The 245,907-nt window shown below is 49.3% G+C and overlaps 4 protein-coding genes and 1 non-coding gene across 9 annotated transcripts; 2 read left to right on the forward strand and 3 right to left on the reverse strand.

Moving 5' to 3' along the window:
• Window positions 1-69,762: 69,762 nt before the first annotated feature.
• CASTOR2 (cytosolic arginine sensor for mTORC1 subunit 2) lies at window positions 69,763-123,335 on the forward strand. The gene is made up of 9 exons (XM_004020953.5): window positions 69,763-70,144; window positions 107,328-107,398; window positions 111,648-111,841; window positions 112,806-112,938; window positions 113,452-113,575; window positions 114,362-114,472; window positions 114,933-115,015; window positions 117,458-117,552; window positions 117,632-123,335. The coding sequence occupies exons 1-9, from the start codon at window positions 70,032-70,034 to the stop codon at window positions 117,695-117,697; spliced, it is 990 nt and encodes a 329-aa protein (XP_004021002.1). The 5' UTR covers window positions 69,763-70,031; the 3' UTR covers window positions 117,698-123,335.
• A 4,616-nt stretch (window positions 123,336-127,951) lies between these two features.
• Window positions 127,952-154,991, reverse strand: RCC1L (RCC1 like). The gene is made up of 11 exons (XM_027961297.3): window positions 154,623-154,991; window positions 147,552-147,681; window positions 144,667-144,795; window positions 143,623-143,689; window positions 143,078-143,129; window positions 142,241-142,325; window positions 139,632-139,813; window positions 136,647-136,734; window positions 135,656-135,829; window positions 133,220-133,305; window positions 127,952-128,709 (listed from the first exon to the last, which is right to left on the reverse strand). The coding sequence occupies exons 1-11, from the start codon at window positions 154,944-154,946 to the stop codon at window positions 128,632-128,634; spliced, it is 1,395 nt and encodes a 464-aa protein (XP_027817098.2). The 5' UTR covers window positions 154,947-154,991; the 3' UTR covers window positions 127,952-128,631.
• An 11,676-nt stretch (window positions 154,992-166,667) lies between these two features.
• Window positions 166,668-225,556, forward strand: LOC101112784 (general transcription factor II-I repeat domain-containing protein 2). 4 transcript variants are annotated; one of them, XM_060405609.1, is made up of 16 exons: window positions 166,668-166,923; window positions 183,164-183,267; window positions 184,383-184,521; window positions 189,728-189,853; window positions 191,942-192,125; window positions 192,665-192,693; window positions 194,065-194,119; window positions 194,441-194,484; window positions 198,516-198,593; window positions 204,758-204,814; window positions 206,237-206,299; window positions 207,771-207,848; window positions 208,144-208,227; window positions 209,717-209,900; window positions 210,447-210,475; window positions 219,633-225,556. In XM_060405609.1, exons 2-16 carry the CDS (start codon window positions 183,169-183,171, stop codon window positions 219,863-219,865), a joined length of 1,482 nt encoding a protein of 493 aa, XP_060261592.1. In that variant the 5' UTR covers window positions 166,668-166,923; window positions 183,164-183,168; the 3' UTR covers window positions 219,866-225,556. The 4 variants fall into 4 exon arrangements, with proteins under 4 accessions (XP_060261592.1, XP_042096285.1, XP_004021004.2 ...); XM_042240351.2 differs by lacking the exon at window positions 219,633-225,556 and adding an exon at window positions 212,896-214,764; XM_004020955.6 differs by lacking the exon at window positions 219,633-225,556 and adding an exon at window positions 212,943-214,764.
• Window positions 222,851-222,922, reverse strand: TRNAC-ACA (transfer RNA cysteine (anticodon ACA)). The gene has a single exon. It is a non-coding gene; the product is annotated as a tRNA-Cys (tRNA).
• Window positions 223,519-238,606, reverse strand: NCF1 (neutrophil cytosolic factor 1). Of its 2 annotated transcripts, none has more exons than XM_015104195.3 (11): window positions 238,506-238,606; window positions 233,922-234,002; window positions 230,791-230,866; window positions 230,474-230,639; window positions 229,415-229,470; window positions 228,221-228,343; window positions 227,358-227,465; window positions 226,391-226,508; window positions 224,674-224,781; window positions 223,993-224,135; window positions 223,519-223,780 (listed from the first exon to the last, which is right to left on the reverse strand). In XM_015104195.3, exons 1-11 carry the CDS (start codon window positions 238,575-238,577, stop codon window positions 223,653-223,655), a joined length of 1,179 nt encoding a protein of 392 aa, XP_014959681.2. In that variant the 5' UTR covers window positions 238,578-238,606; the 3' UTR covers window positions 223,519-223,652. The 2 variants fall into 2 exon arrangements, with proteins under 2 accessions (XP_014959681.2, XP_042096294.1); XM_042240360.2 differs by lacking the exon at window positions 238,506-238,606 and adding an exon at window positions 233,390-233,504 and having other exon boundaries at window positions 233,922-234,006.
• Window positions 238,607-245,907: the final 7,301 nt, after the last annotated feature.

Consider the following 245,907-nt stretch of genomic DNA (forward strand, 5'->3'; position numbering starts at 1 on the left):
ATCTAGGGGCTACATGTCCCTAAGGACGTGGTTCTTCAGCTTTGACTGGACTGGAACTTTCTCACTTTTCTCCCAGCATCATCCAAAATTGTACTTTTTTTTTTCAGTGAATGGTTTTGAACTCACGGATGTGAATGGTAGGTTCTGCACAGGCAGTTTTATTTAGATACGGGGGATTTTTTTAATTGTGGTAAAATATACTTAACATAAAATTTACCATTTTAACCATTCCTTAGTGTTGTTGTTCTGGAGAAGGTGATTGCACCCCACTCCAGTACTCTTGCCTGGAAAATCCCATGGATGGAGGAGCCTGGTAGGCTGCAGTCCATGGGGTTGCGAAGAGTCGGACACGACTGAGCGACTTCCCTTTCACTTTCATGCATTGGAGAGGGAAACGGCAGCCCACTCCAGTGTTCTTGCCTGGAGAATCCCAGGGATGGGGGAGCCTGGTGGGCTGCCGTCTATGGGGTCGCACAGGGTCAGACACGACTGACGCGACTCAGCAGCAGCAGCAGCAGCAGTAGTGTTGCTGTTCAGTCGCTCAGTCATGTCTGACTCTGCAACCCCAGGGACTGCAGCCCACCAGGCTTCCCTGTCCTTCACCATCTCCAGGAGTTGGCTCAAACTCATGTCCATTGAGTCGGTGATGCCATCCAACCATCTCATTCTCTGCCACCTTCTCCTCCTGCCTTCCATCTTTCCCAGCATCAGGGTCTTTTCCAATGAGGTGGTGGCTTAAACCAACTGTTCTCAGTTCTGGAGGCCAGAAGTCCGAAAATGAAGATCTCAAGAGGGTTGCTTCCCTCTGGAGGTTCTAGAAGAAAGCCCACTTCCTAGGCTTTGTCAGCTTCTTGAGGCCACCTTCCTGGGCTCATGGCCCCCTCTTCCATCTTCAAAATCAGCAGCGAAGCATCTTGAAATCTCTCTTTCTCTCTCTGACTCTGACCCTATCATCACATCTCTGTCTCCTATTTTGCTGTCTCCTTTCCTTTATAAGAACCCTGCGACTACATCAAGCCCACATGTACAATTCAAGATCACCTCTCCATCTCAAGGTCCTCTATAATCACATCTGCAAAGTCCCTTGTCCACACAAGCTACAGGTTCTAGGGATTAGGACAAGGACATCTCCGGGGCCATCATCCCTCCTTCTATTCTAGGCCGTGGAGCAGAGTTAGACGCCTCCTTTTTCAGAGGAGAAGGCAACTCTCAGGAACGGCCTTCTGTGCCCCCATGGTGCCATGGTGGGGGCCTCCTGTTTGTTGTTCATTCTGCCATTTTTTAAGTTTCTGATCCTAGCTGCAGAGCCACCTTTCATCCTCCCTGTGACTCTGGGAGGTAAGCGGCACCACGGTCAGCACCCCCAGCTTTCAGGTGGGTGCACGGGAGGCCCACAGCTCACATCAAGGGTGCACTTAGCCCCGTGCCTGGCGAATGGCAAGACCTCAGCAGATGGCAGTGGTGATGGCGATGTGGCGGCAAGGTTGGACACCTGCTGTAGGGGCACCCCACCTTCCATACATGGGCCCCACAGACAGCAATGGGGTGTAACCATGTTACCCACCATCCCTGCTCCGACCACGCTCCCACCCCCACACCAGCCCATCTCTGAGCCCCCAGCCTCTCGACCTCCCAGGCCAGAGGTCCTCCAGTGTGCTCCCCAGCCCAGCAGCACCAGCTGCAGCTGTAAACATACCAGAAATGCAATTCAGTCCTGGCACCCCACCCTAGACCTGCTGAATCAGAAACTCTGGGATGGCACCAGCATGCCTGGTTTTAACGAACTCTCCGGATGAATGTGATGAGGCTCAGATGTTCAGCCTCCTCTCTGAGCCCTTCTCTCACCCTCCCAACCCAGAGCTTAGCTGGGCTCCTTCAGGGCCAACCTTATATTTCTATACATGCATGTGCGCTAAGCCGCTTCAGTCGTGTCTGACTCTTTGCGACTCAATGGACTGTAGCTCACCAGGCTCCTCTGTCCATGGGTTTCTCCCAGCAAGAACACTGGAGTGGGTTGCCAAGCCCTCCTCCAGGGGATCTTCCCAACTCAGGGATCAAACCCAAATCTCTTGAGTCTCCAGCACTGGCCAGCGGGTTCTTTACCACTAGCGCCACCTGGGAAGCCCTGAACAGGCCAGAATAGAGCCCAACTTGGATGGCCATGAAGAAGAGGGACACAGCGTAGTAGGTAAAAATCTATAGGATATGGTAACAGCATGGAGGGACGCCCCTGTGTTGCTCTGCGTGACCACAATCAGGATTCTGCCTCTGCCCAGGAGGAAGCCGTCACCACTCACCCCACCCTGAGGACTCAGTGCAGGCCTTGTGCGGAGCAGGTGGCATCTTCCCAGGGCCTCGCTGGCCCGGAGCAGGACCCAGCCCCCAGCCGGGCTGTGCATACATCCTAGACCCCACTCTGTGTATATTTCTGTGTGTGTGTGCGCGTGCAAGTTTCTCTACCCTCCCCACCCCGAACTCCAAATTCCTCAGGCGGGGGCTGGATCTTAGCAGAAGATCCAAGACACAGAGAGAAAGCAGATGTTAGTCATCCAGATGGTAAGGGCAGGCAACTCAATCCATGCGACTTGGATGTCACTGACTCACGAATGACAGGACTCCAGCATCAGCTCCAGGGAGGGGAGCCTTGACCTTGGGCGCAGCCATTCTGACACCTTCCTCTGTGGCTTTGGTGGACACGGCACAGCTGCTGGGTGGAAAGAGAGGCTGGCTGCCTGCGTCCTCAGCGCTTGGATCTTTGAGACCGTTGGGCACCATCCGATGCAGGAGCCCTGGTGCTGCGCGGGTGTGAGCTGCTGGGACAGCGAGCAAGTGGAGTTTCTTCCCTGGTTTTCAGACAGTGATTCACACGGTCCTAGATTGCCCACAGAGGACCCTTGGGCCACAGCGTGCAATGCAAGGAGAGGGCCGCAGACGGGGGAGGGGGCTCCACAGCCCCATCCCACCCCTGCCTTGCTTCCTCCGGAGCATCTCCAGGTGTCCTGGGAGCCGAAGAAATAAAGGAGTGCCCTAGGGGCTTCCCTGGTGGTCCAGTGGTTTAGATTTCGCCTTCCCGTGCAGGGGCTTCAGGTTTGAACCCCGGTTGGGAAGCTAAGATCCCATGTGCCTTGCAGCCAATAAGCCAAAACAAAAAAACAGAAGCAATGTTGTAACAGAGTCAATAAAAGACTTTAAAAATGGTCCACATCAAAAAAAAAAAAAATTTTAAAAAAGGAAACACTCCATCGAGAAGGGACAGCAACCGTAGAACAGCCTCGTTCGTCTCCAACCAGCACTCTGACCACACTCCAAGGAATTATCTCCCTTTCCTGCCCTTCAAGGACTTCCTGGGGGATCCCAGAGTGTTCCAGGTACTTCCAGTTCCTCGAAACCCAGTTCAGTCAAAAGGTCGGTCTGCAGTTAGCATCTGTTTTTTCTGTTTCCCCACATGCAGGATGGGCTTCTTCCCAACAGTCTTGAAGTGAGGAGAGAGGGTGGTCTCCTGGGCCCTGGGACTCTGGCCCCTCTGCTGTGTTGGGGGCAGGGAGGAGAGACAGTGAGAGGAAGAAGGGGCGTTGTCATGGAAATGGGCTGCCTGATTGGTGGGGCCTTCTCGTCTCTGCTCTTGGGTCCGCTCTGGGGGGCGGTCCTTGCACAGATGAAGGGGGCATCGGTCACGATGAGGAGTAACCACAGCTGCTGGAGGCCTGCCCCCCCCCAGGCAAGGCTGCGCCCAGCAAGGAGCACAGCCCTTCACATCACAGGGACCGTTCTCCTCTGATGAGCTGCTGTCCTGTCTGGACGTCGCTCCAACAGAAGAGAGAGGGGGCAGTGCAGGCACCCTAGTCTTCACTGCCTTGGCCCAGAGGTGGCCGTCACTCAAACAAAACTAGTCAGTGCCCCAACTAACCCTGCAGGGAACCAGCTTGGAGACTGTTGAATGAACACTAACTGCATTTGCCCCGTGAAATGAAAATATCCCCTGCTATATTAATAAACAAGAAATGTCACGGCCATCAGCGCTTCCAGACCTCCAAATGTGAATGGGGGCTCCCAAAACTGCGATCCAGGGGATGCTGCCACCCACCACGGAGACTGCTGAGGAGATGGGAGAGCGCAAAAAGCAAAGTGAACAAGGAAACACAGCTGGCCCCAGTGAGCCGAGGTGCACAAGAAGAATGAATTCAGTGAGCCCAGAGGCTTGCATCTTCCCATACACAGGATGCCAAATTCCTCGATGTGTGTTAATGTGTGAGTCGCTCAGTTGTGTCTGACTCTTTGTGACCCCATAGATTGGGGCCCACCAGGCTCCTCTGTCCATGGAATTCTCCAGTCAAGAATACTGGAGTGGGTTGCCATGCCCTCCTCCAGGGGATCTCCCTGACCCAGGGATTGAACCCAGGTCTCCAGGCAGGCAGATTCTTTACCATCTGAGCCACTGAGGAACCCTGCCCCAAGGAGCTGCAGAAACCCTGTGGTCTTTTCCCAAAGCTGCAGAGACCTGAGGGGGTGGGAGGTGGGACTTAGAGGAGAGAGGAGAGGGAGTGTCTCGAGCGAGGTTGGAATTCTCCAGACCGCAAACTGACCACAGTCATGCCGAGCTCTCCCAACAAGCCCGCCGGCCCATTGCATGCCAGTCTGATGGCAAGACCACAGCACAAATGCTGGCTTAATGGCCTAGCAAGGGCGAGGGCAGGGCGTAAACCGGAAAAAATCCCAACCTCCTCCAGAGATTCCTTCTCTCTCTCTCACTTGCTTTGGGGGCAGAGGAAGGAAATGCTAAGGGGAGATGCTAGAAAAAACCATTTATTTCAAATTTGCCTCCATCCTTGCCATTATCAGATGCCTGAGACCGGGGGATTAGGGGTGAGGGGTGGGGGCGGGCCGGGAGAGCAAATACTGTTTGGCTCCAAGGGGCAGAGTGGTCCCAGGGTTTACAGCTCTCTGTGCCAAGAGGGCTATCAACAGCTTCTTGCCCCCAGTCAAAGCTTTCCACATAAGATCTCATCAGAATGAAAATGTTCTGAAATTCAATAATGGTGATGGTTTCACAGCCTTATGAATATACTAAAAACCACTGAGTTGTACACTTTTGAATGTTAATGGTATGTGAATTCTATCTCAATTTTTTAAGGGGGAGGAGGGGAGATATCATCACAAGAAAGGAGTCCAGGGCTGAAAAGGGGCATAAAACCACTGGGCTGGCTGGAGTCCACATGTTTGCCGGCTGTGCAGGCTGTACTGGTGGTCAGTGTGCCAAGCTGCTGGAGTTCTCTGGGTTTTTAATGGAGGACCACTGCCACCTAGTGTTCATCTAGTGGAATAAACAGCAAGGAAAAAAAAAAGATAAGGCCCATGATGGAGAAGCCACATGGGGAGGAAGGCGGGCTGGAGAGGGTCCAAGAGACCCTTTGCTTTGCTGTTGTTTATTCGCTAAGTTGCTTCCGACTCTGCAACCCCAAGGACTGTAGTCTGCCAGGCTCCTCTGTCCATGGGATATCTCAGGCAAGAATACTGGAGTGGGTTACCATTTCCTTCTCCACGGAACCTTCCCCACCCAGCGATCAAACCCGGGTCTCCTGCGTTGCAGGCAGATTCTTCACCACTGAGCTACCAGGGAAGCTCTGGAAAAGGGCCAAGACAACCCTTGCTACTTAGGGACATTCACAGTCCCCTCCCCGCGCCACCGCCCTCCCGCCAGATTGGAAAAGACCCTGATGCTGGGAAAGATTGAAGGCAGGAGAAGGGGACGACAGAGGATGAGATGGTTGAATGACATCACTGACTCGATGGACATGAGTTTGAGCAAGCTCCAGGAATTGGTAATGGACAGGGAAGCGTGGTGTGCTGCAGTCCATGGGGTCACAAAGAATCAGACACAAGTGAGTGACTGAACTGAACTGAATTGAGGTTGCAATTGCTCAAAAAGAGCCAGTGCCCCCATTCCTGTGTTAATAAAGCTTGATAAGCAAAATCTGAACCTACTCTCTTGTTATTACACTAACAAAATAGGGGCTGCTGAAGGCCCAGAGGGCCCTGGACCAGCTGTGAGCCCATAGGTCACTCACTGGCCCTCTATCTACCTCTATAGTTGAACCATCAGGAATTATACACAGTGTCTGGCCAGCTGGGCGCACCAAGATGAAGAGGACAGGTCAAGTAGGGGCTGGCACCCTAGTGCTTCTGCCCCATCTAGGGCGCCCACCAGAGCAGCTCCAGTGGGATCCCAGGCCCAGGGCCCGTGCATGTGTGCTAAGTCGCTTCACTTGGTGACTTAGTAATGCCTGACTCTTTGCAACCCCAAGGACTGTAGCCCGCCAGGCTCCTCCGTCCATGGGATTCTCCAGGCAAGAGTACTGGAGTGGGTAGCCAGGCCCTCCTGCAGGGGATCTTCCCAACCCAGGGACTGAGCCCACATCTCGTTATGTCTCCTGCACTGGCAGCAGACTCTTTACCACTAGCACCACCTGGGAAACCCAACCATCTGTCCATGAGAGGATCCAGAAATGGAGACAATATCTTAGCTCTCTCAGGGTTTTATCTGCAACCAGCGCCTTTTTTTTTTTTTTTTTTTTCCCCACAGACAAGAAGCAGAAGACACAGTATCACTCATGAATTACTCCTGCCAGAATGCAATAACCTATTTGGAAAACATCAGACTGTCCCAAATTAAGGGATATTCTATAAAACAACTCATTTGTGTTTCTCAAAAATATCAAGATAAAGAAAGCCAAAGACTGTGACTGTTCCAGATGAAAGAAAAGTAGACAGGACAGCTAACTGCAGTGCATGGTCTTGGGTTGAACACTCCCTGCAGTGGAGGAAAAAAGGCCGCCAGTCTTTTTTGGAACAATTGGTTAAAATTTATATATTTGTACGGACTTCCCTGGTGGCTCAGACAGTACAGGATCCATCTGCAATGCGGGAGACATGGGTTCAATCCCTGGGTTGGAGGAGGGCATGGCAGCCCACTCCAGTATTCTTGCCTGGAAAATTCCCGTGGGCAGAGGAGCTTGGCGGGCTATAGTCCACGGGATCGCAAGGAGTCGGACACGAATGAGCATCTATATTAGATAATAGGATTGTATCAGAGTTGAATTGGATAAGAGCACTTTGGTAGGGAATGTCTGAAATACTTAGATTAGGGGTAAAAGGTATGATGCCTACAACTAACTCTCAGTTGGTTAAGGGGAAAAAATTTATGTACACACTGAAGGCAAAACGTGGCAGAATGTTAATAGTTGGCTTTTATGCTATGATTGCAACTCTTGGTCTTTGTACAATTGTGCATCATACTCCTATTGTTACACTATTATTTATATGATTTCTGCAACAATAAATTGGAAATTATTTCAACTGTTTTAAGACAGCAAGGGCTAACAGGACCACTGGTTTCCACCCTCAGGGTTGGGCGCCTCCCAGGGGCTTGCAGATCTGATCCAGTGTGGAGGAGCTGGGCTGGCAAAGCTGGGGTGCAGGGAAAACCCCAGACTTCAGCTCAGCTCACCCTTCTTTCTGCTCTTCACTGTCCTGTCTCCTCTCTCAAGGATTGGGGGTTGGGCAGGGGTGGGGGGCAGCCTTCTCCTGTCCCTCCCTGATTCACTGGTAGGTCCTGGGTGGGGGCCAGGAGTGGAGTCGGGGACAGTCCCAGATCACGATCAAGTGTGGCTCTGATTGCATCTCCGTCCCACCAGTGCCTCCAAGTCGCCAGAGGACCGCGAGTGAGCTCTGGTCGGCTTAGCAATAAAATGTAGCCCTCATGACAACCTGCTGTCCGGGGATGAGGAGCATGGGGATGGGATGGGGGTGGCCGGGCAGGCAGGACCTCGGAGCAGCCAGTGGCCAGGAGCTAACATGGACAGCGAGGCGAAATGGAGAAGAGCACTCTGGTCGCCTCGGCAGGGCGTGCTGGCTCAGAAGATAATATTGATTAAGCCACCCCCCACTCCCTCCCCAGGCCATCTCCTCAGTACCTGCATGCTGTAGTCACCCGAACTCTCCTTTGCTTCCAAGACCTCAAAATCTACGGGCTTAACTCCACGGGTTTTCTTTCACTGTGCTGAATTTCAAAAGCATCCGATCGTGACCAGTTCCTCGTGGGCCGCGCCTGCCTCACATCCTGCGGCAGCTACTTGTTCTTCCTGCAGGTGAAGAGGCCACTGCTGAGGCCACTGGAGCTGGGGGTCCCGACTTTCAGTCCTTGCACTTCAGGTTTTAGTGCCCTGAGCTGGGAGCCAAGTCAGCCCAAGGCCCTCTCCCTCGCACCAGCCCACACGCCATCAGCCTCCCCATCTCTCTCCAGGCCTGCTCTCTGCGGCACCCACACCACGCTGTCCTCGTGCGTATCTTTCACGGTCATTTCAACACCACCTTCTGCTCACTGGCCTCCTGCCTCCAGCTGCCTGCCATGACACCACAACACTTTACGATTCGTCTAAAAGCACGTGTCTGACCCTGGCGTTCTTTTTCTTCTTTCCCATAATTTCCATTTTTTTTAATTTATTTATTTTAATTGGAGGCTAATTACTTTACAATATTGTATTGGTTTTGCCGTACATCAACATGAATCTGCCACGGGTGTACACGTGTTCCCCATCCTGAACCCCCCTCCCACCTCCCTCCCCGTACCATCCCTCTGGGTCATCCCAGTGCACCAGCCCCAAGCACCCTGTATCACGCATTAAACCTGGACTGGCGATTCATTTCATATATGATATCATACCTGTTTCAATGCCACTCTTCCAAATCATCCCACCCTCGCCCTCTCCCACAGAGTCCAAAAGACTGTTCTACACATCTGTGTCTCTTTTGCTATCTCACATACAAGGTAATCGTTACCATCTTTCTAAATTCCGTACATATGTGTCAGTATACTGTATTGGTGTTTTTCTTTCTGGCTTACTTCACTCTGTATAATAGGCTCCAGTTTCATCCACCTCATTAGAAGTGATTTAAATGTATTCTTTTCAATGGCTGAGTAATACTCCACTGTGTATATGTACCACAGCTTTCTTATCCATTCGTCTGCTGATGGACATCTAGGTTCCTTCCATGTCCTGGCTATTATAAACAGTGCTGCAATGAACACTGGGGTGCACGTGTCTCTTTCAATTCTGGTTTCCTTGGTGTGTGTGCCCGGCGATGGGATTGCTGTGAGCCTGGCACTCTTTCCTTAGAAATGTTCCATGTCGCTCCCAGCACTGTCCTCTCCCACCCCACTCAGAGTGTTCAATATAACCTCATCATATGAGGGAAGAAAAGACTGCAGAGTCTATCGATGTTTAGTTTATATCTCGCTCCTTATTAATTACTTTTGGGGGTGTTTATGTTGAGGGATATGTGTGTGTGTGTGTGTGTGTATGCTCAGTCGCTTCAGTTGTGTCTGATTCTTTGCAATGCTATGCACTGCATGACCTCACTTATGTGTGAATCCTTAAACAGCAACAAGAAAAACTAAGAGTGTAAGATACTGCCCAAGGTCACAACCGTGATGGCAACAGAGCCAAGATGAGAACCCTCATCTCCTGCCAGGTGACCCCAGCTTTTCCCATGAACCGTGAGGTCATGGGAAGTTTAAGGAGCCTCTGGAAAGTCTCCAAAAAACAGAAGCGTGGCTGTGTCTAGCATGATGGAGAACTTTGGGGAGGAGAGCAGGCTTCACCTTCAAGGAGCTTTTCCTTTACCACCAGGAGCCTCCCATGGCAGCCGTGCAGGGGGGTGCTGTCCCCTGGAGGCGAGGGGGGAAAGAAGGGTTACGCCTGAGCCGTCCCTCCAGGCCAGGCAGAGCGCTAGGTCCGCTCCATTTCCCGCTCACAGATGAGGGAGAGAGGCAGCATGGAGGTGCGCTGTTTAGACATCCCTGTGCAGAAGCGCTTGCCAGCCAATCAAGGAGAGTAGTCAGCTGGAAGCCTCCACTTGCAACACCCTTGGGATCCACCTTAAAGGCAACCCTCTCCCCAGGCAGCATCCACCGTGTGCCCAGCCATTTCTGTCTACACAGGATTCCTCTTGAGGGAATCTTTACTCCAGAGCATCCCATTGGCCAAGACTTCATCTGTACCTCGGTCAGAAATTTTCCCCTCCTCCTTCTGCTTCCTTCCATCTTTCCTCTTCCAGGTGTCAGGCCTGCATTTGGCCAGAGGCTGTTTCTCACCCAACGCCACTCTCCTCACCCCTCTGCCTTTCACAGCCTCCCCCTGTGAACCTCTCACACACCTAACTCCCTCTCAGTGTCTGCCTCCTGGAAACCCCAACACAGCACAAGCAAGCACGATCACTCTCTCCTTAGAGACAGAAACACCGAGGGATTACCCTGGTGGTCCAGAGGCTAGGAGTGCGTGCCCCCAATGCAGGGACCTATGTTCAACCCCTGGTCAGGGAAATAGATCCTTCCCGAAGCAACTTAAGATCTCTCGTGCCGCAATGGAGATCACAGATCCTGCATGCTGCAGAGATTGGCATAGCATGGCAAATCAACGATACTTCAATAAAATATATATATTAAAAAAAAAAACACCTGCGAGGGCTCTGAGTAAGCACAGTTGTGGATGCATTTGGGGGTACTTTTTAAAGTGGTTTTAATCCACCATGGAAAGTAGTTTGTGACATACACCCTTGTCATTGATACCAGTCTAACACACTGATGTTTGCATGCAAATAAGCTATGCACAGCATTTCTGCTTGGCTTCCATTGTACACCTTAACTCATGGACCATATGGAAGATAAGACCAAAAAAATTAAAAAGATAATTTTAAATTTTAATTTTAAAATGATTTCTTAATTTTTCCTTTTCTCAGAGACAACATACAAATAAAGCCTGATTCAAAACCTCAGCGCAGGGCCACCCTGGGTGCTGCCTGAGGGGAACAGGGTGGGCAGGGGCCTGGGGGCCACTCCAGGAGGGCTCTCATGTCTGACTCTTGTCCACCACTAGCTGGGCTTCCTTAGTTCAGAACGCCAGCCTAGGGGCCTCCGTGCCCTGCTGTGACGGGTAGGGAGGCTGCCAGATGGAGGCCAGGGGCCTGGAGCAGCACACAAGCCTGTGTTAATTTCCCCTTCTCTGCAGCATGTATTGTCTGTGGCCACTACACCCTGGATCTGTGCAGTCTCTGACCAGTAGATCTCTGCCCAGGCACTAGGACTTGGGTAGGGGGACACCAGGGACTCTGATGGGCCTCACCATACAAGAAGGACAGGACCCCACCTCCCTCTCATCATAACAACTCCAAGGCCAGCCTACAAAGAAATGTTTGACCCAGATTGCCCCCACAGACCTGTATCTCAGTGCTCAGAGATTCCAGAGACAGATGGACAGACAGACATAGGTGTGTGCACACAACTCCTACACAGCAAACATCTGTCCTAGGCAGGAGGTTCTATTTATTCCCATCTTACAGGTGAGACAAGTAGGGGCACAGAGGAGTTCGATAACCAGCCTGAAGTCACACAGGTAGAAGTAGAAGGGCCAGCTCCACAAGCCTGCTTATCAGCTCACAACTGAGCCCCTCCTTCGGCAGGCAGGGCACCACTAACCCCTGCCACCTGCTCCCTCACTTGGTCAAAGATCCAGGCAACCCTACTCTTCTGGGGTGGAGGCGACCGCATGGGATGGTCCCCAAAGATCTCAACGCTATTGCTTTCAAGAGTAGTACAGAATTTTTTTAACTGGAGTATATTTGCTTTACAACCTTGAGTTGGCGCCTGTTATACAACGAAGTGAATCAGTTACGTGTGTGTGTGTATGAAAGTGAAAGTCACTCAGTCTTGTCCAACTCTCTACAATCACAGGGACTATACAGTCCATGGAATTGAATTCTCCAGGCCAGATTCTGGAGTGGATAGCCTTTCCCTTCTCCAGGGGATCTTCCCAACCCAGGGATCAAACCTAGGTCTCTTGCATTGCAGGCCATTTCTTTACCAGCTAAGCCACCAGGGAAGCCCAAGAATACTGGAATGGATAGACTATCCCTTCTCCAGGGACTCTTCCCGACCCAGGAATTAAACTCAGGTCTCCTGCATTGCAAACGGATTCTTTACCAGCTGAGCTACCAGAGAAGCCATATATATATATATCTGAGGTTGTTGATATTTCTCCCGGCAATCTTGATTCCAGCTTGTATTTCTTCCAGTCCAGCGTTTCTCATGATGTACTCTGCATATAAGTTAAATAAGCAGGGTGACAATATACAGCCTTGACATACTCCTTTTCCTATTTGGAACCAGTCTGCTGTTCCATGTCCAGTTGGCTTAAAACTCAACATTCAGAAAACTAAGATCATGGCATCTGGTCCCATCACTTCATGCCAAATAGATGGGAAAACAATGGAAACAGAGGCTTTATTTTGGGGGGGGCTGCAAAATCACTGCAGATAGTAACAGCAGCCATGAAATTAAAAGACACTTGTTCCTTGGAAGAAAAGCTATGACCAACCTAGACAGCATATTAAAAAGCAGAGACAGTACTTTGCCAACAAAGGTCAAAGCTATGGTTTTTCCCGTAGTCATGTATGGATGTGAGAGCTGGACTATAAAGAAAGCTGAGCGCTGAAGAATTGATGCTTTTAAACTGTGGTGTTGGAGAAGACTCTTGAGAGTCCCTTGGACTGCAAGGAGATCCAGCCAGTCAATCTTAAAGGAAATCAGTTCTGAATATTCATTGGAAGGATTGATGATGAAGCTGAAACTCCAATACTTTGGCCACCTGATGCAAAAAACTGACTCATTGGAAAAGATCCTGATACTAGGAAAGATTGAAGGCGGGAGGAGAAGGGGACGACAGAGGATGAGATGGTTGGATAGCATCATCGATTCGATGGATGTGAGATTGAGTAAGCTCCAGGAGTTGGTGATGGACAGGGAAGCCTGGCGTGCTGCAGTCCCTAGGGGCGCAAAGAGTCAGACACGCCTGAGCAGCTGAACTGAACTGATGTGTTAACTAGTGGGATAGCTAGTGGGACTCTCACAAGGTATTTTATGTCCAGATGAGACTGTACCCACCTTACCTGGACACAGTGTTTAAACCTGAAACTTAAGCCTTGATTTCTGGAGTTCAGCAGGAAAACATCTCCCAGTCCAGCCCAGAACTCAGTCCAAGCCCAGAAGTCATTGCTGCCCATGAAAGAGATCACAACAGCACAGCCAGCACCAGCCAAGGCCAGCTCCTCACCCAACCCAGCCCGAGACCGGATCTGGAGGCCAGCTCATCCACAGACGCACAGGACCAGTCCACCCAGTCCTGCCAGGCCAGAGCCACCATCCAGAGTCACCCACACGAAGCTCAGAGCTTAGCCTGGCCCGTCAACCAGCCCAGCCCAACAGCTAAAGACATTTGGTGCTGAGCCTTCCAGAGCCCAGCCCAGTGCTTAGCACAGTCCAAGGAAGGGTTCAGCCAAGAATCAGCGCCCAAGGCCAGGCTACCAGACATAGAACCTGAGCTCAGCCCTTGATCCTAGCCCCAGCAGACAGCACACTCTCCCCAGCCAGGGGCCACCATCTCCTTCCAGGACTCCAGGCAGCTCAAAGCCTCACCAAGGCGCATGCCATGCAGCCCAGGCCAGAGGCTCCCACCCGGGCAGCCTAACAAAATCCCCCAGCAGAACCCAGCTCCCCTCCAACCAGCCAGCCCAGCTGAGAGAGCACAGGAAGCTTCCTCAGGAGTAGAGGGGAGGCCTGGGCTCTGGAGGGAGAACTAGCTGAGCAAAGCTCCCCCCAGGCTTCTGTCGTGGCCCCCAGGAGGCTGCGCTGGGTTGGCACCACACTCCCATCAAAGCAGAGTGGGTGTCCCCACTTCCTCCCCAAGTTTGTGCAGGTTCCCAGGAAGTTGCTAACAATGTCAGAGGCATCCGAGAAGAACAGATCTTAGACTGCACATCGAGGTTTTCTGAGCAAGGACTAAATGTCTAGCAATTTCTCTGCATGGGGAACAACCAGTGGGGCTGCGAGTGGGGACAGTGTCCAGCATCTCAGAAACGTAACAAGATCCTGTCTCTAGACACATCGCTCATCCCTGCTCTAACTAATGCTATGAGATCCCAACTCCAGAACAACACAAAGTGGTTGAAAGCCCAACCAAGTGGCTTCAAGAAACATCACCAGGGCTTCCCTGGTGGCGTAGTATAAAGAATCTGCCTGCCAATGCAGGAGACACGGGCTGGAACCCTGGTCCGGGAAGATCCCACATGCCTCGGAGCAAAAAGAGAAGGCACCTCCATGAGAAGCCTGCGCAACGTAAGGAAGAGTAGCTCCAGCTCGCTGCAACTAGGGAAAAGCCTTCGCAGCAATGACGACCCAGCTCAGCCAAAAATAAATAAATAGAATAATCAGCATGAAAGAAACGCCACCAGGGGCCACGATGCTGAGCTCCTCCTCCTGGGTCTGGGGAGTGGGCTCCTGAGTCCCAGTTAACAGGACTGCCTCTGGAGCCAGGTTGCTGCAATGTGAATCCTGTGTGACCTTAGATCAGTGTCCCGACCTCTCTGTGCCCTCACTTCTCTGTGCTGTCAGATGGGAGGAGACAGTACCTCTCTCCAAGGGGGACATCCTTCCGCCTGTAGGGACAGAAGCAATGGAAGCAGCAGGACCGCTGCTTGGAGCCCAGTTGGTGGAAACATTGGGGTTAGAAAAGCTCTGGGTCCCCTGGGCTGGAGGACACCCAGGTTGGAGGCCGGGCAGTGTTACAGGGTTAGCATTATGAACTGAACTGCGTCACCCCCCAAAACTCTTATGTTGAAGTCTTGACCCCCAGGACTTCAGAATGTGCATGTATTTGGAGCTAAATTCTCTAAGAAGATCAAATGAGGTTATCAACATGGGCCTAGGTCACTATGACTGGTGCCCTTAGAAGAAAAGAAAATTTGGACATAGAAACCCACAGCGGGATGGACGTGTGGAGCCACAGGGAGAAGGCGGCCATACGCAAGCCGGAGAGGGAGAGTTCAACAGAAAGCAACCCTGGGACTTCCTTGGTGATCCAGTGGTTGGGAATCTGCCTTCCAGCTCAGGGGACATGGGTTCAATCCCTGGTCCGGAAACTAAGATCCCACATGCCCAGGGGCAACTGAGCCCATGCACCACAGCTACTGAGTCCACGGGCTCTAGAACCCGTGCTCTGCAACAAATGAAAGCCACCGCAACGAGAAGCCCATGGGCTGCAACGAGACAGGAGCCTCCGCTCGCCACCACTAGAGAAAGCCTCCGCGCAGCAATGAAGACCCAGCTCACGCAGCCAAAAATAAATAAATAAATAAAAAACCCTGCCCACAGCTTGATGTCAGACTTCCAGCCTCCAGCACGAGAAGACAATAAAAATCCCGTGCTTTAAGTTCCCCAGTCTGCAGGATTTTGTGAAGGCAGGCCTAGCAGACTAAACCAGTGAAGATGGCTTAGGATCAAAGAGGATTGATTGCACTGCCCATGTCCCCGGAGAGACCCGTAGGCTGGCCCTAGTCTGAGGAACAAGGCCCATATTTTAACAGGCTTGTCTGGAATGACTATGTCCCTAAACAAATATGCCTCCCACGCATCAGGGTTGTCATGGGGGCCAAGAGCAATGGAGAAACAAGGAGAAGACTGGTATTTTGGAGGGATGTGTGCTTGATACAGTTTAATTTGCACTCAGCATCCACTTGAATTCTTCTTATATTTGTACATTCTCCAATGTGAAGGTATTTTTTGTTACAGAGTGTAAATATGTACCTAATAGCTTTCCAAAGTGCTAATAAGCTCTTCAATACTATAAATTATGTAGACCTTTTCTCATTATCTGTGGGGCCTGCTTCAGCATACATATATTCTGCTAACTCCTGGTGGTTCAGACAGTAAAGAATCCAATGCAGGAGATCCAAGGGTTCAGTCCTTAGGTCAGGAAGATCCCCAGGAGAAGGGAATGACGACTCATTCCAGTACTCTTGCCTGCAAAATCCCATGGACAGGGGAGCCTGGTGAGCTATAGTCCATGGAGTCGCAAAGAGTCTACCATGGCTGGGACAAACACTTTCACTTTTTTTTTTAGTTTAACTATTAGTCTAATACATTTAGCAGTTTCCAATGCTCTTCTTTTCTTATACGGAAGGAAAATGAAAAGAAAGTCAGCATTGTTAAGAGAGCTCTCCAAAACAAAGCTAGGAAGCAACTGAGGAAGTTCCACATATACATGTCTCAGCCTGGATGGATTATGACCTTCTGATCATTTATTATCCTAAGGAAGCCTCCAGAAGATCTTCCCAGAATTCAAGATTCTTATGAGATCCTTATCCTATTCATGATAGCCTATCTATTGGAGAAGGAAATGGCAACCCACTCGTGTTCTTGCCTGGAGAATCCCAGGGATGGGGGAGCCTAGTGGGCTGCCGTCTACGGGGTTGCGCAGAGTCGGACACGACTGAAGTGACTTAGCAGTCCTAAAATAACCCTTGATTCTTTAAGAACAAATATTCCTTGCCTTGTGTCAGAAAGTGAAAGTCACTCAGTCATGTCTGACTCTTGGTGACCCCATGGCCTATACAGTCCCTGGAATTTTCCAGGCCAGAATACTGGTGTTAATAGCCTTTTCTTTCTTCAGGGGATCTTCCCAACCCAGGGATCAATCCCAGGTCTCCCGCATTGCAGGCAGATTCTTTACCAGCCTAGCCACAAGGGAAGCCTGACCTGTGTCAGAGTCAATCACAATTCCTACTGGGCGACCTTAACAATCTGCTGACTTCCTGTTTTTATAAGCCCTTGACTCTTTCTCTTCTCTGGAACACTCTGTTTCACTGGAAGCTGGGTCTTTTGAATTGCTATTCTTAAGACCTCAAATAGAGAGTTTTCTGGTGGCACAGTGGACAAGAATCCACCTGCCAATACAGGGGACACGGGTTCTATCCCTGCTCTGGGAAGATCTGACATGCCACGGACCAACCAAGCCCGAGCACCACAGCTACTGACGCCCCTGAGCCCTAGAGTCCGCGCTGCACAGCGAGAGAAGCCCCTGCAATGGGAAGCCCGCACGCCGCCACAAAGACCAAGCACAGCCCACAGTTTACCAGTTAACAAGGAAGTGACTTTTCGTAAGAGACTCCAAACAAAGTTCTTTGTTCTTTTCAGTCTCACGATTGCTTATTGCTCAACACTTAAAATACTACGTTATAGTCTAGCCTTTTTGCTCACTGCCTTAGTCAGCTTTTGCTAAATGGTGCTACAATAACGAACAGGCCCCACATCTCAGTGGCTTACAATTGCAAAGGTCAGCTGTGACGGTTCCTGTGGTATTGCTCCATGAATCTTCTCAGTCCAGGACCCAGAATGAAGAAGCTGCCCCCATCGGGGACATGCTAGGCTCATAGCAGCAGGAAAAGAGCAAGACGACATTAGGGACTCACAACACCTTGTAAAGCTTCTGCTCACATGCCGTTGGCCAAAGCAAGTCACATGACCAGACGCATTTTTGCTGGATATGAGATGTGTATTCCTCCGGCAAGAAGGCTGACAAGCCACATGGCCGTGGACAAGATGTATAGTGCTCCTACGGAAAGAGGGAAAGCTTTGCTGGAAACAAAAATAAAATCTACCACACCCCTCCAGGTGAATTGTAAAACATCTTTTTGATAAAAATCCACTAAAAATGTCTTTAGGACTTCTAATTTACATGATGTTGGGGATATAATGTACAGCTTGGTGACTCTAGATAATAACACAAATAATTGTATATTTGAAAGTTGCTAAGAGAGTAGATCTCAGAAGTTTTCATCACAAGAAAAAAATGTAACTGTGTGTTGTTGATAGCTGTTAATTAGAACTTACCGTGGTGATTATTTTGCAATATATATGGAACCATTATGTTGTATACCTAAAATAATATAATGTTATCATGCATGCCAATTATTTGTTATTGTTCAGTCACCAGGTCGTGTCTGACTCTTTGTGACCCTGTGGACTGCAGCGTGCCAGGCCTCCCTGCCCCCCACCATCTCTTGGAGTTTGCCCAAGTTCATGTCCACTGAATTGGCGATGCCATCCAACCATCTCATCTTCTGTCACCCTTGTTCCATATTTATGTATGGAACCATTGTGTTGTATCCCTAAAACTAACATAATGTTGTCATGTATGTCTATTATCTCTATATTTTAAAAATGTGTTCAGTTTTTTTAATTTACATGACATTAAATATTTATAGTAACTTGAAAATAACATGTTTCTTACAGTCTTTAATCTCCTAACCAGAAACATGGCATTTCCCCCGTGCATTCACAACCTGTTTTTTTTTTTTTTTCATAAAAATCCTGCCTCTCTAACATTCCGTGTGTATATGTGTGTGTGTGAGAGAGAGAGAGACATAAATGTCTCATAAATAGTGTCATTTTTCCCATGTAGATTAAAGAGCTAAACATTAAAATATCACATAATAGAGCTTAAAAAATAAAACTGCCTAATTATCACTTCTTTGATGGCGTTATTACTTTCCAAGCTTTGAGGCAACAGAAGAAAACATAGATGAAAAGAACATCAGTTTAAAACACATAAAAGTCCTGAAAGTAGTACAATTAAAATTAAAAAGGAACTGCTGGAGTACATAATTGCTGAAATATGATCATCAAAATGTTAATTTCCAAGTCCTGGGTGTGTGTTTGTCAGTGGGCAGTGTACCAGCGAGAGGAATGTTCTTCAAAAGAGGAAACTCAATTCACAGAAAAGGGAATGCCTATATTTAAATGGTTCAACCTCAAGGCAATCAAAGAAATGCAAATTAAACTGCCATGATAAATCATGTATACATCGCAAGCGAAGGACAGGGAAACGCTGAAGAACGGTGCACTGCCGTCCATGGGGTCACAAAGAGTCGGACACGACTCAGCGACTGAACAGCAAATACATTGCAAGTGAGCTTAGAACTCTTCACTGTATTATCCAGTGTTAGTGAGGTGGAACAATGGACAGGAGAAAGGCTTGAAACCCCTTTGCAAAACACTTTGACACTGCACACATAGAACCTCAAAAACGCTGATACCCTTTGATCCAACAATCACACTGTCAGGATCTTGACCTTAGGAAATTATTCAAAAGAAGAGAAAGGGCTCTTTTAAAATATCCACTGCAGCTTTATTTGTAAAATCTGGGAAAAGCAACATAGCATCATGGACAGAGTAAAGCGTTTGGTTTCCAAAAAGTGGACTCAAATTCTGTTTGCCCTCCTGCCTTCGTCTGTCACCTATGGTTCCTTGAATCATATTGGAAGGACCGAAGGCACTGTGTATGCCTAACTGTTTGGTAACCGAACATAAAAGACAGTTTTGTTATCTTTATCATCAAAATAAAGACTTGGAAACAGCCCACCCTGGCAACCACAGGAACGTTAAGCACATTAGGATACATCCACCCCATGAAGAACGGTGCAGCCACTAGGGACTGTAATTATGGAGATAATGGAGCCAACTGAAATTTTGCTGATTTTTTCAAGCAGAAAAAAATGATCTTACAATAATATAAAACCTGTGCCTGTGAACAAGAACAAGGCAGAAAGATGGGAGGGGGGGCAGGACGGATGGTGAGGAAGGTTTTCGAATTAGAGTGGTATATTATAGGCAGTCTTTTTTTTTCTATTTCTCTTCCAATCATTGTGATTTGTTTGTGCAAAGAATACATGCTAGGCATGGGGAGAACTGTCATTGAATTCTATCACGTCTCCTCTCTTCTGAAATAACCGTGTGGTTTACTACCTTTCCTGTGGATGTGAGGGACTGTGGGAATATCTTTCTTCCCATTACCCTAACTTGGTCCCCTGGGTGAACATCTTCGAGATCATAGCATGTTCCATTTCATCAAATCAGAATACTTTTCCTGAGTGACTGCTTTATACCAAGTTCCACAACTAAAAAAGAGGATAATGCGGCCTGTGCCTTGGTGGGGGGTCAAATCGACACCATTGCCAGGATCAGAGAACAGCCCTTGGGGTGAAGAGGGGAGCTGGGTCTTCATAGAAGGCAAGCAAAGGGAGGTCATGTGAGTGGACACTCAGCCGTGAGCGTCAGAGTCCAGCATGGGTTTGCTGTTGTTGTTGTTTTAGGTGCTCAGTCGTGTCCAGCGCTTTTGTGACCCCATGGACTGTAGCCCGCCAGGCTCCTCTGTCCATGGGATTTCCCAGGCAAGAATACTGGAGTGGGGAGCCACTTCCTTCTTCAGGGGATCCTTCCAACCCAAGGATCTAATACGTGTCTCCTGCATTGACAGGTGGATTCTTTACCACTGAACCACCAGGGAAGCCCAGCATGGGTGGGCACTCGATAAATATTTGTTGAGTTGAATTGAACTAAACTCTGGAATGGGGGCGCCCCATTCCCATCTCCACCCGCTCCCATTCCAGCCTCGGGTCAAGAATAAGTCCCAGGCCTCTTAGAGAGCCCTTCACCTTTCACTGAAATAAAATCTAATAGCAATTTCAAATATACTTCAAGTCACATCATATTACAAGGCAAAGTCAGGGAGCAGCCAGCTGGGAAGATGGACCGCTGTGATCCCTCTCAAGCCTGGTGGCCGCGAGCCTTATTCCTCAATTGCCAGTGCTTCCACACGAGAGCCGAGTTCCTGACTTTCCTCCTCAAAAATGTGCCCCCGTGTGCTTCCATCCAGGGGTGGGCCTCTGGGAGTCATTGACGTGTGAGTCTATTTCTTACGTATAATGCTTTATTCATTCGGGTATGCGTTTTTCAAAGCATTAGAAATCTGGGGCATGTTGAGGGTATGCAGAGTTGAGAGAGAAGATGCGAAATCAGGAAGACTGTTCAGAAGGCTCGGTGTATACGGAGGTTTGGAATATGGTGGCCTTGATCGCATCTTGGGTACAGGGGACACTTGGGGACAAAAGGGCGCCTGGAAGTGAAGTCCGTCCGCCCGTTTCTACGTTAGGGGAGAGGCATTGGTTGCAAGAGTGAAATAAGATTCCACAGAACTGGGCTGTCCTTTGCTCTCTCCTGGGGTTTGAAATGATTCCACAAAACTCTTTTGTCCATAAGACTGAAGCGGGGGGTCAGAAAGATACCCAGGAATGGAAATCAGAGAGAAACTGGCTTGTTAGGGCAGGTTTCAGCTAGCTACTGCTACATAACAAACCGCCCCAAACTTAGTGGCTCAAGACAACTTCTTTTTCCTAACGAGCCTGCAATTTGGGCAGAGCTTCACAGAGTACCTCATCTCTGTTTCACTTGGTATAAAGAGCTGAGACCAGTTCTGTTCAGATCTGGTTCCAGTCTCTTCCTGACGGCCCAGTCAGTCTCTCTTCTGGGCTGCTTGGGTTTGGGAAGTTACTTCCCTAATTTTAGAATAAATACCAGTTTTCTGAGAGCAAAATGGCTTTGCATTGTCCAAATTCAAAAAAAACCCTCTCACTTAGTATTTCAATGTAAATGCTATTCAGGTATAAGGCCAAATGAATGGCACTCCTGGGGCTGCGCAACAGGGATGTTCATAAGAGTCCCTAGAGATGGCCCGACTTCACACATGGCCTGATCACCCCTCTGGACAAATAGCGGAAGCCAGCATGGTCGAGGGAAACAGACGCGGATTCCAGCGTCCCCAGTGATCTCAGGCATCACTGAGATTCCCTAGCTGGAACTCAGGATCCATCTGTCAAAACAGGAACTGCAAGGATGGCCCAATATCCCATCCAGCCCTGATGCTCATAATCCTGTGCCTGTTTTGAGAGTGTGTCCTGGTAACACCATGCACCCTTATCTCAGGAAAGATTCCATTAAGATTAGAAAACCAGTTAGAAAACCTATAGGCCTTCTCATGGACAATTTATGCTGAAAGTTACCTCTGCGGTGGGAGGCTGAGGTTCCCCTTCTACCCCCATTTTTTCCAATACCACTGGGCTCATTTGGCCTGGGACCAACCATAATGGAACAGGGACATTTAACATCAACATTCCTAGGCTCATTTTTCAATCCACACTTAGAGTTAGCCTTAAGGTTAGGGCTAACCCACTCTAGTACTTTTGCCTGGAAAATTCCATGGATGGAGGAACCTCGTAGGCTACAGTCCATGGGGTCACAAAGAGTCGGACACGACTGAGCAATTTCACTTTAAGGTTAGCATTAGGGTTAGGGTTAAGGTTACTTTTAAGATTGAAGTTAGGACTAAGTTTAGGGTTGAAGATAGGCCTAGGCTAGGGGTAAACTCGGAGAAGGCGATGGCACCCCACTCCAGTACTCTTGCCTAGCAAATCCCATGGACGGAGGAGCCTGGTAGGCTGCAGTCCATGGGGTCGTGAAGAGTCTGACACGACTGAGCGACTTCACTTTCACTTTTCACTTTCATGCATTGGAGAAGGAAATGGCAACCCACTCTGGTGTTCTTGCCTGGAGAATCCCAGGGACGGGGGAGCCTGGTGGGCTGCTGTCTACGGGGTCGCACAGAGTTGGACATGACTGGAGCGACTTAGCAGCAGCAGCAGCAGCAGCAGGGGTAAACTAGAATTGGGTTACAGCAAAGGCCAGGACGAGGGCTAGGTTTAGGGTTTTGATTAGGGTGAGTCTTAGGGTTGGGGTTAGGGTTAGGGTAGGACTAGTTCCAGGTTTAGGGCTACATATGGGTTTAATCTTGGGGTTATGCTGAGGCTCCATGACCTTGCCATTACTTCTGCCTCTCTTGCTTCTTTCCCCGTCTCCTTTGCAGGTCTCTTCTTCTTCCTAGACTTTGTTTTGTTTTGTTTTGTTTCTTTTGGCTGCACCACACAGCATGCAGGCTCTTAGCTCCCCAAACAGGGACCAAACCTGTGCCTTCTTCAGTGGAAGCACTGAGTCTTAAAACTGGACCACTAGGAAAGTCCCTTCTTCCCAGGCTTTAAACACTGGTGTTCCTGGAGCCTCCGTCCATGTTGGTGGCTTTTTAAGCCCTTCGACTGTATCTGCATTTACACAAATTTGAAATAGTGGCTATCATTCAGTTTCCTTCACTTCCTTTCGTCTTCCAGAAAAGTGTCTTAGGCTACACTAAGACGCTCTTGGTGTGTTTCTTTCTCTTTAAAAAAGTGTGTCGCTTTTTTCTCTTTAAAAATTATTTATTTACAGCTAAATGCAGCCATGAAAATAAAAGGTGCTTGCTCCTTGGAATAAAAGCTATGACAAACCTAGGCAGTGTATTAAAAAGCAGAGACAGCACTTTGCCAACAAAGGTCCGTCTAGTCAAAGCTATGGTTTTCCCAGGAGTCATGTTCAGATGTATGAGTTGGAGCATAAAGAAGGCTGAGTGCTGAAGAATTATACTTTCAAATTGTGGTGTTGGAGAAGACCTTGGAGAGTCCCTTGGACTGCAAGGAAATCCAACCAGTCAGTCCTAAAGGAAATCAACCCTGAATATTCATTGGAAGGACTGATGTTGAAGCTGAAGCTCCAGCAAGTTTGGCCACCTGATGCGAAGAGCTGACTCAGTGGAAAAGACCCTGATGCGGGGAAAGTGAAGGACAGGGGAGCCTGGCTGCAGTCCTTGGGGTCACAAATTTGTCTGTATCACTTACCCAGAAGCAACCATTGATCTGATCTCTACCGCTATCTGTGGCTTCACCTGTTCTAGAAATTTCATATAAATCAAACTATACATTGTATACTCTTTGGTATAAGGTTGTTTTCAAACAGCAACTGTTTTTCAGATTCACTCATATTGTTGTGTTATACTGACTTTTTCAGTACAAGACATATTTTGATATCTTAGCATGAAGCACTTCATCACTATCTGGCTAAGGCTTGTCACGGTGAATGTACAGATCTAGCCCGCCTACGCTGTTCACTCTGACCTCAGTTCTCAGGCAAAGTGCTCTGCTGAACAATCTCAAGTCTTAGATGATGTCTGCCCTTAAATTTATTTTGACTGAATACAAGGGGGACTCATCATTTATTCTGACTGTGGTTTGTGAGAAGAGACCGGATGTCAGCTCCTTCTGCATCAGCCTGTCCAATTTACACCAAGCTGGAATAGAATGTGACAGGGAATGTGAGGGCTTCCCAGGTGCTGCTAATGGTAAAGAACCCAACTGCTAATGCAGGAGACTTAAGAGACATGGGTTCAGTCCCTGGGTTGGGAAGATCTCCTGGAGGAGGAAATGGCAACCCACTCCAGTGTCCTTGCCTGGGGAATCCCATGGACAGAGGAACCTGGTGGGCTACAGTCCATGGGGTCACACAGAGTCGGACATGACTTAAGCGACTTAGCATGCATGCACGTGACAGGGAAGTGGGGGGGACTATTTGGCAGGCAGGGTGGAGTACAGTTTCTTTCTGGAAGCAGAGAATCTGATCAGAGGTAGCTTGGCATGGTGGCGAGACTGGTCAATATGAAGCTAGGAAAAACAAGTTTTAGACCCAGCCTAGTCACTTGGCTTCACGATTTTAGGCTAATCTCTTAACCTCATCTCATCCGTAAAATACGGAGAACACACTCGCCATAGTAATAACTGGGGTTTGGATACTGCCACAGAGAGCAAATGAGACTCTGGAAAACTGTAGGTACCTGGTAAAAGTTAAATGAACATAATCAGAGGTACTTCCCCTGCAGTCCAGTAGTTAAGACTCCACCTTCCCCTGCAGGGGATGAGGGTTCAAGCCCTGGTCGGGGAACTAGACAAGCTGCAGGGTGCAGCTAAAAAAAAAAAAATTTTTTTAATTAAATAAATAACCATTCAAAATGTTTTTAAAAATAAACATACATAGTTTGAGACCAAATAGTTTGTAAACTTCAAAACAACGACAACAAAATAAAAATGAATGTAATCAGAAGCATGCTGTCAGCTGTAAAACACCTGTTGAAGCCTCTGCCCACGCCCGCAGGGACTCGGACAGGTTGCACTGTCACATCTCAGGAATCCTGCAAGTCAGCCCAGCGGAATGATTCACCCACGGACCTTCCTTGTCTGCACTGTCAGCCCAAGAGTGCTTCCCAAACCCAGCCTCACAGCAGAACCACCCACTAGAATCTCCAGTCCCCACAGCTGACTGTTTTTAAGCATCTCAAGTGACTCCAGTGTCCCATCCTAGGACAGCACCATGGAGCCACTGCTCCACTGGGGAGGATGGGTTTTAGGGAGTCAGCAGGAAAGCCGCTCCCCAGAGACAGGTGCCCCTGGGTCTGTTCATTGATCAAGGCAGCTCATTCCCTTCCAAAGGTGGGCTGACTCCTGGAGGCCTGACGGTGGACCCCACCCCTCAGGGAGGAGCGGCTGGAGAGGGTCCCACCATTGCCAACAGGGAACTGCTGTGACAGAGACATCACTGTTCTCCGAAACAGCCACGTGTGCCCCTGTGTGGCCAGGCCTCACTTCCAAATAGGTTCATTGTTACCGTTTAGTCGTTTAGTCACGTCCGACTCTTTGTGACCCCAGGGACTGTAACCTGCCAGGCTCCATGGGATTCCACTGTAGCCCTCTGTCCATGGGATTTTCCAGTGGTACACTGGAGTGGTGCACCATTTCCTTCACGGGATCTTCCCGACACAGAGATTGAACCACACATCTTGCGTTGGCAGGCGGATTCTTTACCACTGAGCCACCAGGAAGCTCTCCAAATGGGTTGTGCTGCGGTTAGTCGCTCAGTCATGTCCGACTCTTTGCAACCCCAACAGGCTTCTCTGTTCATAGGGATTCTCCAGGCAAGAATACTGGAGTGGGTTGCCACACCCTCCTCCTAGGGATCTTCCCAACCCAGGACTGAACCCAGGTCTCCTGCATTGCAGGTAGCTTCTCTACTATCTGAGCCACCAGGGAAGCCCAAGAATCCTAGAGTGGGTAGCCTATCCCTTCTCCAGGGGAACTTCCTGACCCAGGAATCAAACTGGGGTCTCCTGCATTGCAGGCAGATTATTTACTGCTGAGCCACCAAGGAAGCTCTCCGAATGGGATGGAAGCATGTAAATAGTTTCGACCAACGGGCTGTGGGTAAAAACGACATGCGTCACTCCCAAGTCAAGGCATCCAAAGCCAGCATGCCTCATCCAGCCCTCCCTTCTCCTGCCACAGAGAGCTCAGGGATGGCACAGTCTCAAGGATGTCTCTTTAGAGCTGGGTCGCTGAGTGTCTAATGGAGCACAGGCTCCTGTCAGCTCTCACTAGAGATGTAACAGGAGTGAGGAATAAACCTCTGTTGTCCAAGCCACTGAGTTCAAGATTCTTTCATGGCAGCCGTTAACAATAATCACCCTGACCAATGCAACTACCTGTAGTGGCAAGCCGCACCCCCCTATTCATGGGGAGATGTGCCAAGACCCCCAGTGGACCCCAAAACTGCAGATAATTACATACCCTATGTCTGTTTTTCCTACACATACATACCTATGATAACGTTTAATTTATAAACGACACACAGAGAATATCCAAATCGCCAGCATCACTACCCTTGCTCTTTGGGACCATCATTAAGTAAAATAAGGGTCACTTGACTGCAAGCAGATGACCAGACAGCTGCTAAGCGACTAATGGACAGGATACACTGGACAAAAGGATGATTCACGTCCCAGGCAGGACGGAGCAGATGGTGCGAGATTTCCTCACGCTGCTCAGAATGGCATGCAAGGAAAAATTTATGAATTGTTTATTTCTGGAATTTTCCATTTAATATTTTCGTGCTGCGGTTGACTGCCAGTAACTGAAACCACAGACAACAAAACCACAGATGAGAAGGGGAAAACTGCACTTCTAAATATCTCTCAGAAGCTGAAGTGCTCTGCCTCAAAAAAAAAAAAAGTAAAACTAGAATTACCATGCAATCCCACACTTCCACTCCTGAGTATTTATCCAAAGAGAATGAAAACACTAAGTCAAAAAGATACCTGCACCCTGATGTGTTCATAGAAGCGTTATTGACAGTAGCCAAGATATGGAAACTACTTAAGTGTTCATTGACAAATGAATGGCTAAAGATGTGGTACAGATACACGGTGGAATACTCCTCAGCCAGAAAAAAAGAATAAAATTCTGCCATTTGTAACAATGTGGATGGACCCAGAAGGCATTATGCTAAGTGACATAAGTCAGACAGAGAAAGACAGACATTGTATGTTATTACTTATATGTGGAATCTAAAAATGAAACAAACTACTATATATAACAAAGCAGAAACAGACTCACGTATGCAGAGAGCAAATTAGTGGTTACCAGTGGAGAGAGGGAAGAGGGGAGGGGCAAGATAAGAGTAGGCAATTAAGCAATACAAACCACTATGTATAAAATACATAAGCTACAAGGACATAGTATACAGCACAAGAAATATAGCCAATACTCTATAATAATTTTAAATGGAGTATATCTATAAAAATATTGAATCACTATGTTATACATCTGAAATTATTGTAAGCCGACTATACTTCAATTTTAAAAACACAGCCAAAAAAAAAAAAAAGAGAAAGAAGCTGAAATGCTCTGAATGCTTGCAGAAGAAACTGAGGATATTTAGCAGCCTCAACAACCAGCAGCAAGAATTCCCAAGTAAATAACCAAGCCTATCTTCTGAAAGCTTTGGAACAGCTCTGAAAATAGTCCGTCTGAATGCCCAATGTCAGCAATTTTTTAGAACACCTCCTTGCCTAGGACCACCCCCTCCCCGAGATGTGAACCACAGCCCCAAAGCGAGCAACTGGCCACCCATTCAGTCTCCACAAATGCATCTAATAAACATTTTATGGACCTGTTCACCTGCAGAGCAATGCAGGCAATTAGCTTCCATCGTGGTTTTACTGTGGAAAGATGTTGCAAGCCTGGGCCATGAGAGCGGAGCCATGCGTCAGTTCAGGAAGCACGGCTGCCAAAGCCCGGTGGGGTCCATCGTCAGAGCAGGTGCAGAGCTCAGACGGGCTGCTCGTGGCTAATGGGCCACTCCCGATCTTGCCCCCAGTCAGCTGGCACTGAGCCTGAAGCTTCATTCTCCCAGTAAAGCTCCTGGAAAAGGCTGGACCAAACCTGCTCTCCCCGTAATACGGGGTGATGTTGAATTCACCCCAGAGGGCCGCTTGGGTCATAAAAATCTGCTTTGTCAGTCTTGCTGGCTTAATCCTGTACCTACTACAGACCCACATCCTATGAGTACTGATGCAGTGTCAGAGCAGACATCTGTGGGGAACCATCTATTTAAAGAATGGTGGAGAGAAAGAGAGAGAAAAACAGGACTGGGGCTATTGAGAGGCTGGGAAGAGGGGTAAGAAGAGGGCAGGCTGACTGATGCCCCCTCCCAGTCCAGAGGAATTTGCACACAGCACTGTTTCCCTAGCAACAGTCTCTAATTGGTCCCCATCTGTCCACCAACTGACTTGGGTCCTGAGCAGTCTGTTCTCAGTCCCCCCAGCTGGGCAGAAACAGGCAGAAGAGGCTGGAAGAGCCAGCTCTGGCTTCCCCTGGCCCCATGAGTCCCCAGGACCAGATTAAATCTTGGTTCTAAATACTGAAGATGATGAGGCTCTATCCACCCCACAGTTCACAACAAAATGGTACTTTTCAGAATGACATGAACTTACAAGAATTAAAAGAGCTTTTCTTCTGATTTTCTGTGTGCCTGGTTCTGTGCTTTCCCACCGCACAGAGGAAGATTGGCCTAGGTGAGCTGCAGGGTGGACAATCAACCCACAAGAGACATACTGCCTCTCAAAGGTAGAGAAGAACTTGGTCATGAGGATAGAATGAGAAACAGCCATTTATTCACCAGTCCCGAGCCCACCCGACCCAAAGAGCCAACTCGTTGGAAAAGACCCTGATGCTGGGAAAGATTGAAGGCAGGAGGAGAAGGGGGCGACAGAGGATGAGACGGTCAGATGGCATCAATGGACATGAGTTTGAGCAAACTCCGGGAGATTGTGAAGGACAGGGAAGACTGGCATGCTTCAGTCCATGCGGTCGCAGTCAGCTGAGCAACTGAACAACAACCTGAGTTGGGCCTCATCATGTCGCTTCATCTGGGGTGTGAAGTTCCCATGGTCTCTGACCCACTCAGACTCAAACGTGCACAGTGAGCTCGACTACCAGAGGTCCCTGGAGAAGGAGAGCTGGGGGCAAACAGCACCGATGATCCAGATGCCTCCATTAGTGCTGCTGCTGCTAAGTCACTTCAGTCGTGTCCGACTCTGTGCGACCCCATAGACGGCAGCCCACCAGGCTCCCCCGTCCCTGGGATTCTCCAGGCAAGAATACTGGAGCGGGTTGCCATTTCCTTCTCCAATGCATGAAAGAGAAAAGTGAAAGTGGAGACGCTCGGTCGTGCCTGACTCTTCGAGACCCCATGGACTGCAGCCCACCAGGCTCCTCCGTCCATGGGATTTTCCAGGCAAGAGTACTGGAGTGGGGTGCCATTGCCTTCTCTCACCTCCGTTAGTAAGTGTTAGCAATTATGAGAGTTTCGGGTGCTTAGTCACTAATCCACCCACCTGGGAGACAACCACAAAGAATGTCCCCCCGTTCCTTGCATTTTATGGAGGAGAGGGCTTCACTTGAGTCTCAAACTCGTGCAAGCGAACCCCAGGGGCCTGGTGCTCTAGAGCCCGGGAACCGCAACTACTAACACCTGTGTGCCCTAGAGCCTGTGTTTCTTAACAAGAGAAGCTACCACAGCGAGAAGCCCAAGCACCGCAGCAGAGAGCAGCCCCCACTTGCTGCAACTAGGGAAAGCTTTCACAGCAACAGAGACCCGGCACAGCCATAAATAAACAAAATGATGTATGAGAACCATCAACGTAGTCGTTGTCGTTCAGTTGCTCAGTTGTGTCCAGTTCTTTGCAATCTCATGGTTAGAGAAGTAGGGGGAAGCTATTCCTGGGTGGTGACCATATGCCAAGAGAGAGGGGAATTTCTAGAAGCACCGAATGGCCCTTGGGATGAAATGCTGCTGAATGGTCTTAGACAGGAAAGCCTCAGGAGGTTCAGCAAGAAGGAGGGCTTTGGGAACCTCTCAGGGCAGGGAGGGAACAAAGGCCAGACTGCAGGAGGCAGGAGGCTGAGGAGGAGCCTGGAGGCATGTTCCGGGGCATGGGGGAGGGAGGGGTGCGCAGGAACAACTCTCCCAAGTTCATGGTTAGGGCAGAAAGAGAACGAGGGTAGCTCTAGGGAGACCTGGGAGAGAGGGAGATTTTATTTTTTAATACGGGACGCACTTTAAACTGCTTAAATGATGAAGAGAAAGGAGAATTGAGTATGAGAAGCTACATAACAGCAGGAAAATTACATAGACTTCTAAAACCCACTCCAAGGAAACCTTGCAATATTCAGGAATCCACTCGATTATTTATCAGACTTTACTTTTCACAAATGCTGCCTTTGCCAAGGTAGACAGCAGGTCCTGGGGGCCGAGAAATATTGTTTGTGTGTTTTGTAAGGGCTTTCTGGCTTCCCACAGAGCAAGCCACTCCACCCTGAGATTCTAGACGGACGTACAAATACTCAATAGTATCAGCACAGAGGGTGTGTTCTATCGGGAGGCTGAGTAAACAGCTGCTAGGAATGCAGTGTTAGAGATGGGGGAGCAGCTTCCTGCTCTCCTCCAGCCAGAAAACTCTCAGGGCACCTGGAGCCCTGCTCTCAGCTCCCTTTTTATTATGTTTAAACAGCTTAATTGAGTATAATTTGTCGTTCAGTCGCTCAGTCATGTCAGACTCTTTGCAACCCCAAGGACTGCAGCACGCCAGGCTTCCCTGTCCTTCACCATCTCCCCTGGCTTGCTCAAATTCACGTCCACTGAATCAGTGATGCCATCCAACCATCTCATCCTCAGCTGCCTCCTTCTCCTCTTGCCCTCAATCTTTCCGAGCATCAGGGTCTTTTCCAATGAGTAAGGTATTTTCCAATGAGTCAGCTCTTTGCATCAGGTGGCCAAAGGACTGAAGCTTCAGCTTCAGCATCAGTCCTTCCATTGAATATTCAGGGTTGATTTCCTTTAGGATTGGCTGGTTTGATTTTGCAGTCCAGGGGAGTCTCAAGAGTCTTCTCCTGCACCACAATTTAATATACCATAAACTGCATGTACTTAAGGTATATTACTTAGCTCATTTTTGACACAGGTACCCGTGAAACCATCCTCACAATCAAGATGGTGCATTTATCCATTATCCCCAAAGGCTTCCTCAAATCCTTTGCAACCCTTCCTCTTGTCCCTCCCTGCCCTCCATCCCTGTCTCCTGAAAACCACTGCTCTGCTTTCTGACACTGTAGATGAGTTTACAATTTCTACAGTTTGATATAAAAGGACCTTTACTGTATTACTCTCCTCTGTGTGGCTTCTTTTCACTCCGCATTATCATTTTAAGATCCATCCATGTTACTGCCCATATCACTGTGAAGTCGCTCAGTCGTGTCCGACTCTTTGCAACCCCATGGACTATATGTAGCCTATAATGCTCCACTGTCCATAGAATTTTCCAGGCAAGAGTACTGGAGTGGGTTACCATTTCCTTCTCCAGGGGATCTTCCTCACCCAGGGATGGAACCCGGGTCTTCCGCATTGCAGGCAGACGCTTTACCGTCTGAGCCACCAGGGAATGGGTTGCCATTTCCTTCACCAGGGGATCTTCCCCACCCAGGGATTGAACCCCTCATCCCCTATACTGGCAGGCGGAGTCTTTACGGCTGCACCACCTGGGAAGCCCTTGGGTGGTTTCTAGTTGTGAGCTATTACAAATAAAGCTGCTGTAAACATCTGCATATAGGTCTTCACATGGACACGCATTTCTCTTTCTCTTGGGTTGATGCCTAGGAGTGAGATGGCTGGCTTCAGTAGCAGGGGTGTGTTTATATTTCATACACGGCTAACCCGACTGCCAGAGTAGTTATACCAGTTCACATTCCCACCTGCAATTCTGGTTTCTCCATATCTTGACAACAAGCTTTTTATTCGTTAGCTATGGCAGCAAGATGCTTATCTGTCTCTAAGAGAAACCTAGAAATACCATAGTGGTTTTCACAGGTGCTAAGGGTGAAGCCCCAGGGTAGAAAGGTTCTAGAAAGGTGTTTAGGATTTGAAGGATGGGGCTGGAGATGGCTATGTCACAGGCTTTTAAAACCAGCACGACCTACCCCTCCTATCACGCATGCACGATCCCGCACAGCTGAGCCTCAGATACATAAGACAGTTCAGCCAAGGCCCTCCCTTATCACTCCTCCTGCTCCAACTCAGCCCATGTCCTCCCACAGTGAGGCTGACCTTTGTCCACAACCCTACTGTGCCCCGCTGGGACCCTTTGAACTTGATCTCTGCAGGCTCCCAGTGCCCCCCAGGACTCCCCCTCTCCACCCCTCTGACTTCGTTCTCACTGGGATCCTCACTGACCTGTGCTACCCAGAGAGGACAGGCTCTACCCCGGCCTTTCAGCACCCCAAGTGGACACTGGTCCTTGGTCAGTGCCAGCAGCTCCTGGGCTGCCTGCCCTGTGCCCCAAGGCAAAGCAGGGTAACAGAAGCCCACCTCCACCCAGCTCTGAGATGGGCCCAGCGAAAAGCTCCTTTTCAAGCGGAGTGAATCCCTTGCCTCTTGAACAGTGAAAAGATTTGGGAAGCACATGCCCACCGGGGAAGCAGCAGCAGATTTGATCAACCTTCCCACCAGTGGGGAGACAGGGTCAAGAGCAGCAGGGTTCCTCCAGGATCTGCAGCCTGGATCAAACCAAATCCTCTGTTTAGTACAGAGTGAAGCCACCTAACCTCTATGTGCCTTAGCTTTCTCATCTGTAAAAAGGGGAAAATAGTAGAATTTATTAATACCTAACAAACTTGCCTCAGTGATCAAATGAGGCATACCTATAAACATTTTACTTCAATTGAGACTTAATTAAATTTAATTAAATGATATATTTTCATAACAATGCCAGTTTCTCAGTTGTGTCCAACTCTGCAACTCTTTGGACTGTAGCCCGCCAGGCTCCTCTGTCCGTGGGATTTCTCAGGGAAGAATACTAGAGTGAGTTGCCATTTCCTCCTCCAGGGGATCTTCCCAACCCAGAGACTGAAACCTGCTTCTCCTGCGTCTCCTGCATTGCAGGCAGATTCTTTATTGCTGAGCTGTGGAGGAAGCCCAACAATGCCGATTACACAGTAGCAAGAGCTCAGCAAAAGTGAGTCATCACTGAGGCAGAGACCTTGCTCAGCATTTCCACATTTCACTTCATTTAATCCTCATAATAACCCTACGAGAGGGTCACCATTATTATCTCCACTTGACAGAGAAAGCTGAAGCACAGAGAAGACATGTGCTTTGCCCAAAGTCACACAGCTAGCAGACAGAGATGCAGGGTCTCAGCCAGGTAACCTGACTTCAGGCTGCACATCTAACTGCTTCGCCATTCCATCTATCACCAAGCACCGGTCAAGACGACGGATCCCTGAGCTGGTCCCTCGTCACACAGGCAGAAGGCTAACACCTCTCCTCCAGGAGCCATGATCCCCTGGACCAACAGATCTCGTCAATTTACCAAGCATCAGAGCATCTCAGAAACCACACAATTTAAAGATTTTGAGGAAGAAGATTGGTGACATTTAGCTGGGTCTTCAAGGATGAGTCAGAGTTTTCTGATTAGACAAAGTGAAAAAATATTTCAAGCCTATTGAGTCCCATTTGCAAAAGTTCAGAGATGTGGAATCCATGAGAAAGAGTTGGCTGGGAAGTGCAGGAATCCCTCCGGCTTAAACAACAAGGGCGTAATTTAAGAAATCTAGAGGTGGACTTCCCTACTGGTCCAGGGGTTAAGAATCACCAGCCAATGCAGGGGACACAGGTTCGATCCCTGGTCCAGGAAGATCCCACATGCCACAAGGCAAGTAAGACCGTGTGCCACCACTACTGAGCCCATGCTCTAGAGCCCAAGAGTTTTGCAACTACTGAAGCCTGTGGGCCTAGAGCTCACGCTCTGCAACAAGAGAGGCCACCACACTCCACCTAGAGAGCAGCCCCTGCTTGCCGCAAATAAAGAAAGCCCGAGCGTAGCAAAGAAGACCCAGCAGAGCCAAAAATAAAATTATTTTTTTTTAAAGTCTAGAAGTGATTTCAAACTAGGAGGAGCCAATTGGGTCATGTTATCAACGATGCCCCAAGAGCTTCTGTCTGTTGTTTCGGCTTCGGGCTTTCTGTCTTTCAACTCTTGGGCCTCATGATTCCAAGGTGGCTGCCACAGCTCCAAACATCATGTCCTCATACAACTGTGCTAAAAGTAGGAAGCAGGAGGCTGCCTGAGCCTAACAGAGATCTCTCTCCTTACATGACTTTCTTCTTTTATTAGGAAAGAAAATCTTTCTCCAGAAGCCCCAGCCAACTTTCCCTGGCATTGGCCAGCACTCTATTAAAGTCCAATGTTACACCAATCACTGGCAAAGAGAAATGAGATTGCCGTGGCTGAATCAGGCTAATTACAAAATCTTAGGGCGGGAGGGGCCTCTCAAGTTGCTTGACCACATTGTGGCTCCTTGATTCTGGGGTTATCTTAGTAAGAGGATGGTCAACTGAGCCGGGCAGAAGCAAACATTCAAACCACAGCCCTGAGCAGCCATGTAAACAGTCTGACTGCCCTGGGGCCCCCGGGCTGCAAGGACGCCCACACTAACACTGCGATGCATCTACGTGAAAAGGCACCCCAGACAGTCTCCACCTACCTACCCTATTCACCTCCTTCCTGCCTCTTCCACCCTTCCAACCCCTCTTGCCAGAAATAGCGTGAGAGATTTACCCTGCCCTGAATAGCCCAGCCAAGTACTTCCAGAATTCCTGACCCACACAAGTCATGACAGGCACGAGGTTTGGGATGATCCATTTGACTCCACTCTGTTTCGGGGTGGTCGGTTTAAGCACCAATAGCAGAACAAACCTCAAGGTCATGCAAGTGCCAGGCTGTGATTTGAACCTGCCACCACACTGCCTCTCAGATTCACTGGCCGGAGAGGAGAAATCTCTCTTTGAAATGCCAAAAAGAATTTTCAAATCATCACAGATTGTTGGGTCATGTGCCTCAGAGAGGGGAAAAAAAAAAAAAAAAAAAAAAGCCCTGTTAGGGAAAGAGAGGAAGAGAGGGGAAAAAGTCAGCAGGAAGACAAAGAGGGTGGACAGAGGATGTGCAGTGCACTGCGGAAGACAGCTTATGCTGGGAAGGGCCGTTGTAGCTCTGGAATAAAAAGTAGGTTAATAAAGCTGATAAATGCTAAGTAGGTCTGCATGTATTACCCCGTGAAGGATGGCTGCTTTAATGAGGAGCCAGGCAGGGAGAAGCCCCGTCGTCAGGCCCCCAGCTCTGGGTCAGAGTCCACGCTGCCGCCCTCTTTGGAAACCGCAGCAGGGTCACGGTCTTTGACCCGTGTGTTAATAATCTGTGTCTTCTGCTGCAAAGGCACCACATGCTGCCAGGTCAATGGGAGCGGGGGGTGGGGGGTAGGTGGCAGGCCTCATTGGGAGGAGGGGGACAGGGCCAGGCTCACAGCCGGTGCTGTGACAGAAGGCACATTGATCACTCTCCAATGACAAAGAGAAGTCCCCTGGGGCCTGATCTGCTGAAGGCTGAGGAGTGTCTGAGCTCTGCATGAAGCCAGCCCCATAAAGGGCAAGGGAGGGAGAGGGGAAGCTGAGCGGAATGGCAAGGCGGGGAGCTTAGCACGCCAAAGCTGCCCCTCAAATCACCCCTAGCCTCGGGTGTTTCTCCCTTTTTAATTCGGGTCTCAATCGGCCTTTCTCATAAGAGCCAGGGGCCAGCCAGCTGGAATAATGTTGTCTGCAAGCCCAAGCAGGCTTAGTCAACCCTGACCAACTAAGTGACCGTGGAATCCAGCCCAGACCTCAAGCCTTGGACTCAGTGTGGGGTGGGAGGAGGGCTCTTTCTGGTTGGTTTAGAGTCTGTATCAGTTTCCTGTTGCTGCTGTAACAAATCAGCACAAACTTCATGACCGAGTCCCTCTGAAGCCACCTCTCAACCATCATGTCGGAGTCTGGGCGCAGACCTGGCATCTGAGCAGCTCCGTGAGCCCCCGTGAATCTGGGAGTCAAACACTGAGACAATCAGACCTCAGTCCAAAGGCTGGACAGGTCAGGTGGAGTCTGCTGTGGCCCAGGACTCACCTCCCAAACCAACTTGAGGACTGACATGGGACAGCACCAACTAGATTTTAGCACAAGGACATTAGGAAGAATCGCAAACACCATTCTAACCAGCCTCAGTGATATTTTGCCTCGAAAACTTAAAAAGTCAGCAACGGATAATTCATTGCACTTTATTAAAAGTTAGGTTGGGAACTTGGGGGTTTCTGTTCAGAGTCTAATTTAGACACGAAATGTTGCGTGGTCTTCCGTGCACGCACGCTCAGTCGTGTCCAGTTCTTTGCAACACCAGGGACTGTCACCTGCCAGGTTCCTCTGTCCATGGAATTTCCCAAGCAAGCATACTGGAGTGAGCTGCCATTTCCTTCTCCAGTGTGGTCTTGGGCAAGCCCTTTTACTTCTCTTGCCTCTGTTTGCTCACCTCTAAAATGAGGACAATGATGCTTGCCCCCTCCAACGTGGGCGAGGATTAAATGAAACATTGAACGTGACAGACACACTCAAGACCCACCCCTTATGCAACTGTTAACCCCCCCCAAGCAGGGCAGTGACAGAGTCCCCAAGGCCCCATGCAGCCTCGGGGGGGGTGGGGGGCAACTTCCTGCCACCCCTGTCCCACCACCTCCCTCCTACCTCGCTTTGTTTCAGCCTCAGCAGACTTCTTTAGACATTCTGAAGTCACCAAGCCCCTTTCTGCCTCAAAGCCTTAACACGACTTCTTCATATCGTCCAGGTCTCTGCTCTCACGTTCCCCCACCAGCAGAGCCTTCCCTGACCACCACCACGGTCATCCTCCTGGCTAGGATCTGGGAGCCGGATCTAGCCTCAAGATGTCACCCTCATGTAACTAACCAGGAAGAATTTCTGTGTACAACTTCACATGGACATCATCAGAGCCAAGGTCAAAGGGAGAGGTGAGGGAGGCTGGTACATACGCAGGAGAGTTCGGCAAACTGTTCCTGCCAAAGGCAAACTAACAAGTATTTAGGGCTTTCTGGCCATATGGTCCCTGTCACAATGACTCACCTCTGTTACTGAAGTGCAAAGACAGCCCCAGGCAACACACAAAGCAAATGAGCACGGCTGTGTCCCAACAGAATCTTATTTACAAAAACAGACAGTGGGCTGGTCGTGGCCCATGGGCCACTGTTTTGCCAATCCTGATCTAGGAATCTAGTCGAGCAATTGCTGCTGCTGCTGCTGCTGCTGCTAAGTCGCTTCAGTCGTGTCCGACTCTGTGCGACCCCATAGACGGCAGCCCACCAGGCTCCGCCGTCCCTGGGATTCTCCAGGCAAGAACACTGGAGTGGGTTGCCATTTCCTTCTTCAATGCATGAGAGTGAAGAGTGAAAGTGAAGTCGCTCAGTCGTGTCTGACTCTTAGTGACCCCATAGACTGCAGCCTAGCAGGCTCCTCCGTCCATGGGATTTTCCAGGCAAGAGTACTGGAGCGGGTTGCCATTGCCTTCTCCTTGTCGAGCAATTAGATCACCCCCAAGTACAGGATTCCCAAGATCCAGGCCTGTGAAGAAACAACAGGAAAAGAGACAAGAAGAGAAGGGACCGAGGGAGTCAGAAAAGTGGTACGAGGACTTAACTGTGTTTCAAGGGACTTCTCTAGGGGTCCAGTGGCTAAGACTTCACATTCCCAATGCAGGGGGGCCTGGGACTCGATCCCTGGTCAGGAAAGCAGAGTCCACACGCTGCAACTAAAGATCCTGCATGCTACAACTAAGATGGGATCTCCCGGGTGCCATGACTAAGATCAGGCCCAGCCAGATAAATAAATAAACATGTTTACAGTAAAGTTATTATTTTTTTAAATATATATAGGGAATCTCAGAGACAGTGGGGAAGACAAGAATAAGGCCATCAGAGGAAACAGAAAATTTTAATCTTAAAATTCATAAAGAATCTCAAGGATTCTAAATAGACAAAATGATCATGAAAAAATAAAAAAGAACAAAGTTCAAGGTCTCAGACTTCCTGATTTCAAAGTTACTGTAAATCTACAGTAATAAAGACGGGGAAAACTGGCATAAAGACAGACATAAAGACAAATGGGATAGAATAGAAAGGCCAGAAATGCAATCTCACATAAGTGGTCAAATGGCTTTGATGAGGGGGCCATGACCATTCAATGGGGGAAGAACAGGCTTTTCAACAAATGGTTCTAGGAAACTGGAGATCCACATGCAAAAGAATGAAGTTGGACCCTCACATCAAAACATATATAAATGTTAACTCAAGATGAATCAGAGTCCTAAATGTAAGACCAAAAACTGTAAAACTCTCAGAATAAAACATACAAGAAAAGCTTTGTAACATTGGGTTTGGCAATGATTTCTTGGCTATGACACCAAAAGAACAGTCAACAAAAGAGAAAAACAGACATGTTGGACTACATCAAAATTTAAAACTTCTGTGCATCAAAGGGCATGATAAACAGAATAAAAAGGCAACTGATGGAATGGGAGGAAATATTTCCATATCATATATCTGATAACAATGCACAAATAATTTCTACAACAACCAAAATGGATTTAAAAGGGATGAAGGACATGAATAGATATTTCTCCAAAGATATGGCCAACAAGTGCATGGAAAGATGCTCAATATCACTCATCGTTGCTGCTGCTGCTGCTGCTAAGTTGCTTCAGTCGTGTCCGACTCTGTGCAACTCCATAGATGGCAGCCCACCAGGCTCCCCCGTCCCTGGGATTCTCCAGGCAAGAACACTGGAGTGGGTTGCCATTTCCTTCTCCAATGCAAGAAAGTGAAAAGGGAAAGTGAAGTCGCCCAGTCGTGTCCAACTCCTAGCGACCCCATGGACTGCAGCCTACCAGGCTCCTCCATCCGTGGGATTTTCCAGGCGAGAGCACTGGAGTGGGGTGCCATTGCCTTCTCCAATGAGATACCACCTCACACACATAGGGTGATTATTGTCAAAACAAAAACCAGAAAATAACTAGTGTTGACAACTAGGTGAGAATTCAGAACCCCATGCACCATTGTCAGGAATGTAAAATGGGGCCATCAACTACGGTAAAGAGCATGGCAGTTCCTCAAAAAATTAGAAGTAGAATTAGCATAAAGTAAAGTAAGGTAAAGTCACTCAGTCGTTTCCGACTCTTTGCGACCCCATGGACTGTAGCCTACCAGGCTCCTCCCTCCATGGGATTCTCTAGGCAAGAGTACTGGAGTGGGTTGCCATTTCCTTCTCCAGGGGATCTTCCCAACCCAGGGATCAAACCCGGGTCTCCCACACTGCAGGCAGATGCTTTAACCTCTGAGCCACCAGGGAGTATATACAGAAAACAGTCGAAAGCAGGGTCCTAAAGAAATATTTTCAAAAGCAGATTCATAGTAGCAATTGATAATAGCCAAGAAGTGAAAACAGTGAAACTTTCCATTGACAGATGATGGATCGACAAACGCAGTGCATGCATACAATGGAATATCGTTCAGCCTTCAAGAGGAAGCAAATTCTACAGCACAGGTGAGCCTGGAGGGCATCATGCCAAGTGAAACCAGCCAGTCACAAAAGGATAAATACCGTGTGATTCCGCTTACACGAGGAACCTAAAGTAGTAAAATTCACAGACAGGGCTTCCCTGGTGGCTCAGTGGTTAAGAATCCACCTGCCAGTGGAGAAGACATGGGTTCGATCCCTGGTCTGGGAAGGTCCCACGTGCGGCGGGGCGACTAAGCCCGTGTGCCGCAACTGCTGAGCCTGTGCTCCAGAGCCTGGCAGCCACAACCACGGACCCCGCACGCTGCAGCTGCTAAACCCCTCACACCCTAGAGCCTGTGCTTCGCAACAAGAGAAGCCACCTTGATGAGAAGCTTGAGCACTGCAACTGGGGAGTAACCCCTACTCTCCACAACTCAAGAAGAGTCCTTGCAGCAACCAAGACCCAGCACAGCCAAAAATAAGTGAGTTTTAAAAAAATTTAATTCATAGAGAGAGAAAGTCACAGGGATGATGGGCAGGGAAGTTTCTAATTAATGGGTATAGAGTTTCTGTGTTGCAAGATGGAAAGAGTTCTGCAGACTGGTTACACAACCAAGTAAATACACAAAACATGAGTGATCTATACACGTGAAATTGATTAACATGGTAAATTTACCTTCATGTGTGAAGTGAAGTGATAGTCGCTCCGTCGTGTCTGAGTCTTTGTGACCCCATGGACTATACAGTCCATGGGATTCTCTAGGCCAGAATACTCGAGTGGGTAGCCTTTCCTTTCTCCAGGGGATCTTCCCAACCCAGGGACTGAACCCAGGTCTCCTGCATTGCAAGCAGATTCTTTACCAACTGAGCCACATTTACCATAATTAATTTTTTTTTATAACTAGTTTTTAAAAGTAGAGGGATGAAGAAAGTTATAGCACGCTAACATTAATCAAAAGAAAGTGGAGTGCTTCTATTAACTTCAGACCAAACAGACTTCAGAACAAGGAAAAGCATCAGGGATAATGAGGAGCATCACATAATGAGAAAAAGGTCAATTCTCCAAGAAAACACAATAGTCGTTAATGTGTTTGAAAGTGAAAGAAGAGAGTGAAAAAGTTGGCTTAAAACTCAACATTCATAAAACTAGGATCATGGCATCTGGTCCCATCACTTCATGACAAATAGATGGGGCAACAATGGAAACAGTGAGAGACTTTATTTTGGGAGGCTCCAAAATCACTGCAGATGGTGACTGCAGCCATGAAATTAAAAGACACTTGCTCCTTGGAAGAAAAGCTGTGACCAACCTAGACAGCATATTAAAAAGTGGAGACATTGCTCTGCCAACAAAGGTCCATCTAGTCAATGCTATGGTTTCTCCAATAGTCATGTATGGATGTGAGAGTTGGACTATAAGGAAAGCTGAGGGCCGAAGAATTGATGTTTTTGAACTGTGGTGTTGGAGAAGACTCTTGAGAGTCCCTTGGACTACAAGGAGATCAAACCAGTCCATCCTAAAGGAAATCAGTCCTGAATATTCATTGGAAGGACTGATGCTGAAGCTGAAACTCTAATACTTTGGCCACCTGATGCAAAGAACTGACTCATTAGAAAAGACCCTGATGCTGAGAAAGACTGAAGGCAGGAGAAGCAGGGGATGACAGAGGATGAGATGGTTGGATGGCATCACCAACTCAATGGACATGAGTTGGAGCAAGTTCCAGGAGCTGGTGATCACCCGGGAAGCCTGGAGTGCTGCAGTCCATGGGGTCGCAGACAGTCAGACACGACTGAGCAACTAAACTGCCTGAGTGTGTTTGCATCTAACAATAATGCATTGAAATACATGAGGGAAAAACTGACAGAATTTCATAGAAAAATGAATGAATACACTCTTACAGTTGGAGACTTCAAAAGCCCTCTGTCAGTTACTGACAAATCCAGCAAGGAGAAAATCAGAGAAGACACAGTTGAACTGAACAGCACCATCAATCAACTGGAGCTAATTGGCTCCATAGAGTGTTTAATCCAGCAAAAGAAGAATATACATTTGTCTCAAACTCATGTGGAACATTCACCAAAACAACCATACCGTGAGCCATAAAACACACATTAACAAATTTAAAAGACAGAAATCATACAAATTATGCCATGAGACATCAATGGAATTAAACTAAAAAATCAGCTATTGAAAGCTAGCAAGTGGGACTTCTCTGGCGGTCCAGTGGCTAAGACTTCACCTTCCAACGCAGGGAGTGTGGGTTCAATTCCCCAGCCAGGGAGCTAAATCCCACATGCCTCATGATCAAAACTCCAAAACATAAAAGAGAAGTAGTATTGTAACAAACTCAATAAAGACTTTAAAAATGGTCTGCATCAAAAATGCATACACTTTTTTTACATATTTTTAAAAACCTATTATTTTAAAAAGAAAATAAAAATAGAAACTTCCAAGTTGTGTGCTTAACACTTGGAGATTAAATGATACACTTCTAAGTAACACATGGGTAAAAGAAGACGTCTCAAAAAAATTTTTTTTAACATTTTGAACCAAGTGAAAATGAAAATGCAACTATCTGCCACACAGGAGCGGCCAGGTGGAGCAGCCAACAGTCAGGGAGCAAAAACCGGCAGCCACATGAGTGCACCCTCTTGGACGGCCAGCCCTGTAGGACCTTCCGATGACTGCATTTCCAGCCAGCAGCGACCTCAACCAAGTGGAAGACCCCAAACAAGAGCTGCCCAGCCCAGCCCTTTCTGTATTTCTGATCTACAAAACAGTGAGCAAAATAAAATAGTTATTTTAAGCTGCTCCATTGAGGGGTAATTTTTTATGCAACTGTAATAACCATAACAAGGAGAGAAGGGGAAAGAACAGTAGACCGGAAGGTGTGTCAAGGGAGGGAGCGTTGGCTACAGAAGCTTGGAGGACAACTTCAAAGGAGGAGGAGGAGGAGATGGGGGTGAAGATAAAGAAGACGAAGATGGTGGGGAGTGATAAAACAGAGAAGATGAATTCAACACTGATGCAGTCCAACCTTCCTTTTCCAGTTAGCCTTTCTGATTTTCTCAGGACCCTGGCCACGAGGGAATGGTCTGCTCTTTCAGCTTATGTTATATCCCCTGGTGTTCCTGAGGTCTCTCTTGGCCTCTTTCACCTGATACACAGTTTTTTTGTTCCAACTCCCTCTTTATCCCTTCCTTTCTCAACAAAACCCTTACAGAAAGCATATACCACCGTGCTTGATGAGAAAAATGACAACGCGCACTCTTGTGAGCCCGGAGGCTGCTGGGCACCCGCGGGGAGGCAGGCAGAGCCCCAGTGTTCTTTTTTCTTTCCTTGCAACCATATCTATGTGAATATGAACATTCAATACCAGCCCTTAGATCTCTGCTCTTTCTTTGTAAAACTAGAAAAGCAGGATTACAGAAAATCGGCAGAAGGTAGTTCTAGATGTTTGGGAGGGTGAAACGGGCCTGTTGACAAAGCAGCTTCTTCTTGGGTGATGCTTAATGACTTCTCACCATTGAAACTTTTGCTTCAAAAATAAAATCCTCTCCTAACGATGACTGGAGCCCTGCCACCTGATGGAGGAGATTCAGCAGAATGTAAAGGATCTTATTTGGAAATGGCATTCCGTATTGTAATTTTTGTTCAGGTTTTATTTTTAAATTTTCTTAATATGACATGTCTATGGTGTGCTTTAAAATAGTCCAACTGAGAAAAAGAGAGGATGGGGAGAAGGGATGAGGCCAGGTTGGCAATATGGTGATCATTACTTAAGCTAGGTGATGGGTCCACAGGGATTCATTGTATTGCTTGCTCTACCTTGGAAAATGCTTCACATTTTTCCATGATAAAAAGTTTGTTGTTTTTCTTTTTGTTTCACTGGAAAGGAAAAAAAATGTTCTGTTTTAAATGTTAAAATGTGCGTATTGCTTTGTTTCCATAAAACCAACGAGTACACAAAGATTTCCATGCCTCTCTCTCAGAACATATTATACTTTAGGTTTCCCTCTCTGGTTCACTTAATAAAGATATTGTCAAACTTAATGTCTCTAAATCAAGCACAGTTTTTCCCTGGGCACATTGCAGGGCCATATGGATCGATCCAATTCACCCTCTCAGTGGGTGTAATTCATCAGCAGTTACGTCATCAATAAAACCCTGGGGGACACCACATTGTTCAACATTTAGTCCTTGATTTTTATATCTAAGTTTCATCTCAAATTGGTTGTTTTTCAAAAGAGAGGATGGGGAGAAGGGATGAAGCCAGGTTGGCAATATGGTGATCATTACTTAAGCTAGGTGATGGGTCCTTTATATCCACTATATATACATTATAGCCATTATATCCACTGAGATGCTAAGACCTGGATCCAGTAGGTGGACCTAAGGTGCTCTATAGACCAGGGATAATCTGGCTGTTTGTTGGCAGGTCTTCCTCTGTAAATGGTATCCGAGGAGACAAAGAGACTTGAAAATGCCAGGAGCCAGTGTTGTTGGAAAAATGTTGGGAAGAAAGTGCTTTTTCCCCCTTTTCTTAGGTGCCAGCTCTCAAGCACAAAATAAAGCCAAACGGAAGTCATTCCTGTGAGCTGGTTGAGGTGGAGTCCCTGCACAGGCCACCAGGCGTACATGACTCATTTCAGGAAAGATGCTACCAAGGGCATAAGCTTTGCAAACTATACAGCGAAGTAGCTGAAGTTCAATGTCATGATGCTCCTAGAGATATGCTCTAACATAAGTTGGTTGAAGCATGCTATGAGCTTAGTCGTATCTCCGCAAGTTTCACATGTTGAAGTCCTGACCCCCAGTACTTCAGACAGAGACTGTGTCTGGAGACAGGATCTTAAAGGTACGATGAACCCTTAGGGTGGGTCCTAGTCCAATATGATTGGTGTCCTTAGAAAAAGAGATTAGACGCAGATCCACATGGAGAAGAGGCCACATGAGGACACAAGGATGAGAGGGCCACAAACCAAAGAAAGGGTTTCACAGAGACCAGCGCTGCCCACACCTTGACCTTGGATGGCCAGCCTCCAGAACTGTGAGAAAATACATTTTTGTTGTTAAGTTTCCCAATCTGTAACTTTGTTGTAGCAGCTCAAACACACTAACACTAAGGCAAGTCTTTTGATGTATGTTGTTGTTGAAGTTGCTAAGTCATGTCCAACTCTTTGCAACCGCATGAAATGGTTGCTCTGTCCATGCGATTTTCCAGGTAGGAATACTGGAGCCGGTTGCCATTTCCTTCTCTAGGGGATCTCCCCAACCCAGGGATCAAACCTGCATCTCCCACGTCTCATGCATTAGCCAGAGGATTGTTTACCACTGAGCCACCAGGGAAGCCCAATAGTAAGCACGAATCATACCAAATGCTCTTACATTCCCAACAATCTTTGCTCTAGTAATCCGTTGGTATAATAAATTCTGTTAACGAACTTCCTTTTTATCCAAGTCTTCAATTATTTACTTTTTGAAAGGGACATTTTTTGTGGTTGTTTATTTTTAATTGGAGGATAACTGCTTTACAATATTGCACTGGTCTGCTCTACAACAACGTGAATCAGCTATAAGTATGCATGCATCCCCTCCTTCTTGAGCCTTCCTCCCACTCCCCTCCACCCCTCCAGGTTGTGGCAGAGCACTGACCTGAATCCCCTGTGCTATACAGATGTTTCCCGCTAGCTATCTGATTAACTTCTTGAACCACATTTGCATTCCTGCAATAAACCCTACTTGCCATAGTGAATTATTTTTGATAGATTAATAAATTCTGTTTGCTACTCTTTAGAAAATTTGCATCTCTCTGTTTATGTGGAATTGGTATGTACTTTTCTTTTTTGATAGTATAAAATTTTGCTATTTAGTCACTATGACTTCAAATAATAAATCAAAGAGCTGTTCATCATTTTCTTTGTCTTGGAATAACTTAAGTAACTGAAATTATGTGCTATTTAAATCTTTACCGTCTGAGCCACCAGAGAAGCCCATTTAAAATCTTAAATAAAGCTTACTCATGAAGCCAACAATAATAATAATAAACAGGACTAGTCCATCAAGAGACAAAACACTGTACTAGAATCTATTTAAATGATGGAATGGAATTTCTCTACATGGATCAGGAATTTTTGAAATATTGGGCATTTTTTAAAATAAAAGAATGGGAATCATTTAATCCAATAAAGATTAAAAAAAAAAAAAAGACAGCAAGTACACTCCTGCTTTAGCACTTGAGGGCGCTCTGGAGCTGTCTACATCCCTTGTCATTGCCTGAATTGCTTATTTATTTATTTAACTTCTATCACCATGACAGCAAGGCCCTCTCCTGTCTTGTCTATTGTTGAAATCTCAGCACCTAAACAGCAGCCAGTTGGCTCTCAATAAATATCTGTGTGATGAATGAACCAGGCCAGTGTGCCTACCCAAAGCAGTGCTGTCCCATTCAGCCCGTGAAGCTGGTCACATGAAGCTATTTACATTTAAATGAATTTGAATTTAGTTTTTAAAAAATGTTTTTTTCACTGGCCACATTTCAAGAGGGCCTGCCAGCATATTGGACAGCTCAGATATAGACCATTTCCACAACTACAGAAAGTTCTACTGGGCGGCACTGCTCCCAGCGGTGCAAAGGTGGGGGTCACGGCAGCAGCATCTTCTCAGAGTCAGGTGGGAGGCAGAGAGATGGAGAAGGTCGTTATCAAGACCAGAAATGATCATGGCCACTGTCCACGGGGCACTTGCTCTCTGCCGGGGACTTTGTTGGATGCGTTAGAAAGTATTTTTTATGGAAGTACAGTTGATTTACAATGGGGTGTTCGTTTCTGCTGTACAGCCAAGTGAATTAGCCACACAAAAACATATATCCCCTCTTCCTTGGACTTCCTTCCCATTTAGGTCACCACAGAGCACTGAACAGAGTTCCCTCTGCTAGACAGTCGGCTCTCATCAGTCAGCTGTTTTATACATGCAGTGTATGTATGCCGGGCTTCCCAGGCAGCACAGTGGTAAAGAAGCCACCTGCCAAGGCAGGAGATGCAGGTGCAGCTCCTGGGTCAGGAAGATCCCCTGAAGCAGGAAATGGAAACCTGCTCCAGTATTCTTGCCTGAAACGTTCCATGGCCAGAGGGCTACAGTCCATGGGGTCGCAAAGAGTCGGACACGACTGAGCATCTGAGCACACGCGCACATACGTACATCAATCCCCTTCTTCCAATGCATCCCACCCCCAGCTCTGAAATATATTTACTGTCGCTTCCAACAACTCTGCAGGGCAGGTGACCTCACTCCTACTAACGACAAGGGAAGACCCAGGAAAAGAGATAGTCCCCGGTTCAGGGGCTGGCAGGAGCTGGGAAGGGGCATCAGTCCAAGCAGCCAGGCTTCAGGGAGGAGCAACGGAACACTGGGAGCTCCAGGGGGCGCTAGAACACGGGAGGGGAACTAAGGCAGGAGCTGCGCCTGCCACCCGGGGGACTTGCCAAGGGGAGGCAGCTCTCACAGGGGCCCACAGGGCTCTCAGAGGGCTCACCGCCCACTGGGCACCAGGCTTGAGACCATGAGACAATGCCAGCCCCAGCCACCGTGCGGGCTGAGGCATTATCCATGCTCTGCCCTGGCCAGGACTGTGCCCAGAGCCTCCACCCCCATGGGTGGCAATAATAGAATGGCCAGAGAGACAGGGCGCCCTTGAGACCCCAGGGCAGCAATGCCTGGGCCATTCCTGGCCTGCTGCCATGCTTCACGGTTGGCTTGTAAACTGCCTGGGGCGGGCAGCTTCCTGGAAGCAGAGCGGGGAGCAAGTCTGGATTCCATGGGCCTCAGTGTCTCTCCAGTGGAAGGCCTCCATCTGAGCGTAGGGTCACCCTGCTCTAAGCAGGAAGTGCCTGACCTGGGGTATGCTCTGAATGGTCACTCAAAGTAACCAGAGGTCTGCAGGGGCAAAGAACGAAACCACCAGCAAAGGACACATCATCAGCCTTCCACAGCATCAGCAATCCATTACAGGCCCTCCAAGACAGACAGAGCGCTGACTCCTGGTACCTCCCTCTTCTGGTGGTAGGATCAGGCACCATTCTGCTCTCTGAGCAGCCCCCTTGGACTGACCTCTTCTCCTGGGCTCTGGGAAGCCAGGCAGAAAGGCAGAAGCCCTTTATGTGCCAGACAAGACCGTTGTCAAGGGACTGCAAATCTGCTTGAGGTGTCACATGTCTGTTTTCAGAACAAGAATGTCACATCAGCAGGAACCAGTGGCCAGAGATGGGGGGGTGGGGGGGGCGGGCAGGGGCAAAGCAAAAGAGATTACCTTCTGTCTCAGAGCTTTGGGTCTGCTGCCCACGTATCTAGGGCACATTTGCACAGCACAGAGAACTATTCGCCCTCCTCAGCCTTATCAGGTTGCTCTGTGCCCAGCAGTGCCGGGCACGGTCCATGTGTTAAGTCGCAGTGCTGACAGCAAGGGGACAGGCGAGTGGCATTGCCCTGGCTTTGCAGATGGTGGAACAGGAGCTCCAACTTTGGGGTTAGGATAAGAGGGTACCCAGGGACCCCGTTCTAGGACCAGGATCCAGCATCTGCAACTCTTGGCTAAGGCTTTCTCCAGCATCTAATTCTGCTCTGCCCAACCAGGACAGGGGCAAGGGCTGGGGAATGAAATGTCCCTCGGGCTGCCCTTCACCAATGACCGATGGGGGTTTGTGCCTATACCCCGGGACAACCTCACCCCGCAGGTGAGAAAGCTCCGAGTTCCTGCATCTGTGCTTTCTCCCAGAGCTCCACGCCAGATCCGGCTCAGCTGCTCATCTCTGTCGAGACTAGCTTGCTAGAGTCCTTGTGTTGGCTGCCTTCCTTTTTCTATCTAGACGCAACCCTGCCTAGGTTTCTGGGACAACTTGAATCCCTGTCTAAAAGCCTGCTTCTGAGGGAACTCAAACTAAGCAGATAAGGAGGAGAAAAATGAGAATCAGGAGGACAACTTGTGACCACCTCATTGTAAAGCCTGGGTGGAGGTGGTCCAGAGACAGGATAGCAAGGCTGAAGGTGATGTCCAGGCTGGCCACTGGGATGTGTGGTCCCGCAGCAGAGTCTCCAGGGAGAGAAGCTGCCCAAATGGATGCTGGCACAGGATTCTATTCCAAGTAGCCTATTCAGATTAGAACAGGACCTGAAGGTGTGTCATCAAGGTCTAACGCTGGGAAAGGGATCTGGCCAGGTCTGAGCAGCTGGACCAGGGCTCAGGGTCAATGTCTAACCACAGTGTTCATCCCAGCAGAAGCAGAAGCCCAGAAGGATAATTCAACACACCCAGTGGGTCAGAGAAGAGGCTAGAGCTGGAAGGAGATAGGATTCCTGTGGCCCACAGGACACCTGACCCATTGAAGATCCAATCCCTGAGAGCCCGTCTAAAATGGCTCATGAAGAGCAGGTGAATTCTGTGCAGGAGGGTTCCACCTGGACAAGGATAAGCAAGATAAGGATTTGCACCCAAACCTCTATGTCTTCCCCTTGGCAGCTAGGCCCTGGGCTCCCCTCACCACCGCCAGCCTACTCCCATGCAGCCCATCACCATCCAGCTTGTGTTCTAAATATCTAGTCCTTCATCCTCTCCCTCCATCCCCACTGCCAACTGCTGGTCCCAGCTACCTCCCATCTCTCACCCAGGCTGCGGGAGCCTCCAGACTGTTCTCCTCACTCCTGATCTTGCCCTACATCTGTCCTCTGCTCCACAAGGCCACCAGAAAGATGGGCAGGCGGATCAAGTCTTTTTCTGACTTAAAGGCTTTCAGGGGCTTCCAACGGCCAACCTCCTCTTGCTCTTCGTCTCATGAACTTTCTCATCTTGGGACCTTTACAAATCCTGCTCCCTCTGCCCGGAAGAATCTCCCCTATGTCATTATTCTCTGATCCCACATGACATTCTTCCACCCCCATTGGATCTCAACTCAAACACCACATTCAGAGGGTGACCTTCCATAGACACCCATCCAGATGGCCACTCTGTTACCAGCAGTGTCCTGACCCCCAGGACAGCACCAAGAGTCAAAGGGGGAAAATATGCAAAGGAGCAGTTAAGAGAACTGGAGGAGAGATGGAGGGACTACAACATATGTTTAATAGAAGTTCCAGAAAAAGAGGAAACAATGGAGAAGCAATGTCATAAGGCAATCAGTGAGGATTTTCAAGAGTTAAAGATCAATATGAAACTGCAAATCAAAAATATCCCCCAAGAGGGGACTTCTCCCCCTGGCAGTTCAGTGGTTAAGACTCTGTGGTTCCAATGCTGGGGGCACAGGTTCAATCCCTAGTTGGGAAACTAAGATCCCACGTGCTGATTGGTATGGCCAAAAAGTAAAAAAAAAAAAAAATTTAAATACACCCCAAGAATATACAGCATAAATTAAGTCCATATATAGCTCTACTATAAGTAAACCACATAAAATCGAGGATAAAGAGGAAATCCTTTAAATTATTAAAAGTTAAGAATAACCACAAAAAAAGAGAAATAAAATCTCAATCATCCAAACCGCAAAGTTTTTTTCATATTCTTTTCCATTATCAAATCAGTAAATTCTTAAACTTCAAAATAATGTGTGTATATATGTATGTTGTGTATACATATATAGCCCACAGGAGACAAAAAGGGAAAGAAAGCTAAAGCAAGCAACAAACAAATAATGGGGTGGTTTAACAACTCCAAATATATTCTTAATCACAATATATGTCATCAGGACAGCACAAATAAGAAGTTGAATCACATATAGGAGAGAGAGATTATACCACCCAACAAATTGAGAATTTAAGAAATTGAGAATACACATAACTTTTAAATTTTTGAAATATTTTCTGGGCAATGGAGTCTTAACCACTGGACCTCTACAGAATTCCCAGAAAGGAATTTAAAAAAAAAAAAAATCTTATGGTGTAAATTGCCCATGCTCCCCACTCTCCACTCTTGTGTTCCTAACTGGTCACCCAGTAACCTTTGCAGCCAAATATAAAACATGGAAGTGGGCACAAGTATCGGGTCATGTCTATAAAATGAAGGAGTGTGCTCTCCCTTCCCCCTTTTCTTTTCCAGCTGGCTGAGATGCAGGCAGGAAGGCAGGTCATGTTGAAGATGGTAGAGCAACAAGATGGAAAGAGCCTGGGCAACTGATGAACTCCATAAAAGTTGGGACTTTGTGTGAGGGACTATGTCAGTTTTCTCAGGCTGCCATACTAACATATTGCAGTCTGGATGACTTGAACAACAGAAATTTAAGAAGTCCAAGACCAAGGTGTTGGTAGGGTTGGTTTCTTCTGAGGCCTCTCTCCTTGGCTTAAACATGACCCTCTTCTCTCCGTATCTTCACATAATCTTTTCTCTGGGCACACTTATGCCTGGTGTCTCCGTATGTGTACAGATTTCCTCTTCTGGTTTTTTGGGTTTTTTTTTGGCTGCACCATGCAGTGTGTGCTATCTTAGTTCCCTGACCAGGGTTCCAAACCTCCTGCATTGCAATCCCTAGTTTTAACCACTGGACCAGCAGGGAAGTCCTCCTCTTCTTATAAGGACACCAGTTAGATTGAATTTGGGCCCATCCATCATAAAGGTGCCTCATTTTAACTTAATTACCTCTTTAAAGGTGGGAAATTACCACCTCCACCTTAATTACCTTTCTAAACACAGTCACATTCAAAGGGCTGCAACCTGTGAATCTGCAGGGAGCTAGAGGGTGGGATTGATTGAGGGCAGGAGGAAAAGGAGATGACAGAGGATGAGATGGTTGGATGGCATCACCAACTCAACGGACATGAGTCTGAGCAAATTCTGGGAGATGGGTGTGCTGCCATTCATGGGATCGCAGAGTCAAACTCGACTGAGGAGCTGAACAACAAGACGGTGGGGTACACAGTTGAGAACATAACTGGTAATAATGCCTAATTTTTTTAAGTCATTAAAATTGTTTAAATTTCATTTATTTTAAATTCATTTTCATTGGAGGATATTTGCTTTATAATGTTGTGTTAGTTTCTGCTGTACAGCAAAGTCAATCAGCTTTATGTATACATATATCCCCTCTTTTGGGGATTTCCTCCCCATTTAGGTTACCGCAGGGCACTGAGTAGGGTTCCCTGAGGGATTGGTTCTCATCAGCCACCTACTCCACACATAGTACATATGAGCATATGTGTCAATCCCAATCTCCCAATTCATCCCACCCGCTCCTCCTCCTTCCCCGAGTCCACACGTTTGTTCTCGACATCTGTGTCTTTATTTAAGTCATTAATAATTTCAGGTTTCTGTTGTAGCAGTCAAATTTATATCCTATCCAAATACAAAATCAGAAGCTGGTTCTTTGCAGGGGAGGTGGAGAGTGATCAAGTAAAGTCACTACTAGTTAGCCTGTGCCAGAAGATGGAGGACGAAGAGGTGTGAAGAGGAGGAAAAGGGTACAAATAATCAAAATAAGTAATGAAAAAGAAGATATTCATTCCAACAGTAACTACATTAGTAAACACATTTAATTCATCCAGAAGTTGACCTCCACCATCCCAAGCTCGAGCAAGCTTAGAGGCAAATTTTCTGAAAATTCTGAGGACCAGAAAATATATACTTTTTTACAAAAATGTTTCAAAGGACAGAAAAAGAATGAAAGCTACTGATTTCATTTTATGAAGCCAGTATAACCTTAATGGCAAAACCAGACAAGGATAATTTTTTCAAAGGCAATTATAGATCCATTATACACTTATGAACATGTATTTTGAAATCTTAAATAAAATATCAGCAAATTAAATTCAGCAGCTAATTTAATTTCAGTGAAATTAAATATATATATAAAATGGTTGCTGGCCAGGTGGGATTTATCTCATGAATAATAAGTAAATCTATTAATGTAATACACCACATTATAGGATTAAAAGGAAAAGACAGCATATGATCATCTCAATACCTGCAGGAAAAGCATTTGACAAAATTCTGTACTCACTTATACCATTAAAAAGATCTTCAAAAGCAATCTCAAAATAGAATATAATGTCACTGATGGGATAAAGAGTAATTGTTCAAAACTCACTGCATATATTATATTTAAGGGTAAAACTTTAAAGGCAACTCAATTAGACTCAAAACAATAAAGGGGCTTCCCAGGTGGCACCGGTGGTAAAGAATCTGCCTGCCAATTCAGGAGACAAAAGAGACATGGGTTAGGAAGATTCCCTGGAGGAGAGCATGGCAACCCACTCCAGCATTCTTGCCTGGTGAATCCCATGGACAGAGGAGCCTGGCAGGCTAAAGTCCATTGGGTCACAGAGTTGACCGTTACTGAAGCAGCTGAGCACGTACCCGGAGCAATAAAGGAAGTCCTCTATCATTGCTTCCCTTTAGCATTACACTAAAGTACCCAGACAATTAAATAAGGCAAGTAAAAGATATAAAAAGACATTAAGTGTAAAGGGAAAGTATATCTAGAGAAAGTATAATTATCTACAGAGAAAATCCAAAAGAATCTATACACAAACTTGTAATCAGCAAGATTGCTATACATGAGATTGACGTATAAAAATCAATAACATTCCTATATCACAAATAACTAGAATATATTATTTTTAATGTCACTTACCAACAATAGCAAAAAAACTAAAAGCAATTAAAACTGTAAGGTGCCTAAAATAAATGCAGCAGAAACTTGTGCGAGAACTATATGGTCTAAATTACAAAACATTACTGAAAGACTCAAAAGAATATCTGAGTAAGTACAGAAATATATACCACATTCATGGACAGAAAAATTCAATATCATAAAGATGCCGATTCTACCTAAATTTATGTATTAAACAGAATTTCAAAAATATCCAAAACTGTCTTTGGGAACTTGACAATATGCTTCCGAAATTTATAGAGATGAGCAAAGGGCCAAGAATAGCACCAGACAGATTTATTAGATAGCAAGATTGATTACATAATTAAGATAGTGTCATAGACGCAAGGATAGACAACTATACCAATAAAATAGGGAGCCCATAAGTCTATATAAATCAGTGGGAAAGGATGGATTCTTCAATAAATGGTGTTGCTGCTGCTGCTGCTAAGTCACTCCAGTCGTGTCCGACTCTGTGCGACCCCATAGACAGCAGCCCACCAGGCTCCCCCGTCCCTAGGATTCTCCAGGCAAGAACACTGGAGTGGGTTGCCATTTCCTTCTCCAATGCATGAAAGTGAAAAGGGAAAGTGAAGTCGCTCAGTCGTGTCTGACTCCTAGCGACCACATGGACTATAACCTACCAGCCTCCTCCGTCCATGGGATTTTCCAGGCAAGAGTACTGGAGTGGGGGTGCCATTGCCTTCTCTGAATTAGAGTTTTACAACACACAGAAAGATCAGTTCCAAGTGAACTAAAGACATACATGTGAAAAGCAAAACTTTTTAAAGCTTACAGGAAAACATCTCTTATGACCTTAAGGTGAAGAAAAATTTCTTAGAAAAGACACAAAAAGGATGAACTACAACAAAAAAAAAGACTAATAAACTTACAGATTTTAATCAACAAAAGACACTATCAAATTGTTTTTTTTTTAAATTCCACAGACTGAGAAGATATCTGCTACCCAATAAGGGATTACAATCAGGAAGAGGTTGAGGGGGAAAAACAAAGAAATTTTTTCAAGAAGAAAAAGATGTATAACATTCACATAAGAAAAAAAAAACCAAATTGACCAACAAACATATAAATCAACCTCCCTAGTAATCAGGGAAAATGCAAAATAAGACAACAATTAGGTATCATTTTACATTTACCAGCTAAGCAGAAGTTAAAGCCTGATAATACAATTCCTGATGAAGATGTAGAGGAATGAAATTCTCATACGCTGTTGCTAGAGTCAGTTGGTACAAGCCCCTGGAGAGCAATGTGAAGATGCTCATAGTCTTTATCCCTATTCAATTTAGTCTTTTCAGTAAATATTCGAGAGAAATCTCTGCACCTGTGCTCCAGAAAACATTTATAGGAGTCTCTTTCTTGTTACATTGCTTAAAACAGAGGGAAGAAAAAACAGACACAAAGAAATGTCCATCAGAAGGAGAAAAACAAACTAACATATAATGCATAAGAGAATATCATGTAGCAGTTAAAATGAATGGACAAGCTGCATGTATCCTTATTACATACATAGTGTCAACTTGTATAAAGCACTTAAGGGCAAGCAAAAAAAGCAAGCTTCAGAAGGATACATGCAGTACCATACTACTTACATAAAGGGCTTTGGGGTTCCATCCTTTCAGGCTAGTTTATCTGCACGCAGTAAACTGTACTCCTCTTGGCGTACAGTTCTGCGAGTTATGGTAACTGCATACAGTGGGGTGGTCACTGTCACAGTCATAATGTAGAACAGTTCTGTCATCTTCCAAAATTCCTTGGTGATACTGGACAGGTTGATTTATATGTTTGTTGGTCAATTGGGGTTTTTTTCTTATGTGAATGTTATACATCTTTTTCTTCTTGAAAAAATTTCTTTGTTTTTCCCCCTCAACCTCTTCCTGACTGTAATCCCTTATTGGGTAGCAGATACCTTCCCAGTCTGTGGAATTTTTAAAAAAAACAAGTCCTTTACCCTACGCCCAACGTTTGTAATACAGTATGAAGCCTTTTGACTTTGGCTTCATCCACTTAGCATAATGTGTGTGAGGTTCATTGATGTCATTGAGTGCTTCCACAGTTTGTTATTGCGGAATCGTATTCCACTGTATGGATGTACCAGTTTATTCATCCATCCCCCAATTACAGTGCATCTGGGTTGTTTCCAGGAAGGGAAATTATGAATAAATCTGCTGTGAACATGGGTGAGCTGGTTTTTGTGGGAACACGTGTTTTCCTTTCTCCCAGGTAGACGACTCAGAATGGGATTGCTGGATCGCATGATGAGTGCTGCTGCTGCTGCTGCTACTAAGTCGCTTCAGTCGTGTCTGACTCTGTGTGACCCCATAGATGGCAGCCTACCAGGCTCCCCCGTCCCTGGGATTCTCCAGCAAGAACACTGGAGTGGGTTGCCATTTCCTTCTCCAATGCATGAGAGTGAAGAGTGAAAGTGAAGTCGCTCAGTCGTGTCCGACTCTTAGTGACACCATGGACTGCAGCCTAGCAGGCTCCTCCGTCCATGCTCCGTCCAGGCAAGAGCACTGGAGTGGGGTGCCACTGCCTTCTCCGATGATGAGTGCATGTTTACTTTTATAAGAAACTGCCAAGCCATTTTCCAAATATTCTGTGCAATTTTGCATGAGTTCTAGTTGCCCTGCATCTTCACGAGCACTTGGTCTTGTCAAGCTTGTTTGTTAAATAATTGTAATAGATGTCTAGTGGTGTATCATTTTGCCTGTTTTTAAAAAAAATTTTATCATTTATTTGGCCGTATTGGGTCTCAGTTGTAGCACATGGGATCTTCACTTCGTCTTGCAGGATCTTTCACGGTTTTACACAGATTCTCTAGTTGTGCTGCGTGGCCTTCAGTAGTTGCGGTGTAGAGGCTTAGGAGGCACGTGAGACCTTAGTTGCCTAATCAGGGATCGAACCTGTATCATCTGCACTGCAAGACAGATTCTTTTATTTTTTTGCCACCTGACAGAAAAGCTATTTGTTCAGTACAGCATCACAAACCAGAATAATACAATAGCAATTCCAATAAAAGGTTTCACGTATTTATTTCTGAGCCAAATGAACCACTAGTCAGGAAACACCATGAGCCAAACATTCCATTTCTCCCATGAGCTGTTCAGACAGTAGTGATGGTCTCAGCACTGTGATTCGGCTAACATGCAAGTGACCTTGATGGAGCATAAATGCGCCACTTCACATGTGAGGCTCCCTATAGACCCAGCTTGATTCTTCTCCAATGTCTGTTTTCTCTTGGAGCTGTACCTGATTTTATTATCAGTTTTCGTTCGCGTCCATTGGGGAATGGGATGATTCTGCCTTTGTTTCTTGGCCAGGAATCATTTGATACTGACAGTCTCGTGAGAGGACTTGGCGAGGAGCAAATTCAACCCCACACAGGATGGAGGAGAAGAGAAAAGAACACCAGGCAGATTCTTAACCACTGGACCACCAGGGAAGTCCCTCTCATTTTGGTTTTTATTTTGCATTTCTCTAATAGCTCATGATGCTCAATATCCTTCCACGTGCTCACTTGCCATCCACATATCTTCTTGTCTGCAGGGCTGATTCAATTTTTTCGACCATTTTTAATTGGGTCATTTGTTCACTTATTATGAACTTTTCAGGATGCTTTATATTCTGGATACAAGTTCTTTATCACATGTGTTTTACAAATATTTTCCCCCAGGCTGTAGCTTGTCTTTTCATTTTCATAAGAATGTCTTTTTAAAATCAGATGCTTTTAATTTCAATGAAATCTAATTTACCATATTTTTCTTTTATAGCTCATGGATAAAGAAGCTATAAGTAAGAAAAATTTTGCCTAACCTGAAGTCACAATGATTTTTCTCCTATGTTTCCTTCTGGGGAGTATTTTAAGTTTTGCTTTTAGGTCTATGATCCATTTTGAGTTGATTTTTGTATAAGTTGTGAGGTACAGGTAATCAAGGCTTTTTTTTTTTTCTTTTGCTTGCTTTTTATTTTCTCATATGGCTGTCCAGTTGTTCCAGCACCATTTGTTGAAATGATTATCCTCTCTCCATTAAATTGCCATTGCACCTTTGTCAAAAATCAACTGGCCATATATGCGTGAGTCTGCTTCCAGTCATGAAAAACAGGATTCAATTTTTTTTTTTTTTTTCAAAACCTTTCAGCCATTCTGGTGGATGTGTAGTTGTCACTGATAAGGTTCCCCTGGAAACAGAGATGGAGTTTAGCACCCAGGATGTTTATTAAGACATGCTCTTGAGATCGACACTTGTGGTCAGGAAGGAAACAGGTGCAAGCAGAAGGAGAAAGTGAGCCCCCACTGAACCCAGAGGGTGCACCAAAGCTGGAACGACCCAAGTTGGCCAAATTGACTGCTGGGCCGCAAGTCTATGGGAGGTGGTCTGAGAGATGCGCTTTCGCATTCTATCACTGTAGGGGTATGCTTGGATTGCTTTTGTTGTTGCTGTTTTGTTTGGGGGTGGGCATTGTTTGGCTGTGCTACGTGGCTTATAGGATCTTAGTTCCCTAACCAGGGATTGAACCCACACCCCTGGCAGTGAGAGCACAGTATCCTAACCACTGGGACACCAGCTTGGAATTTTTATTTGCATCTCCTAGTTACAAACGAGGTTGAGTGCCTTTCATATGTTTATTAGCCATCTGAACATACATCTTTTTTGAGGGCTGTCTGTAAAGAGGGTGATAAAGTGGATTAGGGCCTTAGGGAGACACAGGGGCCCCTGTAAAGCATCAGCCTCTGCACATAACACAGAGAAGCAGTCCCCAGGGAAATGGAGAGGCAGACAGACGTGCGTCCAAATCTCAGTCTCCCATTTCCCGGCTGTACTGCCTGAGGAGACTAATTCAACTTCTCTGAGCCTCAGTTTCCCTCTCAAAATAACTGAGATTGTGATTAGAAATAGAGGATAAGAAGGAAGTGAAGGAGATGTCTTGGTTTTAATCTAAACTCTGGCCCTCCAGGATTTAAGGATGTCCAGTTCCCTGATAGCTCAGTTGGTAAAGAATCCACCTGCAATGCAGGAGACCTAGGTTCGATCCCTGGGTTGGGAAGATCCAACCCTGGAGAAGGGAAAGGCTACCCACTCCAGTATACTGGCCTGGAGAATTCCATGGACTGTATAGTCCATGGGGTCGCAAAGAGTCAGACACGACTGAGCGACTTTCACTTTCAGTCAATTCCAGAGGGCCAGTTGCCCCCATGGGTCAGTCTTTGAGAGGACTCAAGAGCTTCCCAGGAACAGGCTCAACCTGAGGAAAGGGAAATATAATTCCCAAGTGGGTGGAGCCAGATCAGTCCTTCAGGTTGGCCCTGGGCTCAGCCCCGTGGCTCCAGGTCTGAGTCCCAGGGAAGAATACTGGAAACTGGAGAAGCCCTGTGTCTGTTGCATAGCAGTGCAACAAAACACGTCAGACTTGGTGGCTTCAAACAACACTCATTCTACTCATGAATCCATAGTCTGGGCAAGGCTCAGTGGTGACAGCTCATCTCTGCTCCAGGTGGCATGGGCCAGGATGACTGACTAAGGCTGGACCATCCACTTTTTTAAGATAGCGCCACTCACCTGGCTGGAAGGTGGATACGATTTGGGCTTCCTCACAGCATGGTGGCTGGGTCCCCTGAGCAAGCATTCCAAGCAAGCTAGCTGAAGCTACATCACTCTTTACGACCCTCTGTGTTTTCGGCCATAGTCACAAATCCATCCCCATCCAAGAAGAAGGGGTGTCAGAGTCCCATTGCATGAAGACCATGTGAAGATAGGGAGTCATCGTTGGTACCATTTTGGGGGGAATACAGTCTTCACAGTACTAAGAGATAACGGCATATTTTGTAGCTGTGTGACCATGAAACGGCAAGCCTGGAAGGGACAGGAAAGTCATTTTAGGGTGATGGGAGCAGCTCAGAGGGGTGTGTCCAAGCCAGCCTTCATCCTGGAGAGGTCCTCAGCTTTCCGAGGCATGAGGGCCACAGCGACGGGAGAAGACAGCGGAAACCTTGAGAGCAACCATCCCAGCTTGAAAATCAATCACAGAAGGAGGAAAATGGCAATAAAATGTAGCAGAAAAATGTTTGTGAGCACCAGTGAGACACCCCTGGGGCTCCTGGAAATAAATAGCAGAAACTTTGAAAGGGAGAGAAGTCCCATTAGAAGAGGACGGAAATAAGCCGAAGGAATACTTTTTTAAAAAATATTTATTTACTTATTTAGCTGCACTGGGTCTTAGTTGAGGGAGAAGACGTCCATAGGAGTCATTCTGGGGTCAGGATCCAAGGCGACAAGAGCCAGTCAGGAATCTGCCTGAGATGAAGCCAACAATGCAAGTCCTGGCTGGTCCCTCCAGGCCACAGCAGGAACAGAGGACAAACGCCAGAATCCTGCCATAAGGGGATGTGGGGTTGAGCTGGGGAAGGTCACTGAGGCAGTGGAGGAAGGAAGGGTAAGCCACTCATCTGTACTGACCTGTGAGCAAATTAGAAAACACACCCCTTTCTCAAGATGCTTTACTTCCATCCTTGGAAAAGCATCATAAAATACTGATATTGTGTGTGTGTGTGTGTGTGTGTGTGTGTGTGGGTCCAATTCTTTGCGACCCCATGGACTGTAGCCTGACAGTTTCCTCTGTCCATGGGATTTTTCAGGCAAGAACACTGGAGTGCATTGCCATGCCCTCATCCAGGGGATCTTCCCTGCATCACCTGCATTGGCAGGCAGATTCGCTACCACTGAGACGCCTAGGAAGGCTGATATTGTTAGAGCAAGAAACGTTCTTGTTTTTAGAGGAGAGTATTGTAATCAACACAAATCTAATGAGGCCCCTTAAATTTACCCAGAACTTGCACCGTCACACACGTCAGAATACTCTTGTCCAATAGGGGGTAAGAGCCGGGGAGGGGAGGTCGAGAAGCTCCCAGGTCCAAATGGGAGGCTGAAGGAGGCCTGGGCAAGGTCCAGCTTGGGCTCCGATGCTGCCCATGGCTGGATTTTTACAGCCATTCAGCCATCATCTACTGTCTGAGGGGGCTAGCTCCATTGAAATGGTCAGGATGAGATGGGCAGAGAAGCGGGAGGTGAAGGCCTTGAAGGCTGGTTTACTTGGTGCCAATGGTAACTCCAGGGCAGAGCCATGGATGTGAGTGCCCCCCATGACCAGGAGCAAGAACGACCTCCTCTGAGGTCTCCGAGCTCAGTCTCACTACCCAATGACAATTGCTATGCATTGAGGATCTATCCAGTGACAGGCACTGCCCCCTTAGCCACATCATCCCTAATCCTTTCCACACCCTGCCACGCCAGTGTCATCAACCATCCTAAGTTTACAGAAGATGAAACTGAGGCTTCGAGAGAGTAAGTGACTTGCTTGGGGATGCAGAGGAAGGAAGCCACCAGACTGGGATTTACTCTGGGCTGCCTGGGACTCCATGCCAGCTCCTGCCAGGAGACGGGCAGTTCCAGGCTGACAACACCCTGGGTATGCTTGGCCTCTTGAGCCGGGGTCCAGCTCTCTGTCTCCTCGGGCCTGACCCACTCACTCTGTGCGGGAGTTGAACAGTAAATTAAAGGGCTTCATTATCTCATTTGAGGGTGGAATAAAACACTTTGGAAAGGCTGATGCATTAAGTGCAATCAAGTTCTGAAAGGTTCTTCATCGCTGGAAGGAATGGCCTCTGATAAATTGCTCTCTTCACTGAGACGAGACTAATATCTCATGAGCAATTCCAGCAGTGTCCACTGCAGATGTTTCTGCATCTTCACAAAGGATGTTAGAGATCAGATTCCCTCCCAAGAGAGCAAATCGCCTTTGCGATGTGTAAAAAGACGCCCCAGGTACAGCTCCCTCTCCTGTCACCTGCCAAGAAGGAATTCTGGAACTGCTCTGGATCAGAGGTCACCCAGGACCCCCAGGCCTCTCCCACTGGTCAGTCACCACACGTGCATCCTGAGTCACTCCACAAGCCTTGAAGGAACACCACCCCGGGGAAGGCCACACATCAGCCCAGACTTCCTTAGTTCCACAGGACTCAGCTATGGCTCTCCCATCCCAATGACTTAATGAATAACAGCTCACCTTCCTGGGAAGCAGCCATCCAGACTCTTGCATTTTAGGGATCGTAAAACTGATGCACAATCGACCCCAAGTCACACCTTCAGAAGCTCAGGCCCTGATGCTTTTCAAATCAGTTCCCAGAATATCAAAGAGCTGCAGTAAGGCCAGCCTTAACCACAGATGAAAGAAGGGAGGAGGGGAGGAAGAAAGAAAAGGGGGGGGGGGAATTGCTGAAAGAGCACAGGCGGAGAAGGAGGAGAGGAGGCAGGAAGAGGGTATGGAAGGAAATAATCCAAGACAGAGCGTGAGAGAAAGACTCCTTGCCTCTTACCCTGCCCAAGGATGTCACAATAAAGAGGATGGGGCTTCTCCTGTCACCTCAGGGCCCGATGTTCACTCACCAACTCAACCAATTGGCATTCCTTAAGCAGCACGATGTGCTCAGCCCTGGTGCAGGCCCTTGGGAGACCCAAGAAAAGTTGTGTCCACAGTTGGCTCCTCTTGACCTTCCCCTAGCCTCAGTCTCTCCATCTGCAAAATGAGCATATGAATCCCTACCTGTTCTGGGAATCAGCTGCGATGAGCACACACAGGCACCGAGGGGAAGCCCTAGACACACCCATTTCCCTCCTTTCCTCCTTCACTGAGGGGAGCCACAAGCCAGGAGGGAGTAGATTGCCAACTACAGAGGGGGGCTGCCCTTGAGGCCAGAGTGCCAACGGGCCCATCCACACGCACACTCATTCCTTCATTCACTCAACAAATATTTGATGAATGAGTGTCTGCCAAGCGCCAGGAGCAGCGCTGGGTGTTTTTCCAAAGGCGTTCTTTCCCTTCATCCCCGCATGAGCGTGCTCTGTGAGAAAGGCACCATCGTGCCCATTTTATAGATGAGGAAAGCAAAGCAGAGAAAGATGTAATTTGCACAGCACGGAATGTGATAGAGGCCAAACTCAGACCAGGCCTGCTTCTCAAGGATGCAGTGACGCTTGGCTGGCTGGTTTCCCACACCCCACACTCTCTCCCTCCGTGGGGCCAAGTGATGCTTGGCGTCTGCGTCTAAGTGTGGATTTGCAGCAGAGAGGCTGGCACCTGGTCTCTGGGGGATCCTGGCAAGGCTGGGCAGGCCTGGGAGCAAGAAGGAAGAAGAGCCTGTGCCCAAGATAAGGATAATGGCCGATGGGGACTAGGCTGCGACAGTTCAGATGTGAACTCAGTCCACCGCACTCTGGGGACCAGTAATCCTTTCCCTTCCCTGGTGGCTCAGCCGGTAAAGAATCCTCCTGCAATGTAGGAGACCTGGGTTTAATCCCTGGGTTGGGAAGATCTCCTGGAGGAGGGCATAACAACCTACTCCTGTATTCTTGCCTGGATAATCTCCATGGACAAAGAAGCCTGGTGGGCTACAGTCCATGGGATTGCAAAGAGTCGGACATAACTGAGCAAATAAGCACACAATCCTTTTCCATGGGGGTGAAGGTGAGCATGCAGGAAGGGACTCTCCAGCAGAGAATCAGAGAAATGTCTTCTTCCTGCAGCCCTGTGGTGAAGGGTGGGAAAAGGAAGTGGTGGAGGCCTGGGCTCCCTCGGAAAGATATCCATTTCACTGGGCTCCTCCCCTGCTCGAGAACCTTCAATGACTCCCCATGGCCCTTGGTATTGTTTGCCAAACCCAGGGGAGGAAATTCAAGGTCAGCTCACCTAGGGACTAAGGAAGGATCCAGAAAGAACCAAAGCCCCAGAAAAAGATGCCCCCTTAGTTCTCCTGGCCCTCCCCTCCCTCTCTTCTTTTTCTACTTCTATGCCATCTGAGCAGCTCGTGCTGGTAAAGCCCATGCTAGGCCTTAGCCAGGCAGACTGAGGACCGTGCCTGTCCTGGGGCATTGTTTTCCTGGGTCCAGAGACCCCAGACTTAAGAAGAAAGGGGTTGCTGGCATCTATATTCCCACACCACACACCACCACAGCAGGGTGACTGAGACCAGGAAAGCTGATAAAGAACAGGGGCCCAGGCTCCCCAAGCAGGGCAAGGCCTGGGCCTGGGTATCTTTACCAGGTGCCCCAGTGATTCTGACACCAACCACGGTTTGAGAACCACTATTCAAGGGCAGGGCTAGATAAAAATATAATGCAAGCCATACATGACTTCAAATTTTAAAAAGTAAAGAAGAAACAGATGGAATTTTAGTATACATTCTATTTAACTCAACATCCCAAATATTATCTTTTCAACAGGTAATCAATATAAGAAATTAAGAAGATTTTTTTTTCTATACCAAGTCTTTGAAAGCTAGGGTGTATTTTACATTTATGGCACATCTCCATCCAGCCGCTAAATTCTCATCCATGATACTCGAGCTGTATTTGGATTTCACAGATGTCCATTACCAAGCTGTTTCAAAGCAGTATCACCAAGTCATTCTCGCTTACTCAAGTCCTTGTTTTCCTTTTTTTTTTTTTTGGCCATGCTGCATGACATGTGGGATCTTAGTTCTCGGACCAAGAATGGAACCTGTACCCTCTGCAGTGGAAGCTTGGAGTCTTAACCACTGGACTGCCAGGGAAGCCCACAAGTCCTGGTTTTAAAACTCAGAGTTCCACAACCTGAAAGCCCAGTGCCAGGAAAACCAGGACAGCTGGGCAGCCTCTTCCAAACATACGTCAATGTTTTCCAATAACTAAATCATCATTTTTTAATTTTAAATCAATTAAAATGAAGTAGAATTAAAGCTTCCATTTCTCATGGCACTAGCTCCAGTTTCAAGTATTCAATAGCCTTGTACTGCCAATGTCTACCATACTGGAGAGGATGGGTCTACTAGCGAGAAAGCCTCTTCCTTCCTGTAAGACCAACTATTGGAGGATCAGAGCTCGGCTTTCTTAGGAGAGCCGTGGTCCCTACAAGAGTTACAGGTGGGAGGCCCACATCACAGAACATCTATTAGGCAACACAAGGAGGATGTGATGGACATTAGGAAGCCGTTGCAATTATCTAGGACATGGGAACATGATGGTCAAGGTGAAGAGACAGCTGGATTACAGAGGTATGCAGTAAATAAAATCAAGACCTGTTTTAGATGGTGGGGGCGGGGGTTGGCGGCACGGGGAAGTGAGAGGGACCAATCCAGGATAATTCCCTGGTCAGCTCCCCCTGCCGTCATCCACCGCCACCACCAGCAACCAGACTGATTCTAGAATATTCCAATAATCTACTGCTATTAAATATAGTGGTTTAGAACAACTATAATTATCTAATTATTGCCTTCCGTGGTCCGAGTGGGGGATCAGGCTCAGCTAAGTGATTCTTCCTCAGCGTCTCTCATTCGTCTCGGGTGAAGCCTCCCTCCCCAGGTCTGGGGGCTGTCAGATCTGCCCTAAGGTTTCTGTTATCCACTGGGGCTGTTGGCTGGAACACTGTGCTGGGCTTAGTCACTCCGTTGCGTCTGACTTTTTGCAACTCGTGGACGGTAGCCCGCCACGCTCCTCTGTCCATGGCATTTTTCAGGTGAGAATACTGACGTGGGTTGCCATTCCCTCCTCCAAGGCATCTTCCCGACAACGGGGGTCAAACCCGTGTCTCCTGCGTCTCCTGCATTGCCGGTGGATTCTTTACTCGCTCAGCCACTGGGGAAGCTGGAACACTGCTATGGGCCGAAGCGTGCCCACCATGCCTCACAATTCATATGTGCAAGTCTTAACCCCCACTACTTTAGAACATGACTGTATTCAGAGAAAGGGTCTTCAAAGAGGTAATTAAGTTAAAACGAAGTCATTAGGGTGGGCTCTAGTCAATATCATCAGTGTCCTCATAAGAGCAGGAAATTAGAAGGAAGACCACAGGAGGACACCCGGGAGAAGGTGGCCATCTACAAACCCAGGAGAAAGGCTTCAGAAGAAACGCACCCTGGGTCTTGAGCTTCCAGCACCCGGAATTGTGAAACAACACACTTCTGTTGTTTAAGGCCCCCAGTCTGCGTTCTGCAGACCTAACAAACCAATACGAATTTCCACCTGTGATCCATCCAAGGAGACTGTGCTTCTTCACAGCACGGCATATGGTTTCAGAGGGTCCCAAGGGGACCAGGTGGACACCGGTCATAAAACTATGACCTAGTTTTAGAAGTCACAGGTGGCGTCATTTCCTCTGTAGTCACAGACTCAAGACAAGGGGACACTGACCCACAGCCTAATGAGACGATCATCAATGTCACACTGCCAGGAGAGCACGCAGAATAAAAGACCTTGTGACCATCTTGGAAAACACAGCCTGCCAGATCAGGCTGGTAACTCCAGGGATCGGCAACAATGTCATCAACCGAGACAGAGATTACTCGAGGAAGAGAAGGCCTGGGATGGGTTAGATCAGCGGTCCCCAACCTTTTTGGCACCAGGGACTGGTTTCGTGGAAGACAATTTTTCCATGGACTAGGGGGCCAGTGGTGGGGTTGGTCGTTTGGGGATGATTCAAGCACATTACATTGACTTTGCACTTTATTTCTATTATTTATTACATCAGCTCTACCTCAGATCATAAGACATTAGATCCAGAGGTTGGAGATACCTGGGTTAGATGATGAGGTAAGATGGGAACAGGGTGAGCTGCCCAAGCCTATAAACATTTAGGTGGACGTAACCAACTGCCAGGCTTCCCTGGTGGCACAGTGGTAAAGAACCCGCTTGCCAATGCAGGAGACACAAGAAACTTAGGATCAATCTCTGGGTTGGGAGGATCCCCTGGGGAAGGAAATGGCAACCCACTCCAGTATTCTTGCCTGGGAAATCCCATGGACAGAGGAGCCTAGCGGGCTACAGACCATGGGGTCACGAGAGTCAGACAAGACTGAGCACGCATACACACACATCCCCAAACATCAGCAAGTTAAATATGTGAATCAGGGCTTCAGGAGCCTAGAACTGTCAATTTAGGGGCCTTCAACATTACTTTGCCAACAAAGGTCCATCTAGTCAAGGCTATGGTTTTTCCAGTGGTCATGTATGGATATGAGAGTTGGACTGTGAAGAAAGCTGAGCACCAAAGAATTGATCCTTTTGAACTGTGGTGTTGGAGAAGACTCTTGAGAGTCCCTTGGACTGCAAGGAGATCAACCAGTCCATTCTGAAGGAGATCAGCCCTGGATGTTCTTTGGAAGGAATGATGCTAAAGCTGAAACTCCAGTACTTTGGCCACCTCATGCGAAGAGTTGACTCATTGGAAAAGACTCTGATGCTGGGAGGGATTGGGGGCAGGAGGAAAAGAGGACAACAGAGGATGAGATGGCTGGACGGCATCACTGACTCGACGGACATGAGTCTGAGTGAATTCTGGGAGTTGGTGATGGACAGGGAGGTCTGGCATGCTGCGATTCATGGGGTTGCAAGAAGTCAGACACCACTGAGCGACTGAACTGAACATATCAGAAGTCAGAGGTTGAGTCCACTCTCTTACCTTGAGAGAAGATAAGGGGTGAGGGAAAATATCAGCTAGCTATTTCTGCATAATAAATCATTCCAAATCTAAGTGGCTAAAAATAACTACAGTGGACCCTTGAACAAGGTGGGGATTAGGAATGCTGATCCTCCATCAGTTGAAAATCTGCTTATGATTTTTTAAAATATTTATTTTTATTTGACTGCATCAGGTCTTAGTGGCACAATAAAGTATCTTTCCTTGAGGCACCTGGGCTCAATAGTTGCAGTGAGCAGGCTTAGTTGCTCCACAGCATGTGGGATCTTACTAACAGTTCCCCAACCGGGGACTGAACCCACATCTCCTGCCAAGGCAGATTCTTAGGGAACTTCCTGCTTATAATTTATAAATGACCCTCCATATATGTGGTTCCTCAGTATCCATGGCTCCACATCCACAGATTCAAACCACCATGGATCTTAAGGCACTGCATTATTCACTACTGAAAAAAACAATGTATAAATGGACCCGAGCAGTTTAAACCCAGCTGTTCAAGGGTCAAATGAATTTATTATTGCTCTATAGATTGGTTGGGTAGTTCCTCTTCTGGCTTCACCTGGCTCACTCATGTGGCTGCATGTGTCTGGATAGTGAGCTAGAAGGTCCCAGGTCAGCTCACTCATGTGTCTGGTTGATGCCAGCTGTCAGCAGAGGATGGGGCTCAGCAGCAACAGCTGGAACACCTGGCCTCTCTTTCCACATGAAATTTTACTTAGGCTTCTTCACAGAGTCATGGACTCAGGGGAGCCACCAAGCAGACAAGCATCAGTGCACAAGGGTTACCAATTATATGTACTACCGAGCTAAGACCTTATTGGCCAAAGAAAGTCACAAGGTCAAAATCAATGTGGGATACCTTAGCAGGAGACAAGATTCACTGGCAGGCACTGCTGTAAAAACTCACTACAGGAAGGAACACCAGGTGGACCTCCACATATTTTAGGATTGGACAGAAAAGAAACCAAAGAGGGAAAAACCAGGAAAACCAAGAAAGAACCAGAAGGGTGCAAAGCTAAGGGAGCAAGAGAGAAGTGAATTCCACAAGAACGTGCAGAGCCAAGACAGGCATGATCTTGAGAGTGAATGTCTCACCCTAGGCCCAGCCTGAAACCATCCTCTCGATCTGACAACCTAGAGGTCAGTTTCCTCAAATTCCCAGTGATCATTTCAGGTGTCAGTGTCTCGAAACTTAAGCACCAAATACAGCTCAGTGAAAGCAATTCTGTAAATCCAACCAATGTGCTCTAAATTTGCAAACTTTACAACAGCCTGGCTTAATTAACAAGAAAGGCAAGGGTTTTCAAATTGTTTTTGACCCAAGACACAGAGAAATACCTTTGCATCAAGATCCAGTGCATGTATGCTCACAGATGCACACTTAGGCCGGTGTGCACACACGTACACACGTAGCCAAGATGGAAGTTTCCTGAAACATAGAAAAGATCGCAGTAATAGATCACCTGTTCTATGTGCAAAGTTCTGTGTCATTTTCTTTCCATTTTCTTTTTGAATACTAGTCATGCCCTGCTAAATTGATTTCACCACCCACTCATGCATCATAAATTATAGATTAGAAAACGCTGACCAAGGCCATCCAGAGCAGAAGTCAGAAAACTGACCAAATTCTGCCTTTAGCCTTGTTTGGTTTCACCTCTTGGGTTGCTTTAAGAATTTTAGGCCTTCAGTCAAGCCTCCCTTCCCCTGTACCATTTCCCAACTGTCTGATACCCAACTGCTTTATTCACCTTCACACTTGCCTGGCTGGCCCCTGAATGCATTTCTGTTTGGGCCTTCTAAGTCTCTCTGTGCTAAAGGAAGAGATGTATGCATTTATACATCCCATGAATATTGAATACATGTCTCTCACCTGCCAGCCACATTTCAGGCACTGGGAATACAGCAAGAGGACAAAGCCCACTGCCTTCACAGAGCTGAGATTCTAGAAGAGGGAGACAGACAAGCAACACAAAACAAAAAGAATAGTCTTCATTAGATGCAGATAAATTCTTGAGTGAAAGCAAAGTGGGAAGGGGGTCAAGACGCGTTAACAGCCACCAGCTTGCAGCCTTTGCGCCCCTTTGTGGAAACAAGGTAGCCCATATGTTCCCCCCACCGCAAAGAGGTGGGCTGGGGAATGGAGGTAGGCCATGGTCAGAATCTTCCCCAAAAAGAAAGTTCCCAGACAGCCCCAGCAGGTAAACCTAATCCATCACGTCCCCAAAATACTTTGCCCAAGGGCAAAGCACCAGTAACTTTAACCTAGAAAATTTCAAAATTTCAATAGGCCATTAAGGGGGAGCCATGGCAGGGCGTTAGCCGGGGACATGCCTGGGGTGGGAAGCCTTGGGGGTGTATTTCAGACTCTTCCCTCATTCGCAGCCCCCTCACCCTCTGTCCCGCCGGATAAACGGCCACCTCATTAGTTCTGCACACATGACCCTCTCGACCTGGCTCCTGGTGACTGCGCCTGCCTTATCTCTGGCCTCTCCTCCCTCACATTTTCCGCTCCAGCAAAGCCAAACATGGATCCGTGGGGGCTTTCACGCTTCTGTGCCTCTGGACACGCTGTTCCTTCTGCCTGGAAGGCCGCCGGCCGCCTCCATCCCCGCGTGCCCCTCCCCCTCCTCAGCGAGCTCCAGTTCATCCTTCAGAACCCATCCTGGATGTCCCCTCCTCCAGGAAACCCCACTGAAGCCCCATCTCCCCAACACACCGCCCCCCCCCCCAACGCTTTATTTTGCTTTGCTTCTCTGCTCTGTAATTACCGGTTTCTCCAAATCTCTCCCCTCCCAAACTCGGGCCTCCTCAAGAGCGGGAATTCTGGGGGCCACTCGCTTTGCACCCAAAAGCGCCAAGTCCCGAGCTCGGAGGGACAGAGTTTGCATTCCGGCCCAGGCCAGCTCCAAAGGCCCCCGTTTCTGCCCTCCGCCTCCCCGTGAGCGTGCGGGGACCCGCGCTCCAGCATTTTCCACCCGCCCCTCCGGCCACCCCCCGCCCCCGCGCTTTCCCCAGCACCGGGCCGGCCCCTAGCACCGCCGCCCGGCCCCCTGACATCAGCAGCCGCCGGCGCCCCGGCCGCGGGACTACAAGTCCCGACACGCCCCGCGGCGGCCGCGCATGCCCAGCGGGCCGGCGTTTGAGTGGCAAGTTGTTTGTTACAGCGAACACCAGCTGCTCTCCGCGCCGGGCGCCGCGCGCCGCTGCTCCGCCAGCGCTGCCGCCCTCGCCCGCCGCCTGCCCGCCGCCCGCGGCCCCCCTCGCGGCTCGGCGGGCCTCCCACTTTGTCCGTCCCGGCCCGCCCGGCGTCGAGCTCCTGGTCCCCCCGGCCGCCTGCCCGCGGCGCTCCGGTGCCGGCTGGGTGCGCGCAGGGGGGCGGGGGCCGCGGCTCGCCCCCCGCGGATGAGCCGCCGCGGAGCGCGGGCGGACGATGGAACTCCACATCCTGGAGCACCGGCTGCAAGTTGCCAGCGTCGCCAAGGAGAGTATCCCGCTCTTTACCTACGGCCTGATCAAACTTGCTTTCCTGTCCTCCAAGACCAGGTGAGCGCGCGGGGACGCGGCGCCGGCCGGGGAGAGACAAAGAGGCGCACCCGGGCGGCTGTCCTCGCCGCCGCGGCTCGGAAAACAACTTCGAACCCCGGGGAGCGCCCCCGCCCCGCCCCCGCCGCATCGCTCGTCTTGTGTTTGACAAAGCCACCCGATCTGCCCTCTAACTGGGTCCTTCCACCCCGAGCCACCCCCCCCTCCAACGCACACACACGAGATGCACCCGTGCCTCTGTCTCCCCCCATCTCAGCCCCCTTCCCATCCTCTCCCCGAGATCCAGAGGGCCAGGCAGGCAGCTGTGACGAATCCGTTAATGAATGAATGAACGAACGAATGAATGAATGAAAAACAGGTGTGGACTCGCAGCCGTGTTAAAAAAAAAAAAAAACTAACGCCCCCCCCCATCCCCCAATCCCTCCGTTGGGCCGGCCCCCGTCGCCAGGGCGGGGGAAGGGATTCTGCTGAGCGCGGCTACCCAGAGCAGAAAAATCATAAAATCATTAGTGGGTGTTTATCTCAAGGTGCCTGCGACGATTGCGGACGGCGCCGGAGGCTGGGGGAGGGGAGGGGAGGGGGGCTGCGGGTGAGGGTCGCTGTGGTTCTTTCTCTCGGGGTCCGGGAAGGTGGGGGGGGGCGGGGGGGGCTGTTTTGCCGAACCGTGGAAGGGGGAGGAGCAGGCGTGTTTACGGCTCTGCCTTGAGGCTGGGCTTGGATGCTGCAGGGGGAAAAATAGTTGAAGGCCTTGGGAGGTTGAAAAAAAAAAACCCAAGTTGGATTTTTCCCACTGCCGGTCAGGGTCTGACTTTGTGAGCCCCGGCCGGGGGCTTGGATTAGGATGATGTTTTTTTAAGGAGCCGGAGTGTGAGTGCTAGCTAGCCGCTGTAACTTAAATCCCTTGTTTGTCCACCATTGTGACTGTTTAAAGGGGTGAAGTTGTTGCTGGCTAGGCTTTTCGGGGGTTGAGACGGAGGTGGTTCTTCTCTGCAAAATGAATGAATAAATTACAGATCAAGGTTAACTTAAAATGACGGGAGCCCCTAGGCTACCCCCTTGGACGCAAGCTCAGGGGGAGCTCCCGGGATGTGGGGGGAAAATTCAATCCAAGCCTCTTATCTGCCTGTTAAAGTTCTTGCCTGGAAATCTCACTTTGATGTGTGTGTGTGAGCCGGCAGCTCAGTCCCGCCATTGTTTGCGAGATGGAGCAGAGAGCCGGTGGCATCTTGTTTACTTTCTTCTCTGGCTGCCCGGCTGCCTGGTGGGGTATGGAGGGTTGAATGCTCACCTTCCCTGGGCCCTGGCTCCTTTGATTGCAAAGGTAATTATTAAACAGGTCATTTGAAAACAAAAGCCACCAGCTCAGATTCTGAACCTCTCCCCACCCCTTCTGGCCCCCCACCCCAGCCTCCTCCCACTCTTGATACCCACCCCTCCTGCACCTACCTGCCCTCTGCTCCCCACGCCCAGCCTGTCTTGAAATTCCAAGGCTGGAGGTAAGAGAGAGCGGCCTTGTTTTTCCAACCCTTGGCCGTCAGCCCCAGGCAGCCCCCCTGGCTGATTGCTCGGCTACCATTCAAAAGACCGGGATGATGAGTCAGGCTGCTGCCGTGCGGGGGGCCTGGGTGCTGGCAGGAGGGGGCATTTGGGGGCTTCTTAGAAAGGCAGCCAAGGGCCACTCCCTCTGTCCCATTCCCTTTGTGGGGGGATTGGCCACCTTCCAGCCCCCATCCCAGGGTCCAGTTTGGAGGTCACATAGATAGGCCTGTCATGGGGGTGAGCCCCTGCTGACCTGTCTGGACCGCAGAAACCCCACCGCTCAGTGGGTCCCGCTTCTCCCTCTCCTGCAAGAAGCCCAGGTGATCAGTCCAGTCTCAAGATGACTCAGAGGTCAAAGGTCATCTCCCTGTCTCCAAGATCTGGCTCTAGAAGGTGCTGAGCACGTTTGTCCAATGGCCAGAGGCCTTGCCTCCCAGGCAGGGCCAGGTTGCTGACTTCAGGTTGTGACGAGCCCCTTCATTGCCCCTGTGACCGTGGCAAGATCCATTTCCTTCTCTGATTCTCACTTTGTCCATCTGTAATGAAGATAGCACTGCTCGGCCCCATAGGTTTCACAGAGCTGCTACGGGTGTAGTGTGGAATGATTGTGGAAATTGGCTTTATGCAGGTATAAGGGGGAGCAGGGTGTGGATGTATTATTGGAGCAATTTTCAACAGTCAATCATCCAGGTAGAACTTTTGGTCCTTTTTTGATTTGTCCATCAGTATCTGCCCCCAAGTGGTGGCCCAGAGCCTTGTCATTTTTGTCACTGTGTTGCCTGTTAAGTTTTCGGTCACTCCCTGAAGGGCAAATCCTTGGCGTGGCATCTGAGACCCTTTGGGATCTGAATCCAGAATTCTCATCTTTAGTTAGACATTTTCTGTTTGACCCACAATTTACTTCCACTCACACCTCCCTGCTTTAGTTCTCTGCCTGAAACCCCCTCCTCCCACCAGTAAATTCCTGTTAAACCCTCAAGATCTAGTGTTATCACCCAAAACTGTCCTGAACCCTGCTTCCCTCCCCCAGCAGACTTAGTCACTTCCTCCCTCTCATGTCTACCTGCGTGGAGGCTTGGGAGGGATGTGGCATCAATAGATGCCCACTCCCTGTGGGGGTGCAGCTGGGTTCAAGAGATGCTGAGATCCCTGCCTCTTCCTCCTCAAAGCCCCAAGCCTGGTGAGAGAGAAAGAAGAGGCCTTCACAGAAGAGAGGGGAGTGTCTAGGGGCTAGCAGCTGGATCTGGGGGATGACCTGAGAGAGCCTGCAGGACTTCCTGAAGGAGGTGGCAGTGCATCTTAGGGCATTAAAGTGGGAATTGGCCAGATCCTGGTTCAGGATCCTGCATATACCACAGTACAGCTCTTCGAATTGGGGCTTCCCAGGTGGCTCAGGGGTAAAGAATCCACCTGCCAATGCAGGGTGGTTTCAGTCCTTGGTTTGGAAAGATCCCCTGGAGGAGGAAATGGCAACCCCCCTCCAGTACTTTTGCCCAGATAGTCCCAGGGAGAGAGGAGCCTGGCGGGCTGCAGTCCATGACGTCGCAGAGTCAGACACAACTGAGCGACTGGGCACACGACTCTCTGAACTAGGTTTTACACCTGCTTTGCAAGGAAGGAGTCTGAGGCTCAGATGTTAAGTGACTCATTCAAGGTTACACTGTCAGTGTAGAGCCTGAATTTGAATCAGCATCTTTCTGGCTCAAGTTCAGAAATCTGCTATTACAGGTTCAGTGACACCTATATTCAACAGTTATATCCAGCCCATGTATTTGCAGCATACCGTTCTAAAGCTTTAGGAACATCCCTTCCACCCTGCCTAATCTTCCGCTAGGAATGCTTGTCCCTCATCACCCCCCATCTAGACATTCTGCTTCCGCCCTGTAACCATCACCTTTCAAATTTTGTCCATAGGAGCATATCATTTGCTTGTCTTACTCTCCCACTGCCTAGTTTATAAACCTTACTTTCAGGAAGCTTTTTGTGCATCTATTTATCTTTTTCTTCTCTCCCACCCCTCTGCCAGTACCAGAGAAACCAGAACTACACCTGCCAGTGCAGGAGACGTGAGAGACGTGGGTTTGTTCCCTAGGTTGGGAAGATCCCCTCAAGGAGGGCACAGCAACCCACTCCGGTATCCTTAGCTGGAGAATCCCCAGGAACAGAGGAGCCTGGTGGGCTGTAGTCCATGGGGTTGCAGAAAGTCGGACACAACTGAAGCAACTTAGCGCCGTTGTTTTTACCATGTGTTCCAAAGAGAGGAAGACACCGGGTTTGGAGAAGTAAAGCAGCCTGCTCAAGGTCACAGAAGAAACAGAATTGGGATTTGAACCAGGTCCTTTCTCCGCTGTGCTTAGCACTCTGCTTTGTAGGCACTTAGTAACTGCTTACTTGATGGATGTCCGGCTCGTGCAGAGTGACCCAGATTCCAGCCGGAGTCTTTTCTGAGAGCCTTGGGGCTGGAAGAGGCTCGGCAGATGAATCGCACCTGGAGAAACAAGGCCCGGTGCCCCTGCCCTGACCATCAGGGCAGCATCTGAGTGCGGCTGGAAAGGGGCAGAAGGCAGGCTGAGTGCATTGATTCTAGGCCCGCAGCCGGAGGGGGCGACCTGAGGTGAGCCAAATCCAGGCTGACCAGAGAGCTTTCCTTCAGCCCTGTGATAGCCTGTGGTTCTGTAGCCTGGCTGAGGGGCCACTGGAAAGCCCACCACACCATTCCAGTCTCATCTCACATGGCTCCCAGCCACACAGATTATTTGCATGGATACACACACCCTATAGTGTCTCTAGCCTCAGGCCTTTATTTCTCAGCCTGGCATATTGCTCTTTGCCCTACCCCCTTTGTCCTACCCACTTTGTCCACTTGCTTGTTCTTTTAGATCCTGTGTTAGCCTCACCTCCTCTAGGAAGTCTTCCTTGATGCACAGCTGAGCTCAGATCCTTCCTCTGGTACGGTGGGCTTAATCCCAAGAAGATATGTGACCAACCACGGAATATAGTTGGGATCCTTTGGGCTGCAAATAAGCTGGTGCAAACAATAAGGAGTATGAACTTTGCGCCATGAAGTCATGAATTGGGCTGTTTGAGGGCTGGTAACTTAAAGGCTTGATGTCATCAAAGGCCCAGTCTTTCTCTTTGGCTCTGTGGAATGGCTGGGGCACCTCCAAGCAATATGGGCAGTCATGGGAAGGAGTGGCGAGGACCCTGGGGACAGAAAAGGCTGTTGCCTTGAGAAAGTCTATGAGAAAGCCTTTCTGGGATCACATCCCCTGCATACACAGACTTCCCCATCTCATTGGTCAGAACCAGGCACATAAGTATATCTCCACCAATCACAGGCACAGGAAATGAGACCATCACGAGCCAATCAGGATGCACCACTGCAGCTGGGGACGCCTAGCTAGAGTCTTGGGGCCATCTGGAGATGGAGCTCCTCGGGGACCCCAATTTGCTCTCTGCAACCGCGGAAGGCAAAACTGGCAATAATCAATAAGTATATGATGAAAACAATGACAACAATAATAGCTGATGCTTATAAAGCACTTAGTACATTTCAGGCGCTATACATCTGTTAGATCATTTAATTCTCACAACAACCCTCTAAAGTTGAAGCAGAATTATCCCCACTTTTCAGATGAGGAGACTGAGAACCTTGAGTGCCCAGGGACACACCCAAGTGGTAGAACTGGGATTTGAACCCAGAAAATCTTGGATGGCATCACCGACTTGATGCATATGAGTTTGAGCAAACTCCAGGAGATGGTGAAGGACAGGGAGGCTTGGCGTGCTGCAGTCCATGGGGTCACAAAGAGTCAGGCACAACTGAGCGACTGAACAACAGTCTGGCTGTGGAACCTGTCCTGAGATTTCTCAGCCAGGTCTAAAATCACACTGGTTTGGACATGCCCCCTCCTGGGGGCCGCTAAGCAGGGGTGTATACTGAGAGGCCATCACAGTGAAGCTGGGCAGGGCAAGATCATTATCCTGAAATGCAGGTTGAGGGTGGGTGCACAGGAAGCTTCAGCATCCTCTTTTTGCCCATGAGATGCTCGTATCTAGAAAGTCCATCTCTTGATTGGCAAGAAAAAGCACCTAAGGATATGCAGTAAGCCCGTGCTCACAGAAACCCACACTGCCTGCCTGGGCCAGATCTGCTATCTGTTAAGTCTCGGGTATGGTTTGGTCCGCGATCATTCATCCACGGTGCTGCCTCTGGAAAATCTTGCCAATGAGCCATCGTGAGCACTGAAGACTTAAGAGGCATTTACAGGAGAAAAGCTCAAAATTGCAAACAGTCCACTGTTTCCGAGGGTGCTGGGCTGATGCCACTGTTTGATCACATTGGGGAAAGACTAATGAGCAGGGGAGTGAGGGCCTGGGGCCTGGCGCCTCGGGTGGAATCTCAGCACCCCTGCATCCTGGCGGTGTGACCTGGGGCACGATGTTTGACCTCTCTGTGCACTCCGTTTCTAAATCAGAATAGTGTTCATGCCCCCCGCCTAGGTTGTTGTGAGGACTTGGACAAACCGTGACAAGCACTTCAGATAGAGCCGGGGGTCCACTACAGACTCCAGTGTTAACTGAGAGAGAAAATGCTCTTTAAGCTAGCCATTGAGAGTCTGTGGAGGCAGAGTTTGAAAAGCCCAGGGTTCCCTAGCATACACAAAGCTATGTGTATGCGTTAAGGAGCCTTCAGCTATGACAAACCTAGACAGTGTATTAAAAAGCAAAGACATGACCTTGCTGACAAAGGTTCGTCTAGTCAAAGCTATGGTCTTTTCCACTAGTCACGTACAGATGTGAGAGTCGAACCAGAAAGAAGGGAGAGCGCCGAAGCACTCATGGTGTTGGAGAAGGCTCTTGAGAGTCCCTTGGACTGCAAGGAGATTCAACCAGTCCATCCTAAAGGAAATCAGTCCTGAATATTCATTGGAAGGACTGATGCTGAAGCTGAAACTCCAATACTTTGGCCACCTGATGCAAAGAACTGACTCGTTAGAAAAGACCCTGGTGCTGGGAAAGATTCAAGGCAGGAGGAGAAGAGGGCGACAGAGGATGAGATGGCTGGATGGCATCACCGATTCAATGGACATGAACTTGGGCAAACTCCGGGATATAGTGAGGGACAGGGAAGCCTGGTATGCTGCAGTCCATGGGGTCACAAAGAGGTGGACACGACTTAGCTACAAAACAATGCACGTACAGTCACACTCTGCTGTAGGAAGTGGAGAGTCTGTCACTGCCCTCCAGGAGCCTCGCTGAGGACACCAGGCATTCAGGGTCTCTGAGAATGACAGCCAAAATGCTGTAGCATCACAATTGTTCAGTTGCTAAGTCGGGTCTGATTCTTTGCGACCCCATGGACTGTAGCCCAGCCGGCTCCTCTGTCCATGGGGTTCTCCAGGCAAGAATACTGGAGTGGGTTGCCATTTCTCTCCCCAGGGGAATCTTCCTGTGTCTCCTGCCTTGGCAGGCGGATTCTTTACCACCGAGCCACCTGGGAAGCCTGTAGCATCCCGAACTACAAGCAGTTAAAGCTTCCTAGAAGAGATGGCCCTGTGAGCTGAGTTTGAGTGGAATGGGGAGATGTCAGGAGGTGGAGGTGCTGGGGACGAAGGAAAACCGGCCGGGCCGTGAGCAGGAGTGGGTGGACACAGAGGGAGAGAGTGGGGGAGCACAGAGCCAATCCTCACACCTGGCTGGGGTATTCATGGCCTGTTGCTGCCCCAGAGAAAGACACAGGCTCAGCACCAGCTCCGAAGCCCAAGGTATGGGAAGTACAAAGTTATCCTTGGCCTGCCCCACATCCACCTGCTTAGTGAAGTCCACACCTCTTCCTGCTCATCTCCCTCCTAAATTATCCAAACCACTTTCCCACCAGTCCCATCTGCCCCCAGGGCAGTGCAGATGGTGGGCACAGCCAGAGCCCTCTGGGCAGGAAGAACCAAAGCCTGGAGGCTGGAAAGAGAAAGGTGCGTGCAGGGTGCAGGCCAGGACTTGTGGCCGGCGTGACCGCAGCTTGGGGTTGGTGTAAATTGATCTGTTTTGTTCGTGCAGAAACCTGCAGTGTGCACTTGCCGTGGCAGGGCCCTGCGGGAGGCGCAGAAGGAGCTTCGGTCCAGTGCAAAGGAAAGGTGTGTTCTCTGCCAAAGGTAGCGGGTGACAGGCCCAAAGACCCAGAAGGAGGTGATGGCTGCCATTGCAGGGGTTGAGTGGAGCCCTGTGACCCCACCAGAGGCTGGTGCTGGGGTGGATGTCATGATTCACTGTGAATCCCTGATTTTATCTCTGCCTTGCTCAAAACAGTCCCTTCTCACCTTGTCCCCAGATCCTGGTTCACACTCCTTATCTGGCATTGCAAATATTCTTTGATCTGACTTCTGTCCTCTCTGGCTTTGCTCCCTCTCTCCACCTCATATGCCCTAGTTTTAGAGTAACTGTGGTAGTTTTTAAATATCCCAGATTCTTTGACAATGTTCCCTTGAAAAGCTAGCTAAAGCTCCCTTACCTGTACGTGTAGGGTCTAGACTAGTGGCTTTCTTCTAATGAGCAGAAGGGGACAGAAGTGATCCTGTGATGCTTCTGAGGCATCAGAATGATAGCTTCCGCCTGGCATGGCTCCGCTCTGTCTCTGCCTCCCACTTGCTCTGCGGGAATCCAGCTACCATGTTGTCAGGACGCTCAAGCATCCCTGCAGAGGGGCCCAGAGTGGAGTGAGGCTGAGACCTCCCAGCAGCTGCCAGCCAGGGAGTCACTTTGACCTTAAATCCTCCTGCCCCTAGGCAGGCCTTCTGGTGACCACAGCCCCAGCCTGCACGTGGGCTGTGACCTCATAAGAGACCCTCAGCCAGAAGTACCTATTTGAGCCAGGCGCACCTTCCTAGCCCATAGAAACTGTGAAAGATACACCAGTTTGTTGTTTCAAGTGACTAGGTTTTCGGGCAATTTGTTATACAGTGGGTAACTGATAGAGGGACTATGTAATTTATCATCCAAATGGGGACACTTCTGAGAATAACAAGGAGCACTAAAAATAATTACCCCAGACAACAGGGCAAACCAGAATGTGTGATCACCCTAGCTAGCTTTCATCCAGCCAGACAGCTCTCAAAGCCGCCCTGGGGCTGGGTGAGTGACTTTCTAGAATCACCTGTGCCTCAGGCCGTAGCGGGGAGGGCTTATCTCCCTCTGTGCTGGCCCCAGGTGCAGTCCAGGCCTCAGGACCAGAGCTTCACCGCACTGACTCATCTTCTGTTGCAAAGCCCTGAGCTTACACGTGTTGGCAAATGATTTTCTGGTAACAGACCTCTGATCTGAGGAACTAGCCCTGAATGAACCAGTCTCGTCCCACCGGCGCTGGTTGTCCAAGACCCGGTGCTGCTTCTTAACCACCATGAACATCTCCCCCAGCTGCCAGTCCCCCAAAACCTTATTCCTTGCCTTAAAGGTAACATCCTCTTTGTGACCCCATGGACTGTAGCCTGCCCTGCACAATTCCATGGAATTTTCCAGGCAAGAATACTGGAGTGGGTTGCCATTTCCTACTTCAGGGGATCTTCCCAACCCAGAGATCCAACCTGTGTCTCTTACATCCCCTGCATTACAGGCAGATTCTTCACCACTGAGCCACCAGGGAAGCCAGCGTACTTATATGGGACTTATAGTCCTTTCCTCATAATGGACACACTCACACCTCTAAGGTCTGGCCTTAAAAGCTTGGGGTCTTCTTGCCCAGCCATATTCACGGCAGCATTATTCATAATAGCCAAAAGGTGGGAGCCACCTAAGTGCTCATCAACAGATGCACGGATAGCAAAGTGTGGTCTTTACAGATAATAAAGTATCACCCAGACTTCAGAAGGAACTGTGGCACATGCTACAACATGGATGAGCCTCAGGGACATCGTGCCAAGTGAAATAAGGCATTCTCCGAGAGACAAATGCCGTTTGATTCTACTTGCGTGAGGTACCCAGAAAAGTCAAATTCGTGGAGACAGAAAGTCGAGTGGTGGTTGCCAGAGGCCGGCGAGGGCGGGTGAGTGGGGAGTTGTTATTCAGTGGGTATAGAGTTTCAGTTTTGCAGGATGAAGAGTTCTGGAGATCGGTTACACAACAATACGAATGCACTTAACTACTGAAAAGTCAACTTTAAAATGATCAAGATGATAAATTTGAAAGGATGTATGTTTTACGAAAATTTGGGCACTGGGTGGGAGAGATAGGAGCGAGGTGAGTGTGCAGAATCAAAGGGCAGTGTGGTGGGTGAGCAGATGGCAGTGCGCCAGGGCAGCGTGGGCGGCAGTCAGACCGAGGGGAAGTGCTGGCACCCAGTGAGACAGCTGCTTAGAGCACGTCATGCATGAACTCACTTAATCCTCACAACAACCCTTAGCACCTAGGTACAGTTACTGGCCCCATTTTACAGATGGGGAAATTGAGGCATGGAAGGTTCATACCTTGCCCAAGGTCACAAAAGCAACTAGTGAAGAGCAGTTTTTTTTTTTTTTTTAATAGCAGCTTTATTCAGATAAAATTCACATGAAATACAATACAATTCACCCTCTTTAAGTTTACAACACAGTAGCTTCTTGGGTGGGCTTTCCTGATGGTCCCTTGGTAAAGAATCTGCCTGCCAGTGTAGAAGGGTCAATCCCTGGGTCAGGAAGATTCCCCCCTGCAGAAGGAAGTGGCAACCCACTCCAGTTTTCTTGCCTGGGAAATCCCATGGACAGAGGAGCCTGGCAGGCTCCAGTCCATGGGGATCGCAAAAGAGTTGGAGGTGACTTAGTGGCTAAACAGCAACAGCAACACAACAAGCCGCTTGTGTGTTCAGAGTTGTGCAACTGTTGCCACTGTGTTAATTCCAGAACTCGTTCATCGTCGCCCCAAAGGAAACCGTACCCATTAAGCAGACACCCCCAGCCCCTGGCAGCACTAATCCACTTCCTGTGTCTAGGGATTTGCCTTTTCTGGACGTTTCATTCCAACGGAATCATCACACGGTATGTGGCTCTTTGTAACTGGCTTCTTTCACTGAGAATCGTATTTTCAGCGTTCAGCTGCGTTATAGCCTGTGTGTCAGCTCACCATTCCTTTTTACTACAGAATAATATTCTATCATATGGATGTTCATTCATCCATCGATGTACATTTGGATGGTTTCCCCATTTTTGTTATTATGAAGATTGCTGCGGTAAACATCTGTGGGTGGGCTTTCCTGATGGTCCATTGGTAACAGTGTAGAAGGGTCAATCCCTGGGTCAGGAAGATCCCCCCTGGAGAAGGAAGTGGCAACCCACTCCAGTTTTCTTGCCTGGGAAATCCCATGGACAGAGGAGCCTGGTGTGAATATGTGTCTTCATCTCTCTTGGGTAGATCCTTGGCGTGGGAATGCCGTGTCAAGCGGTAACTCTTGCGTTTAACATTTTCAAGACCCGCCAGGGTGTTTTTCAGGGTGGCTGCACTGTTTAAAATACCTGAGAAGTAGGGCTTTGAACCCAGGGCCTCTGGCTGCAGAGTCCATGTTCGTAAACCACCATATTAGTTTTGCCTGGGTAGAAGCCTGGAGTCCCCTTCCGGTCGGGTGACCCCAGCCTGGACCCAGGTTCTCAGTGCACAAACTGGATTATGGGGCGAGAATAACCCGAGTCAAGCACCTGGCCACAGCAGGCTCTGCCCATGGTCCTCCTGGGACCGAGCTCGCCAGAAGTTGGTGTCATCTAAGTGGGCGCATCTCTAAGGATGTGTCCTATGGAGGTTCCCGTGGTTCCCGGGCTCTCTGGAGACCACTGCCAGATACCTTCCGTGTCTCACCTGTCTGAAAGGGGTGGTTGCTGAAGTGGTGGGCTCCAAGAGGCTCGGGGGGCACTGGGGTGGCCATACTTAGGGGCCCTGGGGAAGGGGCAGGGGGAGGCGGGCTCCCCAGCTGATCTAGCCTAGGTTGTGGCCACTTGACCTGAGCTGAGGCTGCCAGGAGCTGAACAGTCCCAGGAGGTGGGGAGGGAGAGGCGATCCGGTCAGGCCTCTCTCCTCCTGCACCGGCCGGGACCCTGGACAGGAACAAGGTGCATTCTCTCAAGGTAGGGTTCATTTCCCTCCAAGGCGGACCTCCTGGGCCCTCCCCTGGACTTTCCTCCCCACCTCACAACGTAGTCCCTTTCTTGGGCAGGAAAGGCAGGGGGTGGAAATGTGTTCTCCAAGTTCAGTCTTCCCTTCGGAGTTCAAAAGTCACTGAGGCGGTGACTGACCGAGTGGATTTAGAACAAACAAAGCTTAGCCTCAGAGATCTATCTTGAGCGCCTACTACGTGCCAGGTAGGGTTTCCATCCTTTTCCCTCCCCAGCCCTCAGGGGAGACAGCAGCTCATAACTCACCCCCAGTCACGCAGCGGACACCTGCCAGACTGGGGTTCAGGCCTGTGCTAAGGCCCATTTCTCGGGGCATGTGCACACTTGGAAAAGTTAAGAAAACGTGTTTTAAATTCGAAGTCCACCTCTTACTAGGGCTTCCCTGGTGGCTCAGTGGTAAAGAATCTACCTGCCAATGTAGGAGACGTGGGTTTAATCCCTGGGTTGGGAAAATCCCGTGGAGTAGGAAATGGCAACCCACTCCAATATTCTTGCCTGGGAAATCCCATGGACAGAGGAGCCTTGTGGGCTCCAGCCCATGGGGTCACAAAGAGCCAGGCACGACTTAGAGACGAAACAACAACCACCACCGCCACTTACCAGCTCTGTGGCCTTAGGCAGATTCTTGAGAGCCTCAAAGGAGGCTCAGTTTCTGCATCTTTAAATGGTCATCAGTATATGGGCCCTTTGCATTGCACTGAGGATTAAAAGAGAAACTTATATCAAGGGCTCAGGCATCCTAACCACAGTGAGCTGATTATTCGTATGAATTCACGGGATATTTTTTGAGGACCGAAGTGCCCTTCGCTGGGCTGCATGCCTCAGTGGTGGCCTTGGTTCCCACAACGCTGATGGTCTGTTCAGCTTTGGAATGATTGGAAGGGCTGAGCTGGTGGATGCAGGATGGAATGTCTAATTCTGATTTTTTCTTTTTTTTTTGACGAGGGACTTTTTGCTCGCGGCAGAGGAGTCTGCAGGCATACAGACCTGAGTACCTTTGGGGTTAGGCAGGGGGCCCTTTGTAAGAGCAGCTTGTCAGAACCAAGAGTGCTGAGGTCCGCTCCCAGCCGGGTCCTGGGAGCTGTTCTTTGCACCCAGGAGCTGCCTGACTGATGCTTAGACTCCCTGCCCATCCTTGGCCTGTCCCAAGTGGTCCTCCTCATCTCCTGTCCAGACCTTCTCCCACCCTCCTCTGCATCCCCACATCCATCTGTCTCTATCGAGCCCTTCTGCAGACCCTTTCTCTAATTGTTTCGCCTCCCTTGCCTCCCTCACCAGACCTCTTGACCCTCATGGTCCCCTCCAGGCTCTTTCCCAACAGGAGGGCAGCTTTGATTTGCACAGAAATTTAATCCCATCTTGCGACTGTGAGATGTGCTGGGATGAAGTCCAGGCCCTGAGCAGAGCCCCCGAAGCCCCGCCCTCTGGACAGCCAGAGCCCCGCCCCGCCTTCCCTCCTTTGCTGCTTCGTTCCTGCTCCCCGCTCCCCTCCGATGCCGGATCCTCCTCTCTCCCCAGGACAACCTCTACTTTGCCCACACTGTGATTTCTGTAGGAGGGTTTATACGGAGCCTTAGGACCCTTAGGACAGGGGACAGAGCTGTCACTCCCGCTTTGCAGAATGAGCCATAGAAGTGGGAAGGAACCGCGTAGTGTCCCCCTGCTTCGGCAAGAGTTAGGATTGGGAGCCTGCAGGTGGACATCGGGGGTTTCAGAAGGGTCTCCTTGGACTCCACCCTCTTCGTTGCCTCCCGGTGAGACTAGGGCAGGGCTGTCAGAGATGGGATCTATTTATCCCCTTCCCCGGGCTTGACCCCAGGGAGGTGCAGTGCTGGCCTGGGGATGACCCCATGATGAACCACCTGGTGGAACTCATTTGCAGCCCTCGGGCTGGAGCCCCTTGAGCTGAGTGTCCTTGTGGGATGGTTGGTCCACATCGTCTTCCAGAGCCAGGTCTCTGAGGACCCCAGCAGGTAGCCCAGGTGGATGGAGTACATGCTTGGAGCAATGAAACCACATTTCTTTTTTTCTCTTTTTAATTTTATTTATGTATTGGCCAAGCCACGTGGCATGTGGGATCTTAGTTCTCCGACCAGGGATCAAACCTGCACCCTTCCTGCATTGGAAGCTCCGAGTCCTAACTACTGGACCATCAGGGAAGTCCCCACATTTCTTTTTTTTATCCACTCTTTTCTAAACGCTCTTCAGAGTAGGCCTACTCAGAATGATGGCCCCTCAGCTTCCCTCCAGCCCTTTTCCTTCCTCTGCTTCTCAGTCCAAATCAGCCTGGTTTTAACTGCCTTGAGTTGTCAAATTCCACTGAAAAAAAAACGCAGAAAGCGATCACACCCTGTCCAAGGGCTGCTCCAAGGATTAAATGAGATCTAGCAGGTGAGGTGCTTAGGTGGGTGCCCAGCCCTGCGTCTGTAAGGAGGGTTGTGGGACTGGAGACATTAGCGATCAGGAGACCCCTCAGTACCCACCTGTACTGCCGGCCTCATTTGGACACCAGCTGTGATGCTAAAATGCCCCATGAAAAACCAAACCATTGCAAGACTGCCCTGGGTTAATGCCCTGAGGAGCGCTTGTTCTCAAAAGTCAGGACCTCTGCATCCTCCCCAAGAACGAAGGTTCTTGCATCATCACCCGTCTTGACCCGGCACACACACCTCTGTCCTGTGAGGTCAGGTTTCCTCCGCAGCCACGTCCCTTCTCCCTCCAAGGGCAGGAACAGGCCCCGAGGGAGCAGCTAGGCGAGTGTGAGGTCCCGGGAAGCCTGTGCCTCCAGTCTCCCAGGGCTTATCTGTCATCTGTCACCCCAGGGGGAATCAGGCCCATGGGAGGGTGGCCGGGGAAGGCAGAGGCTGAGAGTGGAGAGACGGCTCATTCTTGCTGTCTGGGGTTTCTTGACACCTGGCCTGGATTCTTGGCCCTCGGGGGTTCATTCATCTCCACTAGTTCTTTTTTTTTTTTTTTCTTTTTAAAATATTTATTATTTGGCTGCACTGAGACTTAGTTGCGGCACATGGGATCTTTAGCTGCGGCATGCGAACTCTTAGTTGCAGCCTGTGGGATCTAGTTCCCTGACCTGGGATGGAACCTGGGCCCCCTGCATTGAGAGCTCAGAGTCTTAGCCACTGGACCACCAGGGAAATCCCCCGTGATACCCATTCTGTGCCACATGCTGGCCCTTTGAGGGCTTGAACCCCGACCCTGGACTCCCTGTGCACAGCACGGTGCGGGAGACTGCTCTCTCCAGGCTCTTAATGATGCTAGTCTGGTGAGAGGAAAAGTCCTCCAGGCTCGGGAGCTCGAGGTGCAGGGGAGAAATACAGTGGAGTCCAGGGGGGTCGGAGCGGGCTTCCATGAGAGGGGGCATTTGAGCCAGGCTTGAAACATCAAGGTAGGGAAGGGACTTTCAAGAAGGAGAAACAGCATGTGCAGGAAGCCCAGAGGCCTGGCCGGTGTGGCCCACGGTGAGCTGGAGCAACCCCTGGGCTGGAGAGGGTGGCCCTGTTATGGGGGAAAGGCAGGCTCCATCCAGACTCCTCCATCAGGATCTGGTCACTGGGCCAAAGAAGGCTGGAGGAGGAAATGGCAACCCACTCCAGTATTCTTGCCTGGATAATCCCATGGACAGAGGCGCCTGGCAGGTTGCAGTCCATGGGGTTGCAGAGTCAGACACAACTGACAACTGAGCCTACATGCATGCAGGCTAGTGAAAGGCCACTTTGGCATGCACACTGGAAAGGGTTGGAAGCGGGGTCTCACATTCATGGCGTTACTCCCAGTAGAAAAAACATGGAAGCAACCCAAGTACCCACTGACTGATGAACGGGTAAGCGAGATGTGGGGTGTGCCACTCTCCATCACCTCCCCGTGTCCCCAGATGGTCTGGAGATGCTCAGTACCACCCTGTGCCTACCCCCCACACCCGCCCCGCACCTACAGAATGTTGTTTGGGCCACTCTAACTGGCCTAGTGCTCTGGTCTCTAAGAGGGGGTTTGGAAGGTGAGCAGAAGATCTCAGAAAGGTTTGGGTTGCTGTTTGTCTTCACATGGACGCTGGAGACCTTGAGATACCTCCCTCATCCTTTGTTTGCCCACCCGCAAAGGGCTCAGGCTTACTGTTGGGGGGTGGTGACCCAGCAGCTTCCAGTAGCTTCTACAGGGAGCCCTGCATGGAGATAAGGCAGAGCCCCAGGGTCTGCTTTAAGATGACATGTCACCTGGCCCCTTAGGTGGCTCAGGGTCAGCACCCCTACCAAGTAGAGGGTTGCAGGTGGGCAGGAGAGGCTGACTCCTCTGATTCTCATCGGTCCTCCTGGCATCAAGCTATATCTGGGCCGTGCCCCAGCCCTGGGCAGGAAGGTCACCACACAGGTCAACAGCAGGCCTGGGCTTTGACCCCCAGCACAGTCTGGCTTCTGACACCACGCCCTTGGCCACTGTGCCCTCCTTCCCACACCTTCTCAGGGTCCCCCTCTGGCACCCCACTCTTACCTGGCTCCCCTGCCTGGACAGTCCAGCCGCCTCCTTGCCTCTGTTTTGTTTTTTTTCTTTATTTTTAATTTTTGGATAGGTTATAATAAACTCACAATTTATTAAATTCCAAAGATACACGGAAGTACCCAGTAAAAGCTCCCTCCCACCCTTATTCTTCAGCCACCCAGTTCCCACCCCCATAAGGAGATTGGTGGGATTTTGGTGATATTTTCTATGTCTGTCTGTGTGTATATATACGTGTATGTATATATATGCAAATACTCATATGCAGTATTTTCCCTCTTTTTTTTTTTTTTTAAAACATAAGTTGGTTTTAAACCATGCTCACTGTTCCTGTTCTGCATTGTGGATTTTTCAGCTGAAATTCGTCTTAGCAATAATTTGCATCCCTCCTTTTAACCACTGGGGCTTCCCTGGTAGTTCATCTGGTAAAGAATCTGCCTGCGGTGCAGGAGACCCCGTTCAATTCCTAGGTCAGGAAGATCCCCTGGAGAAGCAATAGGCCACCCGTTCCAGTATTACTGGGCTTCCCTGGTGGCTCAGACAGTATTAGGAATCCACCTGCAATGTGGGACACCTGGGTTCGATCCCTGGGTTGGGAAGATCTCCTGGAGAAAGGAACGGCTACCCACTCCAGTATTCTGGCCTGGAGAATTCCATGGACAGAGGAGCCTGGTGGGCTACAGTCCATGGGGTCACAAAGAGTCAGACATGACTGAGCGACCTTCACACTTTTAACCATCGCATAGTTTCCCGAGGACCAGGTGGCCGTCATATCTTTAAACTGTCTCTCACTGGTGGACATTTCTTCCCAATCTTTTTTGTCATCATTTATAATTAATGCTGTAATGCATAACTCAGGGCACAGGCCTTAATTTTGCACGTGTGAAAATATGCTTGCAGTCAGATGCGTAGAAGCAGAGTCTGGGGTCAGAGCACACAGGCTGGAAAAGTCTTTGGGTGGTGCTTGCCCCAAACACCACATCCATCCATCTGGGTGCCCCCAGCCTGCTTCCCACCACCTCACCCCCAGTGTGCATCAGCCTGGCGGGCGAAGGACCGTTGTGTGTCCCCTTCCATCCTGGGGGGGTATGTGATTATGCAGGTACATACAGGCCCTGGGGCATTTGCTTGTCTTCTTGTTTGGGGTCCATCATCACCGTTTTATCTTCTTGCCTAGCCAGTGCACAGGCCCCCAGTGGGCTGAGACAGGTCTTAAGCCTTTCACCTCCAGAGCACCCAGCCTGTTTTCCGGTCATCGGAGTTAAAGCGCTGCTTTTGTTTGCTCTCATAGCGGTGTATCTGCCCACCTGTGTGGCCAGCTCCTGCTCTGGCCCCTCCACGTGCAGGTGAAGGCACCCATCTGCCAGGCCCAGGTAGCCAGACCCACTCTCAGCCATCCCCAGCCCTCAAAGCTAGTCCCCACCTCCAGGGACTGCCCCCTCCCAGATTCCTGAGCTCTCTCACCTCCACCAGTGTTGAATGTCAGAAGCCATGGGTCCCAGCATGCCAAGCCTTCCCACCTTCCTGCCAGGTTTAGCTGATGGGGAGGCTTCAGGCTCTGGGAGCAGCTGAGTCTGAGTAGTGCCCTCTCTGGGGCTTCATACCTGTCCCAGAAGTAAAATGCTGCATACCCCAGAAAGATACCTTCTCTCCCCAGGGCGGTGGGGAGGCAGCCACTGACCCCTGTTGCCCTCAGAGGGTTCTCAGGAGCCTCCTTGTTGTTACCAAAGATGCCTTCCCCTGAGTACCCCCGCTCCTGTGTGAGTAGAGGATGCTGGTACCACAGAGGCCCGGGTGTACCCCCTTACCAGTCACAGGCAACATATTCTGCCCACTTAGCTCATGGCCCTTGGTGGGGTGTTGACTTTCCAAGCCTCAGTTTCTTCATCTGCGAAATAGGGTGATGACACTGATTTGGCCAGTTTGTCAGAAATGCATTTTTATGTTATGCTCCAGTTGTGTGTGTGTGCTCAGTCATGCCCAGCTCTGCAAGTCCATGGACTGTAGCCCGCCAGGGTCCTCTGTCCTTGGAATTTTCTGGGCAAGAATACTGGAGTGGATTGCCGTTTCCTCCTCCAGGGGATCTTCCTGACCCAGGGATCGAACCTGCATCTCTTGTGTCTCCTCCATTGGCAGGTGAATGCTCTAATTAGACTTTCTCTCTCGTCTTCTAACACCGCAATCTCCCTTACTTTTCTCTGTCTCCGTGACTTTGGCAAATGGGACATGGCCCCAGGGATATTGGCCCCAGCCAAGTGAGAATTTTAATAAAAGTGAAGTGTTTGGCCCAGAGTCCATGGAAGCCCCTAGGGGCCTGCCCTCCTCACTGTGGGGCAGGACCCCTGGATGGTCATTAAGCTGCTCCGGGAAGCTCAGAGAGGTAATGACAGGTACAAACCCAGCAAAACAAGACGCTGCATCCTCCAGGAGAGGTTGGGGAGTGAGGAGCCAGCAGTGGCTGCCCGTGTTGATTTTCAGCCCCAGCCTGGACTCTGGGAAGCTGGTGTCGTCATCACCCAGGAGTGCAAGACCACGTGACAGCCCAGGCTTCCTTTGCGGGCATGTCTTGGCCATAAGTGGGGCCCCGGGCCAGGTGCCCAAGCACTTTGGAAGGACCACCCAGTCCAGTTAGTAAACAAAGCCCTGCTTGTTAACAGGAGGGTGAAGAGAGAGGCAAGTAGGTCTTAAGAAAGCCAAGTGTCAGATTTCCCTGGTGGTCCAATGATTAAGAATCTGCACTTCCAACTGCAGGGTACACGGGTTCGATCCCTGGTCCGGGAGGATTAAATATGCCACAGGGCAGCTGAGCCTGTGCACTCTAAAGCCGGTACTCCACACGAGAGAAGCCACTGCAATGAGAATCACTCCTATCACAATGAAGAATAGCCCCCACTCGCCACAACTAGGGAGAAACCCCATGCAAAGCAATGAAAACTCAGCGCAGCCAAAAATAAAAAATTTAAAAAAAAGAAAAGAGCCAAGTGTCAATGCTAAACATTTTCTCCCCTGAGCTAAGTGAATGCCGAGGGGGCTTTTCCTGGGAAGAGATAGTGGTAAACTCAAGACCCACCTCATGCCAGTCGCTAGTCCTTCACTCTTAAGGACCTCCACAAGGTTCCGGACATTATGGAGCCAGAGATGAAATCCGAGCCCGGGTTGGTCCCAGTGCTGGTGGCTTAGGAGGCTTAATTGCAACTCCTAAACCCCATAAGAGAACTTTGCGGGGAGGTAGGGGGCTGGGAGGGGGGAAAATGGGGTATCTGTAGGTCAGACATGTTTTCTTTGGCCCATCTTGGTGTTTTGTTGTTTTTTTTTTAAGTATACCAACATTTAAGTATCGAGAGATCACCAAAATCTGGATTTCCAGCTTTTCTGGAAAAATTGGAAGATCTTGCAACCCAGGGCCCGCAGTTTATCGAAGTTGAATGTCAGCTGCCCCTCTTTTGGTAGAAGGGAGCACCCCCACCTCCACACACACACACACACACACACACACACACACACCCCACCCCCCTCCACTGAGACACACACACACACACACACACCCACACACACACACCCCCACACCCACACCCACCCACACCCACACACCCACACCCACCCACCCACCCACCCCCCTCCACTGAGACCAGGTACCAGGCCCATGCTATTACTGGCCTGTTTCTTGGGTACAGAAAAATATGTTTGTACTGTTCTTTCCTAAAAGTGCTAGGGAGAAAAAGAATGAGGGAGCCACGTGCTTCTTGGTGCAAGTGAAGAGTGTTCTCGGGTGTGGAGCGTGCAAAGCGTGTCTGAGTCCTGGTTCTCTTCACCCCAAGTATCTTGCGGATCTCTGAGCTGTAACCCCCTGTTCAAGGCATTTCCCGGCTCTTCCTTCACTGAGATCCTCCACTCATCCTCTTGCTCCACCCCTTTTGGTGTCTTGTCCCTGGGACCCCTGCAGAAACACAAACCCGTCTATGTCTGACTCCCTGTCTTGGCAGGGGCTCAGCTGATACCACTCAATTAATAAAGACAGTAGCAATGTCTTCTTGGGGCTCCTGACCATCCTCCCAGGCTCCCAGCTGGAGGGACACAGGGGCTGGGGTCTGATAGGGCTAGGCTCATAGACTTCAGGGTCTATGCATCCCCCTGCATTCCCCGGGGCCCCCCACCCCCTTGGTGACCCACAGTGAATGGAGCATGACTCCAGCTCCCCCATCTAAGAGAAGATGGGACTTGAGCAGGTACAGAGAGGCAGGTGCAGAGATGGAACAGCGAGACTGCCAGCAAGATGCAGGAACCGCTCTCTGTATAAGACATACACCCTCAAACATTTCAGAGCCTTCTTTTTTATTGTTACTTTCTTAATAGACCTCAGGTGCACAGAGTGCGATAACTCACCCGCCTTGTCCTGTGACTTACTTATTGATACTAGCTTCCACGTTTCACCTGTTGATTGTTTGGATAAGAATATCCCCTGCACTGCGACCATGACATCGATGGTAACTGCGGTCCACCCACGCTTATCTTTCCCTTGACTTTTACAAACAGTTTGGCCCTGGATAGACAGCTGGCAAGGGCATTGGGCTGTGTGTTTTCTTCTGGGGCTTGCTTTTTTCCCACTCAGCGATGTATTACGTCGTGTGGATGACACTGGACGTTTCCACGGCTACAGATGGTTGGACCACAACCCTGTAGGATATTTCTCTTCTGAGAATCAGGGGGTCTTTCTCCTGGCGTCCCCTGTGTCTGCTGCTTGTCCTGCATGGATCCCTTCTTCCCTGAGCCCTTCCCGGGCTCCCTGTCCAAAAGAAGTCCACAGAGCTGCTCCCTTTTAAAATCCTTGTTTCACCGCCTTTCCCACAATCAAACTACAGTAATGCTTTCTGTGCTTGTTTTTCCCTGGCTGCACATCAGCGGGGTCCTTCCTCATCTCAGCAGGTGTGACGGCCCTGCCGCAGGACCCACCCCACGGAGAGGGCAGGGCTCAGGTGCCCCTGGGTGGGCTGAAGTCTGCGGAGGAGTTCTTCGGGCAAACTTGAGCTGCTTTTGTGGAATTACGGGAACTTGGGGCAGAGGAAGCCAGCCAGGAAATCTTTTTTTTAATAAGGATGTTTATAGCAGCTTCCTTCATAATAACCCAAAGCTGAAAACAACCGAATGTCATCAACAAGAGAAAGAATAGATGAAAATATAATATAAATATATATAAACATATATACTCAGCAATCAAAGCTGCTACAAATGATAAAAAAAACAGATGAATCTCAAAAACAATACACTGAGCCAAATAAGCCAAACATAAAATAGTATACACCGTGCAGTTTCACGGCTGTGAAGCACGTGGACCACTACATGGTCTATGGTGGTGGAAACGAGCACGGGCGGCCTCTGGGTGGTCGTAGGGACCCACAGGCAAGGGACAGAAGGCTTTCTGCAGTGAAGAGAATGTTCAGTATCCTTTTTTTTTTTCCTAATTGGAGTATAGTTGATTTACAGTGTTGTTAGTTTCAGATGTATAGCAAAGTGAATCAGATGTACATGTATCCACTGTTTTTTAGATGTTTTCCCCATATGTGCCATTACATGGTATTAATTAGAGTCTCTTACGCTATGCCGCAGGCTCCTGTTATCCATTTTATACATAGTACTGTGTATATGTCAGGGTTTCCCTGGTGGCTCAGATGGTAAAAAATCCGCCTGCAATGCAGGAGGCCCGGGTTTGATCCCTGGGTTGGGAAGATCCTCTGGAGAAGGAAGTGGCTACCCACTCCAGTTTCTTGCCTGGAGAATTCCATGAACAGGGGAGCCTGTCAGGCTATATATACTTCATGAAGTCACAAAAAGTTGGACACGACTAAGTGACTAACACTTAACACTACATTCAGTATCTTGATTGGGGTGTTGGTTAAAAGGGAGTATACATCTGTGAAAATTCATCTAACCATACACCGAAAGTCTGCACATTTCAATATGGTAAATTATGCCACAGTTCAGAAAAAGGTTTGGGGTAAAAAAAATATGTATATATATATATAAAACCTGTAAAAAATTATGATCAAAACCCAAGTTGATGTCATTAAAAGCATTTCTCAGGTACTTCCCTGGTAGTCCAGTGGTTAAGAATCCACCTTGCAATGCAGGAGACCCAGGCTCAATCCCAAGAACTAAGATCCCACAAGCTGCTGAGCAGCTCAGACGAGGAGCCACAACTGCTGAGCCCCCACACTGCAACGAAATACCCTCCGTGATGCAGCAAAGGGCCCAGGTGCCACAGCTAAGCCGAATAATTTTTTTTTTTTAAGCATTTTTTGCCTAAATCATTGAGTGCTGTTCAGTAGCTGCTGCTCAGCCCTGGCACAGCAAGAGGGGTGTCACCATGGGAACATTGTAGAATCCTTTCTCCTCATCCATCTTCAGGTCACCTCCTCTGCCCCTTCACCCTTGTTCAGAGAACCCTTGAGGTCTACCCTGGCACGTGAGCCTCATAGCCACCTCCAGGCAAACCACTGAGCCTGTCTACTCAGTTGGGATGCAAAGAAGACTCAGGTTAAACAAGAAGAACGGCACGGCACGAACTTGACCCCTTAGCCTTTATCCCCGACTCCCCACCCTGCCCCGGGACTTCCCTTCTACTTCAGTGAAGTAGCAGCCAAGGTGGGGCGTGCACAGATTTTATAAATGAGGTTCCGTGAATTCCTACAAAATGACCGCACCTGGAGACCCGGCGCCCAGGCAGAAACCCCTAGAGAACGTTCCCGGGCTCCCGGAAGTCTTCCCACTCCCCACTTCCGGTCACCACTCCCCTCTCCTGCCCACTCCCCACACGACTTCTGTCACCTCTGCGTGATTCTGCCCGTTTCTGAGGCATTGTTGGTGCCCAAGCTGGGACCGTTCCAGGCAAACCAAGAAGCCGTCCCCATCCGTCACCTCCCTGCTGGCATTGCGGTGAGTGGGTGTTGTCGGGACCAGCTTAAACCCGCAGCCCTGGGTGCTGACATTCCGGGGAGCAGTGGTACCTCTGATTCAGGGGGCAGTGTCCTCCACGGCGTCTCACAGGTGTGCTCAGCCTTGTCTCGGGGAGGCCAGGAGTGCCACCCCTGCAGCTGCCTGGGGGGGGGGGGGACCTGCAGAGCAGAGGCTTGGTAAGTGGACAGTGCCTGCGGGTGGACGTCCGCCCAGGGTGTCCCCCCAGAACGTGGTGGCGGATGTGCTGTGCTCAAGCCCCTGGCTAGGCAGCTTGCCGGGAGCCTCTCCTGGCCCGGAAGGTCCAAGCATCTGGCGAGGGAGGCTGGCCTCCTGCCTCTTTGGCTTTCCATTCAGCTGGACATCCTCTGCAGGCCCCCTCAGTATTTTTTAGGGCTCACCAGGTGAGTTCAATGTGCAGCCAAGGTTGAGAACCCATGCTTTAAGCCAGTGGTCCCCAACCTGTTTGGCACCAGGGACCAGTTTTGTGGAAGAGAGTTTTTCCACGGACCAGGGCTGGGGAGGGGTGTGTGCGCTAAGTCCCTGCAGTTGAGTCCGACTCTTTGCAACCCTATGGACTGTAACCCTCCAGGCTCCTCTGGCCATCGGGGTTCTCCAGGCAAGCATACTGGAGAGGGTGGCCATGCCCTTCTCCAGGGGATCTTCTCAGCCCAGGGATCGAACCCGTGTCTCTTACATCTCCTGCACTGGCAGGCGGGGTCTTTACCACTAGCACCACCGGGAACAGGTAGGTGTGGGTGGTGGTTTCAGGATGATTCAAGTCCATGACATTTATCGTGTACCTTATTTCTCTTGTTATTACATCAGCTCCACTTCAGGTCATCAAGCTTTAGATCCATCCCGGAGTTTGGGGACCCCTGCTTTAAGCAAACAGCTGAGGTTTATGTAACATATTTGCCCATAAGCCCTGTTCCCACTGTGGGAAGAGGTGGTAGTCCTCCTGGGCTCCTTTCCTGCCATGTTCCCAGCTGGAATAAATCTCCCTGGGTCCCTGGAGGGTAGAATTAAGACTAGTTGGGTGTCAGTTATTAAAGAGGCCCCACGGATAGAGCTTTCTAGAAATAAGCTCTCCCAGCCACACGAAGGAGTGAGCTCCCCCTTCCTAGGGGTAAGCAAGCAGCGGCAGGGTCTCCAGGATTCTGTTACCTGGAGGCAGCACACAGTGGTCCCCCTGCCTGAGTCTGTGCTTCCCCGTGCTCTGCCTTTGTGTCTGGGTGATTCCAGGAAGATCCCCCCTTTCTCCCGCCTGTTGTGGTTTTAATGGGAATCTGTGGTAAGCGATTCTACCAAACTAAACCAACCCTTGCAAATCTCCTCCCTCTGCTAATTTATCTGGTTCATAAATCTGAAGTCTCAGGGTGGGTCTGCTGAACAAGTTTACCTGGAAGTGGCCCTCCCCCTCCTGGCTTAAGGTCCGAGAGGCTCTGACTGGCTGGGGCTCCTTGCCCAGGATGCCCCAGAGAGGCCCCCGTGAGGGCCTCACTCTGCTGGGCTAGGACTCCGAGAGTAAACAGATCGAGTGTCAGCCGACTGCCCATAACAGGCGGCCACAGCCATCGAAAGGAGAATGTTCTCTGAGATGACTCAGCCTTCAGCCCCAGGCTCGGGCAGTCCCCCGTCCTTGACTCTGTCCTGGTGGTCAGCTGTTGGCCACGCCCAGGGGGGAACAGCAGGGGTGTTTGGTTGCTTGGTTTTGGCCATGCCTTGCAGCTTGTAGGATCTTACTTCCCTGACCAAGGATCGAACTCGGTCCCTCGGCAATGAAAGCCCAGAGTCCTAACCAGTGGACCACCAGGGAACTCCCAGCAGTGGGTTTTTAGAGTCAAGCGAATGGTACTCGATTCTGTTTCGTCCCACTGGGATGAGGGCACAGGAGGTGGTCTCGGTTGTCTGCCAGGTTGCTGTCCTCAGTTTTCTCATCTGTGAAATGGGCACCAGCACTTCCTCTCTGAGCAGTTGGATGTGAAAGATGAGTCTGAGACCAGTCCAGCCAGCATCAGAGGAGAAGTGGGTGTCTGACGTTTGGGGAGAAAGCCTGGGTCGCAGTGACTGGGACACTGCGAGGGAGAGAATTGCAGGAAGGGGATAATGTGAGAAGAGCGTTGGGGAGGCTTGAAAGAGAGGACGCTGCAGGAAGCGAAAGGAGGGTCGACGTTGGAAGGCCCTGTGGTCAATACCCGGATCAGGGCTGAAGCCCCTTGGGCAGCCATGTAGGGTCTTGCCAAAAGGCCCAAGGACAGGAGGGCATGAGGGAGGAAGCCGTCATCTTTGGCTGATAGAGGTCACAGGTGAGCAGGATCCAGTGAAGGGCTGAGGCCGGCCAGCGGCGAGGGCTAGAGGTAGTGGAGGGAAGAAGGTTGATGGGCACAAGGGAGCCTTTTTTTAGGATGGAGGAAACTTGAGCTTGTTTGTCACTAAGACTAGGAGGAAGCCAAGTATGAGACAAGATTCCTGAGAGAGAGGCGCTGGTGGGAACAGGGACTTAAAAGATTGCCCCGGTGGCACCATTTTTCCAAGGTCAGAGAGGGGATGAGATGAATGGAAAGGCAGAGGGGTTTTGGAAGGAGGCCTTCACCTCCTTAGGACCTTGGAGGTGGACACTGGGGTGCAGAGCGTGGGCACAGGGAGGCACGGGAGAGGGACAGTTGAGCTGTTCCCCCGAGGGGTGGAGGGGTGAGAGCCAGGACCCGGGGGATCTCCGAGCTGGAGGTCACTGCCGAGGAGGATGGTGCTGATCAGGGGCCATCTAAGGATCAGCCAAGCGGGCCACCCAGGACACCCTGTCCCTGAGGCAGCAACAGGCGGTACAGAATTGGAGTGGCCACAGGAGATGAGAGAGGCGCAGAGTGACCTGGGAGTGGGGGCATCACGGAGTTGCCAGGCAACAGGCTGGCAACTCCATCCAGGCGGTACCTCAGTGTGGTTCCAAAGTCTTGTAATGGCAAACCCTCTAGGGACCGTTGGTTCCCCATGAAGGTGTCAGCGGCTTGGTGGGGCAGGGCAGGGGGAGAAGAACCGCTGGTTGCTATAGGGTCGAGTCTTCTGATTACTATTTTCAGTCTGCTGACCGAACGCTGTCCACATCCTTGAAGGCTGTGTGTCTGCGTGTGTTCTTAGCTGCAGCATGAAGAACGGGGGTGGGGGTTGTTGAACAAGCTTCCCGTTAAGTCAGGAGAAAGCCAGGGAGTCACTATCAGAGAGGACACAGGCTCAGGGGCTTCCCAAAGGGGAAATCAGGAGGAGGGAGAAATACATTAGGAGTTTGGGATTAACGTATCCACATTGCTATATATAAAATAGATAATCAGCAAGGAACTGCTGTATCGTAGAGTGGTGTGTGTGTGCTCAGCCGTGTCCAGTTCTTTGCAGCCCCATAAACTGTAGCCTGCCAGGCTCCTCTGTCCATGCGATTTCCCAGTCAAGGATACTGGAATGGGTTGCCATTTCCTTCTCCAGGGGATCTTGCCAACCCAGGAATCGAACCAAGGTCTCCTGGACTGCAGACGGATTCTTTACCAACTGAGCTATCAGGGAATCCCCCCAAGCCCAAGTAACCTGTTCTTTATTCCCTGGCTTCCTTTACATGGAGTTACATTGTAACTCCGTGGAGTCTTAAACGTGTTGGGTTTTGTCCTTGTTTTTTCCATTGTAGCTGCTTTTCACTCTGTAAAGAGAATACCGTGCTGTATATAACAGTTAGGCACTTATTTTTCCATCTCTGATTATACTGCGGAGACGCAAGCATAGTTTCGCAAGTCCCTGCAGTGTTCGTTGTGACTGCTGGGTAGTATTCTGTCATCCCTCTCCTCCTCTCCTGGTGATGGGCATCTGGGTTGCAGCCAGGTGTTTGTTACCAAGGACGGGCTGTTATCAGTTCTCTCATCCCTGTCTCTGGTTACCAATGTTTAAGAGGGTGGATGACTCCCAGGGGAAGAGCTGAGTCATAGGGAATATGCCAGAGGCCACACTTGTCCCCTGGCTGCCCACCCCCTCCCCCCATCCTAGAGTCCGCACAGCACAGTGGTCCCAAGGCCATAACTGCCTTAACCTAACGGAGCATCAGTTTTCCCACCTGTGAAATGGAAATCATTAATGACACTACACATACATTCAGTTAGCAGATAACACGCAGATGACACGCAGACCCTGCGTGGAGTCCTGTGGGAGGCATGGGAAACTTGGATGAGAAAAACTCAGTTATCTCCCGAGGAGCAGGTATCTGACCAGCAGAGATAGCCCGTGAAGGAAGTCATCTCGGCACCGCAATGGATACGATCATCGCTGGGAGGTGGTGGGCAGGTGGGGGTGACAGTCCACTGGGGGATGGCTGGGGGCGGGGATGCAGTGGCCTGCCTGGGAGACCTGGGTTGGGTTCGTTAGCCGTTGCGCGAGACTTGACTGTCCTGCTTGGCTGTGAGAAATGGGGAGACCAGAAGTTAGGCAGAGACCCAGAGCCCACTGCAAGGCTGAGCACTACCCAGATGGGAACGCTGCCTTTGACGTCCACTCAAGTCTCCAGGCCAGCTCACAGCATCATGAGACTGGGCATGCGTATGTGGGGTCTTGAGCACTTCCCATGTGTGTTCCGTAACCTCCTTAAATCCTAAACAGTCCAGCAGGAGAGATATCCTCAAACCTCTTTCACAGAGAAGGAACTTGGGAAGATTCGAGGACCAGTCAGTTGTCCCAGCCTCATCTTGGAGAGGTGGCAAAAGCCAGTTTGTCCACTTGGGTTTTTTCCCATCTCAGTCCCTTCCAAGGCAGAAAGGGAACCACTAGTCAGCGCCTCGTGTGTGCCTTGCACTTGGAAATTGCTTGCAAAGCAAGAGGCCAGCCTTCCACAGACAGGGTTCCTGCCCTGGGGCCTGACCCTTCTGACACTGCCCGGTGCCCCAGGCCACAGGGATGGCCATAGGAGGAGCCATGTGGAAGCTCCCTGTGGCTTGTGCTTGAGCCCTTGGGGCAGGGCTAGGGAGCTGCAGGTCTCCAGGGAGGAAAGGACCAAAGCTGTGGGTCCAGGCGGGATTCAGAGGTGTGTACATTCTGTCAGTTCAGGGCAGCCCTACCTGCCAGCTGACCCCTCCCCTGGTGCTTCCGCCGAGAACGTGCCGTGGAAGACGATGGTTTCCTGCCTTGGCCTCAGTCTTTGTCACCAACCTCACCAGCCCCCAGTTGTTGCATATGACTTCCTGGCTCCTAGACGGAGCCACACCCACCAGCGCCAGCCAGGTCTGAGCCCCCAGCTCTCACCAGCCAGCCCCCTTGAAGACCACAGGTACCTCCTCACTGGCCTCTCAGCCCCACCTGGTCCTTACAGGGGCCCCGACATCCTCCCACGTCTCCCATATCTCCCATATCTCCCATATCCCATATCTCCCACGTCTTAGCCTGCTGTTCCCCCTCCCCCACCAGCAGCCACTCCTGGGCAGGGACCCGCCTCAGGGCTTTGGGACAGCCACGTGCTCGCCCTTCCAGTTTCTACAGAACTAATGGGGGGCCCTCCCTGCTCACTGTCTTTTTCTTTAGGGATTTATTTATTTGGCTGCATCAGGGCTTTGTTTGCAGCATGTGGGATCTTTCATCGGTGGGTGAGCTTCTCCCTAGGTGTGGCACTGTAGCTTAGCTGCCCCGTGGCATGTGGCATTGGAGTTCCCCAACCAGGGATCAAACCAAAGTCCCTTTCCTTGGAAGGTGGATTCTTAACCACTCGACCACCAGGGAAGTCCCCCTTTTTTTTAAAATGGTGAACAAATGTACTTAACAGAAAGTATTATCAGTTTAATTTTTTGTAATATTTCTTATTAAATACATTTGTCCACCATCTAAAAAAGAGAGCAAGAGAAGGTCCCCATGAGTCCTGTAGAAGCTTTTCAGTGTATTGTGTATATCTCAGTGGCATTAAATCCTTACATTCCATTGCTCCACAGCCTTCACCACCATCCACCTCCAGAACTTTGCATTGTCTCAAAAGTGAAATTCTGCACCCATTTAATGATTGCTCCCCATTCCCTTACCCCCGCCCCAGCCCCTGGCAACCACTCCCCACTCTGCTTTAAACTGCAAATTCCTTTTTTTATTGGCTCTCAGGCACACACCACTGTCTGACTCACCATTTATCCAGCCCCCATGGAAATTCTAATTGTCCAATTATTTAAGGTGTGTCTCCAGCTCACGAAGCAGTGCCTTTATGCATTAAAGGCACTTAACCATTTGTTTGTTGAAAGACTGAGTGATCTAGCCACTGCATTCGGCTCTCAGGGGCTTTATCCAGACCTTACTTTATCCCTCCTCCCTACCCAGCGCCTTTCTGCGGTTCTGTCTCTGCATATCACCCTAGAATTTGTGAGACTGATAGCCACGCTGTCTGATTCTCCTGGCCACCCAAGACTGAAGCAGATTTGTTTTTCAATCTTAACAGAAAAAGGACATTCTTTAGGATTGCCCTTCAAACCACAGTACTGACACAGTGCTTGAAACGGCAGCTTCTAGTTGTTAACAAAACAACTAATTGAGTTTTTTCTAACTAAAACTTCAATTAGCAGCTTCTAGTTGTTAATGACAGTAGAAATGAATTGTAAATAACACAAAAGACCTATCAAAGACCCAGAAGCAGAAGAAAAAGTCATGGCTGGGTAACAGAAGAAAGTCTGACCCACACTCTCCTCCCTGATGTCCTTAGGGAAGAAGAGCCCGGGAAGGCGGGAGACCAGCCCAGTGAGCACCCCAAAAGCGTGTCTGTCCCTCACTGTAGTTCAAGTTCAAGGCTCCCGTGTTCCACTGCAGGAATGCATCGGCAGGGCTGGCGGAGGCAGTGGGGTGGCCCCCAGAAGTGGGTCAGAGCCTGGCCCCTCCGTCTGCTCGCTGTGATGTGCTACAGAGGAAGACGTAGTTGGACCTCCCTCGTTCCATCCTGAACAGGCTACCCTTGGTGGGAAACAGGCATGGGTGTCTGGGTGCTGAAATTCAAAATGAGCGCTCAGAGGCCCTACTTGAGCCAAGGAATTATGGGTACCCGGGACATGCTGAAAGCCTGTTCCCAGTCCAGTTTGCAGGGCCTGTCTGGTGCTCATGTCGTAGCCCAGCTGTTGTTCAGTCACCAAGTCGTGTCTGACTCTCTGCGACCCCATGGGCTGAAGCACACCGGGCCTCCCTGTTCCTCACTGTCTCCCGGAGTTCACCCAAGTTCATGTCCATCAAATCGTTGATGCCATCCAACCATCTCATCCTCTGTCGTCCCCTTGTCCTCCTGCCTTCAATCTTCCCCAGCATCAGGGTCTTTTTTAGTGAGTCAGCTGTTCACACCAGGTAGCCAAAGTACTGGAGAAGGCAGTGGCACCCCACTCCATGGGGTCGCTAAGAGTCGGATGCGACTGACTTCACTTTCACTTTTCACTTTCATGCATTGAAGCAGGAAATGGCAGTCCACTCCAGTGTTCTTGCCTGGAGAATCCCAGGGACGGGGGAGCCTAGTGGGCTGCCGCCTATGGGGTCGCACAGAGCTGGACACGACTGACATGACTTAGCAGCAGCAGCAGCAGCAACCAAAGAACAGGAGCTTCAGCTTTAGCACAGAGGAGGGAATGGCAAACCCCTCCAGTGTTCTTCCCGTGAGAACCCCATGAACTGTATAAAAAGACAGAAAGCCCAGCTGACCAAGCTCTTAACTGTATAAAAAGACAGAAAGCCCAGCTGACCAAGCTCTAATTGCAAAGGGCTAGATTTATTCTGTGGCCTGGCGACCTCAGCAAGGTCTGTCTGGGAGGAGCACGTGGTGACCCTGCAGAAAACAGGCCCCGGTCCCAGGAGGGTCTGGCCCATGAAGCCGGCTCCCGCCTCCCAGAGACCAAGACTTCTGCACAGGATTCCATGGAAAGGCGACTTCTGCTGAGCCCTGACTATGTCAGGGGGTCTTTGTGATGTCTGGGAAACAAGGAGGGGAGGGCAGGACCACCACCCAGCCCTCAGGTGAATGGGGAAGGCGAGAAGGATGCTGATAGGAGCTCCCACCCAATGGTGATGTGTGAGACCGCCTCCCTGGCTCCCCTGATCTGGACAGTCCATGTGCTCAGACATGCTGAATGTCTGAAGATTCTAGAGGTCCCAGCATGGTGTGTCAGGGAGCTGGGACCAGGGAGTGGGTTTGGCTCCAGCAGATCCACTAGGAATTGTAGGCTGAGTTGGTTTCTCCCATCATAGACCATCATCCCTTTGCTGGCTACCTGATGGGTGCCGGACTACTGGGAAGGTGAATGGAAACTTCAGCCAAAGCTTGTTGCTTGGGGTCAGCATATAAGGACCAGGTGTCTCAAGTAATCCAGAGACTCGGCACTCCCCAGAACCTTGGAGGTGGTTTAATCCATCCTCCCCATCAATGTAGCATCATCTCTGAAGCCCACCAGCCTGGGGCTCAGCCCCTCAGAAAGGTAGAATCTCACTCCCTCCTGGTCTCTGTAGCCCATTTGGCTTTGCTCATACTCAATTGCTCAGTCATGTCTGACTCTTTGTGACCCAACGGACTATAGTCCGCCAGGCTTCTCTATCCATGGGGATTTCCCAGGCAAGAATACTGGAGTGGGTTGCCGTTTCTTCCTCCAGGGGGGATCTTCCGAACCTAGAGGTTGAACCCTCATCCCTCTTTACCACTGAGCCACTGAAGAAGCCCTCATTTGGCTCTAGAGCTCTTCTAACTGGCAACGCAAGCTGGCCTCCCCATGGTCCCCCACCGCAGCTGCCTCTGTTCTCCAAGAAGGAAAAATGGCCAACATATTGAGTGCTTACCATGGTCGTGCTGGGTATACACTCATTTATTCTTAAGCAGCAACCCTAGTAAGTGGGCACTGTCATCATCCTCACTGTACACGTGACAAAACTGAGGCACAGAGAGGTTAAGTAACTTGCCAGAGGTCACACAGCCATAGACGGCAGCACTGTTCCCTTCCCCGGTCCAGAGCAGCCACAGAGATTTAAAGATGGCAGCTGGACTCTTCTCCAGGCGGGAAGGGGGTGCAGTCTAAGGTCCCCTCATTTCTCCTGGGCACGCTCTACCAGGCCTGTGAGTCTCTGAACAGACATAGACTTTCTCGTGTGGCCTCCAGTACTATCAAGCACCCGTGCTTTGTTCACAGAGCCCGAGGATGTGTTGGCATCTCCTGGACAGGGGACTTGCATTACAATTCTTGGAGTGTGTCCTGAACCACAGTGAACCAGGAGTGTCTGTTGTTCCCAGTCTCCTTCCTACATTGCCCAGGACTCTACCTGACCCCTCCTTGCCAGTCGACCATCACACACAGTTGCACAGGCCGTGCACTGCCCAACCCTGAGGGTGCTCATCACAGGGACTGTGCGATGAGTGAGCCCTCCCCCCAGAGGTGTGATGTTGCCACCTGCCCAGCTGCCTGGGCAACAGATCTGTCTTGGGTTCTGATCAGAGCTGGATGGGATTTTTACCTGCCCTTGAAAAGCTTTTCCCAGACAGATTTGATGGTCCTGGGATCGTCTCTCCACGCCTTGTCACCAGGCCCTTTGAGATCCACCTTGCTATGGAGCTGGCAGGGTTCCACGGGGCCTGTGCCCTTCTTGCCCAAGCTGGAGCTACAGGAAACCTAGTCCGCCTTGAACATGTCCTTCACTGGACACGTACAGAGGAATGAGGCAGCCCAGGGTTCACCACCCCCCGGCACCGGACTGGGACTGAAACTTGGACCTCTTGACTCCAGGACCTTGGTCCTTTTCCCGCTCTCCCAAGCGGCTCTCTCTAACACTGTTATTTCATCCTGTTCCTTAGCACCATGAGGGCATCTAGAGGGCAAATGCGTCCCCTCCTCCTCAGATTTCCCAACAGCACTCAGCAGCAGTCTGGGTAATTGCTGGGTCTTGTTCCTCTCTCCGGCTCCTTAGACAAAGCGCAGAGACGCCACAGACACTGAGGCCCGGCATCTGGGGAATGGGCTTAGCCACAGCTCGTTAGAGAGCGTGGAGCTGGGACTGGAGACTCGAGCGTCTCCCAGAGGCGGGGTGAGTCAAAGCAGTGGCGCACAAAGACAGGCAGGGGTTGCTCTGATCGGGGCTTCTCTGGCTTTGGGGGCAGGTATGTGGCCACAGTTCACTCTTTTGCTCGTCAGACTTTGAGTATTGACACTCTTCCAGCCCATGTCACGTACAAGATATATGTACAGAGAACCCATCGTCCTTCCCTTTGAGAGCTTATATCGTCCACTGGGGGAAACAGGTGTTACCTGGACTAGACTGTGGAAGGCATTCAGGACCATCATGTGCAGCTGTTCAGGTTGTGCACTGCCCAACTCTTACAGGCACCCTTCACACACAGTCTGAGGTGAATGAACTGTCCCCTAAAGGCGTGATGCACCAGCAAGCCTAGCTGTCCACGATGGCTTTAACATCCAGGGAGGACCCCTCCTATGATGGGGAGTGAGACAGAGGAGGTGGCCAGTGCCAGTTAGAAAAGATTTCACCCCAAAGAAGGTGCTTAAACTGAGTCTTGAAGGATGAGCAGCACGTGTCCAACCAAAGAACAGGGAAGGGGGTGCCGGGCAGTGGAAAGAATATTTGTCAGCCTTTGGATGCATGAGATGAGACAGGCAAGAGTTCTGGAGAGGCTTCTAGGCACGCATTCATGTGGAGGAGAGTGATGGAGAGAGGCAAAAACAGATCTCAGAGTGACTGAGGGGTGTAGAGATGGGGTGAGCTTAGAGACGTGTAGGACATGGTGGGGCGGGAATATGAGACTACGTCCTTCTGAGTTTGACCAGAGGAGTAGCTGCAGGTCCCTCTGGCCAACTCGCCCTCCCAGAGGCCTGCCCATGCCAAGGTGCACATTCCGAGATGGATGTCTACCAGCTGGCCCTCAGCCGCGGGTCCCATCAACAGCATAGTCATACCCCCATTTATACAGAGGCCAATGTTGCCTTCTGCCGGTGTTTACGCCCTCGGGGTCATTTATACGGTCTATTTCTGGAGCATCCCTCACCGCCAAGAGGGCACCAGGAGCAAGCACCACATCCCTATGCCTTCCCAGGGCTCTCGGATGGCTGAGTTGGCCGCCCCCCGGACCCAGGGTGTGCGTGCTTGTGGCATTCTGGTGATGGCTGGGGAGAGGGGGTCCCCAGGAAGGAACTAGGCCAGACCAGCGATTGCCACTCACTAAGGTGCTAATGTGCTGCTGTCCCCCAGCAATTACAGATTTTGCTTGTCCAGGCAATAGTTGCAAATTGGATGTGGGACAGGCAGGGGCAAGAGATGTAATTTGAAAACCAAAGACCTGGAGGTAAATTGAACAGTGTGTGCTGCTGGGTGAGCTGAATGTCAAGGAGGGGGAAGGGCGCCACTCATTTATGGCTCTGGCACCAGCACTTTTCTCAACTCCGGGTTCATGGCGGTATAATCCAGATATACGGTAAAAGTCACCCTTCTTAGGGTATAGTTCTTTCCGTTTTGAAAAACGTGTGCAATCTCGTCGCCACCACAACGGTCACGAATCCAAACACCAGACTTCCTTTGTGGTCCAATGGTTAAGAATCCACCAGGGGTCATGAGTTCGATCCCTGGTCCAGAAAGATTTCACATGCCTCAGAGCAACTCAGTCCACAAGCCGCAGCTACTGAAGCCTGTGTGCCTAGACCCCACGCTCCACAGCAAGAGGAGCCACGGTGATGAGAAGCCCGCGCAGCACAGCTAGAGAGTAGCCCCTGCTTGCCGCAACTAGAGAAAGCCTTTGCCCAGCAAAGAAGACCCAGCACAGCCATAAATCATTTTTTAAAAAAGAAACCAAACACCTCCTTCACCCCAGAAAGTTCCTGGTGACTCAGACATCAACCCCAACCCAGCCCCAGGCAACCAGGGATCTGTTCTGTTCTCCATCCTTACAGTTTTGCCTCTTCCAGAATGTCACACAGAAGTAAGTCAGAGAAGCAGAAACATTGTATGACATCCCTTATATGTGGGATCTAAAGGACATGATACAAACCAGGAGGAGACTCACAGACTTAGAAAACAAATTTATGGTTGCTGGGAGTGAAGGGAGTGGTGGGATAGTTAGGGACTTGGGGACGGTATACACTGCTATAGTTAAAATGGATAGCCTACAAGGTCCTCCTGTAGAGCAGGGAACTCTGCCCGGTGTTATGTGGCAGCCTGGGTGGGAGGTGAGTTTGGGGGAGAATGGATGGGTGTATATGTATGGCTGAGTCCCTCTGCTGTCCACCTGAAACTATCAAAACATTGTTAATCGGCTATACTCCAATACAAGATCAAAAGTTTCATTTAAAGAGAAAGGCAAGTCAGAATCTCACATGAATGGAAGCACAGAGTACGCTCGCCTGTGGAGCGTGGCTTTACCGCAGCCCAGCGCTCTTGAGCTGCGTCCGCATTACTGCAGGAGTTGCTCGCTCGCTCCTCGTCGTTGCTGACTCGTATTCGCTGGCGTGGACATGCCACAGTTTACCCAGCTCTCCGGCTGCAAGGAGGATGTTTGGAATGCTTGCAGTTCAGGGTGGTTACAGATAAAGGCTGTAAACATTTTGCATACAGGCGTTTGTGTGGCCATGTTTTCATTTCTCCTGAGTCCATACCCAGGAGTGGGATTGCCTGTGGTCATGTATGTTTCACTGTGTAAGAAACTGACAAACCGTTTTCCCTAACAGCTGTACCACTTTGCATTCCTACCAGTTCCAGGGGATCTCATGCCTTGTGAAAAATTTAAAGAGAAAAGGGGAGGGAGGTGGGAGGGGGCATTCAGGATTGGGGGACACATGTGCCCTGTGGCTGCTTCATGTCGGTGTATGGCAAAAGCCACCACAGTATTGTAATTATCCTCCAGTTAAATTAATTTTTTAAAACATAAAGGGAAAGAGGGCGCTGCGGGGCTTCTGGTGACGAGGCTTCAGTGTTGGAGGGCGGCTGCCAGGGGAGGGGAAACCAGGAGGAGAGAGGTTTGTGTAACCTTCTGGCCACCCCATCCCATGACACTTCAGGATTCCTTTCCCATTTTAATCTTCTTAGAAGTGCCGTTCGGACCCTTGCCAGGGTTACTCATTGGACCTCTTTGTGTCACGACTTCCCATGATGGATGAGTTTTACACGTTGGGCGCAGAGCCCGAGCTGAGCCTCACTCTTGAGATCAGTGACACCGGAAAAATAAATGACCGTGGGCAGTTTCCCACACACCACTGCCTGAGCGTGCCGTCTCCCTGTCGCTGCGCCTAGGGTGTTCTGGGGTCCACTAGCTGGATGGGGAGCAGGGAGAGAGGTAGTGAGAGGAGGTAACCCTCCCCCTCACCCAGTGACAGCCTCAAAGCCCAGCCCAAGGGCAGCCTGGACACGGAACCCAGCCTGTCTGCCAGGTGCCCAGAGTGCGCTCAGGGCTGAGACCAGCAGGGACAAGATACAGAAGGACAGGGTGATTGCCGGGCCCTCCCTGGCCTTGGGAAATTGATGGTCCCACTTGGGATAGGGGATGAGTAACTTACACCCCAGGCTAAGCAGTGTTACCAGAGGCGGTTCAGGGATCCATGCCCCAAAATGGCACACACAGCCACACCCCTCTCTTGTACAAGGAAGAAGGGTCCCCTAAAGGCGGGGCTTTTGGTGGAGTAATATGACTTAGGCCCTGAATGACAGTGGGGGCTCTTGGTGAGGAGAGGGGCCTGGACCATGGGCAGGGGACACAGCCCAGCGACAGAGGCCTAGCGGTCAGAATGTAGGGGTTTGGGTAGGCCGGGAAAGACAGTTCATCTGCATGGTTCCCGCCAGAGCTGCCCTGGGGCCTAGAGGCGATCCTGGAGGCTGGCCAGCTCGGGGGTCCCCACAGACTGGGTGTGGCAGAGGAAACGATCGTCATCTCTAGGCCTCTCTGCGACCCCCTGAGTAAGAGCTGGGGCACTGGCGGGAGAAAGAATCAGTACCCCCAGCCCTGCTCCAGCAGCCTGGATCAGAGCGCTGGTACACCGGGTCACGGGTGGGTGGCTGCCGCAGGGTCTGCTGGGAGTTAACAATATCCTGTGTCTGTCTGTCCGTCCACCCAGGTGCAAGTTCTTCAGTCTGACCGAGACCCCGGAGGATTACACCATCATTGTCGATGAGGAGGGCTTCCTTGGTATGAACTTCTCCCCGGGGGCTTGGCTGGACCATGGCCTGTGGTCAGTGCTGGCTGCTCGCCCACCTGTTTCTGCCCCCACCTGCTGGTGGGTTACAAAGTCGGTAGAGCTTCCTTCTCTCCCCTCCGTGTTCTGATCCCTCAGGAAAGGACCCACAGCTGAGAGGGGCCAGTGCTTACCCCACCCGGAACTAAGGCCACCAGGGAGGGAGGGGGCTTGTTCTCTGGGGGCTCCTCCCACAAGGGAGGTGCTTTCAAACCTCCTCAGTCCTTGTTCCCATGGGAACAAGCCATAGTCACCATCCTTCTGTGATTTTCCATAATCTTTCTTTCCTGGTGAGTCGGACAGGAAAGGATCCACCTGCAATGCAGGAGACCTGGATTTGATCCCTGGGCCGGGAAGATCTCCTGGAGAAGGGAATGGCTACCCACTCCAGTATTTTTGCCTGGACATTTCCACGGACAGAGGAGCCTGGCAGGCTACAGCCCATGGGAGTGGCCAAGAGTCGGACACGAGTGAGCCAGTAACAACTTTTCTTCCGTCTTTTATACAATGCCTCAGGGTATCACCAAAGTTCCTACCCTATCTTTCTTCCATCTTTTAAACTGAGATATAATTTGCGTACCATAGAGTTCATCTTTTTTTTTTTTTTTTGGCCTCACCATGCAGCATGTGGGATCTTAGTTCCCCAACAAGGGATAGCACGTGTGCCACCTGCCCTGGGGACATGGAGTCTTAACCACTGGCCCACCAGGGAAGTCCCACGGAAAACCTGCTTTTTAAACAGATTGTGGTCTTCTGTCATAGATGAACTGTGGGTTCATCTGCTGGGCTCCAGCATGGACTTTTAGGTGGTTCCTGGGTCTTTGTTTTAAATCCGTTTGAGTTGAACGCTCAGACCCATGACTGTTCCTTTGTCCCACAAGTAACTCCTTTACATGTTAAACTCTTGATATTGATACATTTTCCCCAACTCCTGTTGAAACAGAGAGACTCTGGCGCTTGGTGAGCCCTCAGACACCAGGCCCTTAGCTAAGCATCCGATGGGGTTTATCTCACAGAATCCTCCAGGCGTCTTCTGGAGCCCATCCTAATTTCAGCAGCCCACGTTTGAAAGCTTAAGAAATTGAGACATGGTGGTTTTGTCCAGAGTCACGCAGCCAGGATGAAACCCTGCCCACCTGACCCCAGGCCTCTTGACCCTGATGCTGCGGGGTGGGAAAGGCCTGGCCTGCCCTGTGCGGAGGGCATGGCCACATAGTGCAGGGACCCGCACGCCCCGCTGTCAGGAGCGGGGGGCTCCCAGCGACGGAGCTGCCCACCTGGGGTCTGGGAGGTGGCAGGTGGCTCAGCAATCCACCAGGGACCGTCCTCAGCTCTGAGAGGCTGTTTTTAGGGCCTTGGGTGATGGGTAGTGACAGAAGTAATAACCCCTTTCAGTCTTGAGATGGTCCACCTTTCCTCTAGGGAAGGGCAGGCCTGAGGCTGGGGCAGCCAAAGCTCCACCTGCCAGGCAAAGGCCTTACAGGGCCAGGGGGACCACGCCGTCAGAACTGGGGCCCTGGAACGTCAGCTGCCTGAACCCTGCCCTGCTTGACAGTCCTGAAGCTCAGCCCTGCGAGAGGGGTTTTCTCAACACCCTGCCACAGGCTGGTGGCAAGGCGAGACTGGAAGGCATGCTTCGAGGCCAGAATGAGGTCCCCCCGTCTTTACACCATGATATCCTGCCCATCAGCCTCCCTCTCTGGGCCTCAGTTTCGTAGTCTGTGAAATGGGAGAGGGGCTGACTCCTGAGCCAGGTCTCTAAACAAATGGACAGCATTCTGCCCTGAGGATTCAGAGAGGCAGACTATGTAAAGGGATGGCACTGGCTCCCCTGGGGCCCTTTGCCCCGTCCTGGGAAGTCGAGTGTAGGAGCACATGAAATGATGTCAGAGGGTACCCTGCACCCCGGGTCTCGTAGTGAGATGGAGCCTGACCACAGAGACCAAGCCGGGGGGACGGGGCAGGGAACAGCGAAGGTAGAGGGGTGGGAAGAGGGGCCTGGGCCGAGTAGAGAGGTGGGGACAGCCGCCCTCTCCCTCCCCAGCCCTTCACTTGGAGCCTCCGCGTGCCCCCTGCGCTGAGAATGGCAGAAAACAAAGGCCACTGAGGCCGCTACCCTGAGGGAGCCGACGGGCTCATGGGGCCAATTGTAGACTCCAACCAGCTGCTCACCCCGTACGACTGTGGGGACTTAAATGGACCAGAATTAAATAAAGCGTTCGGTTGTCTTTTTTTTCTGTGGCACTAACCACATCTCACGTGCCCCGTAGCCATGTGAGGTGAGTGGCCTTGGATAGCATAGGTGTAGACTGTCTCCCTGAACCCAGAACTTCCTCTGGGGCAGCGCTGGTTCCCAGGTCACGAGGACTTCAGCGGTTGCTCCAGAGGACTTGGGAGCCGTCGGGCGGCTCTGAGTCCCAAGGAGCTTGGAAGAGGCAGACAGAGGGCAGGTTCATGACAGTCAGCGTGGTCGTGATGTGTGAGCTGACCCTTACAGGAAGGACCCCTCCAGAGTTTTCCCAAGAAGGCTTTTGGGATTCAGTCGTCGTGAAAAGGGACTTTTCAAAACTTTCCCTGTTAAATCTGTTTATTAATATCTTATTTATTAATATGTTTATAAAATGGCTTTAGCTGACGGGACCGTCGGGGCACCCCAGCCCTCAGCGGCTCCTAGAGCTGTCTTTGCTCAAGATGGCATCGTTAGGGGGATTCCCTGGTGGCCTGGTGGTTAGGATTCAGCGTTTTCACTGCAGAGACCCAGGTTCAGGCCCTGGTCGAGGGACCATGCTACTATGTCACGTGGCAAGGCCAAAAATACCAAAAGAAAAAAATAGATGGCCGGGTGGGGTCTCACAATGCTGTCCCTGGGAAGTCCCCTCTGGCCAGTTCCAGGCTCCGTAGGACTTCAGAATTGGGCTGGGACTCTTGGCTCTGGCGGGGCCGTGATTCCTCTGGCGGTCCTGGAGCTAAGTCTCTCTTCCAACACTCCAGGTAACAGGTGGAAGCCCGAAATCAGAACCTTTTTTTTTTTAAGCCTCTCCTCCCGCTCCACCTCCCAAGCCCCTTCCCTTCTCTGGGAGGCAGCCTGCCTCTCCAGCCAGCCTGGCAGAGGACTGGCCCTTCTCAGGCAGCAGGGCCAATGGGCTCCCTAGGCTGTGGTTGCCATGACGACCAGAGCTGGGCAGGTAGGAACCTGGGTAAGGCCTCCAGAGCCGTCCTGCATAGCCTCCCTCAGGCGTTGTCACGATCCTGAGAGCCCCCTTAACTCCCCAGGCTCCAGGCCCCTCTTCTTAGCCCCTGCGCCAATTGGGGACCTGCCCCTTCTTCTCATGCAATGCCCACACAGAGCGTGAGAGTCTGTGTATAAGGCAGACCTGGGTTTGAACTCTGGCTCTGTCATTTCCCTGAGTGATCTCGGTTAAGTCACCAGTCCCTCAGAGCTCTGGTTTGTCACATGAATAGGGTGAAATAACAGTCTTGGTCCAGGGTCGGTTTGAATAGACAGCCGCGATGCACGGAGAGTCCCGTGGCTGCCTGTCCGTGCAGCTGCACACACATGTGCCACGTCCCATGCGCAGCCTCCCCGGGTGCTCTCTCTGCAGGACGGGCTGGGTAGGATGGTCTTCACAAGCTAGTCAAGGAGACTCCGGGATCACTGGCCCCCTGACCGTACCCCGCCGTGTGGGGCCCCCCCGGCAGGATCCCTAGGCTCTCAGGAGGGACTTGGGTGATGGGTCTGATAGAAGCAGAGAGAGAAATCTTGGGCCCTCCATCCTATCTTCTCCTGGCCTCCCTCCCCTCCACCCCCAGCACCCGCCCGGGAGGTTCCTGGGAACCCAGTTTGAAAACCATAGGACCCGTTCCACCTGGATAAGATGATAACAGGACCTGGCACCTGGAAGGGTCATGAGAACCAGAAACCACAGAATTGCTGCGGAGTACTCATACTCATCACTTCACAGCTGGGGACTGAGGCCCAGCACAGATAAACCTCTTGTCCCCAGGGCCCCCGCCCTACTGAGCTGCCCGGCACGTCCAGACTCCTCTGAAGGTCTTCCCTGCTCGGTTCTCCCAGGAGGGACAGGGGCCAGTCTCCCATCCTCCTCTGACAGATGAGGGCGCTGGGGTCCAGAGGGCGGGCTGGCCAAGGTCACACAGCTGGGGCCCGTCAATCACAGGCTGGCCCTCTGTGTCCCCCTCCAGAACTGCCCTCTTCGGAACACCTGAGCGTGGCTGACGCCACCTGGCTGGCCCTCAATGTGGTGTCTGGCGGCGGCAGCTTCTCCAGCTCCCAGCCCATCGGCGTGACCAAGATCGCCAAGTCGGTCATCGCCCCGCTGGCCGATCAGAACATCTCGGTGTTCATGCTGTCCACCTACCAGACGGACTTCATCCTGGTAAGCCATGACGCAGGCACCCCCACCAACGTGATCCGCAAAGTCTGTGCCCCTGCCCCCATTTCATGGTCTGCTCAGAGACATGTCAAGGGGACCTTGGGGTCATCAGTCCAGGGTCAGCATGGCCCAGGCTAGGCTCTAGCTCCATGCACTCCCTGCCCTTTGAGTGGGCCCTGTTTGGTTTGAACTGGATGCCAGATGCGTGGGTGGGACGCCCTCACAGCTAGACTTCTGGCTCCCCAGTCCCATAGCACTTCCTCCAGGGGGGCAGGCGTTTCTGGTCAGAGTTGTTGAGTTGCTAAATCATGTGTGACTCTCTGCAACCCCAGGCTTCCTTGTCCTTCATTATCTCCCGGAGTTTACTCAAACTGATGTCCATTGGGTTGGTGATGCCATCCAACCATCTCATCCTCTGCTGCCCCCTTACTCCTCCTGCCCTCAATCTTGCCCAGCATCAGGGTCTTTTCCAGTGAGGCAGCTCTTCTCATGAGGTGGCCCAAAGTATTGGAGCTTCAGCTTCAGCATCAGGCCTTCCCATGAATATTCACAGTTGATTTCCTTTAGGATGAACTGCTTTGATCTCACTGTCCAGTCGCAGAGCTGACAGCAATTCCTGGCCACTGTGTTATTTGTGCTCTTCTCCTGTGGGGACGTGGTCGTGGGGGCGTGGTCGGCGGGGCAGGTTCGGCACCACATTCTAAAGGGAGTGGGGCGTGGACCCACACGTCCCTGCCCTCGGTGGAGCATCTTCTCCCCTCTGGGCCTCCCTCTGTCCCTGGAGAGTCACGTGCCCCTAGTCCCAGGTCCCTGGTACCACGTGCCCCTGTCCCAACCAGGACAGCGGGAGGCCAGGAGGGGGACACTGGTTCTGGGCACAGAATTTCAGAGTGAAGGGGCTGGTGCCCCCAGCCCCACTCCATCCGGGGATAATGGTACACTCACTTCGTTGACTCCTTGTCCCCAGGTGCGTGAGCGGGACCTGCCCTTCGTTACCCACACCTTGTCATCAGAGTTCACCATCCTGCGGGTCGTCAATGGCGAGACAGTGGCGGCTGAGAACCTCGGCATCACCAACGGCTTCGTGAAGCCCAAGATGGGTGGGTTGAGGGAGGGGAGGGTTGTGCAGAGAAACTTCAGGAAATGATCAGGTCCTGCCCCAGGGCACCCCCATTCTCAGAGCCTTGGCTGAAGGCCAGGCATCACATGGTTCAACAGTCCTCAGACTCAGGATCTCCAAAAGGTGGTGGATGTGGACACAGCCAGAAATGGCCAGGGGCCACTGCTGACCCAGCCCAGGGTATCAGTGTGGACCTCCCAGAGGCAGTGACTCTCAGGCTAAAAAACTTATACAGCACAAGTAGGAGCTAATAAGATAGGTGGTGAAGTTTGGGAAGGGCTTTCCAGGCAGATGGCATGGCACGTGCAAAGGCCCCGGGGTCTGGAGAGGGGTGGTGAGCCCAGAGAATTAGGAGAGCTGCAGCGGGTGCTGGGAGCTGCAGAAGTGACTGGGGCCCAGCCTCCCCAGAGCAGCTGCTGGATGACCGTCGCCCCCCCCCCAGGCCCCTTGCCACCTCCTGGCCTCAGCATCCTCTGTGTTTGTGCTCCCACAGTCCAGAGGCCCGTCATCCACCCACTGTCCAGCCCGAGCAACAGATTCTGTGTCACCAGCCTGGACCCCGACACGCTGCCCACTGTTGCCACACTCCTCATGGACGTCATGTTTTACTCCAACGGGTAGGGAGGGCCCCCTCGGGGGTGAGGGGCTGCAGGGTGGGCCAAGGAGACACGAATCTGCCTACAAGCCCCAGTCTGAGGGGAAGCACAGGCCTGCCCTGGGAGCTAATCCGAAGGGGGAGAAATAGTCCGAGGAGGGAGGCACAGGCCTGCCCTGGGAGCTAGCTTGGGAAGAGAGACATGACTCTACCCCAAATCCCCTTTCTTAAAGGGGAGAATTGATTCATTGCAAACCCCAAAACTTGTTGAAACCCCAGGCCCACATGTAGATGTTATGAACACCCCAGGGTCCCCTGAGCTCCTGGGCAAGCCCAGTCATTTGAAGAGCCAGGAACTCAGGTGTTTTTCATTTGCTGGATGACAACTTTGCATTTTTCCTCAGGGCAGATTTTAAGTTTCAGCAACACCAAGTGGGGTGGGATCAGGGGCCAGCAAGCTGGCAGTGACCACAGAGTGTGCCCTGAGATGCTGGCCAACACAGGGACAGAGAAACCCTGTCCAGGAAGGGGCAAGTATTGCCCACGCAGAGGGCCAGCTGGGTCTTCAACACTGTGAAGTGCGGTGCTCACCCCCGTGAATGCCGTGGAATCACCTGCATCTCACAGATGTGGAGACCAGTGAGGGGGCAGTGGCTCAGGGTCCCCCAGCAAGGCAGAGTCAGAGCCAGGATTTGGTCAGTGCCTTTCCAGACACCCCGTAGCTAACAGGCAGGGCAGGTGGGCCGGGTGAGGGGCAGGGTGAAGTGGGTCCCCCGCTACACCCCTCACCATCTCCCCCGGCCCCCAGAGTGAAGGACCCCCTGGCGTCCGGTGATGACTGCGATCACATCCGCTTCTTCTCCTTCTCCCTCATCGAGGGCTACATCTCCCTGGTGATGGACGTGCAGACCCAGCAGAGGTGAGCCAGGCCCTGGGTGGAGGCTGATGATGGGCCCATCACCCACTTGGTCCTAACAAGTCCCCGCCCTAGCCCTTCATTAGAGGTGAGCGGCCCCATCTTACAGATGACAGGCCACTCAGAGACGAAGGCCCCAAGTCACCCAGCGCTATCCAGTGCTATTCATCCCCTCACCCCATCCCCCAGTCTGGAGCTGAGGAGGGGTACCCTGACCAGCCTGAGCAAAGGGCGGAGTTGTTCCCAAAGCCCAATCCCAGCTTTGCCTACCTGCCCCCGCCCACCCACCCAGCCCTGGAGGAGGGAAGGTGCAGAGCCTGTGGACTGAGGGCTTGGAGGGTCCTTGGGGCCCCTGAGTTCCAGCCCAGCATCAATACCCCAGCGACAGGGAGCATTCCAGGGAGAGCTGGCGGAGGGAGCACTCTCAGCATCTGGGGGTTGACGTCTCTCGCTCCCTTTTAAGGTTTCCTAGTAATTTGTTGTTTACGAGCGCATCTGGGGAGCTCTGGAAGATGGTGCGGATTGGAGGACAGCCCCTGGGATTTGGTGAGCCCCTGGGGTTCGACACTGTTTTATGTGTAGTAGTGGGCATCTGTTCATCCCATACTCATTCTAATTTATCCCCCCGCTGACCCCCTTTCCCCTTTGGTAACCATGTTTGTTTGCTGTGTCTGTGAGCCTATTTCTGTTTTGTAAGTGAGTTCAGTTTCCTTGGCCGGGGGGGACTGGGCTAGGTCTTTGTTGCTACGCGTGGGCTTCCTCTAGCCGCGTCGAGCAGGGGGTGCTCTCCAGTTGCGGTGCTCAGGCCTCTCACTGTGGTGGTTCCTCTTATTGCAGAGCACGGGCTCGAGGCTCAGTAGTGGTGGCGCACAGGCTTACTTGCCCGTTGGCATGTGGAACCTTCCCAGAGCAGGGATCGAACCCGTGTCCCCCGCACTGGCGGGTGGATTCTTAACCGCTGGACCACCAGGGAAGTCTGCAGATTAGTTCATTTGTATCATAGTTTAGATTTAACGTATAAGCGGTATCATATGATACTTGTCTTTCCTGATTTTCTTCTTAGTATGATAGTCTCTAGATCCACCCATGTTGCTGCTGCACATGGCATTATTTCATTTCTTTTTAAGGCCGAGTAGAATCCCGTTGTATATTCCAGTGTATTCTGGAGTGTCCGACGTACCACACCTTCTTTATCCGGTGACCCGTCAGTGGGCATTTCAGTTGTTTCTATGTCCTGCCTGCTGTGAATACAGGGACGCGTGTTTCTTCTCCCATTAGAGTTTTGTCCACATGTATGTCCCAGAGTGGGATTGCTGGATCACATGATAATTCTACTTTTCGTTTTCTGCGGAACCTCCATATCTGTTTTCCATAGTGACTGCATCAACTTACATTCTCACCATCAATTATAGGAAGGTTCCCTTCTTCCCCCACCTTCCCCGGCATTTGTTATTTGTAGACTTTTAAATGGTGTCCATTCTGACCGGGTTGAGAGGCCTCATCGTCATTGTATAGACATTTCTCTAATAATTAGCCATGCGTATCAGCTCCTGTCTTTATTCCCAGATTTGGTTTAGAGTTTACCAAAGCACACCCAGTATAATAACATTACAGAAAGAGAAAGGATGAAGGGAGAATTCAGGTGGGATAGTGAGTGAAACTCGAAGCATCTGTCGCAGTGTTCTGCTTTGAGTGGCCTCATGGGCAGGCACCAGGGGTCCTGGCATTTGGCATATAAGAAGCAGCAATGGGACCTACCTTCCTGGAATGTGGAGGGTTTTAACGCCAGACTAATAGCTATAAACAGCCGTGCACGGCTTCCCTAGTGGCTCAGTAGTATAGAATCCACCTGCCAGTGTAGGAGACACAGGTTCGATCCCTGATCTGGGAGGATCCCGCATGCCACAGAGCAACTAAGCGCAGGCGCCACAACCATTGCGCCTGCTCTCTAGAGCACAGGAGTGTCAGCCCCTGAAGCCTACGTGCCCTAGAGCCCGTGCTCTGCAGCAGGAGAAGCCAGGGCAGTGAGAAGTCCACAGCGGGAGAGCAGCCCCCGCTTGCTGCACGTAGAGCAGAGCCCGCGCAGCCATGAAGACCCAGCATGGCCAAAACTACTTAAAAATAGCCCCGCGAGAAAAACAAGTTTTTGAGAGTCAGAAAGATTCTAGATTGGCAGATGTCATATGTTTCTGATCGTGGTTTGCAGGAAATGTGTTTTCCATCACAGCCCAGCACACACATACCCTAACAACTCTGCGCTTTTGCGCAACTGCACCCACGGAAGTGCTGTCCGAGCCCTTTGCCCTTCCCTTTCCCGTTGTCTTTTGTTGTTGTTAGTTTTATTTACTTGTTTTTGGCTGCACTGGGCCTGTGTTGCTGCCCGAGAGCTTTCTCTAGTTGCAGCAAGTAGGGGCTACTCTCTAGTCGCAGCGTACAGGGTCCGCATTGCGATGGCTTCCCTCGTCGTGGAGCACAGGCTCAGGGTCTTCACTCGTTACAGTGCGAGGGCTTCGTTGCCCCGCAGCATGTGGAGTCTTCCCAGATCAGGGATCGAACCTGGGTCCCCTGCATTGGCAGGCGGATTCTTAACCACCAGACCACCAGGGAAGTCCCGTTTCACCTTATAAAGCGCTAGTCACCAGCCTTCTAAATTCATGTCCCAAACAGGTCAGCAGCTACTGTTTGAAAGGCACCATTCTAGACCCTCATCTCCCTCCCGCCTTATTTTATAGAAATAAAAATGAAGGTGTTTGTAGTTTAAGAATCTTAGGACACAACCAGTCTCCACCACGTAGCAGGACAGACAGTCATCAGGAGTGCAGGCATGAGGCCTGTGCAAACACCAGAGGGGCCTGTGGGTCCAGCCAGGAGCCCCAGGAGGCCAGGCAGAAAAGCAGGAGCTCGAGAGGCCTGTTGGGGAACGGCCGAGGCTGCGCTGGGCGACGTGGCAGGGGGAGGGCTGAGCGTGGTCCCCGCCTCTGTCCCCAGATGAGTGCGGCATCGTGGCCCAGATCTCCGAGCCCTTGGCCGCCGCAGACATCCCCGCCTACTACATCAGCACCTTCAAGTTCGACCACGCACTGGTGAGTGTCGGACACCCACCCCAGGGCAGGGGAGGCCCAGTCCAGTGGCTCCCAGATGTTTACTTCCCACCCCTCTCAGGTACCGGAAGAAAACATCAACGGCGTCATCAGCGCCCTGAAAGTCAGCCAAGCAGAGAAGCACTAGAAGGGCCTCTTCCGCTCCTCCCATCCACCCTCCCAGGCCTGGGCCCAGCCCCACCTTGAAGACTCTTCTTGCAGTATTTCTCAACAGACCGGAAAACAGGCCCCGGGGCCCCCAGAGGCGGGGTCTCTAGGAGACGCCCCCGATGGCTGACCCCGCCAGGCCTGGGACCCAAGCCAAGGCCTCCCTATGCCCTCCTCCTGCCTTCCTGGAGCCCCCAGATCCTCCAGAGAGCAACCCCCCTCCTCCTCCCCCACCCTCACCCCAGAAAATGATGTCCAGGGCCGAGGGAGCTTGTCCACTGACCCACCCTCTCATCCAGCCTCACCCACGGCCGAGGGCGAACGCTGAGGGAAGCTGGTGCCTCCTCCAGGACACTGGGATACCAATTGTCACGTCATCTTGGGGGGCTGGCTGAGCAGGGCCGAGTTCATGGAGCCGGGGAAGGCCCTCGTGAGGGTGGGGGCTCTGGACCCCATGGTCACTGGCTTCTGGTCCCATTGGCTCTGGGCTGGTCCCTGCAGAGTGGAGGCCAGTGGGCAGCCCTCTAGTCTTGTGCTGGTGAGGCTCTGAGGGAACACAGGTGGGGCCCTGAGCTGGGCGGGGGACCCTGGCCACCTAGAACCTTCCTTGGCTGCCAACCACAGGGCCTGTACCCCAACTCCCAGCAAGACTGCCAAGGGGGCCCTGTCCAGACCCTCCCCACCACGAGCGCTCACCCTGGGGGGCGGGGGGGTGGTTCCCTGGAGACCCACCAGCTTGGGGCTACAGCTCCTGTCCCCTCTGCTTTCCCCAGACCCTCCTGGGGCCGGCAGAGCCTCAGTTTTCCCCAAGTGGGGGCGTCCCCAGCATTCTGAGCTGGGGTTTTCTTAGGTCACCCCCACCCCCCAGCAATCAACGAGACCAGCAGAGGGCTCCCCCATCGTCCTGCCCTCCTCTCCCTGCCCCACTTGTGGGGGAACGTGGAAGGCCCCTGCCCGCAACTTGCCTGCCCGCCCGCCCACCCCTCTGTCCAGGGACCGTGGCGTTCATGAGTACTTGACCTGGGAGGCAGCTTATCTGAGCCTTAATAGAGAAAACCGTTCCTTGTTGTAGTCTCCTATTTAATGTATTTGTTACCCAGGCTGCGGTTGGCAATAGTTTCAGGGGACAGGGCCTGCAGATGCTGTCGGGACCCAAAGTGTGACATCGCTTGGTGTGACATCCTGTGGCTCCAGGGACAAGCTTGAGAACTGGAGCTGCCGCCAGGGGCCTTGGCTTTCCCTTCAGAGCAGGAAGCTGGGAGCAGAGGTCAGTTATGATCCAGGGGTCCCCAGGGGCACCCCACACACAGCTGCCAAGGCAGAGTGGTTCTAAGCCTCAGAGAAGGTTTCGACGGGCTGCAGGGAGACGGACAGCCGGGTGGCAGACCAGCCCCTGCCCCAGAGAGCAGGGCGACCCCCTGCTGCCCCCAGCTGGCGGAGTTGTCCGTGCGTCCCTGAGAAGCTGGCAGAAGGGCCATTCTCTTGACCGGGTGAAGCCCCGCTCTGCCCCTTCTCCAGGCCACGTGGGACCCTCTGAGCCCTGGAAACCCACCTGGTGTTGGAGGTGTGTCTCTGAATCCTTACAGATGTTCAGAGCCCAAGCACTGATTCGGAACCTTTTTTTTTTTGGAAGTCATTTTGCACAAAACTCCGAAACAACCAAAACATGTCAGTTATTTGCTGGTTCCAAAACCAGGGTGACCGCATGGGCAGAGCAGCCCCTCACATCCCGAGCACCCTCTCTGTGCCTGGAAGGCCTTGATTTTTCTGTGGCGTGCCCTCCAGACCCCTTCCTGTCGGCCCCTCCCCATGTCTCTCCCCCGCCTCTCCTCCCCGCCAAGCAAGTGTGTCGGCCCCGTGACCCCAAGAAACGTGTGATTTCCCCCCAGACCCCCTAGGACGTATATTGTACACACATATAAATACCTGTGTTTTATGTTGATATAGATATATACTGTAAATAGCATATATACTTGAGCAATATACATGTTAATATATACTGTGTGAGCGTGCACACGCGCGTGTGCTGTATGTGTGGGCGTGAGGGCCTCCGCCCCGCTGTGTCTGCTGTGCACACAGGCACGTTTTGAGCCGCCGTGTATTTTTAATTCAAGTATATCGGCAATACGATGATCAGAGGAGCCGGCTGGCTGCCTCGGCCCTGACTTGACAGAAGAATTAGACCAGCAACCCAGAGCAGAGCCCCAGGCTGGGGGCTGAGGGTCCCTGCCCCCTCCTCCCCGAGTCTCCTTTGAAAGCTGGGGTTCAGCCCCTCCCTTCAGTTCTGTTTCCAAGGCCCCTGGACACCCTTGTTTTATTCTGGGGACAGGGCCATAAGGGGGAAGAGCGCTCGGAAAGGAACAGCCCCTTCGCCACTGCTCGGCCCAGGTCTGCTTCCCCGCCAAGCACCTCCTGACTCCCTTCACCTGCAGGGTTAGAAGCCACAGTCCTCAGGTCTCCTCCTAGGGACTGGCCCTGGGTAACTGAGAAAGAGATGGAAGCCCAGGATGTTTCCTTGAGGGGCTGGTGCAAGGACTCGGCTCTCTGGGTTACACTGGTGTGTGTCCAACCCACGGGCCGGGAGCTGACACCCTGGGAGCCCCGCCCTGTTCCCCACCCCTCCCCATCCTCTTGCCATGTGGGGAGGCCGGAGCGTCCTCGGTGTCCATGTGCCCGTGAGCCAGCGGCTTGATGTGCAGCAACCTGGGGGAAGAGAAAGTGATACCCCACTGGCTGGCTGCCCCCAGGGGTCTCCAGACCCACAGGGAGGCGGCCCGAAGGGGCCCTGTTGAGCTGAGACGCTCTTGGCTCTGGCTCACCGAGCGTGGAGCCCTGGAACTGCCACCAGGGTCCCAGGTGTGTCTCAAGTGTGCGCTGTTCTCTGGTAAGAAAAGCTCAAGCCGTCTCACCACCCCCCTCACTCCTCGCCTGCGTCATCCATGAACATAGGGTGAGAGGTTAAGAGAGGGAGAGTGAGAAAGATGGGGAGTCGAGACCCCCGCTTTGCCCCCACCCCCATTATAAAAATCTGCCTCTTTGGTTCAACACTCACCTTGGGCTCCCCTGGCTCCTAAGAAACCCCTTTCTGCCTTAGCCCCAGTCATGGCCCAGCAGAGACTCAGCAGTGCCCACTTGACACCCCCTGTCTCTACGAGGGTCTCCAAAGTCCCCTAGGAAGTGGTGCCCTCCCCACTGCCCTCCGCCCAGAGCACCCACCCAAGCAGGAGAGGCTCACAGCCCTCCCTTCCCCAGGATTCAGGGGTCCCAGCGCCCCCCACGCACCAGCATTCTCCTCCTCCTGTCAACTCCGTCCCTAGGCCCCCGGTGGGGAGGGAGGGCCCGGGTACTGTGACCTCCCCATTCGGGCAGTGCAGCCTTGGCGACGAGTGGTGTGTCCAGAAGATGCACGGTCAGTTGGGGTATGTCCCCTCGGAGGTGACAGAGGAGGAGGCCTCAGAGCTCAGGACGGGAGGCTCTAGGGAGACAGGAAGGGCCAGCCCCTGACCCCAAGCCAAGGGCACCATCTGCCTGATGGTCGAAGATGAACCTGCCCACCCGCCACCAGCGCCTTCTGGGCACAGTTCCCAGCCACCCTGGGCCACCTGTCTGAGTCCCTGGATCTGGATGTGGGCACAACTAGGGCCCGTCCCAGCCCCAGCTAAGAGTGGGGACCTCCCAGGGGGTGGCTGACGAAGGTGTGTTGCCGCTTTGCTGAGTGAAGATGGTGGGGGCGGAGAACAGGAGTGCCCGCAGGGTGTCTGCCCAGCCAGGGCTGGGGAGCGGTCAGCCGCCCACTGTCACGGCTGCCATGAAGCAGAGCCGGTTGTTGACTTGGCAAACAGAGCGTCGGGGAGGACGACGGGGTCGCCCAACAGTGGAAAGACGGGGGCTTTGGCTTTTCAGGTTTCCTGGATACCGTGCTGAGGCAAGGGCGAGGCCTGGAGCGGGCAGTAGCCCTCTATTCAGAGCGGCTGCCTAGGAGGGGAGCAGCCAAGATGGCGGATGGTGGCCAGCCCAGCAGAGCGCAGGCTTGGGAAGGGTGGCCGGGACTTGTGAGCGGAGTTGAGCCCTCGTGTAGCTAGACACCTTTTCTTACACTCCGATCTCTTGTCTTTTTTCAAATTAGAGGCAGCAAAAGGACTCTCTTCGGTAGACCAAGGGAGAAAGCTGTGGGGTGGGCTATGGCCTTCAGCTTTGAAACCCAAACCCTCCCAGAAAGCCTGTTTTCGTGGGAGGGGAGGATGGGAGCTGTGGGCTGAGGCAGTCCTTGGAGCTGAAGGCCCCAGAGTGGCCTGGAATGGAGGTAGAAGCCTGTGGCCTGGCCTGTGGCTTCCATGGGCACCCTGGTTGGTGAGGGGGCTTGTGGCTCTTGCTTCTCGGTCAGGCAGGCGATGAGAGTGGGAAGTGTTGGGAATCAGAGCAGAGTTCTGGGCACATGTGTGTGTAAAAGTGCATGTGAGTGTGAGCGGGTGCTGTGTCAACACTGGTGCATATGGGGGCACACACCTGCAGAGCCCAAATTCGAGCAAAAGGACTGACTCGTTCAGGAAGGCCTCGGTATATTCTTACCGTGGGCCACATGCAGAATTGAAGGGGTGGGGATGGCAGGCCTCGAACTCCCCTTAACTTTGTTAAAACCGCTCTGGGGAGGGGCCGGGCTTCCCTGGTGGCCCAGACAGCAGTGTGCCTGCAGCATGGGAGACCCAGGTTTGATCCCTGGGTCGGGAAGGTTCCCTGGAGGAGGAAATGGTAACCCACTCCAGTATTCTTGCCTGGAGAACTCCATGGACAGAGAAGCCTGGCGGGCTGCAGTCCATGGGGTGGCAGTCGGATATGACTGAACTAGCAACACTGGGGAGAGGTCAGAGGTGTCCCCATGGGGCCTTGCTCCGCCCTGCAGAGGCCCAGTGGTCCGTGCAGCCAGCCCCAAGGGCTAGACCTGCCCAGCAGACTCCTCAGAAGCAGCCAGCCCTGAAGACATTTTACAAGGAAAGGTTCTGGGGGCCAGTGCCCCCTTGCCTACTGGGACTCATCCACAGAAAGCGTCCCAACAAGTTGAAGGCCAGAGTGGGGGGTGAGGAGCTTGTGGAAAACAGGCCAAATGCAGGTCCCAGGGCAGAGGCCAAGCCTAGTGCATCTTCCTTTCCACTGCTTCAGCTTATCTGTTCAGAAAATGGTCCGGGGAGAGCTGGGCAGCATTGGCTCCAAAACTGGGGATGGAGTGGAGGGGCTAACGGCAAACAAAACCCCAAGCCCTCCTCTTGCTCTTTGCCAAAATCATTTCCGTTATCCGAAGATGGGGGTGAGTGGATGTTGGCTGCACGGCGGGGTTCAGAGAGGCCGCTGCCCTGCCCAGGGCCTTGCCTTGGGGGTCTGGCACGCCCCGGGTCACCAGCAGTACCAGTGGCACTTACACGTATCTGTCCCATGTTCTGGGCGCGGGGAGAATGGAGCAGCCCTGCCCAGGGCCCTCATGCTTTCTTTCTTTCTTGAAACACAAAACCCTCGAGATTCATGTACTGTATGACGGAGAGAAAAAAAGTACCTAATGTTCCCCCAAAAAAGACAGTATATTTTGTACTTTGTAAAGTGTTCATTAAAATGGAAGAAAAAACAAATTATGTTGGCTGACGGCTGTCTGATTTCATGTTGATCCAGGGCCAAGTCTCCTCCCTCCCTTCCCTTCTCTGTACCATGGTTGGGGGAACACCAGGCTGGAGCTGCAAGGAGGCAGAACAAGAATATGAGAGGAAATCGCCGGGAGAGCAAGAAGGGTTGTCTTAATGCTGTGTAACAAGTTGCCCCCAAAGCATAAGGCTTTAAAACGGTCCATCTGTGTGTCTTGGTTTCTGTGGTTTGGAATTGGGGAGCAGTTTGGGCTCAGAGTCTCAGGAGGCTGCAGGCATCTGAGAGCCTCTGCTGGGACCAGAGGGTCTGTTTCTAAGGTGCTCCCCTCCACATGGCTGGCGAGATGGGCCTGGCTGCTGGCCTGGCCCCACGTGAGTCTCCGCTGCTTGAATGTCCTGACATTAAGTGCTTGGTTTTCCCCAGAGTAAGGGATTCAAGGACCAAGGCAGAACCTAAAAAAAACAAAATAACTGCTTTTCTTCTAGCCTCGGAATTCATGTACTGTCCTCTCCACTATGTTTGTCAGCATTGCAGCTCAGCTCTGACTGAACCCTGGAGACCACACAGGGGTGTGAAAACCAAGAGGTCAAGGTAACCTTGGGGCCACCTTGGGAACTGGCTGCCGCGTTCACCATTCCCTCCCCGCCGCCCAGATCTCTGGCAGAGGTGCGCCTCGGGGTGGGGGCCCTGCTGTGGATGCCACACCCCCAGGAAAGGTCTCTTGGTGCTGGAAGCCCAGGAGCTGATGCCTCAAGACAAGACCCCCTGAGCTCAGAAGGCTCAGCGTCCCTCCCACAAGCACCCTGGAGTTGGGCTCCTGCTCCCTCAGCAGGTGGACACAGGCTGCCCCGGCAAGAAAGGCTTGAGGGACTTCCCTGAGGGTCCAGGGGTTAAGACTGCACTGTTAATGCAGCAGGCATTCAATCCCTGGTCAGGGAAGTAAGATCCCACATGTTGTGCGACATGGCTGAAAAAGGAAGCGGCCTGAGACCAGCAGGTCTGGACCTCACACACCCTCACTCTGCTCCTGGCTGGTGTTCTCCATGGAGGGCAGGTGTGAGCAGGGCAGGGCTCTGCCTGCATTAGACCCCACCCTCCCCTCACCCCTGCCTTGCAGGAAAAGTAGCCCTAACAATGGAAGGGGGTGAAAATGGGAGCCGAAGCGCTCATTCACCCCCCTCAGTTCAGGGAGGTGCTTGGACCCTCAGCCCTTCTGGCTGCTGCGAAGGCTTTTCTTCCTGGGGTTTGCAAGGACTCAGCACCCTCCTCAACCCTTCACGCTTCGAACAGGAACCACAGCATCGGTGGGAACTCCATTGCCCCCCAACAGTGGCAAACACCTCCTTTTCCCACTGCTCATTCAGCTTCAGTGTCTGTAGGGCAGTGCCAAACCTAGGGTTGGGGGCTGGGGGGCTGGAGACCCAAATGACTCTGCCACAGCCCCTTGCACCTGAGTTGCTCCAGATTTAAAGATGTGGAAATGGGCTATTTCGGGGAATTGCAGTGCCAGGCTCGACCACAAGGGGATGCTGCCATGCTCTGGGGCCATGACCAAGGTCAGGCGGGAGGAACAAGAACCCAGGACGTTAGGTTGAGCTTAGTTAAGCCAGGGGACCCAAACAAGGGACAGCAAAGGCGCAGAGAGCCTAGCGGAGAAGCAGGGTGGAGGAGGGCGGAAATGGACAGGGCTGGAAGGAAATGAGGCTGAAATACAAGGTGGGTTGTCAGGCCAGCTGGAGGCTTCACGCTCCACTACAGACCATGGGGAGCCGGGGAGCCCACGGAAGACCTCGTGCAGGAGACCAAACTCAGCATCTGAATGGTGAGTCTGGGTTACTGAATATGGCTGATAGGAAGAGGAAAGGGGGCAGCCCAGGTCCCGGCCTCGTACCTCAGGAGAGATGACCCTGGCTGACTCGAGAGCCTTCCCAGTGCAGTTAGGAATGGCGGGCACCGCAGATGTGGAGAGACTAGCTGGGGCCCCTCCCCGCAGCTAGGCACATAATTCCACGTGGGAGCAGCTTTGGCTGCTTCTTGGCAGGGATCTCACCGCAGCGTATCAGACTCTCCTGGAGGCTGGGAGGAGTTCCCTGTACCAGGACTCCCCCCCTCCCTGCCCCCCACCCCACCCCCCAAAGAGTCTGATTCAGCTCTTCATGGCTTCAGTATAATTTTTAAAGCCCCCATCTCACTCTTAGGGGCGTCCTTGATGGCTCAGTGGGTAAAGAATCCACCTGCAGTGCAGGAGATGTGGTCCGATCCCTGGGTCAGGAAGCTCCCCTGGAGGAGGAACTGGCAATCCATTCAATATTCTTGCCTAGAAATTCCCAGGGACAGAGGAGCCTGGCAGGCTACAGTCCGGAGGGTTGCAAAGAGTTGGACATGACTGAGCCCCAGAACAGAACCCGCTCTTAAAAATACAGGGCCACAGAAGGGAAAGGGCGCCTGTGTGGCCCCTCTGCCTCCCTTTGGTTTTTTGGGTTTTGATTAATTTTTATTTATTTGACTGCTCCAGGTCTTAGTTGTGGCATATGGGATCTAGTTCCCTGACCAGGGATCAAACCTGGGCCCCTGCGTTGCTAGTGCAGAGCCTTAGCCACTGGACCGCCAGGGAAGTCCCCACCTCCCCTTGGTTTAATCATGTGTAACCCTGCTGGTGGGGAAGCAGGGGGCTCATGATGGTGAAAAGCTCTCCAGAAGGAGCATGTGGAATGAGATCGTGGTGATGGTCGCACAAAAGACTAACAGACTAAAACCACTGAATTATACACTTGAAAATGGTTTTAAGAGTATACGACTCACATTTCAATTTTTTTTAAAAAACTGAATGTCCCAGAGAAGCCAGATGTGGATGCACGGCAGGAAGGATGGCCAAGAAAATGGGAGTTATTCCGACAGCCCCTTGATAGCTGTCAAAACATAAAAGAAGGAGCCAGGCATCTCAGAAGGGACCGTCCACTGTGAGAGCCAGTGGTGGAGTCCCTATGCCTTCTCAGGGGTCTGCACTGGCCCCAGCTACTAACCCCAACGTCCATGAATGGACGCAATCCGAATGTGAGAAGAGAGGTCACATCAGGGGCAGCCCGGGGTCGCCTCACTCAGGGTGTCAGCCATGCATTTGCTCATGGGAGGTGTGTCCAGAGCCTGACCCTTCACAGGAACAAAATGAGAAACCGCAGCGACCAAGCCAGGGGCAGAGAAGGCCTCTCTGTGTTAAATGCTGCGGGGCTGGGGAGTGGGGTTGGGGATGAGAGGACAAAACTGAAAAGAGGTAGGAACACAGAGGACAGTCGTGGGAAGGGCCTGGCACGTGCACTCCAGCCAGGACCCCGTCACCCACAAACGCAACAGCCATGCTACCTGGCCACGGGGAACAGACCCGGCCAGCGCTGCCTTAAGTTTTAAGGCAAATCTAAGGATGTCCCTTAATGCACGCTGGGTACTGTGTCCCACAGCTTCCCCGGTGGCTCCGAATGGTAAAGATTCTGCCCATGATGTAAGAGACCCAGGTTCCATCCCTGGGTCAGGAAGATCCCCTGAAGGAAACAGTAACCCACTCCGGTATCCTTGCCTGGAAAACCCCACGGACAGAACCTGGCAGGCTACAGTCCACGGGTCGCAAAGCATCAGACACAACTGAGCAACTAACACGCACCGTGTCCAAGGAGGAAGCAGTGGCCAGATCTGATCGTGGCTGCCACTTGTGGGGAGGCTAAAAACCACCCCCACCTTCAACGGAGACCCCCTCCATCACCACCATCCGCTACGGTCCCTGAGCATCACTGCGGGGTCCCCGGCCTGCCCTTCGGGGGCATCAGGCTCTGCAAATCAGCACGAACTTCAAGGCATGTATCCCCAGAGGAAGGGTTACTGTGCACCACTGGGTGACGTGGTCCTTGGCCCAAGAGGAGCTCTGGGAAGGAAACTGACAGACGGTTTTCAATTTCTGTTTCAAGTTTATGGAAGAGCTTTGCTCTAAGAAACACAAGAACTGGTCAGCCCACAGAGAAGTGGAGATGGCCCGTGCCTAGGTGAGGAGGGCTCCCAGGACCACACCCCACTCCAGACACCATCTGGCTGGTTCCCACTGCCTCAGGCCACAGCGAGGACGTCAATAGTGACCATTCCACTTTCAATGTCACCCTCCCAGCACCGCCCGCCCCCCTTCTGCTTTTTCTTCACAGCCCACGCAACCATCTAACACACCTTTGCACTTGGCTTGTTGCTTGTTTTGCCTCTTCGAAGTGTAAGCATCAGGAGATCTGCTGCGGGGGCTTTCTGTCCCCGTGTGACTCTTATGTGATCAACAATACTTGGCACATACAGGACACAACAGTAAACGTTTGTTGAGTGAACAGATAAAAGGAGGGGATGTATGTACACCTTGAGTGAGACCCCGGATTGTGACGTGATAACTGGTTATTTTTATACTGCATCGTTCTCTCCCAGTTGCAACGCGGGGGCAGGCTCTGGTCAGAAAACAGTTTCCAAGCGGGACTGTCTTCCAGAGTACCTTTCACTGGCTTCTAGTAGCCTCTTTACCAAATGCCATGTTTTGGAAAGCTAATCCCTAAATGATTAGGATAAAATAAAAAGGCCTCTCAAGTTCTTAAAAATGAAAAGGCAGAAAATAGACTTTATTCCAAAAAAGACTTTTAAAAGATGTTAAAGAAAAGGACATGTTACGTTACTAACGCAAACGTTTTTCACCATCTGAGTTTTCCTTCTCCAAGGCAAGCGCTCCAGCCAAGCTTTCGTGGATTGTGTTCAAAGCCTTTGGCCCGCAGAAATCTGGCCTTGCTCATCTTCCCAAGGGGCCTCTCAAGTCTTCTGAGCCAGGCAGGAAGAAGTGTTTCAAGGCAGGTGACTGTTGTGGGCCCACAGGGTTCCAGGCTGGTGCCCACTGGCATTTCCAGGGAGGACCCCCGCGCAGGGCTGTCTGCCAGCGTCCCAGCAGCGCACAGAGATGGCTGAGCAGATAAGCTCTCTGAAGACCAGACGTGACAGCAGATGCCACCGTGTGTCCCTGGGAAGGAGCTGAGATGAAACAGATCATCCTCGCCCTGCCAGGGCCACTCAGCCCAGGGGCAGAGTCTGTGCCAAGCGCCTCACCCTGGGCTGGAGGCGGGACCGCCTCCAGCACCTCTAGTCACCCCGCTCCAGGCTGCAGGGAGTGCGGCCCAGCGCACGGAGGGCCCTGACCCTCTCGGGCCCCATCCAGAGCCCCGCGCTGCCCTGGCTGAGCAGGCCAGGCGGTCCTGGGCTCCAGCAGATCGAGGAGGAGGTTCAGATGAAGGACCTGGCCAGAGTCACCATATGATCCACGCCACACGCCACGTCCACGGGCTCCCCAGGCATAGTCACCTGAAAAGGCGAGACCCAGCGCACGGTGAGGGGGGGTAGCCTGGCGGGGGCCCAGCGAGGGCCGACCCTGGCTCTGCCTCTGAGTCAGCGATGGAACCGTCTGAGCCTCAGCCACCTACACGCACCTGGCAGGTCAGCTGGGAGGGGCCATCCCAACTCCCCACTCAGTCAAGGGCAACACCTCCCACCCCCGAGAGGCCGCTCTGGGCCCCTGCGTGCACCGTCCCAGGGCGTGGACACCCCACAGAGGCTGCTCCCCAGTAACGGCGACTCCCCAGGGGCGGCCACCTGCCCCAGGGGTCACCAGACAGCTCCCTGAGCGGCTCCAGAAACCGTCCACCCCGTCCTGCCTGCCTGCCTCCTCCCCACTGCAGGGAGGAGTCCTGCCAGGCCAGCGTCCTCACTCGCCTCACCCACCAGCCCCGGGCCCGGGCAGCTGCAGAAGGGGTGCTGACTGCGTCTCCGAAGGGGCCAGGGGCCTGGCTGGCGGCCCTGCCAACACGTTCTCACCGGCAGGGCCAACCCCGCGCGGGGGTGGAGGCCACGGCCTGGCCTGCTGGCCTTTACACGGACGCTCGTCGTCCCTCAGCTCCACAGCTGGGCCCTGGAGAAGGGCACAGACACACTCCACGGTGCCCACGACACCAGCGGGATCCCCGGGCCCACACAGCCCCCCAGCTCTCCAAGAGAAGGGCACTTGGCTTTCTCCTACTGTAGTATCATATTGTTGTTATTATTATTGCTATTGATTTGAATAGGTGACAGTCACATGGCTACCATATAAAATGACATTCAGAAGAGAAAGGTGTTATTGCCTCTGGATACCACCGCGTCGTTGTCTGCCCTGCTCCCCACCTTCCCTAGGAATTGGAAACGACTTCTCACTGGTTTCTGCTCTCCCAGAGACGCTGTGTGCAGAGTGCCACTGGGGGTGTCTCCTTAGAGCTCCCGCCCCGGCTCCTCCCCGGCCGCTGCCGGGCGCGGATGCTGCTCTCCTGCCTGCACCCGAGTCCTGCCCGCCCTCCCCTGGGCGGCAAAGTGACAGCTGGAGACGGCTCTGCAACAGCCTGCGGAGTTTACTGAGCTTCCGAGGGGACGACCCCGGCCAGATGGCCTGGCCTTTTAAAAGCCCTGAGGCAGCAGCGTCCACGGTTCAGAGACAAGTCCATTAAGGGCTCTGGGCCGCAAGGCAAACGGACGCTAGCACCAAGTCGTGCTGCCGGCCCTGCGCTAAACAAACGCCCTTAGCAAAACCTGTCACAGGAATCACTGAGCAAACACACCGCGGTGCCCCTGGCTCAAGCAAGGGCCCAGAGCTGCATAAAGTGCTCGGGGCTGGCCAGGGAGGCAGAAGGAAACACGCTGCCCGGGGTGCCCGGCCAGGTGAGCTCCCAGCAACCTCCCCGGCTGCGAGGGCGCCTTTGTTGACCTTCCCCGGGGGAGGCCACTCTCCGCGCTGACCGGCAGCCGAGCGGCCGCGCTTAAGCGCCTCTGTCCTTGTTCCCCTAGGGCTGTGGCCCAAGAGCCCAAGGCAGAGGGGGCCACGTGGCCCTGGCTGACACTGGCCCCGGGAGCCTCTCTGGGGAGAAGCAGGCGGCCCCGCAGCCTCTGAACTGAGTCCAGGAGACGGCTGCCCTCAGCCATGTTCTATTTGTGTCCTCCTCAAGGTTAAAAGGACTTTCTATTTTAAACCAATTTACACTCCCATTATTGCAAAGGCAAACAGTTCCAGAAGCCGAACCGTATCTGCCCTGAGTAACTCTGAAGAGTGTGAGCAGAATTAGTGTAGGAGCAACTCTACCCAAGGGCAGGTTCCCAAGACACATGCCCACCAGGTCAGGGACAGTGGAAGGCCGAGAGGAGCACTGGACCAGCTGTGACCGGGCCTCCAGACTCGCCACGTGCCTACTCAGCTGCACCCAAAGACACCCTGCCCGGCACCCAGAGGCGGGGCTACAGCCGAGGGGAGCCCGCGCAGCCTGCGAGGGGGCCCGGCCCCACAGCACATCCTCCCCCAGGGCGTCAGAACTGCCACAGCCTGCGGCTCCCGAAGAGGCCAAGTAAGAAACGGGCCCTGAAGGCAGAGGGTCCCCAGGCCGGGCTCCAACCAACCAGCGAGGCCAAGTTCACATCGCAGCCCAGCACGGCGGACAGCTGGGCGACTGGGAAGTCAGTGTCTACGGGCGCAGGCTGGGGGGACAGCCCCACCTTCACCGGCAGACAGCCTCGCCCCCAGGACGGCCGCCACCCTTCCCTGGGCAGGGCTGCAGCCTGAGCCCAGGGCGCGGGGCTGCTGTTGCACAGAGGGTCTCCCTCCGCACATGCCCTCTCCTCCAAGGCAGGGGACCCAGCTCAGGCCCTCAGAGAGGAGGCGGACTTGGCAACATCTCCAAGTCAGACACTGAGTCTGAATCTGGGCTCCACTTCTCACTAGGTGCGTGACCTTAAAGAGATCACTGAACCTCTCTGAGCACCAACGTGGAGTAGGAAGACATCCTGGATGCTCCTGGAAGGAGAGGCTTGGACCAGGTGACTCAGACGTCACCTCCTGGGCCTGTGAACCATGAGAAAAGCCCCGGTTCTGTGGGTCTAAGAATAACCAGTTAGTACCACTATAGGAGCTACAAACATGGTTCTACTTTTTTTTTCCCCTTTTGTAGAATACTTTTTAAATGATGTAACATATCCCTTGCTGAAGATAAGTAAGAAAACATACTTTTTTAAGGAATAAAAATCACTTGCAATTGTTTTTTAAGTGAGTCAGCAGAACAGACTGGAGAAGGTCCAACTACTCAACATCAGAGACTAACCTTTAAGGGTCCAACCCAGCTGATGGGAGACTGGCTCCAGTCTCCATCGCTCTCCCAGAGAACAGACTGGAGAAGGCCCAACTACTCACCATCAGGCTAACCTCTAAGGTTCCAACCCAGCTGATGGGAGACTGGCTCCCGTCTCCATCGCTCTCCCAGAGCCCCAGCCCCACATCCTGGAGCCGGCACGGACCTCGGCACCATCCTCCCACCCCAACCAAAAGGAGACAAGGGGGCGAAGGAGCTCTGCAGATGCCCAAGAGGAGACAGCACGTGGCCTGAGGGCGACCGTCGCAGGAACAGACCGGAGCGTCCTTGCCCTGATGGCATGGGGGCCGGGAGCATGTCAGAGGGACGCTCGGGGTCCAGCCTGAACAGCAACAGGTCTGCCCCCAGGCCTGGCGCCCTCTGCTCCACCTCAGAGGCCAAGCCTGGCCTGGCCACTTCAGCAGTGAAGACACCCTCTGATGTCAAACCCGACTTCACGGCTGATCTTCGCTCTAATTTGAGGAAATGAAAGCAAGTGGAGAGCCTTGAGTCACAGCGGTCATTCATTCAAAGCCCGGTTGCTCGGCCATTTCCCAAGCTGCTCCCACAGAAGGGAGCCCTTGGGGTGGGGTCGGGGCTCCCGAAGGACAAGTGGGATCCTGACTGCCCCACGCTCCTGCTCCTGGAGCAGCCGACCACTGCCTGCCGCCGCTACACCTCTCCTCTCCCGGGCTGGGGTCCCCAGAGGACAGCGGGGCCACCCCATCAGACTGGGAACAACTCGGGGGTGCACTCATCTTTCCCCAACAAGTTCAAAGCCTCCCTCTGACCAGTGTCTCTTGGAGACTGCACCAGAGGGAGGGCCAGCGAAGTTCACGGGAGCCAGGAGAGCCAAGAGCTAAGGGAAGGGCTGGGCGGGAGAAACAGCCAGTGAAATACCAAAGCGCCTCCAGACACTTTCCGTGGGTTTTTGACAGATAAATCATCTTTTTAAAAATTAAAACATCTCTTTTGCATTTTTATGTGTTTTTTTAAAAGATGCTTTTACACAACCTCAAAACACATTATTAAAAATGATCCTTCAAAACAAAACATTTAGGCACACAAGCATGCACACACACACACACACGCACACACACACACACACAAGCACGCATGCACACGAGCGCCTGATTCTCTACAGAGGACATCTCCAGAAGGGAAGGATGAAACCAGAAGCTGCCTCTGGGACAGGAGATGGGAGGCTTATTTTTCATAATACATTTTGTACCAGGTCCATATATTCTGTACTCAAAAGAATAAACAGCCTTGTTTAGAAGAACTTAAAGAACTGACTTAGTAAACAACATGAAGATAAACTACAACTTAAGAAGGACTCTCCCTTTAACTGTGAAATTAGCCTTTCTGTATAATTGCACCTCCTCCTGAGAAGAGCCTTGATGTTTCGGTCTGGTGGCTGTGGTAAGGCACTCGAAATATTAAACATCCTGCTTTCTTTTAAATTCGCTGTAAACCATTCCTCTCCACGGGCCTCGGTGAACAGCTCCTGGCACGTCAGCTCCTTCAGCCCACCCCCTCCCTTGTGGAGAGCAGGGACACCCGGCCTGCAGCCCACTCCTCCCTGAAGCGCCCTGAGGACCCGGCACGGCCCGGCTGCTGCGTGCATTGTCGGCTCCGCAGGCACACCCTCAGGCCGCCTGGCCCAGCCTTACCCTCCACGGGAAGTACTGGTCTTCCAGGCGACCAATTCCCAGGCACCCTCGGATGTTCTTGCCCCACACAAACAGCTCTCCTCGGTCTGCAAAGAAAAAACAACGGTGGCTTGGTTGGGGCTTAGGCCAAGGGCAAGTCTCCAAGAGGAGGAAGGTTCATAAGAATAGGCCTTCTAGGACCCGGTACAAAAAGATCAATGTTAACCTTCAATTTCTCCCTGGCTTTATTAATGCTTGCTTTTGAAGGGACAAGTAAACAGTACCATCCCCAAACCAAACATGTGTCCCAGCCCAGATTCAGGCAGCGTCTTTCTCAGGGGAGATGAGCACGTGCCCGGAGGTGGGCCCGGAGGCTCCTGCACACACAGCCCCCTCTGCTCAGCCCTTGCGGACAAACCCCATCACCCAGCTGTGTGACCCTGTGCTCCACAATCCTGAGATCTCAGCATCCTCAAATCCCGGTCACACCCGGACAGAGTGAGAAGTAGGATAATCTGTCATTCCTTGTCTGGTCTCAGGAGCACTTGGTCAAGTGACACATGGTGACGGGGTGCCTCTCTGGGCTGGGTCTACGTCTGTGTGCTAGGAGCTGGGACGGCATGGGGACTGACAGGCATGTTCCTGTCCTCATCCAGGTGGAGCCAGTCCAACAGTGAAAAATAAATAACCCAACAAATGCATGATTTCCAACTGTAACAAGTGCCCTGAAGGAAGAGGACAGGCAGAGTGCTATAGGAACAGGCCAGGACACTGACTGGGGCTCTGGGAAGCCCAGGCTCCAGGACGAACCCCCAGACTGGGACAGGCCCTCAGTCCAGACTTTCTCCCGCACCGGCTTGGGGCATCCTCAGCACAGAGGCCCCATTCACAGCCCCAGCAGGCAGAAGGCTCTGGTGGTGGGAAGAAGGACGGACACGCAGGAGCTGGGACTGAAACAACCCGGCTGGCTCAGTAAAGGGCCCTTCGGTGACATACGTCAGAGCCTCTGCTCTGCCTGCCCTCCTTGGTCTTCCACCCAAGAGGGTACCTCAGGGGGAAACCAGATGGCCGCAGGTCAATGCCAGGCCCGGGGACAGGGGAGACACCTGGGCCCCAGGCTCCCTCTCCTGAGGAACAGTCACTGGCACTGGGAGGGTGGCTGCTGGGTTCTGGGGGAAATCTAAGTAGGATTTCATTTCAGTGTGACCCACACAGCTACATGGCAGAACAGCAGACAAAGGAATCTACCTTAGTCGTAGGTGAAGGCTGTGTGTGGATTCTGAAGTTCGTGACTTTGCATACAATTTAAGCCTTAAATATTTGGGAAATTACAGATAATCGTCACCTTTAGAATCCACCCCTACCAACTCTTCTTTGCCACGTCGGAACAGCTTTAAAACGCTCATGTGACACATATATTTGCAGATGGAGGTGGCTGACCCTGCGTGGGGGGTGGGGAGGGTTCACCCCAGTTCCCCCTGCTATCACTGGGGTGCCTCAGGGCACAGTCAGACAGCACTGCACGCCCCCAGCACAGCAGCTGCCGCTGCTTCAAAACCCCCAAACCAAAACACAGAGCGCGACCGAGAGGCCATGGACTCTGGAGCCTCCAGGGGGCGCTCATCTGGAGCGGGCCTCACGCTAGCAGGAGGCCAGAGAACAGACGACGGGGACCCCAAACTGACCGTCCCAGCTCAGATGTTTCAAGAAGAAAATAACTACTTGCCAGGAGACGGAAAGGTCTTTAAAATTGCAGGGAAAAGGCGAATTTATAATACTTAAAAGTCATAAAATGAAATGTTTAGTTCAGTCTTTTCAAGTCAACTAAAGAGAAGCAAATTGACCCGACAGCCGCGGTGGTGGGATGAGGGCTGTAATCGAGAAGCGCAGACACGCTGGAGGTCTGCGGGGCAACTGGAGAGCTCACGGCTTTGCAATTGGGCAGACCTCTGAGAAAGCCTCCATTTCCGCCTCCCCTTTGATCACTCTCCCCCAGCACTCTGGAGAAACAGGGCACGTCCACTTCCCCGAAACCACAGGACGGCCTGACGCATGCGCCTCCTGCGCTCCAGGCTGGACGAGGGGTGGGCATGGCCAGGAGGAAGCCCCGCGCGGTCACTTCCTGCTCGCCCACCACGGATGCCGCCAAACCCCCACTGGTTTCCCCTGGGCCCACTCCAGGGTCCCCTCTCCCAACCACCGACTGTGTCCTCTTGAGAAACTCACTGTAATGTTAGCCTAACCACAAACCAGATGAACCGAAAACAAACCTCCGGGATGAAAAGGAGACACATTACACAACCTCAAGCCGAACAACTTCTGGATCAGCCGCTCTCTCTAATTATCCACACAAGGGCGCCACTCCGCTGGATGGATGGAAACAGAGTGGCCCACGGACGGGGGCTGAACCCGAGAGGCCCGGCCAGGCCTCGGGGCTTCAGGGGCCTGGTCACTTACTGGTCAGGGCGGCGAAGTGGCTCAGCCCGCAGTGAATGCGGGAGACCTGGACTCCTGGGTTGAACTCCGCCAGGCCAAAGAGAGTGGGTGGAATCATTTCTGGAAGAGCGGTTTCCAAGAGGTTTGGTCCCTTCCCAAGAATTCCGTAGCCCCAGACGAAAACATGTCCTTCTCCTGGATTACAGTAAAAACAACGGTCAGGAAGTCAAACCAAGCACAGCCCTCCCTCTCAAGAAATTCAAACCACACCACCAAGATGTGTTACGTCCACATGCATTTTTTTCCTTTTTTCTTTTCCCTCCTCTTGCTTGGCAAGAACATGTTGAGATAGATACTTAAATTAATGTTTCTTTTCTCCTCTTTCAAATTCGTGCTTGTGGAGGATGTCTAGCCAGCTAACCAATCTCAGAACACAGACATCCCAGATCTTGAGGGTGCTGGACAGGGCTGCTCCATAAATCACCCACAGACCCCACGTGAACACAGGGGAGCCTTACAAGGACAGCTTTTCCCAACACGAAGCAGGAGATGGAGCCAAGTACCCACACGACTCCTGGCCAGATTCTAAAACTCGCAATGACTTTCAGGTTATAAAAAGTTTCACACTGATCAGTGGTGCCAGATGCGTAATCCCAGGGGGCGTGGCTCTCAGGATCCCGACCCTAGGCCTCTTCTCCTGTGTGCCCGTGGGCTCTCGGCACAGTCTCTCTGGAGAAGGCAGGGCTGGAGTCTTTGGCCCAGGCTCAGGGAGAGGAAGCAAGCCAGCCAGGGGTCTGCAATCCTCAGTTCTACGCTGGCTCTTTGTCAATGTATAAATCACAGCTGTTAGCCTTCTGTCAAGAACATCAGTCACCCTCCCCCTCTGTGGACTGAACTCTGATCTTCCCACAGGCCCACTCCCCACACTGAGAGCCAGACCCAGTGGACACAAGCCCTTCCACACCCATCCCACCTGCAGCTTCCCAGGGAACAGCCCACAAGAGGGGCTCACCGTTTAACACCGCGCAGCCTGTGCCCCCACACGCAGCCTGCTTCACCTGCCCCACTCCTGAGAAGGGCAAGCACCGGGGGACGTTCACCTGCATCAGAGGAAGGGGCCACACCGTTAGGAAGACAAACCAGCGAGAACGTGGAAACACTATTTCATGTACAGGGTAGGTCTAAGTCCCAGTTCATTCATGCCCTCCCCTAGATAATCCCGAAAACCATACAGGTGCTGAGGGTCTAACAGGGCATGGGGGAGACGAGGGAGCAGGACACCCCGTCCCGCTCTGGGAGTGCAGTCCAGTGGAGGAGGCAGACGTCAGCCAAGACGAACGCAGGATGAACCTGCGCGGAGTGCAGTGAAGGGAGGGCGCGTGTCGGGAGCGCAGTCAGGAGGAAGCAGCCAGGGGAGGAGAAAAGGAAACCCCAGGTCAGGCAGGTGGAAGCGCAGCGAGGGCGAGGCGCGCGTGGCACGCTCAGGAGTTTCAGCAGGCCAGGGTGGCCGCAGCCGGGAACGAGGGGCAGTATCTGCAAGATGCCGGTGAAGACAAGGGAAACCAGACCACGTGGGACGGCGGCTGACCGCGGGAAGGATCTGGTCTCTACCCTGAGCATAACGGAGAGGCAGTACGGGTTCCAAGTGAGAGAAGGATGTGACTTCGAGAGGGTGAGTGGACGTGGGAAACGACGGAGAAGGGCCGGGGTGGGGGATGAGCTCGGATTCACTCCAGGATGTTGAGCCTGCAGTGCCTGGACACGGCCAAGTGGCCTACTTAGCCTTCCAGCAGGCTTTGGTCTTGGAAAGATGGATTTTGAGAGCTTCAGTGACAGATATGGGTCTTTTCAGAGTCACGGGCAGATGGAGACAGCTGGAGGATAACGACCCCTAAGCTAACTAAAGGGGCTGACTGATCTTAGATGGCGCAAGGCTGCTGGCCGGGCCTGGCGTCCACTACCCAGCTCACACGGCTCCTCTGCCCAACTGGGCTCTGGCACACGGCCCTCAGCAAAGGCTGAGAAACGCTCCAGCAAACAGCCATGGAAATGCACCACTGCTGTCCCTGATAGAGTGAGGCTCAGGCCATGTGAAGGATCAGGGCTGTGGTGGGCTGCTTCCAAACACGGGACCTGTCTCCTGCAGGTCACACCTTGTACCGTCTGCGCCCTGCCGTGTGGGGGGCTGGGCTGGTGACTTGCTTCTACAGAACAGAATGCCAGCAAATGTGAGGGGAAGCCACTGCCGGGATGAACTTGTAGAGCACTGGCTTCTGTCTCACTGACACACTCGCTCACCCTCTCGTCTGCCTGCTGGGCTGAAGCCAGCGGCCGCGCTGGGAGCCGCCATGCAGAGACGCCTGCATGGCAAGGAGCCGAGAAGGCTCGGCCGACCGCTGTGAGCTGGCCAAGTGCCAGTGAGGCCCAGGGGCCCCAGGGCCAGCAGTCCATGGGGACCTGCACCCCGCTGCGAACCACCAGTATGGGCCCAGAGGCAGAGCCCTCCCAAGGTGAACCCCAAGAAAGAGACTCAGAGCCAAAGACCCAGCCAAGCCAGCCCTAGATCTGACTCACAAAAACTGAGAGAGAATAAATATGGGTTGTTTTAAGCCATCACATGGTAGGGTCATTTGTTACGCAGCACAGGTAACAACGACATGACCCTAGACCTGTCCCCACGGGAAGGCCGTGCAGACACTGATCTCAGGCCTTGGTATCAGGAAGCCCAGTCCTTCTCCTGAACACTTTATTTGCAGTTTATCTTACGAAAACAATGAATCATTAAATGACCACGTTTTCTGGGACTTCCCTGGTGGTACAGTGGCTAAGACTCTGAGCTTCCCACTCCAGGAGGCCCGGGTTCAATCCCTGGTCAGGGAACTAGGTCCCACATGCCACAACTAAGATCTGACCCAACCCAGTGAATAAATAAAAATAAACACATTAAAATAATAACTGATCACCTTTCCTTCTGTTTTGGCTACTAGGAAGTTCAGCACCGAATCTGCAGCCACTTCCAGCCAGTGTGTCAGACCACAGAGAACCAATTATTTGTATCTGATTAGCTGAACTTTATCCCTTTGTGCGTATTTCTTTACCTATTAACATATGTTTAAAACTCTTCTGTACGTTGTCAGAAGCTTGATGATATTAAGTTGTTATCACTTAGAGACACGTACTGATTTATAAAGTCTAGGATTTGCTTCAAAGTAACGCAGGACAGAGAAGCAGATGGGATTGCAGATGCGACGGAACTGGCCATCAGGTGTGCAGGGCTTTCTGGAGAGGAGGGTGGGGAGGGTTGACGAAAATGCTCTGGAACTAGGTCCTGGTGACAGTACACAGCCTTGTGAATGTACTAAAACCCACTAAGTCATACAATCTAAAACAGTAAATTATCTATTTTTTTAAACGCACCATTGGTTGGCAATTATTGAATATGGGTAATGGCTACATAGAAATTAATTATGCAGTAAGGCCTACTTTTTGCTTATATTTGGAACTTCCCTTAATAGAACGTTTAAAACCCTGCTGCACTGTACGGATGGTGGCCCCCTGCAGTGACGGCGGGGTCGCACTGGGGAGACACCACAGGCTGGGTGCCGGGGCTCTCCTGCATGACCTGGAGGCCGCATGGCGTCTTCATCAAGGGGCACACACTCTGGACAGCAGCAAAAGGCCCACTGGGATGTTGCAGGAGCGTGTGTAAACAGCCTCACTTCCCCTTTCAGAACAGGACAGGGCACACAGACATACCCTAACTACTGCTCTAAGCCAGGACTAGCTTATAGAAGTATTGATAATGAAGGCTTTTGAACCTAAGCTTTCTTTCTAGGTTCCAAAGAGATCGTCAAGCACTCGGCCCCTTGAAGAGGCAGCCTCAGCTCAGGCGAGGCCTACACAGCAGTCTGCACATCTCCCCTTGGTGACGGACCTCTTCTGCATGTCCTTAACACCACTTCCAAGCCCCCAGCCCAGGCTGCCGGTGACCGCATACCTGTGTGGAGTCGGTGACAGAGGCCAGCTGCAGGTACTCAGAGTTGCCCCAGCCGAAGAGGCCGCCATCGGCTGACACGGCCAGGCAGCAGTCCCCGTAGGTGGCCACCTGGACGACGTTCACTCCGGCCAGGTCTCCGCCCAGCTTGGTGGGCGTGCTGGTGATATTGTAGTGACCCAGGCCTGACACGATGGAAAACTGCGTTACTCAAACACTTGCCTTGACTTACTATGTGCCAAACACCATTTTAAGCACTTTGCAAAGATCAACTCAGAATCCTAATCAGTTCCCTCTGCATGCTGTACAACTTCCTGTTCCATGTTCTCTAAAAACATCAGAGTGATCATTTACATGCAAAACCCTTGATATTTCCTAAGTCTGATTCAAGTTAGAAACCTTTCAAGATGAAACGCCACCACATAATGGGCCTATCAGGCCTCGTATACAACATACAGGCACAACTCGATCCACGGCACTTTGCAGCTACTGCGCTGTTAGCAAGCTGAAGGTCTGAGGCAGCCCTGTATGGTCAGGTGACGGTGAACACTTTGGAGGCAGTACTATTTTAATGAAGATATGTACATTGCTTTAGACATAATGCTATTGCACACTTAACAGACTACAGTAGAAACACAACTCCTATATGCACCGGGAAACCAAAGTTACAACAAGCAATTCCTGAGGCACTGCTGGAGGCACCTGGGAGAAACTAAAGGAAATTTCTAAGAGCCCATGCAGTGTCAACCCCCCATGCCATCCCCCGAAAACAACAAATAGAAACTGGCAAACTGGTGTGGTAAACAGTGAGCCGAGGAAAAGACAGGGCTTGCCAGGAGGGCAAACGTCGCTATCAGCTCGGCAATGGAGGGTAACCCCTTGGGCAGCAGATGAGGGAGACCCCCAAACCACAGAGCTCTGCTTACGCTAGGTTTCCTCCAAGGAGCCCAAAGCAGTGTCAGACTGGCAACACCCGCCAGCAACAGGCAACGCGAAACCTGTATATCATCTTTTGTATACACCAAATATGGAGAAGGAAACGGCAACCCACTCCAGTGTTCTTGCCTGGAGAATCCCAGGGACAGCGGAGCCTGGTGGGCTGTCATCTATGGGGTTGCACAGAGTCAGACACGACTGAAGCGACTTAGCAGCAGCAGCATATACCAAATATAATCTACATACTAAAAAAGATTTTTAAAAATTAACTCTAATGTTGAAGGGTTATGAAAGAACCTGCATACTGAGATAGAAACTGCTTTAGACCCGATGGTCAGGGGGACCTTCAGTGAAGAGATAACCTCAAGCCAAGGTCTGCAGGATGAAAGGGAGAGTGAAGAAGAGCATGCCAGGATGAGGGAACAGCATGTGCAAAGGCCCTGTGGCAGCAGAGGAGGGGGCTCCCGATCAGGGTGCAGGGGGCCCGCGGGGCTGGACTCAGAGCCTGGCGAGCAAGGGCAGTGAGGCCACGAGACAGCAGATTTCTGGAGTGGCGCCAGGAAACTAAACCAGGGTTCTCTCCAGCACCGGGACTTTCACCTCATTCCTTGGTCTACGCTGTCAAAAATGTACCAATTTCATTCTTTTTATAAAAAGCTGATTTTTAAAAGTTACTCACACCAAGATTTGAAAAAATAAAAAGGAAGCTTCAACTTTACAGATACTAAAGAAATGCACACTTTAAAAACTGGCACTGGGATTAAACCAGGGCACGTAAACTGACAATAATCCCTGCTAGAGGGCTGACGATTAAATCAGCACTTCTGTACACTGCTGATGTCAACGCAAGTCATTTCCAATATGACTTTCGGAAAGCAATAATATAACAGTATGTCCTGAAAACAATAAAAATAGTCTAATCCTCTGACCCACGCCTGGGAAATTTATCCCAGGGCAACAATCAAAATAAAGGGAAAAGCTAGACACGTATCTGTGACAAATGTCGTTTATCTGCAATGATTACTGCATCCCCCCCACCCCCCCTGCCAAAAGTGTGCCTCCTGACTATAGGGTAATGAGTAGCTACCCGATAAAATAACTAAATTATTGATTTACCTTACAGTACATGAACTGGATGCTCTATCATACAAATATTAAAAACTGTGCAAATTATACCAACGTGGGAAAATGTTTCATGTAAATTTAACAATAAAACAGGCATATAAAAATCACACCTCTGAGTACCATAAACAATGTTCACATATGAATAAGGACAGGGAAAAAACATGGGTCGAGGGACAAAGATGACGTGTTGAGGTGGCGGGATGATAGAGGATTTACACAAGGTTTAAATCTTAAATTTACGGTCCTCCCTTCAGACAGACACGGAACACGGAGAGGTAAGCTGCGCGAGGATGATAAAGCTCCTCTCTCACTCCTCTCTCCCTTAATCACATTCTTCTCAGATCAGTTGAAGCCGAGCTCCCGTTAGGGGGCATTTGTCTCTGAAAAGACTCAGACTTGTATGGTGGGGCAGCCCCAGTCCTCTATCCAATCCAGGAGCTGGGGGTGAGGGTCAGGGAGGGGACACGCGGGAAGGGACAGGAGAGGGAAGGGCCGGATGAAGGCAGCTGCGCCATCCCCCGGGGAGGGGGCGGGGGAGGAAGGGACACTACCTGTCTGCCCGTCCGCACCCCATCCACAAGAATACACTTCTCCTTGATCCGTCAGGAACAGACTGTGGTCCTGGCCGCAGGCAACCTACCACACAAACGGAGGCGAGATGACTGGTGAGAAGGAATCCTTAGCACCCTGCTGTCCCGGCCCCAATGCCCAAAGCCAGGCACCACTGCCCACCACTCCAGAGTGCCGCAGGGGCCGGGCGGCAGGCTGCCCCGCCCTGCTCCACGGCCGACTCTTTCTCAATCCAGCACAGTCCAGCCTGTGTCTCCCGCTCCCCTGAAACTGCTCTGGCTAAAAGCAAAACGGTGCCTGGTGTCCTAAGGAGAGAACCCGAGTGCCCCTCCACCCCACTCCACCCCAGGAACCACGCCCTGCTCCAGAAGCCCTTCTCTCTTCCAGTCCACCCCGGGTAGGAGTAACAGATCTCCTTCTGGTGCCCTCATAAGCGCTTTCTGTGTACATTCATTCACACAGTTACGTATCTACCATGTGCCAGACACTGTACCATGGGTGAGAATAAAATGGTCAGCAGGATAAAGCAGCCTGGAACGCAGAGCTCGAATTACACTCTGATACTGCTGGTATATAACCTGCCTCTCCCCAAAGTGTTACTCACCCTCCCCAATTTTTATTAAACTTTGTATCCCCACAAGCTGGAGTAAGCCCTGACCTAGAACAGGCTGGCAACAATACTTAGTAAAATCATTTATTAATTCAGAAAATCACCGTAACAGTTTGTCATCAGCTCACCCAAATTTCACCCTTTCAAAATCACCTCCGGGTGGGGAGTCGGGGGGCAAGACCAGTGGTCCTCAGCCCCCATCTCTTACCTGGACCACCTGTCCATCGAAGTCCTGCATCCTATGAACTCTGTGACTTTCACTACAGCCAGGAGAAATTTGGGGAGAAGCATGGTAAGCACTGGGTGATTCCAACCCCTCTCATCACCTCAACCAGCGGCCCCCACATGCACACGGTAACGTCAGGGAAACTCTCAGGGTCAAATACAAGGAAGAGGGAGGTCTGGGTGTGAAAGTGAAACAAAACAAAATCCTCTGGTGACTTTATATGCTGCAGACTTCTGAATGTTATTTAGACCCACCAGCATAATATGAACAGCTAGAGGGAAATTTTTTTTAAAGATTAGCGGAATTTTTAAGTTAATCAGGCTGGTGGAAGCAACAAATGAAATCAAAGACATTCCAGCATCAGACAGGGCTCAGGCGCCCTCCCTCCCACTCGCACCAGAATGATGCTCTCCACACCTTCCGGGGACCTCCCACTGCGTTTTACGACTCTGGGGGTCTCTCACATCTCACAGAGTGTTTAACACTCGACACAACCTGGGGAAAGGGTAGCAATTTCGGGAACTCACCTATAAATTTCATTCTCGACCACCTTTCTTCCGCACTGCCCGTAAGAATTATTCCCCATGCTGAAGACTAAAGGATAAAGCGCCAATCAAATCAGCTCTGCAGGAATCCTGGAATCCTCAAGACTGGGAGGGGAGTCTCACATGTGGTTCTAGTCCAACCACTTGCCCCAGCTGCCACTCAGCTTCCTTCTCCAACATTCCCAGCCTCTGCAGGCGCCCCTACGGGAGTGCTGGGGTCCAGGCCAGCCAAGACAGCTCAGGCCGCTGGTGCCATGCCTTCTGCCTCCCCACCTGGGTCCTGGGGGTGCTTCTCAGGAACGCCACATGATGACGTGAGCACATCTCGTGAAAGGAAGGCCTCAGCACCCCCATTCCCTGGACCTGTCAACGACGCTGCCCTCAAAGCCAAGCCTCCCCATAAAAGAGCTCCTAACACCACCTTCACCATTTCCTACAAAGCATGCTGAGCCAAAAAAGTGAAATTTGAAAACTTTAGTCAAGTTGACCTTCCCCTGGAAACAACCGCTCTTCTGAAGAGGGCCAGGGGTGAGCCAGGAGCTTGAACTAGGGAAACTCTCCACCCCCACCCCACGTGGAAGAAGTGTCAGCAAACAGGCTACTCTCACTATAAGAGAAAAAGCCATCTACACACACACACACACACACACACACACACACACACACACACACACACAGTCTGGCATGTCAGCAAACAGGCTGCTTTCAGTACGAGGGAAAGCCATCTACACCCACACACAGAGTCTGGCTTGGTGGCTCCGGGGCTAAGGAGAAGTAGCTCATGACACGGTGCGAGCCGTCATGTTTATAAATACAGACAGAGATTTTCCAAGAGCCACAGAGGGCAAAGAACATGGAAGAGTTGCCAAGGTCGGCCCCACACCGCTCTCTTGAGCCATCCCGCTGACTTGCTAGGGAAATACCAACAGCTTCACTAACTAGATGGGGCCCAACCCCACGAACCCTTCAGGCCCAGACGCAGGAAAGCGGCCCCCCCGCTCCCACACCCCGGGACAGGTCCATCACCTCCTTCGCCATCCGTCAGGATGAGCGAGTGGGCTCTGCCACAGGAGACCTGCAGCACCCGCGTCTCCTGGGGCCTGTCCAGTGGCAGCGGCACGGGCGAGGGCTCCAGCACGTACTCGTATCCCCTCGCTGAAACGAGATCGAGCAGGTGCACACATGTTACACAGCCCGGAGACACACATTACTGGCAGAGCTGAGACAAGAACTCTGTCCATCACACGATGAGCTACTGTAAAGCATACTTAGTCCTATTAAAGAAATCTCTTCCCATGTCATTTAAAACCTGCTGGATTTTGGTTTTCTTTTTTTGGCCACAACACACAGCCTGCAGAATATTAGCTCCCAGACCAGGGATCAAACCCACACCCCCACAGTGGCAGTGTGGAGTCTTAGCAGCTAGACCACCAGGGAAGTCCCACCTTCTGGATTTTTAAGGAAAGGAAAAGCACTGTCTGCCTGCAGCCCCCATTAGAATGCATCAGTAGAGTGAAGAAGAGCATATATAGTATGATAGCACTCAGAGTAAAAGCAAAAAGAATACACAGATGCATGTGCTTCCTTCCACATGCACAAAATCTCTCTAGGAGGATAAACTGGAAACTGCTGACATATGCTGTCTTCAGGGAGAAGAGCTGTGTGGCCTGGAGGACGGAAGTGGAAAGCACACTTGTCACTATATATTTAACCGCGCCTTTAAGATTCTGAAGCATGTATGTAACCTATTCAAAACAGAAAATTTTAATATTTAAATAAGTGAGAAAGGGAGGAAAGTGTTTTAGAAGGCACCCCAAAGAACCTTATTGTTCTTTACAATCCTACTGGAGAAGCCAGATTGGCCTATATAGGGAATTCCTACAGTACGTTTTGGGCTTCCCTGGTGACTCAGACAGTAAAGAATCTGCCTGGAATGCAGGCGATTCCTAGGTCGGGAAGATCCCCTGGAGGAGGAAATGGCACTCTACTCCAGTATTCTGGCCTGGAGAATTCCACAGACAGAAGAGCCTGAGGCTACAGTCCATGGGGTCACAAAGAGAGGGACATGACTGAGGTATGACACTTTCACTACAGTAGGTTTTGAATGGTGAGCTTCTGAATATTTGTAACAGGCTGGAGTTAAGATCCGCCAGTGTCCTGGTTCTCAGCCACTCCCGACCCCACTCTTTTCTCCCATGAACCCCACGTTTAAAAACATTTCATTTACCAAATATATGGCGTTACTATCATACATGCCTGTTGGTATTCACTTGTGACTGATATAATTTTCAAACAGAGCTTTTGTTCAGCATGGAATAACTGTAATTTATCACAAGATGATAATGTAACTCTAAGCTAAACCAAAGGCACTGGATAACGCTGTTAGTGTATCAGCCTTATTAACTGCGAAAATTCTGCGTTTTAAAATACTAAAAACCTCACGTCTCCTATTACTATAGTCACTGACCCCTAAGGGCCTAGGAAGCAGCAAAGACATAACATTTGAAGGGAATCTAAAGTGTTACAGCGCTCGGGGAATCTGGCTCACTTCCAGCCGCCAACTGACAGGAAAGAAAGAGGACAGGAGACCACACAGCGCCACGGGGGTGCGATCAGCACACCCCAGCCTGGACACCCCTGCAGGACAATCGCCATGATGCCTTCAGTAGGTGAATGCCAAGGAGAAAAAGACGGACGCAGACTCAAAAGACTTTCAAAAGTCTCATCAACCAATCAATGTCTGGCCTTTATCTGGACCTTGATTCAAATAAATTTTTGAAAATATAAACCTAATGATACTTATGAGATAATAGGCAATTTAAACACTGCGGGGGGAGTTCCCTGGCGGTCAGGGTTTGGCACTTTCACTGCTGTGAAAGTTTAATTACCCGGGGTTTAATCTCTGGTCAAGTAGCTGAGATCCTGCAAGCCAAGCAGCACAGCCATAAAGAAAAATAAAATAAAATAAACACTGGATATCTGGTGATATCAAATGACTATACTGCTAATTATTTTGGGGTGTGATAATGGTATCTTTTTTTTTTTAAGAATTCTTAATTTCTTTAGATATATACTGAAATATTCATGAAAAAAATCAATAATGTTAGGATTTGCTTCAAATTTGTCGAGGGGGATGGTGGAGGCTGAATAGAACACGACGCGTGAGCTGATGACTGCTGGAGCTGGTGGCAGTAACACCAGGTGCACTAGCCTCTTCCGTCCACGTCCACACATAGTAAAGGGCATAAAGCAGGTAACGTGGCATCTCGCAGCTAATAAAGACTTCGGTACTAATTTATAAAAGACTCCTAATATAAAATTAAGTGAAGAAAGGCAGAAAACAAAACATATGCTGTAATCAAAATTATATTTTTAAATATATTTGCATATGAATAAAGGGATAGGAAAAAATGGAAGGGAAGGTTTATCCAGTATATTTCTGGGTAATTAGTCCTTTATTTTAAAAAAAATGCTTCTTATTGTACTTATAATTGATTTACTACTGTCTACTTGTAAAACTGTCATTATAAATAATTAACGTTTTTACAATTCAAGTTTCAAATACCTGGACTCAAACCTCCATCTTAAGGATTTCATTGAATTTTTCCCCTTAGACCATATTGTAGGCACTGCAGAATATCTCAAGTGATCTCCAAGCTAGGGAAAAAAGGGTCATGTCTTTGGGGCCGAAAAGAATACCTTTACTCATCAGCAAATGCTCCTTTGCCTAAAGGTTCAATGTTATTACCAAACAGGCTGAAAAATAATCTGGTCTAGATGGTTTCAAACAACACTTTAAAGACTCCATCTATTTTGTTGCTATGGTTTGGTTTATGAAACCATATTCTTAAAAATCAAAGTGCCTTTTCAGACCACTCACAGTAGGGAGAAACCAAGGTGAGAATACTTACTTTTATCTTTCCGGCTCCTGTGAAATCCAAGCTGGGAATCTTTGTTGAGCCCCATACCCCAAACTTTCGTAATATCCTTGGTTTTAGAAGAGAGCAACGTGAATCCATATCCACAGGCGGCAGATGAAATCTGAAAGGAAAAAAAAAAAATTCCCATAAAGCATTGACTGATATGGGACATAAGTTTTCCCAGCAATAAATCACAGGTTGTTTATCCATTTCAAGAACCAACACTATTACTACAGCAACTAACACACACTGGAGGTTTACCACATGTTAAGGCTTGATATGCACAACCTCATTCAATCTTCAGCCACCCAGTGGTCTAGGTATCAAATGAGCCCCATTCACTAAGACATAGTCTCTCACGGTAAACTTGAAGACTACCTTAGTTTAAGTTTGAATCTTGGCAAGATCAAATGGTTGACCACTGGCAGACCTTCACCCGGAGAAGGTAATGGCACCCCACTCCAGTACTCTTGCCTGGAAAATTCCACGGACGGAGGAGCCTGGTAGGGTGCAGTCCATGGGGTCGCTAGGAGTTGGACACGACTGAGCAACTTCACTTTCACTTTTCACTTTCATGCATTGGAGAAGGAAATGGCAACCCAGTCCACTGTTCTTGCCTGGAGAATCCCAAGGACGGCGGAGCCTGGTGGGCTGCTGTCTATGGGGTTGCACAGAGTTGGACACGACTGAAGCGACGCAGCAGCAGCAGCAGCAGCAGCAGCCCTTTACCAGCTGTGTAACCTGAGACAGACTACTTAACTTCTCTGTGTCTCTTTCCCTATATGCAAAATAGTTAACAACAGTGTCTCTCCTATAACAGTTAGGAGTAGTTGTGAAGACTAAATGAGTTAATATAGTTAAAACTCTTAAGAGTAAACAGTACCTGGCTTAATGTAAGAGCTATATAATGTGCTTATTATTAAGGGTAGTAACACGCCAGTCTATGTCTGATGCAGGATGCAGCATGCTTGGGGCTGGTGCATGGGGATGACCCAGAGAGATGTTATGGGGAGGGAGGTGGGAGGGGGTTCATGTTTGGGAACGCATGTAAGAATTAAAGATTTTAAAATTTAAAAAATAAAAAACTAAAAAAAATAAAAATAAAAATAAGGGTAGTAACAGTAGTATTTGGTATATAAGAAAAACCTCCTAGAAGCAAGATCCGATGCTGTAAAGAGCAATATTGCATAGGAACCTGGAATGTCAGGTCCATGAATCAAGGCAAATTGGAAGTGGTCAAACAAGAGATGGCAAGGGTGAACGTCGACATTCTAGGAATCAGCAAACTAAAATGGGCTGGAATGGGTGAATTTAACTCAGATGACCATTATATCTACCACTGCGGGCAGGAATCCCTCAGAAGAAATGGAGTCGCCATCACGGTCAACAAAAGAGTCCGAAATGCAGTACTTGGATGCAATCTCAAAAATGACAGAATGATCTCTGTTCATTTCCCAGGCAAACCATTCAACATCACAGTAATCCAAGTCTATGCCCCAACCAGTAACACTGAAGAAGCTGAAGATGAATGGCTTTATGAAGACCTACAAGACCTTTTAGAACTAACACCCAAAAAGATATCCTTTTCATTACAGGGGACTGGAATGCAAAAGTAGGAAGTCAAGAAACACCTGGAGGAACAGGCAAATTTGGCCTTGGAATGCAGAATGAAGCAGGGCAAAGACTACTAGAGTTTTGCCAAGAAAATGCACTGGTCATAGCAAACACCCTCTTCCAACAACACAAGAGAAGACTCTACACATGGACATCACCAGATGGTCAACACCGAAATCAGACTGATTATATTCTATGCAGCCAAAGATGGACTCTATACAGTCAACAAAAACAAGACCGGGAGCTGACTGTGGCTCAGATCATGAACTCCTTATTGCCAAATTCAGACTTAAATTGAAGAAAGTAGGGAAAACCGCTAGACCATTCAGGTATGACCTAAATCAAATCCCTTATGATTATACAGTGGAAGTGAGAAATAGATTTAAAGGACTAGATCTGATAGATAGAGTGCCTGATGAACTATGGAATGAGGTTCGTGACACTGTACAGGAGACAGGGATCAAGACCATCCCCATGGAAAAGAAATGCAAAAAAGCCAAATGGCTGCCTGGGGAGGCCTTACAAATAGCTGTGAAAAGAAGAGAGGTGAAAAGCATAGGAGAAAAGGAAAGATATAAGCATCTGAATGCAGAGTTCAAAGAATGGCAAGAAGAATGAAAAGAAGAGAGGTGAAAAGCATAGGAGAAAAGGAAAGATATAAGCATCTGAATGCAGAGTTCAAAGAATGGCAAGAAGAAAGCCTTCTTCAGCGATCAATGCAAAGAAATAGAGGAAAAGAACAGAATGGGAAAGACTAGAGATCTCGTCAAGAAAATTAGAGATACCAAGGGAACATTTCATGCAAAGATGGGCTCGATAAAGGACAGAAATGGTCTGGACCTAACAGAAGCAGAAGATATTAAGAAGAGGTGGCAAGAATACATGGAAGAACTGTACAAAACAGATCTTCACGACCCAGATAATCATGATGATGTGATCACTCATCTAGAGCCAGACATCCTGGAATGTGAAGTCAAGTGGGCCTTAGAAAGCATCACTATGAACAAAGCTAGTGGAAGTGATGGAATTCCAGTTGAGCTGTTTCAAATCCTGAAAGATGATGCTGTGAAAGTGCTGAACTCAATATGCCAGCAAATTTGGAAAACTCAGCAGTGGCCACAGGACTGGAAAAGGTCCGTTTTCATTCCAATTCCAAAGAAAGGCAATGCAAAAGAATGCTCAAACTACCACACAATTGCACTCATCTCACATGCTAGTAAAGTCATGCTCAAAATTCTCCAAGCCAGGCTTCAGCAATACGTGAACCGTGAACTCCCTGATGTTCAAGCTGGTTTTAGAAAAGGCAGAGGAACCAGAGATCAAATTGCCAACATCCGCTGGATCATCGAAAAAGCAAGACAGTTCCAGAAAAACATCTATTTCTGCTTTATTGACTATGCCAAAGCCTTTGACTGTGTGGATCACAATAAACTATGGAAAATTCTGAAAGAGATGGGAATACCAGACCACCTAACCTGCCTCTTGAGAAATCTGTATGCAGGTCAGGAAGCAACAGTTAGAACTGGACACGGAACAACAGACTGGTTCCAAATAGGAAAAGGAGTGCATCAAGGCTGTATATTGTCACCCTGCTTATTTAACTTCTATGCAGAGTACATCATAAGAAACGCTGGGCTGGAAGAAACACAAGCTGGAATCAAGATTGCCGGGAGAAATATCAATAACCTCAGATATGCAGATGACACCACCCTCATGGCAGAAAGTGAAGAGGAGCAAAAAAGTCTCTTGATGAAAGTGAAAGAGGAGAGTGAAAAAGTTGGCTTAAAGCTCAACATTCAGAAAATGAAGATCATGGCATCCGGTCTCATCACTTCATGGGAAATAGATGGGAAACAGTGGAAACAGTGTCAGACTTTATTTTGGGGGGCTCCAAAATCACTGCAGATGGTGATTTTAGCCATGAAATTAAAAGATGCTTACTCCTTGGAAGAAAAGTTATGATCAACCTAGATAGTATATTCAAAAGCAGAGACATTACTTTGCCGACTAATGTCCGTCTAGTCAAGGCTATGGTTTTTCCTGTGGTCACGTATGGATGTGAGAGTTGGACTGTGAAGAAGGCTGGGCGCCGAAGAATTCATGCTTTTGAACTGTGGTGTTGGAGAAGACTCTTGAGATTCCCTTGAACTGCAAGAAGATCCAACCAGTCCATTCTGAAGGAGATCAGCCCTGGGATTTCTTTGGAAGGAATGATGCTAAAGCTGAAACTCCAGTACTTTGGCCACCTCATGAGAAGAGTTGACTCACTGTAAAAGACTCTGATGCTGGGAGGGATTGGGGGCAGGAGAAGAAGGGGACGACCGAGGATGAGATGGCTGGATGGCATCACAGACTCGATGGACATGAGTCTGAGTGAACTCCAGGAGATGGTGATGGACAGGGAGGCCTGGCATGCTGTGATTCATGGGGTCGCAAAGAGTGGGACATGACTGAGCGACTGAACTGAACTGCACTGAGAGATTAGGTAATTTGCCTAAGCTGATTGCGGAGTGTGTGCTATTAACCCTTATGCTACATTGTTATAGTCTCAAACCACTACTTCCATGAAGAAGAGTTAGTCATCACAGCCACCATGAATATGCCACACCGCCTGATCCCCACCTTCACAGATCCGATAAGGAAACCGAGTCTTCAGTGGGGCTGGTAACAAACCGAAGGCAGCCTGGCTCTAAGGTCAACTCCCTTTCCACAATACCCAGAGGGGCCTGAGACAATCCTGGTTTACACTTGATGCCCTAAAGTTCACTCTCAAGCAAATGAGAACAAATTACATGGTCACCCTAATGTTCCTCCATTATCTCTTGGCTGTTTATAGTTTACCAAAGGCCTACATAGTTGATCTCAGAGACTACATGTAAATCTAACCTAATCCTGATGAAAATGCTAGCATACCATGATAATGAACAAACATGAGTTTTGTTTTGTTTTTACATTTTTTAACTCCAGCATATCTTGAAGAAAGCGAGCTAAATATTTCTTTTTAAATTTGATGACCTGTTTAATCGAGTCATCCAAAAGTTATACATCCCTCCTTCTGCCCTGTGACATTTTCTCTCATAACATTCACAAGGAACATACACAGATGCACCATTACATCAGTAAAAACCAAAAAACACCTCAGTCCTCTGGTCTCTTGGAACGGCTCCACCTCCAAGGAAATAACCCACTGGGGATGCAGGAGACAACCCCTGACCACACAGCAGGAATCACAGAAAACTGAGTTCCGAAGCCGCTGCCCAGCACACTATACGATTACTCTCCTCTGTTTATTCAACAGCCAACAAATATTTGGGTAGCACCTGCTATATTATTAAACCTGCCAGTAAGTGAAAAGGCTTTGAACACTACTTGACACAGAGTCAGCATTAAGCAATGTTTGTTATAATAAAGCGCCAGAAGGGGACTTTCCAACTCTGGTGGTGTAAAGAGGTTAGCTAATATTTCCCCAAAAAAACAAGCATAAAACTGGAGAAAACTGTTAAAAAAAAAAAAAAAAAACCACAACCATTTCAGGGCTCCAGAAGTCAATCAAAGGCAAACAAATCAAGAAATTACTCACAAAGGGCTGCTAGACCTACAGGCAAGAAATACCAGGGTTTGTAGACTTCTTGTCCCAAGTTGCTCCAGCTAACCCAGCTCAGCCGGCACAGGTGTTAGAAAAGGGCAGTGCTGATGGTGAAAACCATCAGTTTTGTTGCTTAGACAGACTTAATTTGGGGTAAAGGGTGAAAACTCATGCCTTACAGCAAATTCAGCAGGAAACAAACAAGGAAGATTCGCAATTCAGTGAGTCTGAGGTCGCAATCCTGACTGGGGAGGAGAAATGTAACGGGCAGGTCCTAGAAATGAGAGTCACAGAAAGCTCTTCACACCTGCACGGCTGACAGGGAAACTGCACAAGGAGCTCCCAGTGGGAAGAAGAGCTGAGGCCGACCTGAGATCAGGCTGAACTTTTAATGTGATCCCCAACCCACACACAGAATCAAAGCAGAGAGCAGAAAACTTACTAGCTCAAGGTGTCTGAGCACAGCCTCTGCCCAAATCACTGGCAAACCCCAAGAAGTCTGACTTTAAAAAAAAAAAAAAAAGGACAGTTGGGAAGGGGGGCGGAACAAAACAGAAACACAAGCAATGTCAGCAGCCACACACAGCAGGGGAGACTGACTCCCTAGATTACAGAAAAGTTAGTTGCTAAGTCTGTCCGACTCTGCGGCGACCCCATGAACCTGCCAGGCTCCTCTGTCCTTGGGATTTCCCAAGCAAGAATAGTGGAGTGGCTAGCCAGCCATTTCCTCCTCCAGGGGATCGTCCCGACCGCATCTCCTGCATTGGCAGGCATTCTTTACCACTGAGCCACCAGGGAGGCCCACATACCATACACAAAAATTAACTCAAATGACTGGCTCACAGACCAAAATATAAGAACTCAAACTATGAAGATCCTAGACAAAAACATAGGAAAATTATCTTTGCAATCTTGGAATGGGCAAAGGTTTCTTAGATATACCAAATGCCTGATCCACACCAGAAAACCTCATCAACTGAACTTCATTCAAATTAAAAACTTTTGCTTCCTGAAGGGCACTATTAAAATAAAATCAAGAACTGGCAGAAAATATATGCACATATCAGATATGTGATAAAGCACCTACATCCAGAACACATAAGTAACTGTCACAACTCAACATTAAGAAGTTAAACAATCTGTCACTGAAGCTTAATCCCCGTTTCTCTGGTGCTCCCTATTTAGGGCAAAAGATCGTGTGTTATCCTTGACAGAAAAGTCAGAAGCCAAAGTGGTCCAATCTGCTTCTTTTCCACCACCTACCAAGATGCCCACAACCACGCCAAGCAAGAACCTATCCTAAACATCCATTTCTGCTTTTCTAGATACTGGCTGCCACAATAAGGCGCCCTCCGGGAGCGGTTCTTTACTGCATCTTTTCAAGTCTGTGTCAACTCAGGGGCCTCCTGTGCAACCATTCCAGTGTGTTTAGACCTCTCATCCTCGCTCTCATTCCTGTTACTACTCCAGTTAACATTTCCTTTCCGAGCTATTCACCGACTCCAGCCGGCCCACATTTTCTCAGACCTTTTGAAGTCAGCTTTCCCAGCAGCAGAACTTCTGGAGTCTGGCCCGAGGGCGAATCCCTAAGTACCGAACACCTACCAACTGTAGGGCAATGGGCCGGTCCCTTAACCTCTCTGAGCCTCCCCTTCCTCTCCCGTAACTGTGGCAACCAGCCCGGCTCACGGGGTGTCGCGCGAATGATGCGAGCCGGACACAACACCCTCCCCTTCGGGGAGGGTCGTTCTCCCCGAAGTTTGTCCACCCATCGTCGCCAACCCTCCAAGAAGGTCTCAGGAGGAATGGCGAAGGCTAGAGAGCGGCACCGAGGGAGCGAGGGAAGAAGCCGCAGTCCTCACCTTTTGGTCCAGCTCCAGGCGGTAGGGCACGGCCTGGATCCTGCGGCGCGGCCGCGAGCCGGCGCGGGGCTGAGGTCCGGAGCCGGGCAGCACGAAGGTGGGCACTCCCAGCGCCCCGGAGAAGCTGAAGCCCCACACGAAAATTCGGTCGGCGCGAGTCGCACGCTCGCCCACGTACTGGAACACTGGCGCATCCGCCTCGGCCTCCGCCGCCTCGCGCCGGCTCCGCGAGCGTCCGGCCGCTGTCCAGTGTCCGCGGCCCGGCCCCAGCCCACTCAGCCGGCGCCCCAGCCGAGCCACCGCCGCCAGCGTCGCCACCGCCATCCTCCGTCTCACGCCTTACCAGCTCCTGGGCGCCGCCATATTGGTGACCCTTGACCTTACGCCCCGGCGGAAGAGGCTGCGGCCTCGTTTACTATTGGCTGAAAGCAAAGGCCTTGAGGGCAGCCAATGGCTGAGGGCGGAGGGAGGGCTGGGCTGGGCTAGGCAGAAGCCGGTATCCACCGATCCTGAGAGATCCTGGGGGATCCGTCGCGGCCCGACTTAACCGCAGCCTTTCTCCGGTCTCCCGAAACCACCCTGAACTCACTTACCTCCCCCCACAGCGCACGTTGGCTGAGCACCTTCCCGCCCCTGGCAAGCCCTTTCATCTTACAAAGGCCCTTTGCTTTTTTGGCAATCAGAAGTAAAATGTTAGGGGTTGCCCGCTCTGCACGACTCCAGCGTAGTGCTCCCCCCCCCCCCATCCACTGTCCCTGTTGCTTCTTACCTGGCCTGTCGCCGCTGCTCCCCCTTGCACTCCGCTCAGTCCGTGCTCCAGCTACAGAGAGCTCCCTGCTGTCTAACAGTGCAGCGTCCTTCCAGCGTCTCCTCAACCCCTCAGCCCATCACCACTCCACTAAAGTCAAGTGGTCCCACTTGTAATTTCTGAATCCCAGGGACGTCTCAGGCCTTACTTTGCACACGGTGCCTTGAATGCTCGTCCAAATACGCTGTTCTCCCTACTTGTGTCTAGCAAACTCCTGCTCATCTAAGATCCAGCGGGAGCACCTCCTTTGAAGTTCCATGAAGCCAAGAACCAGTTCACTCACATGGTCCTCACCAGTTTTGTCCTAGAGTTTAACGTGCAGCCAGGAACAAGGGAGGCTCTTGTGAACTATGTGGGAGTCTAGAGGCCTGGGTTCCTGTCCTGGCTCCACTACTGACTTGTCTGGTGACGTTGGGAAGCTGTTGTCACCTCTAAAATGAGGTTAAATCAATACATGAAAGTAATCTTTTTTTTTTTTTAATAAATGTGATGTTTGAACATCATGGCCTGTGGGATCTCTTGCAGCCCTTTATGATCCATGACCCGAAATTAGTCCCAAATGCTGAGGGCAAATTATTTCTTTTTTTCCCCCTCCTCTTCCTCCCTTTTCTCAATTTTTTTTTTATAAGCTTGAGACCTGTGTCAACTTTAGTAATGTAAGAGCCAGTTATTTAACCAGCAAAAGTGAGGTTATTTAGGAATAGGAAGAGAAATCGCAAATTAGGGAACACAAGCTATGATAGACCACAGGCAAATCCAGAGAACGAGGAAGGGATTGCTTTTATAGGGAAGGGATTGCTTTTATAGGGAAAAGGGGATAGTTGGAAGGGGCTGTGATAACCAGAGTCCTTTGGAAGCCGGGACTCCAAAGTATGGTGACTTCCCATTGGTGGGGTAGAGGCATCTTCCTGTCCCAGATGTAGGGTTTGTCTATTCCTGTTTGGAGTAACAAGATACATGGTGAGGCACACGAGCCCTCCGCTACAGGCCTGTCCCAACGCCCAATTTTAGCTGTGTGTTAGTTGCTCAGTCGTGTCTGACTCTATGGGACCCCAAGGGCTGTAGCCCAACCAGGCTCTGTCCATGAGATTCTCCAGGCAACAATATTGGAGTGGATTGCCATGCCCTCCTTCAGGAGATCTTCCCTACCCAGGGATCAAACCCTGGTCTCCTGCATTGCAGGCAGATTCTTTACCAGCTAATCTAGGAAAAGTGAAAGTCACTCAGTCATGTCCAACTCTTTGGGACCCCAGGGACCATACAGTCCATGGAATTCTCCAGACCAGAATACTGGAGTGGGTAGCCGTTCCCTTCTCCAGGGCATCTTCCCGACCCAGGAATCGAACCAGGGTCTCCTGCATTGCAGGCAGATTCTTTACCAACTGATCTTGCTGCTACTGCTAAGTCACTTCGGTTGTGTCCGACTCTGTGTGACCCCATAGATGGCAGCCCACCAGGCTCCCCTGTCCCTAGGATTCTCCAGGCAAGAACACTGGAGTGGGTTGCCATTTCCTTCTTCAATTCATGAAAGTGAAAAGTGAAAGGGAAGTCTCTCAGTCGTGTCCGACTCTTCGCGACACCATGGACCGCAGCCTACCAGGCTCCTCTGTCCATAGGATTTTCCAGGCAAGAGTACTGGAGTGGGGTGCCATCGCCTTCTCCGAACTGATCTTGGGAGTACTTTAAAACTGGATTCCTTCCAGAAGTGGAATGGATTCAAGAAACTCAGCTAAAACTGAACAGGCCAGTAGGGGGAGCTCTCATACCCCGTCAAGCATCTTCAATTACTCCAAACAGGAGCAGACCAACACCCCCATCTGGAACCAGAGGGTGCCGCTGCTTTAGCAGCCCAACCAACGATGACCACAACCAGCACCCAGCTACTGCAGCAGACGATGGCCAGCAGCACAGAGCAGCCCCCTCAGGCAATGTCATAGCAAAATGCTGCCTATGAAGCACCTCCCCATGGAAGACTTTCATTGTCCCCCAACAAGAGAGAGGATTTCTGTAAAGTACCAGAGCGCACATCTCCTGTGGCCTTTGCCAGCACAGTGCTACAGTGACCCCTACCATTCAGTGAGCCACGGTTCAGTCTTTACCAGCGAAGTCTGGGTCTCAGCTCTGGGGGTGGCCTCTTTCTTTTGTTGTGCAGTTGCTCAGTCGTATCAGACTCTGTGACCCCATGGACTCAGTATGCCAGGTTTCCCTGTCCTTTACAATCTTCGGGGTACCCTATCTCAGCCCTAGGGTTGGGGACTGCTCCCTGTGTCTACTATGCCTGTATTCTTTATAGAGTTATCTTTACTTCATGCTAGCCAAACCCTTGTTACCATTAATAATTCTTCATATTAAACCCCCTGTTCAAATCACAGGTGGTTTCTAGTCTCCTCATTCAACTTTGATCCACCAACTAACAAGCTCCTAATTTCATTAAACCCATTTCTAACACTCATTAAACTAATTAGCAAACCCTCTAGTGTTGATGGAAAGAGAGATGCCTGGCAGCTCCTGGGAGCTGGCTCTGGTGTGTGACTACTTCAATGAAATGCTACCTGACCACACACCAGGAGTGTGTTTGGGACCCCAACCCCCAACCCCAGAACACCCAGGAGGGCGGGGTTGTTGGAGCTGAGTGAGGAGGTGACAGGTAAGAGACGAGGTTGAAAAGATGGAGGAAGAAGGATGGCAGATCACTCTGGCCTCTCAGCCATGGCAAAGTCTGGGGCTTTTACCTGGGTTTGTGACGCTATAGATGTGTACTGGAGCGGGTGCATCCACCGTGTCCTCAGTCTGACATCTCTGACATGGTGGGGTGAGCAGTTCCATGCAAGGTTTGGCTCTCTCCAAGCTACGTGTCCCATGTGCATGCCGGGCATTTTAAAATCTCTACCAAACACTCCAGAGATGCCTCAGACACAGAGAGGGGCTCACAGACCCCCCACCCCCACCCCCGCCACACACACACACAGCCTGGAAGAGACAAGGAATTAACACCCTAAGGCAAACTTCAACCGATGGGCTTAGGAGCTCATGGATAAATGCTACCACTGAGGCCAATTCAGGGAGGCTGTCTGTGCACTTCTCAGGATCCTGGCAGATTCAGGAGCCCACGGACCACAGAGGCAGACTCAACAGTGCTCCTTACATCTGCCTTTCCTGCCTGACTCGCCACACCTCTCTGCTCTTCCCTGGGGAACACAGTTGGGACACACATTTCTAGCAGCTCACACTGGTTTCCTCACCCTGTCTTGACTTCAGTTCAGTTCAGTCACTCAGTCGTGTCCAACTCTTTGCGACCCCATGAATCACAGCACGCCAGGCCTCCCTGTCCATCGCCAACTCCCGGAGTTTACCCAAACTCATGTCCATCGAGTTGGTGATGCCATCCAGCCATCTCATCCTCTGTCGTCCCCTTCTCCTCCTGCCCCAATCCCTCCCAGCATCAGGGTCTTTTCCAATGAATCAACTCTTCGCATGAGGTGACCAAAGTACTGGAGTTTCAGCTTCAACATCAGTCCTTCCAATGAACACCCAGGACTGATCTCCTTTAGGATGGACTGGTTGGCTGTCTTAACCTAGGCAGTGTTAAATGAGAAGCCACACTGCACCCCAGTTGGAACTGTAGACCTGAGATCATGTTTGGCTCCTGCAAACACCAGATGGATAATGGCAGACAACTGTAAACTACTATGAACTTAGCCAGTTGCTTAATCCAATCATAGCTTTTGAGTCAGGGGTAGTATTTTACTAGAACAGATCAACATGGTTTCTGGAACTTCCAGATGATACTGATCTGGTGAATAGGTTCTTTTCAATCCCAGTGGTAAAGAGGACCAAAGGCAGCTTGCCTCTGTATGGAAAGGATACTACTACTCATTACTTCTCCCTGCCCTCACTCCTGAAACCTCCAAATCTAAGGCTCTGGGTACAAGACTTTGTGTCTATCTCTTTTATTGATAAAGCTGAGACATATATTGATAAAGGAGAACTATGTAAAGATTATTGTATGCGGTTTCTCCGGAGAACCAAGAGGAGGAACAGGATTCCCACTATGTGCCATCTGCAAGCTGGAGACCCAGGAGACGGTGTAGTTGTAGACTACTGCTGGTGCAGTTCCGGTGTAGTTCTGGTGTAGTTCCAGTCTGAGCCCAAAGACCTGAGAACCAGGGTAGCAATGGCGGAGTTTCCAGATTGAGGGCAGGGGAAGATCAATGTCCCAGGTCAAACAGGCAGAGAGAAAAAAAAAGAACATTCAACCTTCTTTGCCTTTTTGTTCAACTGGGGCTGTCAGTGGGCTGGCTGAGGCCCACGCACGCTGGGGAGGGCCAGCTTCTGTACTCAGTCCACCCATACAAAAGCTCATCTCTTCCAGAAACACCATCATAGGCACACTCAGAAATGTTTCACCACCCCTGGGCATCCTGTGGCCCAGCTCAGCTGACATATTAAATCAACCATCACAACTAGTAATATAGTTACGATATACTTGTATATGTATAAAATGCATATATAATTGTCAACTGTTCTTTCATAAGCAGGGCTGTCTTTTTATCTAGTGAATTTTTTGGTTTTAGATATCTGTTATTTTGCAAAACTGACAATGCTGACAATACTTGCCAGAGTTAAACAATCAATAGCCCTTCATGGGTCTTCTGAATTTCCAGGACATTTTTCTTTTAAGGGATATCTGAAAGAACCATTGGTTTGAGATTTAGGAACAAAAGGGTGCCGTGTCATGCTCTGCAAGGTGAACCAGAGCCACTGGGTGGCAATGTTTGCCTGTTAATTTTCTGGCTCCCACTAAGGAAGACAGATTAAAACAGCCTAAAAGTTGAGTGTGGCTCAAGGAGACCTGAATTTAGTCACACCTGGGCTTTTACATTTTGCTATCAACGCCTGGTTGGTTTTCTATACTGGCTTTATGCTGGCAAAGACTTACATTTTTGTCCAAATTGCTATTCCGAACAGACAGTCCTACAGCAAAATATCAGTTACCCTCAAATGTTAAAATGTCTGTGAATTGTTAGCCAAACTAAATCTCCCCACTAATAATGTCATCTTTCTGTAGACATTCTAATTTCTTTGTTACTTTGGGACAGCTGAAATTCTCCAGTTAGGGAAAGAGTGAACTTAATTAGTCGTATATATTTTTATTATTAACTTTGAATTACACAATTAATCTATGACTTTTACCTTTGTAGAAAAACAAATCAAACACTACACATGGCTAAGGCTAAAGACTCATTTAACCACCGCACCACATATATATGGTACTATGGAAAAATATTTTATTTTTGCTATGTGTGTGTTTTTTAAAAATTAGATAACATGTATTTCAACTTCATCTTCTCACTCAAAACTATACTGGAAATACTTTCACAACAATGTGTTTGGATTTACCCATTCTTTTCCACTCTTGGATATCAGTGTAAGTGAACTACATCTTATTTAACCATTCTTCTGATGGACATTCGAGTTGTTTCCAGTTTTTTCTATTATAGTGAATATTCTTGTATACGTTCCTTTTGCATTAATTTGAGGGTATCTTTTGGGTAGATGGGAAGCCCCAGTGGCTCAAGAGGTAAAGAATCCTGCAATGTAGGAGATGAGGGTTCCATCCGTGGGTTGGGAAGATCCCCTAGAGGAGGAAATGGCAACCTACTATAGTATCCTTGCCTGGAAAATTCCATGGACAGAGGAACCTGGTGGACTACAGTCCATAGGGTGGCAAATAGTCGGACATGACTGAGCACATACATGCAACCACCCCAACCAGGGTAAATACTGAAAAACAAAACTGCTGGTCACAGAAAATACTCATGTGGAAAATTTAATAAATGACTTTAATTTCCAAAAGTTGTACTTCAATAGAATATGGGTAGATTCATTTTTCCATACACCCAATACCTGGATACAAACTTTTCAACTCTTTGTCAATCTAATACCTAAAGCACATTTCATTACTGATTCACTTTTTATTTCTGTAATCTCTAGAAGGTTTAAACATGCTTACTAGCATTTCATGATTTTCCTTTCCTGAGAATTATCTATTCACATTCTTGGCCACATTTCTATTGGGTTGTTTGTCTTACTAATTTATAGAAGTGACTGATATATTTTGCATAGAAATTGTTATGTGTTGAAAGCTGTTGAAAATTTTTATTTTTTTAATTTATGGTGTCTTTTGTCCTATACAATTTTATTTTCTTATAGTTAGTTTTACTAAATTTATCGTTTCGAGCTTTTGCTTTCTATGTCTTGTTTAGGAAAAGTACTACCCAAGAAAAGAAGGATATTCTGTAATATTTGTAAAGCTCTTAATGAAACACTTGTATTTGGAGTTGATTTTTATGAGTGGTGTGAGACCAGACTGTATAATTCTTCTTTCAAACAGATATCTCACTGCCCCTAAATTATTGGCTATTAACAGACTTTATCTGAAGATCTGAAATGCCATTTATAACATATGATAAATTTCCTTATACACTGGCCAATTTCTGAACTCAATTTTTGTTTCTACTGATTTATTCTCAACTAACATGACGTTTTACCTGCTACAGCTTTACAATATGCTCTTTTATTCAATCAAATCCCACTTCTTTGTTCTTTTACAAAATTGCCTTTGCTATTCATAACATTTACTCTCATATAAATTTTAAAATCATCTTGCCAAGTTGCATTAAAAAAAATCCCACTGGGATTTTTTTTATTGGAGTTGCATTAAATTAATGAGCTAATTTAGAGAAATTAACTAGAAGAAACGGCATTTTTACAATCTTGAGTCTTCCCATGTCACATAAATGTGGCATACTTTAATATTACCATTGGTTTCAGCCATCTGCTTGATGAATTCAGCTCACTACTTGGGGATAAATTCTTCTTTCAATTTTCTAAGAAAAGGGTACTTCCAACTTTTTAGGGCATTAGTCTTCAAATTATTTTGATTATGCATCCCTATGGGAAAAATTGGTAAGCATGAGAAAATATATACAAGTTATTTGCATATGAAAGTTATGATCAACCTAGACAGCATATTAAAAAGCAGAGACATTATTTTGTCAACAAAGGTCCATCTAGTCAAGGCTATGGTTTTTCCAGTAGTCATGTATGGATGTGAGTTGGACTACAAAGAAAGCTGTGCACTGAAGAATTGACGCTTTTGAGCTGTGGTGTTGGAGAAGACTCTTGAGAGTCCCTTAGACTGCAAGGAGATCCAACCAATCCATCCTAAAGGAGATCAGTCCTGGGTGTTCATTGGAAGGACTGATGTTGAAGCTGAAACTCCAATACTTTGGCTACCTAATGCAAAGAGCTGACTCATTTGAAAAGACCCTGATGCTGGGAAAGATTGAGGGCAGGAGGAGAAGGGGACAAGAGAAGATGAAATGGTTGGACGGCATCTCTGACTCAATGGAAATGGGTTTGGATGGACTCCAGGAGCTGGTGATGGACAGGGAGGCCTCGTGTGCTGCGTTATGGGGTCACAAAGAGTCGGACAGGACTGAGTGACTGAACTGAACTGATACTAATATGAAGTTTATGAAATATACAAGGAAATTATTTAAATAATGAGATAAAGATTAAACAAACAATAATTTAAAAACAAATGTCTTATTTATTTTAGCTAAATTTCCATTTCTTTTCTACATATTGTTGTTGAGTCACTAAGTCATGCCTGACTATTGTGCCACCCCATGGACTATAGCCCGCCAGGCTCCTCTGTCCATGGAATTCTCCAAGCAAGGGTACTGGAACAGGTTGCCATTTCCTTCTCCAGGGTATCTTCCCAATCCAGGGACTAAAACCACATCTCCTGCATTGCAGGCAGATTCTTTATCACTGAGCCACCAGGGAAGCCTGAAGCTCTTGATATACAGGTTAAGTTTTAAATCAATCATTATTATTCACTAGCTCCAGATTTGGGATTTCACCTGCTCACTTCAACTCACAGGTAAATTTAAAAGCATTGCTCACCCTACTTTCCCCAATCATTTGCAGACAGAGAAGAATGGCAAAAAAAAAAAAAAAAAATTGTTTTGCCTGCCATACACGTTGCAGGCTGAGGTAGAATAGGGTGGCACCAGCTCTTACACCAGCTCTTAAATGTCATTTTGCTGGTCTATTTAATGCCACACTTTCCACATTTTGTGGAGGTTTGGTTTTTTTTGTTTGTTTGTTTTGATGATTTTGCTATTTAAAATGGTCCTCAAACTGTAAGCACTGAAGACTGCAATGAGCGTTAGGTAGAAAACACTTTGTGTTAGCTAAGCTTCCTTCCTTCACGGCACTGTTGGCCGTGAGTCCGTGTCTTTAAACAGACACACACATAAAACAAAGTTACGTTTAATAGTGCCACGAAAATGTGAAGAGGCTGGCAGAACCCTGTTTGCTAAGGCTTTTTTACAGGCCATGACTTCTGAATAACGAAGAATCAACTATAACATACCACAAGGATTTTCAAACATTGCTTTTAAAAATATCATAAAGCAGGTACCATCTCAGCTAATTGCTAGTTATCTTTACCTTGGAAGCACAGCTTTTTAAAACAGTATCTCCTAGGAAGCAGACCATTGTTGCTGCTGCTGCTGCTAAGTCGCTTCAGTCATGTCTGACTCTGTGCGACCCCATAGATGGCAGCCCACCAGGCTCCCCCGTCCCTGGGATTCTCCAGGCAAGAACACTGGAGCAGGTTGCCATTTCCTTCTCCAATGCATGAAAGTAAAAAGTGAAAGTGAAGTCGCTCAGTCGTGTTCAACTCTTAGCGACCGCCTGTACTGCAGCCTACCAGGCTCCTCCATCCATGGGATTTTCTAACCAAGAGTACTGGAGTGGATTGCCATTTCCTTCTCGAATACCCTGGTTCAGTTCAGTTCAGTTCAGTCACTCTGTCGTGTCTGACTCTTTGCGACTCCATGAATCGCAGCACGCCAGGCCTCCCTGTCCATCACCAACTCCCAGAGTCCAATCAAACTCATGTGCATTGAGTCGGTGATGCCATCCAGCCATCTCATTCTCTGTCATCCCCTTCTCCTCCTGCCCCAATCCCTCCCAGCATCAGGGTCTTTTCAAATGAGTCAATTCTTTGCATGAGGTGGCCAAAGTATTGGAGTTTCAGCCTCAGCATCAGTCCTTCCAATGAACACCCGGGACTGGTCTTCTCCTTTAGGATGGACTGGTTGGATCTCCTTGCAGTCCAAGGGAATCTCAAGAGTCTTCTCCAACACCACAGTTCAAAAGCATCAATTCTTTGGCACTCAGCTTTCTTCACAGTCCAACTCTCACATCCACACATGACCACTGGAAAACCATAGCCTTGACTAGACGGACCTTTGTTGGCAAAGTAATGTCTCTGCTTTTGAATATGCTCTCTAGGTTGGTCATAACTTCTCTTCCAAGGAGTAAGCATCTTTTAATTTCATGGCTGCAGTCACCATCTGCAGTGATTTTGGAGCACAAAGAAATAAAGTCTGACACTGTTTCCACTGTTTCCCCATCTATTTCCCATGAAGTGATGGGACCAGATGCCATGAGCTTCGTTTTCTGAATGCTGAGCTTTAGGCCAACTCTTTCACTCTCCTCTTTTACTTTCATCAAGAGGCTTTTTAGTTTCTCTTCACTTGCTACCATGAGGGTGGTGTCATCTGCATGTCTGAGGTTATTGATATTTCTCCCGGCAATCTTGATTCCAGCTTGTGTTTCTTCCAGCCCAGCATTTCTCATGATGTACTCTGCATAGAAGTTAAATAAGCAGGGTGACAATATACAGCCTTGACATATTCCTTTTCCTATTTGGAACCAGTCTGTTGTTCCATGTCCAGTTCTAACTGTTGCTTCCTGACCTGCATATAGGTTTCTCAAGAGGCAATCAGGTGGTCTGGTATTCCCATCTCTCTCAGAATTTTCCACAGTTTACTGTGATCGACACAGTCAAAGGCTTTGGCATAGTCGATAAAGCAGAAATAGATGTTTTTCTGGAACTGTCTTGCTTTTTCTATGATCCAGTGGATGTTGGCAATTTGATCTCTGGTTCCTCTGCCTTTTCTAAAACCAGCTTGAACATATGGAAGTTCACCGTTCACTATTTCAAATCCTGAAAGATTATGCTGTGAAAGTGCTGCACTCAATATGCCAGCAAATTTGGAAAACTCAGCAGTGGCCACAGGACTGGAAAAGGTCAGTTTTCATTCCAATCCTAAACAAAGGCAATGCCAAAGAATGCTCAAACTACCGCACAACTGCACTCATCTCATGCTAGTAAAGTAATGCTCAATACCCTTGTTAGCCACTCACAAAAAAAAAAGTTCAGGGAATTTGGGACACTTGCCTTTCTGCAAAAGAAAATGTGTATTAGAACTCTAAGATAGTAAAGAAAAAGGAATGAGAACAGTGTCTTCAATTGTGTCTAAATAGTCCTTTAAAATAAGGCATGCTATGTAAATCTGAGCAATGGGTAAACGGTTTCCATTACCCTATTCTTTTGCAGTCCGTGGGGTCTTAAGAGTCAGACACGACTTAGCTACTGACAACAGCAGCAACTCTCCTTCTGGCATATTTAAAATAAAAATGTAACGGACTTTGATTAAACAACACTAATACTTGACTCTTCGCTGGAGAACCAGCACCATCAGGAGGACACCAGCACCATCAGGAGGACAGCTCTCGACTCCTTAGTAATGTCACTGAGTGAGTGAGTGAGTGAGGTCGCTCAGTCGTGTCCCACTCTTTGCGACCCCGTGGACTGTAGCCCACCAGGCTCCTCCGTCCATGAGTTTCTCTAGGCAAGAATACTGGAGTACGTTGCCATTTCCTTCTCCAGGGGATCTTCCCAACCCAGGGATCGAACCCATGTCTCCTGAATTGCAGGCAGACGCTTTAACCTCGGAGCCACCAGGGAAGCCCAGTAAAGTCACTGAGTCCCATCAAAAGGTCAGGACACAACTGTTAACAGTATTACAATGTAACTCAATGGCTTTAAGGCAGATTCACAGGTCACTGGAGCTATGACCTCACCGCTTAAAGCTACAAACTGCAATCATGCGAAAAAGTGTAAAATTAACTAAGAGCAAGAAAGGACATCCACGTTTGGAGGCGGTGTCGGGGGCGGCGGGCGACACGTGCAGACACGCATCAAAGGCTGGAGATGGACAAGCACTTCTGGCCCTGAACAGCGCGGGACTAAGCGACTTCCAACAAACTCAATGTGCAGCTAAAGTGGATTCCACGGCACCGGAAACGGCAACTCCCACTTGGGGCGCTGCGGACACACGAGTCCAGGCTGCCTTCCAGGAAGCCAAAAAAAAAAAAAAAAAAAAAGGAAAAGAAAGAAAGAAAAAGGAGGGATAGTGGAGAGCAGGGCTCCGGCCGCCGCCCACAACGCCGAGCCCTCGCCTCCAGACGGTCGCGGCAGGCCGCACTCGGCGCCAGGCACTCCCAGGTGGCCCAGACCTCAGACCCCGCGGCCGGCCGGGCGCAGCCCGCCGGCGGGGACCTCAGGTGCGTATCCCGCCCCCGCCGCAGCCGCCATTAAGAGCGGGTGCTTTGCTTGGAACTTTTTCGTCCCGCAGACCTGGCGGAGGGGAAGCCTGGCGAGGCTACCCACCCAGGCGTGCGCTGCAACCCCCCCCTCCTCAGGCGGCCCGACGGGCCCCCCGAACCAGTTCCCGGCGGGAAGGGCCCAAGGAGTGGGGGTGGGGCGAGGAAGCCCAGGCGCGGGGGCAACGGTCGCACGCACGGAACGCGCATCCCTTCCCCTTCTGATTGGCTGAGCGGTGGCAGTGGGGGCGGGTGCTTGCCGGCTCTGGACTCTAGGGCCTGCTGTGCCGGAGGTCACGCTCCGGCGGTCGTACGCGGGGATACTGCGCTGCGTGCGGAAGTGCGTGATTGGTTAGGTGGTGGGGGCGGGTTAGCCGCTGTTGCCTGGTAACTGCGTCCAGCTCCGCGGCGGAGGCGTCCCGATCCCTTGCCTCCTGTCGCGCTCGTTGCCGAGTGCCGCGCGACCTGGGTTTTGTCGTGGGTGTGCCCAGTGGGGCGGCCACCCGCGGCCGGCTTGTGAGCAGAAAACCAATCCAGAGGCCGGAAGAAGAGTCTCTGGTCCTGAACTACACTCCGTCACGGTTATGATTTAGATGTAAAGGAGAAAAAAGGCTTGGAGGGCTGTTTTCCCCGTCCTTGCTGTTTAATGGCAGCTTTATTGACACTCCATGAAATTCACCTTTAAAAGTGTGTAGTTTAGTGTATGTGAAGTGCTAAATCGCTTCAGTCGTGTCGACTCAACGACCCAATGGAGCCCGCCAGGCTTCGCTGTCCGTGGGATTTCCCAGGCAAGAATACTGGAGTGGGTTGTCATCTCCAGGAGATCTGCCCAACCCAGGGATCGAACCCATGGCTCTTGGCCTCCTAGGCGGGTTCTTGACCACTAGCACCACCTGGAAAGCCCCGTATAGTTCAGTGATTATTGTTTATTCACAGTTATGCAGCCATCACCACTAATTACAGAACATTTCAGTTCAGTTCAGTCGCTCAGCCGTATCCGACTCTTTGCGACCCCATGAATCACAGCACGCCAGGCCTCCCTGTCCATCACCAACTCCCAGAGTTTACCCAAACTCATGTCCATCGAGTCGGTGATGCCATCCAGCCATCTCATCCTCTGTCGTCCCCTTCTCCTGCCCCCAATCCCTCCCAGCATCAGGGTCTGTTCCAATGAGTCAGCTCTTCGCATGAGGTGGCCAAAGTATTGGAGTTTCAGCTTCAGCATCAGTCCTTCCAGTGAACACCCAGGATTGATCTCCTTTAGAAGGACTGGTTGGATCTCCTTGCAGTCCAAGGGACTCTCACGAGTCTGCTCCAACACCACAGTTCAAACGCATCAATTCTTCAGCACTCAGCTTTCTTCACAATCCAACTCACATCCATACATGACTACTGGAAAAACCATAGCCTGGATTAGACAGACCTTACATTTTCATCACCCCAAAAGAAATGCTGAATCCATTAAGACAGTCGTTCCCCTTTCCCACCCCAGCCGTGGACACTACCAATATTCATTCTGTCCGTATGTCTCTGACATTCCAAATAGTTCTTGTTCCACATCGTTCCTAAGCACAGAATCATCAAAGGATCTTTGGGATCTGGCTTCATTCATTCATTCCTTCTTATGGCTGACTAATAATCCATTGTATGGGGGGTATACCACATTTTCATTTTCTGTCAAATGATGAATTTTTAAAAAATTTTTCCACTGTTTGGCTATTATGAATATTGCGGTGAACAGCCATGTTCACATTTGTGTGTGTGTGTGTACATTTGTTTTCAACTCTTGAGTACCTGCCAAGGAGTGGAATTGCTAGGCCGAAAATGTCACTGTTTCATTTCCTGCTGGTAATTTGAAGTAAGCCGATAAGAAGATACAAGATTGGGAATTGGGAAACTGAGTATTGCTCACAGCTGCATGTGAAGAACTGAGCAGGCTCTTCTCCTTTCTTACATTTGGAGAGGAAGGTTTGGTCTGCGTGACCACCCATCTTGCCCTCAGAGGACACACAGCTTGGCACCAGGCAGCTGCAGGCATCAGTCCATTTGGAGTGGGTCCCTGTTCTTCCTGCCTTCCTGTTATTTAGCCCCAGTGTTTGCTGCCCAGCACTCTGGGTCTTTGCCCACACCTGCAGCCTGGATGGTCTCTTCACTTTTTCTCAGGTTTTAGAACTTGCTCACATGCCTTCATTCTCATCCCGGGCGTTCTTGACTCAGCAGCTTAGACCATTTCAGGGCCATCTGACTCCCATTTTGCCTTTATCACCTGCTATCCTGCTGTGTCTTTGCTGCTGTGTCTCACTCCAGAGCACAGGGTGTGGATTTTATTCACTTTTGTTTCCCCCTTGTCCTTCCTGTCAGCAGTGTATGTTTTCATACAGCTGGTGTGCATTACATTTTTAAAAGTTTTAAGCATTCGTTTGGCTAAGCTGAAGTACTTGACTATTTGTTGAGCATTTAATGTTAACTAGGTTTTTTTTTTTTATTTTTTGTCATTGAAAATACGTTATATTTCTAGTTCTTTTCCATACTCCTTGATCCTTCCAGAAGAGTCCTTGTTGTCTTGAAATTTGTTATTATTCTTTTTTTTAGAATATTTTTTCTCAGATTGAGATGTAATTGACATATAACATTCTGTTAGTTTTAGGAGTACAACATAGTGATTTGACATATGTATGTATTGTGAAATGACTGGTGAACATCCATCACATCACAGTTACAATTTTTTTTTCTCGTGGTAAGATCAGTTCTCTCAGCAACTTTCAAATATACAGTACAGTATTATTAGCTATGGGCTTCCCAGGTGGCTCAGTGGTAAAGAATTCACCTGCTGATGCCGGAGATGCAGGAGATATGAGTTCGATGCTTGGGTCAAGCAGATCCCCTGTGGAAGGAAATGGCAATCCACTCCTGTATTCCTGCCTGGGAGATCGCAAGGACAGAGGAACTTGGCGGGCTATAGTCCATGGGGTCTCAAAGAGTCAGACACGACTGGGCATACATGCACGCATTATTAACTGTTGTCACCAAGCTGTCTGTTACATCCTCAGAACGTACTGATTTTATAACTGGGAGTTTGGACCGCTTGACCGCTTCAGTATGTTTCTGTTGAATGATGAATAGGTCCACTTACGTTTGCAGTTTCCATTTACTGTAGACCTGGGAGAAGGTGGCACTTTAGGAACTTGCTAAATACAATCAAGGCCTCAGGGACTTGAAAAAAATTAACCTTTGAAAAGAAAATTCTGGAAACAGCTTAAAAAGCAAAGCAGATGTCTCTCTCAGTATTTCAGAGTTTTGATACATGGAGTGGATGCTGTTCCAAATGCTGAAAATTATAAGTGGTGGAAATGAAATCTAGAAGAGGGATGGGCAAACTTTTTTCTGTAAGGGGTCAGATAATAAATATTTCCAGCTCTGAGGGCATGTGGTCTCTGTCACCTGCAACCTTGCCTTTGCGGAAAAACAGCCAACGGACAAGACGTAAACCAATGAGTGTGGCTGTGTTCCAGTAAAACTTTATTTACCAAAATAGGAGGCAGTCTGGTTTTGATGTTTGCTTTTCATTGGTAAAATATAACATTGAAAAGGAAAGGCCTCAAAGATTTCTGGGAGAGCTAAGAGATTTGAGAGTTGTTTCAGTTTACATCTCCAGTTTTAAAAAAGCAAAAAGTTAAGCACAGTGTAAAATCTGTGATCTAAATGAACATACCCAGTGCTTTGAATTTCAATCACTATATTGGCTTTGGGGGTTTGAACTCTGTGGTACTAGCTCTCATTGTCTAGGACTTTTAGCTTTATTAGAATGCAGTGATTTCTTTTTTTTCCTCAGTGTTCTCAAGGTGAGAAACCACCAAATTAGCTTATAATCATGGTTCGTTAGTTTTGATGTGCTATTAACGCATGATGTGTTCTAAAGCGTAAAGTATAGAAGACAAAGTTCCTGCCTCCATTTGTTGTTAAGTAAAGGGTGCAAGTAGGTGATAATTATAAAACATTCACTTTTAGAATTAAATTATAAAACATTCATTTTTTAAATTTACTACCATTGATGCCCACTGATAAAATCTTTTTTGAGTTCCAACTAGTTTCATTCTGCCTATTATTTTATTCTCTGTTAAAGTTTTGGCATCACAGTCCTCTCAGAGACTATTGTGGTGTAATTACAGATTGGATGGGCGCATAAAATAAGAGGCTGGAATATGCCAGTCTTTTAAGTGGGCTCATCTCTGGTAGCTGTCAGTGTGAGCATCTCAAAACATCAAGTCTGATTATATTATTTTAAAATGTGTAGTTTTCATACATTATGGCCCCTCACTACATCATTGGATAATTAACGGTGGAAACAATGACCCAGGTCAACACTGCAGGAAAAACTGGCTCTGAGGGACTTAGCAAGAGATCACAGCAAGGTCACGATGAATCCAGAATTCATGCCGTGGACAGGAGAGTTAGCAAACTGTGGCCTTGAGGGCTCCAGAGGTTGCTAAGTGACCAGCCAGGAGAAGGCTTGAGAGAGGCTGAAAAGTATTAAAGTTGTGGCTGGAAGACATGAACTCTAAGGACATATCTGTCAATGGCAAAATTCTAAGCCAAAAGGGAAACCACCCCCAAAGAGGGGGTGGACAGGTGATAGGCAGCGCAGAGCCTGCCAAGGGTGGCTGACATATTTCAGAACCACTTACCCGAAAAAGTGTGCAGTGTCGGCAAAGTTGCATGGGCAGATTAAGAGTCAGAAAAGCCTCTCTCCTAAACAATTAAACAAATCATAGAAGAAAAGTGTTCCCTCTGGGAAAGGTGTTCACTGCTTCCTCCCACAGTGTTGACCGTACTTGAATTTACCTTTTGGTGTCCCTACTTTCTTTGTAAGACACAACTCTGCCAAATGAGACATAGTCTTATTTTTAAGCAGTATTTGAATTAATTGACTCAGAAAGGTGATAGTCAAGAATATCAGTTTCTTCGGACTTCCCTGGCAGTCTAATGGTTGACACTTCAACTTCCAATGTAGGAGGTCCGGGTTTGATCCCTGGTCGGGGAGGGCAGCCAAAAAACCGAACCATAAAACAGAAACAGTATTGTAACAAATTCAGTAAAGACTTTCAAAGTGATCCGCATAAAAAATAGTATTAATAATAAAAAGACTATCAGCTTCTTCATCACAGTTTTAAATAATGGCTCAAATGGTAAAGAATCTGCCTGCAACGGAGGAGACACAGGTTCAATCCCTGAGTCAGGAAGATCTACTGGAGAAAGGAATGGCTATCCACTCCAGTATTCTTGCCTGGAGAATTCCATGGACAGAGAGAGGAGCCTGGTGGGCTACAGTCCAGGGGGTTGCAAAGAGTCGGACAAGACTTAGTGACTAAACATCAACAGCAAGATAAAAGTTGACCAATGTTTGCTATATTTAAAAGGTGATTTAAAAATCCTTGTGAGATTTCTATAACTTACAATGGGAAAGAGATTTTAATATTTCAACAAAGTAATGCAGGTGATGTGTAAAAATATAGACAAGAAATAGAAGTGAAATTCTGTCTTTGCCAATAGATAGATTTTGCACAAATAAAAATTATTTCAAGTTGGGACTTTCACATGAAGTAGTTTAATCTGAATTCTTGATGATACAGTTTAAATACTTGTTAAAGGAATTATAAAACCCATTGACTGTACTATTTTAAGAGACAGAAATGTGTGTATATTTGATGTAAGCTTAAAAAATAATTTTTAGAAATTTGAAACAGTATCAAACTTACAGAAAAATTACAAGTGTAGTACGAAGAAGTTTTATTTTTTCTGAGCCATTTGAGATAAAGTATCTGTGGCCACATCATCCTTAGATTACTGATAAACATCATGAAGTTTTATCAGTTATCTCTGTATACTGTTCCCTATAGCAAAACATTGGGTTGCTACATTTCCCGATATAGAAAATATTGGGTTAGCCAAAAAAGTTCATTTAGATTTTTCCATACCATCTTATAGAAAAACCTGAATGAACTTTCTGGCCAGCCCAATATTTTGCCCATCACACATAGAAGATTTGTATCCAGAAAATATAAACTCAATAATAAAAATAAGCAGACAATCTAGTTTGAAAATGGACAAAAAATCTGAACAAGACATTTCACTGAATACGCTATATGGATGGCAGAAGAGCACATGAAAGATGCCTAGTACTTTTAGTCATTGGGAAATTGCCAACAAAACTGCGAAGTGATATCACTACCCACCTATTAAAGTTGCTAAAAAGAATTTTTTAAAGCTGACAATATTGCATGTTGACAAGGATGCAGAGCAGCTGGAATTCTCACATATTAGTGGTAGGGATATATTCTCATACGGCTTCCCTGGCAGCCCAGTTGGTAAAGAATCCTCCTGCAATGCAGGAGACCCTGGTTCGATTCCTGGGTCAGGAAGATCTCCTGGAGAAGGGAAGGGCTACCTCCTCCAGGATTCTTGGGCTTCCCTTATGACTCAGCTGGTAAAGAATCCGCCTGCAATGTGGGAGACCTGGGTTCGATCCTGGGTTGGGAAGATCCCATGGAGAAGGGAAAGGCTACCCACTCCTGTCTTCTGGCCTAGAGAATTCCATGGACTGTATAGGCCCTGGGGTCACAAAGAGTCGGTCACGAGTGATCGACTTTCCTTTCACTCTATTCTCATATATTAGTGGTAGGAATTGGAAAAGATCCTGATGCTGGGAAAGATTAAAGGCAAAAGAAGAAGAGGGTGGCAGAGGATGAGATGGTGAGGTAGCATTACTGACTCAATGGTCATGAATTTGAGCAAGCTCCAGGAGATAATGCAGGACAGGGGAGCCTGGCCTGCTGCAGTCCATGGGGTCAAGAAGAGTCAGACATGACTTAGCAACTGAACAACAACAAAAGTGGTAGGAAAACAAAATGGTACAACCACTTTGGAAAACAGTTTCACTTCTTTTGAAGCTAAAAAAACAAACCAAAAAACCTCAAGATATATGACCCAGCAATCCCACTCTTAGGTGTTTACGCAACAGAAATGAGACCTTAGGTTGACACAATAGTGGTTTTATTCATCAGTTCAGTTGCTCAGTCATGTCCGACTCTTTGTGACCCCATGAACTGCAGCACGCCAGGCCTCCCTGACCATCGCCAACTCCCAGAGTTTACTCAAACTCATGTCCGTTGAGTCAGTGATGCCATTCAACCATCTCATCCTCTGTCATCCCCTTCTCCTCCCACCTTCAATCAGCATCAGGCTCTTTTCAAATGAGTCAGTTCTTTGCCTCAGGTGGCCAAAATATTGGAGTTTCAGCTTCAGCATCAGTCCTTCCAATGAATATTCAGGACTGATTTCCTTTAGGATGGACTGGTTGGATCTCCTTGCTGTCTCAAGGGACTCTCCAACACCACAGTTCAAAAGCATCAATTCTTCGGTGCTCAGCTTTCTTTATAGTCCAACTCTCACATGCATACATGACTACTGGAAAAACCATAGGTTTGACTAGATGGACCTTTGTTGGCAAAGTAATGTCTCTGCTTTTAATATGCTCTCTAGGTTGGTCATAACTTTTCTTCCAAGGAGCAAGCATCTTTTAATTTATGGTTTACTTATAGTCATCAAAAAACTTCAGACAGCCCAAAAGTTCTGTAAATAGCAAAAAGGTTAATTTAACTGTATTTCATCTCTACAGTGGAATATTCAGTAACACAAACAACAAATTACTGATACAGCCTCAGCACAGTGTAGGATTCCATTTATGTGATATTTAGGAATAAGCAAGACTATGGGGACAGAAGACAGATCAGTTCTGGCCAGAGGTTGGGGTGGGGGTGTTGACAAAGAGGCATGGAGGAATCTGGGGTGTGATGGAGCAGTTCATACCATGATTTCAGTGGTGGCTACATAACTTTATGTTTGCTAAAAATGTACAGAACCATACCTTAGACAAGGTTGAACTTTTTGCAAAGTGTACTTTAATTTTTAAAAATATTTTTAAGGGGAATTCCCTGGCCGTCCAGTGGTTAGGACTTGGCACTTTTACTGTGGAGGACCTGGGTTTGATCCCTGGGTTGGGAAGATCCCCTGGAGGATGGCATGGCAACCCACTCCAGTATTATTGCCTGGAGAATTCCATGGACAGAGGAGCCTGGCGGGTTACAGTCCATGGGGACAAAAGGAGTCAGATACAACTGAGCGACAGGGCACACAGACACACACTCAGTGAACTAAGATCCTACAAGCCATGCCTTGGCCAAAACAACAACAACAGAAATGTTTTTTAAGGATACATGACTTCATGTTCAAGTGGTTGTTTTTTTTGGTTTCACAAACCACCCACATGTAAACATGTTACAATGCATCTTCCAGGCGCTTGAGAGACAGAAGTGAAGTGAAGTGGCTCAGTCATGTTCAACTCTTTGTGACCCCATGGACTGTAGCCAGCCAGGCTGCTCTGTCCGTGGAATTTTCCAGGCAAGAATACTGGAGTGGGTTGCCATTTCCTGCTCCAGGGGATCTTCCCGAGCCAGGAATCGAACCTGGGTTTCCCACACTGCAGGCAGATGGTTCATTGTCTGAGCCACCAGGGAAAGAAGGCAGGACTGTTAATAACTTACCTACAAGACAGGTGCAAGAGTTCTGTCCTAGCCCAGGACACACGGCCTCTCTAATCGTGGGGCTCCTGCCTTTGGAGATCCTTTATCTAAGCTCCCTGAGCTCCTTGGTTTGCCATCCACTCCTCCACTGCGTTCCCAGCCCCTGTTGCTCCACGAATCATCCTGTGTGTTAGCATGGGACCTTAGACACGTGTGCGAGTAGTGAATCGGTTGATCAAAAAAGCACTGGCGTGTGGTGTACGTTTGATGAGTGTTAATTTCCTTTCTCGCCATCCAACCTCTCTTCGATTTCCTTGGGTTTTCTTTCTAATTTTTAGGTTTTTGGCCACACTGCACAGTATGTAGGAACTTATTTCCCCAAAAGGGATCCACCCGAGCCCCTTCCTTGAAGTGGAAGGGTGGAGTCTTAACCACTGGACCACCAGGAAAGTCCTGTCATTTGATTTCTTAATAGCTTTTTGTTGTTGTTGGGCCCACAGCTGGGCCTGTGGGAGCTTAGTTTCCTGACCAGGGATTGAACCCCCTGACCTGGCAGTGAAAACGCCAAGTCGTAACCCCTGAACCCCCCCCTTTCTTTTTTTGAAATAAAATTCACCCATTTAAAGTATACAATTCAGTGGCTTTTAATATATGCATATAGTTGAGCAATCGTAACCACAGACAATTTTAGAATAGTTTCATCACCCCTGAAAAGAAACCCTGTACCATTTATCTACCCACCTCCCAGCCTTAAGCAACCCGCAGTCTACTTCTGTCTCTGTAGATTTCCCTGTTCTGAACATTACATATGCATAGACTCCTATAAATGTGTGGTTCCCTTGATTTTAAGGCGAGGGGGCTCATAAAAGGTCAGTGGTGAAAAGACCCTTCCTGGAAGGTGATGGGGTGTCTCTGATCAGAGAGGAGGTGGCCGAGGGCAGCCCACCGGGGTCTCGGAGCTGGTTGGTGGTCTGGGGCGCCCCCAGCCTGGCTTTCCTGCTCCTGGCTCTGGGAGGGCCCGCCCGTCAGGCCTCGTGCTCTGGAAGCTCATGTCACCACCCGGCCTGGTGTGTGGTCACCGCTAATGCGGCGCGGGGATGACAGTTTCTTCCTGGCAAAGGCCGGAGGAGCGGACACAGTCACGGGGTAGGGGTGCAGGGAATGTCCCACGCGCCGTGTTGACTAAGGGCTCTCAGGGAAGTGATCCAGATGCAGCCACTTCTAGAGAGCAGAAAGCCCCAGACAGAATCGGCCTTCCCCATGGAGCCCAACTGGACTCCGCCGCCTCCAGGGCTCTTCCCGTCAAAGAGTGCTGAGATGGCCCCGGGAAGTTCTGAGAGTGGAGCGGGAGCGCTCGCCTCCTGTGGCTTCCCACAGGCTGTTAGGATGGCGTCCCTCCCATTATGTTTCGTAAAATTTTTTAAATTGAAAGATAATTGCTTTACAGAGTGTTGGTTCCTGTTGTGCATGAATCAACCATGTGTAGACAGACATCCCCTCCCTCTTAAGTCTCCCTCCCACCCCTCTAGGTCACCGCAGAGCACCAGGCTGAGCTCCTGAGTTACATAGCAACTTCCTACTAGCTATCTATTTTACACATGATAATGTATATATCTCATTGCTACTCTCAATTTGTCCCACCCTGTCCTTCCCCATTTCTTAACACACATTGAATGTGATCGACATCATAGCAATGCATACATGCATGCCAACTCACTTCAGTCGTGTCCAACTCTTTGGGGCCCAATGGACTGTAGCCTGCCAAGGCTCCTCTGTCCATGGGGATTCTCCCGGCAAGAATACTGGAGTGGGTTGCCATGCCCCTCTCCAGGGGATCTTCCCAACCCAGTAGTCAAACTCCTGTCTCTTACATCTCCTGCATTGGCAGGCAGGTTCTTACCACCAGCACCACCTAGGAAGCCCTGACATCTTAGCAGACCTAGGGCAATTGAAGGTGAGAGGTGGAAACAGCGGTAGGCAAAAAGTTGCCCTGGTTCTAGCTTTGCATGGACAAATCAACATGTTTCTGATCTGAGAATGCATCTGCTCCTTTTTCTCTGTCTGGGATAGTAGGCAAAATAAGAATTTTGAATGAAAGTATTCTGAGCTCCCGAAGTAATAAGGATGGAGCATAATCTAAGTGAGCATTCTGGTAAGTGGGAAACAACATGCCTTTGCGGTTTCATACTTTGTGATACGCATTTCCTTGGTCTGACGTGCTAAGTGATAATCATGGAATCTAGCCGCTAGAGGAAAGAGTTTCTAAGGCTTAACACGAGTGCCGGCTGGGTGCTGCTTGCTGCTTTTTCTTTTTCAATTTTTTTTTTTAATTGAAGGATAATTGCTTTACAGAATTTTGTTGTTTTCTGTCAAACCTCAACATGAATCAGCCATAGGTATACATATATCCCTTCCCTTTTAAACCTCCCTCCCCATACCACCCCTCTAGGTTAAGACAGAGCCCCTGTTTGAGTTTCCTGAACCATATAGCAAATTCCCGTTGGCTATCTATTTTACATATGATAATGTAAGTTTCCATGTTACTCTCTCCATCCATCTCACCCTCTCCTCCCCTCTCCCCAAATCCATAAGTCTATTCTCTATGTCTGTTTCTCCACTGCTGCCCTGTAAGTAAATTCTTTAGTACCATTTTTCTAGATTCCGTATATGTGCGTTAGAATATGGTATTTATCTTTCTCTTTCTGACTTACTTCATTCTGTATAATAGGTTCATCCCCCTCATTAGAACTGACTCAAAGGCATTCCTTTTTATGCTGAGTAACATTCCATCGTGTATTTGTACCACAACTTCTTTATCCATTATCTGTTGCTGGACATCTAGGTTGCTTCCATGTTCTAGCTGTTGTAAATAGTGCTGCAATGAACAATGGGATACATGTGTCTTTTTCAATTTTGGTTTCCTCGGGGTATATGCCTGGGAGTGGGATTGCTGGGTCATATGGTGGTTTTATTCCTAGTTTCTTGAGGAATCTCCAAACTGTCTTTCATAGTGGTGGTATCAGTTTATATTCCCACCAACAGTGCAAGAGTGTTCCCTTTTCTCCACACCCCCTCCAGCATTTATTGTTTGTAGACTTTTTGACAGTACCCATCCTGACTGGTGTGAGGTGATATCTCATTGTAGTTTTGATTTGCATTTCTCTAATAATGAGCAACGTTGAGTATCTTTTCATGTATCTGTTAGCCATCTGTATGTCTTTGGAGAAATGTCTGTTTAGGTCTTTTCCCACTTTTTGACTGGGTTGTTTGTTTTTCTGGTATTGTTGTATGAACTGCTTGTATATTTTGGAAATTAATTCTTTGTCAGTTGTTTCATTTGCTATTATTTTCTCCCATTTTGAGGATTGTCTTTTTACCTTGCTTATAGTTTGCTTTGCTGTTTAAACGTTTTTAAGTTTACTCAGGTCCCGCTTATTTACTTGTGTTTTTATTTCTGTTACTCTAGGAGGTGGGTCATAGAGGATCTTGCTTTGACTTAGGTCATCGAGTGTTCTGCCTGTGTTTTCCTCTAAGAGTTTAATGGTTTCTGGTCTTACATTTAGGTCTTTAATCCATGTTGAGTTTATCTTTGTGTATGGTGTTAGGAAGTGTTCTAATTTCATTCTTTTACATGTAGCTGTCCAGTTTTCCCAGCACCAATTTATTGAAGAGGCTGTCTTTGCCCCATTGTATATTCTTGCCTCCTTTGTTGAAAATAAGGTACCCGTAGGTGCATGGGCTTATTTCTGGGCTTTCTATCCTGTTCCATTGGTCTATGTTTCTGTTTTTGTGCCAGTGCCATACTGCCTTGATGACTGTAGCTTTGTAGTATAATCTGAAGGCAGGAAGGTTGATTCCTCCAGCTCCATTCTTCTTTCTCAGGACTGCTTTGGCTATTCAGGGTCTTTTGTGTTTGCATTTGAATTGTGAAAGTTTCTGTTCTAGGTCTGTGGAAAATGTCATTGGTAATTTGATAGGGATCACATTGAATCTGTAGATTGTGCTCGGTAGTATAGTCATTTTCACAATGTTGATTCTTCCTACTCAGGAACATGGACTATCTCTCCATCTGTTTATGTCATCTTTGATTTCTTTCATTAGTGTCTTATAATTTTCTGTGTACAGTTCTTTTGTCTCCTCAGGTGAATTTACTCCTAGATATTTAATTCTTTTTGTTGCAATGGTGAATGGGGTTGATTCCTTAATTTCTCTTTCTGACTTTTCATTGTTAGTATATAGAAATGCAAGTGATTTTTGTATATTGATTTCGTATCCTGCAACTTTGCTAAATTCAATGAATAGCTCTAGTAATTTTCTGTCTTTAGGGTCTTCTATGTACAGTATCATGTCATCTGCAAACAGTGAGAGCTTTACTTCTTTTCTGATCTGGATTCCTTTTATTTCTTTTTCTCCTTTGATTGCTATAGCTTGGACTTCCAGAACTATGCTGAATAATAGTGGTGAAAGTGGACACCCTTGTCTTGTTCCTGATCTTAGGGGGAATACTTTCAGTTTTTCACCATTGAGAATAATGTTTGCTGTAGGCTTATCATATATGGCCTTTACTATGTTGAGGTAGGTTCCTTCTATGCCCATTTTTTGAAGAGTTTTAATCATAAATGGGTGCTGATTTTTGTCAAAGGCTTTTTATGCATCTATTGAGATATCATATGGTTATCTTTCAATTTGTTAATATGGTGTATCACATTGATTGATTTGCATATATTGAAGAATCCTTGCATCCCTAGAATAAACCCCAACTTGATCATGGTGTATGAGCTTTTTGATGTGTTGCTGAATTATATTTGCTAACATTTTGTTGAGGATTTTTGCATCTATGTTCATCAGTGATATTGGCCTGTAGTTTTCTCTTTTTGTGTTGTCTTTGCCTGGTTTTGGTATCAGGGTGATGGTGGCCTCGTAGAATGAGTTTGGAAGTGTTCCTTCCTCTGCAATTTTTTGAAAGAGTTTTTGAAGGACAGGCATTAGCTCTTCTCTAACTGTTTGATGGAATTCTCCTGTGAAGCCATCTAGTCCTGCACTTTTGTTTCTTGGGAGATTTTTGATCACAGCTTCAATTTCAGTGCTTGTAACTGGAGTTGTTCCTAATTTCTGTTTCTTCCTGGTTCAGTCTTGGAAGATTGAACTTTTCTAAGAATCCGTCCATCTCTTCCAGGTTATCCTGTTTTCTGCTTTTTACGACTCCAGCTCTGTTGCTGAAACAGAGGCCTTGTGATGACCAGCAATAGTCACCAACTTCTGTTTGTTCTCAAATGGGGTGTAATAACAAGAAGAGAGTCAAAGGCTTGATTTTAAGATAATTGCTTCAAAGATTCAAATTGGGACTTCCCTGATGGTCCAGTAGTTAGGACTCCAAACTTCCACTGCAGAGAGCACAGGTTCCATCCCTAATCAGGGAACTAAGATCTAAGATCCAGCATGCCTAAGTGGCATGCCTAGTACATAAATCAATTTTTAAATAAATAAAAGCTTCAAATTGAAGTGTATTTCCTCACCTGTTCATGCCCAGGTCATGCCTGTTAATTCATGTTCTTGGGCTTCTCAGGTGGCACTAGTGGTTAAAAACCAGCCTGCAAATGCAGGAGACGTAAGAGTTGTGGGTTCGATCCCTGGGTTAGGAAGATCCCCTGGAGGAGGGCACGGCAACCCGCTCCAGTATTCTTGCCTGGAGAATTCCCATGGACCAAGGAGCCTGGCAGGCTGCTGTCCACAGGGTCACAAAGAGTCGGACACAACTGAAGTGATTTAGCTCACTTGCTCGGTATGATGTCACGTTGTTATGGTCTATTTCATAATAGGCAGAGTTGTAAAAAAAAAAAAAAACTTTAATTCTAACAATTTGCATCCTAAGGCTCTGTGTGTGCTAGTCTTTCTTTCTCAGGGAGGCTTTGACTTTAACATAAGAGATCCTCAAGGATCCTCCAGTGGCTTCAGAAAGTCTAGCTAGATGCGTAGTTACATGTTTAGAGTTCCTTTTCAGCATGGTTTATCCATCCAGATTGGCCAGGGTAAGCGATGGTCAAAAACACCACCAGATTTGGGTGCATTCAAGGAGCAAGGATTGATTCCTTGCTTGCCCTGGAGGTCTCTTGTGAGTTGGCCGTGGGTTTGATCTGTGTTTTTCCCTGGAACCTGATCACATGGGACCTGACAGATCAAACTGCAAAGGAAGAGGGAGTATGGTGGAATCCCCAGCGTGGAAGTGATGTCACTTCCCTGACATCCTCGGCCAACACAGGGCATGTGGCCATACCCCTTCAAGTAGTCAAGAAATCAATTCGGGAAGAAACATTCGCAAATATTTCTGAATAGTCTTGTAGGACCACCATACTTCATGCCCATGGATCTCTGGGCTTCCTCCCACATAGTTATGTTGATCTGTTTATCTTTTGCTTACAAGTATAATTAAGTCAGCTGTTGCAGGGACAGGACATGACAGATATTAATACACTGCATGCTGTATTTCAAAGAACTTTTTCTGGTGCTGCAGAAAATTTTTCAAAGAAGCTTTCTAATGCTCACTTGATATAGAATTTAGCAAAAATTAGCATGAGCCTTCATTGCAGAAGTCCTAACAGGAGAGGAAGGGAGGGGTTTTTTCTCTCTTCCAGTCTCTAGTACACAAACCCACTGCTCTCCTTTTTCTGTGTATGTGGGCTGGAATATGGTGTCAGTCATCACAATGCTGGAATCAGACAAAACAATGCTGGATCAGTAAGAGACATTACCTTCTCTCCTCCTCACTTGGGAAATAGTTAAGCTGCCTCTCTAGTGTAATACCCGACTTCATTTAATGAAACACATGTCTAGGGTTAGTGGGAAATACACGATCTTAGGCAAATCATATTGTTGCTGTTTAGTCGCTCAGGCGTGTCCGACTCTTTTTGACCTGATGGACTGCAGCACGCCAGGCTTGCCTGTCCATCACCAACTCCCAGAGCCTGCTCAAACTCATGTCCATCGAGTCAGTGATGCCATCCAACCCTCTCATCCTCTGTCATCCCCTTATCCTCCTGCGTTCAATCTTTCCCAGCATCAGTGTCTTTTCTAGTGAATCAGTTCTTTGCATCAGGTGGCCAAAGTATTGGAACTTCAGCTTCAACATCAGTCCTTCCAATGAATATTCAGGGTTGATTTCCTTTAGGATTGATTTGATCTCTTTGGAGTTCAGAGGACTCTCAAGAGTCTTCTCCAACACCACAGTTAAAAGCATCAATTCTTTGGCGCTCAGCTTCCTTTGTGGTCCAACTCTCACATCCATACATGACAACTGGATCATATACTGTCCTTTTTTGGGGGGTGGGAGGTGCTCTGGCTCTTCATTGTGGCAAGCAAGCTTCTCTACTTGCAGCATGCAGACTTAGTTGCCCCTTGGCTTGTGGGGCCTTAGTTCCCTGACCAGGGATCGAACCAGAGTTCCCTGCACTGGAAGGCGAATTCTTAACCACTAGATCACCAGAGAAGTCCCCATATACTGTTTTTAAGTGTCAGCTTTAAAGGAAGGTTTGAACTGGGTCACCTGTGAGGACCCTCCCAGTTCTCAACCAGTTGAGCAGGACACAGTTTCTACCACTCACTTTCTTAATACGTCTCTCTCCTAGGGATTATGGCGCAAGTCGCAGTGTCCACCCTGCCCATTGCAAATGAGGAGTCCTCGGAGAGCAGGATGGTAGTGACGTTCCTCGTGTCTGCTCTTGAGTCCATGGTGAGATGGTTTTCAGTTCTATAAAACGTCATCTGGTTGGATCACTGCTGAATTACGAAACACTTCACCAACACTTTTGACATTCAGCTACAGTGTTAAATCCTATTTGTGTACACATACCCTTTTTAAGAAAGAATGATGGGCTCGTCAGATAATTAAGAACTGTTTTCCTGCAGTATGGATGGAATCGTGTAAAGCTAAGCTCTCCAGATCTGAAAATTTAATGCAAGCATTTCTGTTACCTTGTTTGAAAACATTTTTTTGTTTAAATTCAAAGGTCAATTAATAATCTATTTATATGCATCTATTTACATCCAAAGTATAAACTTTACCCAGTGGGTAAACATTTGAGGGGAAATTTACATAACCTCAGGGGCTTCTCTGGTGGCTCAGATGGTAAAGAATCTGCCTACCATGCAGGAGACCTGGGTCTGATTGCTGGGTTGGGGAAGACCCCCTGGAGAAGGGAATGGCTGCCCACTCCCATATTCTTGCTTGGAGATTTCCATGGACAGAGGAGCCTGGTGGGCTACAGTCCATGGGGTCGCAAAGAGTAGAACACGACTAACTAACTTACATAATCTCAAAGCATCTGATTACAAGATGCTTATGGATTAAAAAAAAGAACAATCAGGAACTTTATAAAAGTGGACAAACTTGACAGCCACCTCCTTAATCAAGTGACCAACAGGAACACAGGCAGAGGTGGGCCAGAGGGGCCTCTGGAGCTACCTGGTGGGAGGTACTCACAAGCAGCAGTACTGCCTCCGTGACACTCATGCCTCTAAGGAGGGAGTGTTGGACAAACCCAAATTTCAGGACGCCTGGAAAATAGCTGCACTGCACTTCCATAAATGTCAGTCTCCTGCAAGACAAAGAAAGATGAGATCTGTCTGTCCCATATGGAAGGAGACTGGATAGACGGGACAGCAAACAGAAAGTGCAACCCTGGATTGGATCCTGGACCAGGGAAAAATTAGCTAGGGATTTTTCTTTTGTGTGTGTGTGTGTGTGTGTGTGTAATTTTGTATTTTTTTCTTAAAGCAGACCTCCCAGGCCCCACAAAATAGGGATCCATCCATGTAGACAACATTTAATTCTGTGTTTCATTTCAGTGTAAAGAACTGGCCAAGTCCAAGGCGGAAGTGGCCTGCATCGCAATGTATGAAGCGGATGTGTTTGTTATTGGAACAGAGAAAGGCCGTGCTTTTGTCAATGCCAGGACGGATTTACAGAAGGATTTTGCAAAATACTGTAGGTGTTACCGATTTTATCCTTTGTCTTCATAAATCTTAGAATATTCACAGGCAAGACTTATATATCGTTTTCTTCTAAGATGTCGTCATGGTGGCTCAGTGGAAAAGAATCTGCCTGCAATGCAGGAGACCTGGGTTCTGTCCTTGGGTGGGAAGATCCTCTGGAATAGGGAATGGCCACCCACTCCAGTCCTCTTGCCTGGAGAATCCCATGGACAGAGGAGCCTGGCAGACTACAGTCTATAGAGTCTCAGAGAGTCGGACAAGACTGAAGCCACTTTGCATGCACGCACGTTAAGGATGTTATCCTTTCTATTTATAAATCTTACGATATTTGCAGGCAAGACTTGTGTGCTGTTTTCTTCTAAGATGTCATCAGCATTATCCTAAAAGTGGTTTGGACACATCCCTTTGACCTAGCAAAACACTGAGTCCAAGATCTCTCCCATTTTTGCTTACTGGCTCCAGGCAGGGAAGACCACCCTCCCACCCGCTATCTGTTCTCAGTTCAGTTCAGTTCAGTCACTCAGTCGTGTCCAACTCTTTGCGACTCCATGAATTGCAGCACGCCAGGCCTCCCTGTCCATCACCAACTCCCAGAGTTCACTCAGATTCACGTCCATCGAGTCAGTGATGCCATCCAGCCATCTCATCCTCTGTCGTCCCCTTCTTCTCCTGCCCCCAGTCCCTCCCAGCATCAAAGTCTTTTCCAATGAGTCAGCTCTTGGCATGAGGTGGCCAAAGTACTGGAGTTTCAGCTTTAGCATCATTCCTTCCAAAGAAATCCCAGGGTTGATCTCCTTCAGAATGGACTGGTTGGATCTCCTTGCAGTCCAAGGGACTCTCAAGAGTCTTCTCCAACACTACAGTTCAAAAGCATCAATTCTTTGGCGCTCAGCCTTCTTCACAGTCCAACTCTCACATCCATACATGACCACAGGAAAAACCATCAGACGGACCTTAGTCAGCAAAGTAATGTCTCTGCTTTTGAATATGCTCTCTAGGTTGGTCATAACTTTTCTTCCAAGGAGTAAGCGTCTTTTAATTTCATGGCTGCAGTCACCATCTGCAGTGATTTTGGAGCACAAAGAAATAAAGTCTGACACTGTTTCCACTGTTTCTCCATCTATTTCCCATGGAATGATGGGACTGGATGCCATGATCTTCATTTTCTGAATGCTGAGCTTTAAGCCAACTTTTTCACTCTCCTCTTTTACTTTCATCAAGAGGCTTTTTAGTTCCTCCTCACTTTCTGCCATAAGGGTGGTGTCATCTGCATATCTGAGGTTATTGATATTTCTCCCGGCAATCTTGATTCCAGCTTGTGTTTCTTCCAGCCCAGCGTTTCTCATGATGTACTCTGCATGGAAGTTAAATAAGCAGGGTGACAATATACAGCCTTGACATATTCCTTTTCCTATTTGGAACCAGTCTGTTGTTCCATGTCCAGTTCTAACTGTTGCTTCCTGACCTGCATACAGATTTCTCAAGAGGCAGGTTAGGTGGTCTGGTATTCCCATCTCTTTCAGAATTTTCCATAGTTTATTGTGATCCACACAGTCAAAGGCTTTGGCATAGTCAATACAGCAGAAATAGAAGTTTTTCTGGAATTCTCTTGCTTTTTCGATGATCCAGCAGATGTTGGCAATTTGATCTCTGGTTCCTCTGCCTTTTCTAAAACCAGCTTGAACATCAGGAAGTTCACGGTTCACATATTGCTGAAGCCTGGCTTGGAGAATTTTAAGCATTACTTTACTAGCGTGTGAGATGAGTGCAATTGTGTGGCAGTTTGAGCATTCTTTGGCATTGCCTTTCTTTGGGATTGGAATGAAAACTGACCTTTTCCAGTCGCAAACGGGGTGACAATATACAGCCTTGATGTACTCCTTTCCCTATTTGGAACCAGTCTGTTCAAGAACCTCTTCAAATCTTTTTGACTCTCTTTCGCCCCCTGGTGTCCCCCCGCAGAACGGCAGCTCTGAATTAAGTCGTGTGCTGAGTCAGGCAAGATAGAAATCAGTTCCTCCAGCAACTCCCAGACGAGCCAGAAGGTTGAACACACAGTCCACTCTTGTGTTTGCACCCCAAGGGAGGAGGCTTAGACTGAGGGATTCCTTCCCAGCTGCTCTGCACTATGCCACGTAGAAGGAGAGGCGCACACAGGCACACCAAATGCCGAGAACCTTCCTGCGCCTGTGCTGAAGTCTTCTTGGTTTTCCAGTGGCTGAGGTGCCCTAGCTTCTCAGGTGGTCGGCAGTTCTCACAGCGGTGTTCTGCTCCATCTATTGTTAATTTGGTGTATCCGTGGAAGAAAGAAGGCCTGTTGCCTCCTAGTCTGCAATCATGCCAGCATCATTCTCCTTGCTTTTGTTTTTGAAGAATTTTTTTTTTGATTGAAGAATAGTTGATTTTACAATGCTGTGTTAGTTCCAGGTGTACAGTAAAGTGATTCAGTTATACCTATGTTTATATGTTTTTTCAGATTGTTTTTCATTATGGGTTATTGAATACAGATCCCTGAGCCACCGTACAGTAGGTTCCTATTGCTTTTTGAAGACTGTTTTTCGCTTGCTATGAAACCTCCTGGCTTGACAGTTTTTTTCCCCTCTAGCTTTTTTTTTTTTTTTTTTTTGGCCATGCCACAAAGCTTATGGGATCTTAGTTCCCCAACCAGGAATTGAACCTGTGCCCTCGGCAGTGAAAGCATGGCATCCTAACTGCTGGACTGCCGGAAAATTTCCTTCCTCCAGCCCTTCAGATGTTTCCATTCCATTGTCTCCTAGCTGCCACTGTTTTAGATAACGAAATTAGGTTAGAATTCTTATTTTTGTTCCCTTGAAGGTAATGTATGTTTTTCCCTAGCTCTGTCCCAGCTTTGGTTTTTAGCGATTTGACCATGAAATGCCCATTTATGACCTTCTTTGTTTCTACCTTACTTGGTCTGTGGAGTCTGTTGAATCTGCAGATTGACGTCTTCGTCAACAGTGGATGTTTCCGGCCATCGTCTCATCAAATATTTATTCCAGTTCTCTTCATTTACACAGAGAGGGGACATTGCTCTTTATTGTCTCACAGGCCACTAAGGCTCTGTTCCTTTTGTGTGTGGGTGTCCCCTTTTTCTTTTTATATTCAAGCTTCAGATTGGAGTTTCTACTGGTGTTCCTTTGAGGACACTGGTTCTGCCTCCTGCCATATCTGGGGCACTGTGCATCTGGGGAGATTTTAATTTCCAACTGTTTTCCATTTCTAAAACTCCATTCTCTTTCTTCTTTCTCTGGTTAGCATTTTCATTTCTCTGTTGGAATTCCCCTTATATTCATTTGTTGTGTTCACCATGGCTATATAAAGTCCTTCGTGTGTCTATAGCAGTTGTCTTAAGTCCTTATTTGGTCATTTCAACTGAGTCATTAGTGGTTCTGAGTCTATAAATTGCTATTTTTCTCTTTTGATCATGGGTCACATCTTCCTGCTTCTTCACATTTCTCCTGATTTTGTGTGTGTGTGTGTGTGTGTAGCTTTTGTTTTGTTTTGTTTTGTTTTTTTGCTGTGCTGTACAGCATGTGGGATCTTACTTCCCCAAGCAGGGATTGAACCCATGCCGCCTGCATTGGGAGCCCAGAGTCTTGACCACTGGGCCGCCAGGGAAGTCGCTACAAATTTTAAATTTCATACCAGGTATTATGCATGCTATGTTGTAAAGGTCTGCTAAATAAAACTGCATTTTGTTCTGGCAGGCAGGTCAAACGGTCCCCATGTGGACAAGTGATGCCCTTGGCCCTGGAGCATCCATCCCTCTTAGTCTCGGAGGGAGGCCCCTCCTCCTAAGATGTGCCCCTTAGTTTTACAAAGTGTTCAACAAGCTTCCCAAACCCGGCGAATCCTATAACCCTGTTTAAATATGTTTAAACCCTGTTGGCTGTTAAATCTCTGCTAAACAATTAAGCTTCCAAACGTTGCTTCTACTTAAAGCCTCACCCTGTGCTTGCACAGTTGGAGAACCAGTTGAGGCTTCTCTGGTGGCTCAGATGGTAAAGAATCCGCCTGTAATGCAAGAGACTTGGGTTCGATCCCTGGGCGGGGAAGATCCCCTGGAGGAGGAAATGGCAACCCACTCCAGTATTCTTGCCTGGGAGATCCCATAGACAGAGGAGCCTGGCGGGCTACAGTCCGTGGGGTCACAAAGAGTGGGATACGACTTAGCAACGATAATAACAACAAGAATCCGAGGGAAGTTGCTGTGATGATATTGGGTCTCCCACCTCGTGACTCACTCTTCTCCAGAACTTCCTCTGCAGTGTCTAACCACAGCAGCAGTCCCGACCTGTGACGTAGATTTCCTCATTTCAACAAGTCTGCTGCTGTTAGTGCCCAGGCGCTCAGTGGTGTCCGACTCTTTGCGGCCCCATAGACTGTAGCCCACCAGGCTCCCCCGTCCATGGCATTCTCCAGGCAAGAATACTGGAGTGGGTTGCCATTTCCTCCTTCAGGGAACTTTCCCGGCCCAGGGATCTTGCGTCTCCTGCATTGGCAGGCAGATTCTTTACCCCCAGCTGCTTTTTTGGTTAAGCTCTATTTCCCTCGGAACCCCACGGGAAGTAAGGAGTTCCCACAGGGGAAAAGCCAGGTCAGCGTGCATCTCACTCCGTGTGTTCTTCCCTTCTCTCAAGGACACCGTTCCTTTCTGGTTTTGCCTGTTTCTGACTGTTCTTCAAAGCTTTCATGTAATCGGTCTTAGGACTTCCTTGGTGGTCCGATGGTTAAGACGCCATGCTTCCAGTGCGGGATGCATGGGTTCAATCCCTGATCAGGGAACAAGGATCCTACGAGCGTGGCCAAAAAAAGAAATAATTCATCTTAAGATTTTGTTCAGAGCTTATCACTGGGGGGCTGGTCCTAAATCTCTCCAGTTCTGAGGGTCTTCCTGCCTAGTGACTTGCAAACTCAGTAGTAAATAATTTTCTATGATATTTCCCTTTGAACTACTAAATTCTATTTCCTCATACGTTGAATTATTGATTGTTTATCCATAGAGTCATTTGAGAGGCTATCACCTTGTTACTTTACCCTATTTTTTTAATTAAAAGATCTTGTTTTATGTCAGTTCCTTTCCCCCTTTTTCCTTGCAGTACTGGAAGCATGGATATTAAGGAAATGTACTGTACAGATGCCTGGCTTCTGACTTTGTACTGATGGCTCATTCACAGGTGTTGCTGAAGGGCCGCAGGAGGTGAAGCCCCCAGGCCCCGCCAACGCCAGTGGGATGCAGGTTGATTCGGGAGAAACGGAAATCCTCAGAAAAGCTGTCGAAGACTATTTCTGCTTTTGTTACGGTAAAGCTCACCTTCGGCATTCATTCCCTGACTAGTTCACTACAGAAGATGGTGAGGTTGCTTAGTTGCTCGGTCATGTCGGACTCTTTTGTGACCCCATGGACTGTAGCCGCCCCCAGGCTCCTCTATCCATTGGATTCTCCAGGCAAGAATACTGGAGTGGATGGCCATTTCCTTCTCCAGGGGAGCTTCCCGACCCAGGGATGGAACCCTCATCTCCTGCACTGGCAGGTGGATTCTTTACTGCTGAGCCACTAGGGAAACCCACAAAGATGGTGTTCAGTTCAGTTGCTCAGTCGTGTCCGACTCTTTGTGACCCCATGAACCACAGCACACCAGGCCTCCCTGTCCATCACCAACTCCCGGAGTTTACTCAAACCCATGTTCATTGAGTTGGTGATGCCATTCAACCATCTCATCCTCTGTCGTCCCCTTCTCCTCCTGCCTTCAATCTTTCCCAGCATCAGGGTCTTTTCAAATGAGTCAGCTCTTCGCATCAGGTGGCCAGAGTATTGGAGTTTCAGCTTCAACATCAGTCCTTCCAATGAACATCTAGGACCAATCTCCTTTAGGATGGACTGGTTGGATCTCCTTGCAGTCCAGGGGACTCTCAAGAGTCTTCTCCAACACCACAGTTCAAAAGCATCAATTCTTTGGTGCTCAGCTTTCTTTATAGTCCAATTCTCACACCCGTACATGACCGCTAGAAAAAGCATAGCCTTGACTAGACAGACCTTTGCTGGCAAAGATGGTATTAGAGATCATTTTATCAGCATGACTATATAAACCATCTCTAACATTAGAGAAATCCACATTTTCATGAAGCGACCAGCCAGGTAAGCACCAGATCAACCTGGTCTCTTCCCATTTGTCAGCCTTCAGCCTTTGTGGAGCCCCCTCCCCACGGCCATGTAGTTACGACAGATGTTGGTTCACACACCAGCCTCATCCTCATTGGTCTCCCCACAGGCCTGGAGACAGGAAATTTTTTTTAAATTTATTTTTTAATTGGAGGAAAATTGCTTTGCAATGTTGTATTGGTTTCTGCGGTACCACAACGTGAATCAGCCATAATTATACATATATCCCCTCCCTCCTGAGCCTCACTCCCCTGAGATGGTTTTTTTTTAAATACCTACACAATGCTTTAGATAGGGGTGTTCCCAGGTGGTCCAGTGGTTAAGAATCTGTGCTTCCGCTGCCAGGGGCTCGGTACTATGCCAGAAGTAACATCTAGCATGCCACACAGTGCATTTAAAACACACACACACACAAAACAAAAAACCACTTAAAAGCTAGATAACAAGGACGTCTGCAGGTGTTATATTTGCATTAGAAGCCCATGAGCATCTTCAGGCCTGGCTCCTCTTTCCTATACAGCTGCATACATCTGTGTGACCTGCAGTGAGCATCTGTATTTGGGGACCCCAGCTAGGGGATCTTAGGTCTCAGGTTATACTTCCCTATGAGAAATGGGGCTCCAGCACCGTGGGGATGGCCAGTGGTGCAGAGAGACTGTCACAGCCGCAGGTGGCGACATGAGGCCTCGGCTCTCTACAGGCAAGGCCTGGTCTGCACCATGTGATACAGGGACAGGTAAGCTTTGGGCCGGGCCCCCATCCTCGGCTGGCAGCACTGTGAGTAACCACGCAGGGTGTTCCCTGAGGCCCTGGATGCACCCGAGCGAGTACCCTGGATCGTGCAACTGCCGAGAGAAGAGACAAAAAGACCTGTTATTGTCTTTTCTTTCAGAAGGGGATTATTTTCAGTTAGTTTACTTATTGAAATATAGTTGACTTACCTTATATTAGTTTCCAGTGTACAACATACTGATTCAATGTTTTTATAGATTATGCAACCTGTTATTTTCTCTTCTGTGAAGATTTAAAGGAAAACAGATTCTATGTATTCTTTTGGCCCTTTGATTGGAAATGTTATGAACTTGAGATATAGCAGCATGGGACACTTTAGGATTTTAATAAACTTTGGAGCCAAGTGTCACCACCTGGGTTTATGGCATTAACTGAAATTGATGGTCAGGGTTTCTTATGCTCCTGTTGTTTAAAGATATCCTGCTGATGCTTCCAGGCAAAGCCTTGGGGACAACCGCCATGGTACCTGTTCCTTATGAGAAGATGCTGATGGACCAGGAGGCTATAGTGGTGCGGGGGCTCCCAGAAGGGGTCCCCTTCCAACACCCTGAGAACTATGACCTTGCAACGCTGAAGTGGATTTTGGAGAACAAAGCGGGGATTTCATTCCTCATCAACAGGTGACAGGCTCTCCCCCTTTTCTCACAGCTGGTTCATCTGAAGATAAACTGACAACTTAATTTCAGTTGGTTCAATCTGTCCCGTTGCATTTATTTATTGGGGTTGTTGTATTTATCTAAATGATTTGATGTATCTGTTTTTGACTGTGCTGGGGCTCCACTGCTGCATGGGCGTTTCTGCAGTTGCGGCAAGCAGGGGCTCCTCTCTAGTCATGATGCGCAGGCTTCTCACTTCAGTGGCTTCCCTTGTTGCCGAACACCACCTCTAGGGCACGCGGGCTTCAGTAGTTGCAGCTCATGGGCTATAGAGCACAGACTCAGTAGCTATGTCACACGGGCTTCGTTGCTACACGGCCTGTGGGGTCTTCCCAGACCAGGGATCAAACCCATGTCTCCTGCATTGGCAGGCAGATTTTTTTTACCACTAAGCCCCCAAGGAAGCCCCTGTCCCCTTATGTTTAGAAGTTGGTTCTTCAGATGTTTACTCTGTGTGTCTGGTGTGTGCATGTCAGGTGTTAATTTATGGGGTTCTTTTGCAGACCTTTCCCGGGTCCAGCGAATCAGCCAGGTAAGTGACAACTTCTCCTACTTGGTGACTGCCCAGGTTGCTTTTCTTAGTTAAAGTGCAATTCTGGCACCTTCTAAAACTGGTTTAGGCTGTGCCTTTCCTGCATTGAGGAGGCCACCCCTGATCCCGGGACCTGGGGAGATGTTTGCAGGGACTACAGCTCAGGGAAGCACACACACCCAGCCCAGGAGCCGAGACACCAGCCTCCTCCAGCTTGCGAGCCAGCGGACTTCTGCTTCCAGCCTTCACAGGGCAGGAGACCTGCCTTGTCCACACGCATAGGAATGTGAGGAGGCTGGTCTTTGTGCACCAGCCATGGGCCAGGCGTGCTGGGCTTCAGGAGTAGGTCTGGGCTGTGTGGCTATTCCTGTGTTTCTGAGATGTCTGCAAGAAGGAATGAGACTGTTCAGAGAACCAGGAGTGGCGACCGTGAGAGCCCTTGGGAAAGGGTTAGAACTGTGTGGTCAGAAGATCTTCCCAGAGAAGCTGGCCCCCAAGATAAGCAGGGTCTTAACAGCTTGGTTCCCCCAGGAACCCATTCCACGTGGTCAGGCAGAAGGCTTGTGCAGGGTGTTGGAGACTACATTTGGGAACCCAGGACCACTCATAATCTCATAATGATGAAGGGACCAAAAAAAGAAGCAGTCTTACCAGGAGCATTTAGAGATCCATCTACGCCCACTTCTTGTTTTTTCAGATCATTGTTCTGGATGTAGTTGGAAACCTTGGGTCATGAAAGGTTCATGAAAGACCAGGTCTAAAGAGAGTGTTGTGCTGGGCCTACCTAGGTGCAGAAACCAAGTGGCTGGGGTGGGCGGGGGTCTCACTGTCCACAAGATGCACCTCGGGGTACAGACGGTGATGAGACACTCCTGTGCGTGGACTGCTCACAGAGCAAGTATTTCTGGAGCAGTTGTGAGTTCCTGGGGGCCCAGCTCACCTTAAAGGAGGGACTGGAGCGTGAGGGGTGGCTGGTGACCGCTGTCCTAGGCAGCTTGTATTGTCCTTACAGAATAATGATAATAACCGCTGACACATTCTGTGATGGACACTGTTCTAAGCACCTTGCATGGATGAATTAATCCTTACTCAAGCACCATCCTCAGATGAGGCAACTGAGGCACGGGAAGGCTTAGTAACCTGCTGGAGGTCACTCTGGCCCCTGTCTGCTGTTCAGCCCCCGTCTTGTCCACACAGGTGGCCCAGTCCTTGGCGGCTGCTTTGAGCTGGTCTCTTACTGCCCTTCTCTGATGGCCTGGAACCTGGAGTTCAGTCCTCTCTGCATTTCCCTTCCCTTTATATGCTTTTGAATGTTGTCATGTTTCAAGACGCATGAAACCAGCTAGCGTGTGTCTTTTTACTCCTGCACAGGTGGGCCTGGGACGGTAACCGACACTGATGAGTCAGTGACATCACCAAGCGAAAGGTAAGGGACAAATAAAAAATTACCTCTACATCTAAACCCAGTGTGTTAGCCTTTAGAGTATGGAATGGCTTATTTTGTTACATATTCCTTATTCAAAGGGATATTTGGGATTATGAAACTATATTCTGTTGACACCTTTAACTTTCTTCATGGTGTCATTTAACTTTACGAAGTTAAAGTCGAGGTAGCTGTGCCTTCAGTTTGATGAGGGGAGGGGAACCATGACATCATGGAGATCTGGGGAGTGGGCTCAGTGTGTCCAGATGCCTGTGGGCAGTTCTTTTCCTGCCCATCTTGACCAGCGTTCCCTTCTCCTTTTAGCTGCACCCCCGTCCGTGTGAAGACTGAACCCATGGAAGATTCTGGTATGTGTACTGATGCTTGTAGAATAAGGTATTCAGCAGGTCATTATTTGACTCCTTTTAATACCCACTGCAGTATTCTGGCCTGGAGAATTCCACGGACAGAGGAGCCTGGCGGGCTACAGTCCATGGGTCTCAAAGAGTCAGACACGACTGAGCGACCTTCACTTTCACTGCACATTTTACGTAAAAATGGTACTTTCAGTAAATCAGGAATAGAGGGGAACTTCCTCAACTTGATAAAAACTTCAAAAAACTGGTAGCTGACATCATATTTAATGGTGAGAAACTGTAATTTTTCCCACTAAGATCAGTAAGGATGTCCCCTCTCATCACCCCCATTCAGTATCATACTGAAAGTCCTAGTTAATGCAATAAGACAAGAAAACTGTCAGTTTTAGTCATTATTCCCAATCATATACCATATATTTCCTTTTCTTGACTCAGTAAAATGTTATTGGGCTTCCCTGGTGGTTCAGACAGTAAAGAATCCGCCTGCAATGCGGGAGACCTGGGTTTGATCCCTGGGTTAGGAAGATCCCCTGGAAAAGGGAACGGCTACCCACTCCAGTATTCTGGCCTGGAGAATTCCATGGACAGAGGATCCTGGCAGGCCCACAGTCCATGAGGTCACTAAGTAGATGTATTTGTAGGTAAAGTATTATTTTAATCGTATGGAAATTATAACTTGACTGGTAAATGGGTAAAAAAAAGTCTTATACATTTGGAATTATGAATTTGATTTATGAATAAAGTATGAGTAAACAACTTGTTTTATTGCTTTCTTACACTCTAATTTCTAAATGTTCCACAATAGACATGCGTTACTACGATAATCTATATTGGCAGAAAAGAAATCCCTCTTTGATGGATAAGAGCAGTTAACCCCCATCCCTGCCTCTCCCACTTCTCAAAAAAGAAAAGAAAAAAGAAAAATGGCATTAAGGGAAAATGTTAAAGGTTAAAAATAGAAAAAAATTTAAAAGTCAAATGTTTCATCAAGGGATGGAAAAATATTGAAAGCATTAGAAGTTAAAAGCTTAGCAGCCTAAAATAAACAAGTACATAAAACTAACGCTCAAACCTCAGAAAGATAAAGATGAATGCAAACTGGCTATAATGGAGTAAAGGGTTTCCCTGGTGGCTCAGCAGTAAATAATCTGCCTGCAATGCAGGAGACAAGAATTTGATCCCTGGGTCAGGAAGATCCCCTAGAGAGGGAAGTGGCAACCCACTCCAGTATTCTTGCCTGGAGAATCCCATGGACAGAGGAGCCTGGAGGCACACAGTCCCTGGGGAAGAAAGAATTGGACACGACTTAGTAACTAAACCACCTACTACCGTAAGGGGGTAAAACTAGAATTTAATAATGTTGAGAAAAGCAATCTAAAAATAAGAAACAGTTCCAAACTTCCAAAAGTTAAAATTAAGTATGAGAGAATCTAAAAGAAAAATATTCAATGTTAAGAATACATGTAGAGGAAAGGCAAAGAGAGACTTTATCTTCAGTGAAATGGAGGTCAGAGCATCCACCTTTCTGAAGGTGTCAGGGTGTGGTTTGCACCCGGCTGCCTCCCCCAGTCCCTCGGGGCAGGAGAGCCTGACCCCTCCCTTGTCATACACCAGGGTCACTCCTGTCTACATGGAAATGTGTGCTTGGTGGAAGCTCCACCTTAAATATCATGGTCTGAAAACTAAGAGTGCTTGCCCACTGTAGTTATTCTAGGTAAAACCAACACAAGTCAACGAGGAGCCAAGGATTTCCGCTGGCAGAATTCAGCTGTGTAGTCTTCATCCCCCTTATACGTGATGCCCCTTTAATCTTAGGGATGTGTGTGTTCTCAGTTGTGTCCGACTCGTTGTGACCCTATGGACTGTCCCCACCAGGCTTCTCTGTCCATGGGCTTTCCCAGGCAAGAATACTGGGGTGGGTTGCCATTTCCTCCATCAGGATATCTTCCTGATCCAGGGATCAAACCCTCATCTCCTGTGTCTCTTGCATTACAGGCGGATTCTGTACCGCTGAGCCAGAGAAGCCCCTCTAATCTTAGCCATGATGCATTTCAGATACATTCTGCCTGTGTCTCTGTTGGTCACGGAGAATTCAAAACCCCCAAGCCACAGTCTCCTGTCAGAAACCGGGAAAACAGATGGGATGAGAGTGAGCGGTTGTTAGCCCTCCCTGAGGGGGGCCCTTTCACGGAACCATGCCCCCCCCCCTCGGCCCCCGCCTCCCTCTCCTTCCTCACCAGCTGCAGCGTGGATGAGCCATTCCCACTGGCCTTAAAATAGGCCTCTTTTGTTGAGGTCTCTCTTTGGAGATGTGGTTCCCTTTAAGGTACAATATGTGTTCCCTAATAATGTGACTTTCTGCTGTGAATTTCATGGTACGGCTCGCTTCCAGCTGCCTACAGGCTTCTGAGAGCTGACCATCCCTTGGCCTTACTTCCCGCAATGTCTGTGTAGCACCTGGCGCAGCGAACAGCTGTTTAAACGGGTTTTGCCTTTTGAATGTCCCCCTCCCCCTCCTCATGTGTTGAGGAAAAGCTGAAGCCAGCCTGTTTTCATTACCATTTCAAACACATTCTGCATTCCGCAGCATCAAATCTGCTTTCAGTTGCCTGCATTGAACGGGAGTTTTTCTTTGACAGCCCAGCCATCACATATTTATCAGATGTTTGTGAGTAGAGGCATTAGCGTCTAATCAACTTGGAAGTTGTACCCAGAAGTTTGACTGTAAGTTACAAAAGCTATACACATTTCAAACAAAAATTCAGGCTGGTGATATGTGAAAAATGAGAGTCACTCCGTCGTGTCAGACTCTTTGAGACCCCGTGGACTATTCAGTCCTTGGAATTCTCCAGGCCAGAACGCTGGAGTGGGTAGCCTTTCCCTTCTCCAGGGGATCTTCCCAACCCAGTGATCGAACCCAGGTCTCACGCATTGTGGGTGGATTCTTTACCAGCTGAGCCACCAGGGAAGCCCTTTTGATAATCACATTCTTTAATACCCCATCTCACTATCCCTATGCCAACAGAGCTGTTCATTTCAGAAGGCCCCCACCCCCACCCCGGAACTTGTTAATTAATGGTGAACAGTGAAATCCCAAGCTGTGTCACAATTACTGTTTTTGCCTCTGTTAACTTTCACAGATTATATGTATACTTCAGTATCAGTTATCTATTGCAGTATAAAAGACCGCCTGCACCCCAGAACCTAGTGGCTTCAAACCATGATTCCGTCTTTCTCACACATCTGTGTGTGGACCAGGCCGTCCTCCGGGCTGGGCTGGCCGTCCTCCTGGGTCGAGGCCTCAGGCAGCAGAGCTGGGTCTCTCTCCTCGGAGCCTCACATCCTCCAGGTTCATTCACAGGCCGCTCTGCAGAGGCGGCAGGCCCAGGCACATTTCAAGCCTCTGTCTACATCCCATTGGCTGAAGCAAGTCACATGACCAGCCCCAGGTTTACAAGGCGGGGGTAGTTTTCCACTTGGAGAAAACAGGAGTGGGAAAATTAGGTTGCAAACAGGCGTGTATACTGGCATGGGAGGCTTCCGTGGCGAATTTTTGCCATCTCCCACACCTTTCTCTGATTAAGCCTTTTGGTTTTACTAATGTAGTTTCCCCAGGTTTTGACATTCATCCTGCTGTAGTAAGTAAATTAAGATAATCTGTGCCAATTCCGGCCCCATTACAGAAGAAGATTTATAGTATTTCATGTAAATACATGTACATATTCAGCCATCTTGAAAGGGAAAGTCTCTCCAAACTGGGAACTAGACCTCTTTCTCCTTCTCTCCTTTTCCTTCCTCCCTCCGTCTTTCCCTCCGTCTTTCATTCCTTTTAGGTTGTGTTTTTATATTTTTATGTAGATTAACCCATTCGTTCATAGTGCCTGAGCTACAAGTTCTTGCGCTGACTGCAGTGTTACTGTGTTAATCCAACCTGCATTAAACAACCTGGAAGGTATATTAGCTGGTCACATCTCTGTTGGTGAGTTTAACACATCCTTTTATAATTTCCATTGAATTCCAAGGTATTTCACTGAAAGCAGAAGTTGTGTCAGTCAAGAAAGAATCAGAAGATCCTAATTACTATGAATATAGTATGCAAGGTAATACCCTTTTATAATAACTTTCTTCTCTAAAAGTTATCTGTGATGAAAGCTTTTAATTAGTGCTCATCTGAACAAATAAGCAAAGAGTCATAAAGATCCATGTATACTTACGTAGAATCTGGCACAGTGCCATTAAGGTGAACAACTTCACAGTCGTAAAACAGATTGTATTAATATGTAGCCTGAATCCTTATGATTCTGGGCATATGTGACTGTAAAGGTATTTCAGGCTGTGTTTTACTTGAGTTTGTCTATTAAATATTGTTTTCTGTGTTCTAAAATATTCCCCTCTTAAGCCACTTCTGTCCAGTCTGAGTTGCTGAGAAGATATTAAGATAAAAGAGATGGAGACAGAGTTAAGAAACTCAAGTGCCTTTTTTTACTAGAAAGGCAGCATATGAGTTCACTACCAGCACAAAAGTTCAACAGGAAGAAGACGGTTGTTACCAAATGCACAAACATTCCCAAGGGGATGCAGGTGGGGTGGTCTCTGGGGTTGGGTGGCTCTGTTCTCCACACAGAGACCAGAATCCTGCCGGCCCCCAGCTGATGATGATGGTTGATGGTCAGCTGGGGCCATCATGGTGACAGGACACCAACTTGTTGCTATGGCAACTGCACTGTGTTCAGGTCCTTTCTCCATCTTCCAGCTCCACTGCAGAGTGAAGGACGATTTGCAATTACATCCTCAAACATGATCAGATTGAAAATGTTTCCTACAAAATCGTAAACTTTGGAATTTCCCTGCAGCATTACTTAGCTCAGTAAGTGTTACTAAAAAACACCTTTTCCAAAAGATCTAAAAGGCCCACAGACCAACGGAAGTTCTGTTGTAATTGCTCTGTCGTGGGCCAACCCCACCCACCCTCTTCTGCCCACTCCTGCCCTGTGCCCCATGACCAGTCTCCTTACATCTGGGCAGAGGGGCAGAGGATCTCTTCTCAGCCCATTCCATACATCCTACCCCATCCCAATTGTGTATTCTTTGAAAGCTGGGATCCGTTCTCGTCTTTCCCCACTCACATTCTCTGTGGCTCCGCATCACCTGTAAAGTCCCAGTTCCCTTCCATGCTCCTATTGTTCCTCTTCTTTTTTGGCTACCCCATGAAGCACACAGGATCTTAGCTCCCTGAGAGAGAGAGAGTGAAGTAGCTCAGTTGTGTCCGACTCTTTGCAACCCCATGAACAGTAGCCTGCCAGGCTCCTCCATCCATGGGATTTTCCAAGCAAGAGTGTTGGAGTGGATTGCCTTTTCCTTCTCCAGGGGATCTTCCCAAACCAGTGATTGAACTTGGGTCTCCTGCACTGGAGGCAGACTCTACCTGAGCCACCAGGGAAGCCCGAGAAGTGAAAATTGCTCAGACCCCATGGACTACACAGTCCATGGAATTCTCCAGGCAGAATACTGGAGTGGGTATCTGTTCCCTTCTCCAGGGGATCTTCCTAACTCAGGGATCGAACCCAGGTCTTACACATCGTGGGCAGATTCTTTACTAGCTGAGCCGCAAGGGAAACCCAAGAATACTAGAGTGGGTAGCCTCTCTCTTCTCCAGCAGATCTTCCCGACCCAGGAATCAAACTAGGGTCTCCTGCATTGCAGGCGGATTCTTTACCAACTGAGCAGAGCAGGGATCAAACCTGTGCCCCAGGCAGTGGAAGCTCAGAACCTTAACCGCTTGACCGCCAGGAAAGTCCCCCTCCTGCTCTTTCTGGTGTCCCCTCCTGTGTCATCTGCCTCCCCCACCATCACCCTCCCTCTGTTCTTCAGACACATGCTCTGTCTGTGGTTCCTTGTACATGCCCTGAGTCCCCCTCCCACAGGGCTTTTATATAAGCTGATCCCTCGCTGAGGCTCCCCTTCCTATCCTGTAGACTTCTGAGCAGCATCCGCCTTCTTTCTGGACACAGTCAGAACCTCAACTCCTGCAGGAGCTTCCAGCATTTAGTGTGACCTGCCATGTTCTATTTTTGCTTTTTTTTTTTTTGGCCACACCAAACATCATGTGCCATCTTAGTGCCTTGACCAGGGATTGAAGCCACGCCCCCCCGCATTGGAAGGGTGTAGTCTTAACTCCTGGACCGCCAGGGAAGTCCTATATTGATGCTTTTGCCGAGGACTCCCTCAGCTAGTGGTGGGAAACACAGAATCTTACTCCCACCCTGGAGTCCCAAACCCGGGACTTTCTACATCCTGTCGGGACTTTCTGCATCCTGTACACTCAGATGTGCTTGCTGAATTTAGTGTGAAGAATCAGTGTAGCATTTGTTTCTAAATGACTGTTGTTCCGAAACAACAGTCATTTAGAAACAAATTCTTGACTCCCAAGAATATATTTTTAAACTTAAATGATCAAATTGTGTACAATCAGGGATAGGATACTTACAGATTCTGCTCTAAAAAGCAACAGTGAAATAAATAAATCAGATGCACCTGCAATCACTCTATTTTAACTTTTCAGAAAGAAGTACATTATTTGAAGAGAGATATTTACATTCAACCTATGACTTTATAGTCTTTCTCCTGCTTGGCTTGAAAACGACAGAACCATTCAAGACGTCTTTGTAGAACAGCTTCCTTCTTGATACCAAAAAAGTTCCAGATTGCCTGACATCATGGATGGTATTCCATTACACTGAATGTTTTTATAACCATTTAGGTTAAATACATGCTGAAGTATTGATATCTTTCTGTCTCCTTTAAGTAAGGGAGATAGTTTTAAATCCAAAAAGACAATCAGTGTGCCCTGCTCAGAATGGCAATTGGCCCCTAGGGAGCCCCCGGTGAAGTCAGCCGTGGCCCCACAAGTGCTCAGAAGCTACCCCCCAGCACACACACCAGGACCTCATGATCCATCTGCAACACAGATCTCTCAGAAGACCCCCGACACAACGTCTACACTGGTACATATAGTATCTGGCCCACGCGAAGCCCATGGAAGCCCCACAGGTCTTTTAGGTGTGCAGGGACCCCATCTCTTCCCTGGAAATGAAGAACGCCCTGTGCAAGCTTTGCTGAGCTGTACTGCACCCAGGCTTCCTTGATGTGGATGGATGTCAGAGCATCACTACCATTCTGTCCTCTTCCCGGCGTGATGTGGGTGGAAAGGCTTCCAGGACAGGGGAACAAGGTCAAGGAGCCCAAGAAAAAGAAGTCCAAGGTCAAGGAGTTAATGTAGCCTTTCCCGAAATATATCACTGCAATGCTGACCCTTCTGCCTTCCTTTTCCACATTGAAATACTCCAAACATTGATTACACAGAGCCCAGCTGGATAATGCAGGATAATCTTTTCTGAAGGTTATCAGTGAGGACACCTAATCCTATCTTCCCCTTGCCGTGTAACATAAAAATTCATGGGTTTTGGATATCTTTTTTTTGCAGCGGTGGGGGGGGAGCATCTGCCTATCACAAATAGTAAACAATTGTACGCCAACAAATTGAGTCACCTAAATGAAATGGACAAACTACTGAAGCTGACTAAAGATAAAACACACATTTTGAATAGTCACATAACAAGAATTTTGAATAGTCGTTGAAAAGCTTCCTACAAACAAAAGCCCAGGATCAGATGATTTCACTGGTGAATTCTACCAAGTGTTTCAAGAATGTACACCAGAACTTCAAAAACCCTTACAGGAAATAGAGGAGGGAATACTTCTCGACTCATTCTGCTAGGCCAGTATCACCCTGATACAAAAGCCAGACAAAACAACGCAAGGAAACTACAGAACAGTATCGATTATTAACAGATAAACAAAAATCTTCAATAAAACAGTCGTTAAGTTTATACATCCATACCTGCTGGGTATGTACCTCAGCCTCAGGCCTGCAAACCTTGAGAACAAAGAAAAAGCCCAGCGACAAAGCCATCAGTGGCTTATTGGACAAGGGACCTTACACAGCTGAAGCAAAGTCCTGGAGCAGCACCCACCTTGTGCAGCCAACGCCAGATGAGAAGAGAGCAACCTTTGCTAATTCGGAGGAGGAGGCTCCCATTTACAGGGAGGAACTGACGTCTGATTGGCTCTTCGGTTACTGGGGAAACCAACAGTTGGGTAGGGGGCAAGCGAGGTAGGTAGTTACTAATTTAGCCCCAATTAAGAGGATGGAGGTAGCCCTGTGTGTGAAGCAGGGTCTGGTTGAGTGGGGAGATGTACTAAGAGCAAGAGAACGGCCATCTCGAACGGCCTGACCACAGAATCACCGTATAGTGATTTCTAGGAAGGCAAGATTAGCTCAACGTACGGAAATCAGTCAACAGAATAGCAACATAATGAAAAAAGGACAAAACCCACACGATTGTCCCCATAGATGTAGCAAAAAGGCATTTGACAAAATCTAATACCTTTCATGATTTTTAAAAAACGCTCAAGAAACTAGGAACCGAAGGGAACTTTTTCATCATAATTAAGAGCATCTATTTAAAAACTTATATAGACCATGTCATACTTAAAGATTGAAGACTTTCCCCCTAAGACCAGGAACAAGACAAGTATGTCTGGGACTTTGGTGGTCCACTGGTTAAGAATATGTCTGCCAGTGCAGGGGACGTGGGTTCAACCTCTGATTCAGAAAGGTCCCACGTGCTGCAGGGCAGCTAAGCTCGAGCACCACAGTTACTGAAGCCCCTGCACCTAGACCCTGTGTTCCAAGAGAGAAACCACCGCAGTGAAAAGCCCGCACACCGCAAGGAAGAGTAGCCCCCGTCTGTGCAGCGAGAGAAAGCCTGCACGCAGCAATAAAGACCCAGCACACTGAAAAACAATGATTAATTTTTTAAAAAAATATGTCTGTTCTTGCCACTTCTTTTCAACATTGTCTTGGAGGTCCTAAGCAGAGCAGTTAGGCAAGATCAAAAAAGAAATCCAGATGTGTGTCTCCATCTGGAGCCAGAGGTCGGGAAAGACAAAGATCACAAACAGGGTAAATTATTAGCATTTTGCTATCTGAGTAAAGGGTAGATGGATCTTTTTTGTACTATTTTATTTTTACAACTTTCCTGTAAGTTTAAAACTGAAAGTGAAAGTGAAGTCGCTCAGTCGTGTCCGACTCTTTGCGACCGGTGGACTATAGCCCACCAAGCTCCTCCATCCATGGCATTTAAAACTACTTCCAGTATAAAGACATGCATGAGAATTGAGGAAACTTGAACAATGAGTAGATATGAGATGGTGATAAAGAATTATCTTCCCTGGTGGCTCAGATGGTAAAGCATCTGCCCACAATGTGGGAGACCCGGGTTCGATCCCTGGGTTGGGAAGATCAAGAATAATTGTTCATTGTGTGGGTCATCACGATATGGTGACGCTAACAGAAGAGAGATGGACTTCCTCCAGTGTAGGCATTTGCACACTGAATTCCGAGATTTACCCTAAACTACCAATGGGGGTAGTTACTTTTCTTCGCTGACAGAGTTCGTATACTCAAAGGTATGGTTCTTCCAGTGGTCGTGAGAGTTGGATCCTAAAGAAGGCTGAGCTTCAAACAATTGATGCTCAAACTGTGGTGTTGGAGAAGACTCTTGAGGGTCCCTTGGACTGCAAGGAGATCAAACCAGTCCATCCTAAAGGCAACCAACCCTGAATATTCATGGAAGGACTGATGCTGAAGCTCCAGTACTTTGGCCACCTGATGCAAAGAGCTGACACATTGGAAAAGACCCTGATGCTGGAAAAGACTGATGGCAGGAGAAGGGGATGACACAGGACCACATGGTTGGATGGCATCACCAACTCAATGGACATGAGTTTGAGCAAACTCAGGGAGACAGTGAAAGGCAGGGAAGCCTGGTGTGCTGCAGTCCATGGGTTGCAAAGAATCTGACACAACTGAGTGACTGAACAACAACCGGTGCGGGGGGTGGGGGTGGGGGCACAGAAAGAATGACCTGAGTCGATGACTTGATGCTGGAGGATGGACAAATGGCCTCATTTCGCCTTCTCTCTGCTTTTCTATGTTTTAAGTTTTTCCAAAGCAAAGGTAGGTTAAGGGGAAAAAAACATAAAGAAAGGATCATTTATATGAATTCGATTTCAAGGAGGCTATAAATATTTCGTGGGTATTCCTATGTGGGTCTTGAATTCTTTGCCTTAGTTTCAAATGATGTCTTTTTAAAAAATATGTGTTTCTGCCTATTTAATATATTGTTTGCTTTCCTTTCAGAGAGCCATCATTCTTCTGCAGGCACTGAAGTAATAGAAATGGAATTACCAATGGAAGGTTAGAACATTGAGGCATTCTCTCTCTTTTCAGTTTACAGTATTTTGCAGAGAATAAACTTTCTTAAAAGACCTTTTGGATATGAACCATATTTTAAAGTCTTTATTGAATTCGTTACAATACTTGCTTCTGTTTCATGTTTTGGGTTTTTGGCCCCGAGGCATTGTGGGATCTCAGCTCCCCGACCAGAGATCAAACCCGAACCCCCTGCACTGGAAGGTGAAGTCTTAACCACTGGACTGCCAGGGGAGCCCCTTGTTTGATTTTTAAAAGCTTTCTATTTTATGCCAGACCTTTCATTCTTTCTTTATTGACCGAACCACACGGCCTACCAGATTTCAATTCCCTAGCCAGGGATTAAAACCCACGCCATGGTAGTGAAAGCCCAGAATCCTAACCACTAGGCCACCAGAAAACTCCCTGAAACCTTTTTATTTTAAAGTAGTTATAGTTCGATCCCTGGGTCGGGAAGATCCCCTGGAGAAGGAAATGGCAACCCACTCCAGTATTCTTGCCCAGGAAATCCCATGGACAGAGGAGCCTGGCGGGCTACAGTCCATGGGGTTGCCAAGAGTCAGACACAGCTTAGCAACTGAACAGAACAGATTGACAAGAAGCTGCAAAAACAGTGCACGCAGCCCAGTGCACCTTCATCCATTTTCCCCTATCTTATACGACGATAGTTCAAAATCAAAACGGTCTTGAGTTCTAGTCTTTCTTCTCTTGCTAACAATCAATTAACGTAACAAGTGACAGATCTTTCTAAAATGAGCCCATTGGGTGAGATAATCTAGCCAGGCTCTTGTCTGTATGTAGAACTTGTATGTTGTTGTTCGGTCACTCAGTTGTGTCCAACTCTTTGCAACCCCGTGAACCGCAGCACGCCGGGCTTCCCTGTCCTTCGCCATCTCCTGGAGCTGGCACAGACTCGTTTCCATTGAGTCTGGTGGTGCCAACTTGATGTACATGTCATAATTCTTATCCCAGCAGAAAACTCAACTATGAGTCCAAGTAATGATAGACCTTGAATCACCGGGGGGCTGCTGGCAGGATAAGAGAGGAGGGGATAGCTTTTGAAAAATCTCAGTAATTCCCAACAACAACCAGAAAACACTGTTGCCACATGAATTCCATTAGCTCAAAGAGAAGAATATTCTGTGTCCCTTACTGTGGGTAACTTCGTATCATTTGCTCCCGGAAAGTTTCTTATCTCCCCTTATCCCTTGTAAGTAAAGGTAATCTTTTATTACTCTGTTATCCCTTTTAAAATTAAAATTACCTTTGTGTTTATACCTCTGTTTATTAAATATGAAATGCATTTAAAATGCCAGGATAAGCAACTTTGGGGGCAGAAGAGCAGTAAAATATTGGAACATGAGAATATGTAACAACGAATGTCATTTTAGAAATTTTTTTTTCAAGATTCTACTCAACTTGTCCCTTCAGAAACGAGTGAGGACCCTGGAGCTGAGGTGAAAATTGAAGGTTGGTTGCCAAAAGCCTTGCCGAATTCACACTGCTAAGTGTAGTTTTCCTTTTTCCTCAAACGACTGCCCCAGGGAAAAGAGTGAAATAGATGTGTGTGTATGTGTGTATGACCAGGGGAGGGAGGAGCAGTGTGGTGTGGCTCCTTTTGTCCTTCTGAGGTCTTGCTCTCCAGTGTAAAATCTCAGATATCCAAATAGTTGATTGTTCAGAACACAGGGACTGAGCTCTGCGGCCCTCAGAAAGGACTGCTGCTGCTGCTGCTAAGTCACTTCAGTCGTGTCCAACTCTGTGCGACCCCATAGACAGAAGCCCACCAGGCTCCCCCGTCCCCGGGATTCTCCAGACAAGAACACTGGAGTGGGTTGCCATTTCCCTCTCCAGTGCATGAAAGTGAAAAGGGAAAGTGAAGTCGCTCAGTCGTGTCTGACTGTTAGCGACCCCATGGACTGCAGCCCACCAGGCTCCTCCGTCCATGGGATTCTCCAGGCAAGAACACTGGAGTGGGTTGCCATTTCCTTCTCCAGTGCATGAAAGTGAAAAGGGAAAGTGAAGTCTCTCAGTCGTGTCTGACTGTTAGCGACTCCATGGACTGCAGCCCACCAGGCTCCTCCGTCCATGGGATTTTCCAGGCAAGAGTACTGGAGTGGGGTGCCAGCGCCTTCTCCGCAGAAAGGACTAGATAGGCTCATTTCATTTCTCACATAGAACTTAAGGGAGCGTAGTGTCTGTCATTAGACCAGACTGTGATAATATCAGCTGCGCTTTTACTATTTAGCCCCATCTGAGCTTTTCCTTGACTGTCTTGTTACATCATTTCTCATGGGCCGTCTGCTTCTCAAGTGCTCTCTTGTACGCACTCATATGTCTTCCTCTCCTCACCCCTCCTTAAAATGAGAATAACAATAAAGGATTTTTTTTTTTTCTTTTCCTTTGGCCAAGTGACATGCAGGATCTTAATTCCTCAACCAGGGCATGAACCTGTGCCCCCTGCATTGCGGGCTTGGGGTCTTAACCACTGGACCACTAGGGAAGTCCCAGGAAATATATTTTTAATCATTCTTCTTTTGAAATCAATTTACACTGACTGTGAAGTATCAGGGGCTACAAACTAAGTAAAAGCCATGGTGTCCTTTCCCCTTTGACATGGACTCAAACGTCAATTAATGCCAAGCCAGCTTGTGATTCCACAGCTAAATATTCTCTGGAGTTTTAAAAATTTAGTCTGGCTTTCTTTTCTTTCTTTCTTTCTTTCTTTCCTTCTTTTTTTGGCCACACTGTGCTGCTTGCAGAATCTTAGTTCCCCATCCGGCATTGAACCTGGGCCCTTGGCAGGGAAAGCCTGAGTCACATTCGCTAGGTCACCGGGAATTCCCTCCTTGGGCCTTTCTGATCAGAATGGCAGTTTGATCGTTTTAGAGCAGAAGTAGTCTAATTTTCTATAACTTCTAAATTTCAATTTCTGTTTAAGGAAACAGCAGTTCACCCAATATTACAAATTCTGCAGCAGGTGTTGAAGACCTTAACATTGTTCAGGTGACAGTCCCAGGTATAGAATTCTCTCTGATTTTGTCGTATTTAGACTGCTTTTCATTTTGTTATATTTTAACCATTTTGTGACATGGGTTAATCTCTTGGGGCTATTTCTTTACTAAGTTCAACCTGTCAACTAAGGAAAGACATCTCTAATGCCTTAAATTTACAAATTTACAAAATGCTTACTTTTTGCTAAACGTAAGTTGATAAGCCAGGTAAAGTACTTTCTCATGAGCTAATGGGGGTTTTCTCCAATGGCCTTATGGGGTTGGGGCCAAATACATTAACTTTTTTTAAATTTTTTTTAGATAATGAGAAGGAAAGATTGTCAAGCCTTGAAAAAATAAAACAACTAAGAGAGCAAGTCAATGACCTTTTTAGCCGAAAATTTGGTATGTTTTTATATTGTTGCATATTCAGAGTTTTGAATATATATTTGAAATATTTCTTTCTAACTGATTAAGAAACTGATCTTTCTCTTAAGGAGCTGTGATCAAAATTAGTGTGTGTTTTTACACGGAAACACTAATAACATAATAATAATGATAGCTAGCTTTTGGCCAATAGGCACATGAAGAGATGCTCAACATTATTAATTATTAGAGATATGCAACTCAAAATCACAATGAGGTACCACCTCACACCAGTCAGAATGGCCATCATTAAAGAAATCTGCAAATAATAAATGCTGGGGAGGCTGTGGAGAAAAGAGAACCCTTCTGCACTGTTGGTGGGAATGAGTTGGTGCAGCTACTGTGGAGGATAATATAGGGATTCCTTCGAAAACTAAAAACAGAACCACCATATGATCCAGCATTTCCATTCCCTGGCATATATCCAGACAAAACTATAATTCAGAAAGATACGTGCACCCCTATGTTCGTAGCAGCAGTACTCACAGTAGCCAAGACATGGAAACAGTCTAAATGTCCATCGACAGATGAACGGATAAGGAAGACCTAGTACCTGTGTCTGATGGAATGCTGCTCAGCCACAAGAAAAGAATGAAACAGTGCCATTTGCAGCAACATGGCTGCAACTAGAGATTGTCATGCTAAGTGAAGTAAGTCATAAAGAGAAAGACTAATACTATATGACATCACTCTCTGTGGAATCTAAAATAGGACACAAATGAACCTATCTGGGAAACAGAATCATGGACATGGAGAACGCACTGGTGGTTGCCAAGGAGGAGGAGGCTGAGGGAGGGATGGAGCGGGAAGTTGGGGTTAGCAGATGTAAGCGTTTATAAATAGAATGGATAAACAGCAAGGTCATACTGTATAGCACAGAAAAATAAAGTCAATATCCTATGATAAACCATAGTGGAAAAGAATATTTTAAAAAGAAAATGTGTGTGTGTTATATATATATACACATATATAAAACTGAATCACTTTGCTGTACAACAGAAATTAACACATTATAAATTGATTATACGTCAATAAAAAATTGTTTTTAAAAGCTATCTTTATCAAATCATTATGTTGTATACCCAAAACTAATATAATGTTATATGTCAATTTTATCTCAATTTGGAAAATAACTACCATAGCTATCTTTGACTTACCGACTTCTTCCCATGGCTGAGTATTGTTTTTAGCGTTTGACATGTGAGGAATCACCTAATTCTCAGAAAACCTTTGTAGGTAGATAATCCCTATTTCATGCATAGTGAAACCGAGTCTGCTATCCTACCCATTCCCAATTTCAAAAATCACTAAAATCACTCTTGCATCCTAGCACACCTGGAGAATAAAATAATGGCTGATCACCATTGTTATGATGTGAATAATTTTGAAAGCTTGACCTTAAAGGTAAAGCTCAGTTTGGGAGAAGCAAGTAACAAATTGAACTGGCTTTACGCTCATTTCACCGCAGGTGAAGCCGTTGGCGTGGATTTCCCTGTGAAAGTTCCCTACCGGAAGATCACCTTCAACCCTGGCTGCGTGGTGATCGACGGCATGCCCCCGGGGGTGGTCTTCAAAGCCCCCGGCTACCTAGAAATCAGCTCCATGAGAAGGATCCTGGATGCCGCAGACTTTATCAAATTCACAGTCATCAGGTACAGGAGGGTTCCCTGCCGGGTCAGGAGAATGAGCTGCAGATCCTAACTTCCTCGAGGTGGACAAGTCGGGGGGCACTGGGATTCTCACCCCAGAAAGGGGGCGGTGGGTCCCAGCGGTCAAGTCAGTCAAGTGCTATGTGATACTGCCCCTCATACTCAGCTCACGGTGTTCTTTTAAAGAAATATTGAATTTATCTGTTTGACTGCTCTGGGTCTTAGTTGTGGCATGTGGGACCTTCACTGCAGCAGGCGGGAACTTCAGGTTTCAGCATGTGGGCTCTAGTTCCCTGACCAGGAATCAATCCCTGGCCCCCTGCATTGGGAGCTCAAAGTCTTAACCACTGGACCACCGGGGAAGTCCCAGTTCATCGGCTTCCGCTCTGGGAACTGTGTGTATTAGCTCCCATTTCTTGGTAATCGTTGGGAAACCAGTCTTACTTTAGCCAATAGCTGACATCACAAAAGTTTGTCAAATAGAACTAAATGGACAAGACAGGAAAAGTGCCCTTTGTTGCACTCACCAATGTCTCTTTTTCTCTTCAGACCACTTCCAGGTCTCGAGCTCAGCAATGGTGAGTATTCTGGGGGTGAGAAGATGGTTCCAGCCCTCGATATGAGGTGTGAGCTGTCTTCAGGGGCACTCACCATGGGGTCCTTCCTTCCTGAGCCTTGAGTCTCAGAGCAAAGCATGCCACTTTTTCCTTATTTATTTAGCTGCTCTGGTTCTTAGTTGTGGCATGCAGGATCTTTAGTTACAGCATGTGGGACCTAGTTCCCCGACCAGGGATCGAACTCGGGGCCCTCTGCATTGGGAGCTTGGAATCCTAGCCACTGGACCACCAGCGACAAGTCCCAAAACACGTCACTCTCTATGTTCATTTTTCCTGCTTCTTATAAAGCACGTTAATTCTGTTGCTTGTGTTTTCTTAGCCAGGCCATTTTTTTTCTCATATTAGTTTGGCGGAGCTTGCTCTGTGTGATGGCACACCACACTTTTATTCAAGAGTCCTTTATGGTGGCGGAAGGTGCTCATAATACTGAACTCCTGCTGCTCCACCTTAGTTGGTAAATAGTACCTGCCTGGCCACCCCAGCCCCACCTCCAGGATCTCTAACCACTGACATCCCCATGGTTAGAACCAACACAGCTCCTGCCTGGCACAGCAGGGCTCCCAGAACCTGCTCCAGTCAGTGCCGAGGCTGACTTCTATTCTGATGGAGCAAGGTTCCAGCCTTTCTGCTTGTTAAATTTCATTTTAATTTAAAACTTTTTTTTTTTGGCCACACCACTTGGTATGTGGGATCTTAGTTCCCCAGTCAGGGATCGAACCCACGCCTCATGCAGTAGAAGCTCATCTTAACCACTAGACCACTGGGGAAGTCCAAATATTTTTCATGTCTCCCCTAGAATCCTTGCAAGCAAGTCAGAATCCTCTTGGATATTAAAGTGGACAATGTGACTGTCAAAGACCCGCTGTATAGCACAGGGAACTATACCCATCTTGCATTAACCTAAAATGGAAAAGAGTCTAAAAAAGAACATATGTATATAATACCTGAAGCTAACACATCAACACTGTAAGTCAACTATATTTCAGTGTAAATTTTAAAAAATTAGGTATCTCTAGAAAGAAAAAAAAAAGGCAGAAAATGTAGAGATGGTTCCAAAAGTTTGAATCACTAGAGAACCTCCTCACTTAAATTTTGGAAGCTCTGAACTTCCTTGGAAATCCAGTGGTTAAAACTTCACCTCCAGTGCTGGGGGTGCAGGTTTGATCCTGGTCAGGGAGCTAAGATATCCCACATGCCTCAGGGCCAAAAAAGTCAGAACCTAAAACAGAAGCAATCTTGTAACAAATTCAATAAAGACTTTAAAAATGGTCCATCTCAAAAAAAAAAATTTTTTTTTTAATTTTTGGAAGCAAAACTCTTCTCTTGAAATGCACAGTTATTCTTCCTAAATTCATCTGGTTGCTAAATAGCTTTGTACCTTTTTAAGAGGTTTATTGTGGCATAATTTACATACCATAACATTGACTTATGCAAACCGTACACAGTCCAGTGATCTTTCTCAGTAAAGTTACAGAGTTTCGCAACTGTCACCATAATCTAATCTTAGAACATTTCCATCATCCCCCAAAGATTCCTCCTGCCCATTTCTAGTCATTTCCCATCCCCACCGCCAGCCCCAGGCAACTACTGAATTGACCGTCTCTGTCTGCATTTCCTTAAAGTGAAGTTTCATACCCGTGTTCTCTTGAAGTAAAGCTCACGTACATTGTGGCCCATTTCTTTACACTGAAACCACGTAAGTTCTGTGAGGGTCTGTGGCTGTCACCAGTGTCTTTTGGGACTCATAGTAGGTAAATTACATGCCTTCTGTACTCATCCCCTTCTCTGTTATTTCCAAATTCTCTTGAAAAGCCATTGAAAAAAAAATATGTCCAACTCTTTGGACTGTAGCCCGCCAGGCTCCTCTGTGGGATTTTTCAGGCAAGAATGCTGGAGTAGGCTGCCATTTCCTCCTCCAGGGGATCTTCCTGACCCAGGGATCGAACTTGAGTCTTCTGTGTCTCCTGCATTGCAAGCAGATTCTTTACATGCTGAATCATCAGGGAAGCCCAATATGTTAAAATGCAGATACAATCTCAAATCATTCTCATTTAAACCAGGTGGAACAAACATAGCCACTTACCGACCCTCACCAAAGACATCTTTCATTTGACTCATCAACCTTGTAAAAAAGGGAATTAGTGGCCAATACGGAAAAACCAGGGGCTTTTTCATAAAAATTCATTTCCAGGTTTTCTTTAGAAATCTGAAGATCCAGCCAGCATGGGGCCATGCTCCCTTGGCAATAGTCTGCTGGCCCTGAGTGTCCCCGCCCCACCCCCCACCTCTGCATAGCTGGGTTACTCTCCAGTTAACCCACGCCCCCCGCTACCTTATCCCCTGCATTTGTCATCATGTTTTTGCTGATGTTTTCCTAACAGTCAAGAGAAAAGTGAACTCTTTCTTGTCTCCATGTCTCTATCAAAAGTGGGAAAAAGGAAGATAGATCAAGAGGGCCGTGTATTTCAAGAAAAGTGGGAGAGAGCTTATTTCTTCATGGAAGTGCAGAATATCCCTACCTGTTTAATATGCAAACAGAGCATGTCGGTATCCAAAGAATACAACCTGAGACGCCATTATCAAACCAACCACAGCAAGCACTATGACCAGTACACCGAGAAGATGCGTGATGAGAAGCTCCAGGAGCTAAAGGAAGGACTCAGAAAGTATCTCTTAGGGTCCTCAGACACCGTGTGTCCCGAGCAAAAACAAGTGTTTGCCAAGGTGAGTCCAAGGGAAAACGCTGCTGTCCAGCCCGCGGAAGACATGGCTGGGAACCTGTGGGAGAAGCTACGTGAAAAAATCAGGTCTTTTGTGGCTTATTCCATTGCCATCGACGAGATCACAGATATAAACAACACCACCCAGTTGGCCATCTTCATCCGGGGAGTCGATGAGAATTTTGATGTGTCAGAAGAACTTTTAGATACGGTGCCCATGACGGGTACGAAGTCTGGAAACGAGATCTTTTTGCGTGTTGAGAAAAGTCTGAAAAAGTTTAATATCGACTGGTCGAAACTAGTCAGCGTGGCCTCCACCGGCACCCCTGCCATGGTAGACGCCAATGATGGGCTGGTCCCGAAACTCAAGTCCAAGGTGGCGATGGTTTGCAAGGGCTCCGATCTGAAGTCCATGTGTTGCATCATCCACCCGGAATCGCTCTGCGCTCAGAAGTTAAAGATGGACCACGTCATGAGTGTGGTAGTTAACGCCGTGAACTGGATCTGCTCCCGCGGGCTGAACCACAGCGAGTTCACGACTTTGCTCTATGAGCTGGACTGCCAATACGGCAGCCTTCTGTACTACACGGAGATTAAGTGGCTCAGCCGTGGGCTGGTGCTGAAGAGGTTCTTTGAATCCTTGGAAGAGATTGACTGCTTCATGTCCTCCAGAGGCAAGCCCCTGCCTCAGCTGAGCTCTCAAGACTGGATCAAAGACTTGGCCTTCTTGGTGGACGTGACCACGCACTTGAACACGTTGAACATCTCCCTGCAAGGGCATTCCCAAATCGTGACGCAGATGTATGACTTGATTCGGGCCTTCCTGGCCAAACTGTGCCTCTGGGAGACTCATCTGGCCAGGAATAACCTGGCCCACTTTCCCACCCTGAAATCAGTCTCCAGGAATGAAAGCGACGGCCTGAACTACATTCCCAAAATCGTGGAGCTGAAGACGGAGTTCCAGAAAAGGCTGTCCGATTTCAAACTCTACGAAAGTGAACTGACCCTGTTCAGCTCCCCTTTCTCCACGAAGATCGAGAGTGTCCAGGAAGCCCTGCAGATGGAGGTGATTGATCTGCAGTGCAACACGGTCCTGAAAACCAAATACGACAAGGTTGGAATACCGGAATTCTATAAATACCTCTGGGGCAGTTACCCCAAGTACAAGACCCACTGTGCCAAGATCCTCTCCATGTTTGGGAGCACCTACATATGTGAACAGCTCTTTTCCATTATGAAACTGAGTAAAACTGAGTACTGCTCCCAGCTGAAAGACTCCCAGTGGGATTCCGTACTCCACATCTCGACGTGACAAAACCACATTCCCGCACGGTCCCGGGGGCTGGAAGCCTGGAATCCTCTAGGTCTGAGGGGTTTTGAGATGAAAACATGTTATTAAATATTTCTGGGTTGTTTTTTTTTTTTTTCCAGTTTGACTCGGAAATCCCATTTGCAGTTAGCATACCTGTTTGTATGACACTTTGTGCTCCCCATAGCCCAGTAAAAAACAATCAATAAGGTTCTATCGTATTTCTAGTAGTTGACTCTTCTTACGCCTGGCCTGCTTCACTCACTCACATGCTGGCTTGATCCCTGTGGGCACTGGGACTGCGTGCTGAAGTTTAAATCGGAGAGAGAGATGGGGTCATACAGACACACACATCTACCTCCCCGTCGTTTGCATGGTATTCCATGTGATTTCATATGTTTCCAAATTGAAGGAGAATCAGAGACATGTTCACATTCTGTGGTGTCTCTGCCTTCCCAGGAAACCGGAAAGGTGGGACTTAAAACAGAAACTCCCATTGTAAAGCAACTATTGTTGTTGTCTAGTCGCTGGGTCCTCTCTGACTCTTTCACGACCCCACGGTCTATAGCCCACCAGGCTCCTCCATCCATGAGATTTCCCAGACAAGAATACTGGAATGAGTTACAATTTCCTTCTCCTGGGGATCTTCCCAGCTCAGGGATCGAACCCACATCTCCTGCCTCGGGAGGCGGATTCTTTACCACTGAGCCACCTGTGAACCCCAAAGCAACTATACTTCAATAAACATTAGTAAAAACAAAATAAAAGCAGATGATGATGATGAAAAGCAAAATACAATAGAAAATCCAAAAATAAATAACATAGGCTTTCAAAGACAAAGTTGAAGTTTGGCGGCTTTTTTTAAACCTTTATTTGAAATAATTTCAAATATGCATAGAAAAGTTAAAGAAATGAAAAGTGCATGAAGAACGTTAATGCCCTTTTGCCAGATTTGCACACTGTTTTATCATTTGTTTGTTCTCTTCCTCCCATCCCTCTCTCTCTCCCTCTCGTCTGTATGTGTGTGTGTGCGTCTGTGTGTACATTTCCTGTGTGTATAGGTGTCTTGTTTATCATTATCTGTATATGTGTATAAACATATGTACATAGTTCTTTCCTGAACTGTTTGAGGGGGAAGTTACACCTTGTTTATCTCTAAATACTTTGGGGAGTATTTTTAAGAAGAAGGATATTCTTGGCCATAACCATGATTTAGTTACCAATTCCAGTAAGTTGAACACTGATGCAATATTTTTATCTCGTTTAGCAATCATACTCCAGTTTTTTCAGTTGACCAAATTACTTTTCCTTTGTAGCACTTTTCCCTTGGAGGGCTGTCATATAGATGCGCCTGAAACTAATACAACATTGTAAATTAACTACAATTAACTTCAGTTTTTAACAAATCATAATAAGCAACAAAAATTCATTAACTCAAAAAAAAACATATAGATACAGATCAATGCAAAGAAATGGAGCAAAACAATGGAATGGGAAAGACTAGAGATCTCTTCAAGAAAATTAGAGATACCAAGGGAATATTTCATGCAAAGCTGAGCACAATAAAGAACAGAAATGATATGGACCTAACAGAAGCAGAAGATATTAAGAAGAGGTAGCAAGAATACACAGAGGAACTATACAAAAAAGATCTTCACAACCCAGATAATCACGATGGTGTGATTACTCACCTAGAGCCAGACATCCTGGAATGTGAAGTCAAGTGGGCCTTAGGAAGCATCACTACAAACAAAGCTAGTGGAGGTGATAGGATTCCAGTTGAGCTGTTTCAAATCCTAAAAGATGATGCTGTGAAAGTGCTGCACTCAGTATGCCAGCAAATTTGGAAAACTCCACAGTGGCCACAGGACTGGAAAAGGTCAGTTTTCATTCCAATCCCAAAGAAAGGCAATACAAAGAATGCTCAAACTACCACACAGTTGCACTCATCTCACACGCTAGCAAAGTGATGCTCAAAATTCTCCAAGCCAGGCTTCAATAGTACATGAACTGTGAACTTCCAGATGCTTAAGCTGGATTTAGAAAAGACAGAGGAACCAGAGATCAAATTGCCAACATCCGTTGGATCGTCAAAAAAGTAAGAGAGTTCCAGAGAAACATCCACTTCTGCTTTATTGACTATTTCAAAGCCTTTGACTGTGTGGATCACAACAAACTGTGGAAAATTCTTTAAGAGATGGGAATATCAGACTACCTGACCTGCATCCTGAGAAATCTACATGAAAGTCAAGAAGCAACAGTTAGAACTGGATATGGAACAACAGACTGGTTCCAAATCGGGAAAGGAGTACCTCAAGGCAGTATATTGTCACCCTGCTTATTTAACTTCTATGCAGAGTATATCATGAGAAATGCTGGAATGGATGAAGCACAAGCTGGAATCAAGATTGCCAGGAGAAATATCAGTAACAGATATGCAGATGACACCACCCATAAGGCAGAAAGTGAAGAGGAACTAAAAAGCCTCTTGATGAAAGTGAAAGTGGAGAGTGAAAAAGTTGGCTTAAAGCTCAACATTCAGAAAACGAAGATCATGGCATCTGGTCCCATCGCTTCATGGCAAATAGATGGGTAAATAGTGGAAATAGTGACAGACATTATTTTGGGGGGCTCCAAAATCACTGCAGATGGTGATTGCAGCCATGAAATTAAAAGACGCCTGCTCCTTGGAAGAAAAGTTATGACCAACCTTGACAGCATATTAAAAAGCAGAGACATTACTTTGCCAACAAAGGTCCACCCAGTCAAAGCTATGGTTTTTCCAGTAGTCAGGTATGGATGTGAGAGTTGGACTATAAGGAAAGCTGAGCGCTGAAGAATTGATGCTTTTGAACTGTGGTGTTGGAGAAGACTCTTGAGAGTCCCTTGGACTGCAAGGAGATCCACCCAGTCCATCCTAAAGGAAATCAGTCCTGAGTGTTCTTTGGAAGGACTGATGCTGAAGCTGAAACTCCAACACTTTGGCCACCTGATGCAAAAAACTGATTCATTTGAAAAGAGCCTGATGCTGGGAAAGATTGAAGGCGGGAGGAGAAGGGGACGACAGAGAATGAGATAGTTGGATGGAATCACCAACTCAATGGATATGAGTTTGAGTAAACTCTGGGAGTTGGTGATGGACAGGGAGGCCTGGCATGCTGCATTCCATGGGGTCAGAGTTAGACATGACTGAGCGACTGAACTGAACTGAACTGAACAGGTTTAAAGGTATAAAGTTAGAGATATATGTTCTTTGTATCTATTAGTTGCTGAAATTAGTGACCCGAAATTGTGAATACTTTCCAGATTTGGAGGAATTAACCTGATTAGGGTACAAAAATGTTGAAGATCCTACCTGATGGCACATTCAGGAATAATGGAGGAAAAGGCTTTGATGCAAATTAAAGGAAGCTGACGGGAGGAGAGACCAGCCTCCAACTGGTCACCCTGTGTAGGGGACCCAGCCCCAGCTGGGGCCTGGATGGATGTCCTCAGACACAGGAATGACCCATGCTGGGCAGTTCCTGTCTTCAGGAGCCTGACTGCAGGTCCGGCTGGGTCCAGCTGGGTCCGAGGCTCACTTCCTGGGAAGTGAGTCCAGTCACTTCCGGACTAGTTCACGGCGGAAGTCGTGGGAGGCCGGCTGCTGGTATACCAGAGCAGAAGTTGACTCAGCATAAGAACACATGGTCCTGCAAACCCCGCGGGGAAACACCAGCCCCCAGGTTTTCAAACGGTCAGCTGGGGCTCAGAATGATTAAATGGCCTGCCTGAGGCCACATAGCCAGGAAGGGATTCAGTCCCGGGTCCACATGACGCCGAAGTCCGTGTTCTTCTTCCTTTTCTAAGCAGCCACCATGCTTCTGTGGAGACCTAGGAGGTGTCTGTCTTAGAGCCCCGCTCATCACTGTCACCTGTGGCTCCCTGGTGGTTAGCCCATTGAGTATTAGGGAGGGGACTGTAGAGTTCAGCCAGGGCTGCCTTCTGTTGGGTGGGCTATTCATGGGGCTGTTTTGCTTTGATTCAACTCCCAGGGTCCCCAGATTCCTTCTTGACCTGTAGAGTGTCCTGGGATGAGGTGGCTTGACCAGCACAATCACTTGTATGATTGAGCCAAGACTGGGAGAAACTGACTTCTCTCAAGCGACCAGCCTTGTCCAGCCTCACTCATATACTGCTTCCCACACAGGAACAGAAGCCCTCCATGCCTCCCACAGCCTTGGAGACAAGCTATGTCTTCTGTCAGTCAGCTCAGTTCAGTTCAGTCGCTCAGTCGTATCTGACTCTTTGCGACCCCGTGGACTGCAGCACGCCAGGCTTCCCTGTCCATCACCAACTCCCAGAGCCTGCTCAAACTCCTGTCCATCGAGTCGGTGATGTCATCCAGCCATCTCATCCTCTGCCCCTTCTCCTCCTGCCTTCAATCTTTCCCAGCATGAGGGCCTTTTCTAATGAGTCGGTTCTTTGCATCAGGTGGCCAAAGTATTGGAGCTTCAGCTTCAGCATCAGTCTTTCCAATGAATATTCAGGACTGCTTACCTTTAGGATTGACTGGGTGGATCTCCTTGCAGTCCAAGAAACTCTCAAGAGTCTTCTCCAACACTGCAGTTCAAAAGCATCAATTCTTCGGCAGTCAGATTTCTTTATGGTCCAACTCTGTTTTGTTTTTTTTTTTATAAGATTTGCAATTCTAGTTTGCACCGAAGTGTCTTTGCATCTGGAGAAAGACCCATTAGCAGAGACATGAAGGCCCTGAGGCAGCTGCAGTGCTGGAATGGGTGGTAATAATTGCTTTCTGGTACAACTCCCTAACTAGGCAGGCTCTCTGAATAATCAGCAGCACCCTGTCACCTGTCTCTATAGCCAAATACAATTCTCTGTGTATTTGATAAGCTATTATCCTTATAAACTGTGGAAAATTCTGAAAGAGATGGGAATACAGACCACCTGACCTGCCTCTTGAGAAATCTGTATGCAGGCCAGGAAGCCACAGTTAGAACTGGACATGGAACCACAGACTGGTTCCAAATAGGAAAAGGAGTACGTCAAGGCTATATATTGTCACCCTGCTTATTTAACTTCTATGCAGAGTACATCATGAGAAATGCTGGGTTGGAAGAAACACAAGCTGGAATCAAGATTGTCAGGAGAAATATCAATAACCTCAGATATGCAGATGACACCACCCTCATGGCAGAAAGTGAAGAGGAACTAAAAAGCCTCTTGATGAAAGTGAAAGAGGAGAGTGAAAAAGTTGGCCTAAGCTCAACATTCAGAAAACAAAGATCATGGCATCCGGTCCCATCACTTCATGGGAAATAGATGGGAAACAGTGGAAACAGTGTCAGACTTTATTTTTGGGGGCTCCAAAATCACTGCAGATGGTGATTGCAGCCATGAAATTAAAAGACACTTACTCCTTGGAAGAGAAGTTATGACCAACCTAGATAGCATATTCAAAAGCAGAGACATTACTTTGCCAACAAAGGTCCGTCTAGTCAAGCCTATGGTTTTCCTGTGGTCATGTATGGATGCGAGAGTTGGACTGTGAAGAAGGCTGAGCGCCAAAGAATTGATGCTTTTGAACTGTGGTGTTGGAGAAGACTCTTGAGAGTCCCTTGGACTGCAAGGAGATCCAACCAGTCCATTCTGAAGGAGATCAACCTTGGGATTTCTTTGGAAGGAATGATGCTAAAGCTGAAACTCCAGTACTCTGGCCACCTCATGAGAAGAGTTGACTCATTGGAAAAGACTCTGATGCTGGGAGGGATTGGGGGCAGGAGGAGAAGGGGACGACCGAGGATGAGATGGCTGGATGGCATCACGGACTCAATGGACGTGAGTCTGAGTGAACTCCGGGAGATGGTGATGAACAGGGAGGCCTGGTGTGCTGCGATTTATGGGGTCGCAAAGAGTCAGACACGACTGAGCAACTGAACTGAACTGAACTTCACTGAATATTCACAAGTCTTAAATTAGCCAAGACCCCCACTGTTTCTCAGGGAGGGAAAACTGGGTAAACTTTCCAATTTCTGTGCCCCTTCTGTGCCTTAGCAATGGCCCCAGGATGGCTATTGTCAGTGAAATCTGGAATGCAACATCAATTATATTCTCCTATTTATATTTTCCAGTTTCAAAAATGCTTATTCGATTTATTTAAACTAAAATAAATAACCAATTCACCCATTTCTTCCACCTTGCCACCTCCCACCTCCAACAGCCATCAGCCTGTTTTCTATTTGTTGGTTTTTGTCTTTTAGCTTCCACATATAAGAGAGATAATACAGTATTTGTCCTTCTCTGCCTGACTTCACTTAGCATAATGCCCTCAAATTCATTTTGTTGCAAGTGGTAAGATTTTATTATTTTTTTATGGCTGCATAATATTCCATTTTATATTTATGCCACAATTTCCTAATCTAGTCATCCATTGATGGCCACTTAGGTTGTTTCTATATCTTGGCTATTGAAAATGATGCTGCAGTGAACTTCGAGGTGCAGTTATCTTTTTGAATTAGTGTTTTCATTTTCTTCATATAATACTCAGATTCTGATGGAATTCCTGGATCATATGGTAGTTGTATTTTTAATTTTTTTTTTTTTTGAGAAATGTACGTGGTGAGAGCACACATCATTTTCTTGTTTCTGATCTTAGAGGAAAAGCTTTTAGCTTTTCACCATTGAATTTGATGTTAGCTATGTACTCCTGATATGTGGCCTTTACTATGTTGAGGTATGTTCCCTCCATACCTGCTTTGTTGAGTATTTTTATCATAAATGGATGTTGAATCTTGTCAAATGCTTCTTCTGCATCTATTGAGATGATCATATGATTTTTAGCCTTTGTGTTTTTAACATGGTGTATCATTGACTGATTATTGAACCATGGTTGCATCCCTGGAATAAATCCCACTTGATCATGCGGTGTGATCAAAGGTATTGTTGAATTCTGTTTGCTAATATTCTTTGAAGAATTTTGTATCTAGGGTAGTCAGAGATATTGGCCTGTAATTTTCTTGTTTTGTGGCATCCTTTGTCAGGGTAACGGTGGCCTTGTAAAATACATTTGAAAGAGTTCCCCTCTCACAAATTTTTTGGAAGAGTTTGATAAAGATTGATCTTATAATAACTGTTCTTTGAATGTTTGGTAGAATTCACCAGTGAAGCCACCTGGTCCTGGACTTTTGTTTATTGAGAGTTTTTTGTTTGTTTGTTTATTTTGCTGATTCAAACTCCTAATCTTCTTGCTAGCAATGAGTCTGTTTCATTTGAGATTTTCATTTCAGATTTTCTATTTCATCATGATTCAAGCTTTGTAGATTGTATGTTTCTAGCAATTTATCCATTTCTTCTTGGTTGTCCAGTTTATCTGTTTCATCTGGTTTGGCATATAATTGTCCATAGCAGTCCCTTCTGATCCTTTGTATTCTGTGGTATCAGCTGTAATATCTCCTCTTTTGTTTCTGATTTGAGTCCTCTCTCTTTTTCTCTTGCTGAATCTAGCTACAAGTTTGTCAGTTTTGTTTGTTTTCTAAGAACCAGTTCTTAGTTTCACTGATCTTTTCTATCGTCTTTTCAGTCTTCATTTCATTTATTTCTGCTCTAATTTTTGTTCCTTCCTTCCGTCTACTAACTTTGGGCTTCATTTGTTCTTCTTTCTTCTAGTTCCTTGGGGCGTACAGTTAGGTTGTTTGAGACTTTTCTTGTTTCTTGAGGTAAGCATTTATTGCTAAGAACTTCCCTCTCAGAACTGCTTTTACTGCATTTCACAAATTTCGGTATGTTTCACTTCCGTTTTCATTTGTCTCAAGGTGTTTTTGTTTCTCTTTTGATTTTTTCTTTGACTCATTGGTCATCTGTAACTTGTTTAATCTCCACATTTGTGAGTCTTCCAGTTTTCTTCGTGTAATTAATTTCTAGTGTCACACCACCATGACTGAAAAAAACGTTTAATATGACTTCAATCCTCTTATATTTGTTAAAATTTGTTTTACAGTCCAATATATGATTTATCTTGGAAAACATTCACTGATTTTCTGGGTCGATGACCTGTCCATTAATGTAAACAGAGTATGTTAAAGTCCCTTCCTATTATTGTATTGTTGTCTGTTTCTCCCTGTGAAAGTGAAAGTGAAAAGTGAAGTCATGTCTGACTCTTTTGCGACCCCATGGCCTGTAGCCTACCAGGCTTCTTGGTCCATAGGGTTTTCCAGGCAAGAATACTGGAGTGGGTTACCATTTCCTTCTCCAGGAGATCTTCCCGACCCAGGGATTGGAGTGGGTTGCCATTTCCTTCTCCAGGGGATCTTCCCGACCCAGGGATTGAACCTGGGTCTCCTGCATTGTAGGCAGACGCTTTACCGTCTGAGCCACCAGGGAACACCCTTTAGGTCTGTTAATATTTGCTTTCTATATGTTAGTGCTCCTATGTTGGGTGCATAAATATTTACAAATGTTATATCCTCTTATTGGATTGACCCCTTTATTGTTATGGGATGCCTTTGTCTATTACAGTCTTTGTTACAAAGTCTGTTTTCTCTAAGTATAGCTGCTCCAGCAGTCTTTTAAGTTTCTATTTGCATGAATGTCTTTTTCCATTTCTTCCCTTTCAGTTTATGGTATACCTTTACATCTAATGTGTGTTTCCCTAAACCTAAATTACAATTTTTTTGGCATTCAAAGTGTACACACAAGGTCAACTACAGCCCTGACCCCCACCCCCTCTACCCCGCCCCGCCCCGCCCCAGCTATGCACTGTGTCCACTCTTCTTCAGGACTCTTCAGCAGTGAGGCCAGAGTTCAAGCAGGCAGTCTGTCTAGGCTGGCGCTTCCTCTTACACTTGGCCTTGTGCAAACTTGGCCTTGGCCAAGGCCAGAAAAGTTCTTGCAACTTCCCCAACAGAGCTCACAGCCTCCAGTCCTAAGTCTGGAAATATCAAGGGTGTTGCCCGCGGCGCAACTTTTCAAAGCATCAGTTCCCTCCAAGCAACGTTTATTAAGGGTATCGAACAGCTGGGTGGGCGGGGCCAGGGGCTGCTAACTCAGGCTCTATACACGTATACACAGGTTTAGGGGCTGGGGCTGGGGAGAGCATCACGTGGGGGCGGCCTCAGACGGCGGAGGCCAGCTTCCGCTTGGTGCTCTCGCTGCAGCGGTGCAGGATGAGGTCTGCGCTGGGCCTGGGGGGCACGGCCGGCTGCGGCTTGGGGCGCTCGGTCTTGGGTTGCTGCTGCTCCTCTGCGGATGGACAGCACCAGGTGAGGCCCGCCCCGCCTGCTCGGCCTCGCCTCGCTTCACTTTTCGGGCCCCACACTCATGGCCCCGCCTCCACCGCCCGGCCCCGCCCCAGACCCCGCCTCCATCACACAGCTCCGCCTCCATCGCCCGATCCCGCCCCAGGCCCCGCCTCCATCGCCCGGTCCCGCCCCCAGCCCCCGGCCCGAACTCACTCAGGGCGCTCCGGGAGCTCTGAGGCCCGAGCCGCTGGTGGCGGCGCTGCTGCATAAAACGGACGCTGTTGCGCCGATAGGTGTCCTGGCTGAGGCGCTTCCGTGACCGCTGGTGGATGCTGTGAGCGTTGCGGATGGACGACCTGGATCCAGCAGGATGCGGGACTTCAGTTAGTGCCCCGCGTACGCACCCTTGCCGCAGCCCTACCCGAGGGGACTCATAGCCAACCCTGGGGTCCAAAGACTAGGCCGAGGAAGAGCAGTCGGTGGAGGGAGTCCTGCCCAGCCCCGATAGGCATGAAGGCCACTGCCCCTCCCCGACACGGACCCCCTGCCCTGACTCAGAGCCCAGGCCCTTTTCTCACCCGCCTTTCCCCGCCCGCCTTCAGCCTACCCCCTCTACTGGAAGCCCTCCGGCCTGCCCCAACCCTCAGGAGCCATCCCAAGGACGGTGGGCATCGGTGCCCCCACTTCCATCTCACAACCCTGCTTCCCTGCTGCCCTTGTGCCGGCCCCACAGTGTAGGAGGGCACTCCAGCCTTCGCTCAGAGAGAGGGCTGGCACCCCGTCTCTCCCGCCCTAACACTGTCAGCCTAGGGCCTGGACCACAGAGGGAAGCCGTGGTACACCCTCCTCAGCCCTGCCCAGCCTCACCCCACTGCCCCTGGGACCCTTGCTCACCTGCGGGGCGGCGCCCCCCGGCTCTTGATCTGGCTTTGGGCCTGGGCTGTGTCCTGCCCTGCCTTCTGCAGGTACATGGATGGAAAGTAACCTGTGACGTCTTCTTTCCTGTAACAGAGGCAGCCCCTGAGGTCTGGGCAGTCGCGGCGGGGTTGGAGCCTCAGATAGGGGGTCAAAGGTCCCTTAGGGTCATCTGAGGTCAAGGCAGCTGGGAGGTTGCAAACACAGCAGCCAACACCAGCCCCTGCACCTGTGTGCCTCAATTTCCTCATGGGTGTGACACAGGCCTTCCTAGTTGTGACGCTGAGAAGAGGAGCGCAAATGAGCAGATCCAGCTCTCCTGGGACAGGCGTTTGCTATGAAACCTCTGCAATCTTGTATTTGTCAGTTTTTTCTCTTATATAACGTGATGGTCTCCTGTGTCCTAAGAAATCTTTGCCCACTTCCAAGTCAACAAGTTCCCTTATGCTTTCTTCCAAAAACTTCTTAGTTTGGGGTTTTGTGCGTGGTAAAACCTGCGATCCATCCCAAATAAAGGTGTATGGTGTGCAGCAGGGTCAAGGTTCATTTCCCACCACCCCTCCCAGGGATATCCAGTTGTTCCAGCACCATTTGTTGAGAAGATTTTTCTTCCCTTTCTTACTACTACGTTTGGGAGTTAAAAAAAAACAGTAGGCTTTGTATGCTACAGACTTTACTCAGTAAAACTCATTCTGCTTGGCTGGTGGGAGAATCACAAATGCCTCAGGAGTGCATGATGGGGGTTGACTGAATTTGAGTTCTAAAAACTAATTCACTTTGCTGTGCAGCAGAAACTAACACAACATTGTAAAACAACTTTCACCAATAAAATAAATAAAAGTTGGAGAAATCCTGTCTCAAAGTCTTCAGTGGAGGGCCACGCCGATGAGGGGTATTGTGGCCACAAGCTCATGGGAGTCACGGATGGGCGCTGTGACTCCAGGCTTGGCAATCATGTGTAAGACCCCAGGACTCTGCTTTCCCCAGCATCAGGAAAAACTAGTATTCTTACATTCATTTGAAGGAATGAACAGATGAAAATTACAATGACAGATTTAAGAGGAAAAGGGATGACAGGGTCTGCTCCAGCAGCTGTCAAATATAATAATTCATTCAGGGACTTCTTCTGGTGGTCTAGTGGTTAAGAATCTACCTGCCAATGCAGGGGACACGGGTTCTATCCCTGATCCACCACTAAAGCACTGCTAATGCCTGAGCACCTGGAACCCGGGCTCTGCAACAAGAAGCCACCGCAAGGAGAAGCCCGTACACCGCAACAAAGAGTAGCCCTGGCTCACCGCAGCTAGAGAAAGCCTGCGTGCCCCAACAGAGACCCAGAGCAGCCAAAAGTAACAAATAAATCTTTATAAAATGGTATTGTGTTTTTTAAAAAATATTAATACAATTAATTGTGTTGCTGGAGAATGAATAGATGGACTGGTCAGGGGACGTGACTCCAAGTCACAAAGGAAAGAAGTGCCCACTCAGACAAGGACACCGAACCCTGCGATACGAGCAGGCTGGGATGGAAGCAGTCCGCTTCCAAAATGGAAACAGCCCAGAGAGAGGCAGTGGCGTGGCCTACCCAGAGTCGCAGTCTGGTCAGCACTGAGCCCGCACAGGTCCAACCTTGGGCCAGGCTGACTCTCAGGACAGGTGCAGTGGGAGAGAGAGAGGGAGGGCACGACTCTCCTACCTGATGACCCACCAGCCATCCAGGAGCTTGTGAATGACCTCAATGGTTTCACCCTCCTGCAAGGACATCTCGTCCTCCAGTACAGCTGTGTAGGCTTTGATGGTGACGTAGGGCTCACCTGGAGGGGGAGGGGCATAGTGAGGAGGTCCGCCCAGCACATGGCTCCCCGCCCTTACCCTCCTCTCTAGGCCTGGGGCTTCCTCCAGCTGGAGCTCAGGACACCATCTCCTCCAGTTCTCCCACTCCTCCTGGACTTCTGTCCTCTGCCTGCTCTATACAGGGGAGCTCGCCCACTCCCACCCACTGCCATCCACACCAGAGGCCAGGAGCTCCCATGACCCCAGAGACCTGGCCAGCCACCTGCACACAAGGAGCGGCCAGACAGGAAGTGGGGAGGAAGAATACCCGTCCAGTGGCACTTGAGCCATCACTCCAGCCCACTGTTCACATGTGGGGCTGCCAGCCCTGTGTACACGTCTTGCCCAGTTTTTAAAGAGAAGCCACAAATCCACATAAAATTGTAAACTCTTTCTATTAATATTTGAAGATATGGGCAGCCAAAACTTTTTTAATCACACCCCACATGGGCCCCCTCCAACCCAGCGGCTGCCCATTTTCCCATTCTAGTCAGCCACGATACCCCCACCTCCAGGCAGCCCTCCTTCCTGAGCCTCAGGTTGGCTCACGGTATCGCTTCCCACTGGACCCAGCCCCAGGCTGGCAGCTACCGCATATCCAGGATTTACCTCATCACCCTCTCTCCTCTATTCTACCTCCTGGGTCCCCCGTCCTGACCAAAGGCACCACCTCCTGCCCCAATCTGGACTCGGGGGTGTCAGCGCTGCCTCCATCTCTGCCCAAGCCCTCAGTCATGTCTGACCCCAAAGCAGTCACTCTGGCTCCTCAATATTCCTGAGCCCCTCCTGCCCCTCCTCCCATCCCTGCAGCTGGAGAGGGCAGCACGTACCTGCATAGTTGGGTTCTGGGTCCTCGGCTTCATCAGGACTGTCCAGAGGCTCCAAGTAGGACGCTGGGACCCAGCCACGCTTTGTCTTCATTTGGCAGAACCACCAGCCTGTGCCAGGGATATGGGGCAGTAACCCTGGGTGGGTCTGGGAGCCTCCCTCAGCCATCACCGGGTGGGGAGGGGTGAGGACAGTCAGACGCAGACACACAGACATCCAACACTCGCATTCAGACTGATTTGTGTGTGTTCAGTTGCTTGGTGGTGTCCGACCCTTTGTGACCCCCTGGGCTGTAGCCTGCCAGGCTCCTCCGCCCATGGAATTTTCCAGGCAAGAATACTGGAGCGGGTTGCCAATTCCTACTCCAGGGGATCTTCCCGACCCAGGGATTGAACCCGCAGCTCTTGCATCTCCTCTATTGACAGTCAGATTCCTTACCATTGCGCCACCTGGGAAGCCTGTCACCCTCACCACACTCCATGCCAAAATCACACACACCGGTACACAGAGAACCACCGAACTACAGCTCAGAAGCCACTTCATAGGTGTGATGAGAAGTTCGCCTGCCCACCCGGCTGTATCCCGCAGAGATGCTCCTTCTCGCCCCAAATGTGTGCAGATCCCCAGAGCCGCCAGGGGGCGCACTCTCAGAGAGAGGGTGATGCCCCCCGCCCCACCCCCTGCCCCCGCTCCACCCAGTGTGGGGAGGACAGTCAGGGCCCTTGAAGGAGCCCGAGCCCCGCTGTGGGCCAGGCGGGGACGAGGCCCAGGGCTGCTCTCCGGGCGGGCAGAGCCTTGGTGGGGGCTTGTGGCCCAGGGCCCGGGCACCAGGGGAGGGAGGTCCAGGCGGGGTGAGGAGGCTGACCGCTCTCGTTCTTCTCCACGACGTCCACCACGTCACCCGTGGCCAGCGCCATCTGCGAGCTCGAGCCCTTCTCGTAGTCAGCGATGGCGCGGTACGTCTGCAGGATGATGGGGCCCGTGATGTCTGGACAGAGAGAGGGCAGGGTGAGTGGACACAGTGGGCGCCTTCTCCCGGCTCTCCCCTGCTGGCCCTGCGTGGATCGCTAGGACAGGAACTTATGTCCTGTTCCCACCCAGCTCCAGACAGGCCGGGGGGTGGACACGCGCTGTGTACTGGAAAGCAGCAGAGACAAGCTAGGCTTCGCAGCCCTGCACCTATTCAGCACCTTCTGTGTGCCAGACACCAGCCGCACACTTTACACACGCTCTCTCTCATTTGATGAGGTTTGCAAGCAGCCTTTCTCAACATTAATGTGCACAGGGGACTTTCCTTGTGGTCCCGTGGCTAACAGTCCATGCTCTCAATGCAGGGTCCCTGGGTTTGATCCCTGATCAGGGCACTAGATCCCACATGCTGCAACTAAGAGTTTGCATGCCTCTACTGTGCTGCCAAATAAATAAATACATATTTTTAAAAACCCTTTAGCGTGCAGACAAATCACTCAGGGATCTGGCTGAAACACAAGCACTGATTCCATAGGTCTCGGGTAGGACCTGAGGGTCTGTATTTCTAACCGGCCCCCAGGTGATGCTGCAGCTGCCTGTTAAGCACTGACTTGTATCCACCCCTACCACCAAATTCATATATTGAAGCGCTAATCCCCAGTACCTTAGAATCTGAGTGTATTTGGGGCCACTAAAGGCCACTTTTGCCCCCAAATCTGATCATTCATTCAGCCAGAACATTTCCTGGCTGTCGGAAGCCAGGGTCTGTGCTTGATGCTGCAGCCACAGAAGTGAGCTCCCAAAACTCCAACTTTTTTTTTTTTTTAACTTTTTAGCCAGGCCCCACAGCACATGGGATCTTAGTGCACCAACCAGGGTTCGAACCCACGCTCCCTGCATTGGAAGTGCGGAGTCTTAGCCACCGGACACCAGGGAAGTCCCAAGACCCCAACTCTTTAGTGCAGCCGCCAAGATCCTTCACAGCTATTCTCATCTCCTGCTCTTTTCCCTGCATACACTAAGCTCAGGGTCCCTGGTCGTGTCAGCAGTCCCTGAGGGTGACCCTGCGGGGCTGCCCCCAGCCTCTTACCCGCAGCGTTGCTCTTGCCGTCTTTGGGCATCAGGTATGTCTCTGGCTTTTTCACCCTGCAGCAGAGAACAGTCTGGGTTAGACCACTGGGCTTCCCCCTGGGATGCTCAGGACAGACCTACAGAAGAACTTCCCAAGACAGTTCCCAAAAAGAACGTGGGAAATGGGGGCCACCACAGAGAGAAGGTAGCGGCTGGCCTGGGAGGAAGGGGCTTTGCAGAAAGAAGGAGCTGTTCAGAGCCGGAGGGGGTTGCCCAGCTTCCTGCAGACCCAAAGGAGAAGGCTTGTAGCCCAGCTCCCTTCTGCTGGAGCCTCGAGAGAGAAGCCAACGGGGGTGGGTGCCTTGTCCCGCAGGGGCCGAGGGGAGCTGCCCTGCCTGGGACCAGGGTTGTGTTCAAGGGTCCATAATCACTAGCTGGAGCACTGCTGTCTGTCTATGGCAAACCCTGTCCTCCAGGTGTCCCCTGGCACTCAGTCCCAGCGAGGACAGAGAGAGGGGCCTTCTGCAGCACAGTCCCCTGAGATCTCACTCAGCTTCTCTGACGCCGTTCATGCAGGGCCCTGTGTCCAGCAGACCCCTAGGGCGAGGGCAGACAGAGAACGAGGTGGCAAAGGAGAGGAGGGGCTTGAGACACGCTCAGGAATGAACAGAGGCCACCAAGCCCCATATCCTCTCAGGGGCTCCTCACTTCCCAGTGTATAAGCACTCTCCCAGGCACCCACTACTGCATCTGGGCCTCAGCACTGGGTCACAGTTGGGGAAGCTGCTGTCAGAAGGCTCCAGGTCCCATGGCCAGGCGGAGATAGGACAAAGACTGAGGACCTAGGACCCCCAGCCCGGAGTGCCTCCTCCACCCCACCCCCAGCATCCTGAGGCTCAGAGGGGTGCAGGTAGAAGCCTGGCAGGGATGCTGGGGGTGTCTTCCTTCGCTTTCTCACTGTGTGACTTTGGGCAGGTCGCTTGCCCTCTCTGATCCTCAGGCTCTTCCTGTGTAACATGGGGAAAGCCCTGCCCTCTCCAGGTTGAGCCAACCGCCCCTTCCCTCTCCCACCACTCACTGGCTGTCTGTGGGGAGCTTGAGGTCGTCGGGGCGCACCTTGAAGAAGTTGAGGAGGTGCGGGCAGCGGGAGATCTTGACAGGCAGGCTCATGAGCGCGCTGCAGTACTCGGTAAGAGTGCCCTGGCGGCTCTCGGCCACCCGCTGCCCATCAAACCACCGCGGGGCTGGTGGGACCAGGGAAGGACACCAGAGGACCAGTGAGCATACTTGCAAGGTCAAGTCCAGAGACGGTGGGAGTGGAGGGAACAGTCAGAGGGAAGACGAGGGGATCCGGGGCAGGGGAGCCCACCCAGCTGACTCAGCCCCACTCCTCACCTGGCAGGTGCGGGATGATCCTGTTCTCTGGGTTGATGTCCCCCGCCTCAATAGGAAACATCTCCTTTAAGATTTTCTAGACAGAAAAGCAGATACAGAGGAATCTGTGTTATTAGAGCACTGTAAAGGCACAGAATTGGACGCGACCTAAACACTTTCCAATCGCTGGGGCTAGAAGCTGCAGTCCAAAGAGTCGGATGCAACTTAGCAACTGAACAACAAGAAGCTTCTGGTGGCATCCTGGGTTCTTCTTTCTCTCTTGCCTCACATCAACCCACCAGCCAATCCTTTCAGCTCAGCTCCCCAAATCTGTTCAGAATCGGATCCTTCTCACTATGCCCGCTTCTGCCTGGTTTGATTATTACAACCTTCTTAGGTCACTGTCCCCTCTCTCCTGGTCTGTCCTCAATCCACCATCCAGAGGCATCCTCTTAAAACCCAGGTTGGATCCTGTCTCTCCTCTGCTCCCTCCCTCCCTCCCTCAGAACGCTCCCTACCTCTCAGCTCACTCAGAATGGAAACAAAGGGTGTGTTATTCCACGCGATGCCACATGACCTGCCTCTGCCTGCCTTGCTCAAACTTCTGCCACCACTCTCCCCCTGTTCCCTCCGCCCCAGCTGCCCTTGGAAGCTCCAGGCCCACTCCTGCCCCAGGGCCTTTGCATGTGTTATCCCCATTCTTCCCTCCCCCCCATGCAGATCAATAGCTCATTCTCTCACTCTCTCCCTCTTTCTCCTTCCTCAAGTCCTTGCTCAGCTATCTCCCCCTCACAAGGCCTCCTGACAATTGTGCCTCCTTCTCCCATCCTTCCCACCCCGCTTCTCTGGTCTATTTTGCTCCTTCTCAGGACCATCTAACACGCTATAGAAATTACTTATTTTGTTTGTTTTTTTTTGTCTGTTATCCTGACTTCTCCACTGGAACAGAAGGTTTACAAGAGCAGGCAAGGATTTGCACCTGTTTCTTATACCTTTCAGTAGTATTGTCTACTAATCAAGAAGAATGTGCCTGACACTTAGTAGGTGCTCAATAAATAGTGGTTGGATGAATGAATGAGTCCACCAGGTAATAAAAGGGGCCTATCCTGGGACTTCAATGGCAGTCCAGTGGTTAAGACTCCATGCTTCCACTACCGGGAACATGGGTTGAATCCCCCAACAGGGAACTAAGATCCTGCATGCCACGTGGCATGGCCAAAAAGTTAAAAAAAAAAAAAAAAGGCAAGGGGGAGTTGCTAATCCTACAATCCTATGCTAATTCACTTCAGTCGTGTCCGACTCTGTGCGACTCCACAGATGGCAGCCCACCAGGCTCCCCCGTCCCTGGGACCCTCCAGGCAAGAATACCGGAGTGGGTTGCCATTTTCTTCTCCAATGCATGAAAGTGAAAAGTGAAAGTGAAGTCTCTCAGTTGTGTCTGACCCTCAGCGACCCCATGGACTGCAGCCCACCAGGCTCCTCCATCCATGGGATTTTCCAGGCAAGAGTGCTGGAGTGGGGTGCTATTGCCTTCTCCAATAAAACAGTTTAAATAGGTGAGATGAAGCCCCACGATGTATCATCATGGACTGGTCTCAAAATTGTAACCCAGTGACGGTAACAAGATTGAGAAACAGGCAAAAGGCACGCTGATGGCATTCACCTACACCTCAGAAAATGCATGCTCCACCCTACTGTATGTTGTTCCAAGGCTCTGTGTGTGTGTCTGTGTATGTGTGTGTGTGTGTGGCCACGTAGGGTAGGAGCTAATATGGGCTATGAGATGAAGGGAGGCTTCCACTCCTTTTGTAATTTTGATTGGAGGATAATTGCTTTACAATATTGAGTAGGTTTCTGCTGCACAACACGAATCAGTCATAACTATATATGAACTGTGTTGTGCTTCGTCGCTCAGTCAGGTCCGACTCTTTGCAACCCCATGAACTGCAGGCCTCCAGCCTCCTCTGTCCCTGGGGATTCTCCAGACAAGACTACTGGAGTGGGTTGCCATTTCCTTCACCAGGGGATCTTCCCAACCCAGGGATCAAACCACAGTCTCCTGTATTGCAGGCAGATTCTTTTTTTTTTTTTTTTTGGTCCCTCAAATGCAGGCACTTACTGACTTAGCCACCAGGGAAGCCCAAGAATAGTGGAATGAGTAGCCTATCCCTTCTCCGGGGGATCTTCCCAACCCAGGAGTCGAACCGGGGACTCCTGCATTGCAGGCGGATTCTTCACCATCTGAGCTACCAGGGAAGCCCAGAATTATATGTATATATTTAAATATATATATCCCCTCCCTCTTGAGCAGCCCCATCTCTTTTATCTAAAAGTCTTGTGCAAGCAGCCCAGTGACATCAGCTGTGATTCCAGGTGCTTGTGTAAAGGCTGGATATAGTTTTTCTTCACATTTATCTGCATTTCACTTTAAATAATTCAAATGAGAGAAGTGCTTTTGTGGTCCCTCCATTCCTCTGACCTGTCTTAGACCAGGACCCAGCAGCCAAGCTCCACACCATGACCCCCCCATAACCTCCTCCCAGTTTTGTCCAAACAGCCTCTGGTGCTGGGAACCCTGGGGGATTCTCCCATGTAAACCCTGGTGAAAACAGGCTCCCACAAAGCAAGAAGACCAGGTTCCATCGGTATCAGGATTATCCACCCTCCTTCCGGTCCGCCAGGGTCTTCATCAGGCCAGGGACCGTGAGTGAAAGAGCAAGCGCCTGGGATGACCCCTGCAGGGACAGAGCAAGCAGGGGGACCCTTGAGACAGCCCCCTTGAGTTCGTGCGCAGTGGGTGCAGAGTCTTGGTTTGGGAAGATGAGACTGTTTGGAAATGGATGGTGGTGATGTAGGGTGACATAGCGAACACGCTTCATGCCACTGGCTCGTACACTTAAAACAGGTGAAATGGTAAGTGTATGTTACGTATATTTTCACAATAAAAGTCACCTGAAATGTTTTCTTTAAATTAAAAAAATATAAGGCCGACAACATTGTAAGTCAACTATACCTCAATTTAAAAAGAAAAAGCCCCCTTAACTGTGGGCTGGGGAGGGGAGGGGGTTTCCAAGTTTGCCTCCCTGAAGGCAGAGCTGGGGCTGGGCGTGGTGTCTCCCCTTACCCCTGACCCACGCACACGGGGCACTCACGTGGAATTCGTAGATCTCCGTGAAGCGCCGATAGACCACCTTCTCAGACAGGTCGTGCCATTTCACCAGGAACATATAGACCTAGGGGGGAGGCAGAAGCAGGGGACCTTGTTCAAGCACGCATCTGGGCAGCCCCCACCCACGGTGGAAACCCACAGGACTGGGGGGTGGGAGGGAGAGTGCTATTCGCGGTAACCTGGGCCATAGAAAGAGCACCAAGTTCATGGACCCCAGGGCAAATTAACTCTCTCAAATTAACTCAAATCCCTCTCCGTAGACTAGAGGCAAAAGCAGGACCTCACCTCCTGAGAGTTAACGGGAGGTAAGACACAGAAAGGGCTGGGCTCAAATAACAAAACGCAATGCAACACAGTAAGATGTTGTGTGACTGGATTTATAGGAAATGTCCAGGGAGTTCCCTGGTGATCCAGAGGCTGGGACTCTACACTTTTACTGTTGACGGCCCAGGTTCAGTCCTAGGTCAGGGAACTGAGATCCCACAAGCCGAGGGTGCAGCCACAAAATAAAAAAGAAAAGGAAAGAAAGAGATGTCCAGAAGAGACAGATCTATCGAAACAGAAAGTAGATTTGTGGTTGCCAGTGGCTGGGCGGGGTCGGGGTAGAGAGGCCGAGGCTTGACTGGGAATAGGATTTCTTTGGGGTGATGAAAAATAACAGATTATAGTGATGATTGTGCAACTCTGTGAATGTACTGAAAACCACTGAATTATGCAATTCACATAAGTTAATCACATGGCATAAGAACTGTGGTGGTTTAGTCTCTAAGTCGTGTACGACTCTTGAGACCCCATGGATTGTGGCCCGCCAGGCTCCTGTGTCCATGGGATTTTTCAGGCAAGAATACTGGAGTGGGTTGCCATTTCCTTCTCCAATATCCAAAAAAACCATTATATAAAACAAACAAACAAAAACTCAATACGGAAAAATAAGCCTGTAGAAACAGTTAAGAGAACACCACTCAGCCACACAAAAGAGCAGATAACTGATATTTGCAACCACGTGGATGAATCTTAAGAGCACTGTGCTGAATGCAAGAAGTCAGGCATGAAAGGCTACGTGCCATTCTACATCTGTGACATTCTAGAGTGACCTCAACTAATTCAAGGTGGAAAAAGACACCTTAAATAGTTGCTTCTAGGGGCTGGGAAGGAATGACCGGGACATGAGATGGAGTGAAGGTCACGGTCAGCATTTCGATGAGAGTTTGGGTTCTGCAGGGACTCCCAGGGTCAAAACTCAGTAAATGTATCTCTAAGATTTGTGGGTTTCATTCTACACAAATTTTACATCAAAAGAGAAAAAACTAAGCAAATGCTTAACTCTGGCTGTGATATGCCTGCTGAAATATTCAGGGCAAAGTGTACTGATATTTGTGCTTTGCCTTGAAGTGGATCAAAAATAAGATAGACTGATGGGTGGATGGATGGTTGGCATCAGAAAACAAGTGCTACAGGTAACATTAATGGAAGAATCTAGATAGTGAGCATATGACTGGTTAGATTTTTTGGTTTTGTTCTGCTGTAAAATTTTTTTCAATTTCTCTCCATATTTGAGGTTTCTCAGAATAAAATATTGGGGAATCAAAAGAATTAGCTACCCACTGGGGAAGATTAAAATACTCTACAAAATTAGATAGTTGTGAGAGCTGGACAACTTATACTATACCAAAAACCACACTGCACTGCGTGAACTTGCTAATATTTTACATATTTAGAAATAAAGTTGAACCAACAAGGATTTTTTAACTTTAAAGTGGAAAACAAACAAAACCAAATGAACTCAACAGTATATAAAATGGGTAATAATCTAATTTTTTTTAATGGAAAAGACTCCAAGTAGCTTTTAGTTATAGCACTGTCACTGTTCTCAGTCCAAAAGGATAAAAACAACTGCAGAGAAAACTTAACTTTGACTTATTAGGTTAGTAGGTTTATTGTTAACAGTGGCGTGGGAGTAGTGACTTAATACCTTAGCAGTAGGTTTATTGTTGACAGTGGTGTGGGTGTAGTTACTCTGAAACAAATTTATGTTTACTTTAGAATTGAGCAGAGGAGTGATACACTAATCTCCTTGGGACCCACTGTTCCCACCGTGAGAGAAAGGAGCTACAGATATAAAACGGTGAGAGGCAAGAATGATACGACATGGCCGTTTCCCCCAGTCTGTCCACTGAAAAGGCAGTAGTCACGTGCCATGACACCTTGGTGGCAATGAGCACACCTAGCTTCCAGATTTTGTGTTCTAATATCACTCCCACTAAAGAACCAGCGTTCTTTACTGAAATAGTTGAGTCCAGGCCTAGGGCTGAAAGACTCCAGCTTAAGCTGGACCACCTTGTGCCATAAGAACGGATTCTGGTGCCCTCTCCCAAAAAAAAAAAAAAAAAAGTGCTCCAAGAATGACATGATATATCCCCAAAAGAGCACAGAGGCCAACCTGAAGGAGCTCCCAGTCACCAAATCTGGAACATTCTGAGCATCAAAATAAGAAATAATAGTAATGGACTCTGACCCACTGAATCCATGGAGCCATACGGACATAAACCAGGAAGAAGGGAAGACACAGGAAATGCACGCAGGAGGCCCAGTAGAGTTTAAAGCTCATTATTTGGCAATCACGATCGTCATTTGATTCAAGCAAGAGTCATCCAGTTTCTGTAAGGCATAGGATACTCACATAGCTTTCCATAACCTCCCCCACGGGTTCGTTATTAATTCTGTTGCTCGTTGTAGTCACTAAGTTTTGTTCACCTCTTCTGCAACCCCAATGACTACAGCCCGCCGGGCTCCTCTGTCCATGGAATTCTCCAGGCAAGAATACTGGGGTGGGTTGCCATTTCCTTCTCCAGGGGATCTCTTCCAGACCCAGGAATGAAACCCACATCTCCAGCATTGGCAGGTGGATTCTTTACCACCGAGCCACCAGGGAAGCCCAGTTATGAATTACAAAGGGGGAAACAGTAGCTTTACAGCAGAGAAACTTGGAAGACAAACTTAAGGTTTAGTGATCAAACATCACTAATATAGGAATAAATAAAAATCGCCTGATGGGATCAAAGAGAAGAACAGAGAGTCACTTCCAGGGTGTCCTTGAATTATTGGGATCTAAAGTGAAAAGTGAAAGTCGCTCAACTGTGTCCAACTCTTCACAACCCCAGGGACTATACAGTCCATGGAATTCTGCAGGACGGAATCCTGGAGTAGGTAGCCTTTCCCTTCTCCAGGGATCTTCCTAAGCCAGAGATCAAATCCAGGTCTCCTACATTGCAGGTGGATTCTTTACCAGCTGAGCCACATGGGAAGCCCAGAAGACTGGAGTGGGCAGCCTGTCCCTTCTCCTGCAGATCTTCCCAACCCAGCAATCAAACCAGGGTCTCTTTCATTGCAGGCAGATTCTTTACCATCTGAGCTATCATGGAAGCCATGGAGATCTAAGGAAGTATCAAACCTGTGTCTCCGGCATTGCAGGAGGATTCTTTACTCGCTGAACCATTGGAAAGTCCCTAAGAGGTATCAGAAACACCAAAATTGAGGGGCATTCTACAAAATAACTGGTCCCATCTCTTCAAAAAGTCAAAATTGAAAAGGACCAAGACTGATTAAGACCGATCCAGGTTAGAGACCACCAAAGAGATGTGGCGAGTCGAATACACAGGATAACCTGGATTGGATCCTGGGTCTGGAAAAAACGTCCCTGCCGAGGGACAAGTAGGACACTTGCTGAAATCCTAATACAGTCTGTGGGCTGCACGACAGTGTTTTATCAAGGTTAATTTCCTCATTTCGACACCTTTGGTTATGTAAGAGAGCGTTCTTGGTTTTAAGAAATACACACTTGTAATATTGGGGGGGGTAAAGAAGCACAACGTCTCCAAATAACTGTCAAACGATTCAGAATATATATATTTACAGAGAAAGGAGGGAGGGACAAGGGAACAGAGAGAGACACACACAGAAAATGCGGATGAAGGAATACTGGAGTAATTGGCATTTTCCCGGGGGCAACATTTCTGTAAATCTGAAATTATTTCAACACTAAAAGTTAAAAAAAGACGAAAGGTCTCCGCATATACTCTGAATGCAGCCCACGTGCTGCTTATAACGTGGATCCCTCTCTGTTCTTCCTCTGGGTTTGGAGACCCTATGATGATGGGTGGGGGGGCCGGGTCTGAGCCAACACTTCCCCAGCTCCCCGGGGGCAGGAGGGGGGACTCTTCGAGTCCCTGTGGTGGTGTCACCCTACAGGAGGGACCCAGACTCTGATGTAACTGATCACCACCAGCGCGCCTTCCCGGGGACCCCTCGCGGAGGGCCGGCAGAGACACGTGCCAGCGGGGAGAGCAGGGAGTGGGGCAGGGGCAGGGGCCGCGCATCATCTGAAGGGCTCACATGGACTGCGGCCCCAGATAGGCGGCCTGAGGCCGGGGGACCCGGAGTCTCGGCCACGACCCTGCACCCTCTCCCCTCGGGCAGGGAGCCCCGGGGCTGTGCGGGGACCCGCACGTGCGCCACCCACCCACCCCCAGGCCTGTCCCAGCGCAGGGCGCTCCCGGCCGGTACTCACGTAGTGCTGGCTGGGGACGAAGCGCTTCTCGAAGCCCAGGAGGGCAATGTGGCGGATGAAGTGGTCCCCCATGGCTCGGCTGCGCGCGGCACCCTCTCCTCCGGGGTGCTCAGGGGTTGGGACTTAAATTGGTTGGAAAGAGGAAGTCGCCTCGGTCGCGGAGGGCGCGGGGCGGGGGGGGGGGGGGGGGAGAGGGGAGAGGAGGTGGCAAGAGGGGGTAGGGAGCGTACAGAGAGGGCTCCGCTTCTTCTTTCGTTTTCTGGGATTCCTGGGGCTCCCGTGGCGGGACGTGGGCGGCCACACGCACGCAGGTGTGCAGGGACACTCTGGCCCCTGTCCTCCCTGTGGCCTCTAGGGCCCTACAGGTGGGGTGCCCGGCTCCTGGCTCTCTCCTCCTGGCTCCTCCGCGCCAGCCGCGTTGGCTTGTCTGTCCTGGGAACTCCCCCAATACTCGCACCTCAGGGCCTTTGCACACCCCGTTCCACCTGGCCCATCTCCAGCAGGCCTGTAACTCCCACCCTCAGTGTCTGCAGGTTTCTCTTCTGAGAAAGGGCACCTCCTCCGAGAGACTGTCCTTGCTAACCTCACATAAAATAGCAGCACTTCATGGGCCCCTACTCCTCTTTCCCCCTCTTTTTTTTTTCAGAGCACTGACCACTGTTTTATTTTATTTTTGCAATGTCTTTCCCGACCGGATTGTGAGCCCGTGAGAGAAGGCTCTGGCCTGTTTTGACATGGGCTCTGGCCCAATGCCCCAGAGCTGGTGCCTGGCATGCAGTGGGCCTTCTGCAAGTATTCAGATAGTAACTGCATTGCTCATGGAGTGATGTATCCTCCAGGGAAGTGTGTGCAAGCCTCCCGTGCACACCCTGGGTGAGCGTGACTGAGAACAGTGGTGGGCAGGCAGACTAAGACCCGATTCAAATCCTGGTCCAAGAACGGCCCCTCAGAGCTGGCTTGGTTTCCTCCTGAGTGAAAGGCGACCCTCATCTCTGCTGAGAATGGGGAGAAGGGGATTTGGGATGCAGGGGTGAGGGAGGAGCAGCTTGCTGGGAGAGGATGGGTTGTTGTTGTTCAATCGCTCAGTCATGTCTGACTCTTTGGGACCCTATGGCCTGCAGCATGCCAGGCTTCCCTGTCCTTCAACTACCTCTCGGGATTTGCTCAAACTCATGTCCACTGAGTCGATGATGCCAAAGCCTGCGGTGCTTGGCCAGGGAGACACGGGGCTCCAGGAGCTCAGAGGTTATAGGGCTGGTTCACGGTCACAGAGCAAGTAGTCTTAGACCCAGGAAATTTGACTGCAGGTTCAGGTGGGCAGGGTCACTGTGTGGCCCAGACTCTCAGATTCCAAGAGGGAGAGATGGTGGCCAAGGCCGTCAGCGCTGGGGGCACGCTGAGAGCCACGGGTCTCCCGGGACCACCAAGGGCAAGGCTCGACGTTTGGCAGGGGCTGTTATCTTGGAAGGTCGGGGTCCATTTCTTTCCTCTGCTCTGGAAGAGTTATTCAGCAGGTCCCCTCTAGACACTGCTGCTCCCCAGTCACCCCGAGGTCACCAACCCTGGGTGTGACCAGCCTTGCCAGTCCTTGCTCTGGTCATTTCCACTTACACAGCTGGGATCTTCCTGCATAGAAGGGTGCACAGCTCAGTGATGGGGAAGAACTGCCCCACACAAAACGGGTGAACCTTCCAGGCACAATGTGGGGATAGAGAAGCGGACAAAATGCCCCCCCTGCAGAATGCCATTGACCCCAAGCTCCAAACCTGCCCAGGCCAGTCAGTGGGGTTGGAACCCAGGGTGACCTCCAGGGGCAGGGGAGGGGGCCCGCAGTGAGTGGAGGGGAGCCAGAGGCAGCAAGTGATTCGCTCTGTTGCTAAGGACGCCAGTTCCACAAGTGCGCTCACTTCCTAAAATTAGCCTGGGCCTAGGCACGTTGAGTTTCATGCACAGCCCTTCTCTGTGGGTTCCTTTTACCGCAACAGAAAGTTCGAAGCAAGAGTAGACTGAGTGGGGTCCCATGATGATGGCAGTCCTCCCTTGAACCCACAGCACACGGCACTTGGCTCACAGCTGAGTGATGGTCCTTTAATCATTCACTAAACGCCCCCTCCCTGAGGTATGCTCAGCTTGTCTCTGGTCTTCCCCGTCTCACGTGGTGCTGCCTTGCGGGCCCCGCACCGAGGTCAGACTCTTGGTACCGCTCACCTGGGAAGGGCAGAGGAAGTGGCAGGTGGGGCTGGCTGCAAGCGGTACCCCCTCCCGGGCACCAGTCCAGGTCACAGCCCGCCACTGACTTCCTTTCTTCTCAGAAGTCTTTCCACTCTTGCATAACTGCCCGGCCAGACTGCCCTGTCTTGCAGACACCAGGCACGACCCAGCGGCCTGAGCCATCAGCTGCCACCTCTCCACTTCCCTCCTGCGGTCTCCCCGAACCCCGAACCTCGCCTTGCTTCTCACCACAGCCGGGGCAGAGAGGAGGGGACCAAAGTACGAAGCGCTAAAAACTCATGTTTACCTTGTAAGACTTCCCTAAGCAGGCTTTTTGTCAGGATAAGATAGGATTTATTTTAATGCATGGATGAAACAAGTGACCAAATGATTAATTTTTAAAAAATTAGCAAAACTAGAAAGAAAAAAAAAAGATAAAACATACAAACAAAAATGAGCAAAATTACACATCATTAATAAATAAAACTTTGGGTTTTTTAAGTTTTTTTTTTTTTTTGCAGAAAAAGTGAAATTGAACTAAACATTCTAAGATTTTAGCTAGCATTATGCAGCTCTTGTTATACACCCCCCAGGTATTAGAATACCAGAGCTTGTAGGATCCCCAGAATGGATAGTTAGGGAGTTCGGGATGGACATGTACACATGGCTGTATTTAGAATGGATAATCAACGAGGACCTACTGTAGAGCACAGGGAACTCTGCTCAGCCTGGATGGGAGGGGAGTCTAGGGGAGAATGGATACTCGTGTATGTGTGGCTGAATCCCTTTGCTGTCCACCTGAAACTATCACATTAATGTTAATCAGCTATACTCCAATATAAAAGAAAAAAAATTTTTTAAGTTAAAAAAATAAAGTGATTATTGATAGGTATGTAAAAAATAATAATAATACCAGAGTCCCTAGAATCTCCCCCACCCATTTCCCATCAACGGCTAACAAAGGACTTAGCCTGGGTTAGGAGTGCCTTACATTTATGATCTGATCTCATCTGCACAGTGAGACTCTTGGGAAGGCACTGTGATTTCCCCTGCTTGATAGATGGGAAGACAGATGCAGAGAGGTTAAACGGGCTGTCACCTCTGCGGAGCAAAAGGTTGGGTCTTGAACCTAGGCAGTCTGGACCCACGCTCTTAACCGTCGGCCCCTGTGAATGAATGATGTTGGGGGGGCTCACGAGGGAGGAGCCAGACTTTGACCTCCCTGAAGAGAGAGGTTCTCACGACAGGCCTGATGGGAGGGGAGGCAGGGGTTCCTGGTCTGGCCCAAAGACCTTGGCCTCGCTTCAGATGCTGCCTTCCCCAGATGGACGTGGCCGGGCACAGCAGCCCTCACCACGCAACAGTTCTCAGAGGCCAAGTTAAGCCTCCTGCCGGGCCTATGACGAAGGCCTTCTGGGTCAGCCCACAGGCCCAGGTCTCGCCTGGCGCCAGGAGGTACAGGAGGGGTCCCTGAGCCGCTGGTTGAGGGCTTCCTTGGCCTTGAGGTTAGCTGCATGGGGTGGAGGCTTTGAAGGGCAAGCAGGTGCCTCAATGTGGATATGCATGCCACTAACCACCCGTTCCCAGGGGACCTCAAGTCTTCCCTTCTCAGCAGATCAGACCAGGGACGGGCTCTGGCTGGGTTGGGGTGGGCCTTGCAGCCTCATCAGAAGAGAACCAGGAGCCTGTACTCAGCAGTGGAGCTAGGACACAGCTGGTCCACACATCCTGCGAATTCCTTCTCCCCTGGGCCTGATGACATGGTCCTTGGCCTAGGGACACAGGAGCGAGCGCCCCAGACACCACAAGAGTCAGCCTGAGCCTTTGGTCTGCAGGAGGCCATGCATACACCAACTGCTGGCTGTGGGCACAGTGGCCTGGAGCCCAACCCACACTGACCTATTCATACAGGGTTGGGTGCCCTTGGCAAGCTCCAAGCCTTTTTATCATCTGTACCTACGCCAAGGACTGTGGGATATTTAGGGAGGTCCAAGGCAGTTTCTTGCTGTTTAAGCTGGGCCTGGAATGAGGGAAATGTCAGGTGAATGAGCCAGTACTGCAGGCTGCTGGGGCAAACGGTGCAGGGCTCAGACCCAGGGCAGGCGGCCCGTGTTCTCTGCTGGAGCTGTCGCCGGTGAGCTGGGTGGCTGTGTGTGGGGCAGCCCCCGGTCTAGCCCTGGGAGAGCTCAGCCTTGGCTATGCCCAGGGCCGTGGGGGCTTTCCCAGGCCAGGTTGGGGAGGATGGTAGACAGGAGCCTGAGTTCTAGGGGTAGGGCCAGGGCTGTCCCTCCTGCACTGTAGCGTCTGGAGGATGTCCTGATCCAAAGTGGGTTCTTGGCCAAAATCAAAGGGACTCTACCATTTGGTCCCACTCCAAAGCCAGGTCTTCCCTGGTGGCTCGGACGGTAAAGAATCCGCCTGCAACGCAGGAGACCTGGGTTCAATCTCTGGGTTGGGAAGATCCCCTAGGGGAGGGAACAGCTTACCCACGGCCAGAATTCCATCCGGGCTGGAGAATTCCATGGATGGAGCCGCCTGGCGGGCTGCAGTCTACGGGGTCAAAAGGAGTCAGACACAACGGAGTGACTTCACTACCATCTGGTCCCCTCCAGAACCAGGAGCCCTGGGGCCTGCCTGCACCCTGCCTGCTCCCACCCCACTTCCTCACTGGGGCCAGATGCGTCACGTGGCCAAAGTCATTTGAAGATCATCAACCATCAAGGCTAAATCCAGCTGTGTGCTACCGCCACAGGGGGTTTTGCGGTGAGCTCTTCTGAACTTGAAGCTAATTTCAGTAATGAGAAAAATCCAACCTCCTAAATTCTGTCATCAGGGCTGGGTTGCCATTGTCTCCCCCAATCCGCCCAGAGATTGTGCGAAGGCAGCTGGCCACATGGCCTCAGTCCAGGGCACCTCTGCCCCGTCTGAGGGGGTACAGGGCAGTGCAGACGCACAAGCCCAGGGTGGGGCGCTGGTCAGACAGCGGGTCTGCTTACAAGGGTTTCTGGCGGCGGCCCAGCTTGCATCAAGCACCAGGGGCAGCGAAGCCACTCCCCTCGATTGAAAGCTCCTCTCATGCAGGCCAACACTTGCTATGGCTTTCTGACCCTGCGCCCATGGGGTGGGTGCCTGCTCTGACGTAGCCTTTCTGCAAACCTGCACCTGCTGTCTTTCATTAAGGATTTTCCCTTGAGGTCTAGATTGGTCGTTATAAAGGAGAGGACAGTTTGTCTAAATCACAGATGATGCAAATCTATAGATTCTTTGGGGATTTATCTGAAATCTTCCTAGAGCCTTGGAGGTGGCTGTCTCTCCTGCTGCCTCTGGTTGGGGTTGAGTGGGTATGAGTGGGGACGGTTCTCGCTTGGTTCCCCCCAGGTGCTGACCAGCACGTGGTCTTCGCTAAGGATCACACTGGCTTTCCAGGTCAGGAACAACGGGCATCAGCAGGCAGCCTGCGATCTTGCGGGAAGTCAGTGCTACAGAAGGCCCACCAGCCACCTACTCTGGCCTGAGAAACCCGGCAGGAAACAGTTACACACATGGGTGTTACATCATAGCATGTTTTCAGTGCTACCTTTCCTGACAACTTCCTCAAAATAAAACCACAAGGGAAGGTGGGTTGAAGGGTGGGATGGGGCAGGAGGGAGCTGACACGCAAAACCTTTGATCAGAGTTGGGGAGCTGGGAAGACAAGCGGCTTCGCTGTTTTTCATTCGGTTCACAGGGATTTGAAGCCAGGGAGCTGCAGCAGCCAGGTTTACCCACTGATTTGTCAACCAGCCACCAAAACCTGAGAGACTTAGGACTTCAACAACCTGCTTTCATTATCTGCCCTTTCAGCCAAAGCTGGCAGTCACGAGATGAAGTTAACCACCCCTCAGTACACGTGGGAGTAAACAGAACCCGAACTGCAGGGGCTGGAGAGCAACTCCATGGGGGCGTCTGGTTAGACCTGCACAGCCCCACCTGTGCTCATCCAACTGGACTCAGCGCTGGGCAGAACCAGGACCCAAGCAGAACAAGGGGCCAGAGGTCACCTCAGTTCCCCACACCCTGTCCCCTTGTCTGTATCACAGGGAAACAGGCATCCGTGAAGAACACTTCAAAATACACACACGTGGCTTCTTCCACTAGGAAGGAAGGTGTCCAGAGGTGCGCTGTGGAGTGCGACAATTACGGTTCACTAACGGGTAAACCAACCAGCAGCCTGAGCTTATTCAGGACGGGGCTCGAGGTCTGGACACTGCAAAGGTCTGGTCTCTCAATTTTCCTCTCCAGTGGACCTTTTTGGTCCCTGGAGGGGAGGGGAAAAAAAAAAACACGGCAGAAACGTTGCTGGAAGGATGCTCAGAGATGACCTACTTCCAAGTAGGACTGGCTGCCTGCTGTAGCAGACAGCTGTCCTGGGCACACTGGGCACTCTGCAGGCCACGCTGGGCACACCGGAGCCCAGTCCACGCTGCCATCTCAGGGGTAAGACTGTGGCCATGGCTGGATTAGTGGCCTACCTCTTCTCTCAAGTCCCAAGGTGACCTGGGCAGGTGACATGCATGCACTTCAGGTCACACAGACAATTTAGACCATTGAAACGATAAAACGTCTTAGGACGTGCTAACTGCTCAACAGGGAAAGCTTATGTGCACGGCACAGTCCGAGTGGTGGTAGGTGGGTAAATGTGATTTCTTTTGGAGGTGCCAGTGGCCCCACCTGCAGCAGCTCTGCCGCCCGCCCCAGGGCAGAAGCTGACCCAGAAACAGAGCTCGGCTCTCCCTGCCACCCAAGGCCCAGAGCTGGGCAAGAGGCTGTAAGTAGTTGGCCCAATTTCACCATCAGGGTCTAATTGATAACAGTCCTGCAATGGTACACGCTTCCTTGGTTTTACTGTTGGAGACTTACTCAAGATCACAGCTGTCCAGAAGCAAGGCTTGGAGCTGGTCACAAAGCCTATGTCCCTGGTCATTCTGCTCTATTTCCTGATAAAATAATGTTGAACCATCAGCCATCACAGGATCAGGATGTTGTTTCAGAAACACAGGGCACGTCAGAATTACTGACAGAACCTACGTGAACTGTAGCTCGTGTTTCAGTCTGGTCCTCCAGGAAAGACCTTGGGGGAGTTTTACACCCCTCGCCCTCTGAAGATTCACGCTCTTTTGTCGACTGTCTCATTTATGAGGGCAAAACCTAT

Source organism: Ovis aries, chromosome 24 (assembly GCF_016772045.2).
Source record: "Ovis aries strain OAR_USU_Benz2616 breed Rambouillet chromosome 24, ARS-UI_Ramb_v3.0, whole genome shotgun sequence".
Classification (NCBI taxonomy): domain Eukaryota; kingdom Metazoa; phylum Chordata; class Mammalia; order Artiodactyla; family Bovidae; genus Ovis; species Ovis aries.

Bases quoted from the DNA above. Each gene is read 5' to 3' on its own strand.
- RCC1L (XM_027961297.3), bottom strand. From the start codon at position 154,946: ATGGCGGTGGCGACGCTGGCGGCGGTGGCTCGGCTGGGGCGCCGGCTG. The intron at 147,682-154,622 runs GTGAGGACTGCG...TTTTCCTTTCAG, and splicing joins GCCTGGAGCTGGACCAAAAG to ATTTCATCTGCCGCCTGTGG. The intron at 144,796-147,551 runs GTAAGTATTCTC...ATCTCGTTTCAG, and splicing joins CAGGAGCCGGAAAGATAAAA to CGAGGGGATACGAGTACGTG.
- NCF1 (XM_015104195.3), bottom strand. From the start codon at position 238,577: ATGGGGGACCACTTCATCCGCCACATTGCCCTCCTGGGCTTCGAGAAG. The intron at 230,640-230,790 runs GTGAGGAGTGGG...TGGTCCCACCAG, and splicing joins GATCATCCCGCACCTGCCAG to CCCCGCGGTGGTTTGATGGG. The intron at 228,344-229,414 runs GTAAGAGGCTGG...CTCTCTGTCCAG, and splicing joins CGGCAAGAGCAACGCTGCGG to ACATCACGGGCCCCATCATC.
- LOC101112784 (XM_004020955.6), top strand. From the start codon at position 183,169: ATGGCGCAAGTCGCAGTGTCCACCCTGCCCATTGCAAATGAGGAGTCC. The intron at 208,228-209,716 runs GTATGTTTTTAT...ATTTCACCGCAG, and splicing joins CCTTTTTAGCCGAAAATTTG to GTGAAGCCGTTGGCGTGGAT. The intron at 210,476-212,942 runs GTGAGTATTCTG...CTCTATCAAAAG, and splicing joins AGGTCTCGAGCTCAGCAATG to TGGGAAAAAGGAAGATAGAT.
- CASTOR2 (XM_004020953.5), top strand. From the start codon at position 70,032: ATGGAACTCCACATCCTGGAGCACCGGCTGCAAGTTGCCAGCGTCGCC. The intron at 113,576-114,361 runs GTAGGGAGGGCC...CCCGGCCCCCAG, and splicing joins GTCATGTTTTACTCCAACGG to AGTGAAGGACCCCCTGGCGT. The intron at 115,016-117,457 runs GTGAGCCCCTGG...CTCTGTCCCCAG, and splicing joins AGGACAGCCCCTGGGATTTG to ATGAGTGCGGCATCGTGGCC.